The following is a 282,530-nucleotide window of genomic DNA, read 5'->3' as shown; positions in this document are numbered from 1 at the left end:
GTGACGAGCAGGGGGTGGCACTGCCAGCACCACCTGCCATCCGTGTGATGGGTACATGGGCTGTTCCTGGCCCTGGCATCTCCCGCTTCTTGCACTCACGCATGGTGAGGAAGAACTCACTGCTCGCTGCTTTGGCGGTACCAGGCCGGCACTTCATCTCGCACGGGGAAGCACCAGTGTAAGTCTGCAGCACCCCAAGGCTGCACAGCAAACCCTACATCGCTGCTGGGAAAGAGGGAAGAGAAACCGGTGCTGTGCTCCTGAGCGGTATCTCCCCAGGGAGGTGTCATCAGATCTTCTGTCAGTTATGCTTATGATTCCCTTCTTATTTGCTGGGGAGATAACTTTCTTTTCAAAGCCATAGTCCACGATGTACCAGCAGCTGCAACATACCCTTTGCGGCAAGGCCCCTTGGCGTCACTCCAACTTCGGTACAGACGGGGATTTGACTTTGCAGCTCAGCAACCGAGTCACTCATACTTAATTGAGCATCTATTTAATTGTTATATTTAATTAAACTGGGGAGGACACCCTGCACTCAGCTTTTTAACGTTGCCTGAACAGCAGCGTTTTCCTCTTTTCCGTATCCAGAGCAGTCCTGTTTCCGAGCAGCCAGGCCAGGACCGTGAGTCTCAGCCAGACTCATGGGGCTGAGATGCGGGAGGCAGTCCGGGCCAAGACCTCTGCCAGCACCTGGGAGCTGAGGCACGGCTTTGGGACCAGCTCTCCCAAAGCTGTGCGACTTCCTGGCCGTGAAATGATTTTCTGTTTAACTGGGAAATCCCTGCGCTTCATCTGGATAACGTGGCAGTAAGGGGTCACTAAACGCTGCTCTCAAATGCAGCTTTCACAGCCCTCATCGCTAGGAGCAAAAAGTTCTGAAGTGGGTAGGACTTCATGATTTCCACATTAAGGCTCAGAACAAGATGTAACAGCTGTAGTTAAAATTACCCCATCTCTGCTGCCTCCCACCACACAAAGGAAAGTTATTTTTAACTCCAGGTTGCCCAAGGGATGCTGCACGGTGACATCTGTTGCGTCATTGCCAACAGTCTTTGCTTGGAAAGAAATTTCGGAAGCGAGAGCCCTCCCTCCAGCCAGCTGGGATCAGACTAGAGCCCAGGGGTCAGCACTGCTGCAAACTGACCCCCCAGGCTCCCTAGCTGCTCCCAAGGGGGCAGAAGCTCGCACTGAGGCAGCTCCAGGAGTGCAGAGGATCAGGTGCCCGGCCAAGTCCTCTTGCTATGCTTTTGCTCTTTTTAGTTTTCAAATAAACTCAATGGGCTGAAGCTATTCCAGGAGCTGCAGTGGCACCGTGCAGGCAGGACCAAGAGCGCACCGAGTCGCAAGGACAGTCATGCAAAACCAGAGGGGATTAGCTTTTAATGCGCTTCTCAGGGCAAACCCTGAAATTGTGGGATTGCCAGCAGGAAAACTAGCCAGCTTGCTGCCCTCCTGACCACGAATCAGCTACCAAACTCACACAGAAACCTGGGAATGGCCACGATGCACAGCAGCATCTGGGCCATCGCCTCCCCACCGTATGTGGCCACACAGTCCCCTGCGAATCACGCTGCAGGGCAGCGGTACCACCATATCTCCTCTGGCCCCGGAGCAGTGGCACGGCTTCAGAGCTCCCTGTGAGGACCTCATGTGGAAGAGTTCAGAAGCCTCCGGAAGAGATGCTGTGTAAATGTGAGCACAGTTATCACTTCGGCTTTGTCTTTCTGGCTGGGAATAAACATGGCACTGTTAAAAGTCTGCTACATTTGCTCTTAGGGGTCTCTGAGCTAAACCGAGATAACTCAGCTGCGCACTGCCTTTTTCATATCTAACTTCATTGACGTCTATATGAAAACCCAGCACTGTGCATAAAATTGGGAGCTAGCATCCCAAGTGGAATTACATGATTTTTTGCATTACTTAGCATCTTGGGGCTAAATTTTTAAACTACAAGAACTTTTCTTGTAAAGACTCTTCTCTTTCTGCTGCACCACCTGCAGCAAACATTGCTACCCAGGTGTTTTGCTCTGGCTTGCAAGTTGGTCCTTTGTGGTTCATACTCTTATGTTTTGTCCCAGGGAGAAGTCCACGTATCGGAAAATGAGGCAATAGGCCCTGTACAAGATGCAGCTACCACTGCTGGGACTCTGGAGAAGATCACGAAGGTCTGAAAGTCAGCAAGTCTCTCCTAGGGTTTTATTTTGGGTCTGTCAGTGACCTGTTGTGTGCCTGCCCTGCTGACCCACTGTCACCCCCCCTCCTTCAGAGCTCAGTTTCTCTTCCTGCTCCCTGGGAATAATCCATAATAATCCTTTGTAATATGTGGGAGTCCAGTAGAGATGCAGGTTTAAGAGCTGTGAACACACAGAATCCAGGGGTTAGGCACATTTGTCACAAGATGTGGGATACATCTGGTATGCAGACAAGTATGGCAGTCTTGCGCTATCCAACACGGACACATAAGACGCAAGACCACAAATCAGCCTCCAAATGCAGTGTGTATGCATAACAGGCACAAATCTCACCAAATTAAAAAAGAACCCACAACACTACAGAATATGAGCTTTTCACCTTAAATATTTAAAAAAATAAAGAGAGAGAGCCTCTGAATTTTGTTATAATTCATGTATACATTTATTAAGCCAAAGGAGTTTGATCATGTCATGGTATGTTACTACAGCACGTGAGATCCCTTCTTTTTAACTTCACTAACGATGGCTATTTTAATTAATTATTTTTTTTTACCTTTCAAGGTTAAAAAAAAGTGAAATCTTTCTGCATTCCCCATGAAAGGCTCTTTTATGTGTTTTTTTTTCCTTTTCTTTTCTTACAGTACAAAACAAATGTTTCTCAGACATGTAAACAACCATCATGGAAGCGAAACTGCTCTTAAGAAGTTAACTTTAGGGTTATGGACATTCTGTTAGATTTATGTCGTGTTAGATGTATTTCAGCTCAGTGACTCCTTCAATAAAAGTTACTATTGTTATCATCACCTGCACTGCAATAGTGCCTAGAGGTCCCGGTCAGGGTTAAGGCCCTTCTGTGCAAGGTGCTGTACAAAGACTTCGGTGTAACTCTGAGGTCCCTGTTGAGAACGGCATTCACTGATGTGACTATAACCCTCTCTGCGTCCCTCTGCTCAGCGGTGATCCTCACAAATTACAGGAGCTGGAGAGAAACTCTTTTCCAAACTAAATCTGGAGTTGATGTTCAATGACTGTTGAAGAGAAATGTTATTACAGGCCAATCCTGACGCCTGCAGTCCTGTGCGTAAAGCTGCTCACCCTCATGGGAATGCTCATACGAGTAAGAAACTCCTGTGGGAAAGGCCTGTGAGACTGAGTCCCTGAGTCCCTGGATCCTTGAACTCCTTTGCAAGAAAGCATGCCAGAAAAGCAGATTGGTTCCTTTTCTCTAAGGTTTCATCAATATCATTCTAAGGGAGAAAGGGACAGGATCAGATGCTCAGTTTCAGCACCTCGAGCATTTTGAGTTCTGATCCCCAAATTAAAGAAGTCTCTGTTGTGCCTTGTGCTATTGTGACCAGGCCTGGAAAAGTCTGTTGGACACCAGGAGGCAAATGCTTTGCCGTTCCAGCATGGATGGGCTCTGTTTTATGGTGTGAAGGCTGCATCTTAGGCAGGAATTGTGAAGATTGTGTTCAGCCATCAGCAAAAAATATTCTGAAAACAATTCAGAGCAATTGCAGTTTAAATAATTATTTTAACTTGATGTTTGAGGTGAAAAAAAAAAAGGATTACATGAAATAAATAGCAAAGAATCAACCTGCCTACACAAACATAACATATTCCTGCCTATGAAGCATCCCTTGCAAATTACTGTCCTTTAGGTTATGTCCAATGTTTAAATGAACCCTTTAGAGCTAAAATACAGTACTCTGGAATGAGGTTAGAAAAATTTAAAAACGACTAATGGGAAGTGTGTACAATGCTCTCTTTAAAACAAATTTCCCACCTGGGCAGCCTAGGAGCACGAAGCCTCAATAGACATAGAGCCGATCTGAAATGGCAGCAGGCATGTGCGTCATGATCTGCATGCGCAGCCACCAGTAGTAATCCATGGGGTGGTAGCGAGTGTAGGGAGTTGTGGAGGTGAGCGCATGGGCGACACTTTCAATGACCGGTGAGGTGTCTGTCGAGCCGCTGTTGCAGTATGTCTCCATCTTGCTGACCTGCTCATCAAAGTACTTCCTGCCATAGTCTTTGCGCACTATCTCAGGGAGCTCGTCCCACATTTTGTCGGCTATGGCTTTGATTCGCTCGGGGCTGTACAGGTTGGTGGCAGCTATGAAGTTGCCAGGCTCCACAATGCTGACCATCACCCCCTGGGGCTGCATTTCGTACCGCAGGCAGTCAGAGAAGGCTTCCACGCCAAACTTGGTGATGCAGTAAGGTGACCGGGCAGGACTGCCCATCCGACCCATCATGCTGCTGATGTTCACCACACGACCTAGGCAGAGGCCAGGAAAAGCACAGCTGAGCTGTGGTACCTGATGCAGAGCAGATACCTGACACACACCACCCCACAGATTCCTGAACGTGCACCCACCCACCCACTGCACATCTGTAAGGGCTGCCTGGCAGACCTGCTTGTGGCTCTATCTGAGCATTGCTGTCCTATGCAATGGCCTTCAGGAAGGACAACAACCTCATTGCTTGTGCTCCCTGGCTCATTACACCTGAGGGAACAGGCACATGGTGACACACAAAGCTCAGTGCTAAGGGGAACACAGAAGAGGCAAGACAGAGCCTGCACAGTGGGAAACAGGATTGCTCAGCAGCAATCAAGGCTGAGCCCAGACAAGAAGAAGCAGCAGCAAAGAAAGCCTTTGGCATCAAGGCTGAGCTTGTTTATTTGCAACTCAAAGGCACAAAATCCAGGAGCCCAACGGTGGCTTATAGTATCTGCCTCATAAAAGGGAATGGAGTGCTCCTGAACCACAAATGGGCAGAGCAGTCTAAGTCCACTGCACCCTTTTCTGTGTGACAGCCGGATTATGGCTCCAGGCCCAGAGCTGGGGCCTTTCTCCTCTCCAGAAGCCATCCATTTGGGCTGGGGAGAATGCTGGTAGGAGACTGGATGCTGCAGACTAATCAGAGGTTGCAGTTCTCCGCAGTTTCTATCAGTGTTCATCACTGAGTTGTGTTAGAAAGAGAAACTTCGACCACAGAAGTGGATACCCTTCCATGGTGGAAGAAATGCTGCCTGGGCCAGGTCTGCAGCACAGGACAACATTGTCTGCAGACGCCTCTAGAGTGAAAAATATTCTCATTTAGTCAGGCAGTTGGCCCCAGTATGGGAAAGCTTTTGCCCCTTTACGTTGAGACCCATGCAAGGTCCGGGTCTGCATTCCCTTGCTGTACAAATCTCATCTCTCATAAGTTACAAGCTCCCAAAGTAACACAGCACACAGCTGACAACTTCCCTGCAAGAAGCATGTCATAGTACACTGCTGCTGCCCACCCTGCCAGCACTGGCACAGCTGGTTTTTGTATAGAGGGGAGGATTGCTCCTGGCATGGGAATTTATGGTGAGCTGCAGCTTCTGAGCAGGTAAAAGGAGGTATGACGGATTAGATCTTGTGTGGGATGTTGCAGGAGAAGGCAGCACAGATGGGAAAGAGAAATAATAACTGGTTTTCAGGACCTCTGCTTTGCTGTGTAACTCAGTGTGGTTAGGAAATCTGTCATTTGTGTGTATGCTGCGGGTCATATTCTGTCTGTAAAGGAATGAAGGTGGCCAATGGTGCAGAGGGAAGCATAATAGACCTTTTGGCCTCTAACACAGCAAGACATGGGGCAGGATGAGGGACCTGCTCCAGGGAGTGGCAGGCAGGAGGAGACCACTCACCCTTTGACCTCCGGATGAGTGGGAGGAAAGCCTTGGTGGTTCGCACAGTTCCCCACAGGTTCACTTCAGCTACTTCCATGTAGGTGTCCATGCTGGTGAACTCGACTTCACCAAACGTGGAGATCCCAGCATTGTTAACCAGCCCCCAGAGCCCTAGAAGACAAAATCAAGCAGAAAGCTTTCCCTGTGAGACTAATCAGAGCAACTTGGAAAAGGCCCTGCTAATAGATTACTGAACCACACAACAGAGCTTCTCGTTATGACTTGTAAGGATGGACGCCAGACAGAAGACAGTCCAGAGCAGACTTCAGTCTCCTGAGCACAGGAGACTGCATAACCACAATCAGGATCTGCCTGTACTGCCCAACACTGCAGCCACAAAGTAGCATGAATAAGGCTTCCCGGGAAGTTCTAAGTCAGCAGAGAACTCCATCCATTGTGATTTTTTAAAAGAGGCAAAACATAGTTTCTAAATGCAAATAATAAGAATAGGAAAGACCTTGTAAGAAACAAAAGGGTAATTCTTTCCAAGTAAAACTCCTTGTGTCATCATAAGAACTAGAATGTCTGCAATGCTGGGAAGGGTGATGTGGGCATGGGTGGGCATGCATGCTATGGTCTCTGCCTTTTATTCTGCTGCAACCAAGATGGCAACAACTGAAGCTACCAACTCATCTGGCAGCAAAAAGAAAGATTAAAAAGGAATTTGGAATAAAATGAACTCACTTAATATAATATCCTATTCGCACAGGGAACAGACTGAGAAAGGTCTGGGATGGCTTCTCTCTGTTTAGAAAAACTCAGTGTTACCTGTTGACTGTGTCCAGATCTGTGTTCTCAGAAGCAGCCCAGAAAAGGCAACTTCATCCCAGCCTATGCTTGAGAACACAGGGCTAGAAAACTTCATCTATATAAGATTTATATAAAAATTAAATATAAAGAAAAGTAAAAGAAATAGGTTTATGCAAAATCCAAATTAAAACATTACTGGTTGTTTTGCTTTTAAACAACCTTCATGTGTTGAAGTGTGTATGTTCTTTGGGGGAAAAATGTAGTTCACCAAAGGGTGGAAAGGTTTCGGGAACGCATGAGCAACTGGGATTTTCACAGTGCTGGAGCAGAATTTGTTGTCATTACTTCAGCAGAATGAGGTAGGCAGGCCAAGAAAGTCAGTTACAGCTACCCCCTGAACTCTGAAATCTGTAATGTACAGTAGTATCTGCAATGGCATTAATGATACTCAGCTGGCTTCATGGGAAATTCTTTGGAAAACCTCCCCAATTCCTTTGTCTTTTGAAAGTCTGGGGGAAACATTTCCATTGCTAATGCCCAATCTTTGGGGACTAGACAGGTTTTACAACATAAAGGGAGTCACAATAAACTTCAAGTCACAGGAATAAAGCACTAATCCCAGGGCCTTGAACATCACCCAGATTTCTGCTAATCATAGAATCATAGAATAGTTTAGGTTGGAAAGGACCTTGAAGATCATTGAGTTCTGACCCCCCCTGCCATAGACAGGGACACCTCCCACTAGACCAGGTTGCCCAAGACCACGTCCAGCCTGGCCTCAAACACCTCCAGGGATGGGGCCTCAACAACCTCTCTGGGCACCCTTAAAGTGAAAAATTTCTTCCTAATGTTTAATCTGTATCTGCCCTCTTCCAGTTTAAAGTCATTCATGGAATCACGGAATTTTCAGAGTTGGAAGGGACCTCTAGAGATCATCTAGTCCAATTCCCCTGCTAAAGCAGGATTGCCCAGAGCACATTACTCAGGACTGCATCCAGGCGGGTCTTGAAAATCTCCAGAGAAGGGGACTCCACAACCTCCCTGAGCAGCCTGTGCCAGTGCTCTGTCACCTGAACCGGAAAGAAGTTTTTCCGTGTATTTGAACGGAACTTCCTGTGTTCTAACTTGTGCCCATTGCCCCTCGTCCTGTTACTGGGAACCATTGAAAAGAGCCTGGCTCCATCCTCCTTCAACCCACCCTTTAGATACTTGTGCACCATAATAAGGTCTCCCCTCAGCCTTCTCTTCTCCAGGCTCAAGAGTCCCAGCTCTCTCAGCCTTTCCTCATAAGGGAGATGCTCCAATCCCTTAATCATCTTAGTTGCCCTTCGCTGGACTCGCTCCAGCAGTTCCCTGTCCCTCTTGAACTGGGGAGCCCAAAACTGGACACAGTATTCCAGTTGTGGCCTCATCAGTGCAGAGTAGAGGGGGAGAATGACCTCCCTCGACCTACTGGCCACACTCTTCCCTATGCAGCCCAGGATTCCATTGGCCTTTTTGGCGACAAGGGTACATTGCTGGGTCATGGATAATTTACTGTCTACCACAACCCCCAGATCCTTCTCCTCCGAGCTACTTCCCAGCAGGTCCGCCCCTAACCTATACTGGTGCCTAGCATTCTTCCTCCCCAGGTGCAGGACCTTGCACTTGCTTTTGTTGAACCTCATTAGGTTCTTCTCTGCCCAGCTCTCCAGCCTGTCCGGTCACGCTGGATGGCAGCACGGCCCTCTGGGATGTCAGCCACTCCACCCAGTTTGGTATCATCAGCAAACTTGCTGAGGATACACTCTGTCCCCTCATCCAAGTCATTAATGAATATATTAAACAAAATTGGACCAAGTATTGACCCCTGGGGGACACCACTGGTTACAGGCCTCCAACTAGACTCTGTGATGCTGATCACAACTCTCTGAGTTCTGTCCCGCAGCCAACTCTCAATCCACCTCACTGTCACCTCATCTAGCCCATACATCCTCAGCTTCCTAATGAGGATGTTATGGGAGACAGTGTCAAAAGCCTTGCTAAAGTCAAGGTAGATGACATCTACGACTCTCCCCTCATCCAGCCAACCAGTTATAACATCATAGAAAGCTATCAGATTGGTCAAGCACGATTTACCCTTGGTAAATCCATGTTGACCACTTCCAATAACTTCCTGTTCCTCAATGTGTTTGGAGATGACATCCAGAATGAGTCGCTCCATTACTTTCCCAGGGACAGAGGTGAGACTAACCGGTCTGTAGTTCCCTGGGTCCTCCTTCTTGCCTTTTTTGAAGATCGGAGTGATGTCAGCCTTCCTCCAGTCCTCAGGCACCTCTCCTGTTCTCCATGACCGTTCAAAGACGATGGAGAGTGGTCTAGCAATAACATCTGCCAGCTCTCTCAGCACTCGTGGGTGCAAGCCATCAGGGCCCATGGACTTATGAATGTTCAGCTTGGCCAAGTGGTCTCTGACACGGTCCTCCTCAACTGAGGGGCAATCTTCCTCTCTCCAGACCTTCTCCTTTGCCTTCAGAGTATGGGATTCATGAGGGACAGCTTTAGCAGTAAAGACCGAAGAAAAGAAGGCATTCAGTAACTCTGCCTTCTCTGTGTCTTCCACCACTAGGGCACCTGTCTCATTCACCAGTGGGCCTACATTTTCCCTAGTCTTCCTTTTTCTATTGATATACTGAAAGAATCTCTTCTTATTGTCTTTAACTGCAGTGGCCAAGCTGAGTTCTGATTGAGCTTTGGCCCTTTTCATTTTCCCCCTACATAGCTTTGTTATATCTTGATAGTCCTCATAAGTAGCCAACCCCCTTTTCCAGAGAATGTAAGCTTTCCTTTTTTTCCTGAGGTCCAGCCAAAGTTCTCTATTTAGCCAGGCTGGTCTTCTTCCCCAATGTCCTGGTTTGAGAGACACAGGACTAATTTCTCTTCTAATGCTTGGGAAAACTGCACTTTCAGAAGACTCCAGTGTCTGAATTTGTGAAAATATTTACTTTACAGCCAGCTATGGTGTGTGGGTCTCAAGGTCTCAGTGTTTTTGAGCTAGCCAGGTGCAGGGATGAGGAGGAGCGAGACCCAGGCACTTGACCCAAGCTGGCCAACAGGATTATTTCATACCATCAGCGTCACACTCATTACAAATTAGAAAGTTTGCTGCGAAGCTCTCTCTCTCCCTTGATGGCTGCCATCCTGAGAACTTCATGCCCTGGTGTCGGAGCCCTGAGGCCTTCCCTTCCTCCTGAAGCTGTAGCGCTCACAGTGTCCGACATTTGCTGTCCACTGCTGGGAGTGCACAGCTTCCTACTGATATAATTGGCTGAGTATAATCTTTGTATATTCTGTATTGGTGTCGGGATCAATATCAGTTCTTTAGTGCTGTTAATGTTAATTATCTAATCTTATTCTATTAAATCTGTTTATACTTCAGCTCTCAGGTTTTCTTGTTTTTCCCAATTTCCCTTTCCCAGGTGGGGAGGGGTCATCGGGTGATAGAATGTTGTCTAAATGACAACAAATTGTTATGGGTCTCTCAAACCATAACACCCGTCTGCTTGTTTTTCGAGACAAGGGGATGGCCTTCTCCTGCGCTTTTAAGAGCACCTGCTTGAAGTATGCCCAGCCTTCCTGGGCACCTTTGCTCTTCAAAACTGCCTTCCAAGGGACACTCTCGACCATGCTCCTAAACAGGCTAAAGTCTGCCCTTCAGAAGTCCAAGGTGGCAGTTTCGCTGGCTCCCCGCCTTACTTGATCAAGAATTGAAAATTCTATCATTTCGTGATCACTCTGCCCAAGACGACCTCCAACCTTTACATCCCCCACAAGACCTTCTCTGTTAACAAACAGTAGGTCCAGTAGGGCACTTCCCCTAGTTGGTTGTCACCAACTGTGTTAGGAAGTTGTCTTCCACACACTCCAGGAACTTCCATGACTGTTTCCTCTCTGCTGCGTAGTATTTCCAGCAGACGTCTGGGAAGTTGAAGTCCCCCACAAGAATAAGGGCAGATGATCGTGAGACCTCTGCCAGCTGCTTATAGAATACTTCATCGGCTTCTACATCTTGATTGGGAGGTCTATAACAAACTCCCATCACGATGTCTGCCTTATTGGTCTTCCCCTTAATTCTTATCCATACACACTCAACATGCTAGCAACACTCATACACACTCATTCCCCCTCGTCCTATCACTACGTGCCCTAGTAAAAAGTCCTTCCCCAGCTCTCCTGTAGGCCCCCTTTAGGTGCTGGAAGGCCGCAATAAGATCTCCCCAGAGCCTTCTCTTCTCCAGGCTGAACAGTCCCAACTCTTTCAGCCTCTCCTCATAGGAGAGGTGCTCCAGCCCTCAGATCATCCTTGTAGCCCTCCTCTGGACACGCTCCAGCAGGTCCATGTCCTTCTTGTGTTGGGGACTCCAGAGCTGGATGCAGCACTCCAGGTGGGGTCTCATGAGAGTGGAGTAGAGGGGCAGAATCACCTCCTTTGACCTGCTGGCCACACTTCTTCTGATGCAGCCCAGGATACAGTTGGCCTTCTGGGCTGTGATTGCACATTGCTGGCTCACGTTGAGCTTCTTGTCAATCAGCACACCCAGGTCTTTCTCCTCAGGGCTGCTCTCCAGCCATTTCCCACCCAGCCTGTATTTGTGCTTGGGATTGCCCCATCCAAGATGTAGGACCTTGCACTTGGCCTTGTTGAACTGCATGAGGTTGGCTTAGGCCCACCTCTCCAGCCTGTTCAGGTCCTGCTCCTAATGTCCCTAATAGGAGCTAGTGGAAAAAAAAAGCAGTTTTCTTCGTAGATGCCGTCTTAAGTGGCAAGCTGCTTTTTGATATAGCACAACATTTAAACAGGCCGTTTGCTCTGCTCTGCTCTTCCTCAAAGCTGTGTGTCTTCAATCATGTGCTCAGCTTTTGAAACGTGCCCTGAAAATGCTCTCAGAGCCCAGCTGAGGGAGCTCCTGCCACCTGGGTGACCTTAGAGCCCATTGCATTCACATACCTTTCTCTGGGTCCTCCAGGCTGCTATTCACATGCTCCACTGCTCGGTCCACTTCTTTGCTGTCACAGACATTGAGCTGGACGGTTCTCATCCGATCACTGTTCATGCTGTCCAGATCCTTGGAGCCACCATCTCCCTTGTCCTAGAGGGGAAGAAAGCACTGGTTTGAATCTGGCCAAAGAGCTTGTGTAGAATATCAAATGCATAGCAACCATCAAATCAAGCAAAAGAGAGTGCACAGGGCAGTCACAGAATAATCAGGACAGTACTGCAGCTCTAAGAAGAAGGGGAACAGACAGGGCTGCTCCTGCAGAACACCATTCCTTGAGCATCTCCATCTGACCATGAGCCCTGCCACTGAGTCAGCTGGTACAAACTGCTTCAACCACCAAGAAAGCAGCCAGAGCTGGATGTGCCCCTGCAACTCCTGCCCAGTACAAGCTCAAGCTATACCCCACTGGTACAGTGGTGAGAATGTGGTGCCATCCTCACTTTGGCTTGCATACGGGGCACAGCAAATAGCACAGCAAGGGTATGGTATGGTATGGTATAAAATAGCCAGTGTATGTTGCACATGTATGTTGCACATGCTTCTCAGTCACATTGCCAGCTCTGGAAGTGACAGTCCTAGAAGAGGGACTGCCTGCCCAGTGCTCTCTCCCTTCAGCTGATTTATGTGCACAGCTCCCACTGCCTGAAAACCTACCTACTGTCTCCAACGGACTCCTACAGAGTGCCTGGCCAGCTTGCCTGCCAGCAAGTCCCCCTAGCATCTTTTCCAGCATCTTGCTCTCTTCTCTGCCTCCCCCCATGAGCTTTTTCTCACTCCCATTTCCCATCTCTACTCCTTTTCTCTCAGCTCAGAACAGATTCCCCCAGTATACACACATCCACTCACAGCCCACCCAATTAACTGCAGCCAACCCCTGAGATACTGTTCACATGGGCCAGATGCTGCTAGCAACAAGGCCGCCATGCCCAGAGGTAGTCCCTTCACAGCGGTGAAGCCTGGCTATGGTGCTTCCAGGATGCATACATGGGGTATTAATATGAGTTTGGGACTACCCCTGAACCACTACCATGGTTATAAGCTACTGGACTGTGATGGCCGTTCCAGGGTACTTTTGTAGAGGATGGTGAGGTTTATCTCTGAAAGGAATCACTTTTTGGGAACATCCCCGTCTTTACTGTAACAAACACCCTCTGTCCCCTCAACATCATCCATCACTAGAAGTCTTTTACTCCCCATTAACAGATTAGACATGGAGCATGTCCCACAGGATCATCTGATGGCTGCTCAGCTCTTCCCCCATTGCTCAACTCTCCAGGTAGTGCTGCTTGCTGTGTCAGCATCAGCAGGCAAGCATCGGAATGCTCTTCCTTCCTGATAGATGAGGCTTTTTCAGATAGATAGCTTTTTTTCCTCTGATGTGGAACAGGTCAATTCTTCATAGCAGGGCTGTTTCCTGACTGCTGAATGCTATTAGATTGTTCTAAACACCTAGAGCCACAGGCGCTCCCTGCCAGAGACTGCCAGCAGACAGTTGTCAACGAGACGCAGCTCGTCTCTGCAATCTGAACCCAGGCTGCCCATTTGCTCTCCCAAGCAAGAGTTCCCTTCAGACACCATGCTTTAGATACCACACGAGAGTGGCCACGCGTGCCCTTCTCTCTGTGCCACCTGTCTTCCAAAAAACCTGCTCCTGGCTCCTCTCATTCCTGGGCTTTTCCACTATGTTCACAGACAGTTCACAAACTTAAGTACCTGACACCTCCTCTGTCCTCTTCTCCACCCTTCCTTATTCCACCGCAGACTGTTAATACCATTTAGTGTTTGTCCTTAAGAGAAGGCATCTACTGCACTCTCTTCACATGGAAGCATATTGCATACAAAATGGAGCAATTAAAAGTCCCATGCACAGCTTAGTGGTGCTTGTTTTTACGGTGACTGAAAATAGTTTTGTGCTAAGTTTGCTACTCACTCAAAAGCACTGTGGTGCTGAAGCCAGTGTGTATGCCAAAGCATTGCAAAGCATACAAGTAGCACATGTGGGAATGCCAAAAGGAATCAGAAAATGCAAGCATGCAAGACTTTTGGAAACAGCAGATATGGTTAAAGGGAAGAGGAAGAACAATAAGGCCAAGGTGCCTCTTTCCCGATCCCAGGTCTGCGAGGTGCTACAAACTCTGGGCCACAGCAACACACCAGCCTCAAAGGCCTCATAAGCTCTACTGGGACCTTCACAGTGTGAAGCCTTACAGGGTTGGCTCAGCAAGCCAACATCCCTCCTGTCCTCCCACCCACATGCAGCTGGGTGCTTGGACAGGGACCCTTGGAGCTGGAATCCTGGCCAAGAGCTGGACTCTGGGCGTTAACCCAGACCCCCAGGGCCATTCCCTTGGCTCTTCAGAAAGAGCAGATGGGTGGTGTTAAAGTCAGGCATGCTGTGATTGTGTCATGCTCTCCTGGCACGGGATGCAGCCTGTCCCACAACACCCAGGCCCACACGCAGCACTGGAAGGACCTTCTCATGACAGGCCAAGAGACCAGTACATCTCTGCTGTCAGCCCCAGGGTCCACTGTCCCCATGGCAAGAGGGCGCAGCTCTTGCATACTGAAAAAGCAAACCGATGCTTCACCCTCCTCTTTTCATAGTTGCCCTCTGGGGTCCGTGGGCTTCAGCTTGTATCTTTATCAGTGTGTCCTTGAAATGGTATGTAACACCCTATGGCTCTGAGCACTCTTGTTGAGCCCTACAGTAACTGTCCTGCATGCTGGCTTGCTCAGATAACCTCTGCCTTCTTATCCCCCTGCAAGCCCCAACAGGCCTGAGCACACAAAGCAAAGCAAACAGAGGTTCCACCACACTCCTGACAGCCGTGACAAACATCACATATGTCCACTGGTAACAGATACTGATGGAAAAATACCTTCTTCATCTTGTGTCAGCTGGCTCCTCCAGCTATTAACCAAAGAGGAAAAAATAAGACAGCTGCAACATGATCATTCTTTGGATCCAGTCTACCACTGTCTTTTTGAAATGAAGCATCAATACAACTCTCACATTAATATATTTGCCAGTGAAAATGTTAAGAAGAAACTGTGTGTGAAATAGCACACTGTTAGCACGGGTTCATCCTTGGGATCCCTGCAGTCATGAATCTAAACACCCCTCTCAGGTTTCCTTCAATAAAAATACAGCCAGGTGCTCAGGGTCTGGCCACTCTAGGAAATCTTTTCTGTTGAAGAGTCAGCACTGCACACGCTTTTAATCTGCAATAAGAACAATGCATACCCTGAGGACACGATGGCTCCCCAAGCTGGAGTATGCTTCTGATGTGCAGGTGTGCTGTGAAAAACAGTCCCATGAAAATAACACTGAAGTTTCATAGTCATTTCCTCTCTGTCAGGGCTAAGTCAAATATACCTGAGCAAAAGATGATGCTTCTTATTTCTGCCTCCACTTCTATCTAGCATCTAAAGCCACAACAAGATTTTTCTGCCCCTAAAATCAGCACCAGCACCCCAATCAGAATTCTGCTTATGGTGTTGCTAGTGAAACCTGTGGCACAATGAGAAATCAGCTCAGTCTCCTGGCGTTGTTTTAGTTCTACAGAGCAGTTCTACATAAAGTATGTGGTCTGAAGACACATAGGAGGCCAACCTGTAAAATAAGGAGCTTTGGCATTTTACAGTGTTTTTCTGATGACTACTGCTATTACCTGTCTTGCCATAGTCACACAGATTTTGGAACATCAGATGTGAGTCCAGCTAAAGAAGCACTATTTAATTACACAGTGATACAGCAAAGCTTTCTGTTGATTTTTGGTGAGGAAATAAATATTGATCAATGCCTAAAAGAGTTCTGGCATGCTACTGCATGTCAGGTTATGCCAAAATTGTCAGAGGCCAAAATTTTCCACTAACATGCACTCAGTAGAATGAGTACTGAAGACACTAAAATGGATGGCAGGTTTCAGTGCCAGGTAAACACATGCTCGCTGAAAATTGGGTCTTTCTAGCAGCTCTAGACAGAGGAAGTGAAACCCAGAAGTAACTGCAGCTTTGAAATTTTTGGCTCCTGTCAACACAGAGGCAGGCTATTATTCTAAACAGTGGTTTTTAAGTTTGCAACGTTCTTATATTCTCTAATATTCATCTTCAGTTATAAAAGCTGAGTAGAAACATCTGCCAAAAAGGAACTCATCTACCCTCTCTCTTCTTGACACCTTTTGAAAAGCAGCAGCACATAAGAAGTGTCATGTTCTGCTGTGAAGCCTGTAGAGGGAGCTCAGGTTAACAAATAAACCCCTGACCTGAGACACCACAACAGACAGAGCTATCAAAACACCAACTTCTCTTTTGAAAAAATAACAGCAGAACGAAACTAGTAATTTAAGCAAAACTTAGTAATAATAGAAAAAATAACAGCAGAAAGAGTATTGATAACATTAAAAAACAACTGGAATATTCTCTTTAAAGAATATAACTATTCAAGATACATTCATAGTCATGAGTGAGTTAAAAGATTAGGATCAAAATAACTGACCCCCCCCCGGATAGCCCGAAGGGTAAGTTTGTTTCTGTTGGGAAATGGCCATGCAACTAAAAAAGTGCAGTGCTTCATAAGGAGAGAGAGGCTAAAGAGCTCTCCTATTCTCCATGACCAGGCATCTCTGACTGCCATACAGAGCACTCCTGTGGAGCGTAACAAGACTGTGTTACTACAGTGATTTGTGGCCTGATTCTGCTCTCATTTGCACTAGTGGAATTCTATTGCCTTCACAGTGATTTCAGTAGACCCTCAATGCACGCTGAGGCATGGCTGTACTCAGGAATATAGAAAAATATGCTCATACCACATGCCATAAAATCACTGGTGAGTTGGCGTATGTCACAATTAATCAAAATAAACCCTATGTAAATATGTATAGTCTGAGAGCAGGGCCAAAGGTCGACTCAACCTGATCCCAAAATTTGCTTATGGATAAGCCTACAAAATCAGATTTGGGGTTCCAATCCATCAGATGTGGAACAGACCACAATGTGGCGATTCAAATAAGAACCTCCCTAGATACCATTCAGTCTTGGTTCTGATCTAGACCAGGTTACGCTCTATGAAATTCAAGCACCCATGTCTTTCCCTTTGGGCTACCAACCACTCTCCCTCTCCCTGACAGAAAGCTGTACAGAATGAAGACTGGATCTGCTATGTGTCTGTTCACATGCCATAGGTGAAGTATACAGTTTTTGTTTTCCCTACCTTTTGCAGGCAGCCAGCATAAACAATGAAGCCTTTAGCATGCAGGTGCTTGGCCAAGGCAAATCCAAACCCTGAGTCACAACCTGTTATAAGCACAGCTCTGCTGCCAATCTGCAAAACAAAGCAGAACAAAACACACTGGAATTAAGTATTTGAAATCAGTGATTTGCAGTGCACAGAACAAAACCATGTCCTTGGTCAGGAGCAGTCTGTTCCAGGGACATTTTCTACACTCATTGCCAGCTACTGCCACCCAGTGCCTCCTGAAGACAAGAAACGAAGGTTTCATATCAAGTTCACTCCAGTGAGGCAGGATCACTGTCTTCCCAACACAAAGATAAGTTTTGCACCTCTGTCAACAGGCTCTCAAGGGAAAAAGACCAAGCAAACCCCCATTCTCTGGCAGTTCACATACATCTTGAAATCTGAAAATATACCAGACAGTTCCCAAGACACGATTTCCCTTCAGTAGGAACTGTTTCTATACGTTCGAAGCAGGCAGGAGTCCACTCTTCTGTGCTATGCAGCCCGTGGGGCATGGGGAAGACAGCTTGACAGAAGAAAGGATATGGGTTAACCTTATTGACTGCTCACTCATCTTTCTCGAGCATGTAAACCCTCTAGTTCTGAGTTTTAAAAGCTAAGCAGAATCAAGTGGGTTTAATACTTGAAATTAAGACTAGTTGGTCATCAATCTTTTTGTTTGTTTGTTTTTTGGTCATCTTATTTTTCCAACTTACAATTTAAATAGAAGTATACCTCCTTCCTTCTCCAAACACCTTCTAACCCAAAGAGAGGCAGCAGTTAGGTGACATGTTAAAAACTGCATGGTGTATCAGACATTCCAGAAGCAACAAGTGCATGCGCAGCAAGGTTCTACTGTGGGTGGGATTAGGTAATAATTACTTGCAATTCATTCAAACTCATCTTTTTTTAACAAACTAGAAATTTGGCTTTCCCCAGCATACACAGGGATTGATCAGGGTAACACTGGAAGCCCAACAGTGATGCAAAGGCCATATCTGAATTCCTCTGAGACTCTGTCCCAGGGTTATAGAGCAAAATGTGCATGCTCTGGCACTGCTACAGTGCTGAGTTCTGTGCCACAAGACAGGCAAGAGGGCAAAACATCCCCTTTCCTTTTACCTGGCACTGTTCCTGGCAAGTGAGCACCTTAAAGGAGCGGGCTGCTAAAAAAGAGGGCCTTTCTCCAGATCAAGAGGTGAGGACGCACCAATTTATTTACGTCTCTTTACACAACCATACTCCACAAAGTGTGCTTTATTAAGAATTTGCCATGCAAATTCCCTCCACTCTAAGGTGGAAGATTTCATCTGCTGAGTGAGTTCCAAAAATAGAAAAACCCCACCAGCCTGATTGTTTATTTCCATCCCTAGCAGCATGTACCGTGCTACGTCAATGGAAGCTCTGTGCTAGGAAAGAATGTGGAGTATGTTGGAGAGGTCCAGCTCAGAGTCTTTTGGCAAATCAGAAAGAAGAACTTGGTCACCAGGCTTTAGGGATTTTAAAACCCCAGCTCAGCAGAACTAGTTCCTGGAAACCACAATCACACTCACCTGATCGACTTCACTTGCATAAGAGCGGCTGCCACATGGGGACAAGAGAGGGAAACAAAATCTTTGCATAGGCCTGTTAAAAAAACAAAAACAAAAACAAAAACAGAACAATCAGGCATGGAATATCTTGTCTGTACCCTGGTGCTATAGCATACACGTGAAAAGGAATGCAGTGTTGCCTATGCACATGATGTAGACTGTCATTTGAGAAGACAAAATCCAGTCTATAGTTCTCCTTAGTCTGAGCCTATGTGTTTCCTACAGTATGAAACATTTGTTTCTCAAAAGACCTTGATGCTATTTCCAGCTGCAGAAGCTGTCTGGATATTACCAAGAATTCTAAAATAGCTCCTGGTCTGGAGGCACAGAGCTGTTTCCACCCGCAAAATGGGCAGTACAGCGTTTTCATTTCTAGCAGTAACAACACTCTCAGAGTTGCACAAAGCTGGGGTAGGGGAAGTTACTAATTTGTCTGATGAAAGTATTCTGCTGTGGCATTGTCTCTGATACCTAGTCTAAGGTTGAATTTGCTTGGATTTATCTCACTGCCTTTACACACAGCTTCTGTCATCTTGGATGACACTTCTTCCTCTGCAGCACCTACCCATTAGATACTCTTAGATTTTACATCCCCTCCTTGCAACTATTAAGCTAAGAGACACTATGTCTTTGAGCAAAACCTGCCTTGCAAATCTGAAGCTCCTCTGCATAGTATGTCTGACTTCCAAGATGATGAACCATGTTCACACAGACAGACCAGAGCAAAGCAACTATGCCTTCCAGGGAGTGAGATTCTATTCAGAAAAGCTATGCTACAAGTAGCATCACGCTGTCTTAGGTCTCGGCATCATTCATGAAAACTGGGCCTAGACAGCACACCAGCGTGACCCAAGCCTCTGTCCTTGCCAGCCACCTCTCTGGACTATGCCAGCTTTTTCATTTTACTTTGGGCACTCTCAGAGCCTTCTGTCCTTCCCCTAGACTTGCTGTACTTCATCTACCCTCTGGCCCATCTAACAACATCTATCCATCAGCAGAGCTTATCGTCCAGGCCGCTCTTCTGTCTTCTAAGTGAATTTGCACAATCATTCACAATTATCTCCTGCTAAGACATCGCAGGTGCTCCCAGAGTTACCTATGCTACACTGAACAGCAATCTGTGTACACTGGCCTCTGAGCTGCATCTTGGGAAAACAAGGCTAGAAAAAAGGTCTGCTAGGGCAGAAGCTTTGAACCAGATGGGAAAGGAGCTGATTTATATTCAGGCAACGGTGTCCACTCACCTTCCTGCAAGAGTTTAGCTCTTCTAACTTTGAGTGTCACAAGCCCAATCAGCTCTTGAAATAGCTACAGCCAATTTAATTGCTGCAAAGGCCAGTCCCCAGGCCAAGCCTATACTAACATCACTGACCTGCAATCCTGGCTTGGAACTTTTATCTCAACAATAAGCTTCTTCGTGTGTCTCAAAGTGCCCAGAATTGTTTGTAATATTTCTTTTAGTTGCATGAACTTGACTTTTATTTTTCAGTGTCATGTCTGGTCCTGTTACTTCACTGCAGAGCACTGACTTGCTGCAGTCTATTCACAATAACCTGTAGAGAATAACTACTTGACGTTCTGCCTACCTTGACCTGAAGGCAAGGGCATAAAATAGATGCCAGCTGCTGATCAGCAGGAATGTCATCAGAGGAAACAGCTACAACGTGTATGCGATGTTAGCCCCCACGCAGTACAGTGATATACCATGAGCCATTTTTGTCATTCTGCATGACTGAATCCTAGAGACCACCACTGAGACTTTTAAAATGCACAGATGGTCCTCGAATTGAATCTGTGCTTGTAACCATGCATTTGCTTTTGTTCAGTTACACCAAAAAATGCAGTCCTCTGCTTGAAAAGTCAAGTATATAAATGCTACCTCAATGCATTAAAATATAGGGACAACACTGCCTTTCAGATGAGAAGTTGGATTTCCATTTCAGGTTTGGCAGCTTGTGGGTACTTCAAAAAATTGAACATGTTTTTGCCTTGACTACAAGATGCACAAAGCACAAATACACAGTAAGCAAAGCAAAAGAAGAAGAGAAAAAAAAAAAGAATATGCTGAAAACTATTTCCTCAAAATAAAGCATTAATTTGTATTTTTAAGGCCACAGCAGATTCCTGCTGGTGCAGCTTTGGAGTGTGTGGAGTAAATAGGAGATAAAAGGCCTATCTCTGTTTGCATAGGAAATCTTTAACAGCTTAGCTATCTCTGGTCTCTACAACTTCCCGTTATAGGAGTCATCCTTGGCAGTGATGGTGCTGGACACCACTATCAACAGCAGTAAAACAACACTGGAGGTGGCAGTTCCTGCTTAGCAGGCCATGAGCCACTTTTAAACAGCTAATGTACAATTAGTGCTACACACCATTGTTTGGGAACCCTACTCTAAGGCAAAGCCAGTGAAAGCACTCAACTTGCTCTGAATTTGGACAAGTAAAGTTCCCATCATATATCAATATAAAAGGTATTGTTTTCAGAGCTAGGAATTAGAATTAGATAGGTAATTTTCTGTTCATGTGCAGAACAAAAACAGCTTCATTACTCAGCCCACCTCCATTTCTCACTAAAACCATCCCTCTCAACTTTCTCTCTCATTTCATGTGATTCATTGCCTCTTTAATGAAATCATAGAAATATATGACAGTTCCTTGCACTGCAGCAAGGCCTACTTGCTGATATTCAGGAATAAATCCTTGCTTGACACTGAATTAATGTTCTAGTCAACCGCCTTTTCACTGCAGATGATTGTCCAAGTGTTAAAAAAACATGTTGCCAACCCCTCCTGGCATATAGAGTCCATCTCCTCTGCGCTCTGCTCAATGACTGAGCTCTGGCACAGTCTGTCCAGGGAGGTTGTGGCATCTCCATCCTCGGAGATATTAAAAAACTGTCTGGACACAGTCCTGGTCAACCAGCTCTAGGAAGCCCTTCCTGAGCAGGGTGGTTGGACCAGTGACCTCCAGAGGTCGGTTCCGACCTCGACCGTCCTGTGATTCTGTAAATAAACTCTCCCACTTATAATCAAATGGGCCCTCAATGTGTGCTTGACTCAAGATCCCACTCTTTCTTCTCTAGCAAGTTACTTACCTGAAGCCATTCCCTGCGTCCTTGAAGTTCAGGGCTTTCACAGAGAAGTTCAGGAGAGGCCGGGACAGCTTGGTAGCCAACATGCTTTCAATTAACACTACCAACAGCAAGACTGTTCTTCCTTAGCTCTGCAATACAACATAGCACCTCTGTTTCAGTTGCTCAATTATTTTGTAAGTCATGCTGACTTCATGTATTTCAACAAGAAAATAAAGTCCAAAGGAACTCATGTTTCCCCCTTGCAGTCCCTCACACTGAGATAACCAGTTCAACCTTCAACCACCTCAAGATCCTTTTAAATAAGAAAAAAGATTATAAGTAAACTGACAAGCAGGGAGGCATTTAAAGAAGATGTCTATTTCTCCTTCTTTAATGCATCTTTAACTGTATTCTCTGAAACAGCTAAAAATAGAGGTACTTACATGGAATATATTATTTCAAGTGAGCTATATGAAATGATTTTAAACTAAAATATAAGTTCAAGTCACAGGTGATGTTATGCTACACGTTCCCAAAGCAATCCTTGGGCTTTACAGCTACTACAGCCATGCGGTTAAAAATACATTTCTTTTTAATATTTCTTTAAGTAGCTGGTGATGCTGGACTATGCACCAAGAATCACCATTAAACTCACTATGGGGTGAAAACAGCTCAAGAACAAGAGTTAAGTCCAGAAAGCTGATTTCAATCTTATTCATGTCAGATAAAACCGATTTGGCACACAAAAAAAACATCCCACCATTAGAAAAATGGTATCTAATTGTTAGGGCTTATTTGCATCTCTGCCGAAGGCTGGGCTGCTGCTGCGGCAGCTTCAGGGCCTGCTGGGACACAGGCCTCGACTAAAACCGCATGAAATTACCACAAAACGAGCAGTGGTGGGGCGCGCAGCTCGGAAGGGAGAGGCCTAGGCTCAGGAGGAATAGCTGGCTCCGGCAATCCTCTGAAATTCGGCGGTTTCGATCAAACTCGCTTGCCGGACGGGCAATTTTTTGGCGAGGAAGTTTTTGTAAGGAGCGGGCGAGGGGACGGGCCTTCTCCCGGCAGGCCTCGTCGGCCCGGCCCGGCCCGGCCCTGCCCCACGCAGGGGCGCGGCTCCCGCCGCCGCCAGCGGGCTCACGGAACTCGCCAAGGGCGCCCAAGTGCGTGGCGGCCCCACGGCCGTGGGCGCGGAGGAGCACGGAGAGGGGCAGGAGGACCTCGGCCTCCCACGCGTGAGCGGCGGGGGGCGGGCTGCAGGCGGAGGCCGCGCCGGGGGGGGAAGGATGCCGGCGCCTCCCGCCGCGTCCTGCCCCGCCCGGATCGCCCCCTCTCCGCCGGCGGGCAAGGTCACCGGGCGGCCCGGCAGCCAGGTGGACAGGGCGGGGGCCGACCTGCCGCTGCCGCCGCGACCCCTCCCGGCCCGCCCGCCCCCCTCCCGCGGAGGCCCGAGGCGGCGGCAGCGGTTGCAACGGGCCACTCGCGCGTTACCTGGAGCCGGCGGGCCTGCCGGGCGCTGCTGCCGTTTGAATGAGGCTGGGCCGGTGCCCCAGCTGTCGGGGCGCGGCGGGGGGCGGGCCGGGGGAAGGGCCGGGGCGGGCGCGGGCGGCGGCGGCGATAGGCTGCGGCCATGCGGGGCGTCGCGGTGCCGCTGCTGGCGTTGGGCGCCGCGCTGCTGTTGGCGGGCGGCGGGCGGTGCCTGGTCCGCCGCCTCCTCCTCCTCCTCCTGCCGCGGCGGGCACGCCGCGCCCTGCCTGTGAGTACTGGGGGGCTTCGGGCCCTTCTGGGGTTCGCCAAGGGGGAGACCTCCGAGGGCCTCCCCCCCCCCCCACTTCCCCGGCCCAAAATGGCGCCGCGCCTTCCTGCCCGCCGCTGCCGCAGTTGAGGCGGGCCGGAGTTGAGGCGTCGCGCCTGTGAGGCAGCCGAAGCGGCGCTGCCCGAGCGGGCGGCGGCCTCGCACGGGCACTGCGAGGGGAGGTGAAATGCCGGGAGGCTCGGGCGGCCTGCCGGCCCCTCGCAGCCGGCTGGGCCGGGGCGGCTCAGTGCTGCCGGCCTGGTCCATCCCCCCCCCTTCCCCGCTCCGCTTCTGGGGCGAAACTCGCCACACCGCGTGGGGCTCACGGAGCGGTGCGTGTTGGTGTTTGTTCCAGTACTGTGAGCGTAAGGGAGGAAAAAAAAAAGCCCCATGAACAGAACAGCATAAACAGTCACTTCTACATGTCTTCTACACAAAATGCCTGGGGTTCTTTCACTGGGTTGGAGTTAATTGGGCTCTTGTTTACTCTCCAGACAACCTTTCTGCAGGCACCGGGAAGAACCTGCATGTGAACCTGGTTTTGCTCCAGGGCCTCCGGCGCAGTCCTGTCCCTCTGCAGCCCCCCGCTGCCCTTCGGCCGCTCTGTGCCGCTGATGTTCCCCATCCCTGTCCCACCTGAGGAAAATGCCTCCCCTTTAAGTGAATACTTCTAGTTACTTTTCCTGGGATTGAAAACCTCAACTTCCCGACTCTGGAAAAAGGGAACAAGCAGAGTTTACTGTGTAACTGCTCTCATCTTCAAATTAGTCTGATAACAAGCAGGTGGTCGGGGGATGGCATAAAAGGGAATAGGATTCCAGAAACAAGTGACACAGTAGAAGAAGATAAAGTCTAGGCAAGCACAGTGAGTTCTCACATTGTCCAGAGAGACTGAGCTTCGCTTTCCTTAGCCTCTTTTGCAGTAAATGTGTATGATTTTGATAGATCATCTGCATGAGTAAAGTAAATTCTGCTATTTAATAAAGGATCGTATCCCAGTAGGGAAAGCTCGTGAGGTGCGTGCACCTGAGCTAACTGCAGGTTCAAATCGGGCTGCCTCACTGGGACTGTTCAAAGTGTGTGGAACATGTGTTACGGTGCTGTGGATCATGCAGCGAGGATACTGACAGTATTACCCTGCCCAGGTGCCACAGCAGCACCTCCAGCACAAGAAGTTCCTCTGCACTCTTAGCAGGTCTCAGGATCCTTGGCAGTACTGTCCATGAGTGCCATCTTCTGTGCAGTATTTCCTGAGAGCGCTCTATGAGCATTAGTGAGTGAGGCACCTGAAGTTCCTCAAAAACACTGATTAAGGTCGCTGTGATGCCTGCTAGAGAGGTGATAGCTGGTCCTCTCTGCCTGTCTCAGCACTGTGTCAAACTGTAAGCTGCAGGCTGACCTTATCAAACTCCAGGAACGAGGCCCATTAGGCCTTATCTTGGGACTTTCAAAAGATAAGGTTGATCAGGCTTTTCTGTGTTTGGAGGGGTTTTGGGGTTAGGATCTTTTTGGCTGCTCTCATCCCTGGGAGCTCACCATCCATCAGGTATGGTACAAGGACGAGGGCAGCTACAGATGTGAGATCTATTACATCCCTTGGGGTTTTGCACTCTTGTTATCACTGTTGGGGCTTTAGTCTGTTACGAACTGCTGTAGTCACATGCTTTATTACCTGAAATTAGGGTAATAGCAAGTAATTAACAATCACAGGAACCTTCTCATACTGTAAGTTGTTACTCATTTTTCTCCCCATTATAGACAGCTGAGAGGATTTTTAGACTTCCTCCTTTTTGTGAACATTTTGGTGGTTTGGGTTTTTTTTTAACCTGAGAAAGCAAACCAGCTGCTGAGAGCTAAAACGAGATGCACACAGGAACACAGCCCAGCGATTTGCTTTCATTTCCTGCAGCTGAGCTCTGTCCTTATTAGATCAGCTAATGAAGGAGCTAACGATAGCTGAGGATTGGGCATTGCCTCTGTTTCCTTGTGTGTGTCTCTGGAAGTGGTCCCAACTCTTTATCTCCTGCTCAGTTGCTGCCTTTTTGGGAAGCATTCTGTCCTCAGGATTCAGAGGCAAGTGGTCTAGGGAGGTGAGGCAGAGGAAAAAGTCAAATCTTTTCTTCAAGGGCCAGGTTTCTCAATTAATATGGGTGGTAACCTTGGAAAATTCTGTGATCTGGTTCATATTTGATCTTCATCTCTTGGAGTTGTGTCACCGTAAATTAGATTGAGACTGAGTGCAATATATTTACTTCTCACTTATTGTATATCCTTCAGTTGTAACTACCTTCAGAGCATTCGTAGAGCTAGCCTGTAGCTGGGAGCTCTTTGTGTGAGCGTAGGAATCAGTGTTAATGTGGGTGTTTGTATGATAAATGCAGGATAGGCTTTTGGTCAATTCTCATTTCAACTTCAGATCGTGACTCCCCTTTGAAAGCAACAGCTTCAACATGAGATACAGGACAGGGTGTAGCTCATTTGCTTATTGCTCTCTGCACGTCTTGAGTTTGTGCAGTAGTGCTCTGATCACTATCACCCTGCAATTATTCCTTATTGCCAGTTCTCTACCATGCATGTCAGCAAAACAAGATCAGAGAGCACTAGTGATTGCCCCATTTCTGTCTGAAAAAGTGGCTGGACAAGCTGGTGCAATTCATACATAAGTAGTATAAAATATGAGTGTTCATATTCCAGCTGTTAATACAGTAACATGGGTTATTAGTTGCAGATATCTCCACAGAGATGGAAGTGACCTCACTTCCTTATTGCATTCTCTAGAACTTTATTACTATATCATGTTATTTTCTCACAGATACGATTTCAGTCTGAGCAGTGTGCAGCACTGCAGCTCAGTGCCTGCAAGTTGGGCTAAGCGTTAGGAGCTCATTGCTTCACAGCTGTGGTGAGGAGAGCAGGGGAGAGATGGCTTTCAAGCAAAGAAAGAGGGTGAAGGTGCCGTGTTTCAGTATGTGCTTCTCTTCAGGATCTGGGATTCTGTTTCCAGTTCTATCGCAAGCCTGTTGTATCATATCAGATGGAGTATCAAATCTTCTCTCTCAATTTATCCATCAGTCAAAAGATAATTATAATGTAGGAGAGAACCATAGGATTCGATAAATTGTTCCTGTTAAGACTGCAGTGTTTCAGAAGGAAACCCTAACCTGTAGTCATATTCCTGCATGCTAAAATACGGTATGGAAAGTACCACAAAGAGTGGGAGAAGGTAGGGAACAGACAATAGAGAGTTGCTCTGCTGTTAAAAGAGCTGCTGTACAGTTCAAGCAGGTTACATACTATTCTTTGGATGTTTTCTGTGCTGCTGTTTCTTATAATGCATATGAGTTGGTAGATCACTAACTTCTTTTGAAATGCTTCTCTTCTGTTTTGGCCACTGATACTTGAAAGAAAGAGTTACTGTTCTAGCTCAGGTATCAAGGCATCACAATTTGTTACAGACCAGCAATTGAGTAAATTTAGGGTTTCACAGTAGTTGGGAGCTGGTTGTGTTTCTAGACAGGAATCTTGTCAGCTCCTTTACGCTGGCTGAGCCAGCAGAAGCTCCGCTGAAATCACTGGGTTTAGACTGTGGTCAGGTTAGTATGCAGACAGGTACATGCCCACCGTGGCTTGCAGCTGGAATTGTACCTCTCGAGGGCTGGCTGGCCTGGGCTGCGGGGCTGCTCCTGTGCTGTATTGCTCTGTGCTGGTGGCATTGCAGTATCTGATGATACCATATTCCGGTCTTTCCCCACACAGGCTGAAGGGAAGGCGGTGCTAATAACAGGCTGTGACAAAGGTTTTGGACATGCTTTGGCAAAACGGCTCCACTCAAAGGGATTTACTGTTTTTGCTGGATGTTTGGTGAGTAATAATAGTGATCAAAATTCTTCTGTGAATAGAGAAAAATGATTCTCAAGTGACAGCCTCTTCAACTGCAGCTCCCGTTTATTCTAATGCAAGACCTGGGGGAAGTGCAGTAGGCAGGGATCTTTACATTTCCATTGCTTCATATACCTGTTGCATCTTGTTATTCCTGTAATTCTGAGCTCTTTAGGGCAGGGACTGTCTGTCAGCTGCCTGTGTGTACAGTAGCTTGTACAGTCGGGCACTGTTCACTGCTGAAAGCCTCTCAGCAATACTGCAACACACTCAATAAATTTGATAGTCCAAGATTGCTATGGCACTGTGGCTTTCTGTCTTCTCTGGCATCTCTGTTGCTGTCTTTCATACTGTCACTTTCCTTTGGGGACACTTTTCTCTAATTCGTCTCCAAGCCACGTCTCCTGCCTTGGTCAGGTTCTGTTTCCAAAGTGTCTTCTCCAAACTGTGCTTCTACAGCTTCTGTAAAAGCTGTTCAGTTTCTGGATAGCTGAATAAACAAATTTACCGATTTCTGATCAGTTTCTGGTTTCTGATATCTGTAAGTCTCACCCTCTGTCACCTGTGTTTGGCATATAGCATCACTTCTTGCAAGAGATCAGTTTAGGCCTACTGAATCAGAAGGGGTTGCAGACTCATCATCTCAGTCCCTGCTTTTGCAGGTAACTGTGTTGTGTAATCCTCTTTATAAAACTGGGCCAGCTCCATTGCCATCTCCCCTGGGGTTTTACCCTTACTATGCTTTTTTGCTGTTTTCATAGTCAAAACTCATGTAATTGCTGACCTGAATTGTTCAAAATCAGTTCATACCCACTTGTTTCTCTGGCCTTTTCAGCACAGGTGCTCAGGGAGTGGTGACCTCAGATTTTTGAGTAGTGTGGAAGGCAAGAACAAACACAAAAAGGTAGCCCTCTTTGCCTGTGTGATCTCAGCAGAGGTTACGTTCTTCCACCACACCAGAAGGGAAAGTTATTATCAGCTGACATATTGTGTAACTTGAGAGCAAGAGAGTCCTGTTGGAAAATTGCCATTATTTGGAAATTTCCATGTGGATGCTGTGTAAATCCTTCTGTAATCATGTCATATGCTGCTTTGGGATGCCTGAATCTGTGGTGATAGCAAGTCAGGTATTCGCTTTGCTGAGCGGCAGGCGTAGGGAACAGAAAGGAGAGGGGAGGTAGGGTGGTCTGAGAGCACTGTTTGGCAGGCAGCACGCTAGCGCGGAGCAGGGAGTGCCAGGCTCCATTTGAAGCCACATTAAGAAAAGAAATGCTTCTGAAGTGATCCCTGCTTGCTTGTTTTATTGATAAGGAAAAAAAAAAATGCTTCTTGATAACAGATTATTACCTATCCCAGAACATCTCTCAGCATGCCTTGTGATCTGGCCTGGCAACTTCTTATTTGGACCCAAAACTCTTGTGGTTCAGTACTTATATTCTGTGTAGAAGTGGAAGATGCATCAGGAGTCATAGTTGATCGGTGGGTGACTTTCAGGAGATTGACTGAGCACTTGACCCTGAAGGGGCAAAGAGTGGGAAAATGTGATTTTTCTTGTTCTGTGCGTTAATAAATTTTTAGGAGATCTGGACTCGGTGCCCTAGGATTTCACTTGTGTGTGGTTCCTCCCTCCCCCCCCCCCCCGGATTGTTAGTGTTGATTATTGTTAGGTGCATTTGAAGGTCAGGGTCTGGTGGTAACAACAGTAATTTGGTAGCTGTTGCAAAAGTAACACAGCCAAATACTTTCTATGGTTCTTGGGACAGCAGTATCCTCACTGAATAGCTTTGTGTTGGCTGAGGGAGATAATAGCCTAGAAATTTAAAATTTGATGAGCAGGAGCTTACTGAAAACCTAATAGTAGAATGCCTGTGGGATGAAAATGGTTTTAAATATAGAGCTGACTACCCTGAGAAAAGGAAGCATATAGTGACTGCAGAAAAGGACAACGGATCCAAAAGAAGCAGGAAACATCAGTGAAGGCGGGGAGCTGTTGGGTCAGATTGCTTGTGAAGAACAAGACATGAGTGATTATTACTGGTAAGTGAAGGGGCACACATGCAGTGTGGCAAAGGATGCAGCTACCCTATGGTAACTGGCAGTGTGCGTGTAACTGCTCATGATGAATGCAAGGAAACTTACCCTGTCATGAGAGAAGAGTGAGCTGCTGTAGGGTCACTGCAGGGTCAGAGCAGGTATGGGGGCAGTTGTCGTAGAGCAGATGCCAGGCTATTAGTTCACACGTAATTACTCCATCATCACTTGCTTGCATGCTTTTATACTGAGAATTAAAGGATCCCTGATGTACCAGCCGCCATAGAATGCTCTTGTATTAAATACAAGATGGGTCACTGTCAGCTGCATCAGGAACTTTTTTATGATCAGACAGTAAAAAATAAAGCTACAGGAGTAAAAAAATACTGGAAGCAAGCTGGGATAGAACTGGAGAGGATCAAGTGCAAAAGGGATTTCATTTAGCAAGGATGACTAAGTCGATAGAGAAAGTTTCTGTTAATATATTAGGATTTAGATGGAAAACCACACAGAAATCGATTACAAAATAACTTGAAAAGTAGAAAGTACAGAAAAAGTTGAAATAATTATTATTGTCTTTTCTTTGATCTTACTGAAAAAGGGGTACATTGTTTTCAGATGTGTACTGCCAGCAGTTTTCATAAGGACTGCAGGCAAGAAAAGGGAAAAGAACAGGGAATGTTTACATAAATAGATTTGTTCAAGTTCACCAGGCCTGACGAAATGTACTGAAGAGCATATAAAGGATGAGCCATTGTGATTTTTGCCCCATCGGTGATATTTTCAGGAACACCTGGAGGCCAGGGGATTTCCAGAATGCTGGAAGAGGGCAGATACTGTACTTCCCTTCCCAAAAGAGACAGACCTCTGGAATTGCCAACCAGGCAGCTCGCCTTCAGTGCACTAGATGAAGTTGCAACACACTGAACTGTCAGTTTTACGAGTGTCTAGATCATAGTGTGATACACACTGTCTGTAAAATTTTACCAGGATCAGACTGTGCCGTGTCAGTCTAATCTCATTCTGGCTAAGCAGCAGAGTGGTTAAAAAGGGAAGGAATAAATGTACCCTGAATAAGGGTTTTGAGACAGTCCCTCATGATAGTCTCATGAGCTCAGGGACACGATCTGAGCCTGTGACTGCTGTTCAGTCCCAGGGAAATTTTCTTGGAAGTGGTCCCTGGAATAGAGAGTTCACTTGGAAAGAAATGTGCAGGGTGCCAAGCAGGGAGGATTGCACGCCCTTGGGGTAATAGGGTTCAAAATGATGTTGATAGATTGGGTAGAATCTGAAATCAGTTAGATAGAAACCAGTAATGACAAATACAAGGTGTTCTGCCCAGGAAGCACAGGAAGGGAGCGGGTCGATAGGCAGCAGCAGGGCGAGGGGGGAACTGACGCAGATGGAGCGAGCTGGCCGGATCCACGGGTGTTCAGCATTGAGTTTGTGGCTTCCTGATTCCCACTGACATCTCGCTGCGTGTGCCCAAGTGCTTGCCAGGACCTAATCCTCAATCCCAAAAGCTTCCCTGAGAAAAGGCTGTGGCTCAGTCCATTACAGGAGGGCTCTCTGCTAACAATCTTCTGTGTGATCTGCCTGTCCCTCAGCACCAGCTGCATCAGGATCCTCAGAACCAGAGCAGGAGAGAAGCAAGAAAGGGAAGGGGAGGCAGTCGAAAGCTGGAGCAAGGTTCTTCTGAAGGGTGGAGAGGGCTTGTGTGGCTGTCAGGCTCCCTGCCCAGGACCAGCCCCTGCGAGGTGGAGGGTGGGGTGGGCAGCCAGAGCTGTGCAGGACTGCGAGGGCAGGATAACCGAGGGAAATGAGATAACTGGGAGGAAATGGGACAGTCCCACTGAAGGTCTCTCTGGAGAGTACTTGGGCAGCAGGCTGGGCTGGAGCAGGGCAGCTTTCAAGTCCAACTCTGATGAAAGTGGAAGGGAAAGCTGAGAGGTTGTCCAAGAGGAGAAAAATCAGGCAAATAAAGTGACAGCAAGAGGAGAGGGAGAGAGGCTTTGCAGGAGCAAATGTGCCAGCACCACCAGAGTTCCCCCAGGGATCCTGCTCGGTTCATGCTGCTGCATGGCTCCTGCTGGTGCATGCCAAGGCCATCCCAGGGAGGACAGCTTGTCTGCTCCCATGGGAACTGCTCCTGGTATCTTCCCAGCCAGCAAATCTACCATTTAAAAAACAAGGAAGAAGTACTGTGTGGGTATCTGAACAGGGAATGTGCTTGCAGCCCCTAGAGACCGTGGAACATAAGATGATGTTCGCTGTTTTCCATAATAATACAACTGCTTCATTCGTCAAGGTTTTCTGGTCGTACGAGTTAAGCAATTTGTTTTACAATTAAATAGTGGCTGAGGTGGTGTCTACAACTGTGAAAAGTAGTTCCAATTGATATTGCAAGTTGGAAGTCAGTCTTCCAAAATCAATATGTTTTGTCAACAACGAATGAATTGTAGCTGGGAAGGTAACTTTGCAGATTGAGTTGCACTGGTGATAGGGGAAAATTCATTTCAATATGAATAATACAAACCATTTATACTGGATTTTTAAGTTGCTGGTCTGTGACTTTGATTTTCAAAAAACAGTGGAAATATTTCATGTTTAGTTTATAAACATTATAAAAGATTAAAAAACACACAGGGAAAGGTATTTTCAGTGCTCTGAAGTGACAACTGGTACTTGAGTACAGATACAGCTAAGTTTTTATTTCTATATAGATACAGTAAATCTCTTTTACAAGCTGAATTAGCTCTACTTTATTCCCTGTTAAGTAGCTGAAAGTTGGTTGTATAACTCAGTGAGACGCAAGAGCATCTTCCGGAAACATAGTGAGGCATCACACAACCCTCACCCATTATATTCACAAAGGGACTATAATATTTTGGTGACATTTGTTATTAAGTACTTGTAATGCCACTTTTAGGGATTCTTTTTGTGGCTAGATAAAGGGCTGGACACAGCACGTCACTGTGTTTGATGTGCATTAGAAAGCTTCAAGTCTTTATTTGCTGTTTTTGTGATACCTGGAAATAAGCCAGGTGTGAAATGCTATGCAGCCAGAGGGCCAGAAACTCCTACTTACTATTGTCATAACTCCAGTGTCACTATATATTGATTTTTGAGAGCTACTCTGTCTTGCTCAAAGCTGAAATGGACATTTCAGCTCTATTCCTTCATTACACATCATTGTTCACTGGACTGAAGGTGGAGGCAAGCTGTTATATACTATATTCATTAAAGAGCCTGAGATTATATATAGAAAAACTAAGCAGTTACATGGTTTTTACATCAGCCTGGCTGCAGAGGCAGCTGAGCAGGTGACTGTGGGAGGATTGCTCGCCTTGTTTGCCCTTGTACTGTGGGAGTTGGTATCAAGTGCTAAAGGAAGAGTGGCAGCCAGGCATGGTGACTCACCAATTCATAACTTCTTCCTCCCTAACAAGGCAGAGCCTGTGATTCAGGAAGTAGTTTGATGAATTAAAGCTCAAACCTCCTGTGGAACTGCATAGCTAATTTGTGCTCTATTGACTTTTATTTGTTGTATAGCACCTGAGCAAGGCTGTGAGGCTTAGGCAACAATCCCATCTGGAAGTGACCAGATAAAATTTGGGATTGGAACTGTGTTCAGGTTAACTAAACAAACAAAAAAAACCCCAAAAACAAAAACACAATAGTAACAGAATCTCTAATGATAGCATTGGGGGGGGGGGGGGAATGGGGAAAGAAAGGAAAAGGATGGAAAGGAAAGCAGAGCTATCACATTCTTATTACCTATGGTATGAAGCCAAAAAAAAAAAAAAAAGACTTGTTCTTGCTTCCTCAGCCAGAATCTCCTCCTTCATGCCTTGTGTCTGTAATCTTGTGTGGCAGATCTCCACTGTGCATGTATTCCCGTGCACCCTGTTCTGCTGTATAGTAAGAGCAAAATATTACTATTATATAGGTTCAACTGTAACTGTTTCCTAACTGTGTCCTGTAGCATTAGACCATTTGCTGTTAGGCATGCCAAAGGTGTCCCTGCTGACTTGTTGTCAAAGTGGTCTGACAATACTGCTTCATTAGAAGCCAGGCAATATTTTGGAATGAGATGAGTACGGTGCCTAATTAGCCTTTTGCTTTTAAGCCTAGAAAATCTGACTCTTGATTTCTATATAAGTGTTTGCTATGTTACCTGCAGAGCATGGAGACTGAGGTACTGAAGAGTCACCCACAGTTATCCCAGGCTGGCACGGTATTTGACAGTATTACAGATGTCAAACCCTTTGTGTGAGGAGCTAACAGCAGATGCTTCATGGCCCTTCAGAGCAGTGGGTCACTGATGCAGATATAGGGGTTGTGCTGGAGGGAATGGGAAGATGGCGGTGAGTTGCATGCTGGTTCATGTGGTTCACGTACCTATTTGTGCACCAGGTTTACACCTCTGCATGCTATTTCAATAGCTTCTATTTCTTGTCTGTGTGAACATGCCCAGCCCGAAGTTGCATTACTGCTCCTTGTCTTAGTGGGACGTCTTTCTTTTCTGCTGAGCAGGACGAGAATGGAGATGGAGCCAGGGAGCTGAAGAACATGAAGTCAGATCACATGCAAGTGCTGCAGATGGATGTGTGCAGTGACCAGGAGGTGGCTCAGGCTGTGGATTTTGTGAAGAGGACCCTGAAGGAGCCAGAGGAAGGTGTGTGGGGATCTTTGTATTTCTAGCACAGCTGGCTCTTCGCTGTGCTCACAGAATCCTTCCTACAGAGCAGCCCATGCACTGGCCAGGTTATTCCCTCTCTGCATGGCCAAAATAAGGTCAACAAGCCTGGTGGTCTGTGGCAGTGTGTGGCTGGCAGTCAGGCAGTGCTGTAGCTGGGTCAGTGAGGAGAACTGTCCTGTAGTTGATGTGACATCCACATGGGAAGAGACCAAGACTGGCTAGAGGGTGAGGCTTAACCCTACATCCCATAAAAAGTGATGAGTGGAGGCAAGCCCACAAGAGCCTGTGTCTCCCTCCTTGAGTGTCCGTGAAGAGCATAGGGTGGGCAGAGCCTGATCCCCTCCTGGTGCTTCCTGCTGCAGCCTGGCTCCCACAGACCTTTCTGTAGTGACTCTGCTAGTCACTGACAGGCCATGCCTGCTTACTGCTGTCCCCTCTGCTGTGCTGGTACAACATGTTTGTGTAACTGGGTGCTGACCTGGAGCATAAAACTAATCTGACCCCAGACCTGGATTATACTTCAGCCAGGTCAATTCATATTTTCAGTTGGCCGTGCAACATCCCAAAAGTGATGCAAGACAGGATCCAGGATGAGCTTGGTATAGGCCACCTTAATCCACACACCACACAAAGTGTTAGTCCAACTCACAGACCCTAGGAACATTGAAAAGAAGGTAGGAGTCCCTTCTGCATGCTTCCTTCCTCCTTGGAAATGTGCATGAGGCTGGGAAGGCAGGAGAGTGCTTATTGCAGGGCCAGTCCAAGATGCTGCTAGTGCCAAGGTACTCCATGTCTATCCTTGAACTGACCTCTGGGCTTGAGTGGAGCAGAGGTACCTGGGGGAAGGGATGGCTGATTGTGGTGTACACTGCTTGGCTGCTGGACTGAGTGTCAGGCAGCTCCTCGTGTGCGTGGTTTGGCAATGGAATGTGAGCTTACAGTGGGAGTCTGGTGTGACACCACCTCACCTCTTCCAATGTGATGAGGTTGTGAGGCTTCTAGCCCCACATGGGTTTCTCTGCAGCCTCTGTGCAAGTAGCAAGGTGGACAGCAGCTGTAGACCTGGGCTGAGGGTAGATTGAAGTTTCATATCTGTGGCTCTAGGACTTGTGGGTTGTGTGGCTGGAAAGTGGTTGCTCCTCTTGAGGTGTGGATGAGACTGTCATGGGCTTGTCTTTGTTCATGGCAAGTATAAAGCTAGTAAATAACAGTAGCTCTAATCTTCATGCAAATTACATGAGCACACCCTTCCTTCTAAAACAAGCTTATGAAATGTAACTGAGTTACGTACAAGCTCTGTTCCCACACATGTTCTCTCTGCATGATTTTTCTTCCTACACAATCACCCAGCCCTCATCACACATTTCACAGCTTCTCAAGCTTTTCCTGAAGAACCCAGCAACAGAGGTGGCACAGAGCCATTCCCCAATGAGTGAAAGCTTGTAAGGGAGCAGCTCTGTTGCTTCTATAAATGCAGCAGTGTTTTGCAAAACCTTGTGTGTAGCAGGGACAGAGAAGTCTTGCATCCTTGATCAGCAAGTTGGACTGGTTCCTGCTGCTCTTGAGCGCCTTATTTTGTAGTAATTTGCTGCAGCAGTGTGCAAAGCAGCAAAGGCTTCTTTTGAGGCACATTGATGTGACTGAGGTCTGGGGCTTGCCAATAAATAGTGCTCAATAAAAAATGCTGGAACATAGAGACCATTGAGACTGAGGTGCCTTGCACATGGGTGCTTGTTACACACTGAGTGTGGCCCCAGAAGAGCTAGTGCAGAACAGTTCTTGTGCTGTACATTTATACCTCTGCTCACTGTGCTGTGTACATAAGGCTAAACTAATTTCGATGGGAGTGCCCCTGTTTGTTTTCGATCTTACGCAGTTCCCACTGTATTGTTGACACTAAAGAAATAATAGTGATAAGGCTCTGCTCAATAAACACACGGCTGTCCAGCAAACAGTCCTGTGACGGGGTACCTATCAGCACTTTGTTCTGTACGTAACATGACCTGATCGGTGAGCAATGACATTCCAAGAATGAACTATTATAAATAATGTTTTCATGAACGTCCATCGTAACCCAAGAAATGGGAAATCATTGTAGAGAAATTTAGAATCAGGAATACTCTGTGGAGGTCAGTTTGGGACTGACAGTTTAAGTCTTTTGTGGGTTTTGGTAAGTCCCTGCCAAATTTGCTCTGTGTAGCTTTTGTTACTGCTGAAATTATGCCATCAGATGCCCTGTTTCCATGGTCCTCCTGCTAGTGATTAGAGGCTGCTTTGCAGCAGCCCAGGGGACCCCTTCGGGCTGAGATGCTGTGCTGGCTGCCAGATGAATGTGAATTTCAAAGTTATCTTGACCCATTACAGCTGGCAGCTTCAGTAAGTACAGTAGCAACAGGCAGGGAGGGGATCTTGGGCAGAGCAGAAGTAGAACTGCCTGACTGCAGCATTTAGAAACTTGAATTAATAAAAATGGAAGGATAGGTGAGCAAGATGTTTTCTTGGCTTCTGCTGCAGGCCATGACTTATCTGTTATCCCAAACAGCCCCTGGGGCTGTTGTGGCCCAGTGGGGATTGAGAAGGGGTTGTTCTGGAGGAGGATAATGCTGCAGGCCAGTGAACTGGAGCGATACTCACCACTGTCTGTCAGAGACAGGCATGCAGGGCAAAAGAGGTACTGGGATCACCATATGAGAGCTGGGAGATGCTGGAATAGTGGCAGCTATGAGAGGCAAATAGGCAAATCCATTCTGGGACAGACCATGAGGGAATGTTTAATGCACTGTTATCACTGGGTAGGATGTGACCTTCTATGGTCCACTGTATGTGGCTGGTCAACAGCCTTCAGGGAAAAAGAGCTTAGCTGGGAACAGGGCAGGGTTACTAGAGCCAGTGTGAGAGTAGAGAGCCAGTCTAGCATGGGCATGCTGGTGTTTTTAAATGCACCAGGAGGATACATTCTTCGGGTATTTATTTGGCAACGGTAGAATATTGCAGTTTTCTTAGAGGGCTGTGTTTGGTGCAATACATGGTTACTCTCTGACCATGAATAAATATAGGCTGGAGGTTATTAAAAGATTTTCATCCATGAGGGCAGGGAAGCTGTGGAGCAGAGGCAGGGCAAACAGCCCAAAAAATTTTGAGAGTGAGCTTGATAAAACTTATCAACAGGGTGGTATGACATGGGTGCTTTTGATAACAATGTCAAAGCTCCCTGGACATGAAGACTCCTCCTTAGCCCTGTGTGTGTTCTTGGTGGCAAGAGGAAGGTCGGGGAGTAGAAAGGAGCCCCGACTCCAACTGGGTACTTACACAGTGAAAAATAACTGTGGTGTATAGCAAGACATCTAATGAGAAGCAACTGTCTTATCTTGTTCCAGCTCTTCTGTTTGTTCCTCCTGCAGTTTATGGCTGTGTAGTCCTGTGCTTCAACAAACTCATGAAGTACAGACTCAGTCCTACAAATGTTTGCCACTGGGGCTCCTGCAGTGATCACTTCAAAGGGTCAAGTCCTCAGTGACCTGCTGAGTCCTGGACATGCTGGACATGTAGGGAGCTTGGTAAGTGCAGTCAGTTTAATTTTGACACGACTGCATGCACAAGAGACATTAATTTTTAAATTCTAGTCGTTTTAAGGGTTGGTTGTGAGTTTGCCATGTCCTGCTATAGTTAGGATTGAGGGAAACCAAATACCTGGGCTAAAATACAGGAGCTGCTAACCGGGCCATGACCCTGCAGATCAATATCATGTGCTTTCCAAAACACTGAGTCAGGGTTGTGAAGGTGATTTAGAAATCCAAGATACTTGTTATTCTTCTCTTTTTTTTTTTTTTTTTTTTTTTTTTTTTAATTGAGCAAAAGTCTAGCCATGATAAAGTCAGTGAGTGAAGACAAACCTGGGACCAACAAGAGGCATAAAAGATGGTCAGCCAGATCTGGCTGTACAAAGGCCCAGGACAGAATTTGACCTTAGAGGAGACATTCCGAGAGGCAGTGCTTGTGTGACCCCATCACTCTCCCTAGTGGTCTAAACAAGCCCCACTGGCTTCACTTCTGGTATATCAAGAGTGTATTTCATCTCCTTGCTTTTTCTCTACAACTTCTTTTTCTACAAAAGTGCCTAGTTCTTTGTCAAGGGCTTGAGTTACTTTGAACAACAAGGCAAGCTGCTTGTCTGCGACACTTCCTCATTCTACTCTTTAACCATGTGTTTGTTGGCAGGTCTGTGGGGCCTGGTGAACAATGCTGGTGTCTCAACCTTCGGAGAGGTGGAATTTGCAAGTTTAGACAACTACAAGAACGTGGCAGAGGTCAACCTGTGGGGCACCGTGAGGGTGACAAAGGCTTTCCTGCCCCTCATTCGCCGAGCTAAAGGTATGTGCTGGGCAGTGTGGCAAGACTCGGAGAGAGCTTTTGCAGCAGAGCAGAGAGATGTAGCTAAAAATCATGACTCAGACTGTGCTTCGAGGAATGCCTGTGCAGTTCGAGGAGGTTGTCTGAGGCATGCAGGCAAACTAGACAGCAGGGTTCAAAATGCTGTGTAAGCATTTGGTGGTACAGGCCACTCTTGGGGCAGTCCAGGCACCTACACAGCAGTTGCTATCTTAAACATCACAGGACATCAGAGACCTTTGTGCAGTGCTGGCAGATATGAAACAGGACTCCAGGCCACCTTTAGAAAAAGTGACTGCAGACCAAACAAAATAATCCTGGCCTCCAGAGTCCACCAAGTGCTTGTGTTTGGATAACTGAATCTTCTCCCTTCGTGTTATTCACTTCACAGATGATTGCAGAGTGGTAGTGGTGGAATAAATAAGAGTCAGTAACAACCATTTCAGATATCCTACAAGATAACAGTATTATCAAAAGTCTTTGGTTTATAGTTTAAAAAAAAAAAAAGCATAGCAGAACTCTAAAGAACTTCTTTATTTAGCATATGTGGGAGAATGCTGGCACAGCTGCGTGTTCTGTGAGGACAGAAAGGGGTTATACTGAGAAGATTGCTCAGATACTGTTTCCAGAAAGTAAGTACCCACTAAACAAGCCCTATCTCACTACAAAAGGTAGCTTACCCATCAGGTCAGCAGCTGGTTCTCACAGTCCCTCCAAGCTGCGCTTAGTTCTGGAATGAGAGAGCAGAGCCACCCACTTGTTTCTCAGCTAAAATTTCAAGCTGCAGAAGGGTGTCATGCTCCATGGCTGTGAAAATCCTCTCTGTAAAAATAGCTAGTGAGATTTCAAGGGCTTGTTTGTAAGTGCATCTGAAACCATAATTGTACGCATCTTGTTGTGGGGAAGGACAGAGCCATCCACAGAGGAGTGACCACTGCTGGCGCTGCCCCTAGGCAGTGCGTGATCTAACACAAACTGCCAGAGCTCTGCAGTCGGGCTGGCATGGGCTGCTGGTGGGAGTTAGGACAATTGCTCTTTGCTGCCCCATAGAGAGCAGCAAATCAAGTCTCCTCTCTGTCCCAGTCATGTAGCACTGTAGGCACTCCTGGCCAGCCAGCTGATGAGCAGGCCATGCTACTCATGCTGCATGTTCAGAGAAACCTCCACTAGTTCTCTGCCATCCAGCTCAGGTCTAGAAGCATACAGCTGCATTAGGCAGAGTGGCTGCAGATGAGCCATCATCCTTAAAGAAAGAGCTTGTATAGCATCACACTGTGTTGTGTGCTTTCCAGCTTGTAACACTGCTAGCTGGGAGCTTGAACACTTATCTAGCAAGATGCAGGATTGCGGCACGCTGACATGAGAGCACACGGCTAGTAGCCTCAGAACATCTGGGTACTTCCCTACTTGGAAATTGGGAGGGAAATATCTTGTGTGCTTTGTAAATCTTTTTTAATACATAGTCAGGCATGTGTACCATCCATGGAGGCGGTCAGAGCAGGGACTAGGCTTGCTTGAGTCAGGAGAGAAAGACTCCTTGGCAGGGAATTTAGATACCTCTTCAAGATTCGGATTTTACAAATCAGTGTCATCCAACAAAGCACCTTTTTACTGGGATGTTCTGGCTGCTTCTTCTGCATCCCATAATCTCTTCCTGCTCTTTTCTCTCTAGGCCGTGTGGTGAACATCACAAGTATGTTGGGACGGATGGTGAGTCCATCTCGCTCCTGCTATTGCATTTCCAAGTTTGGGGTGGCAGCCTTCTCTGACTGTCTCCGGCAGGAGATGTACCGCTGGGGTGTCAGAGTCATCCTCATTGAGCCCAGTAACTTCGTGGCAGCGACAGGCATCCTGACGGCAGATGGCATTGACAAGCAGGCTGAGGCACTGTGGAGCGGAGCAAGTGACACCGTGCAGGAGGACTATGGGAGGGAGTATTTCACTCGCCATGTCGCACTGATGAAATCCTTTGTTAACAGTGGCCTGAAGGACATGTCTCTGGTCTTGAATGACATCACTGATGCGCTCACTTCCGTGTGCCCGAACAACCGTTACAATCCCATGGAAGCCTATTGGTGGGTGAGGCTGCAAGTCATGACTCACCTGCCCACTGCCATTGCTGACTGGCTTTACATCCCCGGAGCCACCCTGTAAATGGCCGTCCTTCAGGCATCCTTCCAGTGCTCATAGATGCACACACGTTAAAGCTGTCTTAGTCAGGGCTGTCTGCACCCATTGCTGAGGCATCTCCCCTTGTAGACGTGTTCTTTCTCTTTGGGTTATGGCTTCATGTCTTGTCTTGTAGGATGCTGATAACAGCATGGCTTTTTTTGTTCTGTGTTTTTTTCCTAATTCTTGCTCTTTGTGTTCCCTGCTGTCCTGATTAGAGTTGAAAGGTATTTTCCTTCTAACTGTGGAGGATGCAGAGGAAGGTTAACATAATGGGTCAAATATGTGGCTAGTGTAATTAGGTCAGCAGAGTTCCCCCAGTGATAAATTTGGCTTATTAATGGGCTCTGGCTTTTCCTTACAAGGACAGGCTGCTAATAGCAGAGCAAAGCTGTTGCTATGAGATGTCTCAAAGGGAGAAACTAAAATGGGAAACAAAAACAGAGTTTTACATTTGGTTGAAAATGGGTCAGACACAGCCTTCCGTTGTTTTCCTGATGCTGCTAGGAAGCTCTGTTGTGCTGTGACTGTCTGCTCTTTCCAGGAAAACAGCAACACTGCCTCTAAACAGCCTCATTACGTAGCTTGGGGGGAGGTGGGTCAGAGCCCTGCAAAGAAGGGTTCTTCCCTCCCAGCACTGTGGCCAGGAGCTGCCAGAGCCAGCGACCGCAGACAGGCTGGGCAGGGAAAAGCCCTTCTAATAGTGAGTGAGGTCTGAGCCATCCCTCCGTCAGTCCCTGTGGATGCTGGGACTTGCAGCCTCTCTCTACCCACTGCTGATGAGCTTGGTGGGACAGGCTTGAATCTGATGTAGCAAACAAATTTGGCTCCTCTAACTGCTACCTTAGGTACCAGTGCCCTGAACTACTCAGCTGTGGTATAGACACTGTCCCCCTGCTTCCCTCATGTCGCTGCCCCATGCTAGGCTTCCTCTTGCTGGTGAGGGAGCTGTTCTTGCTTTCCCAAATCAGATTTTTGGTTTCATCCTCTCTGCACTTGGAACAGCGATGGGGCACTGTGCAGCCAGCATGGCCTGACTATGAGCTCTGGAAGGGTGCTTTAAGTGACACATTTCCTTTTTTTTTTTTTTTTTTTTTAATATTGCACAGTGAAATTTCCATGTCACACATGATTGTCTCCTCAGAGAACCTCCTAATAACTGGTATGAGCTACTTTTGCACAGTGTCGCCAAGGGTTTTTCCTGTTGGCTGTATAGAGGGATTTCAGTCATTTCTCCAAGTGCTGGGGCTGCCTGGCTTCATGCCCCATTCCTTCTGTCCCAGTGGTGACCACTAGCAGAGCAGCCAGGGGGCTGTGGGCACTGCTGGCCAGGCTGGGACGCTACCCTCTCACTCTAGGGACCAGCTTTCCCTTCCACTGCTAAACTTTGTTCTGTTTTGTCCTATGTGAGATTAGGTAGCTATGAAAAGAGCTTATCATATGCTCTTTCCTCATCTGTCTGTGCTAGCTCTGACTTGGAAACTGTGCCATAAACATTTTTATATGCTGCTGGCTGTAAATGCTAATGCTTGGAGTCTGCATGCAGCTGTGAATGCTGTGATGCCTGAGGAGGAATGCAGGCTTCCCTTAGAGATGCTGTGGAGGTAGCTTGTATTATGGTAGTTACAACTACTGGAAATGCTGGTTGTGCAGTTCTTTTCTATTCCAGATCATCAGCACATGGACATTGCCTGGGATCCAGGACTCAGAACAATCCCACTGAACTGCAGCTTAAGCGGTGTTGTAGTCACTTCTGCCCCCTGCACTGTGAAATGTGAGTAATGTTGAGTAGCACTGATTTACACAGAGGAAAAAAAATAAACTGTGAGATTTGTAAAGCACATGTCTGTGTCTCCAGTGCTCATTTCTATGTTGTTTTTCCCACCCTCTTTGAATCTGAGGTCAGGATTTAATTGGGCTCGGTAGTTAAGGAGGTGGCAGTGGTTCAGCAGGTAGTGGGACTGTGGAGGCACAGTGAGAACTGCCTGGAGCGGAATGGCCAGCACAACTCATTTCATGAGCAAAAGGCAGCTAGAGAGAGGCCTCTCTGCAAACGCACACATTGTCAGTGTTTGTATTTTATGCGGTTTCCCTCAAACGACAGTGTTGAGAGAGCGGTGCTGTGCATTATTCATTGCCTCAGCGCTCTGCGTGTAACTAATCCAAATGCCACAGCTGCCTGGTAATAAGGATTAGCTCTTCTCACAGACAGAGCGGAGACTTGCAAGCCAAGAAGTGTCCGAGGCCATGCAAGGACCTCATGGCCGAGTCAGGGTTAGGATTTCATAGCATGTGAGCCCCAGTCCCTTCCTCTGCCCCCAATGCTCAGGTGAGCTGTCAGTGCCTGATCTGCTTTCTGCCTGGGTGGGGAGCTCTGGGTGAATGTCTGAGGGTGAGAGGAGCAGAGTGCTGGCATGGGAAGAGCAAGTATCAAGTGTTTCTGTACGGTGCAAATGATCACATGAACTTGGAGCCAGCAGAGCAAAGCCAAGGTGACTGAGCAGGTCCTTTCCCATCTTGAGCTTCCAGCAGCCGTTCACTGAAAACTTGGTTCTGAAATCTGTTCCCTGCAGCACAGACCCTTGTTTCACATGGTAGTCTTCGTTAACGCTGGCATTGAGGGCAGGTCGTTGTCTTGCTGGTGAGTAACAGAGGGAAGAAAACACAATTCCATTTGACAGTGACCTTCAAAGCCAGAGGATGGAGGAGACAGAAGTTCAGTGAAGTCCCTGGAAGTCCATGTTCATTGCTGCCGTGGTATCCTGTGAGGAGTTAGGCTGCCAAAGGTGCCTGTGGCTTTCCTTTCAAGGGCCAGCTGCTGAGGCCATGGCAGTGTCCTACCTCTTTCTGCATGTTTCTCACAGTGCTTTGGAAGACAGTAATGGTACAGTTCCTTGGTGCACCCTTTAGCCTGTGTAAAGTGTTTCTGTTTTCCCTTTCAGATCAGTGTGGTTCTCTGTGATGACACTGGGAACCAAGAGGTGGTCCTCTGCAGATCATGTTTGCTATGGTTCAGTTTAACACAGCAAGGGTCCTCCTGGGGTCTTCCAAGCAAGCACTGTGAATTTGGACACTCCAGATAGCTTCAGGTTCTCTCTGTCTTGACCAAAAAAACAAGTCCCAAACCAGTGGTAAGTCCCAGCGTGTGTCCCAGACCTCATGGCAACTGTGGTTCCTGGTTTAGCCCCAACATGAAACCCCCACTAGCAGCAAAGGGAGAGTTTAGAAGACAAAAAGTTTATTGTGAGTGAAGTGAATAAAGATATCTGTAAAAGCCAAGAGAAACCAGAAGTCTCTTCTGAGTGGCAAGAGCTGCACAGGAAGTGGTTCATTTCAGGCAGAGGTGAGAAGCAGCAAGTTGCTATGGAGATCCCTCATTGATAGTCTTGTACGTGTTTATCGCTACAATGAGCTACACAGAGGATGGGAATGTTTGCTGCTTCCTCTGGGTTTCAAAAGTCTTTACCACTGTCACGAGTGGCTGATGTCCCAGGTCTGCTGTCCTGTGTGGCAGAAGAGCTCAAACAGTTGCAGAGCTGTCCAGGAGGCACGCTGTACCAAACGTGAGCTGTGTAGTGTTACTGGGAGCTCTGCTGGGCTGACTGGGAAGACCCAGTGTTTGGATATTGGAATGTTTATAGGCAGTGGGTTGTGATTTCTCTTAGATAATGTTGACCATCGGGGTATTTCTGTGTGCCACCTTCCTCCCAAGCGGTGGTCCTGTAGGTGCACTGGACAAAAAAAAAACAGCGCAAGGGATGCCAGAGATGCAAAGTGGCCGCTTTGCTCTGGCTAGCAGGCTCAGGCTAACGGATACCCCTGTTCCTGGCCAGATGATGCATATGACTGACTTGTGGTGTGTTGGGACTGTCTGCTATGTAACCTATTGCTTTGACATCTGGGACGGAGTCAGTAGGTGTTAGAGGAAAGTTGAGGATTTGAGAAGCACTTCTTCCTCAGCTGTGGCTTCAAAGCCAGGCAGGCAACTGTGCCACTGTCAGAAATGTTACTGGGAGAAGGATGCCAGTGATGGCAGTGCTTTCACACACAGCAACAGCCCTGAAAACAGCATGGGCCATTACCCAGGTCAGGGCTTTACATCTGCTATGCCAGCAGTGCTTTCCCTGCTCCCAAAGGTCTCCACGTGGGGACTTGGCACCTCTCAGGAGGGCTGCCTCCCCCAGGGCTCCCTGTCTTCCTTGGGAAGAAATCAAAGAAAAACATCAATCAGCAGTATCAGAAAAAAATCAGTGTTAAACATGTCAAATGAAGATTAGGAAGCTGTGCTGAAGAGCTCTACAACAGCTCAGAAAGCCCCTGAGGTGCTGACTTGCACAGGCGGATGCTGTCCCAGCTGCTCTGCCAGCAGCCAGGGCAGTGCCATGGAGCAGGACACCTTTGCTCGCTGCTGCTGCCGGGAGCTCTGCTCATCAGCACCCAGCTCTGCAACAGTGCCACCCAGTGCACCCTGAAATAGGCGCTGTGCTTACCATTTTAGAAACTTTAAGACCTAGGAAACCAGCGATGGGTCTCTCTTTCTGGCTTGGAGACCCTCCCCTGCACATGGTGGTGCTGTGCTAGCAACGGCAGCACCTCTCCTTCTGGCTGAGGTTTCAAAACATGAGTCTTCAGCTTCTTGTGCAACCACAATGCTGAGAAATGTCTTAGAAACAAACCCAAACCGATACCAGCAGGTTTCTCAGCCAGCAGCCTGAGCCCTGGGGACTGGAGAGATGCTACAAATAGCAGGAGAATTTGTAATGGAGCCAATGCCAGCTCCGGGGCCTGGCCTGGAGCCAGACACAGTTAATTCATTCTCAGCAGTGCTGGAAGGGCCACAGGGATGCTACTGATACAGCTACATCATCCTCTCCCCCGGCATTCTTTGAGGAAAGGACCAGACCTGTGTCTTCACCTCAAAACAGTGAAATACTACGTTTGCCCTGACAGAAGCTTATCAGGAGGCACAAAGCAGCCGTGCATGTGGGTCTACTGCAGCACGCGGTGCCTTCTCTTCTGGTATCCTGATAGTGAACCAGCCCCTCGGAGCACTCGGTGGGATGTAGGGAGCGACGTGCAGCGACCCGAGGAGCTGTGCCGTGAGTGCCCCTCCTGCTTCATGCAGGCGGGCGGCAGGGCTGGCTGGTGGCATCGGCTCCCTGGCGCAAAGGCAGCTCTGGGCACACTGCTTGGCCAAGCCGGTGTTCAGGTGTGGTTATCGTGCAAATGCAACAGTGAACAGGCAGTAATTCACTGCTCTCAGGGTGGTTTAATTTGGTTCCCTGAGGGTGGTTGGTCTCACAGCAGAGCAGTAACAGACTGAGGTCTCTGCCTGCGGATTTGCAGTATCGCTTTCCTCTGCTCTTAACAGAGAAGCTGTTTGTGTTCTAGTCCCATGGGTATGGTCAGGGAGGCATTTTTCTTGACTTTTTTCTTATAAAGCACATCATTATCAGATCATCCACTAGGCATCTTCCAGCCCTAAGGAACTGATATGGAGAAAGTCTGAAACTTTCTGGCCTTTTGGAAAAATATCTGTGTTTTTAAGAGTGAGGGTTTCTAAGACTCAGTGATACTGCTATGCCGTTGCCAGCTTTGCAGATTCGTAGCCCTTGCATTGCGAAATTGGCCCCAATACCATGAGCTTAATGGGTTTGCTTTGAAGAACACACGGTGGTGTTTGGTCTGCCTATCCATTCCTCACTCTTCCTCTGTGCCTGCCTTTTCCCAGCCAGCATGGCACAAGGTGGTCCACCCCCCAAGCATGTCGTATCAGGTGTTTGGACCACTTGTATGAAAACTCTTTCTCATGCAGGACCTGGCAGATGATGCTGTGAAGAGCAGTGAAGTTTCGCAGTCCTTGCAAATTCCAGCACGCAACTGGAGCAGCTCTGGTCACCTGAAAGTCTGGCAGATCTTCCTTCACTGTTTGTCAAGATACCAATAAAAGCAGAAACAGGTAAAATGAAAGAAAGAATCTCTGCTTTGACTGTAGAGAAGGCGTTTGGGGGAGTAACCAGGTAAGAGCTGGTCTGTTTCAATGGTATATTGGAAAGACTCCTGCCTGGGACTGAGATCCAGCACTTCTGGTCCTGGCCCTGCCACTGGCTCGCTAAGTGTCCTGAAAAAAATCACTCTGTGCCAAGCTCCCTTGCCATCCCAGCCATCTTTGCCACCACCCTGCCTGGATTGTAAAGTGGAAAACCAAAAAGTATACATTGCAATGAAATGCGGTGCTGTTTGATTCATTTTGTTGTTGTGACTGATGCCAGAGTAGGTGTTATCCCCCTTTCCGTAGGCTGAATTACTTTTTGTTGTAGAATGAAAAAATGTGGCATCTCTAGTCTTCCACGTGAAAGCTGCTACAAGTGGCTTATAAAGTCCTCTGAACTTTTATAGCCCCAGGGAGGAAGGTGCCAGGGTTGAGGGCAGACATTAACACTGTTATGCTGCTTTTAAACGGGCACTGAGGTTAACCATCACCCCACAGGGACCTTGACCTGCAGCTTGGGGGAAAGCTCTACGTCGTCTCTTACTGCATAACTCCAGGGCCTCCTTGCCGGAGCGATCGTGCTTCCAGGGGTGCTGGTGGTACTTGTCACCTTCTGGGGTCAACTCCTGTAGGAGAAGTGTTTTTCCTGGTGGGACTTTAACCAGGGTTACTATGACAATCGGTCAGCAGGCTGCCAGCACCGCGCGTCCTTGCGTCTCCTTCCTGGTTTCTGCCTGCTCAGGGGTGTTGAAGCATTCGGAGCACAGCAAAGCACCTTCCATTCCCAACTCTAATGAGATGCAACCGTTGCTCCAGGAAGCGTGACTAACAAGGGAGCCGTTGGGAGAGGGAATGCACCCTGCTAAGACCACACGGCTCCATCACCTACTGCAGGGAGGGACATGGCAGTCCCTGCGTCCCACTGGAGACATCCACTGTGTGTCTGGAGTATGGCTATATGGCTCCCCTTCCTATAGAAAGCAGCGCATGAATGCTTGTGCAGGTGCTTACCCTGGCAGCCCTCCAAAGATGAGAATCAGGTGCTCCAGTACAGCCAAGGTGCACTTTGATAATGGGAAAGTGCCTGCAGAAAATCTGCCTGGGGACTCGGGGAAAGGCTTTGAGGTGGCAATGGCCGTCTTTAAAGAGGACGAGATGGTGCAGTGGCTGGGCTCTGCAGCACGAGGTGGCTTAGAGGAGGTGCAGGACAGAGTCATCTGGTGGGTGCAGTGGTCTGTCTGTCCCAACCAATGACTCCAGCACTGACTTTTCTTGGGGCCAGCACTGGTATGGGGATGGTACCGGTGCTTTTACCAGGACCTGCTGCCACACCACAAGCTCACGCTGGAAGCACCTCTCCTCCCTGTCTTCCTCACACGCTCTCAGCCCCCAAACTATGTCCCAACCTCATCCCCTCCCTGCATATACCTTTTTGCTGCACACCTTTATCGACAAGTGAGTCCCTGAGACTAATTCCCCAAAAGCACATTTGGACCTTCTTTTTGGCACCACTGGCACATTTCCACCCCTGAGCCACCTGTGAGCTGCCTGGTTCCCTCAAGCTTTGGGAATGCCTGTACCTGGTGGCCTCTGCCCCCCTGCAGCGCTAACAGGAGCGGGAAGACCCCAGCTTGGGGGTCACTCGGCACAGCCGGGTCTGGCAGCTGGTGCAGGCAGCTCTCCCTGCCTACAGGCAGGGGCAGGGGCCAGGAGCTGGCTTCCAGCTCTGCCTGCATATGGGCACTGACAGACTCAAAACCAGCCCCAGGTTGCTCCATTGCATCCCAAGAAAGTTCCTACACTCCTGTGCATGTGTCCTGGTGTGGGAAGATTTTGCTCTATTCTATCCACTTTCCATTTTGCAACAATAATTACGGCTGGGAATGTAAGGTGTGACATCTGTGTTCAGAAAAATTGGAGTTAATTGGATAAAGCATCCCTTGTCTCACCCCAGGTCTCTTCACGCTGACATGCATGCCTGGCTGCTATCCCCGGCGTGCAGCGCAGATAAAAGCATTTTTAACACTGTCTAAACTAATAACTCCTAAAATCTCCTAACTTGTTTGAATGAAACTCACTATGAATAGTATCTCTGTGCCGTTTCAGACTGCAACTATGTATTGAAACAAAGTCAGAGCAATGACCGCTGAATTTATGTTATTTATTTCCTGTATAATGTAAACTCCCATCTATCGAACACTTAGGCCTGTGTTTCAACGCCAGGCGTGTGTGCTCAGGCTCGGTGGCCTCAGTGCAGCTATTCATGGGCAAAGCCAAACACATATGCCGGTGTCTTTGCGCTCTGCAGCCTCTGCGGAGGGATGTGACTTGCTCTTTCAGGAAAGGGATGCTTAAAATTCTCCTCTGACCTGTGGTGTGAGATAGGGGGGCTCAGAGATGGGGGTTGGAAACACTGTGCTGGCTGTTGGAGAAGTCCATCAGCGCCAAAGTGCTGCCCTCAGATCCAGATCTTCCTGGCACGCATATAAAACAGATACAAAACAGCCTTGCAGGGTGTGAACAGGGGATATCTCAGGGTCCATGCGTGATTCCTGCACTCCTGGTAGCTGATGCCAGATGCTGACTCGAAGGTGGCTCCGAAATGCTCCCACAGCAGGAGAGCCCACGTCCCTGCTGAAGGGCTCCTCGCTCGGCTGGCAGGACGGCATGATCTGCAGATTTCTCAATTGCATTTCTTGATGCACTGCATTCTGTTCTCTTTCTGTGAGCAGAGCTGCAGTTACCCACACGTTATAAATCTATATTGCGCGGAAGATGTAGGTTGTGTATAGGTCACAGAAAATAAAATCGTGTAACTGCATTAAAGCATTCCTGGGCTCAGGTGCCGAAATACGGTTTAGCTGCAGAAAATAGGGCTGTGGGCTTTAAATAGCCTTACTTGGGCATCTCTCAGACAGAGCTGGAGATGCCGTGAGCAGATCGCTGCGGCTGCTCTGGGAGAACAGAAAGCCCCTTTGCAGAAGGCGCTCTGTGGTATGTTTAATGACATTTTTCACAGCATCCTGAGGCAAGCCACGGCAGCCAGGGCCCCCAGCCCCAGCGGCACTAAACCCGAGCCGGCATTCGCAGCCAGGGGCCCACGGGAGTCTGGAATCGCCCGCGGGATCCGCTCCTGCATCCACTGGAGAAGTCCTACTCTGCCCCCTTCTGCTGCACAATTCCGCGCTCCTCGCAGGGAGAATGAAACCTGGCTGATCGCCTGCCCTGCCTGGTAGGGTATGCTGTGATAACCCAGCAGCAAGATAAATAAATTAAAAAAAAGTTACCTTATTTAGCAGTGTAAGGCTGACCCTAGTGCAGGGCATTTTTGGGACATACTGAAAAGCCAGGATTAAATGCGCTGCTTGAACTCTGGTGTTTATGGTGAGCACACCCGCAGCGGTGCGACGCCTCCGGGCCAAAGCTGTATCACTGGTCCAGCTCCAGCTCTGCAGTGTAGTTCTGGCTGTAGAGACTGGCCTGCTGTCTCTTTCGTACCTCTTTGGCCATGTTTTTCTTCTCTCTGTTTTGTTTTTTCTACTTTCAGAAGACTAGGGATCCCTCTGGCTCCTCTCTCCGCAGACTTGGACCTCGGCAGCAGTGCCAAGCAGGTCAGGGAGCCTTCCTCAGAGCCCAGCCAGAACCGCTGCTGGTCCTGCACAACAGGGTTTGTCCCTTGAATAATAATAACTTTTTTAGTTTTCTTAAAAGATCTCTCTTTGGTTTCTTGTGTTTTGAATACATAATTGGATAATTTCCAGGGTGGAGAGCTACTAACTAATTGTATATACATGAATCACAGCACCATTCGTAGACTTGCCTAGGACTGAGTTCCCACATCCCAGAGGCCAGTTCACGCTTCCAGAGTCTGTTTACTTCCTTTAGTGTCATAACTGTAATTTGAAATTTTACACCATTTTGCATGAACAGATTTCAAAGCACTTTCTGCCACTCCTAGAAACAGAGGAAAATTCCCACCTGCCTTCCCTTTCTCTGTCTTGTCTCCTACAAGTTCATTTTTGTGTCTGTATACATGTGGCAACTTGTCTGGCCAGCCCAAAGCCCCGTTTCCTTTAGAAAAACAAAACAAAACAAAACAAAACAAACAAACACCCCCCACCCCCCCCCCCCCCCCATTAATTTGCAGGAGATAAGACAGAGAAAGGAGGGAAGGCATCTCCTGAGGCAGGTTGTCCATGCAAACAATGGCGTCTCCATGGTGGGAGTCTCAGGACTCCCAGGACATCCTGGGTCCCAGGACGTGATGCCTCGATGAGAGCCTCCAGCACTCAAAGGCTTCAAAGGCAGCACGCCTGAAGGCAGGATCTGTTCATACAAAATAGTGCAAAATGGCGATGACTGTGGCAGCTCTCCAGCCCCTGTGCTTTTGGGTTGCACAGACACCATGTGGAGATCAAAGCGTCCTCACAGGCACAGGCAGGGAGCCCTGGGCTAGTGGCTCCTAGGGCTGGAGCTGGTGGTGTCCCACGAGCAAAGGGTGTACCCGGAGCTCCTGGTCCCTGCAGTGCCTCCACCAGAGGATTTTCCCACTGGTGAGAGCTTGGGCAGTTTCAAGGCTGTCCTAAGTAATGTCAAGGCCTGGACCGGATCTCGTCACAGGGTTGAGATGATGGTGCCACTCCGGCTGCTCTCCCATCCCAAGGCGCAGAGTTGCCAGGGGCTTCTCTGCAGCTGCTGCAATCCCAGCTGGAGGACACAGCGTGGTAAAATGGCCTTTCTCCGGGGTGCCAGGAGCTGATTTCAGGGTGGCCTGGTGTGCACGATGGGACAGTCTCACTTCTGCACTAAGCCAGGTTATCTGTGGGGAGAGCTTCAGGGGCGGTGTGGCACTGGGCTGTCCCAGCCCTCAGATTTTATCTGCAGCTCCAGCTTATTCTAACGAGGGTTTTTTCTTTGCTGGCAGCACTCTGTGCCATTGCCTGCTCTCCCTCGGGCCAGCTGAGCCTTGACTCTGAAACGGACAACTGGGTGACAAGATGTAGTCCATCTGTACGTGCCCTGGACATTCTGCTGCCTGACCCCACGCGCACATGTGCCCCACGCACAGGATGGCCTCACCTGCCCACCCCTGGACGTTCTGCGTAGACCGTGCCGCCTCACCCCGTGTGTGCTTTGCCACCGCTCCTGCCTCCCCGCCTGTGCACGCTGCCCACACACCCCATCCGCGCCGCCTTGTCCTCCAGCCCCTGTGGCACTTCACCCTCTGCGTGCCGTACACGCACCCCGTACACCTGCCTGGCAGCTGCCTCATCGCCCAGAAATGTAGGGGAGGCTTCATTCTTGCATGAAGCATTCAGAGCCACCCCTCTTTGCCCTGGTTCCCCCCTCCCCCCCCCCAAGGTCTCCTCCTTCCTCTCCTCCCACCCCTGCTCCGGCTTCCTGCACTTTGATGTGCCTCCCCTCCTCTGCTCCAGGGTACAAACTGCTTACCAGGTGGAGATGACTTCTCCCCACCCCACAATTAGGTGCAATTATGAGGTTATGCTTTTCCCCCAAACCCTTGCTCTGGTGTGCACTGAGGGTGGACGGGTTCGGGAGCAGAGTCCTGCTCCGGGCTAACGAGGTGGAGCAGGGCCCTGGTCTGTGCGGGCGAGCGGTGCCAGTGGGTGCTGGAGGTGGGATGGCTGCTGAACACGTCCTGGCCGGGTGGCCTGAGCAGGGACTCAGCTGCAAGAGCCCGACCCGGCCCCGTTCCAGCACGGCAGCAGCAGGTACCTGGGCAGAGCCCAGAAATGCGCCCCTGGGGAAGGTGCAGCCAGCGCTCGCGTGGAGACAGATCCCAGCGGCCGGCAGCAAGCTCGGCTGTCGGCTCTCATCATATCTGCTTCAAGGCGTGCGGTGCCTTGGCACTGTGGGACACCCCTTGGCTGGCAGAGGAGCAGGGCTCCAGGCATTGCATCCCCTGGGCTTCTGAAGATGCTGCCTTCGGCTGGAGGTGGGACCCCCGTGTCTCTTATCGAGACATAGGTTTGCTCCCACTGCTGTTGGTGCTGGCTGCGAGGGAGCTGACGGCTACAGCAAAGCCCACCCCACGTGCCATCTCCACTCTCACTGGGGCTCAGGAGTATGAGCTCTTTCTTGCTGGTTCCTGGCCCCTCATCGCCTCCTGGCCACATCCCAGGTGAATGCGTATTCCTGCAGCAGGTTTCATGGAGCATGGCTGGGTCAACACTTTGCTGCTCTGGTGTGACCTTGGCCGCAGGGTGCTGGGAGCCAAAATTGCAGTGCCCGGCCACCCGGGCGCAGCACCGGCAGGGCCAGCACTGCAGGGCCACCCTTGGGTGCTGGGCAGTGCCTGGGTGTCATGGCGAGTGCAAACCCCTCCTGCCACAGCAGGGCAAAAAGCTTCATCAGAACTGCTCCATCCAAGGGCAAAACACTGCCATCACAGCCAGGGAGTCCTTGCTCCATCCTGCAGCAGTGCTCCATGTGCAGATGTGGATACACACACCGACACATCTCCATGTGCTTGTCCTCACGTGTGCAGGGCAAATGCTCTGCTGAGGTCAAGGCTGGCCGTTCTGCAGCACTTTCTCTTCTGGTTGCCCTGCAGGACGCAGGCAGCCAATCTCAAGAGAAAATCTGGGCTTGCTGGTCTGCTCTGGGGGGAGGGATCTCACCCCCACGGTGCACTATGGCATGGCAGCACTTGTGGCACTCAGGTCAGGGCATCTGTCCAGTGTTTTTGTGATTGCTTAACCTGTTTGTATCACAAGAGATGCAGATGAACCTGGGGCTTGCAAAGGGTCTGCAGGATACCTCTGATTTTGACGTGGACAGCCAAAGCAACCCTGTCAGGGACAGGCACGCGGTGGCTGCCCAGCCGCTGAGGTGCGGGCAGGGAGAGCCCCGGTGTGCTCCTCTGCCCTGTGCCACGTGCTGCTGGTGGGGCCATGGATCAGGTGCTCCCCGAAGCTCTTCACCCTTGGCCAGCGCTGCTGAGTCTGTGTTGGATGAGCCATGCTCAGCTGCGATGGCCATCCAGGTCCTGGGAGCATCTCGGCTGTGGCCACGTTTCAGGTCATGGCTCTGGTAAGGGAAAGGACGGAGCTATTTGTGACTCTTGGTGTGGCATTTGAGCAGCCAGGGGCTCTAGAGTGTGTGTGTGTGCGTGTGTGAGTAAGGCACGCGGTGCAGCGTGTAAAAACACACCTGGAGAGAAAGTCTCAACGGAGATTAGATTAAAATAAAATGCAATTAAACACAGAGAGCATCCTGTCTGTTACTCAACTCTCCTTGCATAACCCTCGGGACTGGCTGCCTTCACAGATGGCTGCTCTGCTGTCAAAGTCATTTGCTGGGCACCTGTTGGAAAAACTGCCAGGTCAGCGCAGAACTAATTGCACGGGGATCTTTCCTTCTAATGAGATTTGAAAATCTAGAAGAAAAATTGCCAAGAGGTCTTGCAGCTCCCCAGACGAGCCTGTGATGCCTCCCGCTCCTTAATCCAGGTACTCCTGCGAGTGACTGCGATGGGGACGAGGACGTGTCAGTGGCCTGGAGGGCTCGAGCGGCCCCCGGCAGAGGAGGCTGCACATCCCCCCGGGAGCATGGCGATGGCTGTGGGACAGACGGGAGCCGCTGCTGTCCCCAGCCCCTCTCAAAGGCTGTGGCACTTCTCCCCTTCCCCTGCTGTGTGCACCCAGGTCCGAGGCTCTTGTGGGCGGCCAAAGGGCAGGGAGCTCCGCAGCTGCAGAGCGATACCCAGACACGTGGGGTGCCTTTGTTTGCCTGGGTGAGCAGCCAAGTTGCTGCCCATCTCCAGCTTCATACCAGCTGCAGATCTAAGGCAGCTGACTGGCCTGCCAAAAAAACAAAACGCATTGAGGACCAGGGAGTGGCTTGTGCTGCTGCTGAATAATGATGATCCCAGCAGGCTTATAAAACGACGAGGCGGGGAGCTCACCACAGAGCTGTTCCTTGCAGCCCTGGTCCTCCGCAGAGCATCACTCCACCTCGTCAGCCAAGGTACGTTTCTGAATGGAGAGATTCAAAACGGGAGCTGTGTTTGTGTCCGCAGCGGGGCCTGTGCCCCGTGGTTGGAGACAGGCTGGGCTTTTCTTTTAAACTTGGGGAAAATGCTACTGCTACGCCTGCAGAGGAGTTTCTGGCCAAGGAGGCAGAGCAGCCACGTGCAGGGTCTGTAGGTGCCAACCTGCCCCAAGCGGAGCTTCAAGCACGTGGGCAGCATCCTGTCTCCAGGGGCTGCTCAGGGGTGAGCTGCACAGCTCCCGCCTCTGCTCCGCAGGAGAACGTGTCCTTTCCCTCCTCGCAGCGTGCTTTCAGGGGTCGATTCATGATGCTGATTTGAGCCTCAACCAACTTCCTCACCCTGCAGTGCTGTGAACACCCTGGCACATGAAGACCCCCCAGAGGCAGCTGCACTGTCCTCTTCCCACTGCCTTGCAGGACCAGGCAGCCCTGGCACACGTGGGGACATCCCTCTCACCGTGCCGGCTCCTGCATGTGTACGCTGCTCGCTCCCATGTCCCAGGGCCCCAGCACTGCCCCGGCTCTGGAGCATGTGTCTTCTGCTCCAGCATTTTATAGTAAACATCCCTGCATTTCTCCTTGCCTCAGCTCTGGACAGACAGTGATGCTCCTGCGCGTCCGGGGATGTTTATCCCCCCTGCACCTTGTTAGGTGTCAGGTGTGGGCGATGGGTTCAAGTGCTCTCACCAGGCATTGCTGCCTGCAGAGCTGCTGGGCACAGCCCAAGCACAGGCAGGGCTTGAGGCCATTTTGGGCTGGGGACTTATTTGGCACAGTGCCTGCGTGCTTTTCTCATGATCCTTTTCTCCTCTCTGCGCCCCCGAGGAGCCCTGCTGCAGATGTCCTGTCTTTTCTTGCCGTATTTCAAGGCAAAGTTCTGCTCCACGGAGGCCACGTCTCAGCTGTTTTCCTCCTCCCCAGGTCCGCTTCCCGCCTGCATCCCGGCGCAGCCATGCTGGGCACCGCGGTGAGGCTCTCGGTCCTGCTCGGCCTCCTCAGCTTTGGCAAAGGCCAGATGTTTCACATGGGACCGTGCCCAGATCCATCAGTCCAAGAAGACTTTGATATCAACAAGGTGTGAAAAGCTTTCTAAAAAATCTCACGGCGGGTAGCGAGTTAGGCTGAGGGGAGGTGGGACCGATGGCAAACTGCTCGGGTGCATAGCGGGGGTTGGCAGGTCCGGTGTTGACACCTTGTGCTGGAGGCGCCAGAGCGGGTTTTTTGGCCTGATAGCCCCCCGCAGCCTCCCGCGCTGTGGAGGTGGGTGCTGGAGCAAACCCAGCAGGCAAAACCCTGCCAGCAAATGAGCCAGGCTGCTCTGCCCCAGCCCTCTCGTGCTAAAAGCGTCTCTCTGGACTTTCCTCTATCAGTATTTGGGGAAATGGTATGAGATAGAGAAGCTGCCCTCAAGTTTCGAGAAAGGAAGCTGCATCCAGGCAAATTACTCGCTGAAGGAGAACGGGAAGTTCAAGGTGATCAACAAGGAGCTGCTGTAAGTGTTTGCGTTCGTGCCATGTCCTCGCAGCAGCGGTGGCTCTCCTGTCACCTCTCTTGCTGTCCTGGGTGGGCATTTTTTTCCAAATTGTCTGTTTCTGGGAGGCACCCTCTGGTTGCGATAGCTCTGCTGGGATAATGGGCTTTGCTGCGGTTACGACAGAGATGGGGGTCTCTGGTTTCTGCTGGTGCTTGCCCTGGGCTCAGCTGGTCTCTGTCTCATAGTCCAAGGCAATTAGTGAGAAAATAGACCAAATACACATGGTGACCCCAGTGTGAAATAGCTTGTGTCTCCCCCCTGGCCGGTTTGTGATCCCCAGTGCTGGCCGAGAAGCTGGATGCCCTGGGTCCTGTCCTGGGGGGTCACGGGGCTGGTTATGGGATGGCAGCCACCAGCTTGTGCCCCTGTGTGCTGAGAGGTGCCTGTGCCCTGTGGTCCTCTCTGCTCCAGAGCAAAGGGACCCGATGAAAAGGGGCAGGGAAGGTGAAGCACACGGGTCAGTTTTACTTAAGCAAATATTTGCCAACCTTTTTCTGGAGCATTTACCTGCACTGGTAGTAACTGCGTGAGGGGATCAGCAATCAGTGCCAGCTAAAATCAGTGAGCAAAGTGAATGCACTAGTTGTTCCCTTTATTAAACTTGAGAGTCTGCAATTATCCCGAGCCCTCCTAGCTTTTTGCAAGGACTGATGAAGGTATTAATCCATCTGTTCCCGTCACCAGCCCCGGCTGTCGCGGGGTGCTGCTGTGGGTGGCTGAATGAATGAGAAGGAGCGAGCGGCGAACGCCGCGCTGTCCCCTGCGCTCCTGGCATGGCATGGGGACTTTGTTCTGGCTCACAATAACAACAACACAGCCACACATCCCTTGTGTCTGGCAGAGAGCAGCGTCCATGCCGCCCGCTGACCGCGCAGCACCGTCTCTGCAGCTCCACTGCTGGGGCAGCGCCTGGCCAACAGCTGGCCGTCTATTTGCGCCCGCGTTAATCTGCAGGAGATTAATCTGACCATTTAGTCACCACTGCAGCAGCTCAGGAGCCTGAAATGTCAGGGATATTTTGGGTCAGGTGTGCACTGTGCACACTCCAGCACCAGCCCCTTGACCTCTGCTGCTGGCAGCTTTAGCTTCTGCCTCCTCGGCTGTTCCTGCTTCACAGGGAAGCATGAAATTCTCCTGCCCCACAGGCAGCGTCCAGCTCTCAAGGCATCCAGGGAAAAATGCAATTATAAGATGGGCAGCTCGAGTTGTGGGGCTTGCTGACAGCTCGGCAGTGCTCTGAACCAGCAGTGAAACAAACCCTGGCTCACCAAGCAGGGACAGGTAATTTGTGTGCGGAGGAATGTGCCATGACCTGGGAAAAACGCAGGTGATTAAACAGACGTGAACACGTGCCTTCCACAACTAGCAGGAGCTGAGCTGCTCCCTGGCATGTCCGAGGTCAGTGCTGGGATCCTCCCATCCTGTGCAGAGGGGGCTTGATCTCCCTCTTTGTCACCGTCCCCGTGGCACTGAAGGGCACCCCGCTGGCAGGGGCACTTGGAGAGAGGCACCCTGGGGTGATGGGGTGGTTTAACCTGGGAGACCATTTGCCCTGTTGCGCCTGGCCCAGGACCTGGTGTGCCCTGGGTGCTGCTGAAACCATCCCCAGCGGCGAGCTATTCCTCCGGGGATGCTGTGGTTTGCAGTACATGTTTCCTCTTGGCAGGTGGATGCGTCAGAAGGGATGATTTAGTGGAATCAAAACATAATGTGATTTCAAACTCACCTGATTTTATTTCTCGCCTTGTCGTTTTCCACTTAGTTCCAGTGGCAAAGTCAACGAAGTGGAAGGAGAAATCATGCACATGGATGTAAAAGAGCCGGCCAAGCTGGGCGTCCGCTTTAACTGGTGTAAGTGTGTGGCTGGGATGCTTGCATCCCCACCGGCTCCCCGGTCCCCTCCGGCCTCAGCATTGCGGTGGTCCAGGCACGGCGGGAGGGCAGCGCCTGCACGTAGCAGGCACCACTGCGTGTCACCAGGGCTGCAAAACTAGCAAAGCAAGAGGAGAAGCTGCCCCGGTGACTTAAGTGCAGCTCGATGGGGGATGGGGCAATGGCAAAGGGTTAGGACAGATGTGATCAGCAGGTAGCGGTTTGGTGATATTTATACATCAGCTACAGCAACGGCCCCCACAGTGGTAGAGCACTCTTCACCAACTGGTCTCAAAGCAAGAAAGATGAGCAGCATTACCGTCCCTCCAGGTTGTTTCACAGATGGGGACCGGGAGGGGGGAGAAGTGGGGGTGGCAGCCCCACAGCTGCTGCAAGGGCCAGGAATAGGCTTGTTTTTCGGAACACAGCTGTATAGCTATTAGCCCACCCTGCCTCTCCTTACAAGTGCCCTTTATAACTGTTACTAATGTGGTTTTGTTTGCTTTTCCTTCCCTTGTCAATGTAACACACGACAGGGGCCTGCCGAGGGGCAGTGCATTTTATTCACGTCGCACAGCACTTTGTCCACAGCAACACTTGGAAGGCGAGCAGAAGTCTCCCCTCAGCTCCCTTTTTACTCTGCTCCCTCACCCCTTTTCCTTGGCCGTTTCATAGCACTTGCACAGACGGGGTATTTGGAGAAATGGGTGGAGCAGGGGTACTTGCAAAGGAGATGCAATTATTGTTCATGAGCACAGCCAGGCTTAATTATGCGCTGCTGAGGCATGACCCGCAGCCAATTCGCCCGCAGAGGGTGCAGCCCCAATCACCCTCACTGGACACGAGCCTCAGAGAGCAGCGCCCAGCATTACTGAGTGCACCAGAAATAAATCCCAGGGCACTTACGCCTGCCTGCTGGACCCACCTCTGCCTTCTGCCTGACAGTTTGAAGCTGGAGTGGCTGTTCCTCATCAGTGCAGTTGCTTTGGGCACAGCAGCCTGATGGAGAACAGAATTTGGCCCAGGTGGCTGGTGTCGGTAGGATGGGCTGAGCCAAACTGGCGGGGAGGGAGGTGGTGGTTTGTGCTCCTCAGATCACTGGTGTCCGCTCCCAGCCCTACAGCTCCTTCCCGCCAGCAAGCACCCTCACACAGGTACAAGCTGGGCTGGTAGTCAGTGGCCTAGCCGAGCTGTTCAGGTCATAGTGTTAACTTTAGAGCAAGACCTCCCTGGCTGGGGCTTTTATCAATTGTAGCTCCCTGTACTGACCACAATTATGCAGCTCAGGAGCAGCAAAAGTGGGAACAGCAGCAGGAGCCACAGCTCTAGTGCTGCAGAGTGGTCCAGAGTGGGTTACCCCCATGGCATTCACAGTGCCTTTCTTTCTCCTAGTCATGCCTTCTGCCCCTTATTGGGTCATCTCCACCGACTATGAAAACTACTCGCTGGTTTACTCCTGCACTAACATCCTCTGGCTCTTCCACATTGACTACGCCTGGATTATGTCAAGAGCTCCAGACATGCACCCGGAAACTGTGGAGCACCTGAAGAGCGTTCTCCAGTCCTACAAGATTGACACTGAGAAAATGATGCCCACGGATCAAGTTAACTGCCCTCCGGAGATGTAACTCCCAGTATGCAGTGACACAGTGCCAGGCCAGCAATGAACTTTGTTGCTTTCTTTATTATCCATTAGAATTTCTCTATGTAACAGAGAAATGCAATAATCCTTCCGCTAACAGTAGTTTGCCAGCCCTGAGTTACTCCTTGCTGTCATGTCCTCTATTGCTCTCCCCCCTTTTTTGTCTCGATCTGACTTTTGCAGAGTAACTGACTGATTCAAAACTAATGGGTGAAGAAAAGAAACCCTGAAGTGCAGACGTGAAGCTCTGCTGTTGCTGAGAGTCCTCCAGTATGTGGATGCAAAAGGGCATGAGATGTGATGTGAAAGTATTAGTCCTGGGGGAAAACTTTTCATCATGTGCCCCCAGGTTTGTTTCCCATTTTTGTCTTGATGCTTCTGGGCCTGGTAGGAGTCTAATGGTGTCTGAGCTACATCATGGGCACTGCCTTCCCAGCGGCAACCTCCAGACACCGGGGGTTGTTCTGCAGCCTGGGAACTGAGACCGGGGGTCTTGAATGGCACAGGCCTGCAGGTGTGTGTTACTGCCAAGTCAGCAGACCTCCTCGCCAGAAATCAGATGTGGCCTTTTGTATTTAAAGTCTGAGAAGTCTAAAAATGTCCAGAAATTCAGTATCACCCCATCTCCACTGTCTGTATGTGACTTGCCTCAAGTGGGACTGGTCCTGCGCACCCAAGGGGTCAGCTCTGAGAGTACCCGTAAGCAGACAGAGAGACGGGTCTGCTCCCTTGTCCTCTCCTCCCCAGGCTTTTCCCCAAACACGGAGAGACGGCAGGCTCTGCCTGACACCCCGCTCACCGCTTTTGTACGTGCCAAGTGCCTGCTGGCCCTGCATCTGCTCTGGTGGGTGTTCACCGGGCACCGCGACAACTCTGCTTGAATAGCATTGATGCAACTCATTAAAAATGAAATCAAAATATCTGCTTCGGGGCTTTTGTACCTTCCCAGCTGGGTGACCTTTTGAGCAGGCGTGCAGGCTCTGGCCCTCCTCTGAGGCCGTGGCACCGCCGCAGCAGGAATGCAGTGCCACACGAGCAGACACGTCTGAAGTTAAGTGGTTTGCTGCAGGAGCCTGGAGGGCTTTCCGGCTCTGCAGGGTCAGATGCGTGGGCTTCCCCCACCGCCTCAGCCACGCCAGCAAACCCGTGTCCTGGCTGTGGCTGGCAGTGACCCCCATCTCCTGCTGCTTTTATCAACGTGAAGAAATGACGATGTGGGTGTAGAATACAGTAAATCTGCAGGAAGTAAATCTACGCTCACCCGAGTGCGGTGCTTTTGTGCCCTGGAAGGGCCACGGGAGCCGGGCAGGGAGCCAGCATTTTACCCACCTTTACCAGCGGGAGGAGGCTGAGGTGGGAGGGAGGCCAGCAGGGATCAGAAACAACTGCCGCGCTTAAGCCGTTATCCCTTTAAACATTTAAATCCTAACGCCACGGTTCCCGTGACACAAAATCAAACACTCCCCCCGCACCCCCGGGCTGTGGGGATGACGGAGGGACCCGCCAGCACACTGGCAGCTGCGCGGTGGCTCCCAGCCCCGTTGAGATTTTTGGGGTCGATCATTTCACCGCTGCTTCATCAGGTTCCTACTTTCTCCCTCGTGCGGACGGTGATGCCGTATCCCGCATCCCCTCGCAGCTGTGCGGGCGCTGAGCCCCCGGGGCGGGAACTTGCGGTCCCCAGTCCTGGATCCGGCCAGGAGCCGGGATCTGCAGGTCCTGCCGGGAAGCGGGAGAGGGTCACCCCGCGGCAGAGACCCGGCGGACCGGAGCATCCCCCGCTGCCGCCGCCGCCGCCGCCGCCACGCTACCGCCTCCCGCCCGCCACGAGGGGGCGGAAGGCGCAGGCGCACAGCAGCCGGGGACGTTGCGGTCCGCCGGCCGCCAGGGGGCGCGGTCCCCGGTTCTGAGGCAGGGCGGGGCGGGGCGGGGCCGGCCGAGGCGGCGGCGGCCGGAAGCGGGCGGGCGGGCGGCCATGGAGGCGCCCTCGGTGCCGGCCGCCTCGGCGTCGGGCGCGGCGGGCCGCGGGCCCATTAAAGGCATCCTGAAGAAGGGAGGCAGCAAGCTGTCGGCGGGGGGAGCGGCCTCTGGGGCGCGACGGGCCAGTCCGGCCCGCGACGAGGATGAGCACGGGTGAGGGCCGCGCCGAGCCCAGCCGCGGCCCCGGTGGTGGTAGTGAGGCGGCGGCGGCGGGTCGCAGCAGGCCCTCCCCTCCGGCCCCGCCGCCTCCAGCCGGCGTCTCCGGCTGGGGGTCGCTGGGCTGTCCCGTTCTGTAGCGGTGGGGGCGCCCGGCGGGGACCGCAGGGTGTGGGTTGGGGAGTCGGGGGTGGCGGGGCCGAGGGAGTGAGGAGAGCGGAGGAACGGCGGTCTGACTCCTCCCGGGAGTGCAGTGTGGCAGCTGGAAGAGTTGATGTGATGCTTTGCTGTTTGTGAAGCGTTAGCAGAGCAGCGTCATCTGTGAATGCGCGTTTGAAAAGACAAACAGGGAGGTTTTATGCTTGCTGCAAGGATAGTTTACAGTTTGGGAAATACGCTTTGCCATTTTCAGTCGCCTCCTCAAAGGTAGCTTATCTCTGTAACCTGAAGCGTGTCCCTGGGGAGAGGACCTCTCCTGGGTGGAAACATAAGTAAGATGTTTTCTCAGTTGTACGAGAGTCATCTGTAAAGATCTTACACTTGAGAATATGCACTGGCCATGTGGTTTGTGTCTTGAATGACAAGAAAGTCTTGGTTTGATTGTAACATGCTGAGTTAGTCCAAATATGCGTGTTTTAGCTAGCCAGCAGCTGTCGTTGACCAGTAAGAATTCTTGCTATTTTCCTGACGTTAGCACCTAGCGTGCGCTGCGTAACGTTGCTCTGAGACTCCATCACATTATGATGACCGGGGTTTGATCTGAACTCTATGTTTCTAAAATTGCTTTTGACGGTTTTTCTTCATTTGGGACCTCACTCAATATTGCAAGGAGAGAAATAATGAAAAAATAACATGGACACGCAGTTATCTTTTTTTGTATTATGGTAGTATTCCTCTTTGCCTGTTAAAGTCATCGATATAGTCTAAAGTTAACAAGGTAGGAATGAAAAGTTTTTGGTTTGCTCTCTTGCCTGTGTTAGCTGCTCTTGCTTTCCAGGGAGAAATTATTGCAACTGAAGAAATGTGATGATATTTTTGAAGGAGGTGAATGTAAGTGGCAGTATGCCACACAAATGTTGTGATTTTTTTTTTTTTTTTTTTTTCTGTTCTCTAGCTTTAATATAATGGAGCACAAGGTGTATGCTACCATACCAGGCATGAAATAAAACTGGCTATTGGTAGCTTTTATTTAATTCTCTGCAGAATGATTAGAAATGAGAGTACAAACTGATGAGCTCTGACTATATGGTATATTGGTTGTAGTACACAGTAATTTCTTGAAAAGCAGTTTAGTGGGCAGAAGTCCAGCTTCTATTTCCTGTTTACCAACATGAGCCAATAAAGTCAATTAAAATAGTTCTGAAATTGCCTTGCGAGGTAAAGGATACTGGCTAAACCTGGCAGGCTGCATTAGAAGATTTCCTGGGAAAATTGGTATAGGGTATTTAAAGCTGGTTTGTGTGAAGGTATTACTTTTGGTTGGCGATGACTCATTGAATCAGTATTCTGACTCTTGTACTTAAAAGAATGATAAGCAGTACAGCTGTGATTTTTCCTTGAGGATTAAAAATTAGCTTATAAATTCAGGTATCTGTTTTCTTTGTGCACCTCTATCAGCAGCCTCTGCTTATTTCTAATATTGCAATTCAGATCTGAATACCTTTAAAAATAGCTGCAGATGAAAGAGCTCATTGTGTCAGCTGTCATCTTTTAAAGCACCGTGTTCGGTAGAGCTCTAATATATTTGCATCATTATTGACCTTATGCTGTTGTTAGTGGTGGTAAAGTTCTTTGGAAAACTTCCTTAACGAAAATATGATGCAAGAGGGAAACTTATGAAATTGGGACACCACTGAAACTGCATTCTGAGAGCTGAGATCATAGTTTAATACCGGATATGTTTTTGGCATTCCTGGTATACAGTACTTTTTGCCTTAAGGGTCCTGTAAGAGCATGTGAGTGATCTAGTTTGGCATTTTGCAAAGTAACTAAGTAAGTGTGTGTGCACAAACAGCTGTGTTGGAACAGGGAGAGTCTGCTATGGTAGGAACAAGTAGGGTGTGAGAGGTGCTCCTTTGAGTAATACTGCTGCAGAAACTTCTTGCCTGTCAAGATGTGGTCTCCAAATAAATGATTACATATATTTAAAGATGTGAGAGAACACAAATGAGCACTTCTGAGATTTTTTTTCAAATCTGATTTTCCTAAGGAAGGTTAGATTTTATATTTCTGTATCTGAAGGGATGTCAGGAAGCATTTTCCTGTGATGATCCTAAGCTCAATCACTAATGTTATGCTTCTCAGGCAGGCCTAAGCATGCTAAATTGGAGACAATCAAGGGAGGTGTGTGTTTAGAGCACTTCGTCACTCTCCTGTGACAGCTTTTTACATTGAAGGGTGAAATGACATGTTTGTCTGTTTGCCACTAATGATAACTTTTTTTTTTCCTAGACGAATCTTAAATTGTGCTTTGGGAGATGTTCCATAGCCAAACCTTTTAGTGTTGGAATTCAAGTTTAAAGAAATGAGTGTGAAAAATTAACCACTAAAAACTTCTTCAGTCTTGTATTTTCAAGTTACTGAATTGCTTGCTGTGGGCTGTCTTGGCTTAGGGTGTGGTGTATGCCAAAAAGATTCTTCTACAGTTGCCAGTATTATTATTAGGTATTGAGCTGTGAGCCCAGGCAGTAAACCTTGATGCACTCTGGGCAAGTGTGGTGAACACAAAGCATGTGATGGGAGTTTCTCCCATCTGTCATATTGCCTCTTCAGCTAAGCTCGCTTTTTATAGGGGCTGCGTACCATTGTCTGACTGCTATGGCTAGTAAAAATTCTCATGCATTCACTGTGTATGATCACTTTGTTAGTCACAGGTGAACTTTAAGCAGGTGTTTAGCTGATGTTTAACTGGTGATTTTTCAACTCAACCTATTTAGATAGGTTTGAATAACTGGCATTCCTAGACTAGAGCTCTTGCTTTGTCATTGTGAAGCTCATGACTCTCCGCCCTGCCAGAGCAGGCAATCTGCCTGACGGGTTGTCTGCTTAGGTTGCAATCCTTGTGTTGCAGTTCGAACAAAATGATTAAATAGATCTGAAACCTCAAACATGAGAGTTTGGCATTGGTTCCTATATGCTAAGGGGATTAAGCTCACTTAATTTTTATTCATTTCTGGAGCATAAATCTGTGGCATATAGGATTCGGCATCAACTCCTGCATCTATTTTTTTTTAATCCCTTTATGTTGTTTTTTTTTTTTTTTTGCCATTGTATTATGCAGTGCTCTCCATAAATGTAAAATTTAGTTTGTGCTTGGAACTCTTCTTTATCAGTTTTGTTTTACAGGTAGCATTCTGCTCAAGAGCAGTTGTGTTATTGAGATCTAATACATTTTTCAGATTTGTTATTGGAATGCTCTGTGTTTAAATAAGAATAGTTAAGTTAAAGTCTTCTAGCCAACTGTCCCGTGTCCCGTCCCCTCCTGCCCCCCCCCCCCCAACAAACAAACAAACCAACCCAACAAAAACAACAAGGCCCCGTAACACTTGCTTCCTTAAATAATAATTTGCCACACTTCAGGAATATGTTAATCTGTAAGGTAATATTAAACAGTGGATTGATTTTACTATTCTAAACTTAATTTCTTGGTTTAGCCTAAGGGAAGGTCCACTGTGTACAAAGCCTGCAATAACCTTTTAGAGACAATGTGGAACCTGGTAGGTTCTGTTGATTAAACATGGCTTTTAGATCCATGGAGGGGTGACTCTTCCTCTGGCCACAAGGCAATTGCTTTCCTTGCGGTTTGTATCTTTTGTCAGTCTGGGTGGGCTTTTTTCTGCAAATGTACATAAAATGGTACATTCTCTGATTAACCAAGGAAATTTTAAACAATGTACCATCACTGGTGCCTGTCTGTGTTAAATGTGAAACTCCCTCAGCTTAGTTACAGCAGTGAGTCAGTTCTGTTTTATGATTCCACTTTATGATGACAAAAGCAGTATTAGTAACCAGCTTGTTCATTGCTATTTATTTTACTGCAGGAAGTTATTTGTTGGTTGGTATTGTTTATGCAACAGTTTCGCTAATAATCATAGCAGCTCACTGAGCAGAGGTGAGGTGGAAGTTAATTGGTTTTGTTGAAGTCTTGTGGGCTGTAATAAGAGGAAGAATGATTTTTATAGTAACTTGTAACAACAGCAAACAGTTAATGAGACAGTGATTGAACAAGACCAGTAGCTTTTTCAGAAAAATGTATGTATATGAATAAGAATACATTTATAGATCAGATAGGAGTTTAGCTATTGTGAATTGTTATGAAAATTAAATTGCAGTGATAATGTGTTATGACTTAACTGAAGTATGTATAGAACAGTGTTTAATAGGCATACTTTGAGCCTGCCTGTGTCATAATGATATTCTTTGTGTATACTATGTAGAAGAGGTCAAAAGATGTTCTAAACATTCCTTTTCTGTGGCCAAACAGAACTTTTTTTATTAAAATATAAGAAAGTTTAACTTTGTTTTCTTATTGCAGTAAAAAATCCCAGAAGTGGGATGAAATGAACATCATAGCTACGTACCATCCAGCAGGCAAAGATTATGGCTTGATGAAAATAGATGAGCCAAGTACTCCTTATCACAGGTAGGCTTGCTAAACTGGGGGTAAATGATAGTAGATTTACAGCAAAATTGACTTTGTGGGTGATGTAATACTTACTATAGCTGATTGCCTGACAGATTGTGCAGGCCTGTTGGATATATGCAACATATGCAGTTTTACAAAGCCTCTAAAAAAAAAAAAAAAAAAAAAAAAAGCTTATAACTATCAAGGAAAACTTCCAAAAAGGACAAAGTCAAATTTTAGAAGGTCTGTGTCTAGCAAGCTTTAGGCTTTGAATGGAATGAATAAGTTTGATTTGTTTTGATTTTGTTTTTTTCAGTTAACATCTGTGTACTAGAATATAAAGTTGTCATTCATATCAATATTTAAATTTTATTTGAGAAGTTTTTAAAGTATTAAAGGAGTCTTTTAATTGACCGTTGTAAGGTTTAGACTGTTTTATCAAGCACGTTTTAAGCAGCAAATTATTGATAAAGGCTACTTTTTGTTTGCCTTTTCCAAGCATGGTAGGAGAAGATGATGAGGATGCAGTAAGCGATTCAGAGTCAAATGAGCCCTTAAAAGCAGATGTGTTGAGTAAAAAGTAAGTATTGTCTTAGAAAATTGATTAAACGTTGAGATAATTTTCTCTTTTTCTGGAGTAGTTTTCTTTTTGGAAAGTTATTGCTCTTTTCTCTAGAAGTCAAATTTTGCTATTGTCAACTGAATTAGTTTTTGGTGTTTGATAATGCCACTGGTACTTAAAACTTCTTATAAGTTGTTAGTACATATAAATATGGCAAAAATAATGAACAAAGCAGTTTGAGTGTTCTGAAATGTCATGTATTTTAAATAGTGATGAACTTGCTGCTTCACCATTTTGTATCACGTTTTATGTAGACTGGCAGCTGCAGCTGAAGGTAAAGGACCCAAGATTATAGCAAAGCAAGAAGAAAGCAGTGAAGAGGAGGAAGAGGATGAAGAATTAACACCTGAAGAACGAGGCAGGCATAAGTTGTTTTCTTTGTGTTTGGTTATGTGTTGTGTGGGTTTTGTTTTTTTTTTTTTTGCTACAAATAGGTTGTTTCTCAGTAAGAAATATTTGGGCAGAAAAAGTACTATCTAACAGAAAGATGTTGTCATTTGAAAATGGGATATGTGTTTTTGAAGGGTAAGTAAAAGATTGAACAAATGTACCGTTTGGTTTGGGATCTACATATAAAGAGGAGTTTGCTGTTACTGGCTGCCCCCTTTTATAGAAGCTTCAGGTGTGGGAATTCTTATGAAACCTAGACTTCTCAAATAAGAAGCTCTTCTGGTTTTGGGGTGAGGGAGTAGTTCTTAATCTGAACATGTTTTGGGTAGACTTAACAATTCAATGAGTAGCACTGCAATTAAGATGCTACTAATTGCTTGCAAACATACAGATGATATTTCTGTTGTTTTCAAAGCAACTGGTAGATGGGTCCAGCAGGAAATGTACACTTATACCTAAGCAAATTGCCTCATGCATCTTCAACAGAGATGTTGTTTTGTATTAGCTTGGGCTAGAACACTTTGAGGAAACAGTCAAACAGTAATACGTCTAAGGTTTCAGGCTTGCATTATCTAGCTGTTGCTTCTCATCTTTCCTGGCTCCAACTTTGAGCGTGTAGCCTTTCTATTCTAAAGGAAGGAAAAAAACAGTGTTGGGGCTGCCAATAAGCAAAGTTTAGTTTAATTATAATGTGTTACTGTTAGACCTGCTAATGTTTAATATATGGAGCGAAATTAGGCTTCAGGCCATGAGGAACATGGAAAATATTTTCTTCTACATGTGGTAAATATATCTCTCATAACTGGCCTTTGGTAGCTAGCCAGGAGTCAAGTTGGACATCTGCAAAAGTTCATCTTCTATCCCACCAGTACGTCTCAATTTGTCCTTAAGTTTACTTAGAAACAAGACTTGCAAAACTAATTTCTTATGCTGTTAGTAGATGTTTCTCTTGGTTCAGATGTGTTCTTACTTGCAGACAGGTTCTTTTAAAAGTGCTTCAGCTATTCCAGTCCATTAATTGCTAGCCTTTTTCTAAGTCAGACCTGTTTAAAAGAATGCTCCACTGCTTGAAGAAAATAATTTTAATTCAGTGATTGCTTGATCATATAATCAGTGGGCTTTCAAGGTAGGAATAAATTTTACCTAGGAAGCAGTTAGTGCCTTTCTGAAGAGGAAATAAGTTGATACTTTTTCAAAAAGGGGCAAAGTGAATATTTGTGTGTTTGTCCACAGAGAAAAAGAAACAGTTTGAAATGAAAAGAAAAATGCACTACAATGAAGGACGAAACATCAAACTGGCAAGACAGCTCATAGCAAAAGAGCTACATGGTGAAGAAGATGATGATGATGATGAAGATGAAGAGATGCGTGATGTTGCAGATGTAGAAACAATGAATACAGAAGCTACTGAACATGGTGAGCTAATGATTAATCAAAAAGCATGTTTAAATACTGGTGGTCTTTTCACCTTTCAGCTGAATACACTCAAGTGTGAGAATGAATAGAAAGGGTACAGTGTGTAATGCTTAATATGCAATACTGCCTGCTGTCTTGACGGGTAGATTTGCAGCATGGTACCAAAACCATCAGTATTGCTAATTAAGCCTGTGGGCTTTTGTTTGTTGTGACATAATGAAAGTAAGCACCTCTGCTTCGTACTATTTCCCCTTTATAACTGACTCTTGGTAGTGAAGTTACCAGCATCCTTTTGAAAGGAGTTTTCCTTTACAGAACACTTAAAGCTGTTGCCACACAGGAGATCCTGGTCTTGCGTTGTGGTTCAGTTCCCATTCTGCTCCCAAACCATCCTGTAGTCAGCAGTGGGAAACTAGCGTCAATGAACTCCCTGTGGAGGGGAGTGTATCTTGCTTAGTAAGAACTTCTCCCTGTCTTACTGTAATGTAAAACTACTGTTAGTATGGAATAAGACCCTGAGCTTTGCTTTTAGTGCGGCTACCAGAAGAAAGTCTGGGACTTTTAGCTGGGAGCCTGCTTCAGGGCTGTTTCCTGATAGAAAACACAAAACTATAGAGGCTGACACCTTCTCTTTCATCTTTAAGCTTCTCTCTGGGTGAAAAGGGTAGACCCTATAATGAGTCTCTGATTTTTGTGGTGGCCTTCTGGTGAATAATTACAGCTGTTCACTACCCACCTCTGTGTGTAACAGCACTTTGAACAACTTCTTGGCACTAAAAAAATAGACATCTGTTGCTCATGAGACTAGTGGCAATGAAGTCTGTAAGCCTCATTCATCTGTTGCTTGGCAAAGCTGTGAGATGTTAGCACAGTCTGCAGACTTGGGAAGATGCTGCATGGGTTTAACTTGGTTCACATTTGCTTTTCAAACATGTGAACTAGGAACTCCTCTTCTAAAATTAGTTTAAATTCCACATGATAGAAAGGATATTTGCAAAGTTGCGTGTTTTTAAGTTCTGTGGATTGCACATTTTAGTCCCATTATTTATTACAGGAGGACTAATGCCTTCATAATTGCTCTGAAAGGGTCATTTGGTATGTGTCTGAGACCCATTAATGGACTGACTTTATCCAGTAACTTACCATATGCCTTATAATGGCTATTTACTAGAACTTCACTCTCCAGGGGAAAGGAGGGCTCCAATAGGCAACCTTATGACCTTTCTCCATGGCCTGAAGCTGCCATCTCGCTGCTCTCTGCTGTAAAACAGAGGCAACTCCGCTCCCCAGCTGCATTCGCCAGTGGAAAGAAGGCACACCTTTGCAGCATTTTTCCATCTCTATTGTTGAAGTCCATTCCACCCTGCCTCATAACCAACTTCAGAGCCACAACTGGTAATTATCAATTTTAGACTGCTCATGGCCAATAGATTCCATAAATGTAACTGTTTGCCAGTTTATCAACCCATTAACTAACTGGTTCACCTCCACACCATGGTATATAGAAATACTTTCCATTAACTTGATGTAGTTTTCAATTCTTCAATTTTGTTTTGTATCATTCTGCTTAACAAACCTTAATGTTTCATTATCTCCTAATCTCTGCATCGACTACTATAGTTTTTGGTCTCTGTACTAGATAAATTTTTCCGAGGTTAAGTGCTAGTCTCACTTTCATAACGGCTGGTGAATTGAATGCCCTCAGACTGATCACGTGTGATTCTCTGTGGCAGGGTTAATCAAAAGATGATGGAATATGGTCAAAACTGTTAATAACCCCCTGTCTTCTGCCACTACCCAGATTTTAAGAAATTCCTACATTAAGATGATAAATGTTCAGCACCATAGCCATGTTAAAGTAATGTCAAAGTTTCACTGAAATAACGTTTTGAGATGACATCTCTTTATCACTATCTCATCTGTATTTGGAGGGCACAAAAGAATCTCCTTACTCATAAATGTTAATTTAACAGATATTAGAGGTACAGAACATTTCTCAAATAGCTGGTTTTAACACTTGCTACTTGGATTCTTTGATAGTCTGTGCTTTTTGTCATGCCATACTTTTGGTTATATTAGGCAGTTGGGTATTCAAAACAGTATTTCAATTTGGTTGTTTCCTTTATGGAAGTGGATCAAAATGCTATTAATTTTCTTGTTCCTGTTAGGGCTGCAAGCGCAGGGAAAGATTATTCATCTGGATAGCTTTTGAAGAGCCCTTTGACTTCAAATTGTTGTATTTAAAGTGCTTTCTTACAGAGCAGAAAAGGAGGGTTTTCTTTACTCAGCATACTGGATGATGCAGGACATGACTTCTGTAATGGCTTATTTTGGCTTCACTCTGTTAGAGACTAACAGCTCTAACGCTTGCCTCTAGCTGCAAAGGAAATGTCTGTCTTTTTCTGCATGTTGTATTGTAGCTACGTTTCTTCCGTTTGACTTCAGTCTTTCTGAAGTTACGGAGATCATCTGGTGATGTGGCTACCACTCACCTATTATGTCTGAGACTGTAAATCTATGTAAGTGAGAGCTGGCATGCAATGTGTTTTTGTTGAAGTGGAATAACATGACTTCTATAGTACTGATGATCGTTCCAGGTGAAGATATGACATAAGAGGCATTTCTTTGGTCTGTTCTGGCTCGAGGGCTCAACTGGCTCCTGGATTGTTTTTCAAGCAATTTGAGACCCTCTTCTCAGTTGGATTTTTTTTTTTTTTTTTTTTTGTCCATGACAATCCCTTAAAGGTTCTGTGCTTCCCTTACCTGATGCTCCTTTCTACCCTCTAATCCTGTCTGTTTTGTATTTGAGTAAAACTAACAATACTCTTCCAATCTCTATGCTCTCCTTTTGAAGAAGGGGCTAAAGACTTAGGACAGGTTTTTAAGAAGGCTTCTGTCAGATACCACAAGGTCTGCTAATGAGTTGCGCTTCTTGGTTACAGACTGAGATTTCTTGCTGATTGAAATGAAGATGGCCAGTCCAGTCAGTGATGGTGAGAACTGTTTGTGTATTTTTAACCCTGTTTTCATCATGGGCTACCAAGTGTTTTAAGTGGATGGGTCATTCCTTTCTTGCCTCAAATACCTGTAACTTATCCCATGCATATGGATTCTAGTAGCCAAGGGTTTTGGTGGAAAAGAAAGTTCAAGTTGTAATAGACTGCATTAGGATTGCCTGCTTCAGCATTTCAGCTCTGGAATTTCTCTGGCTACTCCCTATTTATGACTATGAATGACGTAAATGGACTTTGCCAGCAAATTAGTGACCTTTTGTTCCTCTCTGCACTTTTCCTTTAAAAATTCTCTTTGAAATCACTGAAAGGAAAAATTCTGATGTATGTAGATTTAAGCACGATGATTTCAGTGCAGACCTGTCTTTACTTCTGCTACACAAAAGTATCACATACAAGGGTGTGATCTGTGGCAGTTAAATTGACAAGCAGTAAAACTATTGTTCTCTCCTTATGGTTCACTTAGCATTGGGTGCTGTGATAACCCTGCTCAGACACTGCTGATCAGCCTAGCTGTCAGCTGACTGGGTGTGCTCTTCTGGCCTTTGGTAGATACAGAATATGTTGTATTTGCTTAATCACAGTGAGCATCACCCTAAAGGTGGCTTAAATGGGAAGGCTGAGAGCATACACAAATGGTTGTGCTTGTTAGCTATGCTATCCACTTGTTAAAGTGCGCTTGTTACCCAGTCTAACTTGTGCTGAAGCCTAATGGGCCTTTTTTAAAGAAGATTATCATCTGGATGTGGTTTTCTCTGATCTTTACTTTATGCCACTGAATTTTCAGGTGTGCGCATATATATATATATAGCAGGTTTTTCATATGAAAAGCACTAATGAGAAGGAGCTTTCTCTGATTTCTTGCTGTTCTTTGGCTCAAAACCATGAGTTTAACAACTTTCTGAAAAACACAACAGGCCATGCTCCTTCATTTATAAGCTCGTTTTGGTTTAAAGTGTCTCATCTGGAATTGAAATTTGACCTGAAAAGTACTATGCTTGCTTGTGTTTCAGGAACTCATATGTCAGTTCTGCAAATTGATCTCTCTCTTAGCTCCTGGGTTAAATCCTCCCAGTTCTGGTGTGGTGAGCATGTAGTGCTTGGTAGGCTGAACAATGGTGTTTGCCATTTCTTCAGAACATGAGGGTGAAATAACCATTTTTGGAAGTGTCTGCATTCTCAAAGGAAAAGCTTGCAGGTTGCTAAAATGGGTTGGCAAACATTACCTTTGGAGAAGGAAAGATAATTTCAGGAGGATTTTTGTGTGTGTATTTTGAAAATGCTTAATGAGTGTGAAGAATTATCTTTTTTTTTTTTTTTGTAATCTTTCTTATGCAGCACATGCTACTCGTGACCAGCTGGAAAGTAGAGCTCACAGCATAGAAGAAATCTGTCCAGAACTGTAACTGCTTGTCAAAGACACAAATATAAACATTGCTTCATGATTTTTGCAATTAAGGCTCTTAAATATTGAGAAGCATATCAGTTACAATGTTGTATTGCCAAGAATGTTAATTAATTTTAGACTTGTCCATTAGGCAGAAAAAACTGTCTAATTGATTCTTGTGCCTAGTATTTCATGGAGAATACTACTTCATAATCTGTTCAACCAGAATGGCATTCCCTGTATGTATAACGCTGATTATCTTGCGTAATGTACTGTTACTCTTCATGCTTTGAAACAGACAGTATCTTTTAGTTTTTCAATATTTATTTGACAGTGTTCTAGGTGTGGTATCTCTTATAGAAAGGTTTGGGATTCAAGAGCCAAACGGTACAGCATATATCAGATTGACATGCAAGCTATTTATCAGATGTGTTAAGCAGTTTAAAAAGGGATTATTTAAGTCTTACAACTTCCTTGTAAAATGTTGACCTGTTAATCTAGGCTTCAGGATGTTATTACCCGTACTTTCCCAGTCTTTAGAAGAGCTGTATTATTTTTTAAGAGTGGTGTTTGGAATCAGTTGTTAGTTTCTGACTAAGGCAGTACTAACATCTGGTGGAGGGATGTTTTTACACTGGAAATGTGCTAACTTGAACTTTGCATTTAACTGTTACTATCTTTTCCATTGGGACTGGATGTTTTGTGGTGCTCTTTGGCTTATCATAAGAACATGGAAGTTCCCTCCAACTTTTAAAAATCACACCCACTGTCACTCTTCTGGCTCTTGTTTCAAATTTTTGGTCGTTTCCAGACGCATGGAGCACTTGTGCTACTAGCACCTGAGCAAATACACCCAACCATGAGCAAATCCACATCAGGACTGTGAAGATGAGCTGAGTTTAGGCTCTGGCTATTCTTTATATAAAGATAACTGCTGATCTCTTGCTCATTTGGGGTTGGTAACCTACATCCTGAAAACCACTGGTCTAAATCTTCCTGTGTCCATTGCAATTTACAGCAGCTGGTTTTGTAAAACGAAGGCTGTTTGGAGAATAGAAGGGAAACTGCCTAATTCAAATACTTGTTTACAGTGTGGTTGTATAGCCCCTGTAAAGAGGGATTCTGAACCTCCAAATTGCTGTAAATGACTTCCCACTAGATGGAATTTGACTGGTGAATGTTCCAGTATTCAGAGTAGTTCCTGGGTTTTATTACACAAATGAAGCATACACGTTAGCTTGGTTATGGAATACATTGTATATCTTAATTTTGATCTAAATTTGATATGTTGCAAAAATCCATATAATTATATGGATCTATTTTAAAATGTCTTTTTGTCCACTGTATATGTGAAGTTTGAATAAAGGAATGAAAGTTATTTTACAGTTACATGCATTCTCAAGTGTGAGCTTTCATGAAATCCCAGAGAGATTGAGAGTGAATAAGGCAATAGGATGCTGTCCTTTGAAAGATATATACAGAAATAATTCATTAGAATGGATGCATTGCCAAAGATACCTCTGAGTTGTGCTAACTGGGTGTTGCAGTGTGCCTTTCCCAAATATTTCCTCTCCTTGGTAGGTAACAGGGTTGTCAGTTGGTGGGATACTTAGTCTTCTAAGGGTCTGAATCAGAATTAATAGCATCTTTTCACAAGAAAGAGTTGAACTTTTGATTCAGTCCAGTGTGGGTGATGCTAACTTTTCAATATGGAGAATGCTATTTCTGCTTGTATCAACATGATCACTTCTATAGAATAAGCAGGGGCAAAGAGTAAGCATTTAGACACTTTGGACTCCTAAAGTCACTTACTGTAGCTTTAAATTTGGCTTCCAAGAATAGGATTTTAAAACTTAGTTTGCACCCTTTATGTACCAGCTTGCAGTGTTCAGGCTGTTGGAATGTCTGCACTGACCTGTATTTCAAACGGACCAGCTGCTGGCCGCTCTGCCCCAGCTGGGGCACCTCCCGAGAGTGCTACTGAGAGTGGCAGCACTCAGCAGAGCTGCGTTACATTCAGACTGGAGCATGAATGGGTCAGAATTTGACCAATGTGAATGGGTAATGCAGATGTCTTCTGCGATGCTGTAAAACTTTGTGAGATGTACAAGTGTGTACCTTGTACACAATTAAGGGAGAATCCATCAGAAGCAGCTCTTATATGAGCTAATGTCTTGCCCTCCTTCCCCCCACGCTTTCTGTGTCCAAGACCTCATTTTCATTTTGGTGCTCAGTGGGGGTACTTTCTACCCAACAATGCCTACAAAGCATTTTGGTTATTTTTAAAAAAAAAAAAAAGAAAAAACCACAACAAAAAAACCCCAAAAAACACAACTCACTTTGCTAACTTCCAGTAAACCTCTTTCCTATAATGGCTTCCAAAAGGGTATGGAGCTCTGAGGGTGGTACAGTATATGTAAATCCATGAATATGGTTTTAAACAAACCTCAATGTATATTAGTTCCTTCCATCAGTCATGATTTTGAGCTGTCTGGGTGATCTCCCTTTTTCCAGGTCACTAAGCCCCCAAGTTAGATGCCATTATGGAACTTGTACTAGTTTATTTATGGAGGTTGTTCTCCTCTTCAGTGCCAGCAAAAATTCTGTTCATGTTTCTTCATCTTGCTCACCCAGAGTACAACCCAATGTACCTGACACTGCTTTTAACTGAAAGGCTGGTTTACTTGATTTTTATCCAGGCTTACACCTTCATGTTTTTTAAAAGCTAAAATAGGCAAGTTTACTTTGCAGTAACTAGACATACTCTATATAGAATTTTTTACAGGGGGATGTCTGATTTCCTTCTATTGTGGAAATATCAATTATAGTTCCCTGCTGAATGGGGACAAGAGAAGAGATGCCTTTTCTCTTTTTACATTTGATGGGGACTTAGCTTGCATGCAGGTCTTAATCGTGGGATGCATACGGTAAAGGCTGATTTGTACAGAAGAAACAAGACATGCGGCCCTTACTAATGTGGACACTGAGCTCCACAACATCATAATTGTGAAGCTTCTTGCACAGGTTGAAGTCCTCAAGTTGCATCCTGTTCAGAGAAAATATTGAAATATGCTTCCAATAGGAAGATCACTTGCAAATAAGAGCCTTAACTCCGTCTGTAAAGCTTTTTTTTTTCTGTCCTTTAAGTTTCTTTCACATTGAGTTGTACACACTTCATGGAAACAGCAAATATTTTTTTCCACAGCTTGCTCTCTTGTGTTGAACTTGTATATCTTACCAGATCTCTTTGTTTCTGTAACATGCTTTTTGTGGTGTTTATGATGATACCACCTCACAAATGTAATTATTCTGTTTGAAACCAGTGTTAAGTGTCACAACGCAAATAAAACCATTGTTTTCATTACTGCCTCATGGCAATACTGGATGTATTGGTTTGACTTCTTGGAGCCTTTTAGAAGAAACTGGCAGTTACTGTAAAGTTCGCAGGTGTGTTCATAGATGAGTACTTAAACTAATATTGCTATTTCCTCATCACTGCAAATGAGGAAGTATTCTTTAGCATAGCTTTGATATACATCAGTTTGTATACACTTTTGGATTTTGTGGTTGCTTGGCATCCTAGATCTGGGAATCTGAATCGTGAGTTTAAGACAGGAGCGCCACAGAAAAGGTTGCATTTTTCAAAGTATTTTTCTTTGTATGTTGTAGGATTAAAGCAAGACTGGTCTGTCTCTTCATGGTCAGCATTGAGTAATCACTCACTAGCATTGAGCAATAGAAAATCACTAACACCAACTACTCCTTAGGAAGTAAAACTGTATTTAAAAAAAAAAAAAAGCTGAGCTCTTTTTTCAATTGCACACTTTAGTTGAACAGTGAATTTCACAACATAAATGCAGCCACAGCGATACAAACATTTCTTAACCTGCTGGTTTTTCTATGTGGGATAGCTCACAAAAATATGCAAGTGTAACTCTTAGTTTAGATCTGACATTACACCAGTCATCCAAAAAAGAAAAACACCCTGAAACCCTAAACCACAACTGACTGAACCAGCTTCCCTCTGCTTCTGTGAAAGGACACTTTAACAGGGGGAGAGACAGTAAGGGTACAGCAGCCATTCGGCTTCTTGGAAAGAGTCGTATGTTCTCCTCCATCCTTCTATGTTGACTGTTTCTTCTTGTGAGACTAAAAGGAAGCTGGGGAGAGAGAACAGGTAGGATAAAAAAAAACCGGGGGGGGAAGGGATAAAAAAATAGAGTTGAAGCTTGGTGCAGGTGATGGGGCACTGGAGGGATGGAGGGTGTTAAGACTGCAGGGGGTGAGCAGGCTCGCTGGGAGCAGGTACGGCAGCTCCTCAAGCTCCTGGAGGAGCTGACAGTGAACGTCATCAGCTTGCGTTAGCTTCCCAGCACGGTGTTCCTGTAGCTGCAGGATGGAGCCTGTGACTTGGTGTGACATTCCTTAATCTTTGCAAAGTTTATCTTGAATAGTAACTCGTATGCCTCTGTCTCTGCCTTTGAGGATGAGTGGGGAGGGCTGACACTCCCCTGACTGTGTAATTTTTACATCTGGGAACACTAAGCAGTGCCAAACTTGTTAAAGCTCTTTTTCAGTTTTCTCTTAAGGAATCAGAAATCTACAATGTTCTGTAGTCCTTTGCTACAGAGTGGGAGAGGACCCGCATGGTCCCTTTCACTCTGCGATGTAGCCCTTTTGCTGTCTAAAAAGCTTTCAGAAAGTATTCTCAGGCAAACGTTCCCTACAAAACCCAAACGTGCACACTTGATTGACAGTTTTTCTACAGTAAAAACTCTCTGTTCTCGTTTTCCCTTCAAAAACAACTGACTCTCCCCTAAGTAACACAAATATAGTTATTTCCAAGATCTGCAACTGAAACACGCTGCACAGCATCCGCAGCTGTCACTTCTACATGGTGGCTCCGATGCTGCTGCTGCGCCGCCATCGCCTCCCCTGGGGAGCGGGAGCCTGGGTGACCTCCCACGGCGGCGGCGGCGACACAGCTCGGCCCGGCCCGGCCCTCTCCTGCCCGGCGCTCGACGGAGCCGGCCGCCCCCTTCAGCCGCCTCGGCTCCTGCGGGCGGGGGCCGGTTGCGACCGGGCCCCAACTGCTCAGGTGGGCGCCGGGCCTCCCCGCGCGGGTCTTATCCCCGAGGGAGAAGTTCCCCTGCTCGATTAATGGCTTTAATTTTTTGAAAATTAGGCAGTTAAAACCGATGAGCCGGCCACCGCCTGACGAGACCCTCATGCGCCCGCCCGAACCGCCAGCGGAGACCCCAGCCCCCACCGCCGCGTCCCGCCTCCGGGAAACGTCATCCACCGCGAGCGACGGGCGGACCAGCCTATCGCAGCGCTGGAGCGGCCCCCTCAGTGTTTATGAGCGCTGGGATTGGTCTTTCGAGTAGCTGTGACAATCGGTGGGAGACCAAGGACTGTTTTTCCGTTGGCTTACCAGGCTGTCACTCTTTAGGACGCCTAATGAGGAAGTAATCCCTGCGGCACCCCGCGGCTGGCTGCCTCCTCTGAGTGGCCCACTTATTGGGCGGTCTTCCTGTTGTGCCTGCCTCTCTCGCCTTGTGACTGGACAGACAGCTCTACTGCTCCTGTGACTGGATGGGCTGGCTGTCCTTCCCCCGCCCTAGGCTGATTTGGGGGAAAGCCCCGCCTGCGCTGGCGACCTGTTGGTTGTTTCTGCTAGGAGCTGCCGCTTATTGGCTGACCGGGTCGTCAGTCGCGATCGGGTGCGGGAGGCGGGCAGAGGGGGGGGTTTCTCAGCGCGGCGTTCCCTCAGCGGCCGTCCCGCTGCCAGACCCCGCCGCCCCGCTATGAGCGCCGCCTCCGCCTAGCCCCGCCTGGCGGCCGGCCTCCGGCCTCGGCTCGGCTCGCCTCGCCTCGTCTTGGGCTCGCCCCGCCGCCAGCAGAAGCAGCAGCAGCGGAGGCAGCGGCGCGCCCCGCGGCAGGGGAGGATGAAGGTGACCGTGGACTTCGAGGAGTGCCTGAAGGACTCCCCGCGCTTCAGGTGCTGCCGGCGAGGGGCCGGGCCGGGGTCGTGCGCGGGGAGAGGCCGCGGCGGAGCGGCAGGGTGCTGAGGGGGCGGGAAGCGGACTTGGGTGTCTGCAGAGTGACAGGCCGCGCGGCGGGCCGGGGGAAGGGGCTGCTGGGGCGGACCGGGCGGGGCGGGGGGGGGTGTGGGGGCCCTGCAGGGTGACAAGCGGCGGTGAGCTGCGGGCAGCCGGCTGTGGGGAGGGTGGCGGGCTGGAGCTGTTGTGGGGAGGTGGTTACGTGGGAGGGGTGAGGGACAGGCTGTGGGGGCAGGGTTTGGGTGGCAGGGCAGGGGCAGCGTGTGTGGAGGGGGTGGCTGCGAGGGGCTGTGGGCTGTGTGTGAGGAAAGGGCTGTTGGGGGACCCTGTAGGAGGAGGGGCCTGCTGGGGTCGGGGGGGGGCTCTGGAAGGTGTAGGAGGTAGGGGGCAGCGAGTGTGGTACGTCGCCTTGGGTGGGTGGTGCACGGGGTCTGGGGCTCATGTGGGGGCAGCACGGTCTGCAGTGGACGTGGCTGGGGTCACCCGTCTTTCAACAGATGGGGGGGGGTGATGGGCGGCAGGGACGTGGCGCAGGAGATGCTCAGCGGCCACAGCAATGCCTGCTCAGGCTCGAGAGTGTGAACTCCCCTGTTCTTCAGACTTGTGCTTACGCTTCATTTCCCAGTGCCTCCTGCGTGCTTCCATACTCAATCTCACTACTGGGGTGCAAATACTAAACAAGCTCAGTATAATCTTACTTCCCGTTGCCCGACCAAGGCGTGTACTCTTGTTTTTTCCCATTTGAACGACCATTTGTCTGTCACTGCTGTAGGCTTGCTTCTCCTAATGTTGGGCAACTTTCCCCTTCATCTTTCCCTGTGCTTTTATCCATTTGGTGTATTTTACACTATTGTATCTGCTCAACATAATTCTGCCTCTGTTGGGTGTGTGGCCGGTCTGTGCCCATAGGCTCAATTTCCATGCCTGGTATCACCCTGCTAGCTGATGGGGAGGCAAACAGCTCCATGATTTGATGTGATGTGTCACTGCTGTGCCTTCCTGTCCTGTGCTAAGCCCATCTTTGGAGTGCCTGTGGCTCTGTGGTTGGGAGAGCTGGGTGAGCTCTGCCTGTTGAGGGAAATAGTCCTGCTCTTCCTCTGGTCTCTGGCTGTGTGTTCATGCCTCCTCTTTGTGTCAGCTCTAGCAATCACGTGGTTCTGGGATCTGAAGGAAGTTGGAGAAGGTTTGAATGGCTTACCCCTGGCAGAAGTTGGAGTTCCTGTTCTTCTCTCCTTTGCTCCTGTCTCTGCTGCCAGCTTGTCCCTGGCTGCTTCTGCCACGGGTTTTTCTGGTGACCGTGACTTGTTGAATCCTTCAGTGAGCTAGCTGCCCTGTCAGAAGAGACTGGATGCTTTTTTGCTAGGTTAGTGAGTTGAGTCAGCATTGCAAGGGGTGTGAAACCTACTAAAGCTTATGGAGAGGAGGAAGAGGGAACTTCACTGCCAGAAGCCAGGCTAGAGGAAGGTAGTGGGGAGTGGGCCCCCCCCTGAGGCAGCAGGAAGCTTTTACATTGGCTTAGCTGTTCCACAAAATTTTGCCCTGAGTTGGACATGCTTGCTAGTATATGTACTTTCTGGCACAACTATGTTTAATGTGGATTCATCCTATGTGGTGACAATGCAGTCTTAGATTGGCTTATTTTAACCATAGAACTATACCATTAAATATAATTATTTTTTTTAATTACTGATACTTCCTGAAGTATAGAATATGCTTGAGAAAGCAATAACTTGTGACTAAAACTTGTGAGCAGAAATGTGCTGCTGTCTCTTCAAGTTAAACCATACTAGTTCACGTGAGCTCACTTTGTATCATTCTCCTTTTGCCCCTCTTGATTCCTTTCCTTCAAGGAGAGAAACTGTGGAAAAACCTTTGCCATGGTTCTCTAATACATTGTGGTCTTTCTGACAGTCTTTGATACTACTACCTTTGAAGAAATTGCAGAAAAACTAATGGTGTAATCGCTTGATGCCACCAAAACATCCTTCCAACCTTTAACTGATAGGAAGTGGTTAAAATTGTGAAGCAAAAATCCTGTAGTATTTCTGAAAAAGGTTAATATCTTTCATTATTATTAGTATTTGCTGTTATAACTTTGGTCATTCTTAGTGTTAATATGAATGACCTAAACAAATTACTAGAAACCTTCTAAAACAAGTTTACTGCAGTGGTTTTATTAAGGGATGGTAGAGACAGTAGTGTAGAGCAAGGTCATTACTAAGTCCTAGTGTTCTTGTGGGGAGTAGTGTAGACATAAAGCACCTTCCTGTACTGTATTCCTTATCTTATAGCAAAACAGAGTTGCACCTTTCTCCTGACCTTGCTGAGCAGGTGGGTGTAGTCTCTGTCCTTCCCATCAGTATACCTGTTAGAGCGGTTAAATAAACCTGTTGAGAGGCACATGGTGTATAGAAATGTCATAGTTTACTTTCTTATAGTCATGGAGAGAATTGGGAGGACATGAGTGAATCAGAGTTCCTGAGTCACCAAATCCCTGTTTTCACAGGGAACTAGTTAAATCTTTTAAAACATGCTACTACATACAGCTTCAGACACGTGACTTTCTTGCTTATCTGTTTCTCATGAAGTCCATGTTGATCTCTTTTTGGCTTTGAGAAGTAATTAGGAATATCATAGTTACCCAAATCAACGAAATAAAGGTTTGTTTGCTTGCATAAAATGTGTGTGAAGGGAGCATGGATTGTTGCTGTTGAGTTGCCGATACGTGATTAGATAATAAGGGCTATAAAGATTCATGTCAGAAGTATGGTGGGTTATTTCATAGTAAGGCATGCCTCCCCCCCAATAGATAAAGAAATCTTTGAATTATAAAACCTGAAGCAATGATGGCGTATTGTTTATAAACTTAGGACATACCAGATCATTTTGGAGTTGGAAACTTGAGGTTTAGAAACTGATTTTGAAAAGGGTAATGAAAAAGGCTATGAGTTCAGGCACACTTTTGCAAATTTACAATCTTTTTTTTTTAAATCTACTTTGAAAATCATCTCGCTGAAATCACATGCTTTTCTTTCATGACTCCTCTTAAAGTATGGACAGACCAAAGATCTAGCAAGGAAATGTGTTTGCAGTTCTCCTACAGTATGTTGTCGACTTCCCGTGAAATGAAGAAGTTGCCTGAGGAGGGGCCTCAGAGCAGTCCTTGAGTAGTAAGAACTGAGCTGTGCTGGCAAGTTCTATGTATATAATCAGGAATTCCTGGAGTGTTTTTTTGATATGCAAATAGTGTTGTGAAATAATACTTTCTCCTTGTCTTTAAACAGTGAGAATTTCAGTTGCAGAGTTTAATGGAGCAGGCTTTTACATTGATGTTTCACTTTTTTTTCGTCTAACTAAAGAATGTTTTCTCTTAACAAGTGAGGTATGCACCGTAGCAGCCACATGAATCACTCTGAACCTAAACTTGCTTCTCCTCTCTAAAAATTTAAGTGATGTGGAAATATAGCTGCTGTTAGTAACAGTTAACAATCTTGTTAAATAACAAAGAATAGAAAAAGCAAAATTCTGTTGCTTGTGATTTGTGCAATTGTAAGAACTCTGTAGAAAAACTTTCAGTCTGTTCTAGTCTTCAAAAATGCATCAGTAAAAAGCTGTGTATTTTTGAGATAATTTCTTTGTCCTTATCTGTCACTGTTGCTGAAGTTTAAATTTTTTTTTGTATTTAATTTTGTATTCACTTACTGAGACCCCAGCTGCAGAACAGATGATGGATGAACGAGGCAGATGAAAGAACATAAATGAAACTGTTGCCAATTACCATTCTTAGTAAAAGTATACCATGGGTAGTTTCTGGGTAGAACTGATGGTTTTAGTGTGTTCCCTTTAAATGAACTTGTCTGAGGAGTCTTCCAGTTAGATTGAACTAAAGCATTGCTTTGTGTAGGCAGCGTAGCTTTGTGTGGGCAGCTCTGCAGTGTAAGTAAGTCTGGTGGTCACTGAAGCTCCCTGGTACGTGTGTTGATTTTCTTCTTCTGTGGCTTTGATTCTGGCTTACCAAAATAGGGCCAGCTGAGAGGTACCGCATGCTTACGTAGGGCATGCAGACTGAATAGTTCACTCATGCCACTTTGTGGTCTTCTAGGTTTATGTTTGTTTTTTTTCCCTCTCTTCTTTAGTACTGTGTAACAAAAATTTATTCTTTAAGCATCTGTTTCCCAGGTAACAGGAAGTGTTTTGTCACTTTAAAATAGGAGCAATATAAGAAAGTTACTTATTTAACCTGTTTGGAATAGGTCTTGTTCAGCAGTCAGAAATTATTGTATGTGCCTAACTTACATACTTTGGTCTGCATCTTACTTTCTGAAGAACACATAGAAATTGGAACATCAGCAAACTTGTCCCTTCTGGGTTGACTTCCAGAAGGTACGGTGCTGCAGTGCAGTCTACTTCCTGACCTGCAGTGTTACAGTAGTGCAAGTAGCAAGCAAACCCCTCGTATTATAGCACGGATAATCTGTGTGGGGTTATGGTACCATTGAAATCACTGAGGCTGCTCGTGTGGGTAAACTCAGCCACATTTAAGGTGTTAAGAGGTATGTGACCAAGAACTCTGCATACAAAATCTGTTTGTTTTGCTCAGACTTACCTAGCTGTTTTAGGAGGAATTTCCAAATAAATGTTTGGCCTGGACTTTCTGCCCTTGTGTTTGGGACTGAAAAGCAAGTTTGTAACTTGCTTGGCAAGGCAGGGTGGAAAGTATTGCAGAAGAGCAGAAAAGGAAAGATACAGTAAGTTGAAAGAGAAAGCTGCCAAATGTTTGTTTGTAAGTTTGTGCTTACCGTTTTTCATACTTATGTGTTTATGTTTATAATTCCCAGTAAGTGACTGTAGAACAGCACTTTTCATAGCTGAAGTGTAGTGACGTGGAGGACAATCTTAGCAGGATGTTGGTGAGTTACACATGTACGATATCTATGTCCATACTGCTAAGAGTCTGATGGAGTTAGTTAAACAGAGCGCTTCTAGATTTCTAATTCTTTGCTTTTGTGGAGATTACAGTGAATGTGCTGTTCTACTCAGACTCTAGTCAATGATTTGTTTATTTTTAAATCTGTGAATACATCTTTCAAACACACATTCAGATAATAATTGACCTAAAAAAAGGGTGTTGTATTGGAAGGTAGGACCCAATGCTAGAGAATGTTATTCTATGGTAATCATACCAGAATAAAGAATTTTAATTGAAGATCACTCTCAAATACATTTCATCAAAATCTCTCATGCTGAAATCTTTTAAAGCTATTTCAAATTTAATAATAAGTTGTTACAATCCTTCCTAATAGAAATTAGAGAAATGTGTCAGGTTGTTGTGATTTGGTCAGTGCACCTAAATTGTTTTAATTAAAAAAGTTGGTTGTTGTAATTATGAATTACAAAGGTTAGGTTTTTTTAATGGTGATTCTGTTGTTTGATTATGATTTACATTAACTAACAGCAAATTGAAAAATCTTAACTATATCTCAAATTGCTAGTAGGAACTTAAAACGTTGATTTCCTTGGCTTTGGTCTTTTTAAGTTTTTGTCTGGGAATGTTTATAAAAACCCCACACACCGAGAAGGGAGCTTAAAGTGGAAGTAAGAAAATCTGCTAGCTATCATAATGTTGCTGTAGCGCAGCAGCGGGATCAATTGCTAAAGAACTGGTATTAATTAAGCCTGTGCAACTGATCTTTAATGAGTATTTGCAGAATTAGGAGGACAGCTTATTTATGCATGTGTGTGCGCAATGTAACTGTAATTATGCAAGCTCTTACAGTCATTCAAGTTTTAAATACAGATTTGAAGAGGTTTGATTCTTTAGCCTGGAGTGTCTCATTTATGTTGTCTAAGCACATCTCATGTAATTACATTAAGAACTAAAGTCATGGAGATTATAGTTTTATATTTTGGGAGGGGTATTAATGTTAAAATCTCTGGAAAGCAGGGTTAGTAAATAGAATATTCATTTGGAAGATGGCAGCTATAAAATAGAAATCTGTCTATCTTGGGCTAGGTGAGCTTTGGGTAGCTTTGTTTTTTCCTGTACGCATCTGTGAAATCATTGGCCACTGAATAGCAAATATGCCGATTTAGCTGTGTTAGCAGTCTCCTGTGATCTTTTTTTCAGGCTTAGCTTCTTGACAACCTTGTACTCAGAACTGTATTGTTTAGAGTCAGCATTTCTCCTGTTCTTACTTTACGCGGTGAAGAATATAACTTAAGTTACTGGTAAATTTCTAATATAGTAAATCATTCTAAAATGTCCCCAAGCTCTATCCTGATAACCTGCTTTGGGAGAAAAAAGAAAGGAAAATATCTAATTTTCAGTGATTACAGAAACATTCCTACTGAAATTATGATTTAGAGAGCCAAGAATCCTTTGTCTGGGTCTTGATGCAGGCCTTTCTGGCTAAGTCAATTTGTTTAGTACCTCAAGGAGATGCAAATGCAGAAGTGTCATGGAGTGCAAAAAAAAAAAACCCCACCAAAAACCCCGCATGCAGTCTCTTAATGTTATGTCTTATAGCGCCTTGCATTTACGTGGGTAGGAAATAGAAGAATAAATTCTGACTAATTTAGTTACTTTTTTTTTTTTTGCCTCTTGTGCATGCAAAATTCAGTTTAAAAACATTTATAGAAGTTTAAAATATGTAAATGCATTTGGGATCTTTTTGAGCAGATACTGTGCTGTTTGAAATTTAGATGTCTCTGTGAGTTTAGGTAATAATTTAGGTGGTTTGCTTTTTTGATAGTGGCAGATCTGTAACAAGAATGACAGCTAGAGTAGCTGTCTGCAATGGAAGACCATTAGGAGGAAATGCAGATTAGCATGTGGACTGTAACATTATTTTAATATATGCAGGAGTTTTCCATACTTCTGTGTAACACATACTGATTTTGTTGCCACTTTCATATTACTAAAAGATTAGATCAAGAACACGAGAAATAGTAGATATTATCATTATGATCATAAATGAAACAATTTTAAGCAATCCAGTAAAGTAGACTAAAAGATTGTTTTGCCTTCCTAATGATCTCTGCAAGAGGAGTCCTTGCATGTATGGCAGAATTGTTACTTTATGGTTAACACTTACTTTGTGAATATTAAAAGTAGCCAGGCCTAAGACCAAGGGTAAATCAGTTGTTTTGTTTTGATGTGCTGTGCATAACTTAACGCCTGTGCAGAGGAGAATCTCATTTAGGGCATGACACGACACAAGGATAGACTAAGAAAATAACTTGCTGTAAGATAATCCCCTCAAGTGTTTTATGAATGAGAGGAGGTTTTGAACAGAGAAAGTGCCCGTCAGGTGGTTGGCAAACTTGCTCATGCGGCATTAATTTTTCTGTGAATCAGGCTTTCTGTTTGATATTCCAAGTTTTCTGTTTGGAATTCTAAGACTACAATAGGGTGGCATGATGCTCTTGAATAATTTCTAGAGTTCATATGTCAATAGTAATTGGGTTTTAAATAGTTGTGTTGTGGTTTCAGGAGACATACTCTAACAGTAGTCAGTGCTCACGCACAAGCTACCTTTTTTCTTGCCATGAATTTATGATACGCCTTCAGTAACAGTCATTAAAGGAAGACCTCTGCTGACAATTTTGTATGTATAAACATAAAGCAGAGCTAGTGATCAGTTTGCATGATGTGATTTTGGAAGTTTAGAAACTTCATAATGTATTTTTATGTTTTAAGCTGGATATAATACAAAGATAAATTGGAGAAGCCATATGTAGTGAAATGTATTCCGTCTGACAAAAATTAAAAAAAAAAAAGTGCTGTGCAACAGAATTCCGGATTTCCATCTTTCTGGGTGCCACATGTTAATTTAAGTAGGAACACATGGATGTCAAAGACACTCAACATTTCTCTGCATTTTAAATATCCTAGTCTTCCATTATTAGTGATCTTATACATATTTTTAAAAAATAGTTATAACTTATGTAATAATGTAACAGATGTTTGTGTACTGATGTTTAGAGTGACTCTTTGTGGATTGAAATTTGAATTGAATTCACTCCTTTGGTACAAAGGAAAGGTGTGTTGTATACAAGGTCTGACTTCTGGCTGTGAATGTTTTACCCCTTTTGCCTGACAAAACAGAGGTATAGAATTTGAGCTGGGAGATGGGGTTTGGTTTTCTGCCTCATGGTCTCTACCCAGGGAGGCACCGAGCCTCTTCTGTCCCGGTCCTTACTGCTGCAGCCATCTGAGCTGGGTTCAGGGCACCCTCAGGTCCTTTGCACAGCGGTGATGGTGGCGGCTGGTGTGAGTCGGTGCTGGGGGACCCATCCCACTCTGCTTCCCAAGACTCCAGCTCTCCAGTGGTCCCCTTGCTGCTGTGGCTGGTTGTCAGTGGGCAGTAATGGGAGACCGAATGTTGCTTATTGTTAGGATAGAAAGGTGTAGCTTGTGTGTGGTTTTTTTGTTTGTTTAGAGTACTTTGTGAAAGTACTCAGACTCTGCAGTTGACTGGATTCTTCTGGTGAACTTTATATTAAAGATTATGTGGTGTTATTACAATATTGTTTGGTTTATGTAACATGCTGCTGCTAATATGCTTTAGGTAAGTAAGAGCTGGGTGGGTGAAGAAGAAAAATACCATACACGGAGCAGTGTTGGGCCTTGTGATCTTAACTGGGACTAGCAAAAAGCATTAAAAACTCACTGCTCAACTGGAAATGTAGGTTATATCTTGTCTTTCCTAGACTTGTAGCATTCATGTAAGTTGGTTGGAGTTCCTGTCTGTATAAAGAGTTCTGTAATTAATGAAATAGGCCCCTTCTTTCTTAACTTCCTTAAACAGGAAGAGTAGAGCTCATCTCATCTACTGTGTTGCCATCTTCTTAAGGCAGATGTTAGGCTTAGGCTCCTTCAGATCTTGATGAAGATTACTAGTTGTATCCCAAGTGCCTCTTGATTTGTTTTAGACATATGTGTCAAGGTAATGTGAACTGCACCCTGGAAATAGCATGTTTCTACTCTATCAAAGGTGATTTAGATGCATATTTGATCACATAGGGCACACTACAAGAATAGAACAAATGTATTGGCTTTGCCTGTCAGGGTTCTTGTTGAGGATAAAAACTATTTAAGATGACTGAGGGATCTCTGGTGTTTCATTGAGGGTGCAACTTCTAGCTGAATTTGTGTGTTGCTAAATTGGAATCTGTTTAAAAAAGTATACGCACATGTGCACACTCTCTCTACAGGATTATTCTCCAGAAGAATCTCCAGTTTGTGGAGAATGATTTTTAAAAGTTCTCATTTAACTTCCTGGAGTGCTTTTTTTTGTCGAGTATCTGATTTTGAAGAAAATATTTGCCTGTTTATTCTATCCTGCTTTATTCATCCCAAAATGAATGATGAAAAATGAGATTGTGTTAAATGTGCCTGCTATTGCAAAATATTCACTATATTGTAAGTATCGATCTTGCAAGATTTTTTTGAAAATATTTGCAGGTCATTTGAGATGAAAAACCTTTAGTATGTCATACATAAAGGACAAGTAAGCTTCTGTTTGGTTAAGAAGTAGCTTACCTGCAATTAGCATCAATAGGTGAATGAAAGCCCAGGGTCTTTAAAATCTCCTGATGACTAAAAGTAGTGGGAGAAAAGATACTAAATGTACCCAAAGAATATTTAAAGCTTTTTCCAGAGCTGTAGGTGTACCATATGCATTTTGTAGTTTTTATGTTATAATAGCCCAAATGCTTTTTTTTTTTTTTTTAGCGGATCACCCATTATAATTTGAGAGGGGTGAAGAGGTAAGGAGACTGGCTTTTCCAAATGTGAAAACAGTAAATTTGAGTAAAACGCCAATACACTGCTTGTGTACTTTATCTTGAGATGGGATTCATTTGACTGGTTGCTTTGGTGCAAAGGCAAACAAACACTGTTTATTTGCCGTATGAGTGACTAATAAAACTATGAATTTACATGTAAAATACAGTTATGGTAACTGAGTGTGAGATGTGTATGTGTACACACCTAATAGCTAAACGAAAATTTCAAGGTTGGAATTTGTCTATTGCAACTTCCCCTCTGACTGTCAAATAGAGCATTCTGATTTTGTGGAAGTGTGTTACCAAAATATTCAGCTTCTGAAATTGACAAGAGTACATGCTTGCTGAGGAATTAGTTTTATAGTAAATCCTGAGTTTTCCTCTGTTTCGGGTAAATAATATCTGCCTGATGTAACTGGAATTGTAGAGAGCTAATGGTCCTTAGATATTCTGAAACATGGTGAGCTCTTATAAAGGCTTTACCATCTCATGGTGGTTTGGACACAACAATACTTTTATAACTCTAGTAGGTATAAGCAACTAAGGAAATTAGAAAAAGAAAGGGAGAGATATTGCCTTATTTTTCTGAAATCAAAGCAAACACAAGACTCATACTAAGATTATATGATATCTGTAAAGAATACTCTTTGATTAGAGTACTCTAATCTCCAGTTTCCTCTATTTTATAGGAGGATTTCTGTACAGATGGTTAAGTCGTGCTGTATCAATTCTGAACATACTGATACTGCGAATCTTATACTGGGGAGAATCTAGTGACACTTATTCTTTCAGTTTTTCAGGCACTGCTACCCTGTCTTTTATATTGACTGTATCTGAGGTACCTAAGGGTTATCTTTACAAATTGAAGATTAATTTCTTCATTCATCCTCAGATAGTTATTACTTGTAGTTTTAAAAGAAAAGTTGATGTGACCCCTTAGCATCTGACTAGGAACTCCAGATCTTGAGGCTAATAGATAGGGCGTAGTGTTTAGATGGAGGGATGTCCTGTCTGGCATCCTTTGCAGTTGGTTGCTTGATGGTTATATTTATGGTTCCACTTCCTGGCCTTACAACATATTTGAGTTTTCAAATGTTCAAATCCTTTACTCCTGCTGCTGCTTCTGTGTTCAAGCTCCTGGGTAGTAGCTGAGATGTAAAAGATTAAAGCAGCCCTGTGATGTTTGCAAGTTTTCAGCGACAAGAAGTTTCTGCACAGCACCATCAGTTTCTTGAGCTTGTTTCTGCTGCCCTTTATTTGTTGCAACATCTTGATACTATAGTTCTACTTCCTTATCTGATGGTAAGACCTTCTAAAAAGCTTTTGACTCATTCTTGAGATGTTGGAGTTACTAGTCAAAGTTCTGCAGGACAGGTGTTGTGATGTGTTACATTCTTATCTGAGTTTGTTTCACAATGTAATCTACTTCTCTGTGAAGCTTTCATGGTCACCATTGTATCCTCATCTTGTTAACAGTTGTCCCATAAGGAACAAAACATTTAAGTTGAAAGATTCTGCTTATCAGAATCTTTGTGGAAGAAAAGGGTTGCTAATCTTCTACTTAGGCTTACCTAGCTATTAGGCTCTCCTAGGGTAAAAAAATCTTAGGGGAAAAATATTAGGCAAAACTATTGGGAAAAGAACACTGTTGGACATTTCTGGTAACTTACTGCAAAAGAGCAATTAGAGAAAAAGCTTGAGAATTTGGGGCCAGCAGGTAGCTTACAGGTAGTCCTTACAGACTGTGTGTGATACCCTTTTAAAGGATGCTGCAAGTTTAGTGGTAATCAGTTTGACTTTCAGCTATGTATATTAAGTGCAATAGAACTCGTCCCTTTTTGAAGATTGATTTGCTTATAATAATTATTTTTTGAGATAATGTGCCGTGTGTAGTCTTGCAGTAAAGAACAAATCAGGTGAAGCATGCATCTGAAAGGGATTTGTCCTATTTGTTTGTTATATCAAAGACCATATGAATTACTGAGGTGAAGGTGAAGATGACCTTAAAAACTGGTACCTACAAGCAGACTTTTGCTTTAATGATTAAGTGAATTCAGTAAATATCCTTGTCTTATTTCATCTTATTATTTTATAAGAGGAGAAGTCTGACTTGGGAGGAATAGAAGAATGGCCCTTCAAATATTAAGGACTTGATTTTTGTTTCTTTTCTCTGGGAAAACTTGAAATGCGCATAGTGCTTGACATGGACCTGAGAAAACTTGACTTATTCATCAACCTGATAATCTTCAGTTAAGGAAATGTATTTCCATATTTCAATCCACCAGGCTCATAGAAAATTTCTAGGGTTTTGGGATAAGGGTGAAAAAAATATCCCATTTCTGATTCAAAGTCTTACTATTCATGTTGTAAAGCTCTTCCAAGCTATTGATAAAATGTTTAGTGGCAATGACTGAAGAATTAATAATGTAAGGAGTACTAGCATGACTGAGGAGGTTTATCTCGGCATGTCAGGGAGCATTCATCATCTGTTCCTCAGCATGGAGGGGCTCTGTGCCAGCAGGGAAAAATCTCTGCGGTGCCAAACCAGGACTTCAATGGGCTCTGTGACAGGCTGCAACAGCATTCTTTTTTCAGACCATATTAATGGTTATGACACATCTCATAAGTTATAAAACTCTTCTTGTATGTATCCATGCTGTTATCCAAGGTTATTAGGCCTTATTGTTCAGTGTATGACTTCTTTGTTCCTCAATATGTCATGTTTCTTTTTTAATCTGTGGTTGTCTCATGCCATTATACACGTACCAAATGTATTCCTTGTTAGCATGTTGGTTAAAGTGCCTCTAGATAACTTTTTTATATCTAACTATAGATAAAGGAAATCAAATGAAGTACACAGTGATTGGAGGGAGCAGCTGATGTGCTGGAGGGTCTGCCATTCAGAAGGACCTCAGCAAGGTTGAGGAAAGTGCTAGTAGAAAGCTCCTAAGTCTAACCAAGATGTAAAGCTGATACATGAAGTATCACATAAAGCTATAGCACGAGTGCTTGGTAATTTTGATATAGTTTGAACTAGAACTGTGATGCCACTGTGGGATGCACAGATAGCTTCCAGCTAATCTCTACTAGTGTCTGTATTGAGTTTGTATATAACATGAGAAAATGATCAATTGCTTTTACTTCAGCCAGTTATGAGCCAGATTTATCCTGCTTTGTCCCTTACAATTAGTGAGCTATCCATATCTTTGTAACTGCTTTCAGTTTTCCTTATGTCCTTAAAGTTTAAAGTGAAATGCAATTGAAGAGGACAAAGGGGAGTTAATCACAGTACTATTTGCTTGTTGGTTCACTTTCAATGTTCTCTGTCCCTCCAAGGCTGAATTGTTTTCCACTGGCAGTGGAGCGTGGTAATGCTTCTTTATTTACTCTTCTGATATATAGCCAGACTCATGAAATTATACTGCAGTAAATGAAAGAAAATGTGAATGCAGTTATACTTGAATATGTGCACTCAAATACTTTGATTTATCTATTGATAATTTGTGGCTAGTCTTGCACATTAACTTTATGCTGTTGAACTGTAGTGGATGTTAGTTGAAAGATGTCATCTGCAGTGAAGTCAAAGTTGTGTATTAATGGGCTATTCTGCATAGAATATGTGCAAGTGGGAGAGCTGTGTCTTTCCAAGATTTGAAGACAAGACTTTAGCAGTAACGCTATTGAAGTTGTGATGGTAGAATCTGTTATTTTATGAGTCCAAATACATGAATGTATTCAGAAATCCCAGTCTGAATAGCAGTTGATTGTGTACTTGTTTCTGTTCTTCTGAAAGTATATTCAAGAGGTGAATCTGAGATTTAGGCTTTAAACTTTCCTCAATTAAAATTTTAAGAAACTCCAAACTATAGGAAAATACTTCATTAATGGGGTTTTAGTCTTTTGAGTATTTTTATAGTAGGAAGTGATAATTCTAAAATTAACAATAATTAACTGTTAATTATCCGTAGCACCTCTTTGTTGTTTGTCAGCATCTAATTTATAATGACTACTAATTCCAGCCTCCTCACTTTCAGGAAGGCAGTCTAAAAATGCAAGCTAGAACATGATGAATGAGTGAAAGACTAAAGGCAGGATGTGGCTTCGATAGCAGTTAGATATTGTTTGAAGAACAGCTGACTCTAAAGTCATTGACCATTGCCACCTTTTACACTGTAAGAGCAAACAGACCGAGCAGGCACTAGCCACGGTGTGATTGGCACTACAGTCAGCAGTGTGTAGCGGTTTAGTCCAGACTAAGTTATTTCCTTGGCACGTGTCTGCAGCTAATGGCCTAAGAGTGACGGAGTCTCTTTCTAGAGGAGAGTTTCTGTTTGGTTCCTGGGATTTTTGGAGTCCTGTATTACCTTAATCTGGAAGCAAGTCTTTCACTGGTAACTTAAGGAGAATGCTGTGATGGACACTAGAGAGTTCAGCTTTCCTTCGTTGTATGCTGCGGTAGGTAACTGGTGATATTTTCCTAATTCAAGAAGGCTGCTAAGTCAGGTCTTGAGTTTTCTTCGGTCTCCTATGTTCCTTCTGCATTGCAGCTGTCCAGAAAGCTGTATCTAGCAAACTGAGCTGTGTTTTGGGTGGAGGTTGGAGGAGAGGAGAAACAGCAGAGGAGAGAAACACATTCCTGAGAGACCTTGTTATGGGGCATGAAGAGTATGGGAGACTGCTCATTTATGAAAGTTGTCCCCCACCCTTAAGCAGCTGTTCTGGTTTTATGTGTTGCCCTGCAGTGTTTGAACATCTCGGGAAGCCACAGATGTTTGACTTTGATTCATATACTGGGGCAGATTTGATGCTTATTACTACTGCCAGAGCCTTCTGGCTAAGATTACCCTGACGCAAGCCCTGCTCCCACTTCATTAAGAAGCTGTTTTTGGTGCATGTCAGGTCTGGCACTTGGTCCTCAGCTGTTTTATGACCACTTCCCGTGCTTATCGCTGGAGATTTGTCTTGGTTGTGCACATGAGATTTACTTGGAATTATGACAATTTTCTGTGAACTTAAAGTAATTCTTGATGCAGATGTTTTAGAGAAATGCACCTTTGTACTCTGCAGCTTCAAAAAGTATTAAATTAAGAAAAACAAGGATAGCATTAACATAGCACAACTCAGGTCAGCTGGTCTTAATCCAGTATGAAAACAATTTTTGTGACTAGATGGTGTTTATATATTATTAGATACCTGGTATTATTGGATATTAGGTATCTCTATTCTGATAGTCTGAGAGTATCCCCTCCATTGTTATTATGCTTGTAATCCACTACTGTTGGTCTAGTACTGTGAATATGTTTGCATGTGAATAACTTTTCTACTAGTTTTTATATGATTGAAACAGTGGAAGTAGCCAGTTCTATGCAAAGAAACAAAGAGTTGAAATGGGGTTTGGCTGGAACCTAACAGCTGTTTGATCCATATCCAGCTCTATGTCCCAGATGTGCCTTCCCTCCATCATGTGGCGGTGGTGGGAAATAGCCTGGAGAGCCAGCCCTGTGCTTCAGGGGCCTCTGGTCATTCAAAGACGATCTGCAACAAATCGGGTGGTGGAGGGCCTGTATGTCTCCCTTCTGCCGTGCTATCTTTCTGCTGTGCTTTACACTTCTTTCTTGACCTGCCCCTTGTCTTTTCAGTCTTTTGATGTCCTGTTGTTACTTTCAGTTGAGTTTATGCTGTTTTAAGATTTTCCCCTTGGAATACAGCTTTAATTACTGAGCAGATGTGTTGTCTTCATTCTGCCTGCTCTAATTGCCTTTATCTCTCTTCATCTTGAATCTTAGACTTTTTAGCTCATTAAGTCCTGGGGAGCTAGAACTCTGTGCTAGTTAAAGACACACACAAAAAAATTCTTATCAGATCTTGCTGCAGTTCTGTAAACAAGCTACTTAATCATGCTTTTATGTTAATGCCAAAGAAACAAATAAAAATTGGTTTCACTGTAATTATAAACAAACCAATACAAAATTGCAGTCTAAATATTGAGATACTTTTCCTTCCTTTGTTTTGTTTTGGTTTTTTTTTTTTTTCTCCATAATGCCCTCTGAAACAAGATTTAACTCTAGAGACTCAAATGAAAATTAATCATTTATGGAAGAAAATAAAGAAAGTAAAAGAGAAATTGATGTTGCCTGAAATCTTTTATGATCTGAAGCTAGAGAAGAGGCAGAAGCCAAAATGTAACTGCACAGGAATGTGCTTAGATATAAAACCTAGGATGTAACTGTGGGAATGACTTTAGATACAAGAACTGGAATGCAACTATTTGTTAGTGAAATCTGCAAAAAGCTGGGAATGTCATGCTCAGTGTTTGAGAACTGCAGGCAATTGGCAGTGTTTTTCAGAACTGTTCTTGTAAAAATTGCTTTTCCTGAGTTTGGGGGCTGATCCAGTCTTTTTTATTTTTTTTGTCCTTGGCTTGAACTCATGTGAACTAGAACGGAATTAGCAAGACACAGTAAAGCTGTGGTTCTGTGTACTCTCTCCTCAGTGGTAAAGCTGGCTCAAGAAATTCCTGCTCCAAATCGTACTTCCCTGCCTGTCTCACTTTTTCCAGGAAGAGTTTTTTGTAGGAATGAAAAGTATCTGATCCAATTTTCCAAAAAGCATTACAGAAAACTTCCTATTACTTTTTTTTTATTCCAAGGCAGACTACTACTGGTGAACAGTGTGGCTCTGTGAATGGTTATGCTGGAATGACTGAAAGAATGAGGCACCCTGTGATGGGAGCAAGGCATGGGAATACAGCTGTTCCTACCAACCTCTGTGTAATGTGAAATCCTAGCCTTGAGGAATAGATTTTTGTAGTGTTGCATTTGTTGCCAGAAATTAGTACTTTCGAGCTCTCAAGGCAATAGCCGGATGAAACAGCAATGTTCAGTGAACTCTCTGAACGGTGTCATCCTTTCTCAGTCTTCTTTTTTTCAGGTAGCAATAAGCAAGGAAGGAGGTGTCAAAGGAAACATAAGCTCTCAAGCAAAAAAAAAGGTTGTGCTTTAGAAATGCTTCATGAAAGCAGCTTTTACTGGCCTGAAAGTTGCAACCAGTCTAGAATATAGGCAAATGATATAAACAAACGTGCCATTTGAACTTAACTGCTAAGTTAGTTGACTCATGGCAAATGCTATGTTTTTCATAATCTCATTGCAAAGTCATTCATTAAATAGCTGTAGGTTTGAGCCAGGAGAGTCACCAAAAGAATTACTGAAGAAATTTCACTCAGACTTTTAGTTTCTTTCCTTTGTTATTACCTTCAAACGTATAGACAATCAGCTATACAAGAATAGAGGAAATCTACTTCAATGGGACAAACATTAGGATTAATAAAATTTAATCTCAAATCTTTGTTACTAAGCTATATGTTTTATCAACGTTGTGTTTTTTCTTTTTACCGTCAAAATTTCTGCAATTCTTGTAGTTCTCTAAAAACTATGCTGTTTTATAGTAGAAATTGAACTGAAACTGATGGCAATAAATGGATTAAATTAACGTGTCCCGGCCGCTTTCCCCCAAGTCCCAGAGTATTTTTGTGTGAAGTTTTACAGGAAAACGTTTTTAACCATGCAGGGCAGCTTTAGAAGAAGTAGAAGGAGATGTGACAGAACTGGAACTGAAACTTGACAAGGTAAGCTTTTTAATTCAACAATGTCTGCTCTGGAAAATATAAAAAGATGTGTTTAGGTTTTGTTTTGAAGTTCATAGCTGGGAGGCAGCAGTGGCTGCCAACCAAGCGTTCTGCTCTGGCAGAGGGAAGGGGTCTGGGTCGAGTGCGCAGCTGGGCCCTGGAGGCCCAAGCTTGAGTAACAGCAGGATCAGCCCGTGTGAGCTGCTTTCTCCCCTGGAGGAGGGTTTGGATTGTGCAATACCCTCTGGCCCCTCTGGCCTCCTCTCACTCGTGTGACAGCCCCACAGTGGGAGCTCATGCAAACTAATTCAGCTTTCCTGTGCGTTAAAAGCCAGGGACTGGCCATCCCAGCATTCAGAACTTATGTTTTATGACAACTGCATACTGTGATGACACCTGGATACTCCTTGTTTTAGAGATTTAAAGTCTGTGCTTTAGTCTTTGGCACAGTCAGAGCAGGATAGGTGTGTAGATATATATAGATATATATATGATTCATTTCCATCTGGAGGATTTAACTACTGTAAAATTCATCCTGCTTTTTGTCATGCTTTGTGCAGGTGTATAAAAGGTTATGTGTAACATCTTTTCAGTGCCTTGCAATCCATTTATTGGTTTTCTAACCAGTAGTATTGGAGGCTTTTGTTCTTTCTTTGCTAGTATTTTGAGGGTGGCTTTTTTTTTTTACATCTGTAGAAAGTCTCCTTTCCTCAGCATTTTATGCTAAATGTTTAAAATTACTTTTTCCCTGTGTTTTAATGTGGTAGGCAGATGTCATTTGTTCACCTCCTCAGCTACTTTTTGAATATGAACTTTTGTTCCTGCAGCTGTGAGTTGGCTGCAGAAAGATGGAGACGAAGTCAGTGTCAAGTATAGAGTTGAGTCTGAAGGCTCTTCCTTTTTGTAATAATATTTCTAGCTTTTGTGGTTATTGATGTAACCATTCGCTCTTTCAAAATAAATTTAAGATAGTTAATTTTGATTTGATGTGAATCTTGGTGAAATTGATGGGTATAAGGCACATTTTTACTGTAGGGGTGATGAATCTGTTTTGGTGGATTAAACCATGTATTTAAAGGATCTGAAAAATCTATCTTGGAAGTTTTGTGTTTTCCACCAGTCTAAACCAGTCATTTTTTGGGGAAAAGAATTCTCAAATTCCTTAAGGGGCATTATTCAGGGCCTTGCCCTCAGCCTCTTCCAGGAGGCCGGTGCCAATTATACCATTCTATCATGTAAAAGCTATAATTGTAGTATTACTCTTTGCCTTGAGACAGTATCATAGAACTCTTTAAAACAAGATCACCCAAACCCACTTGCTCCCCTGACAAAAAAGCAAGTACACAAGGTAAGTATTTAAGTAGTTTAGTTGTAATATGAGGTATAAGTGATCTAGTATAATGCTTAGTTGTAATATGAGGTATAAGTGATCTAGTATAATGCTTAGTTGTAATATGAGGTATAAGTGATCTAGTATAATGCTTAGTTGTAATATGAGGTATAAGTGATCTAGTATAATGCTTAGTTGTAATATGAGGTATAAGTGATCTAGTATAATGCTTAGTTGTAATATGAGGTATAAGTGATCTAGTATAATGCTTAGTTGTAATATGAGGTATAAGTGATCTAGTATAATGCTTAGTTGTAATATGAGGTATAAGTGATCTAGTATAATGCTTAGTTGTAATATGAGGTATAAGTGATCTAGTATAATGCTTAGTTGTAATATGAGGTATAAGTGATCTAGTATAATGCTTAGTTGTAATATGAGGTATAAGTGATCTAGTATAATGCTTAGTTGTAATATGAGGTATAAGTGATCTAGTATAATGCTTAGTTGTAATATGAGGTATAAGTGATCTAGTATAATGCTTAAGTTGAAAGCCAAGTTTCTCTTGTGAGCTGAAGGGTAATGTGGCCTCAGGGTAATGATTTTTCTAGACTTGGTAGCTTTTTCTGCTCAGTTATTCATATTAAACTTAGCTTTATTGTCCCACAATTGTGACTTTGGGCTACATTATCTGCATTTTTTTTTCTCCTTGGGAAGAAAGGATCCTGTGTTCAGGATCATGAACCACTAGCAAAAGTGAAGGGGGAAAAAGGATCATGTCGGTAGTGATTTTTTTTCTGTCCATTGTTAAAGCAGCTTGGCCGTTCATCAGAACATGGGAGATGATGCTCAGATTTATTCTTTTCCTAAAAAGATCTGAGTCAACATAAAAATTACTGGGTAAATAAGGCAGGAAGATCTTTTGGGTGGTTTTCTTGCCCCAGCCTAGGATCAAGTACTTCTGTGTTGTTCTTCATGAAAAGTTGTCTAACAGCCTTGAAAAATGCTTCAGAGATGAAGGGTCAATCTTCTGATTTTATTCTCAGTTTGGTTTAGAGTGGGTGAACTCAATTATAATATGCCTTCTCTCAAGAAAGCATCTCACTGATTGCACTAATCATTCTTTCTTTCATTAATGGTGCAGTGCGTTAATGGCTCAAAAAGTGAGAAAATACCCATCACAAGATACTGATGGCTTCCATATCAGACTGTTCAGTACCATGATAGCCAAGGTACTGACTGAAGCAGTGAGTGGTAGGGATGGAAACCCATCAGAGAAAAACTAGTCTGTATGAGTGAAAACATGATTAATTTTGCCTTCTGAGATGTAACCATCTCTCTTCAGTTGTGCTTTGTGCAGATACTCTTTTGCTTTCCTGTGCCTGTATTTGGAGTGTCTCAAGATGAGAAAAAAAAACCAACAAACTGCTGTGGGTTTCTTTTGGGGGGTTTTGGCTTGGAAACCACAAAGCACTTAATATTTGCTTGGGTTCTAACCAATGATGTTTTAGTTGCTGTGCTTTTTGTCCCATACAGCCCTCTCTTGAAATATGTGCAAAATCTCAGTTAACAATAAAACAAATAATAATTAAAAAAATTCTAACTTTCTCAAGGGCATATAAATTGACCTAGAGTAGTATTTTTATTTTTATAAATGTAACTATACAATAGAAAGCTTTTCATAGAATGTGGGGCTCTTTAAACTTAAAATTTAACCTTTGAAATCTTTGTTTCTCAGACTAAACTAAGCTCAGTCTTTCATGTTTATATGATGGTGAAAAAAAAAATACCAAAAACAAACCCCAAAACAAAAAACTTCCACTTTGTCATTTTTCCCTCTTTGTAGCTGGTGAAGCTTTGTATTGCAATGATTGATACTGGGAAAGCATTCTGTACAGCCAACAAGCAGTTCATGAATGGAATTCGAGACCTTGCACAATATTCCTGTAAAGATGCATTGGTTGAGGTAAGTTCTTTAAGAGGTGAAAATGGAAGGAGAGAGGCATAACTTAAAATGGGTAGAATATAACAGTTGGCAAGAGAAATAGTTGAAGCCTATTATTTGCCTTTTTGTTCCTTTTTCTTTGAGATGCCTTAAGAGTGAGCTGTTTTGACTGTGGTGCAGTCCAAGCGTCTGTGCTGTTTACTTTCAGCTTTAACCTGCAATGGCAAGGGTTTTCCAAATTCCAGAAAATAGGTTTTAGGTTAGGAATATTCATCTTGGGAGAAGCAGAGAAAGTCAGGTTGAAGCTATGAACAGCTGCTCTGTTTACTTTGCTAAATAAAGGGGTTCTAGTCATAAGATCCTAAGAGCCAGTTCTATGCAACTAAATTCCCTGAGTTGATCTCTTGGGTCCTGGAACTGGCACTCTCTAATACATAGAAATCTAAATTTGTAAATATACAGAGCCCACTTTGGTGTTACTGCAGGCTGATGTCTTGTTAGGCTAATTTGGAACACCTAATATTTCCTGTATATGTTACTTTGAAATGAGGTATGAAATTGTGTAAAATGCAAGTGTAATTATGTACACATCTTTGTATAGCATCATTTAATGCATATTGTGTAACAGAACATCAGTTGCGTGTATGCCTCTGCACATGCTGGTTGAAATGCATAATGCCTGTGAACTTCAGTATAGTCTGTGTACAACTGAAACTGTTGTTTGGAAACTTACTTGCTTGAAATGAAGTGTGATGGCAAACTAGTAAAACTTATGTTATTTGATTCCAAGTAGGTTTTTGTTACAGTTGTTATGTAAGCAATAAGCAGTTACCCAAATATATTAGGGATTGTTGTTTTCTAACTGTGTTTGTGATGTTGATTCTACAGATTGATTTCAGTGTTGCTAAGCATATCAGCTGAGGTAGTAGTTCCTACAGTAAATGTGTGATGGATGATTACAACACCTTAACCAGGTTTTTTGAGTTAGGCTATTAAACATTAATAAATATTAAGTAGTGTAATATTAAATATTGTAAAATTAATATGTTAAATTATTAGAACTTCCCATAGTTTAGTCAACTTAATTTGCATTTTTTCTGCTTTGCTTCAGTTTGGTCCTTTATATATAGGTATGTAGCAGTAATGTTTTTTGTTGCTTGTAGCTTTAATACATTTACTTGGTATTACCCCCATGTTGTCATTCTAGCATAACGGTTTTAATTTAATAATCATGCCAAGGAAAATCAATTCTCAAGTTCTCTACGGAAAAGCTGTAAACCTCTGAAACCTTGCTTTCGTGCTGTGTATTTGATAGAGCTTAACTTAAACCACTTTGGTTTTCTTTTTACAGACCAGCTTGACAAAGTTCTCTGACACCTTACAGGAAATGATCAATTATCACAATGTAAGTATTTCTAGCTGAAACGTGACACTGATATCTTACCTCCAGCTATATTTGATAACAGAAGAATGCTAAAGCTTCTCTTGATAGTATTTGCAAAGTCATGGTTTAAGTGCTATTAAATACCTCTCATTTTATACTTCTACTTGTTAATGAAATATTTATAAATATCCCCTTTTCTGCAGATTTTTATTTCACTTTATTTTTTGTTTTGTTTTTTGTAAACTTTGTGAAAACCCAGTGCTGTAAGACAGTAAATACTGGATTGTTTTATCTTTTTTAATCAAAGTGATGGGCAGCAGTGACAAGCTAGGGACATATTTCTTTGGACTGAAGTAATTATTACATTTTCTATAATTTCTCTCCCCCCACCCCCCCAATCTTTTGTAATGCACAAAATGAAGCACCTCTGATTTGATTAAGTTGATTAAGGGCTTGGAGCATCTCCCTTATGAGGAAAGGCTGAGAGAGCTGGGACTCTTTAGCCTGGAGAAGAGAAGGCTGAGGGGAGACCTTATTATGGCGTACAAGTATCTAAAGGGTGGGTTGAAGGAGGATGGAGCCAGGCTCTTTTCAATGGTTCCCAGTGACAGGACAAGGGGCAATGGGCACAAGTTAGAACACAGGAAGTTCCGTTCAAATACACGGAAAAACTTCTTTACGGTGAGGGTATTGGAGCACTGGCACAGGCTGCCCAGGGAGGTTGTGGAGTCCCCTTCTCTGGAGATTTTCAAGACCCGCCTGGATGCAGTCCTGAGTAATGTGCTCCGGGCAATCCTGCCTTAGCAGGGGAGTTGGACTAGATGATCTCTAGAGGTCCCTTCCAACTCTGAAAATTCTGTGATTCTGTATGTAGTTGTCTTTTTTTGAAAGTATGACAGATTTAGATGAGTGTAGAGAAAGGAGAAAATGCTAGGATTTGAGACGAATAGTGGTTTTTAGCATGTCGGACTTCATCAGAAAGCTGAATTTTGCCTGGATTGAAAACTGATTATTTTTTTTTAATCTCCTCTGAAGAGTTTAGTCTTGTATCCTGAAAGCCAAAGGGATGTGTTACTACTGTTTTCTTCCTCTCCCCTTGGCCCCTACTGCTTTTCTTTTTCCAGCAAATTGCTGGAAAGCAACCACAGTGTCTCCAAAGTGCTGAAAATATGCTGGGCACTTAGAATTAATTTTTTTTTTGTATTGCTAGAAGTTTAAAATGTAATGAGATACAGAGAATGCAGTTCAAAGCTTCAGCTGAAATTAATTTTGTTAGTATTAACGTAGCTTCCTAAAACCGTCTTATTAAGCTTTTTTTTTTTTTAAAATACATGCTTCTAGAAAGGAAGGGAAACAAAGGGAAGCAGGTTGATACTGTTGAGTTGGATTTCCTTTCCATTCTTTGAGGTGTACTTATCTACACCTAAGATAATGAAAACTGTAAGAAGGGGAGTAAGTGGACAGTGATACTTTGGTAGAGAGAAGCTAGTGCAAAGATTCAAAGCAAGAAAGTGTGAGAAACTGTTATTTTCATGTCAGTGATTTCTGCAGGCTAGGTTGAGCAGATTAATCCAGTTGGCTGTCCCTATTTTACACTTTTCATCACATTTCTTGCTGCTGGTTGCTGTCTTAACCATGTCTTTGCTATATGTATTATTTTTGACACATCTGACCTAGATCCCATATTCTTGCTGCTGGTATTTTTCTACATGACTGTGGCTTGAAGTGCTTTGGTAAAATTTGGCACGGCACAGCTCTCCTTTTAGGGCAGCTTGAAGGCAGAAAGGAAAGAACAAGCTATATTAAAAGATTTCTTTGCAGATCTAAGTAGGACCACTGTCCTGTGTTTTTTTTCCCCCTGCACTTCCTTGCTCTGCTCAAGCATAGTGAGTAGAACAGTCGCTTTTATCAAAAGGCATGAACATAAGAAGTAAGGCTTGTTATGAGGTTCTGATGTAGAGTTTTGCCGGGCATGTGGTCCTGTGTTGCTGTGTGTGAATTTGCTTAGTTCAGCAGGACTTACTAGCTCAGAGTGTCAGCTCTGACTGACTTGGCAGGAGAGCCACTGTGAGCGAGAAGAAGCTAAGAAGAAGAAAGAGGAGAGGCAGGAGGCATCCTGCAGAGGAAGGAGAGAAGGGGTAGGAGGTGGTCCTACTGAGATCTGGATGACTGTCTGTTTTCTCATATGAGGCTTTGCTACAAATAAGGTTAGGAACCAGACTAATGCAGCATCTTCACTGATCCAGTTGGGGAGTAGCTTTGACACCTTATGGCAAATAGCAGCTTTCTTAGACTTGGTTTGGAGTCTGTGAAAGGTAATGTGTACGAGAGGCTGTAAGTCTAGTCAGATTGTGGTCTGGGTCACTTTTTTTGTGTTCTTTTAGGGAAAAAATGTGTATGTATTTTGCTGCCTGGCACTTTTTTATTCTTTATTACCGTAAGCAGAATTGCAAGGCTCATATTTCTGGGAGTCCTCTAATCAGTTGAGTTTCCATCTGGTTATACTCTTTCTGTATTGATCTTGATTGGTGCACTCAGGCACTGGCAAGCTTAAATGTCAGCAGTGGGAGTAGTCCCAGCATGACTTCCAGCTTGTCAAGGAGTTCTTTATCTATTCTAGTTGTCTGTTTTTCTGGTTTCCCAAAGTGGGAATACAAACAGGATCTTCCATGTGTTACTGTTAGATATAGGACAATTCAGGTTGGAAGGGGCCTCAGGAGATGCGTGGTTCAACTGCCTGCCTAAATTGGGGGCTGCTCTGAGGTTGGGCCAGGTTGTATGGGGTTTTATCCCTTTTCGCCTTGAAAACCTCCAAAAATGGAGACTGGATGGAGATAGTACTATATTGTACCACTTTGATGGGTGGCTTTATCATGTCTTCCTTCCTTCAGTGTTTCCGGAAAAAGGAAACAAGCTGGTTAGGGTTTTGCTCTCAGTACCTGGCATTGCATGTCTTTTCCTAAATTTTGTGAATAGAGAAACTAAGACTGAGAACATTTAAAGAAAACATTACTTGACCTGAAACCGTGAGTTCTTGACTTGCTCTTCCAATAAAATTATTTAACACTTAAAGATCTTTAACTTTTAGAAGGGATTCTGTTCGGTTGGGCCAACTACTATTTCCTTATATTCTTTCACCTCTTTATTTTTTGTGGTCATGACTTGTATGTTTTCACAATGCAGAATGCGAGGCGTAGAGGAGTTGGAAATTAAAGCATCATTTTGTGGTCTGTACAATAAGCGGCAAAAGGATTTGTCCCATAGCCATTGACCTATTCCATTCTGTCCTAAAAATCAGAGGGCAGAGGTAAAGCTGAAGGAACGTGCGTTTTCATTCCTTAGTTAGAATTCCTGGGGTCATAAGAGGAAATGCAAGTTGTCTAACGTTCAGGTACGCTTTGGCCTTGGAAACTTCACAAATTTCTCAATCTTTACAATCTGAATGAGTAGATTATGTTCTGCCTCCCTTCCCCCCCAGCCTCACCAAATCGTAAGACATTTGAGAAGCATGATTTAGAACACTTAAGATTAGAAAAAGAAGCAGCCGTTCTTTTTAGCAGTTGAACAGTGGGGTGGTGGGGTTTTTTTACAAACATATTATGTAAAGGACATGGTACTAATTACTCATACATATTACATTTTCAACATTAATTTCAGTCAGTGTATTTTTTGCCAGAAGCTAAGGGCATGTTCTTTCTATGGTTTCATTTGTCTTTTAGTTGTTGATTAAATTGTGAAAGTCTATAAAAATGAAAAAAGTTATTACTTAAAGTTGTTTCTTTAAGGCTGTTTCTACAGTACTATTCTTGACTGTGTAATAATCATAATAAACATGTTTTATGGAAGTGGGTATATCTTACTTTGTCAGGATGAGAAAATAAGATGCCAGGAACTCTTGTCTCTCCTTTATTACCACAGTCTTTAAGAAAAGAGCAGCAAAAGTTGTTGGGTTTGTGTTAATTTCCTTATTCTATTCCTTACTTATTTTTTATTTATTTCAAAACTACTTTGAAGGGGGTTGTATTTTGATATTAGAGACACATTGGTTTAATAATAATTCTCATCTAATTCTGCATAATAACTGTGTATGTCTAAAATGAAAAGTTGTGTAGACCCCTAAGTTATTGACCTACATAATAATGCTTTTCTTTCAGATCCTGTTTGACCAAACCCAAAGATCGATTAAAGCACAGCTTCAGACTTTTGTTAAAGAGTAAGTTAGTTTGCCCTTATAATGGGAAAATTATAGGTAAAGTAGAATTTATAAACACCTGATTTGAGTGCGTTGGTGAAACATTTTTCCTTAAAATGGCCAGCCGTAAATTCAGAATTGCATATTAAAGCTTGTCAAAAATCAGTGAGGCTTTAGATCCAGCTGTAGGAATGTTGAAACATCTTCATTTACATGTTGTCCTTTGTCTAAACTTAGGGGAAACGGGTGCTTACCAAAGCTTTTCCCCAGTAAGCATGAGATGCATTTATTTAATTTTTCAATTTTTTCCTTTCCTCGGAAGAGAAAGACTGAGGAGGCTTCTATCATATTTAGTATGATTTCTACTTGATCAAAGAATTTATTTAAGAATATGAAATGAAAGAAATTAGCTGTAACAGTCATGAGCATCGTCTGTCTAGTATATCTTTAAACACTTTTTTAATGCTTTGGAATTCATTTGTTATCTGTCTTTCCTTTTGCTTTAGAGATATTAGGAAATTTAAAGATGCAAAGAAACAGTTTGAAAAAGTTAGTGAAGAAAAAGAGAATGCTCTAGTAAAAAATGCCCAAGTTCAAAGAAATAAGCAACACGAAGTAGAGGAAGCAACCAATATTTTGACTGCAACACGGAAATGTTTTCGACACATAGCTCTGGATTATGTTCTTCAGGTAAGTGCAGCAATAAAAATTATTTTTCTTAAATCATATATATATGTGTGTGTTTATAGTTAGTGATCTGTCCTTTCAAAGTTCTTATTGTAAGCTGCTTAGAAGCTGTGGAGATTCAGTGAAAAAGGAATAACTTCAAGTGATTTCTTAATGAAATCTGAGTAAAATTAATTTACTTGATGCATTGTTATTGCTTAATGATTCAGTATTCAGTGCAGTTGCTGTAATGATACAGTTGAATTTTCAATTTGAACATTAATTTTGAAAAAGCAGTATTTGCCTGATACTTGCCTATATGTATTTAATGAATTGGCTGTGCTGTAGTTCCTTATATATTTGAAGTAAAAACTGTAACCTAGCCTAGGAAATACAAATTACCTGAATAATTCTGATATAGGATGTTGGCTACTACTACAATTTCAGCTGTTTGCTTTGGGTTTTATTTAACAAATTCTACTTGTCTAGAAGCCTCTGTGTTTGGCATTGTGCCATAGGGAAAATCAAGAACATAACTACTCTTTCTTTTTAGTGCGGATCTCTATAGCTATAGAGTGTTGAGAGGTGTTCTTTGTCCTACTACTTTGAATCCTGTGATATAATACATTTTCTGTTGATACTTAAGATTCATCTGTCTCATAGTTACCCACAACTACAGCAAAACAGGATTATTGCAACTCAGATGGTACGGGGACGTGGGGGCTCCTAAATGGGTCTGGGGTTCCCCTGTGATCAAACACAGAACAACCCTTTAAAATTATGTTAGTTTTATATCGGATGCTAACATCTTGATTTGTGACAGTTCAGTCAGTTATTTAAAGCTTAATTAACTGTTCTTTAAATTGCATGTATTACCTGTAAAATTGAAATGGAATTGATCTGATCAGCCCAGGCACGTGCAAGGATATGGTGGTCAGCATTCAGCACTGAACTCATGCCTTTTGAACACTAAGGACAAAGTTCACTTTGATATTTAAAAAGACATATGAATTATGTACCACTTGATTATTTATATGAACATCAAATAGTAGCGAGGGGGAAGGTGGGCAGTCATTACTGCAGGTCAGTTCCTTGCATGTGCATTGAACTGCAGATAGTTTGCCTCCTGGAATTCGTGTGTTCGAAGTATTGAGCAGTTCCTGTAATAAAGATGCATTTAAAGTAACAGGGAAAAGTTTCAGCATCTTTTAATTTATGCTGGCAGAAATGAATTCAGCTTTAGGAATTCTTTCTACTTGGGTGACTTTTCTTCTGGAAAAGTGACTCCATGACTATAGTCTTTATAGCTATTTTGGCTTTAAACTGTATTTCAAAACCTTTATTTTCCTTTTATTTTTTTTTTTTGCCATGCAAGTTGAGGGTTTGTTCTATCTAAGCAAATCTAAATTATTTTTGCTGCAGGAGGTTTTCCAAAATACTGAGTATTTAAGTGTAGAAGTACAATCTGGTTTTGATTATAGCTTCAGTAAGTTTATTTCTTTTGCTGGGGTTTTAAACTGACATAGAGGTGTTAAATTACAAAATCATGCATGTTTCTGTTAAATGGGGCTTTTGAAGTAAAATCTGTAGTTCTGACTTAAAGATTAGGGGACAAAGAGGATAGAGGAAGTAGGTGAATGTGAAAAATAAGTTATTTTTTCTATATGAAGTGAAATTCTTTGAGTTGTAGGGCAACACCATTGGTCAGTGACTTCAAGTAGTTTAGAAGTGCAAATATGTATGAAAAGTTACTTATCGAAGCTATTATGATTGTGCTTGTTTCAGAGGCTGGTGCTAGATCCCAGTTTTGGGACACTGCAGACATCAGCCCAAGGGGAAAAATAAACATGCTGCCATCCCTTGGGAGGAGACAGCAGTGGTGCTGAGTGCAGCTTTTTTACAAAGTTGGTGGGTTAGCTCGTGCTGTCAGAAAGGGTATTTTAAACGTGTTGAACTCAGTCTCCTGAAAATGGGTACCAACTTTCCTTGCTTTAAATGTGTATTATATTATTTTTAGCTAACATGTGATGTCTTATATTTTCCCTTCTAATAAAGTTGTGAGCATGACTGTGAAATTCTAGCTTTGCAAGCTTTTTCTGATTACATCACTTCAATATCATGACAAAGCTAGCACGCATCTTTTAAAAGTTCTTTGTGAAGTCTGATATTGAGTTATGTTCCTCCAGTGTTTTATGCTTTGATATGATTAGTTGGAAGTAATTTGAAGTTTACTTCTGTGCGGAAAATTTGCAAGTAGAATAAGTTGCTTGTTTGTTTTTTCTAGATCAATGTTCTTCAGTCTAAAAGGAGAGCAGAAATCTTAAAATCGGTAAGATATACTTTATTTTATCTATAGAAAATATTTAAATACACCTGAAATTAAACATGTGACTGCAAAGCAGTATGTTAAAAATTTAGTCCTTTTACCCATCAAAACATTTGGTGATATTCAGTTTGGCCTTTAGTATAACTGGGTATAGATGCTTAAGTTTTTGGCAATCCTTTTGGTTCAGATTTGGACACTTTAAGGTTTTCACTGCTGTTGACTCTTTGGTATGTGTTTCATGGTTAAAATTGAACTTTGTCTGCCAAGACTTCTGCTGTTTGGGTTCTGCTATATTGAACAATAAGTACTTCTTATAATCTATTCTAAGATGGATTCAGCTCTTTCCACAAAAATGGTATTTTTAATGTAAATAGCATATTGTAATAGCAAATATACAATATACTTTAGTATGGTATCTGCTAAAGTAATACACAGCTATATCTGCATGCCAGTTTGCTTCTGATTCTATTCCCTTTGCTGCTTCATATTATCTTCGTAAAAAGTTTACTGAAGTAGAGACTGCCAAATTAAATGGTGCTTTGCTTTCACAGGTCTAAAGTTGCACTCCCATAACTTCCTTAATTCCTTTAAATAGCAAAAACTTAAGTTGAATCGCAGTTTTATAGTTGCTTACCATTTTGTCCTGTATCTTCCCAACTTTTCTTTTTTAAGACTGGACAGTCTTCTCGGCTATTTTCATTTTGGTTTGGATCATTAGTAAATATATTCTGTAGCTCCTCTCTCTTTTGTGTCCTAGTTAAACAGGAGATAAGTTTCAGGTGACATGAAATAGAAGTAATTTTCTGCCCTTACATAGATTTGCCTTGTTAATGGGTTTAATACTGTTAACTAATTTCTGAGATTTTTGGCTTGGTTTTCTGCTGCCTTTTACCTTGCATGTTTATAGAAGACATTGGAAGCTCTATGAGATATTGATGTAAAATTGGCAGGACACGAGAGCAGAAATTAACCCTGGAATTGTATTTGAAGTTTGTTCATGTGAATTAGTTAAATGGTATATTTGTGTGATATCTGATAAATATTTATCCTTTTTAAAAAAAATTTACTTTTTTCTTCTAGATGTTATCGTTTATGTATGCTCATCTGGCATTTTTCCATCAAGGCTATGACCTTTTTAGTGAACTTGAGCCCTACATGAAAGACCTTGGTGCACAGGTAACAAATTACTTTAAAAATTTATAACTATATGCTGGAATGGATGGAAAACTGATCTATGTGCACATACCAGATAAATTGTCAATTTATTTAACAAAAAGGGAACTGTAGTGTGATAAAGGCAAAGCATAAAAATACACTGTAAATGGTTTGAATGAAAATAGTTAGAAACTGAAAGTTGTTTGCTAAAATTAATACTACCTTTAGGATTTACATACTTAAACATAGCCATGTAGTGCCATTTGAGGTATTGTGTGGTATTCAGGACACTGGATTATTTTGTTTTAATTTTTGTATATGGCCCATGTTATAAACATTTAACAACAAAAAATTGATCAGGATTTTTCCTTTTACTTCTATACATTATTTACTGTATAAATTATGCAGTGTACCAAAAATAAAATTGATTTTTAGCAGCTTTGACCGTAAAACAGAGTTTTAATAAGTTCTACAAAAATGAGTTCATACATTGAATCCTTCTTGCCCAGTTTCATTGTTTAAGTTTAAGAATACACAATTGCAACTTCTGGGTTTTCATTGAGGGATTCATGAAAAGGTTAGGTGGACCACACTGCACACCAGAGACATTGGAAAAGGTTATGCAAAATAGATTAAGAACATACAATATTCAACTGAAGATCTGTCTGTGGTGTGGGAAGAAGACCCTGCAGTGGCTTGACTTGTTTTCAGTGCAAGTTGCAGGGGCCTGGAAATACTTGTACAATGTTTTGGGGTTTTTTTTTGCCTCTTTTAAGGACTTGCAATGACTGCACTGATGTAAAACCCTCTATTGCCACTTCCCAACCTGATCCACAAAGCAAAGCCAACCCAAATTCCAAGTGTCTATCCAGATAAAAAAGCAAATAAGTAACAGCAAACACTTATTTGCATTCATCTCAAGTAGATATGTCATTCAGTGTCTAATTGTTCAGAGCTGGTTATTCCTGCCATAGTGCTGTTGTCATCTATGCCCCTCAACTTGTTTCTGTGTCTGTGTAGTGAAGCAGATTGGGAACCGTAGAAAATAACTCCAACAATCAAATGTCTAAATTGTTATTTTTTCTGTTAGACTAGTCCGCAGTCAGGGTACTGGGGGTTTTAATTACTTGTACAAACACATGTCAGGGAGGTGCGTGCTTGTGTGTGTGGTGGTGGAGCTGAGATGAGAGACAGGCTGCTTGAGCTGGCACTGCCGTCAAGGGGAGTGACTGTACAGCTACAGCCCTGTTTGAAGTAATAGCAGCACTTGAAAGGTTCAGGTGCACATGATTCTGTCCTTAGTTTTGCCTTTTGTTCTTTTAAATCCTTCCATTTTGGATTGCAGTTGTTGAACTGTAGCATTTTGATAGTATGGAGTGTGTGTCCTGTACCTCTGCAGAAAAGGGGATGGGGAAAGGAGAAAAGAACTATGGAGTTGGTAGTGGTTTATGCTACCAGCTAGGCTTAATGTTTCCATGCCATTGAGATTCCTTGAGCAAGGAACACAAGGTTATTTTTGAATGGCTGGTCATCCTTTTGCTTGATCTGGTAAGGAGCATTGTGTAACATTCATTTTTGTGCTGGTATCTTAGCAACTGAAGGAGTTAAATTTAGAAAATCCGAAGCTGTGAATGTTTAAAATATATTGCATTTGGAGCAAAGACAGACTGAAGACCCTAAAGTTGTACAGCTTGCTGAATTATTCTTTAGTGGCAGACCTTGGCATTTAAGTAGTGGATATTTTTCTAGACAGAAGTGGACTTGTAGCTAGCTTATGAAAAGTTTAACTGTTAATGGCTTTGCAGTTTGTATTAGTTGAAGCTTCTGCCTTTAACAGGTCAGAGAGAAGGTATGTTGTGACATAACAAAACAGGGATTTGCTAGATTTTTTTCTGAAAATATGATCAGATTCTTTCTTTTGGCAAGTGAGTTTTCATTCCCAGGTAAATTTTGTGAATGACCTTAATTACAAGGCTTAACAGCAGCTGGAGTATTAAAAGTGAAGTGATTTTTAATATTATATTTAGGATTTTTAATTCTTTTGTTTTGCATTTTCAAAATAACTGGTTTACATGACAGAATAGGATTGAGCAATTTGCTTTCTGGATAATTTTAGGTCAGGGTACAGTTACTTGTGAATCAGATCATTGTAGGGGAATCTTTAATGGCACACAAGCATAATTATAAGCTTTTGTGTGGAAATTATGGTGTTTGGCACTCTTCAGGTGAAATGTGGTATTAGTTTAAAAGGAAAACCTACTTGAATTGTCATTCCAAGATGACTATTCAAAAAGCTAAACATTTTAGTCTGGTTTAATTCTCTACAGAATACAATTTATAGCACTATATTTATAAAAATACATTTACCAGTAAATGCAGTATTTTGAAAAACCTAATTTTTTGAAGACTATCCAGTAGTGGTATAATGACTGGGGTTTTGATAGTTTAATTGTGTGGCCACAATTCTTGATTGTTGTATGCTGTTGGTATTTTTTGTTTAAGACCATTTATATGCTGCTCACCTGAGTGAAAAGAAGAAATTCTGGTCTGAGCTTGGGAACTGGAATGATGCAATGTTGTCTTGATAGTAAAAAAGTAAATGATGAAATGAATGGCTGTTAAGAACTTTGTTATGTTGTGGTAAATGTATCCTCAAACACTTATCTTAAATATAAATTAGAGGTAATTGCCCTAATCTGAATGTGGCTACCTTTTGTTTTGTCTAGCAGGGTAGGAGGATGAATTTCTTGAGACCCATGTGCAGATTACTGAATCTGAGATTTTAGTAAGAAACTTGATTCCTATAAAGTCTGGAGCAGCCCTTGGACCAGTTCTCATCTTTATCACAGAAGAACAGGTTTCCTGGTGTTCTTGGTGCAAAACAGTCTTTGAGCACCAAGGCAGCCTAGTCTGTTTAGAGGCTCCTCTATCATTTTTCAGACATATAGCTACATAAATATGATGTCTGGACACTCCAGCCTTTAATGTGTTCATGTTCACAAATACCTGTAAGGTGTGAAAGTGCTGGTATAGCAGTTTCAGCCATGGAAGAAGCCAGAGAGAGAAGAGTTAAGAAAAGTAACAGTATAGAATTGGATCCAGATGTCCCAGCTATCTGATGGCTCCTTAATGTTTGGAGACTGACTAGCACAATGGTGTAAGAGCCAGTTAGTGTCCCTTTTTTCTCTCATTTGTATCACTTCAAGCAGGGAAATACAATACAGGAAAATGACCAGAGTTGGCAGGGATTCTCACTTGTGGTTATGAGAGTGGGTGGAGGCCATTCTATCTGTGTGCGAATTAGAGTTCTGTTAGTCATACTGTGCCCTCTGCCACGTGACTGACTTCAGCTGGAAAAGTGGTGTTGCACACTGTTCCTGGCTGTCTTGTTTTAGGGCTGGAGTAGAACGAGGTCTGTCCCACAGATGTAAAGCTGCAGGCTGTACTGCTGTCTTCAGTATTGCATCTGCATCGTTATGGAGTAAAATGCTGTGACTGGGGTTAATGGCAGGCTTGTATTACAGGCTAGATAAAGGAGGAGTTCATCAGATTCCATAGCACGTCACATAAGTACCAAGTTAACAGGTCTTTCAGGCAGCATCTGCTCCTCCACCATATTTCTTAAACATCAAAGTCTGATGTCCTCCCCACCCACCCCCCCAAAAAAAAACACCAACAAAAACAACCAAACACCCCCCCCAAAAAAAAAAAAACAAACAAAAAACACCAAAACCAACCAACCAAAAAAAACCCCAAAACCAACAGAACAACAAAACAACAGGAGAAAAAAAAAAAAAAAAAAAAAAAAACACAAACCCCCCTTACTGTCTTACAGGATATCTTAAATTTCCTGCCTCTTTTTTCCTTCTGGTTTCAAAAGAAAAAGGTTTACATAGTGCTGTAGACATGCTCGCAGCAAGCTTTTTGGTAGTGTCTTTTTTTATTATCACAGACTTTGTAAGGATGCTAACTTAAATCCTCTCTATTGTGATAGTCTCTCTTCTTTGCAAAATCATATTATTGTTATTTCTGAAAACTAGAAACAGTTTGAATGCTTCTGCCTACGATTTCAAGGAATCTTGCTCAAATACTGCTGGGTGACTGGATGAAAACTATCAATACGAAAGCCTGGTTGAGGGAGGCAGTTCCCCCCTCTTTGTGGGGGGGAAAAATCACTCGCATTCGCTCCTTCTGGTTTTTGCTGCTAATGCCAGTGCTGCTGCATAGGCCGGTCGGCCAGCAAGAGCAGCTAAAGCATGAGTCATTCTCTTCAGAGACTGAACACCAATGCGGTATAGAGTCGCATATGCTTGGCACCATGCTCTTCTTTGAAACATTCCATCTAAGGCTTACAAGAAATGTACACCTTTTGTAGAGGTTAATTCAGGATGGTAGTGCAGTGCTTTAAACAAGGCTTCAGTGGTTATTCAAGGTAAACACTTTGTGACCAGAGAAGTAATTATATTATGCAAATAAAACAAAAGTCATGCAATGTCTAGACGTAATGTGTTCTTTTTTGTCAGCATTATGAAATCTACTGAGCCAAATTTCTCTTGAAATCTAAAGGTCCAATTTTCTGTTTCTCTTTACAGCTGGATCAGTTGGCTGTAGATGCTGCAAAGGAGAAGAGAGATATGGAGCAAAAGCACTCCACTATTCAACAAAAGGTACTTGAGAGAATGTAAAAGGCAGACTGCACACACATTTCTATATCTTTAGCATCTCTCCCCACCAGTGCATCTCTGCATCGGAACTGTGAGGGATGGTATATTTAGTGCAGAGAAATAGACTTACGCATTGCTAATTGTAGGGCTGGGTTGCAGATTATTTGTTTTGTATTACAGAACATAATATTATGTTTAGTTTTGACTGAAACATAAATAGAACAGTAGAATTTTTGTATCCTGGTACTCTTTAACATTTCATTAGAACTCTTAATTCCTATTGCATCTTGGATTCAATATAGTTGTAAAAGTTGCTGTCTTGCCCTCCTGTGTGTCTGTAGAAGAGATCTATAAGCTGAACAGTCTTACAGTCATATGTATCACTTTATGGACTGTGCCAAATAGGAGTGCAGCACTTTGAGGTAGTGTGGCAGCTGCTATTACATATAAAGAGCAAAGGTAAACTTTTGTAAAGGCTGTCTAATGTATGATGTTCAACTGTACGCAAATATGAAAATGATAACATTAAATTGCTGTTTTGGGAAGACTTGTATGTGCAATAATTCTTATTTTTGCTTGTTGAGAAAAATGTAGATAATTCATGTTGTGGGGGGAATGACTTCTGTTGTTTGGATGTTTCAGAAGCTCTAGATCAGTATTGGTTTTGCAGGTATAATGCTAGAAGTTAAAAATATTTCCACTGAACTCTCCGCTAGTGAGCTAATACTGCAGGTACTTTTGAAAGGGATTAGATACCAGTTTAAAGGTAATGCAACACTTCTTACTCTCATTCAAATACATTCTGTATCTGTTCAGGTGGCATAAATTTAAAAAAAAAAAAGCCTAATGTAAATGAAAACTGATGAGTGACTAAAGTCAGGAATGAAAGCATGCTAAGATTTAATTTAGGTAGCCTTAGTAGAAGTTAATATTAATACTAATGGGAAAAGGTAACATTTTTGGCTGCTGAAAATGTTTTTGTCACTTCATCCTGTCATTCCCACAGGAGTTGGTGGGAAGCATTAGGGTTGCTGTAACTGAAATTGAGCAGACACGATGATGGGTTTTAGGGCAGTGCTGATGTGCTGTGTTTGGAGGCAGGCAGGTGATAACTACAGGCAAGGAAGGGGAAGCAATAGGGGAAATGGGAAAGAGATGGAACTTGAGAATTAACATTGAAGTTGAAATTTTAATTTGTTTTGGCTCAATAGGGCTAGTTTCTGAAGTGGACAGTAGTTGAGGGCTTTACTGTTAGAGAACAGTGGTGCTTGGTGAAGGATGTAAGTTAGGGACAATTATCTTTTAATTGGCTATAGAAACAACAACTTGTTACCACGAATTATGGTCATTGCTGTTGCCATTGGTGTTTACAGTTTTGTTTTGTTTTTTTTAAATGCTGCTTAAGGCTGCTTTCCAGGTAAACTATTTCTAATAGTATCAATGATTATTGAAACTTTTAAGCTTCATGAAACTTGATGAGCTGTATCTGTGTGTAATATAAATATTCTTGGTTTCTAGTACAAATCGCAATCACAGTGAGGTTATATATTATTCCTTATTTTAACTGAATGGCAATTTTATGCTGTCTCTAAAATATAATCGGGGCAGTCAGGTTGTATTGTATGTTGTTCTCTAAAGTTGTATATGTTGTCTTCTGTCCTTATCCGTGAAGTCAATGTATTTTTGTGATGATGGTGATAAAGCCTAGATTAATGCATCTAGGCTTTGGAGGGCCTGCTTTATTAGAGATTGCTCTTATAGCTTGTCAAATAATTTTCTTGGTTTTTTACGCAGTTTGTGTTGTCTGTTTGTTATTTGTCTCCTCCTGCGTGCTTTTTCCCAACCTTCCCACTGTTTGCTTCCAGTTCAGGATTTCAGAATCTTGAACTGCATTAGACCTTGGATCTTGTTCTTTATATCATTATTTGTCATCTGATCAACCTGACCAGAATGGCAACCTTGTTCTTCTCTGTTCTGTTCTCATGGCTTGTCATGTTGCTTTCCACTGGGCTGCCTTTTAGGCATATGTTCCCAAATCTTCCAGTGCCCAATCCTTCCACTTTTGTATAACTACTAAAACTTCTGCTTCTTGTGCTTAATATTCCATGAGGTATATATGCATTTAATATACTGAAGTTTTAATCTAATGCTTCAGAATGATGCCTTTTCTTCATTGTGTGGATAAAGAACAGTTCCTTTTCTGAAATGTATAGGTAAGTGCACATATGCACACACCTACCCACCCACTACCCGTGTTTGCATATATGTGCATATGCATGCAGATTGATTGCACTAATTAAATAACTCATCTCACTTTTCTTTATAATCATCATCCTATTGAATATGGCTGTTGTCTGAGAGGCTAATACGAAAGTTATAGAAGGGCTTGATCATCGCTATAGCTTGATTTCTATTTTACAAGAACTGATGTCTGATTTATTTTAACTCTGGTGCTCTATTTATTCAGCAAATATGCAGGAAACGATTTTTTTAGTGTAAGAAGGTTTTTTTTCTGTATTAATCTGGAGCAACACATACTATGAATTAATATAGAAATGCCATGATCATTCTGGGAACTTTTTGCAGTTTATTTTTATAGGGAAAGATTAATATCAAAAGAGTGGTGTCACAGTGTCAGTATCACATAAGACTTGTAACTCTTGTTTTCTGACAAATTTGCAGCCCATTGCTGTATAGTAAAAAATTGTTGGACCTGTAAACAGAATCACAGCTTTTCGGTTTTGTGACAGAGCTAATATTTTGCTTTCAAATGAGGGGAAATGATACAGGAAAAACCTTTGCATTGAACTTCAAATACTTTTTGTTGTATTCAAATCCCTTTTTCATTTAAAAAAAAAAAAAATCTACGCCCGAAGGACTGCTCAGGAAACAGCTGGAGTGAGAATGATTTGAAAATTTTTAACATCTTGAGTAAACAAGGTGATAGGAAACCAGATGCTACCAGAGTCATAAAGCAGGCATAAACCAGAGCTGCTGTTGAGAAGTAATGCAAACTAATTCCTGTCTCAAAACAAAGATGTGCCAGTATTTCAAATGACTTGTATGCTCAATGACTATCTTGCCTTCTCTTACTTTGTCTTGGACTGTAAACCTTGTTACTTGTTGTGTCTGTTGTTTTAAGCCTTTCCTCAAGGGACTTTCAGCTTAAGCATGACAAACAGCTCTTTTGCCCATGGGGTGAGAATGGAAGCAACTTTCTAAATGGGGGGGGGGGTTGCACAATTAGTGTCTTCTGGTTAGTATATGCTGGAGTAACTTTTCAGATTAGTGTGTTCTTGGGTACTTATGCTCCCCCTTTTACTGCCTTTTTCAAGACTTCAAAAATTCTGCTTCTCTAAAGTAAAAAAACCATACTGAATACATATTCAATGTTAAAATGCAGCTACTCACACTCCCCAAGATTTGCTGCTAAAATGGCATAAATAGCTTTCATGACCTGATAGCAATCTTCATACTGAAAGTAAATCAAAAACTGCTGTTGAAAAATATGGGGGTTTGTTCTGGTAACAAGAAAATTATATGTAGAGAAACAGAAAAAATGCAAGCTATGAAATGAATCCAGTACTTGTGATAAATTGATAAGTTTGTATGAAAACGCATTCACTGAAACACTGTCAAGGATAGTAAGTATTCTGTGACCCACCAAATTAGTATGAATTGTGAAAAGGAAAGTTGTTTTTCCATTGCCATCTTGTTTGCTAACCCTCATGGACATTTAAAGAAAAAAGAGGAGAAAAAAAAAAAAAAAAGGCATGAAAGCATGCTGTACACTTGACTTATGTAACCCACTTCCACATGTTTCTCTTCCAGTACCTGGCCAACCTTGAAAAATGTGTACCTGAATAGAAGCTGTAGATGTTCCTTCAAATCTGAATGAAATCTGCAATATAGCACTTCAGTGTAACTTTCATAATAGTGACTTAATTTTTGTAGTTCTGATTAGGTGAAATGTACTTTAGTCTTAACTGACACCTAATTAGTACATAAAAGATGTTTAAAATTCAGTCTTTATCAGTCACGTGTTGGCTTAAAGAATACAAAATTCTGAATCACATAAAGTGACTGGGTTTATTAACATGTGATTCTCCTATGCAGGACACTGGAAAGATACAGATATATTTCTCTCCACCCCCTGATTATTTGTTTGTGATTCACTAAACTTCCATGAGCCAAGATAAAAATAAACTGTAATGTGACTGCTTCTCTCCTATTCTTTAATTGTAAAATAGCAGAGACTATAAGATCAGACACGCCTTATCTAGTTCTGTTTTCAACTTTTATCCTTTTAATTGAAACAAAGTGTGTTTTTTGTTTGTTCATCTTTTTCCTGACCATAACTTTATCAATGAAATTTTATGGATAAAGCATATGGAAGCTTTACTCCCTTGCCCCTGAGTTGGTAGTCTGCTATGTATAGTTAGGAAAATATTAAACATTTGTCTGTATACTGTTATGTCTTTATCTGCTCTAGAAAGGCGCAAGTCAATCCGGGAAGCCATTAAAAATGACACTAAGTGCACTTCATGAAGAAGGCTCAGTATTTTAGACAATTTGGACTGAGTTTGTAGTGTGATAAATGATCCAAAGTAGTCTTCATGTCATGCCTGTATATGTCTTCAACGTGTAAAAAGAAAAGACAGTTGCGTTTTCTGCGGCAGTTCTCCAAACCTGGAGGAAAATGTGATTACATAGTAGTTTGGACAGAAAAGACCGAGGGAATAGATGTTGTCTTTCATGAGACAAGGAGTTGCAGGCATCACTGAGGCAGGAAGATGCAAATCTTTAGCAGGTTTCATTATGTTTGGGAGCTGGTAAGTTAGAGTAACTTATCAGGTTTTGGGGGGGGGGGGGAATGTGACATCAGCACGTCTTAAGTTTGTGCTTACAGGGGTTTTCTCTATTTTTTTTTTGTTGTTGTTGGAGGCGATAAGAAAAAACAAAAGCCTTTTGACACTTTGAGAATATTTGTGTACGTTATAAGCTTTGAAATACTAAGTTAAAATTGTACTGTGATATTTGGCTGTTTGTGCTTGAACGAAGTCTTTAACATTCAGCATGCTCTGATCTAGACAACAGGCAGAAAATCGAAGTATTAAATGCTGAATATTAAATGCACAAACTTGTGATTTTTTTAGAAGCGTTTATTTGCAAATAATATGTTTATTCAGATCAGTATGTGGTAGTGATACAATAGTTCATTTTCCTTTGGAACTCTTATTTTGCACTGATCTTCTGCCAGTGAATTAATACAAATCTAGATTTAACATTTCAAATATAGTTAATCTATTCAGATTGGTAATAGTTGAAAACATTGTAATTTCATGGAATTTGGTGCTGTGCTAACCTGGGAGTGTAAAGGGCCCATTTTGATATTTGTAACCACTTCACTGTCTTGTTTAACTTGGATTGGACCATACCATCTGCATGTATAAGAGTAAACAGTGTGTGTAGCAGAAAAGTTGTGTGCAGGCTGGAATATTATGTAGGGCTAATGGTATTGGTTTTGAAGTGATTTCTTTTTTATCGCTTTTTTCCCATATATGTAGAAAAATTCCTAAGGAGCAAATTACAAAACAGATTTATTAAGGTAGTAGTCACACAAAGTTGATGTTTACAATTTACAAAAAGTACCTGCTGAAGGTATGGGAGAGTGACATTATGAAATGTCCCCTAGTTAAGGGGAAGAAGTCATGTGTTGCTAGTCTACTTTAAGGATTTATTTTACCAACAGTGGAATTAAATAATAGCATGCATATTGTTTTGATCTCTGGACATAGATGTCATTCCATGTGTGCTTTCTCATGCACCCCTAGTAGCCGTTAGCCTCCTTGGGAAGACTCCATGCTGTTTCAGAGGAGATATGAAAGCAAATAATCACCACACATTACGACTTGGTCTGCTCTACCTTTGCTGGAGATGTGAAGCAGTTAACCTTTATAAAACTTGTAAAGCTGTTATTAACTGTTATAAGCTGTTACTATTTGTTATTAGATTGGTTGAAAAGTATATTTCCTTGACCTACTTCTAGCTTCATGTTCTTGTCAAAGATCATAAAGTAAAAATGACTGCTGAGTTCTTGTCATCATTGCAGCACCGATACTACTTTAATTTAGAGATAACTGATAGCATCATCTTTATTTGATTACTTGTCTTCTAAGTTCTGATCTGGGTCACTTGTCAAGATGACAGAGCTGAAGGAAACTCTAAAGCACAACTGGCTTTATACAGTTGTCTGCAACAGGCTGCCCTTGCTTTTCAGTTTGACTCCTAACTCCCATTGCTCCTTTTTCTCTACCTCACTCTCCCCTTTCTTTGAAATATATGTGAGACCATTTGAGTGGACAGTTGAAGCATCAGATGCTCTGTCAGTAATGTTTGCCTTCTACTTGGCCATAGGGGTCACCAGTACCTGAGCAAGAAATTCCCCTTGTGTGCAGGTAAAGTAAAAATCTTCAGCATTCTGATCTCCTAAAAATGCTTTTTAAAAAAAATTGTCAGGAGCTGAGAGTCATGGCTTGACTAATAAGTGTTGCAGGCAAAACATTATTCCTAAATGTTTACTCTTTTTGACATTAATACTGCCCGTATTTGAAGTTTCGTTTGAAACTGCAATGTCCTTTTCTTGTCTTGTTCCTTTGTACTAGGATTATTCCAGTGATGATACTAAACTAGAGTACAATGTAGATGCAGCCAATGGTATTGTTATGGAAGGTTATCTATTTAAGCGAGCCAGCAATGCCTTCAAGACTTGGAACAGGTAATTATTCAGAACTTCTATTTACTAGCTTATTAAGATACTATTTGTTAAGCTAAACTCTAATCTGATTATAACCTGTGCAACTCACTGATTCCACAGTTTTGACAGAACGCTCGGACAACTCCATTAATTAACATAGAGATGGCACTTCAAAGCCATTTTTACCTTATTTCCTGTCCTAGTTGTTTGCAAGCCTTTTTCTTATATTCTTATATCTTAGCCTGGAGAAGTCCTATGTATGGAAAACTTGCTTTGTTGTGTTCAGTCTGGCTCTGTAATTGCATTTTGGCCTTACTTTGGGGTTAAAACAGAGCAATCCTTATGACTGTGTACAGTAAGCTATGTAAATGTATGTGCTGGGAAAATAAGTGTTAGAGGACAAAGTAAAATGGAAGTTGGAAGCAGGGAAGCATAGCGAAGGACTCAAGTACTCAAGGACTTTAGTTGTTTTTCCTGAAAGATAAGCATGGAATTGTTATCCTTTACAATTCCTGTCCTGTGCAGTGACTTCTGCTTAGTAGTTTTGTTGGTCCTGTTGGGAATTCAAAATATATTTAGTTATGTGTATTTAACAATGTGTATTTTACTATTGTTTAAATATTTTTTTCTGAACAGGTTATCTTTTGCATTTCCAAGGGTGTACGCTGTTTTCAAGGAAATATTATATATGCTGTAGCATTTACAGTGTAGTTTGATACCGTTCTTGAATTTTAAAGTGAAGTTGTTGACTCTTTTTACTATCTTATACTCTGCAAATGTTGCAGCAGTGCTTCTGTTTAAACTATACAAAGTGTTTCAAAGGCCAGAATGTGCGTTTGGATATGTGGTCCCTTACAACCTTAATTATTCTATAGTTCCTTGAGCATCTTTGGAACATCACAAGTCTATAATAAATTGGGATTGCTTCACTTAAATCCATAGACTGACGCGTGGCCAGGGGTGTCAATAAGACTGTATCTGTATTAGCAAGTCAGGTGTGACTAGTATAAGGGACTTTGCTTTGGACTGCTTCTTGCGTGGTCCTGTGGTCTGATTATTTGTCTGTAATTGTAATGTACCTTCTGGGTTAGTTTCATCCAAGCAGAATTAAGAGTTCTCCAAGACAAAGGAGAGTGAAGGGAGAAAACTGGGAATTGTACTTTAAAAGCACGTTCCTGGTCTGAAGTAAAGCGTTAGTGTAAGCACACTGAGGAAAAATCCCCAATAATAGGGTAGGAAAGTGTCCTTTATTGGATTCTCAGCAGACTGAAAGGATCCTTTTTGCAAGGTGTTTTGCAGGATTGACTGCAGCGTCTTGATAAGTGACTGAAGGCAAAACTCTGGCTCACTTTCTGGGTTCTTCTTTTGGATAGCATAAGTCTTGCTCTGTGAGGGAGCAGGACAGAAGTGTTAGAAGGTAGCTGAGAAATATTCTTCTTCCATGTGGCTTCGTACCTAGTGAAACTGTATGTGTATCTTACCTTAAAGTGGTTAGAGAATATGATTCTATTAAAACTAAATTCTGCATGTTGGAAACTTAAATGGACGCAAAATAAATATGGGGAAGTCATAATCAGGATACACAATGACATTCTTTCTGGTTAAGTTTTAGGTTTGAACATCTATAATGAAAACATAACCAAAGAATAAGCTATTTAAGAGAGCCAAGGTAAACAGCTCAGTAATGAGTCAGAGCTATGTACTTTTACTGCATAATTTATATTTGCTTATACTTTTTTCTTCTATTTGTCACAGGAGCATTCAATAAACCTAAACCTTTAACCTTTTTTTGATCTTAGATTCTTGATAACTTATCTCACTGATAGGCTAGTTGGATGCTTCAGAATTGGGGAGAGAACAGCATTGGATACGCTCTATAAGATAGCATAAGAAATTGAATCAGTCATTTTAATTTTGTACTTCACATTCACAAACCATTACTAATTGTTATGAAACTACTACTACTATTACCATATGTTTAAGACCTTCTTAATGAAGACAACTATTAGTTTCTGAATCTAGCTCCATTTTTAATGTTTAATAAAAGTAGAGAAGTATTTTTATCTTACTGTTATTTCTGAATATATTTGTAATTGCTTGCTACGTTGTAGGCACTGAAGTGGTCATTGCCACAGCCTATTTCCACTGATGGAATGCTTTACTTAGGTAATATTGCAGTTTCAGCTGCAGGAAGATAGTACTGATTAAAGTTTACCATATATGAGAAGTGAGGGTGTTTTTCCAGTCACTAGGTAGAGTACGAAAAAGGACTGTGTCATTGCATTAAACTGTTTCGTGTGTAAAAATGTACAAAGAGGTACCAAAGGAGGAAACATTTAGAGAATGATGTATTTTATACGGGGGAATTCAGGGCTGAAGTCAGATCTCAAAGCAGACAAGATATTTTTCAGTGTTCTTATCAGATAGGTAGTTTGCTGCTTCATTATATGCCCATCTTTGGAGGACATGGATGGAAAATCAACCAGATAAAATAAAACCGGAAGAATTTGCCTAGAAAGAAATACTGATCTTCCTTGTGAACTGCAGATTGCACTGTCAGGAGTAATACGTATTTAAAAAGGATAGCTTCTCTTTTCCCTCTGTTGATATCAGTTGATATTTTGATTGTTCTAGACCTTTTTAAATGCTCCTTTAAGACTGAATTAAAGGCACCAAAAGTGCATTGCAGTTACTGCTATTACTGTGTACTTGGCAGCATTAAAAACATAAGAGAAAAGAGAATAGTACAATGGATTTTGTCTGGGTTTGGCATGCATCAGTATTATTCTAGCTAACAATTATGTAGTTGTGATGCTTCTGTGTATGTGTCATGGTCAATGAATCCAAGGACACCATAGTGGGTTATGCTGGAAAAAGCCTGGTTGCTGGGGGAGAAAAAGATCAAAACCAATCTAATGCAGCCCTTTGAAGGGGAGCAGATCTGTTCTAATGAATGAAAACTTGTTTTGTTTCCAATCCAAGCTAATTTCTTGCTAAGATGATGTAGTTTCTTCCTGGGGCAGCTGGCAGCTTGGGTTCAATTGTCTGAAGACTTTATAGTTATTTGGGCTTTTGCATTGAGTTTCCTGTTCTTGGGATAGTTCTGCATGACACTGGCTTGAGAAACAAGTAGTGTTTGAACAGGTTATAAAGTAAACCACAAGCTATTTGCAATTCAGTGTTGCTGTACTTTGAAAGGACTGGAGACTCTGCAATCTCTTTTTATTGTGACTAAATGCGTAGTGTGTAATGTACACGAGTATTTCAGATAATATACTGTAGTGGAATCAAAATGATATCTTTATACTGCAGAGTCTTACAGTAACGGGTATGGAGACTGATTTTTTGAATGTATGTCTGTAAATGATATATCTTACTGTACACTATTTTTCTTAAGGCATCAGTAACTGGAATCAGGTGTATTTATTATTGTTGAGTAGTAGGTGGAAAGCTGTTTTGGTTCCCAGAAATTCAAATGAGAAATAAGTCCATATCATGAAGAAAGATATGCGTGAATAAATGTGTGTCGGGAAAAAAGCATTTATCACACTAGTATGCTCTGGATAGTTTTTAGGTTGGATGCATTAAATGTTTTCCTTTTTTAATTCTGCTGTGTTTTCAGATCATGCTAATTCTTTGCTTATTTTGTTCATTTTGCATTTTTCATTCCTTTTCCTCCTTTCCCTTATGTTTTAATCCTACCCCATTTTTTCACATGACAGGAAAAAGCCAGATCACATCAGGTACCAACCAGCTTCTTTATACCTTCCCAGTGTTTCTTTGGCACGCAAAAAGCTCTTAATTAACCCTGCATTTAATTTTGATTACTTGCAATGGATGTATAAGTGGCTCAGTCTAAGAAAATAACAGAAGGATTCTGCCTGGGATGCCAGTATACCTGCTCTTCAACACCTTTAAAAAAATTAGAATGATGGAGCTTATTTTAGCTAAAAAGGAATTAAAGCAAGGTTTCTGCACTCAAACTTCTGAGCGTACAAGATCAGTGTTTTGACTTCTTCCAATTGCAGTTGGTGAGATTTTTCTTATCAACTCCATTGGAAACATAGGTGTAACTTTTAAATGTTGTGCATTCTTAATCACTCTATTTTATTTGCGTGCTGATAGCAACTAGCAAAGGAAACTGTTTCCTTTTGAAAATCAATGACCATAATTATTTATGTAAAACTCAACTTAAATTTTATATTTCTTTTTGGCATTACTCTCAGTTCTCAGAAATTGGAAATGTTTTTCAATGAATTTTGTATTGTTTCCTATTTAACAAAAACTCTTTTGAATTGTGTAGGTATAAATGATGGAAAAAACTCAGTTTCTAAACTCCAAAAAGCTATATTTAAGCACTATTGAGTGAAGCAGTGCAAATTACTTTTAAGATTCCCCAAGTATGTTTTCTCCTTCACCATGCTTCTCTCGTATTTTTGACAGAATGACACATTGATGGTCAGTACTTACTGCACACATGTTGCCTAAAGGTTTATGAACATTAATTCTTAGAACAGGATAGATGTGGCATACCCTACAACAGCACCTTCAGTACATATATTGTACCTCGGAAGTTCCTGGCTGTTTCTGCTGTAGACCCCCAGCAGTCTGTTTACTGCAGTAATGAGTAGAATTTATTGATGATACTTGGTTAGTATGAAATAACTCAAAGTTTTTGGCCTGAATAAAACTGCTGTGGTGCCGACACATTGGAGGGGACTCTACCACTTTTATTTTTTTAAGCATATAATAAAAGGTATTAACTTTATTTTCAGTTGTAGATCACACTTTTGCAATAAACGTCAAGTTATACTATGTTATTAATTGTTGATCTTGTTCAATAAAAGTTTCTTTAAAAAAAATCAAAAACCCCACACTCTGGCAGGACTGGAAAGTTCTCTTAAACAGATTTAATTTCTCTACTAGGAAAAAAGGGGCTGGAAGACTTTGAAAACTTGTAGACTAGAGTTTAACGATAACACAAATTTGTTCTACAATTTGCGTGCTCACTTAAGCTCCAGTCTGATCAACTGGATATATGTATTTCAGTAATTCAGTAAATATTTATCTGTAGAACAAATGAAGTGTTGTATTAATGAAGTTAATTTTATTACCTAAGGCTGTTATTAGGGATTTGCTCCATTGCATGTTATCTTGGGATGAGGCTGCATTTTTTTTTTTTTCCTTTGACTTAGACACTGCTTTTCAGGTTTTTCTATTTGGTGTTATGTTCAAAAAAAAGCACATAAAAAGCCTGAGTTTATTTTCCTTTTCTAGTCTGCTCATTTGTTGAGTTACCTATTTAAATATTAGCAATAGCCTGCCTTATTCTCATATTTGAGGCTTAGTTACTGCATCTGTGATTTGTTTTTTTAATAGATGATTAAGGTGATACCTTTTAAATAGCAGTGACCAAAACTGCTAATAAATTGAAGTAGTTAACTTTTTGAATTATTCTGTTCAATTGTCTTAACCTAAAAAGATGACTATTATTATGTTGGAAATCCAGTATTAAAAGAAGATCCTGTAGTTGCTTTTTAAATTAAATATATCTGCACAACATTTGAAAAAAATATTAAAAGGTAGAATCTCATCTGTCTATTAAGTACTAACTTTTCTAACAAATACTAGACTTTCTGATTTTAATCTAACCTTTTTATATATCTTAATTTTTTTTTAACAATCTTTGTGTGCTTCTTTTCATGAATGGCTTATGGTGGTTGAATTAAATATATGGAGCTCTTGTTACTAATTGGAGTAAACTGTACCTTGAAGTTCAACAGCCTGTGGAGAATAACAAGATAGTTTGCAATACAATATTTTGTATGCTGTTACCATTCAAACTAATTGGCAGCGCAGAAAAAGTGATGCGTGGTGTAAGTGGGGTATTTGAGATAATTGAGGAATTATGCTGTGATAAACACAGGTTCATGTTACAAGCCTGAACAAAACAAAAAAGTGTAAATTTCACTGCAGGACTGAATTAATTTTATTCCCTTAATTTTTGTCAGTTCAAAAACAGTAATCATTGGTTAGTTTTTATTTTGTGCATCCCCAGAGGAGCTAGAAAGGGAAGGTTATATTTGCTTTTTTTTTTTTTCCTCTAATATTCAGTGGTCTGATAAAACATAGTTGTTGGAGATCTGAGGCGGTCATAATTTTTCCCAAAATATGAATGAACTTTCCATTCTCTATGAATTGTATCCTATCTGAACAGTGAGTTTGACAAGGAAGGATACAGTTCAGAGGAGTTTAAGTGTTACATTATCTTTTGCATTTTATAGGATGCCTTCGTTAAATCTTTTATTTGATGTTTTCCTACAAAGCTGAGACTTAAGTTAGGGTCCTACTTAAAAGTTTTTCCTTGGGCTTGTTTTGGTTTTGTATGCAATATTTTTATTTCAGCATCTAAAATTTTAAGAAATGCCAAATATAAGAAGACATTAAACCTACGTGGGACAGCAACACTGTAGTATTTTTAGTGTCTCAGTAAGTTATTTCTCAGCTCTACTCTCAAGTATTTCAGAATTGAGTAGCTTACATAGTTGAAGTATTTTTGTTATTCAAACTGCCTGAATTTGTGTTAGCAAACAATTACTTAATTGTAGCTTTCTGCTAAAATATGGACATAAATCTTCTTTGAAATGAAAATGTTTTGTGTGATAGCTTAACTAATGTTGTCATAACATGAATGTGTTTGTTTAGGACTCAAATTATTTGAACCTTGCTTTCTTTTCTGTTTTGTCTCTGCTTTCCCTTTTTCATTATTCTCATGAAATACCTGCCAAAACTGACTGCGGCATTACTTTTGTGAATTCTTTTATGCAGTCTCTCTATAGACTGTGTGTTAGCACATTTCAGTCTAAGCACTGTAAAATCAGTTATGTATTCTCTGCTGTCTCTTAATTTGAATAGGCGCTGGTTCTCAATACAAAATAACCAACTTGTGTACCAGAAGAAATTTAAGGTGGGTATCAAAAACTGGCTTGGGGCAGTTTGGGGTGTGGGTGATGGTTTTCCTGATGGATCAGGGGAAGGAGGAACAGCGCTGACATAGGTGTCCTGTGTGGTCTTGAACAACCTACTTCATTTTCTAAATTAGTTTTTCCCTTTGTAAAATGAGACTAACAGCTACACTTATAGATTTTGAGATTCCTGCACAGTGACTTGTAAGCACATACTTTATTTGTGGTGGGTTTTGTTACCTTGTTGCAGAGAAAGTTTATGAAGAACCTTAAAAGTTGTTGGTCCCAAAAGGCTTGTACACACTTGGTAGCAGCCAAATATCCCATGCAGTTCCTTGAGCAGTTGTGTTTAACTCTTTCAGGACTTGCTGTCTCCAGTTACTGGGTTCACAAACCCAGTTTAGCAGGGGAGAGGGGAGGGTAGGGGAGAGGGAAAAAAGGCATGAAAGCATTTGTTATGAACAGTCAGGGGTGATAAGGATATATATTTAATACTGAAAATGCAAGGCAGTCGATACGTGTCTGTGCTGGTGGAAAGTGCAGTTGTATATTGCAGCAGCAAGTGCAACTCTGCCCCGAGCTGTGGAAGCCATGGCCTTTTCAGTCAACGTTTGGGCCCCTGCTTCTTTGTTTACTGTTCTAGAATCTGCTTTAGCACCACATAATTGTAACTGTTCTTTGTGTTGGAAAAAACTAGAAAACTGTATGGAGAAGGCAAAAAAAAAAAAAAGGGGGGGGGGGGGAGGGGGTAGAGTTTATGACAATTTGTTTCTCTTCAGTGTTAACAGCCCAGGTTCAGAGGCTATTCCTTGTTATCTGATGCCATCAGATGAAGGGTCTTCTTTGTTGTGGTTGGAAATGAAACAGTTGAGTTTGTGTGAGCACATCTCAGTTGGGCATTTTCTATTTGTGAATTTCAGTTATGTTTTTGTTATTTTAAACAAGTGCCTTTAAAATGCCATTAGCTTAGAATAGAATTCTTATTAATTGAATCAAATATTCAAAACTACTTCATCCAGCTTCTGGGTTTTGTACTTGGCGCTTATAATACTGCTGATTTAGGTATAATCTTTGATTTATTTGCGAGCTAATTGCAGCTCTTAAAAAGTATCTTTGAACTCCTTTGGATACTGTTGTTTCAATTTAAAGTGTTAATTATTTAGTAGACTGGATTGTAGGTAAAAAGGAATTATCCAAAATTTTTATGAAATTTTGATAAAATATAATGAAGCATTAAAACTTATCTAAATATTTTCTGCTAAGTATCTTTGATTCCACCTATTTACAGTTTTATTTTTGGAGGAAAAATTTGTGTAAACAAGCAAAAGGAATTAAATTATAAATAATTTAGGATTATTAGCAACTTTATCTTTCCTCTATGTGACCCGTTTTGTTAATTTTTGTCTCTTAGGATAATCCCACGGTGGTTGTTGAAGACTTGCGGCTTTGCACAGTTAAACACTGTGAGGACATAGAAAGACGTTTCTGTTTTGAGGTGGTTTCTCCTACAAAGTAAGAAGTGATGGAGCATGTTTATTTAAAAATAATAAAAAAAATCATTACATTCAGTTGTCTTGAAATGCAAGATTAACATTTCTCTCGGGATAGATCAAAACAGGAAAAGTATCTGAACAATTCTGTTTTCTGAAGTTTTGGCTAAGAGCAAGTGATGCTGTGAGAAGTGTTCCTAGTATGCAGTTTAGTTTTGGCATTAAAATAAACATACGTTCTTGTGCTTTATGCATAAAGGGCTTGTGGTTGTGGAGCTGTTGTGGCTTAGTAGCTGATAATATCAAGCTGCTTAGTAATGTAGAAAATAGATCTCAGTTTCTCCAAATTTCTGATTGGTGTAATGAGAGAGAAACTTATTAATAAGATGTTGCCTCAATAGTGTTAAATTACGTTTCAGAATGCACTGAATGAAACTACCAAATAAAAATGTTGTTCAGCTCTAGCAGTGCAGTGTATTGGTTATATCTGGAGAAGTAGAGCAGTCCTGCCACAGCCAGGGCACAGGACATGGATTTCTTATGATTTTGAGATGTGACCGTACTTAAATTTTTGATATAAGGTCAACCTGCATTTTGGTTTGGATGTTATCTACACTCCCTACTCATACTTACGTTTCTCTTAAATTGCTCTCCAAATGTTTGCATCCTCAGTTGTGGTTCACTTTAACATGCATTTTGCTCCTACTTGCCTGTACTTTTTCAGCCCTTAAGTTTTGGAATAGTTTTGTACTTCATGACCCGTTTCCTTTGACTGTTGGTGTGAAAACCACTTCATTCTTTGTCAGAGAGCTTTAAAATCATTTTCTCTTGATGTCAGTGAATGAACTGTGTTTTCAAGGACTGATACGTGTATTTTGTGTAATTAGTCATGGAAGTAAATTGCATCTGAGGATATAAAAATGAAAAATTTGGAATAAGAAAGGGAATAGGAACCTAAGCCATTCTCTGGGTTATTTGAAGAGTCATCTATGTGGTTTAGCATTACCTGCAAATAGCTTTGAAACGAGGAGTTTGCAATTCATAAAGGGTCACTGCTTTATCTCAAAATAAATGGGTTTATTAGATGATGCCTACTAAACATTATACTTGTGGTGATAGGAAGAAACTTTTTTTTCAAGAGTCTGCATTTTATTGAACAATGTGTTGTTTAATGTTAGCTGCTTGGTTAGTCTCTCTGAATCTGAGTACACGTGTATTTGTCACAGAAGCTGCATGCTTCAGGCTGACTCGGAAAAGCTGCGACAGGCATGGATTAAGGCTGTTCAGACCAGTATTGCTACAGCGTATAGAGAGAAAGGGGATGAATCTGAGGTGAGTTTAAAAACCAACCAAACAACAACCCCCCTTTAAACATTGAAAATTAAAAATAGATAAATCCTTTTTTATGAGAGGGGAGGAAAAAAGAATCCGTTGTTTGTCTTCCAGTGGAAATGCAATAAAACTTTGAAGGCTATGATTTATATCTAATCTGTCTTTCACTCCATCTTACTAATGTTAACTTTAGCCTGTATGTTTTAATGAGACTTTTCTGTAGTGTGATTGAAATTCATAGGATTATTGGACACTCCTATATTCAGTTCTATATTTCTTCTAAAAAGCTAAGCTTTTTTTTTTTTTTTCAGTTCTGTGGCTTTCCTTGGTTTTAAATGCAGAAGTTACTTTTCTAGGATTCTAGTGCATTGTCAGTATCTGTAGGGCCTTTGTTTTTTTAATTTAGCGTGTGCTTCTTTTTTTTTGTTTGTTTCGTGTCTGTTTTTTAGAAACAGGAAAAGAAATCATCCCCTTCTACTGGAAGCCTAGAATCTGGCAGTGAGACAAAAGAGAAGTTGTTAAAGGGGGAAAGTGCTCTACAGCGAGTTCAGTGTATTGCTGGTAACACTGCCTGCTGTGATTGTGGTTTGGCAGATCCTCGCTGGGCCAGTATCAACCTAGGAATCACGCTGTGCATTGAGTGCTCTGGGATACACAGGTTGGGAACTCTTCAAAATTATACTTGGTTTGTGCATTGACTTAATTAGGAAGGGTGGTGTTTGCCTCTTTAAATGTATGTTGAAGCAAGGTTAGAGACCGCTGTTTGTAAACAAAATTAAGGAAACTGCTTTATTTGCATGAATTAATGGTAAAGCTGTCTGAGGTGAGGCACAGCCTGCAGTTACAGATTAAGATTTTTTTCATGCTGTTTAGGAGCTTGGGAGTCCACTTTTCAAAAGTAAGGTCTTTAACGCTGGATTCGTGGGAACCTGAACTTCTAAAGGTATGATAGGATTTTTGAAACAAGTTTCTATTTGGTACTTAGATTGTTGTTTTAAAGCCACTGCATCACAAAGTTCAATGCAGGAAACGCTTGCATTTGTACCCAGTGCATGTCTTAAATTTTATACTCAAAAGTGCTTATAGTTGTGTTTTGTTTTTTTGATTCACACTCTCTTCTAATACATGCAGTAGCAGTAGTCATTCTTGTTACAAACTTGTGAGTCAGAACAACTTATGGCACTTTTGGGTTCACAAACGCACTTTGCGTATTAATTTTCATCTGATACTTTCAACATATGAAAATTGAAGTGCTATATCAGCCTAAAGTATGACGATCATACTTCAAAATTCAGATGTTGGCTCTTACAATGAGATCTCGATTTTGTACTGCTACTGGCTTATAGGAGAACACTCATGCAACTGCTCTTGTGTGCTGCTTGTGTGCCAAAATTCTAGCTTGAAATGCGGTTATGAAAATCATGTGACATTGAAATACCAAAACAGGAACTCATGCATGGATGCACGTATGCAACTGAATAACTGATGCAAAGCATTTGTTTCTAGCTGTGATATTCTGGTACTTAGTTATTGCTTCTCTATTCTGAACGATCAAAAGACAATGTGAGTAGGAGTATTTCTCTTGTGGTTTGACCTTAAATAATTTTAGTATCAGTGTGTTCATGCTGAGGAAACAAACAAACCAACCCCAAAACTATGCCCCTTGTCCTGTTTGTGTAAATATCAGAGCTCAATATTGTACCTAGTATTAGAAGCAAGAAGTCTGTTCATTGCCATCAGTAAGTTGGACTTTATGGGCCAAATTCTCTTTAAAGTAGTATCTGCAGGCTGTTTTTTGTCTTTGATCCTTTTTCTATAGACATAACAGATTATGTTTTTGCATCTTGTCCAACAGACATTTTTGCTATAGAATTAATTGACTTTTCTCTTGCCAGTGGGATAAGAATAGCTACCAGCAAAGCTGGTGGAAAACAGTACCTTTGTTAATGAGGCCTGCAGATGTCATTCTGATTGCACAAAAAAGATTCAAGAATGACAGACGGTCATTTTTGCAGTCATTTTTCAGTAGAGAATGGCACTTTAAAAGAGTAACTTTATTTTTTTTGCTATATTACTTGGAATTATGTCTCTATTCACTGATGGTTTCATTATCGTGATATAAAACCATGCTTATTTCTGTAAGTGTACTTTTACCAGTGAAAATTCGAAGTTGTAAAAATAGGCTGAGTGAGGTTAAAAACAATTAAAAACAATTTGCAACTGTATTTGAATTTATTTATTTTGCTTCATAGCTTATGTGTGAATTGGGAAATGATGTTATAAATAGAATATATGAAGCGAAGTTGGAAAAAGTGGGAGTAAAGAAGCCACAACCTGGAAGCCAAAGGTAGTAATTTAGTAGTAGTGCCTCTTACTTCCTTTTCTTGTTGCTTCCTTCAGCCTCCAGCTTTAAAAGATGCTGCCACTTAACTGTGTAACACTCCTTTTGATTTACTTTGTTTCCCCTTACCACCTGTATATTTTGCTCTCCCCCTTTTCTCACTCTGTCTTTATTGGGTATTCATCCTGTTGGTTCCTTTTGGCTTCTCTTCACTTGTTCTTTTTCTGATCTCACTCCTTCCTTTTGATGACAACTCTATAGCATCCTGCTCTGTCTCCTCAGTGTGGGCATGTTGATTTTGTTCCTGTCTACTTTGTACCATCTCAGCCAGCTGTACTTGGTCTGCCAGTTCTCCTGGAAGGAGCCTGTGGCTGTGCCTTTTGTTCACAGTGACTTTGTTCTTGAGTTTGACTCTTGTTCCCTGATCCCCAGAATGCGCTGTTCTTTCTGCCTACATTGTACATGAGCTCTGCTGCTTTACAGCAGCCTTCTAATGATTGTATTGCTGTCTACCATATTTCTCTGATGCTAATTTCCCTTTGAAGGTAGTTTCCTAATGTTTTGTTCTGCTGTATAAGGTGTCTTTTAAAACTTTTTTTACCAGTTTTTTCCAGTTCTGTGCTGCTTGCTGTCAGCCAGTTTTATGGTATAGAAAACAGCATTTTATAAAGTGTTGGCAATTTGGAGATGATAGTAATGTAAATAAAGTAGGAGATTTGCTAGATATTCCTTCTAGTGGTAACTGCTTTTCAGCAGTTTCAATAGGAATACTTTTATAGCCTCTTTCATTGGTTTGTCACAACTGCTGTGTGTCTTAACCTGAGGTTATCATCTTAAAAGAAAGATATTTCAGTAAGCATGATGGAACTGGTGGCTGTGCCTGCCTGAGGCTTCTCCTTGTTATGGTTCTCTTGTGTCATCTTGATGTTCCTTTAACAAATGTTGCAATTTATATAGTTAGTTTCTTAGGTAAATATGCTCTGTTAATAGATTATTAACAATGTAAAACATGTATAAAGGGTAAATACCAAGAAGCGGTAGTCGGACTAGGTGATTGTTGTAGGTCCCTTCCAACTGAAGTAATCTATTCTATTCGAAGTATCATACAGTAGCTAATGCTTATTTCTTCCACCTACCACTTTCTAAAGTATCTGCCTGAAAGAAAATATACGTATATAAACTTAACAAAATTACTTTCTTTTGAGCCTTATGCAAAATTTAATCAAGAATCCAGAAAGAGTTAGACAGTATGCTCTTCATCTTTTTGAAAATGTGTCATCAGTGTGCCTTACATGCAATGCCAAACTACAGTTTTGGTTACTGGCTTTAGTATGAAATGGATATTCTTTTAATACATGAAAATGTTAAAATACTAGTTTGCTAACTTCAGGGATTTTGTATGTGACAGGCAGGAGAAGGAGGCATACATCAGAGCAAAGTATGTGGAAAGAAAGTTTATAGAGAAACAGCCTGCATCAGTATCTCTGCTTGAATCTGGAACAAAAGTTTTGCCTCAAAATCAGGAAGAGAAAAGGCCCAGTGGCCCTGAAAAATCCCTTTTGGCAGGGGAACAAGGTGCGGCATCCCAAAAAGGTATTTACACACTTCTCTCTTTAGCTTTATTACACGTGTTCTTTCTAAAGTAACATATTTTTGTATTAATTCATCTTCTGCCTCACGCAGAGAAATTGGAATTTGTCTTTGGGTCATAGCCTAGTTTAGAAGTATAGGGGAGAAAAGACACATTCAGAGATGTGTATTTTTAGGTGGGGAAAAATTTAGAATGGGGATGCTTATCATTCAGAAACATATTAACCACCTTTTTTCCTCCGTATTTTCACCCTTCTTAATTTTTCCAATAACTTTCTCTCCTGCCCTATCCCTTCCTTACTGCCTGCTTTGTGCTTTGCTAACTTGCATGTCCCAGCGGTTGCTGTAAGTAGCGACGAGGCGAGGCGGGAGTCTCTGTTCTGTCCTGATGAGCTAGATTCACTCTTCTCCTACTTTGATACCTCTTCAAAACTACGTAGTAGTAAGTACTACAGCTATGGCGTGTTCAGTATTTGCACTAGTGATCCATTGTGTGTTGTGGCCAACTCCCTGCCTTTAATCCATTGTCTCCTGCTACTGCATGGCTTAGTGTTTTCATGAAATAATTTAAGCTTTTCTACTTATCCTGATCTTTTCCTTTCTAATAATCTTTAACATTTGTTATTATTATAAATGTTATGGTTGCAATATTTTTCTATGGATATGTTAAGAATATTGAATAATTACTAGTCAATAAAAAAATTATGTATTCAGGACCAAGTATAAGAGCTTGTTTTATTATCATGGTATCTGTGAAGAGTAGGTAGCTTACAGTCTGCATAGTAATTACAGGTTTTTCTCCAAAACAGTACAAAGCAGTGACAGTGGGATCCAGCAGAGTGCTGATGACAGCAGAGAACATCTTGCCTCTACTATATCAGCTAACAGTTTGTATGAACCAGGTGCGTTAGGCTTTGTACTTCAAGATGAAAAATTAATCACTTCTTGATAGCATGCTCTTATCAAAGAGATTAGTACTTGGTGGTACAATTCATGTCTCTTCTATCCTGGTAGGCTGAAATATTATTAACAAGGGTAATGATTGCTTGAGTGGCCTTTCTTCCCTCCAGGCTTGGTAGCAAGAATGACATTGAATGATTCTAAATGAGTTCAGGGAATTATGGGGTTTTTTTCCAGTCAGATGATACTGAGCCAGAACTTTGTTTTTTTAGCAGAGAGAGCAATGCTGCATTCTGATACAGACAAGTCTCCACAGAAATGCATAATCCTTTTATAAATAGTTAAATCCTTGGAGATGGAATTCCCATTAAGTCACAGATAATAGGCTTTTATGTGTTACTTGAGCATTCTTCCTTAATGTTTCTGTTTTCCACTTAGTGGAATTGACCATGCCTTTAAACATTACCCCCTTTTACTCTAAGTTCTATAAATTGATTGATGAAATTATTTGCTCTCTAATATTAGCATCCTGGTCTGACAGATGTATTGAGTATGGTTTGTCAAAGTATCTGAAATGCTTATTTATAAAGAAAACTTATTTTTCTACATCAAAGCACCCTTCTAAGGTATGTTTTAAATCCAGTAGTTCACAGCTGTTGTTTGTAGGCAAGCAGCATGTGGCCTGGACCCTTTCCTTGACTGCACTGTAAAACATGATGCTGTAACTCCTGAAAGCTTATATATAACAATGTCTTTATGTCCCAGACTTCACTCTTTATAACTTTTATTGAAATGAAAAGAAAGAATATGCTTTAGTCCAAGAGATTATAGCCACAGTGAGTAATTGGTAAATTACAATGGTATCTTTTAACAAAAACTAGGTCAGAACAGTATTAGCCTCATAATTTAGGTATATCAAGCTGTTGCAGACAAAGATATATTTGTATGACTGCATCTCTGCAGGAAATTATTGTTACTCATATTTTGCAGTATAGGGTAAAACACCCTTCTAACCTAAAGTAATTTCTTAGAAATGACTTGGACTAGGTAGATTGAAGGATAATCACTCCTTCCAGTAATGTGGAGAGAATTTTTCTGGGCAGTAATAATTCTGTGAAGTGGCCATGCCTGAATGCTGGAACAAGCTAAAGGCATCTGTGACTTCTCCTGGCAGAATGGGGCAACTATGCACAGCATTCTGCAAAACCTGAGCTACCTTATGCCAGAGAAATTACATTTTTGGTCAGAATTCCAAGAGGTACCTTATAAAAACAGGGATTACAGATAAGGTTTTTGTTTTTTGTTGTGGTTTTTTTTTTTTTTTTTCAGAAGGAGACAAGCAAGAGTCTTCTGTGTTCTGTGACTCCAAACAGCCTAGTCCAGGATTGCAGCTGTATCGGGCTGCCTTTGAGAAGAATCTTCCTGATATGGCAGAAGCATTGGCCCATGGAGCTGAAGTAAACTGGGTCAACGTAGGAGAAAACAAAGCAACACCACTCATTCAGGCAGTGCGAGGGGTACGTGATGTACAGCACTGACTGATGCGGGAGGAGGGGAAGGGGAATAATAGGGATATTTCTGTGTCACTGTTCCTTTTGAACTGCTTGCTTTGCTAATGAGTGATAATGTGATGCTGCAGTTGTCTTTACAATATTCTCTCAAAGTTGTTTGTGAACTATTTTTTTCCTGTTAATGCTTTCTTGGGAATTATATAACCTAGTAGCATTTAAATATGATATGGAAGCAATTCCCTTTTGTTTCCTTTGGCACCTGACTCAGTGGTGAGAAGGCAGAACAGGTTTGGCTCTTACTGTAGAGGTCTGGTGCTGAATTGTTTCTTCGTTTTTATTCTGTAGGGTTCGTTGGTTACTTGTGAATTCTTGCTCCAGAATGGGGCAAACGTGAACATCAGGGACATGAAAGGAAGAGGGCCGCTGCACCATGCCACGGTTCTAGGACACACTGGGTAACTTACTGCTGCAGGATTTGTTAATGTCTACAGTAAAGGATGACCATTTATGTGAAGCTTCTTCATTTCCCTAAATATTCTGACTTTTTAATATATTTCAGGTGATCTAGGTTTTTTCTTAAACTTTTGTGGTGAGAGAGGAAATAACAATTGAATTAGCAGTCTCATCTGCTAGCAAAACACCTATAAACACACTTTTGGTCCATTTTGTAAAAACGCATATTTAATAAGGCTTTGAAATAGCATGAACTTCTGGTGAAGACTCATGAGGTTTTTCTTGTTTTCTTAAGAAATATGATACAAATAGGAGAAATAGTGGTGTGTGTGAGGGCCAAGGCTTTTTCTGACTTGTCCCACCTGTGTGTCACACTGAGGTCGTATCTCATTTCAAACTGTACTGCATCACATCTTGCATTTTGGAATCACGGCTTTTAACTGAAACCCTGTACCAGCTCAGTTCAAATGAAGACTTAATAATCTGGTTGGTTGTGCCCAAACTCTTTGCATGCATGAATTCAAAATAGAGTGCAACAACTTGGGAGAGTTTAAGATGTAAGCTTAGTCAGTATGCCCTGTTTATAAAGATGAAGAATTATAATAGCACCTGTGAATTATAATCAGGCACCTGTAAGCTGTATTTTTTCCTGTATTGATTTATCGTGCTCAGTTGTTCTTCTCTGTTGTGGTAAAAGGGATTAGGTTTTTTGGTTGTACAACCTAAGATGATACAGGAAGGTAGAGTCTCACTTCTAAAGGGTTCAGCTCCTTGCTGCACTAGAGCAAACTGAGTTAGGCTGTCTTTCTAATGTGGATTAATTAAAGGTTTTGCTTAGTACGGTGTTAATGTCTCAATTTATCTAGATGAATAGTGCTGTTTTGATATGTTCAAGAGACTTTTGGTGATTTAAGCCAAATATGTTGCATCCAGCTTGAATTTATTTGCCTTTTTCCTTTATTGTTGTGAAAATTATTCTTACCTGGTTTTTCTAAACAGACAAGTGTGTTTATTCCTAAAACGAGGAGCGAACCAGCATGCCACTGATGAAGATGGGAAAGATCCATTAAGTATAGCAGTAGAAGCTGCAAATGCAGATATTGTAACACTGTAAGTTGTACGTTCTGTTTTTGACTAAGTAGCTAGGTTTTCCTATTCTGTTCCAAGTTAAAAATATAAGGAATGTGAAAATTCCATTACATAAAAACAGGGAGAGCAAAAGAAAAATCAGTGCAGTATCCATAGGTGACCTCACTGATGTGAGATTCAGGAGTGCATTGCAGGTCTTGAATTGCAATCTTTTTTAGTGTCTTAAAGATGACATTGTTGTTCTTGTTTCCTAAATCGTAGGTTGCGTTTAGCAAGGATGAATGAAGAAATGCGTGAATCGGAAGGACTCTATGGACAGCCAGGTCAATACTCTACTAATAACCATACTGAAATGCAGTATAAGAAGTGTATTCAGGAATTTATCAGTTTACAATTAGATTCTTAGGACCAGAGGAAAATTTAAGATAGCTTCATACAATAATGTTTTTTATAAACAATTAACACGTGTTAAAGTTCCATTGAAATCCACTGGTGTGACTTTGTCAGGTTATTTAGGGAACCTAAAAGGAGAGTTTTTAAAGTACATTATTATAGTAGTGTATGTTACTACAACCATTACCAACCTGTTTTGCTGGTAGTTGTCCACAGTTTTTTCCTGTTGATGTTCCATTGAAATTCACATAATGTTAGGGTTTACCTGACATTATTTAATAGCAGCCTTCTGACCAAGGTTGCTCAGAGACAATTGAGGAGTTCATCTTAACTACAGGATACCATTCTCCTTCCTGTGGAATGGTCCTCTTTTTCTTTTTTAAGAAAAAAATGCTTGCACACCAATGTAAAAATGTACATCAAATATTTCAAAATAACTCCAGACAGAAATAGGAAAGTATTGTTTCCTCAGATTTTATTTTTAAATACTTCTGTTTGTTAAGATACAAGTAAAAAACCAAAACAGTCATTCTTAAGTATGTATTTTTGTATGCATAGTATCTTACCACTTGATGGGGGGGGGGGGAGGGAAGGATTGGCAGCCATTTGAGCCAACTGGTATAAAGTAACAAATTATATTGAATGAATATGTTCAACGTTATTCTCGGGCACTCAGTCCCAATTTACACTATGTTCTGATGTGATATTTATGCAAGCCATTTCTTCTGTTATGGTATGCTTCTGTAGGAACCTAACTTATTCTCTGCAAATATCAATAATGAAGGCGCACTTGATTGTCAAGTTAGACAGCTAAAAACATGCTGCTATGCCTGGTAATAGTGAAAGGCAAACCTTATTTTTAAGGTCAAGTGCTGAGTACTCCTGGCTCACTTCTGTAAAGCCCTTATGTATTTTTCCACTGATTCATAAGGATTGTGTGTGCTTATATCTTTTACCAGATTGGAGCTGGAATATACTCAAGGGGCAACATCGAGTCTCATGTCAATATCCCAGATGAACTCTATTAAATAAACCAAATGTACTTATTTCATAAAGTTTCTCCTTAAGAATAGAAGTTTTTCAAATTTATTTTTAAACAAATCTTCTAGGAAATTCAAGTTAAAACAATAGAAGTACTATAGACATTCAGACATTCAAATGTTTTCTTTGGCAGAGCAACAGATAATTTAAAAGTATATACTTGATTACAAGCTTAAATGAGTCAGAGTTCCCAATCAGAAAATGCAGCAGGCTATGTATATGAAAGTCTATTGCCAATTTGGCCATTTGGAATGTAAAGCTATTTTCTGATATAATGCATAGTACTTCACTGACAGGCTGAAAGTAACATACTGAAGCATTTTTGAGTCTCCTCATTTATTTTAAGAGGTAAAAATATTAACTATCAGTTTCAAATTGTAAAATATCTTTTTCTTAAGGGAGATAGGTATTTTGATTCAAAAGCTCTGTGCTAAATCATAAATCAATATTTTACGTCATTTAATGGGCTATGCAAAATTATTATAAACCAGAAAATGTGTTTCTATAGTTCATACAAAAAGCCTTAGTTGGTTACTGAACATTGCAAATGTTTAGTAAAATGTTTCATTTGTAACAAATACTTGCACTACTTACATGAAAATATGAATGTGTTTTAACTGGAGATGGGGGAGACTATTTTCCCTGACATCTTGTTTAAAATACTTTTTTAGACAGATTCTTCAATTAGGTAGATGAAATAAAAAGCTGGCTAAGTCTTTCTTTGAAAATATCTTCACCTTTCTATCAGTTTGTATTACTGTAGAATCTAGACACTGAGTTGATACAATCCGATCCAGATATTTTACAGGTAGTATCTGAGCCTTGTAAACAAGCAAGATTGACAATGGAAGGTAGAGCTTGCCCAAAATCAGGGGGAGCATATCATTAGCGGAATTTTGTGAAATTCAGGCCACGGGCTGTAGCACAGCATCCCAGGCAGGAGATCTTGCTCTATCTTTAATAGCATAGCTCTGCTCTCCTTGACTCTTTACTCACTGAAGTCTCTTTTAAAAGTTGAAGTAAATATTTGAGTGTGTTTAATGTTACTGTCAGCTAGCCTGCTAGAAAGGTTGTGTGACTGTGTAAGTGTAAGCACAAAACCTATCTCTGCTGTCACAAGGTATGATACCTTGTCATAGATGAGGCAGGTCTTCTTCACTGCATATACATGTTAAATTATCTGCACTGCCCTTATTTTAGAACTCCTGTTTTCTAAAATTACAATTCTAGAGGAAAATAAGGATTTTCAAGACAATTGTATGTTTGCTGGGAGCTATGTGAGGGTAAATATCAATATATGACTTTGCTGTCATCAGAATGAAGTCAACTGCCTTTTTCTTCATTTAATAATGCAGTTGATAAACAATTACTAATGTAGCTAATGGCATCAACATTTCTGATTTAAATATACCCAGCTGGTTTGAGCTACTGAGAGAATGTGTGTATTGCTTTGCAAGGTATAGTTGGTCTTCCAAAATATTCCTAGAATGGGAACTAGCTGAAACTAGCTTGTTCCACAAAAAGTTTGCTTCTGGTGGTAGAAGCCATATGCACCATTGTACTGTTTCTTGTGTAATACTTGAGTGCTCATCTTCTGGTGCTACAGTATGTCTGCTAAATATTTGATATTAGTATTGCTACTCTTTCTTCCTATCTTTTCTTGAATGTATGATGTGTGCCTTTTGAGTTACTCTGGTGTTAAATGGTAAAGCACTGTTATAGTATTTTTGTACGTAAAATCTGCACTTTAGTGAAAACGTTGCTTGGAAAGGGAATTTTCAGAATTCAATTTTAAAGTAGAATTTTAAAATAATTATAAGGTTTACAGTAGTATTTGAATGCAGCTTACAGACTAAAGGGGCACTTTATTTTAGTCTATTTTTGTATGTGATATTTTTGTTATGCAATAGAGCCAAAACCAGAGCCACAGTGTATCTTGCAAAAATAGCTGTTGTTTTTTTCTCTGAAGTTAATTTGAAAGAACCAAATTCGGCAACTTGAACTACAGTAGTAGTTCACCGGTGGAACCCGCTTCTGTATTAAAAGCATAATTGCTTTTACATACAAGCTTGATTCTGCTTTGCGTTCCTCACCGCTATTCTTTTGGTGAATGTCACAACTCCCTCCCTGCTGTGCTTATCTCCCAGGGCAAGCAGTTATCAGAAACCGTTACAGTAAAATGTGTCCTGTGCCTGCTTCATCTCTAGAACATACTTGAAACTAAATCTGAAAACCAAAAGGGAATTTCACTAGAACTAACTTTTGCCAGTAGAGCAGTATTGAATGCATTTATCTTTTAAAGTCTGGGAAGAATTGTGTCATTACATTTTTATATAAACCCACATGCCGTGCATGTTAAATGTTTCTGGAAGGTCAGTTATCATTTCTGAAAGTGTTCAAATGAATGCAGTCTCATGTCCAAAAAAATAATAGTTCTAATATTGGAAATGTGCACTAAGAGATGGAAAAACAAAACAGTGTAACCTTTTGCTGTGGTGCCAACTTCTAAACAAAAAGTCCTTTTTAAAACTACCATTTGGAAAAATGTGGTAGAATAATACTTTACTCCACAATCATATTGGGGGAAAAAAAAAATAATCTTCATAATCAACATACACATTGAGAAAGACTTTGGGTTGATTTCTTTGTCATGCTATTAATGAAGCTATTGGCAAGGCACAGTAGTGCTAGGATCTTGTCCTGTGTGGTCATCTGTGTTGAGAAGACAGTAAAATTTGGATGGCTGCACAGTTTGTGACCGGACCAAATGTTTTATGTATTTTAATTCCCTTTGAAGGCAATAGGATATAGTTCATGTTTTAAAGTGAAACCTGAACTCGAGGCCCAAAATGCTGCAGCAGATGAAAGAATGTGAAAATGTCCATTTTAAAGTGGCAGAATAATGACTTGGCAAGGACTCAAGAAGTAATCATTCCTGAATGTGTTTTCTTGTGTCAACAGGGAGGGGGGAGGGAGACAGGCCTGGTGGAAATTGCTGCCATCCCTCATTTTTGCATATGTACTAGTAGTCGGGTTGTGTTTAAGCACAAAGGGTGAAGATTAAAAAAAAAAAAAAAAAAAAACAAAAAAAAACAAACTACCCAACAAATGAAAGATGTTTAAGGAAGGTATCATCACTCTTATAGATAAAACTAAAAGATGTAATGAATTTTCAGTAATGCATGTAAAAAATTTACATTTGCTGAAGTAATAGACCAAAAGGATTTATGAACAATAATTTCTCTACTTAGGATTGCTTTTTTTATACTATTGCTTGCTGATTGTTTCTTTCATGGAGAGTTCTGTCTGGCTCTAAGACTTCTGACCTGTGTTTCCAAGTAAATCTTTCTTTATGCCAATTCTGCTTTTCTGGAGAGAATCTTGTTTAGCACCTCCTTGCAAAAACAAGGATTTTATTCTTTAACAGCTAATAAACATTTTTATTTTTACATTGCTTTAAAATGCTTTCATTTTTCCTTTCTAACTCTGAACTTTCCTCTGTGTGGCTGCCCATGAGATACTATTTCAGGTATAGTTTTGCTTTGTTTAATTTGCTTCTACAGAATGTGCATGCCAGTAAACAGTCCCAAAGAGTTCACATCAGCATCATTCCATCTGTAAGCAATCTTTATACATGAATAAGTGTTAAACAGTAATTAGTAGCACAGTAGGGCATTTGTGCAATGGTGGGTGATGTTAACTATCACAAGTTGTTTAAAACTGTTTCCCTTTTCTTTTCTACCTAGGAGATGAAATTTATCAGGACATTTTTCGCGACTTTTCTCAAATGGCATCAAATAATCCAGAGAAGCTAAATCGTTTCCAGCAGTCAGATTCCCAGAAGTCTTAAGTGTCAAGAAGGAAAAGAATCTGATCCTTATAGTGCAAGTCTTCTTTTACTTTAACAGAATGAATTGTATATGCATTTTGTTAGATAGTTTGGATGAAATGACCATGCTAATGTAGTTTTAGATTGTGGTAGCTGGGGAAATGTGAGTTGTTTTATGTTCTACAGTACGTATACCTCAGCAGTTGAAGAAAATGTGTTTTGTTTTGTTATTCAAAAAAAAAAAAAAGGAATGCCTGCTAGCTCAGTATAAAAATAGTACTTGTTAGCAAGTATGAAGTTTGTCTGCAGTTTGTATGTAAAGTTAGCAGTGCGTAGCTGTGTGCGTTGCAGGCTTGGGACGGCAGGATGGTCAGACCAGCTTTGCGATTTTAGCATCCCCTGCTGTCATCTGTCTCCTTGTTGCCATCAAGAATGTGCCCCTGACAAGAAGGTCTGGGTTGCATTTTCTGGGACTGTTTGGAAGGGAAATTGGATAATGACTTACTGAGTTGTTTTTCTGTTCGTGGCCCTATAACTTAACCTACACTCTCTCTGGTTAGAGGTAGGCTGTTAATAACAAGACATGGTAACTCCTGCTCTTTTGCAAGCTCTTTCACAGTGGAAGCTTTAATACCAGGCTGGCCTTTATGCTAGTGACTGCAGGTCAGTCACAATAGGTATATATCCTGGAGGACCAAACTTCTAAGAGCAGTCTATTTTCCTTTCTTTCCTCTTAAATTAAACTTTCTGTGCAGCAAATACACTTTTAAATGAGCATGTGGAACCCTTCATGAAAAATAAACTGAATCCTTCAGGACATGATGTGGGGTTTGTTTCTAATACTTTGATATCAAAACTTGAAATTTGAGATACGAAAGTAAATATTGAGCCAATGGAGGTTGTGTAGAACAGTCCTACAAGGGCTGTTTCTTACCTTTTCTTTTTGCTGTTCTCAGTACTGGCCCTGAGCTGAATATATAAAATCTCATATGTAATGCAGCCACCCTAAATTTGGGGCAATCAATCCTTTATATAGGGAAGCAGTATCTTTTATATACTCTGCAAAGATGTGTACGTATATGTGTTGTCTGGAGTTAGGTGTGCACAAGAAAACCTAGGACTTTCACTGCACGTTTTTGCGAAGTAACAAATGACCATAGTCTCCAACTGTATTCTGAGGGCAGCAACACAGTTTGCTTTATTCAGTGCTTTATGCTGATGTGCATGTATAAATGGTGACTGTAGATACATGCTTATGTCTCAGGTTATTTAGTACCTAGATAGTAATCACCTGAAGCCCTGAACCAGCAGATGCAATTCTTTGTGCTCTATTTGTCTGCGCTATGGACTACTTAAGGAGAACTTTTAGGTAACAGAGTATCAGTCTGAGTTTTTAACACTCCTGGTAGTCATGGCATTATGCTAACCTGCTGTTTAAACGTATTTAGGAAATGAATTGGCTTTTCTCCAAGCTGACTAAGATAAGCAAAATTGGGTAAGAGTTTTCTGTAATCTATGGTAAAATTAAACTTTCTGGCATGTTAAATTTGAATAAGGCATTTCAAATATTTATCCTTTTCCATCAAATATATAATAATGCATCAAGTCTGGATGATTACTGCTGCAAAGCTAATAGTATTTTAGAAGTGTCCAATAGATTCTTTTTCAAAGCAGAAGAATCTTACAAAACAGTTCTTGCTTTGTGTGCGGTCTAATTATGCTAGAAAAAGCAGATTCTGCCCATTTTAAAAGTGCGTTTAGTCTAAATAATAAACTTTGGAATATCACCTGTAAGCAGTAGTTTCTAGTAAGTTGTTTTTTAAATAGCTGTCTATGAAATGATAATAGACTTCCTAATCTCCAGTATTTAACAGCAGTGTATGTTTTAGTAGATCTTAAAGTAAAATTCCCAGTGTATAGATGGGACAATGTAAGATATGGCTATGTGTAGTATACACTTTAGATGTAGTTTTTTCTAAAGAGTTATCTTTTGTAGCCTACCTGACAGGCAGTATATACTGTGATTGGCTGTAATGTAAAGCTACCTAAGACTTAATGGCATAATCTTTCTATCTCGGTCCATGCTGCTGGAAGAATGTCTGAGACACTTACTTTGATTCTCCACTGGTGTTTTCCTTCCCAGCCATAAAAATCTCTGTGACAAATTTTGCAGGACAACTTCTTGTAGACAAAAAGTTTCTTCCCAGTAGCTCTGCAGATCCATTTGCTGCATTCCTGACTCTCGTCCGTCTCAGAAGCTGGACCAGTCTATTTATGCTAAAGGATTACTAATGTACCTGATCCACAGACTGTATTACTCTTTTCACGAGCTCTGGAGTTTTAATGATTCAGGGAGTAGGTAAGTCACTTCTGATCCTGCAGCCTTCTTCCCCAGTCCTTTCAGGCATGCTAGGATGTTCAGTCAGTATAAACTGCATTCAGTTAAAGCTGTGGGGTTTTTTTCAGCTCAGGTGCAATACATGTGTTAATATGTTGCTCAGCAGCAAAAATGAATATGCCATTAAGCTGCATGAACTGCATTGAGGGCTTAGTCCTACCAAACACTGGCAGGCTCCGTGTTCCAGGGCCTCTGTAACTTGTAGGATTCAGCCTTCAGTAATACAAAGTATGATTCTCTCTCGTACTCCGAAGATCTGGATTTTCATATCGTGTTCTAACTCGAGTGCTAATCTTCTACTCAGTAATATAAAGAAATTTCCGTTTTTATTACAATATGAATCTGAGTATAACTAGAATAATAGACAGTAAGGCTCCATTTTGGGTTAACATCTTGTACTCTGTACTGGGTAATGGAAAGCTTCAATTCCAGTTCATATTTCTCTGTAGGTATGAAGTATATCAGGTCTTAGTCGGTGAGGTACAAAGCAGTAGATTGCTAACATAATTTAAAATCAACTTTCACATGGATTTTTAGTAATTTACTAGATAGCCCATTGAAAGACTTCACAGTATTTTTTTCCTAGCCAGGGTTAGATCACGTGTTCCAACGATCTCTTGGAAAGAGAAATGTCAAGGAGCTCAACAAATACGCTAATGCATCTTGACTTCAGAGGTATAATTTACTTACATTGCATGTTGATTTAAACGATGTCTCTGGTGTTTCCTTAGTGGCCTATATTATTTTGATTATTTATAAGGTTTCATCTTTTATGTTAATGTTAGTACAGTGCATATGAACTTAAATTTTTGAATTATCATACTGAATCATGCCACTGAATTATATTAGACATGCTGGAATTTGTTCCCGTAAATGTGGTGAAGGTGGTAGATGGTGGAAGTCTTCCTTTGCTTTCATGAGCTGCACATATTGCAGTCTACAACGTACTAATCAACAGCAGAAACATGTTCTGACTTCAGCCTCCTTACCAATTAGGACCTAATCCAAGAACTCTGTGAAATCAGTGGCAGTCTTTCCACTGATTTCAGAAGCTTTGGGTTGTATCGTTCCTGGCTTCTAATGTTAGTACGTTAAAGGATCCTGCATTAATACTGTATTTTTCACTCCGTGGGGTTTTATATTTTACCTGTTTATATACTGAGCTGAAATAGTTTTAGAAAATGCAACCAGACCTTCCAACTGCTGTCAGCAAATCCCCATATAAGAAGAAATTTCTCCTGTTTTGCAGTGTGACATCGGTACACACGTGTTGTCCAAATTACTAGAGTTCTCCTTGATGGAGCAAAAACTTTGTAGCACTAAAGAAAAATGTGAGAACTAGAATAAGCATAAGGTTGGCTGTGATGTTTCCAGGACTTTGGTGCTTCTCTGCAGCCATCTGTTTTAAAGTGTGGATGTTAACTCTGCGTTTTGATCATGAGAATCTCAAATAACACAGTGAATATAAAAAGACCATTTCATAGAATTACAAATAGTGTGTAAGTAGCAAGGACATAACATTTTTACACTGTCACAAGGACTGAGCTGATTATTTAATACACTGAAAGTATTTTGAGTCAGTTTTGCAAACTACCGTCTCTGCCCATTCACAGATGGATGCTTTTTCCCCAGTTAAGAGTTTATGCCACTTGTTCATGCACCCTGGTAGCCAAAATATTTTGCTGTCTTGCACAAAAGCACATTTTTAAAACAGGGACTGCTCCAGAAAGGCAGTACTGGGGAAAAGGATGAACGTACCATTTTGGTATATCGCCTTTCATACACTTGCTTTATCTGTCTGCATACGGTATTTTCTTGTTTCTCTTCCCATGGAAGGAGATGACAGAGGAGGAAAAAATATCTCTCACTTTTCTGTTAGTATCCCAGATTTTCCATGTTTTGATAGAAATCGCTGAGAAATCATCATTTCCTCAAGCAGAGGTTACTCTGTCTGAAATAATGAACTTTTTTTTTTCTTTATCCATCTGTCCCTCTGTACTTGGTGTTTTTTAAGCATTCCAGCAGTAAAATGCTTGTGTTCTTCAGCGACCCCTTCCCCCTTAAGGTGTAACTGTAAAGAATGTATTCGCATTTAAGAAGTCGGTAGACTTTGTATCTAAAACTTGACTGTACTTTTCTGTAGTTTGTCATTGTAAATGAGAGAAACGCATTATTACCTTTGTAGTTACCCGACTGTACATGCTGTAAGGATTGTAAATACTGTACTTGATTAAACCTTTGTATGCTCTCGACCGCCTCCGTCTGTGGGGCGGGCGCGGGGTGGGCTGAGGAGGGGCCGCCCCGCCCCCAACATGGCGGCGGCTGAGGGGGCCGCCCCGCCCCCAACATGGCGGCGCTGAGGCGGCTGCCCCCGCCCCCGGCATGGCGGCGCTGGGCCGCGCGGGCCGGGGCTGGGCTCGCTCCCAGCCCTGCGCCCTGGCGCTAGCGGCCGCCTTGGCCGTCTGCGCCTTCTACTACCTGGGCGGCGGCGGAGAGACCTTCTCCAGCGCCACCCGCCGCCTCCGCGCCACGCCGCCCGCTCCGGCCCACCGCCACCCCCAGCGCGGTGGCGGGGAGGCAGCGGCGGCGGGGGGCCGCGACCTGCACCTCCTGCTGATGTTCACCAAGGCGGAGCGGAGCCCGGCGCTGCGCGGCAAGGCGCAGGCGGCGCTGCGCTCCCTGCTGCGGCACGGCCGGCTGGGCGGCGGGGACGCGCTGCACCTCCACCTGGTCACCGAGGGCGCCAGCAGGGAGATCGGCCTGGGCCTGCTGCGGGACCTGCTGCGCGGAGCCGCCATCCGGCACCAGGTGCGGGCTGTGGGGGGCTGCGCGGCGGCGGGGCCTGCCCGCCGGGAGCCGAGCGGAGCGCCGCGGTGCCGGCCGTGCCCGCCCGCCGGGATGCTTGGGCCTGGTGGGTGCACCCCTGCCCTGAGCGTCGTCTGGGGCTCCCGCCAGGTGTTAGCGGGAGAGCGCGCGGGGGTTCTGGGTAGTGGTAATCTTCCCGCAAAACAAAGGGAGCAGCAGCCCGGTGGAAAGGCGCTTTCTCCACTGGTAGCCCCTACGAGAGGGTGTATTTGCTTCCCATCTGCACTGGAGAAGGCTGTATCTCTTCCCCAGTCACATGAATGCTTTGAAGGGCTCGCTCCCTGTGAGCCCAGACCCCGCGTCCCTGCTGGGACGTGTCCTGGTGCAGCCCGGTGACTGTCTTGCCCAGGGCTGGGTGGTCTGGGAACACCTCTGGCAAACTGCTTCTGCTGGAGAAGAGCAGCTGCTGTGAGTGGTGCTGCTCCTCTTCCAGAGACCCCATTGTTGGCCCCAGTTCAGTGTCTCAGCACAAGGACCACCTGTGCTTGTGTGTAGATGGCTGCTCAAGTGGTCCTGCAGGACCGTGATCAGAAAAGGCTGCTAGTGGCTCTTGAAAAAGGGAATGGAGAGCCTGTGAGGGTTGGAGTGCTTCCACCTGTGAATATTCATCTTGCTACCTGCTGGAGAAACAGTTCTGCCTCTCAAAAACATGGTCAGTACAGTACGTGCAGAGTCAGGCTTTCCTTCACATTAAACAGGTGTCTGAAAACTGGAGGAGTTCTAAGTTCGGAGACTCTGGGTAACTTGACTGTCCTGTCTAGATGTGCTGCTGTGGAGTGTTGCTCAGAAGTGTCCTCTACTCCTCCTGTAAGTTTTCATCTCTCGTCTTTCAGGTGTTTAATATTAGCTGAACTCTGCTGAGGTGTAACTAGAGATGTAATCTTAATGTTATTTGTACAGATCATTTGTTGGTAAATAATCCCGCCTCTCCTTTTTCTTAAATGGCACTTTACTAGTGCTGGCGCTCAGGTCACGTATCCGTGGAGGGTAACCTCACCATGCCAGCAGTGCTCCACGGTCTGGAGGGGTTGTACATAGCTACCTACCTTCAGGAGGATTCCTCCCTGCCACAGCAGGGTGGGCTTGCGGTGCCCCGTAACGGTGCAGTGTGACAGCGTAGCTCAGGTTTATGCTATGGTGTCTCTTGGAGGGGGAGGACACCTGGGCCATCACAGCGTGGAGATCCCTTGCAGGCAGCCATGCTGCTCCCGGGCACACGGGCTTGTGAGTGGAATGTTGCGTGAGGTGAAGGTGGGGGCATGCAGTGTGTGTGTGTGTGCCTGTGAACTGGCGGTAAAGCCTGGCTCATGGCTTGGTGAGGAGGTCTTGCACCAGAACTGATCTCTTGGGTGTGAGCAAGTAGTGCGGTCTGGAGGGCTCAGGTGGGATCTTGCTGGCATCTACTCAGTGGGACAGCTTCTTCCCTCTCTCCTAGCACAGCCGCCGTGTCCTGGTTTCATTAGCTAGGCTGCAGTTGGCAGTATGCTTCGGATCTTTCCACTTCCCTGGTTTTAGATAGAGTTCCTAGTACAGAGCAGAGGCTTTTCTCTGCTTCTGAAGCACACAGCCTTGTGCCTAATACTGTGCCACTTTCTGGTACGCCAGCAGGTGACAGTGCCTCTTTATTCTTGCTGTAGCCTACCCCATTCCTCGTCTGTCAGCAGGAAACGTCACCCTAACTTGGGCTTTGGTGCTGCTAAAATGTTGGAAGGTGGTTGATCCTGATGCTCGGGTAGCTCTAGCAGTAACCCATCTCCAGACCTCTTCGTTCCTGGTTCTCTTGGTGTCCCCAGAATGCTCTCCTGGTTCTTACGCTCTTTTCTTAGAGCAGGCCCAGAGACAAGGCTTGATAAAGTGCTCAGAGGGCAGCTTGAGCTGCAGGATTGATTAAAAACTCTGAACTTTACTTTTTCTTTTTGAGGATGTGATTTGGGCTCTGCTTTTGGAGCTGTCCTTGCCCTCCCCTCCCAGCAGAGCTGGGCTCAGTTATGTCCTCTATTGGTGAATCCCAGAACCAGACCTGGATCCCGTCCCTTGGGGAAGGTCATGGGCCAGCTCTTCTCTCTTCCTAAGCAAATGCAGGAACTTTCAAAGTCTGGAGACTGAAGCAGCCTGCTGCAGCCTGCCAGGGCAGGACGTGGAGGGTGAGAGCGGAGGGGCTTTGGGATGCACCATGGTGGGGTGTGTGGGAGCAGCTTAGGCACAGGACCCTCCCTGCTGGGCAGGGCAAGGCTGACCTGGGCTGTCCCACTCATGGGGCAGTCCTGATGTGGTGTTGCCAGTCCTGCAGTGCCTGTACAGATGTGTCCCAGATGTGGAGCTGGGAGTGCAGTGCGCTAACAGTGAGCAGCAGATGGAGCTGGTGCTCCGCGATGTGGTGCTGCGTGGCTTGTCGGCGTGGGGTGAAGAGCGGCAGGGACGAGGAAGTTGGCCGGGAAGCAGCCATGAGCTTGGAGGGAAGCACCCGTGCCGGAGGAAAGACTTGCCGCACACTGGTACCCAGCCAGGACCTGGCCTTTCTGCCCATGCCTTGTCCTCCAAACTCCAGCTTGCGGAGGTTCGGATGGGCTTTTAACAGGGCTTTGACGCTCACAGTTGGAGAGAGCGTGTCCTATCCCATGGGTTGCAGGGTGATCTCTGCAGCCTCTCCTGCTTCCCGGCGAGCAGGAAGTGCCTGGGAGCAAGCCTCGGCATGTCTCAGCAGCTGATACTGTGCTTACAGAAAGCCCCGACTCGCCCTGTTTCCTGCAACTCTGGGCTGTGTGCTCTGACTCCCTGTGCTGATTCATATCGCTTATTTATTCCGTTCCCCTCCGAGAATAAAATTAACTGCACGCTCTGCTCGTTGCTCTTCTTGGTTGCTTGTTTAGATCAGCGCCACTGAGGATGCTGCCAAACGCTGACTCCTCTGCGGGCCTGGTGCTGTGCGAAGACGTGCTGGGGTGAATGTAACGGAGCTGCCGTGACCCCACGCTTACAAGAGAGCTGCAAAGATACCCAACATGAGAAGGAGGGAAAGTGAAGGAGAAAAAAAACATGTTGTTTTTTTTTTTCCTGGTGAATCAATTGAAAGGGTCTTTTATCAGTGCAGGGTGTGTGTTTATAAAACTGTGCTTGCACAGGAAACCCCTAGAACTTGCATTTCTTAATGTCCTCAGCAAACGTGGTCGGATTTAGCTACGGGGATTTACTGAAAGCTGCTACACAAATAAATAATGAAGTACAAAATTAGCAGCAGATCAACAAGCTGTGCTAAAGTCAGCAGTGGGGAGAGGAGAAGCCCTCGCAGTCCGTGAGAGGCTGGCCAGCCTGTGGCTGCGGAAGGAAGATTCAGCTGCTCAGGAGTTTGCTTTGCAGAAATGCCTAAGCAAAGGGTGGGCAAAAGAACCAAATTTTCCTGTTTCCTTTGGCAGGGGAGGGGAAGTGGATGATGCTGTGTCTGGAGTTTCGGGAGTATTTTTCCCATGATTTTTGTCCACTGGTACTTGGCACACTGCTCATTTCAGCGGTGGCTGGAATTGGTTTGACTTTTTTTCCCCCTGCTCAGCTGTTTCCTATGTGCTGCGCAGACCTCAGGCTTCCTTTGCTGGATGCAGAAGGGCAGTTACAGGTGCAGTATTTCTCCTCCATGCTTCTCCAGTCTGGCTAGACCCCAAAGCTGCCCCTACCGAGCTGGGCTGGGAGCAGAGCGTTGCGCATCCCGGTGGTGGTGGTGCTGATGGTGCTCAGTTCCATGCACAGGCGGTTGGTGCCTTTGCACCTGGAGAGTAGTGGTGTTTTATAGCTGTGTTTGGTCACCTGGGATCACTGTTGGCAGCAGCCCTTGGCGCTGCTGATCTGCTCCTCTCAGCCATGCTGCTCTCCTACCTGTCCCTGCAGCGCTGCTGGTGCTAACCACGATGGCTCGTGCAGCTTGGCAGGGCTGGGGCGAGATGCTGCTGTAAGGTTACCAGTAACGGAGTTTCCTCCCCTGCAGTGTCTTGGGGAATATACTGTGCTATCCTGAGCCAGGTCTGGCTGCTGATGAGCTCTCCCAATGCACTTTCCTGGTACATGTTGTTCTGTGTTTTTCCTGCCGTCCTCCTGCAGGCGCTTGGCCCTGAGCCTAGCAGCCGGGACGCCAGCAGCGTCCAAAGGACATACTGGCTGCAGGGCCTGCACGAGGGCTCTTGTATGGTGCTGAGCTGACAGCAAGGGCCAATGGCCAAGGGTGGGCGTTTGGGGTGCTGTCCCCAGGAGGGAGGTGGTGGGGACTCTGCTATGACTGTCCTCCAGTGGTACCCCACTGTGGGTTCGGCTGTCATGCCCAGGGTCAGGATGGGGCCATCACCTTGCCTTGTTGGGCATACTGCGGGTCCCGCGAGTGGCTCCCTGCCTCTGGCGAGCTCTGCTCTGACACAAGAGCACTTTGATCTGGGTAACATTTTCTCCAAGAAAGTGTGGAAGGAAGAAGCTCCAGACTGCTCACGGCCTCTATCTCTGTGCCGGCCTCACTGGGTGTCAAAGCAGCTGCTTGTGCATCTCAGAGAGAGGATGGTCATGGCACCAGCTCAGGCTCCAGAGCTGCCTTTTCCTCTGAAGCACTTGACTTGGTTTAGGTCTTAAAAAAGCAAATGCTCTATCTTGTATGTTTAGGTGTATAGTGCAGGGCTCCTTGCTCTTAAACAGATGAAGTTTTAGTAGGAAAAAAGAGTGAACATAGAACCCTTGAATAGTTTAGTTTGGAAGGGACCTATGGAGATCGTGGGGATGAGTTCCCTGCTGAAGGCTTAAGGAAGTGTCTCTGTATCCCTCAAACAAGGGGTAGAGGCTCCCCTTTCCAAAATTCACGTACTGCTGCAAAATTGTGTCCTTACTGGCCTTCAGTTTCTGCTGGGCTCTTCCTGCTTTCCCTGGCCTGAAGAAGGCGGCATGACCTTGAGTCTCCAGACTCGAGTTTCTGCACTCCTCCTTATCCGCACCAGGGTCGTGTTCCTCATCTCTCTTAATTACGCTGAAAATCCTTTGTGTTATCTTGCATGATTCCATGACCTGAGTCCTTCTGTGTGTGTAATGAGCATCAGGCTGCATGAATGTTCCTGGTTGTCAGACTTTGACCAAAATTAATTATAAGCTTCCAAAATTTCAGTAGCATACAAGGTACATTTGCAGTTATTCCTGTTTCTGGCCCGTAGCGAGGACCTGCACAGCGTGCGAGGGCCAGTACTGGTGCATGGGCTCCAGCAGGGCTGAGGAGTGCTGAGCATTGCTGGCTGAGCGTGAGCAGAGCTCCAGCGCAAGCGGGCTGAAATCCCTTGTGAGAGAAGATGCTCGGCTCTGCTGAAACCCTTGATGTTTGGATTTTCGTCAGCATGCTGTGGCCTGTCCTCCCTTTCCTGCTCCAGCCCCGGCGGGACGTGCTGCAGAGCTTGCCTCCGTGCTGGGCTGAGGTTCAGGAAATCCGGGCTGCGTCCCTGGCCCTGTTGTAGCCTGCTTCTGCAGCAGGGAGCGAGTCTTGGTCCTCAGGGTAAGTGACGTGGTCTGGCTTGCCTCAAAACGGCAGGATGCCAGAGCCTGGAGCGAACCGTCACCTCTTCTGATGGACTCCATATGGGAGACCAGATATGTGGTTGCATTAGGCAGTGGGAACAGACCAGAAAAAAAAAAAAAAGGCAACAAAAAACATAGAGCGGACTTGATTGTATGAGTGGATTTGAGTCTCATGTTTATGAAATGGCTGTAAAAATCATTCCCTCTTTTCCCTGATGCCTTAGCTGGCGCTCACGGCAGGGGGGTGTGCAGGGGCCAGGGCAGCCGGGCCCCTTTGTGCAGCTGCAGTGCCACCAGCACTATTTGTGCTTTAACAACCTCCCCTCGGCCCCTGCCCGTGCGGGCTGAGCAGAGGCTGACAGTGCTGGGCCAGTCCCCAGAGGCAGCGGCTGAGCGGTGTTTCTGGTGTCTCTCCTAGGTAATAGTCCATGATGTGAATGAGCTGACGGAAAAGCTGTTTCCAGTCGTCGAAGCCATGCAGAAACACTTCAGTGCAGGATCGGGGACCTACTACAGTGACGCCATCTTCTTCTTGTCAGTTGCGATGCATCGCATCATGCCCAAAGGTAAGCCTCCACTGAGCTGTGGCAGCAGCTGCCTCCAGGAACACAGGCTCTCTTTTTCTTCTGCAGGGAGATGTTATCCAGTGCTATTTGAAATGCAAAGAAAGTTAGTAAACTTTTGGGGTGGGCTTCTGGGGTTCTGCTCCTTCCTGCAGTGATGTACCCTTCGGTCCAAGACTGCCCACATCCAGGACTTCACTGGCATGAGTGGCAGGAGGTTTTTCATGCTGCACAGCAGCTGGCCCTGCCCTTGTGCCCTGAGATGGTAGGAGAGGCGAGACAGGAGAACGCGTGCCTGCCCTGTGTGTGTTTACAGCCCTCTTGCCCATGGGGTGTCAGCAGAAAGAGGTGCCGCATGCCTGTGGTGTGGCTGTGCGCTAGCAAGTGTCAGCAGAGAACAGTTGTTGAGCCTTTCCTCTTGGCTTCGGTGAGCTCTTGGAAAGCTTTGCTGATTAGCAGCCACTGATCACTTAAGTTTCCTTGTTGTGCCTTCGCTCTGCTGTTATTGACTGCGGGAACAACAATAAATCTGCAGAAAAACAGGGCAGCTGACAGAAGGAGCTTGGCTCAGTTGATGCCATGTTTTCCTTTCCCAGCTGTGCACAGGTGCTTCTCCTGGGACCGTTGTGCTCTCTAGCCTTGGACTGGTTGCACGAGGAGGGTGTTGCATCCCTGGGCCCCAGACACCTCCCCTGGAGCTCCTCCAGCCCTGCCTGTCCTTTCCTGGCGCTGGTCCCTGGGCTCTCCCTGCCAGCTGCCCTACTGGCCTGACATACCGGTGAGGGCAGCATCCTCTCCTGGGCCAGCCACTGGCCGCATGCCCTCCCTGTGGCATGGCAGGGTGTGGGTGGCAGTGGTGGCAGGGAGCCCTGGGACCCATTCCCACCCGTGTGTGTTGCTGAAATAACCATTCCCATGGCTAGCACCACCGGCACTGGCAGCTTCCTCAGCATCAGGAACCTCTGCCCAGCCATAATATTCCCTGCAGATTTCCTACAATGGATCTTGCCCTTGCTGGGATGTGATCAGGTGTGACTCTCCTGTGCCCCTCCTGAACCCTGTCCCAGTTTGGCTTTGCCCAGTAGGTTCTGCCTCTGCACTGATTCATGAGGCTTCCTCTAGACGTGCCCCTGTCTGGGGGGCACAGCCATCCCATGCCAGCTCATTAAGCGGTTGGGCAGTGGTGTTTAATTTGTGCAAGCAGGCGTTAGGGAAGAGCAGGCAGGGAGGTAGCCTGCTCTGTCCTCCCCGGGCGCTTTGGGGCAAGGCAGCCCCGAGGTTCCCATCCAACCCCCACTCTGTGGTCTCCAGAGAACATGATGTACTTTGGTCTCCGTTAGACTTGGGTAATTTTTTTGTGTGTGTGTCTGGTGATGTCTGCATTGCAAGTGCTTTGAACTACGCTGAATACAAACGATGGTATTAATGCTGGCTAATTCACTCCTCCCAATTCCCTACTCTGTCTTTACCGTGTGCTAAAGATATCCATGTCATGCCACCTGCCAGCAAGAAGCTGCTCAGTCTGAAATACCTTTTCTCAGTTTGTCAACCCATGAGTTGTCTCATCTCTTGGAAAGCTTGTTTGCTCTCCCTCAGCCTGACGGGGCTTTCAATGGTCTGTTCAGGGCACAGGATGTTTAAAGAGGCATTTTTACAGTTTCATGAGCTTAGTTTTTGTTTCAGAAGCTGCCAGTAAAGTTGATTTATATTTCCCTTGCAGGGGAGGTCGGATTTACTGCGCTGAGTGCCTGGTGTTTTATGGGGCTGGCGGGGCTCCCCAGCCCCTTCCCTGCTTCCCGATGCGCAGCTGGCACTGGACAGGAGGCAGCAGGGAAGGCTGCAGCTCTGCTGCTCATTTGCAGGCTTGTGGGTGGTGTGGGAATGGCACTGGGCTCGTACCACTCTCCTGGCTTTGACAAACCAGCCTCTACGGGCGTGAAGAAGCTACTTCGCTAAGATGAAAGGACTAAGCCTTCCTTTTTGGGCTGTATTAGCATTTTTCCTGGTGCATTTCTGTGTTGTTTCACCTTCAGTGAATGCTGCATCTTTTTGTGCAGCTTTGCAGGTACATCTAGCTCCATAGTGTTGGCTCCATTTTTTTTTTGTGGAAGCCAGATTTGCTTGGAAGCTTCAGCATCCTTCAGCAGAAATGAAGGCACTGATCTGAATATTAAGCTCTTTGTATGTTTGTTTGCTTTTGTGTTAATCGGTCTATAGGGTTTTTTCAATAGCTAGCGACCTTTGCATTGAAGTTGCCTGGCTTTAGTTTCCCAAATGTATCAGTTTTTGAAGGGAGGCATTTCCGTAGTATCATGACTTAGTGATTTGTGTGGAGTCTTGGGGTTGTGACGGGGCACTGGCTTTGCAGACTGATGGCACTCAAAACTGAACACTGGGGTTGTTTGTTGTTTTTTATTTTAAAATACTTTTGTGGAACATGTGCTGGCTGCGTGCATATTGCACTGAGAATAAATGGGTTTTGCCACTCAGCTGCTCTGTCTTTCATTGCTGCTTGGGATACTTGCCCAAAAAACTTCACATCTAAAACCTGCAGCTGCCAAGCTATAATATAACAGCTTCTTAGCTGGTGTAAATCATGGAACTCTCTTGCCTTAAATGTCTTACATCAGCGGAGTTAATCTGATTTAAACCAGCTGGGGACTTGGTATGCAGCATGCAGAAGTGCAGACTGCATAACTCTTGTCTGTGCTTGAGGCTCATAAATCTTGTTTTAATGCGGTGTGGCCAGCCCTGAGGAGCTGGAGGAGGGCTTGATGCGTCGCAATGGTTTTTGCAAGGGAGAAGTGACGGGAAAGTTACACAGAGGATGAGCAGGGTTCAGGACGAGCAGGAGCTGCCAGGATGAGGACGATGTCAGCATGAAATGGTCTTGGGACTTGCAGACCAGTGCTAGGAGGAGGAAGGACTTGGACCTTTTTGCTTTCCTTTTCAGTATGCCTGTCCAGAGGTGGCCTCTCACTTCCCAACCGGCTTCCATCCTTCTAATTACTTGTCATTTTAGTTGTGTAACTTAAGGGGACCCAGCAAGGGTTTTATCACCCTCCTTACAGACTCATGAAGGAGTAGTGTCTGGGCAGATCTGCCTGGCAGCCAAGATCACGGGACAGGCTGCTGGTGCCGCAGGTGAGGGGAGGAGGAGTTAGAGGGGCAGAGGGGCAGCCTGGGGAAGCTGTGGGCTCCCCAGGGAATTCTTGGCCCCCATCCTTGGCCTAAGTCAGGTAGTTTTCAGGGGGAATTAGTTTAGCAACTGGGCGTCCTCAGGAGCTGGTGGGCTGAAGGAGAGTCGTCAGCATCCAGCAGCTTGGGCAGAGCGTTGAAAAATGCTGATGGTGTTTGACTCCATTGGTTTTGCTGACCATGCTGCAGCAGGATCACCCTGTGGGAGAAGAGAAGGAGCAGAGGGAAAATGGAACAGGACAGAGAAGCAGCTTTGTGGCTTATCTCTGCGAACTTGGACAAAGGAGTGGAGTCCATTAGCTCAGGGGAGTCTCTGAAACCTGGCTGGAGGTACCGTGCCTTGTGTGGAGTGAGGGTATTTAGCAGAACTTGACAGAAGGTGATATTTGACAAATTGGAGGCAGCAGGGTTTCCTGGCCAGTACGAAGAGCTGGCAGTCTTCCTGGGGAGTAGCATCATCTCTGAATGTGGTTCCCTCCTCCCTGCCTGGCAGTGTGTCAGGGAGTTCTCGGGGTTTCTCTGCCATGGACTGACCCAGCCTGGAGGCAGAATTGCTGAAGGGTGGGAGATGAGTGCAGCATACAAAGGGCCCCCAGCCTCTGCTGTGCGTGAGGTTAGCCCTTGTGCAGCATCCTGTCTCTTCCAGGTGCTGGTGAAGCACTAACTCCTTAATCCTGGTACGGCTCTGGGTGGACACAGAGGAGGCTTTGCTCCCCCAAAGCTGGTGGGATACAGTTAGCAGAGCTGCGGCGTGTCTGCCTGGAGAGGGGGTGCCAGCCAGAATGGGCCCCTGGCCAGTGCTAATGTGGCTCTGTGTCTTCACAAGGGCAGTGGAGGGAAGAGTGCAGAGCAGGACGAGGCATGACTGCGATGTTTAATTCTGGTAACAGGCTCTCTTACAAGCATACATATAGGAAGCTTGGAGATCTCCAGGAAAGCAGTTGGAACAGTTTTATGGCTCTCTAATACTGAGTTATCTCACTTTTTATTGAGGTCCAAACTTACTTGTGTAATGGCAATGTGAAAAAAACCCCATAGTTTGCCTAATTCCACACCAAGTAGAAGCTCAAGTACAACAGCATGTTAGAATGTTGACAATAGAACCAAAATATCAGGGTAACGTGAGGTGAAGATCTACAACATTTATTTGGAATTCGGTAAGAAGTCACTTTCATTCCAGATTGGGTGCCTTCTGCTTCTTTAGAAAACCCTGAACAGGATGGTTCCTCCTCATGCCCAGCCTCTCTTCTGCTTTGATACCTGCTGCATCCCAGAGATGACCCATGTGCCTGCAGAAGGCTCTGAGAGCAGACAGCAAGAGCCATCAGAAGGTGTCTAGCTAACAGCCAGGGAGAGAGGCAAACGCTGTTCAGCTCACCCTCAGCCCGTTCTAAATACTTTGAAAGCATGGGACCAAGAAGGGGAAGAGAGCCAATTCCCTGTCTGGTTTATTCTGGTGTTAGGAATCTGGGTAAGAAAGTGGATGTGTTGGAAAATATTTGGGAGAAAATATTTGGTGAGGAAGTACTTGACCCAATTACCTATGTTGAAATTGGTAAGGTGAGGTATGACTAAACTATTAAGATCACTGTTTGCAGTGCTTACAAGAGGTGATGGATGAGAGAAGTAAGAGCTGGGTGGTACTCTACCATGAAGATGCACCTGGGGCCTTGCTGACTGACTCAGGAGCTTGGTCTGTGGGTTCATTTGATAAGGTTAGTCATCAGAGGCTCGTAAAGGAGCTAAGCATCGGTGGGAGAAGTGGGTGAGTTACTGTGTGACTAAACAAAGATGAAGAGCTACAAGGAAGGAAAACAGACTGGAACTGATCATTATGTGTTGCTGAAATGTATGGCTTATCAGCGTGGTCTGTTGGAAAAAACCTGGCAGAGGCTGAGAGAAGAGCAGTGGCTTCTGTACAGGTCAAACCTGGCTGATTGGGACCCTCCGGTCTGTGAGAGGACTGGCCGAGGGGGTTACAGTGTGGTCCACGAGCCATGCAAGGCAGATGTTTGTACAAGAACTGGGAGGCATCAAAGTTGGTGAGAGGCAGGTTTAAAACAGTGAGTCCAGTGATCTGTGGAGCTTCTTGCTGCAGGATGTTCTAGGTGCTGGGCTGCCTCACGGACGGGGAAATCATTTCAAGCTGCTGTCTGATAGACACCAAGCCTCGGGATCTCCCCAAGCTGCAAGATGTGCAGGAGCACGTCGGGGGGGGATGCGGCTGTGTGTGGTGGGGGGAAGCATGGCTGGCTGTTGCAGGTGAGTAAGCGGTGCCATGTCTGGGGAAGGATCTGCCCAGCAAGGAGCCGTGCCATTGGCTTCATAGCGGGTGTCTGGACTTAACATCTGTGACACGCTGGGATCGAACGGGAGGTCCGGTGGTCTCCCTGGCCTCAGGCTCTGAATGGAGCAATTTCTCCAGCTCATTGTCAACGGCTGTACTGATTATTAACATAGACCAGATTATAATGATGTTTGTCCAAGCTGCCTGTTAATGACCAGGCCACTTGGGGTTTGATGCTGCTTGCAGCAGGCTCCAGCTGCTGGCTCCGGCTCGGTCTCCCACGAAACTGATATCAGCCTTAGCCTGCTCTGGGAGTCCCGGCCCAGAGACAGTGGCCTCTGTGAGCATCAGCTTACGGCTTTCCCACCGAGCGGAGCCGGAGGGAGGGCAAAGGCCAGGGAGGAGACATGTCGGAGCGAGTGCTGAGAGACTTCTCAGGGCACCTCGCCTGCACTGAGGCCAGGCAGCCGGAGCACTGCTGCTGCTGGCTGTGGCGGAGGAGAGCCTGGGTGCCAGGGGAACGGGTGAAGGAGAGGTGTCAGGAAAATCGTCTGTTTGCTGGAATAGCACCTTGACAAGTAGCTGTCTTCTGCTAGTGCCCTTCTGTAAAAGCAGGCAGGCAGCATCCTGAAAACGTGATCTATTGCATTGGGGAAAACAGGAATTGGTAGGTGTGTGTGCGTGCGTGAGGATTTGCCACTGCAGCTGCAGTGTTCCAGTCTGTAATGCAGTATTGCCCAGGTCAGGCTCTGTTTGCCCATGGGGTGCCAGGTGATTACACAAAATGTTTCTCCTCCACAGCACCTGTGTGCAGTGAGTTACGGTGCATTAATCCTGTGTCATACCATGAAAAAAGAGGTGTGCATCGGAGGACTGTAAGGTGGACTGACAGAGGGAGATGGGGGAGCAGCGCCTCCTCTTCTTCCTCCTGTCACCTGCAGAGCAATTCCTGATGCACGGTGCAGCTACCCACAAAACTCAGCAACTTACATTGTAATAAATGAGCATTTTGAGAACGTGTCACTCCTGATCCTTTCCTGCTGGCTGAACGTTGCCACTGTCGCTGAGCCCCACCATATCGGGGGTCCACAGAGATGCAGCAGGATGGGTGAGTGCTGGGAGGAGAGTGCCTGTGTCCCAGATGCTCCAGGCCTGATCACACGTTACCAAAGTGGAGATGTTGTAAAGAGGCACAGAAGATTGGGGTCTGCGGTGGAGTCATGGGAGATGGCCCCAGAGCCACATGCTCCCAAGCTGCAGTTCCCACGGGATGCTGCAGTAGCTGAAGGGTTTATTTTATGGCAAAAATGTTTCCATCTTTACAGGGCTGGAGGAAGCATTAATAGTTTTTGATGTGCTCTCATAACCTCCCTCCCTGCTTCACGCTGCAGCCACGTGAAAAACAGCCAGATTCCTTCCCCAGACTATCTTTGGGCTGCGCTCATTCATGTCAGATCCTGCTAGAAGAGAAGAGGCTGGAGTGATGAATTTGTGAGCAATAGGGAGAGCAGTGCCAGCCATTGTTCCTTGCTGGGGTGAGCTTCTTGTGCTGTGGGAGTTGTTTTCATGGTGCTATTTGGGAGGAGGCAACACCAGACCTCTAAATAAGCCCACCCCAGGTAAATGCTGGAGGCTGTGGCCTTGTAGAGAGGTCCTCACCTGCCGAAATGGGACACTAACCCCGTCCAGTTGCCTGCAGGGTGTTCCTCTCCTGGCAGGAGAGTCCGTTGGCCTCAGCCCTGCTGTGGAGGAGCCGTGGGGAAAGGCTGTTGCCATGAGGGGGACGTGGATGCTGCTTGGCGGGTGCCCGGCAGTCCCCCAAGAGCCTTGACATGGCGGAGGCCCCTTTCCTGCAGCACCGCTGCCCTTGGGGGCCAGCACAACCCGCAGCCCCCAGGGGTGGTGTCGCTTCTGATCGTTTCCACTGGCCGCCCCTTGCTGCGGTGCCACCATCAATTATTTTTAGATGTCCTAGATCTGTCAGGCCGGGGCAGGCGCGTGTGGCTGTTTCCCCCCTCCCCGCAGAGCAGCAGGGTCTCAGCACCCGGTGCTGCGATGGGTGCTGCCCTCCTCCCTCCCCAGCCAGCCCCTGCAGTTAATCAGGACGTAAGCTCATCTACCTTAATGCATTTATTTTTCCTGTATCTCTTTTTGGTTTCCCTTTCTATCTCACCCACTCATTATTTCACAGCTTTCCATCCACACTGCTTTGTAATTTATGGCAACCTGGAATTAGACCTTATTTTGTCTGATTATAAGGTTTCCTGCTGCTCTTCCTCCAGCTCCAAAAAGTATCTTCACACTCCTCCCCCAGCAGCACCATATATTAAATACATAGCAAGCAGCACTTAACAGCTCCATCCTGCAAGCTGTCGCGTGCTAAGCGATGTCTCTGCCTTGGAGTCCGGTTAAGAGCCAAGGTGTTGAGCACCATTAAATATTAGTCCCTCAGACCTTGATGGATTACGAGGAGACACTTGGATGCACAGGAAAAATTAATTTCCTGGAACAAACCGCATCCATCTCCTGCCGAGTCTTCCCCATCCCTCTGGAGGTGGCTGTGGGGTGTCAGGCAAGGCGAGCAGAGCGATGCTGCTGTCAGCACCCGGGGCCATCACTGCTGCACCAGACCCCTGGGCTCACCCTGGTGCCTGCCCTGTGTGGGTCGTAGTGATGATTTGTCATCTGTCTCTGGCAGGCAGCCTAATTTTTTTAATTAGTTGATAGGCTGGAAATGCTGTGCAGAAGCCGCTGCTCTGCTCCGCTGGGTGCCTAATTGGTGGCTCAGAAACCTGTGTTGTGGTGTAGTTAGAGGCTGGGGCGCTTGGGCACATCCCCCCTTGCCTCCTGCCCTCCCCTGGCATGCTGTTTGCAGGGAGCGGAGGCTGCTTATGGGGAGGGGGGCTGCTAGGCTGCCCTGGGGTGCAGAGGGGACCTGTGACTGCATGGCAGAGGCGAAGACCTGTGTTTTAAGTGGGCAGCTGGAAGGTCAGCTGTCTGCACCTTGGCAAGCCCCACCAGTGCAGGGCTTTGTAGGATTGTCTTCTCTTGGGAGGGTGGACTCCAGAGCGGCACCAGGTCCTGGGGAGGGGGCCTGCAGTCCCCCGCGGTCACTGATGTGCTGGCAGTGAGCTCTGCAGAGGGTGTCATGCTTGCGTGCCCCTGCCTGGGCTGCCTTCCTCTGGGCGAGGCTCTCCGGTGTTGTTGGGGTCAGCGGCACGGGCGGTGATGATTAATCGTAAAAGCAGAGGGTGAGACTTTATCTGTGCAGAAAATAAGTCCTGGCAGGGGGAGCACACAGCTGGAGAGGAAGCTGCTCACAGCCCTGCTGACAGCAGGAGGGAGAGCAGCCGGGGGCAGCCGGCAGCGCAGGGGGGCAAGCCAAACACAGGGAGCCTCTAACGAAGGGCAGGATGGAGAATCCAGTGTGTTTGTGTAAATAAATCAGGCATATCCACACTTGGGCTTGTCGTGGTGCTGGCATCGCCGCCTGGCACCATAGCTGCACTTGCACTCCGCTCCCTGCTGCAACTCAGACTTTCGGGGGCGACTGGCTGCTTCGGCTGGGCAGTGCCCGCTGGGTTGTGCGGGGACCCTCCAGAGCCTGTTGCCTGCCCTGCACCCACCCACGCCTGGCCTTGGTGCTGGCCATGGGAGTGGTGTTTTTCTTGGCTATGAGTCCCTCTGAGCCTGTGAGGGCGGAGGGACCTGGTTTCACAGCCAGCGCGGGCGGCTTTGCAGAGCCATGCGTTGCTGCCGGCAGGCACGCTGCCTGCTGGAGCTGGGGCTGCTGCCACCCGGCTCCACGAGGTTTATTGCCCAGGGCAGCAATCCGAAAGTCGGTGCTGGTCCTTCCCAGCTCCTGGTTTCCTTGGGATGCGCCCCTGTTGTGACGGAGACAGCTAAAGGAAAATCAACGGTAGTTAGAGCCAAACTCAGAGCAATGGAGAGAGGTGGAAGGGAAGCTGTACAGGCATGCCCAGTGTTTGCAGACCATCAGACCTGAGTGCTCCAGCCCTGCTGACCCCAACTCTGAGAGCCTGGGCCGTCCGGCCGTCTTCCTTCTGAGGGTTCAGATCAAATGGCAAAATGCACAGCCGTTCCCTGGCCCTTCCTAAGACCCCTGGCCGCAGCCCCACAACACCCAGAACTGCAGCCAGCAGGGGACACTCCCGTCCCTTCACTGGGTGGTGTCACCCATGCTGGCTGCAGCCACTGCTGTCCCTGCAGAGGGTCTCTGAGCCACTCAGCATCTGGCAGCTGTCTGGCTCTATTCTTGCGAGGCTATTGCCCCCTACATGGTCTCCAGAAGGATGGAGAGGGCTTCTGCATCTTTGTGTTGCAGGACTCACTGCTGCTGGCCCCACGGGGAAAGGCAAAGCAGCATGCTTGGGTTGCACAGCATGCGAGGCATGGTCAGCAGTCCGGTGGCGTCCTCCTTGAGCTTACCTGTTCTGCTCTGCATGGGTGCAAGACACCAGCCTCTGGCCCCAGAAATCGCTGCTGGGATGCAGAGGAGGGGCAGGGAGATCGGGGTGCTGCCATCTGATACATGTCGGAGGAGTCTCTTCTCGTTGGTGTGGTGCACCAGAGCACTTAGGTCCTTAAAAGCAGGTTTGCCAAGACAGGTAGACACACCAGTGCAGAGGGTGTCAGGAACAGAGCCAGATCGCCACCAGCATTGGTGACAGGCATCTTCCTCAGGAGTGTGCCTGAGGTTTGGGCACAGTGCAGCCTGGGAGGGTGGTGGCCTGTCCCCTCCTGCCATCCCACCGCTCCCTGCAGCAGCTCCATTGCCAGACCAGCTGGAGGCAGGATTTTACACTCTGAGGAGGGAGCTGAGCTCGGGCCTACACAAGCCCGTTGATGGTCTGCCCTTTGCATTGTGATGGCATCTCTCTGTTTTGCTGATTGTTCCTGGACACAAGTTATTATTTTCACTCCTTTCCCCTCTCTGCAGAGTGATAGTGGCTGCTGGTGGTGGCGTCTCTCTGCCCCAGGTCTGGCACCGTTTGTACGGATGAAAAGGATTTGGAGCCGAGGCCAGCGCTTACACCCCAACCCTGCGCCTGCCCTCTGGGCTCAGCTTTGCCAGGGTAGCAACCCTCGTTCAGAGAAAGTTGTTGGGATGAGTGTAAATGAGTTTGCCTGCAGAACAGCCTGTGCTGCCTGCAGAGGCCAGGCTGTGGGGCTGCAGGGTCGTGCTTGTCTGCCTTGTCTAAATATTAGAGCCCAATGCGCAGTTGGTGAACCACCCTGGGCTCCCCACACCTGTGCCCAGGGGTTCCTGCTAACCAGGAGGTTTGTAGCTCACGTAGGAGCCTCTCAAATTGCATGCCATATTCCAGAGACTGTTTTGGGCATCACTAGGTGACCTGTGGATGCCCTGACTGCGCATGGAGGGTGTCAGCGTTGTCTGTGCATGGGGAGTACATGCTGCTGCTGCCTGCCTCTGCCCTGGCTGCCTGCAGCACCGGAGAGGTAGTAACTCACTGGTGGCAAGGGCACCAGAGCAGGAAAAGGCAAACAGCCAAGAAGGAGATCTCCTTCACTCCCATCGGGTTTCCAGCTGGCAGCTGGTGTTCACAGAGCAGCCAAGGGAGTTGTGCCCACAGGTTTATGTGCTTGGCAGCTTCCCCCAGGCTCTGTGCAGGCTCCGGCGTTCGCGTCTCCTGTCATTCTGACCCGCCATCCATTCCCTTTCCTGTAGTTTTAAGTCCACTGTTTAAATCTCTTGCAGGCCATCCCATCAACTCAGGCTAGAGGAAAGTAGTCCTAGCCTATGGGCAGGCTCAAGGCTGCCCATCCGTAAGCTGCAGGTCAAGAAGGGCTGGAGGTGTAAGAGCTGTTGCAGGGTTGCTTGCTGCGCAGCTTCCCCAGAGCTCTGGCTGGGTCGGCCAAAGCAGTGCTTCTCCTCCCTGTGCCTCTTCGCTCCTGTTCCCGCCTGACTTCTGAAAAGAGGGGTTTGCTCCCAAGGCTCGCACCGCATGTCAGTGGGGTGGTCCAGCTCACTGCATGCCTGCCTGCTCCCATCCAGCTCTGTCCCTGATCTGCCATGGGGCAGGCCATGAGGTTGATGCCTCCTGGGAAGTGCCATCACACTTGCTGCAGAAGCTGCGTACTGCCAGAGGGGCTCCTGGGCACCACTCAGAGCATCCAGGCAACCTGCTGGGCCCCTTGGCATGCACCCGGGGTACCTGCCCGCATCCCGGGGTGGCTCTGCCGGGTCCCAGGCAGCAGGGCACAGGGAAGTGACCTCCGCCTGCCTGTGCACCCTTGCCGGGCTGAGGCTCTTGGGGGAAGGAGGGCGCAACCGCACAAGAGGGGATCTGCACCACCATCTCTCTGGAGTCCTGCTCTGAGATAACCTTGATTCTCCCTCTCTTCAGCAGCTGAGCCCTGGTGCAAGGTGATTTGGGCACAGGTGCTGGCTTTCTCTCCTGTTTCCAGCACCCCAGACCCTGCTGCGGGATCACACATCCCTTAAGTTGGTCTTTCTCCTCTGGATGTGGCTGGAGGGAGGGTTTGAGCTGAGCCCGGAGAGCAGCCTGCTGCAGCTGCTGGTACGAGGCTGCAGTAAAACATTACGAGTGTTAAACAGGGCCAGCCTGGGCTGTAAAGCTGTCACTGCTGATGGAGTTAATCTCCGCTTTGAGTGGCATAGCTCCCCTTTACACACATGGCTGGAAGAGCTGGAGTTGAACAAAGCAGAGGATATATACAGTATGGCAAAGTTGGAAAACTCACTTGATGAGCAAAATACTTTCAGCCTTTTCCCATATTTCCAGCTGGGCCCCTCCAAGCAGTTTGTGCCTAAGACAGCATGCGATTCCTCCACCCCTTTGTCCTGACAGCCAGGACAAAGCGCTTGGTAAAAGGGCAAAAGAGCATGATACATCATAAATATTACTGCCTGGCCCCTTGCCAGTCCTAGGCAGAGAAATCATCTTGGCCATTCATCTATCCGTGCAAGCTGCATCTGGCAAAGTGGCACTTAATGTCACCCATGCTCATTTTTGTCTCAGTGTTGCAGTTCATGCTTGCTTTAAAATAAAAAAAAAAAAAAAAAAAGGAAAAGGAAAAGTGCTTTGTGCTCTCTGGGTGTAATTCGTTAGTGAGTTTTTCCTGGGGGGCTCCCCAGCACAGCGTGGAACCCATGCAGGGTGCTGGTGCTGGAGCAGGCAGGGCTGGGAGTAGAGCTTCCCCCAAGCTCAGCTTTCATTCTCCACTGTGATTAATTGCAGTTAATGCTCATCTGTAATTTTAGAGAACAATTGGATGACGTGCCTTGCGGTTGATTTAATTGAGACCTGATGAGGTGTCAGAAGGCTGCTGTGCATTGGGGAGAACTATGCTGGGATCCCCTGGGAACCCCATCCCCTCTCCTCATCTCCGGCAGTGCCTCAGGGGGCTCAGGCTCCCCCCTCCGTTTCTCTTGGGCTGAGCTTCTGTAGTTCGGGGTCTCCTTGCCCTGGATCTGGGTCTCCTCACCCTGGACTTTTGTGACTAGTCCGGATATTCTCAAGTGTAGTAGCATTAAGGATTTGGGGTTTTGCACTGCTGCACTATGGACCACTGGGGAGGCTTGGGGTCTTTGGGTTACATGTCTCCTTCCCCATTGCAGAAATCCTCTGCTCTGCCTATTCATCTGCTTGAGTTGCGCTAGTGATTTCTGAGGCAGTTAGGAAGGCTGAGGGAAATTGCTTTCAGGTCAAGACCTGCTTTAGCCTGTAGTGAATTACTACGCCTGGGTTTTAAATCTTTGCAAACAGAGGATTATGGTGGTGGTAAATACTAGGTAGGCCTGGGGATTGCCGTACTGCCGGCTGAAGGGAGTGTGGCCTTTCCCTTTAGCAAATAGAGAGGGATGGATGTTAAAAAAATAAATGGAGATACAGCCCAGGTTGTAGCTTAGATACTGTTTCTCCTTGATTTATATTTCTGCTTGGATGCTTCGCAGAGTAAGCAGTATATTTCTTGCTTAACCTCACAGGGCTTTTTCCTTCTTAAATGAGGACAGCGTGGTAGATATGACCAGTGGCCAAGAGCCCCAGATTAGTGCAGGATCTGCAAAAAATTCAGAGCTGCTGTACAGCCCAGCGTCTGCTTGATACACAAACACCAAGTGATGAATGCATTTGAAATGGCAAAGCTGCATTCCTGTGCTGGAGGATAGCTGCCTGTGCCTGGCTGCTCTCAGCCTCCCTGGGTCTCTAGTCCCAGTGGTGGCTTTGGGGGCTGAAAACAGAGAAATTGCCTCCTGCTCTCAGCAGAGCAGGGATAGCCAGCAGCCTGTCCTGAGCATGGCGGCGCGAGGGGGTGAGGAACCACGGTGGTGTGAAGGCTGGAGCGTGAGCAGCGCTGCAGAAATGCCAGCCTGATGGGAAACCCTGCCTTTAGCCACAGAGGGTGAGGGCGGGCTGGGCTCGTCCTCCTGCCTGCAAGTGCTGGGCAGGAGGAAGGCTGAGGGCCTTGTTTGCTGATTTCTGTGAAGGCAGTGGTGACACGCACATCTAGCCTGCCCAAAGCTGTAACAGCACCTGCACACGGTGAGTGGGGCCCAAGCAGGTCAACAGAGTCTTTACAGTCAAATTAGTGCCGAGTGCTAAGCAACCTGGCCAATTTGCTCTTGGCTTTTATTACACATATAAATAGTGGTGGCTCCACTCTGCTCGCAGTCCCCAAGTAGGGCTGAACTTGGCTGGCCAGAAGGTGACCGTGGTTGTGCATGGGGCTGGGGGAACTCATCCGGTGGTCCAATCTCTCATAGCGTTTCCTGCATTCCACTTGGCCTGCTGCAATCCATACAACATCCCCAGATCCATCTGGGAAAAGCAGTCTTGACGAGGCACATCTGCACTTTCTCCCAAGCTACATTGCCTTCAATTGATCTTGTGTGCTGCAGAGGAGGCTATGGTGAATTCAGGCAGGGGCCTGGCCCTGTTAATGAACTCAGGTCTGGCCTTGATAATGATGTTCTCCAGCCTCTCCTCACTCTTGACTTTCCTACTGCAAGTGGAAGATGCTTGCATGTCTGCACAACCCTCTTTGTCTCTGACAGAGTACCACCAGCAATAATAAAGTTTTCCAAGCTGCCGCAGACCACCAGCAGTTCTGTGCAGACAGGGGTCTGTCATCTCTGCCCTCGGGGAAGCCCCTGTCAGGCTGCTGGCAGCTAAAGAGTTTGTGCAGGTGTTACTGAGGGTGTCAGGTGGCTGACTGAATTATTGATGTTGTCTGTGGTGGGAATTGCTCTGATACGTCAAGGCAGGGATGGATGCTTTGTGGGCTGGAGCTGGGGAATGCCCGTGGAGTTAGTAGCTGTTCCCAGAAGTAGGCAGCAGAAGGTGAGCATGGGGTTTTGTGTGGCTGCTCCTGCCAGAAGCACTTCCAGAAAGGGAGAGGCTGGGTGGAAGCTACCTCTTGCTTTTGTCGATCGTATGGAATACCAGGCTTTTGGAAGGAAGGAGGGAGTGGATAGAAGCAGGAGGTCACCATAAATGGTTTCTGGAGTAAATCGTGTCTGAAATACGCAGTGGTAAATGCTGTTGTGATGTTTGAAGGTTGGTAGCTTTATGGAGAGGTTGCAGCTGGGTTGTGTTTGCCCTCAATTGGCTGAGTCTTGCCCACTGGGCTGATTGCACCAAATCCTTGATGGGTGTAATTCGTCAAGTAGTCTTTGGTAATCACTGGTTACAATTTTGTCTTATATATCTGACTTTTCCCTCTTTGTGCTTTCAGAAATAACACAGATCATCCAGGTAGACTTGGACCTGAAGTACAAGACCAACATCCGAGACCTGTTTGATGAGTTTGACAACTTCCCAGAGGGAGCAGTCATTGGGATTGCCAGGGAAATGCAGCCAGTGTACAGGTACAGCCCCTTCCCCGTGGGGAGCATGGGGTGGGCAGCGGGTGGCTGGCGTGAATTCTCTTCAACTCAGGTTGCTCTTTGTAAGAAAATCAAGGGGGAAGCAGTCTTCCTGCTTTAATCCCTGCACGGGGACTTAATCTGAAACTTGTAGGTCGGTATGAACAAAGTATACAGTGTCACTGTGGTTTCCTCGTTCTCACGCACCATCAAAAGGCTTTCAGGGCCAAGTTCCTGGTCATCGGTGCCAAAATCCATACCTAGATTATAGCATATCTGCTAGAGGTGTATTTGCCCAGCCATGCTGTGATTGCATTCTGGAGCATCAGTTTGTATGTCAGGGGATTAGAGGTTTTGGCTGTGAACAGTGCAGAGAGGAGGGGTTGAGTTTGGGCAACAGTGAGGTTCTGGGTCCCTGGAGTGTCCATGCATCTTCTGCTGAATAAATATTCGCCCAGGAAAGACTGAGTGGGCAACTCTGTTGGTGACCTAGGCTTGCAAACATCAGGATAGCCCCATGGTCACTTACTCTTCAGACCCTTGGTCCACCAGCCGGTGCCGATTGTGGTGGTAGCTAGCGGTGGGAGTGGCACACTGAGGGGTGGCCCAGCTCTTCCCCCTCATGGACCACTGGTGGGCTTGAGGGACACAGGTATTTCCAGGCTGGTGCTTAAAGAAATTGTTATAGTTCAGCCTGCATTGTTCCAAGGATGAACCTCTGGTTTTATTTTAATCCAGGGTGAATCAGATCATCAACTCAGGATGCCTTAATGGTGTCTCAGCTGAGCAGAGTTTGAGCGTCTGAGATGGCTTGGCTAGATTTGCTAATCTTAATGTAAACGTTCTTGGAGATAGATAAAAAAGCTTAAGAGGTCTGTATGTCTTTTCCTTCCCTACTGGAAGCCTTACTAGTGAGATCAATAACTGAACTTCCTAAGACATGTCCAGCAGCATTCTTGGGCAAAGGCTGAGCTGCAAAGATCTGGAGCAACCATTCCTGCTGTATGTGCATCTGGATTGGATGAGGGTGGAGACAGAAGTTCACCAGCAGGAGATTGATGGTCATTAATCACCACTGATCATTTTCTAGAAGCCCAAGCCAGCTGAGAACATGCTCACGAGAGCATTTCTGGTTGCTCAAACTGCAGAAATCAGCACTGTTCACAAGCTGGAAAAAGACATTGCTGTGCCCATGGCAGAAGTGTCACCTTCCCTCCCGGCTTGTGACTTTAGCAGGGAGAGCTAGGATCAGAGGAAAGTGAATGCTGAGGTTGCATCGCCATAGGGTGGCATGACGCTTGGAGCACTGAGGGCTCCTGTGTCCACTTTGGGTATCCTGGTAGGATTTTAGTGCCCAGAATGGTAAATCCAGCCCCCGTGAACATATCCAATCCTTAGAGCTTAAAGTGGGATGGAGGGAGCGGTGACAGCTGATTGTGGTGGTGGGGCCGTGTCAGACTGTCAGCGCTGCCCAGCAGGGCAGATCCCGTTTGTTAGTGCTGCAGCCTGTAATGGGATAAATTAAGTGTCTGTTTGCCTGCAATTAGTCCATGGTGGAATCTGCCTCTGCAGGGATTCGGTTTGCATTATTTGCACGCATAGCGAGGGAGTGGGGATGGTGTTCCATTGCCTGGATGTGGTTTGTGGGACTAGGCACACCTGAAGGGGACCGAATTAAGCTTTAGGGTGCTCCACTGGAGGGAGAGATCTCTGGCACGGCAGGGGACAAGGCACGGGACTGCAGGGCTGAGCACTGAATATCTGACCTGAGCCGGCCGTGCTCTCCCCCCTCCTGCTGCCCATGGTGGGGACAAACAAGCCAAGCAATAACAGCCCTCACAGGCTGCATTTTTGGGCTGAACTTTCTGTTGTTGTAGTTCTGACATTCTGGGTCACTTTGGGCTATGTTGTGCTTTTCTTCTTGTGCTGTTTTGATCTTCATGTGAAAACAAGTTCCTGATCCTTTTTGTCGCCAGATCACCCGGTGCGGGGCGAGCTGTGCAAACGCCAGCCTGCCCTCCTACCGAGCCCTCTGCCCCGCGGGGCTCACACCTCGCTGCTAAAAGGTTTTCCAGGCAAAAACACAAGTTGATGAAGCCTGAGTGTCTTTGTTAAAAAAAAAAAAATAATCTTTGCTATTTTTATACTTCTAGCAAGATAAAAATGCGTTCTAGGTGTGAAATAAGAGGTGCCAGCTCCAGCTGTGTGACGTGCCACGTGCGCAGGCTTGAAGCATCAGTTGGGAAAGTGATTGTGGGGGCAGAGAAAGGTTACAGGCTGATGGTGGGGTCTCTCAGTTGCCACTCATGTTTTCCTCCCCACTTCATGCAGCTCTCTACCTCACCAGTGCTGCCCAGGGTGATTTATCCTGGCATTGCTCCTTTGTACTCAAAGCATTCCCAGCAAAAGCAGCAAGGTAATGTGGTTGGAGTTGCAGCTGAAAGAGATGCTAGCGTCCTGGTACCTGTTCCAACGGCAGACCAGGAGGTGTTTTCCAAGCAGGACGTGGTGCCTGGGGCTGCGCACTGTGGCTGTGACTCTGCAGCCCTGTGTGTGCACCCGTGCTAGTAGTTGTGCATGTGAACCACGGCTGTGCCAGCACATGTTCAACACCGAGGCCTTAAAAGCAGAGTAGTGAGCATGGGGCAAAATGTCAGAGAGCTTGGGGAGAGTCAGCAGAGCTTTCCTGAGCTTGCTTACGGAGCTGTGGACTGGCCCCCTCAGGGCAGAGTAGGCTGGCCTGGCTGGGAAAGGTCTGGGTGCCATCTTCCCATGTCCGCAGCAACGGGGAGGATGGATGGAGGTCAATCCACTTGGCTGTGTTGGATCCTTGTTACCTACTTGGCCCGTCAGAGGAGGTAAATGGGTGCAGACCAGCGTTATTTTGTAGATGATGCACCATTTTCTGTGAGGCAGTGCTGTTCTCAACAGCTGCCTGTTGGCTGTCTGGCTGTAGGCTGCACAGGGGCTCGCAGGAAACGGAGGAGTAAGAGAACAGCAAATAGGAAACATCGCGGAGCCTGCTTGCACATCCTGAAGGTAGGGGGAAACCTCCAGACAGCAAAACAGGATGGCACGGGAGCGTTTCCACTTATTTGACTCATGCTGAAACAATGCCCGGCTGCTGTTTGTCTTGGACAAATGCATTTCTCTGAGCAACAGGATCTCCTGGCCCTCCTGCAAGGCAAACCCTGGAGTTTAACTGTTGCACAGCCGGGGTCTGGCCTGACCTTTGGGGTGGCTCAGGGTGGGTTGGAATGGCCTGTGGAGAGTGGTAGCTCCTGCTGAAGCTGTACATGGATCTCCCTGCAGATCCACCTCCCTGCCATGCCCTGCAGGGCGGTGTCTGGTAGGGGGTCCTGGGTGAGGAGGGGGAGGTTGCAGGAGCCCACGGCTGGGTGCAGGAGTTGGTCTGAGGTCCAAGACCGTCGAGGTCAGGTTTGCTTCTCTCCAGCCACAGTGGGGGAAGCGGCACTCTGTCCATGGGTCAGGCGTATTGTCCTTCCTGCAGCTTTTGGACCTGATGTGTGACACAGGGTACAGTCAACACCTCTGTGGATGGGGTCACAGGCAGAGTTTCGTCCCACAAGAGGCTGCCCCCACTGGCAGCATTGCTGGGGACACTGGTGCTGTGCACTAGGCTCGTAGAAGCTTGTGGGCAGCACTCCTGCCTGTTGACGTTTGCAGGCTGGCCTGCAGGCAGAGCCTTTTCCCAGCAGTGACATATGCCTGCTCATGTGTCTGCCTGCACAGCATCCGCACCACGGCCAAGACCGGGAGCTCCTGCTTCAGCGAGAATGATTTTGATGGGAAGATTAAAATCTGCATCTGAAGTTTGCGTCGTTCAAAAGGCTTTCCATGCAAGGAGTTCTTCTGCAGAGTTATAACCTTAATTAAAAATCCTATTGTCCCCTGCAGCATTTCAGCTACCCAGGCGTGCTGGCACTGTCCTATCCACCAGGCTACAGAGGGCGGGCGATGATGCTCTGTATAAATACTTATGTTGCACTGGGCCTTCCATGTCAGATCCTGGCCAAACTGAGAAGTCCAGGCTCTCCTGTGCTCTCAGCCCTGAAAAGAAACACGAGCAAGCATTGCAAGCCAGCTACCAGGCTGGCAGGCAAAGTCACCGTCCCCAGAGCATGTATGGGGTGCGTGCCTGGCCTGGAGAGTGGTGTAGCCCCACGGTCCCGGCTGCAGTGGGTCTGAGTGATGGGGAAGAGAAGCATGGCTTGCTGTGGGTCAGCCTCCTGACCGGGCATGAGCAGCAGAGGCTGCATGGGGGCACAGTGGAGGTATCCACCAGGGCACAGTGAGGGCATCTACACGAGGATGCTGCTGCAGCATGGACCTCCCTGGGGGCCTCTGTGCCAGCCTGACTCAGCTCAGCACTGCCGGCTGCTGAAGGGAGAAGCCTCCCCGTTTCAAAGCAGCCTTGTGGCTGAGATGAATGGAGCGGGGAACACTGCGGCACTCCCCAAAATGTCCTGAAAACTCAGATTACAGAAGGCAGAGCTTAAACCTTATTCTTACCGAGTTTCCTGGTTATAGATCCCTCCGGTCACACTGGTGGTATGCGAGAGGAAGCAGAATGGCCGTATTGATTGCACAGCTGCTCTCAGCAGCCTCAGGCTGACCCTGAACTGGTATGCCACACCGTGTTCCCCGCTGCCATCCCCATGGCCATCCCTGCCTCTTTGCTTCCTACTTGATGCCAGTGCTGTTACTGGCACTGCCACATGACAGTGAGTTCTGGGTGCCCTCCAGTTGGGCACTTGGAGTTGGGGCTGTTCAGCCTGGAGAAGAGAAGGGGCCGGGGAGATCTTATTGTGGCCTTCCAGCACCTAAAGGGGGCCTACAGGAGAGCTGGGGAAGGACTTTTTACTAGGGCACGTAGCAATAGGACGAGGGGGAATGGCTTTAAACTGGAAGAGGGCAGGTTTAGATTAAACATTAGGAAGAAGTTTTTCACTCTGAGGGTGGTAAGGCACTGGCACAGGTTGCCCAGAGAGGTTGTTGAGGCCCCATCCCTGGAGGTGTTCAAGGCCAGCCTGGACATGGCCTTGGGCAACCTGGTCTAGTGGGAGGTGTCCCTGTCTATGGCAGGGGGGGTCAGAACTCGATGATCTTCAAGGTCCTTTCCAACCTAAACCATTCTGTGATTCCAGTGCTGGCACTGCCTGGGGCCCTCAGTGCTGCCCACACGTTGCTTGCCCCAGTGGTCTCGTTGGGGAGGACCTAACCCACAGGACCTCAAGCAGGTGCCTTTACCCCCTTGCTCCAGCTGGGAGCAAGATACCTGCTAGCTGCCTGTGATGGTGGACCTCAGGAGAAGTCCCAGACCTTCTCAGGTCTGAGAGAGCACATAGCTGGGGCTGGAAGGGCGACTGCTGCCTCCATTCCTGCCATTGGGTGAGATCTTCACTGCTAAAGTTGGAGGTGTCTTAGGAATCCACAGTGCTGGAAATTATAAAAGTTTGTCCTGCAGGAAAGGATATCTACATCAAAGGGACAGCTACAGACTACAAAGGACCGACACTTGAGTCCTTGTATGGCTGCAAGGCCGTTCGCCTTTGTTTCTGCCTAAAGCCTAGGGAGAGCTCAAACAGGACATTATTTTGTGGAAAGCTAAAGCTTTGTTTCTGCTTGTGATGGTGTGGGAGCTGCTGTAGGTGTGCTATGTGCTGCATGGGTTTTGTTTGTTTAAAAGCTGGTGAAATAATCCTGAGAAGCTCATTAATGAGTGGAAGCGAGCCCATGCAATCTCCAGACCTGGAGGCATGGCACTTGCAGTGCTTGATGCTTGCTGGGAGCTCAGCAGCAGCGGTGCTAAGTCAGTTTGTCAGATGTTTGGAAGAGGATCGGAGTTATCCTGGGCTGTGAGGAGGCTAATGCTGAATCCACAGCCAGGCTGGGCTGTCGGTGCATCTGGGCTGAGACAGTACGTCCTGTACCTTCTCTTGGGATCTAAAAAAAACCTGCGAAGTACTGCTGACAGCTGCGAGCAAAGAGGAGCAGCTGGATTCCTTGTGTATTAGCTGAGGCAGTGGTGGTGGTTGTGAGACACAGCAGTGCAGGTAGGCTGTTGCCTGGGCTGGAGCTTTCCAGAGCTGGAGGTAACCATCTCCAGCAGGCAGGTCCTTCTGCCTGAGTTTGCCTGGGTTGGTGGGCTCCTCATGCAGGCAGGTTGCCCTGATTTGGAGACTTTGCTCTTTTCCAAGTGTTTTTGCCTGGGGGAAGCAGGAAGCTGCCTGCGACGGGCTCTGTGTTTCCCAAGCCCCTCAGTCAGCGAAGGCAGGAGAATGTGCCTTACCTGTGCCCCGCCAGGCATGGTGATGCCACTGCTGCCTGCCCACAGCCCTGCAAGCCGGACCCTGCACGCTTTGGATTTTAAACCATTTTAAGGCTTTGATTTGATTTGTAGCAAGTGCTGCTGCTTGATGCATGGAAGGGAACGGTTCTAGGAATTCTTTGGCAATGGCTGCCCAGAAGCAGTCAAAATTACAGAACAAGCAGAACCTGAGAGGAACTGGCAGCAAAATTGATTTCGGGAATTCAGCATTACTTTCTGATAAAGGTAGAGGGTTTTGTTGTTTACATCTGTGCGCATCATTATTAAGTAGGACCCGTTGCACTCCCATTACCAAGCAAACTTGAAACGTCATTTAAAAACAATGAATACATTGGACAAGATCTGACAACCACAACTGTGCATCGATTAGCACAAATACTGTTAATTATATTAATACTATTAACTGTCCCCTTTGAGATTTGGGTATTACAAACATGATTTTTTCCAGCAACCAAGGCACTCTGTGTGTTTGGCTAAGGCAGTCGGGACTCTCCAAGCACGGGTTCAAGCTTTCCCTCCAAGGACTTTGCTGTCTGCAAAGAGCACACGTGGGTGGTGGTTCTCATTTGCAACGGCTGCCTGAGAAGTTTGCCGTGACTTTGCTACAGGTCTTATTTTGTTGACCATAGCACACAAGTTCAGGGTTCATCAGGTGAGCATGTATCTGTTACCATACCTGCACTTGTCTTCAAGTCCTGAACTTCTCCATTTCAGCTCCTGAGTGTCTTGGTTTTGGTGTGTAGAGGTAGGTGTCACACTGGTGGCGTCTTGGGGTTGCTGGTACCTGGCTGCGCTGGTAGATCATCAGCCCCTGCACACTAAATGTCACGAGCAAGTTGTTAGATCCAGTTGGGTATTTGCACAACTGCTGTCATCTTCAGGGGTTACTTTTTTGTCATGGGAGAGGCATGAACTGAAGAAAGGGCAGGTCCGTGCTGGGCAATGATGCTTTTTGGGAGGTCACAGCTTGGTTTGGGGCTGCTAAGAAAAATGTTGTTCATGGCCAGTGGCAAGGCCCAAGCTGGCCTGTGCAGCGTGGTATTCATGACTCCTTGCACGCCAGTGAAGGTTTTGCAGGGTGGTAGGGAGGGGAGTCTGGGTTGTAGATGCTAGCAGAGGTCTCAAACCAGCCCAGCTTGGCTCTTGAATATGTTTGCTCTGGGAAGTGGCTGCTGGGGCTGAGCATCCAGAGGTGAGCCAGGAGGAGCGGATGGGGCCTCTCTGGCAGCCGGAGGGCAGCTGGGGCCACTTAGCCAAGGGCTTCCTCACCTCACTTCTTGGTGAAGAAGGAGCTTGCAAGAGCTGAAGCCCTTTGATGGAGGAACGAACAAACAAACAAACAGCAGGAAATTGAGAGGTTTTGCTGCATAGCTGAGATGTTTTCTGGAGTGCTGCTGTGCTGAGGCCACATAGGGAAGCTTCCAACAATCCTCTGGAGGTTCCCGCAATGCCCTCCTACTCTCTGAAGCCCAGTGGCAGTTTCCTCCATGCCAGGACTCCCCTGTAGCAGCACAGCGTCCCGTGGCCAGAGCTCCTGAACAGGGATCGAGGGATGGAGGCCTTTTATTTCTCCTCCCCACAGCAGCAGGTGAGCATCTGTGAAGAGAGAGCATCACCCCAGTTCCTGAGAGCCCCGTCAGTGGGCAAGGGAGGCTGGGGACAGGCTGCCCACACCTCTGAGGCAGGCAGGAGAGCACTGCCGGAGCAGAGACCATTCACAGTTGTTACAGAAATCTGCCATTTTGGCAATAATGAGGCCTGTGGTGTTTTAGAGTGTCCCCGTGAACGGGCTGCTCCCCAGCCTTCCCTGGTGCTGAGTGAGCGGATGCTCTGATGCACACAGCCGATGGCTCTGTGCTGCTGCTAGTGCCACGGGCGTTTGATCTATAGAGGAAACCGATGCAACCCAGACGGGGATTTATGGTCCCACCTCTATACAGAGTGTGATTTTAGCACTGGCGTGGGGTGCAAAAATTTTACATGGTGAGGGGGCCAGCCTTGAAAAACCATGTCCCAAGGAAAGGTTTCGCTTGTGAGCTGTGTTTGCAAGTTGCTACTAATCATCTGTTTAAGTGTGCCCATTTTTAGACTGCTAAGTCCATGCAGAAATGTAATCATCGAGAATCAATTTGCTGCTCCAAATACAGGCTTTTAAAAGTTTGGCATGCAGAATGTGCTATAGTAGAGACAGCACTGTACAGACATAATTTGTGCATTACGTGAGAAGTTTATTAAGGAATTACTGATGTCTTCATTGAAGAGCTTAGTCTGTTGGTCTGTCAGCATTTTCCAGGGGAGCCCTGGAGGTCCTGCCTGAGCTGGACCCTCACCTTGAACTCATCAGAGGAGGGTAACGCGATCCTGGTGTGCACACCAACGCATCCTGCCCTTTGTCCCAGGCTGGGAATTGGGGTTGCTTTGTCCCAGGGTGACATTTTCCCCTGCAGAGCGGGGGTTACTGCTGTGTTGGTGATGCCACCGCACATCGTTGGGTGCATGGTGCTCCCGAGAAGCGCGGAGCTGGAATTTCCTGGGTTACACAAGCTGCTCAGCCTCACTAAGGCGCTCTGGGCCAGGCTGGTACTGAACCTGCTGCCCAGGCTCCTTAAGGCGTTTAGTGTTTGCACATGGGAAATAAGCAATTAGCAACAAGGGCCGCTTTGTTGCAAAGCATCCGTCTGCAGCAGCGCTGAGCTCGCCTGGCCGAGGTCCGGCAGTGCCAGGGCGGGAAGGGGGAGCCTGGGTCGAATCCTGTTCTGGGTGCAGCCGTGGGGTGGCTGCTTCCCTCCAGCTGCAGCAGAAACTTAGAAGGGGTCATCTTCGCTGCAGAGATGCCTGTTAGTGGTGGGGAGCTGGAGGAAGAGGAGACGGCCTTTTCCCAAGGGTTAATCTTGGTCACAGTGGTGGTAAGGGGCTGGCAGCTGCCTGCCACAGGGAGGTTTAGCCAAGAGGAGGAGAGGGGTGCAGGGAGGTTTCTTGGCTGTTCTCTTCTTGCTGAGGATTAGGGGGGAAAGCCACTGTCATCCCCTGGACAGATGGTGCCATCGTCCTCATGCCACTCTTCCCTCCCCACTGCCCACACCCTGTCTTCTCGGCGGGCCAGAAGCCGCTGGTGGGGGGTCCTCCAGGCTGCTGTGGGACCCAGGTTGCTTTTAAGCCTGTATCTGTTGTCCCCAGAAGCCTTTACAATTATTTACCCACTCTGTTCTCTCCCCCTCCATTTCAAACACATCCCCACCATCCCCATCAGGTTACTGCATACTTCCCGCTGGGGCTCCCATCCCATCCGCCTCCTCAGCTGGCTCGCCGGGGCCCCACAGGTACTGGACACCAGGCAGATGGGTGGCTCGGCCAGGGATTGCTCTGTGGGACCGCAGCCACACGCCACGTTCTCCTGCCCACCCCTGGGGAACGCTGGCAGCGGCACGGAGCAGAGGAGCATGGCATGCTCGCACCTCGTAGCTTATTGTAGAGGAACAGCGGCGTTTGCCAGCAGCTGCAGCTGGGGATAACGCTGCCAGCCGTCTATTTTCTGGCTCAGGAACCGAAAAGCATATTTAGAGGTAGCAAGAGTGTGCACTTGTTGTTGTAGTTGGTGTTTGGACTGGCAGGGCTGCTGTTGGAGTGGTGTAGAGAGGGATGGCTGGCAGCCTGTGCTTCCCTTCTGTGGCAGGAGCCCCATGCCCAGGTGGCTGGGGATGGATGGTGCTTGGGGTCCTCCAGCCCCTGACCCCCAGGGGAGAGGCTCAAGTATGTCCTCAAGGTGCTGGCCTGCTGCTGCTGCCAGTCCTTCCCTCCCAAGCAGCTTGCCCAAACTGCCAGTGCTGGCAACAGGTGGGAACAAACCAGTGAGCTCCAGCAAGGAATTTACTGGTCCGGGGATGTTTATTGCATCCAGAATCTTGCAGGCCCCTTATTTATGCAGGTTTATCCCATGGCTGTGGGTTTCACTTCCCCTTTGGTGAAGAAGAGGCTGTGCATCCTTCCCCCCCAGGTACCACGCTGCTCAGGCTCATGCAGTGTACATGCACAGTGGCTTTTGGAGACCCCGCAGCCTTTCAGGAGCATCCTCTGACTGCAGCTATGCTAGGGCTGGCCCAGCATCTCATTTCGTGTCACTTCTTTTTGACCTAGCTCCTCAGTTCCTGGGCTGCAGTGCCTAGAGGGGATCCCACAGGCTGTCTGAGTTTCTGGAGATGCAGCCGCATGGGAAGGATCCATGTCCTCATCAGCAAGGCCAGCGGCAACTGCGCAGCTGGTGTGGCAGGGTTGCAGCTCCTTGAACATCTCAGGTGGGTACAGCCATGCAAGCCCTGTTTGCTGCCTGTGGGGCCAGTGCTTTGGGCTTGCTGCTGGTCACCCAGCTGGCAGTAACTCCTCCACTGTGCCTTTCCTGCCGGCAAGGGCACCCCACTGCTTTATCAGCAGTTTCCAGCTCATCCCATAAGGTTATCCCATAACCAGACCTGAAGTAAGCAGGAGAAGGACCTGCAAAATACAGCTGATAAGTGGAGTGGTCCCTTATCCCCCTGGCAGCTATCCCCAGCGAGGCATTTTAAAGCCTGCAATGGCAGCTCTGAGAGCTGGGGCTCGTGGCCACCGGCCTGCGATGCCGGGAGGTGTGGCTGGAGCGCCCTGCGCTGGGCCAGCAAGGGAAGTCCTGGTGGAAGCAGGAGTTTTTTTATCTGTGCTGCGTGGGTCCGGCGTTTGAATGCTTGGAAATGCTCTTCTCCAGATGTTTCCTAGCACACGCCTGCTCTGTTTATAAACAGCTCCTCAAAGCAAAGCCTGTCAGGGCTGCAGGCGGGCGCTCGCGGCAGTGGCCCCGTACAGCTCCCCCACACCCCGCTATGGGGTCGGGGGCCCAGGGTCACCTCTTTCCCCTCCCATCTAGAGGGGCCAAGGCGATTAACAAAAGCCCAAAATGCCTCCTCTTCCTTTCTCCTTCCCTCCTCCCAGCCAGCAGCTTCCTGCCCCGTTGCATCCCGCGGTGCCGGCATCTCCGGGATGCCTTCCTGCCCTGGCTTTTGGGGAGCACAGAGGAGGGTACCTCGGAGCCACGGCCAGTGGCACGCTGCCCTGCCTGAACCGCCTGTCCCAAGGGAGATCCCGGCTGGTCCAGGGGCTTGGGACAGGGAGACATTTGCATTGCATCCAACCAGAGTTTCAGTTCCTTAATGGAGTGTTTGTCTTGGAGGGGGGGACTGCACCCCCGGCAGCCCAGCCCCTCCTTGGATCCTGGCAGCACACTTGTCAAGATCTTGTGATTTTCCCCCTATGTTTTGCCAAAATTTAAGCCAGGTGCCAAGGGGCAATGTCAGGCAGGACAGAGCAGCGTGGGGCGCAGACTGGGTTAGCTGTTTGGCTGGTTGTTGTGCTTCCCCGGCCCCAGGTCCTCCAAAGAAAATTATGCTCTTGTACGCACCACTCCTTCCTGTTCCAGCTGGGTGGAGGTGCCTTTCAACCATGCTCTTCTCTGTCCTGGCCCCTGCAGAAGGAGTGAGCCGAAAGCCTCTGTTAGAAGGACAAAAGCCGAGCGAAATCCAGGCTAAACAGATGCTGCCAGAATACCTTTCCCTTGGTTGGCCAGAGACCAGCACTGGAAAGGCTGCGGCGCGGTGCTGCAAGCGGGTTCCTGAGCTGTCAGCGCTGCGGAGCCACCCGCAGCTCGTCGCATCCTGGATCTCGCCCTAGCATCGCTCCCTGGGGATGGCTCACTCTCTCCCCCCCACCAGCTCTGCTCCCCTGCGGTCTCTGCGCGTGGCCGGGGGAGGATGGCCCCATCACGCCAGCGCCGGGAGGAAGGGCTGAACAATTGCTGCTTGTCAGTCTGTCTTCTATCCCTGCAGAAAAGGGCATGTTGCTCCCCTCTCGTTACCAGCCGTCGCCAAGTAATCCACTGGGGAACGGCATTGCTCAAAAATTGAGTCATTTAACACAGATGTGCTTTCTCCCCTCTGTGGCCTGGCTGCTGCGGCAGGGCAGTGCTGAGGGCTTGGGCATTCGCATTTTTCCTATTCTAGCTGCTTGCAGGGGCTGTAATTTTGTCCCTTAGCTTGGGCAGCGTGTGTTTTTTGGAGGTAAGAACGTGCTGTGGAGCTGGAAAGGTGCCTCCCTCCGTGGCACTGCTCCCCCTCTCCCTTCTACGAGCTTCTAGAATCATTTTTTGGGCATGGGGATGGCTTTCTGGCACTGCTAGGGAGAAGCAGAGGGAGCGGAATATCCAGAGATGGGCTTGTGCCAGTCTCTACTCAGACCCTGGGACCTGAGCACCTTGGGAGGCTGATCGGTGCAAGGCTGGGTCTTGTCTCAAGCTTCCCTCTAATGCTGCATGGAGAACACTTTGCCTTTCTTTTCTCATGAGCATCCACGAGTCGTCTGCGGTGGCCTGGTGCCTGTCCTCAAGACATAACTGCTCTTTGCACGGGCAGAGCCCTTTTATCCCTTCCCTGCCCTTTAGATCAAACAAGCATTGCTGCCTACGGGCTCCCATGAGGCAGCCGGTCCCTGGGAGGCATGGAGATGGCTGCTCAAAACCTGAACCCTCCTTCCATGGAAAACTGGCACTTGGAAAAACCCTTTCTGTCCTGAATCAGGTGAAAGGGAACCGTGTAAAGACCCTTAATGAGATGAGAAATATCAGAGGTTTGAATCTAAAGCATCTAAATAAAAAGATCTAAGGAAGTGATGCTGTGTGATGGTTGTGGTTCTCCAGATCAGGAAATAAAAAAGGTGCTCGTGGTTGACATCATTAATAGATCCACATCTTCTGCTGGGATAATTCTGCTGGTGGCTGTTGAATCCTGTCTCTTGCCTTGGCCAGTCTTGCAGTGCTGTGCTGGGGATCTGGAGGACAGGCCAGAAGGATGGATTTAATAGTTTGATCTCTGTAGAAGCTGTAGGATTCCCTGAGCAAGTGCCTATTGGAGCTGAACACAGCTTCTTACAAGAAAAAATTCAATTTAAATGTTTGCAGTGGGGGAGTACCCACCGCTACTATGGAGCTGTCCCAGGGACTAAAGTCCCTGGATCTTCTTACATCCTAATTAGCCCAGCTTCAGCTTCCCAGCATGAGACCACTTTAAACCTTTGGGTGCTAAATGCACGCTGTCTAGCACCAAATTCTTGTTTCCTGGAGGTGCATGAAGACTGTGGTTGGTGTCTGACGGATTCAGAGAGGAGCCATCAGCAGGCTTGGGTTATTCTTTCTAGCAGCATTTCTCCCAGACATCTTCACAGTGAGGTGCAAAAAGAAAAAAAAAAGAAAAAAAAACACGCTGTAGTTTTACCTTAAGTGTTAAGGCTGGAAGGAGAGCGCAGTGCTGGCACCCCTGGGCTGTCAGATGGTGGGGTGGGGACTGTGGGTCCCTCCTGCCCTCCTCCGAACCTCAGGCTTGGCCAGCTCTAAGCTGCCTGGCTTTGCAGCAGAGGGTGCTGCTTGGGGGCAGACTTTCCATCTGAATGGGAGCGATTTTGGGGGGCAGATTCAACCCCAGCTGCTTGGGTAATAGCATGGGATGAATTCAATTCCAGCATGTGGGAGCAGCCGGTGTGCGTATGGTGGGGTGTGCTCACTGCCCCAGGGCTGAGGAAGGAGCCAAAGACATTTTTGGGCCGCTTGCTTAGGTAGCCTAAATTTTTCCCATTTGAATCACCCACTGGAGTTAGTTTTGTGTATTGCCAGACTTGCACCGCTCTCTGGCAGCTGGAAATTAGCTAATGAAGACAAAGTCTGCCAGAGCTGCTACATCTGAGCCTTCCTGGGGCTGCAAGCGCTGAAGGCAGTGCTTGTTTAGCTAATGAGATGTTGGCATTGGTTTTTGCTTTTTATTTTTATTTTGAAGAAATATTTCTGCCACTCAGATTTATTTTAAGCCTTCTTTTTGCACAGCCTCAAACCGGGGCTCATCTTTGATCTGGAACTTCCCCATAATCAAATAATAATAATAATAATGATGCTGTGATCTTTGCTGCTGAGATCCCATTAACTGCAGGACATTTCCTTGGCATGGGGGCGTTTCTGGTGGTTCACCCTAGGCACTGGGAATGTGGTTTTGTCTCCCCGCACAGCCGTGTGAGCAGTCACGCAATCATGTGTCCTGTTGGCTCACCAGAGCTATGCTGGTAGAAACAGAAGGGGCTTTAGGAGAGAGCAGGAAGAGTGGCTTGAGGTCTGGACAATATCCTGTGCATGGGAATGGAGAGAGCCACAGCCTGTGAAGCACCGAACTGCTCTGGGATGCTGGTTGCCTCCAGCCAGCAGAAGACGAGCACTGCAAGATCCCTTGGATGGATGGTAGATCCCGTGCTGTGATCCAGACCTGCCCAGACTTGAGGTTGCTGCTCTTCAGGCTGTGCTCCCTCACTCCCCTGTTCCTGTTTTTCCTCTCTTTGCAGGCACACGTTCTGGCAGTATCGCCGTGAGAACCCCCAAACCAAAGTGGGGGACCCCCCTCCTGACGGGCTGCCCGGCTTCAATAGTGGCGTCCTTCTCCTGAACCTTGAAGCTATGAGGCAGTCCAAGCTCTACAACCAGCTACTGGAGCCCACCATGGTGCAGAAGCTGACAGAGAAGTACCACTTCAAGGGCCACCTCGGGGACCAGGATTTCTTCACCATGGTAGGGATGGAGCACCCAGAGCTCTTCCATGTGCTCGACTGCACGTGGAACCGGCAGCTTTGCACGTGGTGGAGGGACCATGGATACAGTGACGTGTTCGACCAGTACTTCCAGTGCGAGGGTGAGGTCAAAATTTACCATGGGAACTGCAACACTCCGATCCCTGAAGACTAGGGCTCCCGCCGCCCCTGGGAGCAGCTCTGACTGCAGCAAGCCCTGCAAAGCCGTAGTGGCTGCACCAGCAGTCCCTTGGGAAGGGTGGCCAACCCTGATCTATTGCATCCCAGGGGGATCCCTAGGGATCCCAGGAGCGTTCAGTATCCCACTGCCTGTAGCCTCACCCCTCCAGGAGGAAGCACGGTCTGGTAGTTGGAGTAGAACATTCACAGTCACCATGCCACCAACTCCTGGCTCTACCTGGGACAAGTCCATGGTGCCCATCTGTGAGACAGCCACCAGGGCACGGGGACAGCTGAGGGGCCGCCAGGTGACCGCTGCTTTTGCACATGGCAGGGTGCTGCTCTGTGGGTGCTGTGCAGCCTTGCCTTGTCTGATGATCAGCAGGAGGCCACAACTGGGCAGTTGGGTTTCATTTTGGCATTCCTCAGTGGCCCATTTCTGCAACTCACACAGAGCATCTGTCTGGTCCCTCTGGAGAGCAGACACCGTCCTCAGGTCATCTTCCTTTTGAAGCATTCCAGAAAGGCACGAGGGTTTTAAAGACTGAAACGCTGTTTTAAATTGGGTTACTTACAAACAAAAATTGAATGCTAGATGAGCTTTAAAGCTTCCCATTGGTCCTTCTTAGCAATAAAAGCTTTACTGCCCTGTCTTGTCTTAAAAGCATTCAGTGAGCGTGTACCAATAGGTTCATTTTTCTAGCTTTGCCTTTAACCTTTTGTACGAGAATAAAGCTGCAAATGTAAGACACGCTTGGCTGTTTTTCTGCGGCACAACGGAAGTCCTTTGCGATAGGAGGTTTCATGCTCTTCTTATCATGATTAAAAAGTAGTTGGTGTATATCTGTTGGGCAGTTGAATGTGGTGCCCCATGTAGCTTATCGCTCTGATTATCCCACGTCTGTCCTGAGCAAGTGCTGTGAATGAGCGGGCTTCAGGCATGAGCACTCTGCTCCCTGAGTAAATCCTGTCTCAGCTGACCTGGCCAGTGCGAGCAAGGTCCTGCCAAGGTCTCAGTCAGGGGAGGTGCACAAGGGCATTAACCCACTTTCAGCCCTCCTTTTTTTACACAGAGCTGGCGTGTGCCTCTGTGTGTGCATCTGTGTGATGTGCACATGCAAGAGAGAGGGATGGGGACCTAATTATGGCTTAACCTAATAACAGCCCGTGCAGTGTATGGCAGGAGTTTCCTGGATTCCTTCCCTTGTGCCCATGAATGAATGTTTATCTTCACTGAGGGAGAGGCTCTCCTCCCTCTCACTGATGTAAGGGGAACGCAGGCTGCCGTGCGGGCTGCAGCCCTAACCCTACACTCTTTGGTTTGCTGAACAATCCATTTCCAAATAGCACAAAAGCTCAGCTTTAAGTATTTTCACATCTCCAGGGAAGGAACAGCGAAGAAGTGATTAAAGGTGAGTGAAAGAAGCAATAGCCCGCTGTATTAGACTCATTTTCACCAAAACACGACATGATCAGGCCCTGCTGTGCAAGGCAAGGCAAGGGGCCGGGACCCTGAAGGCTGCAGCAGGGCAGGATTTGGGGTGGGCGATGCACCATGATGATGCACCCTGAAGGACAAGGGGTTTGCAGCAAGGTGGGTTTGCAGCAGCTCGCATCCTCCTGGGGACTCCGAGGGAGGCTTTGCTCAGTTGGTGCCCACTCTCAGTGAGGTGTGAGCTGGGTGGGGACGTCCCTGCGTTGCATGGCCGGGAGCAGCCCCGGGAGCCACCCACCTCGCCCCTGCCCAGGCAGTGCCAGGCTGCTTTCCCGGGCTTGCTGGGTGAAACAGAGAGAGGGCAGGGCTTCCTGGTGCAGTGTCACAGTCCCATGGTTGGCATCGGCGCTTGGCAGCCACCCTGGTGTGTCCTGAGGTCCCTGTGACTGCCCCGAGTGGCTCTTGGGGATGCCCCATGTGTACAGTGCCTGCTGTGCCTGGCATGCTGCTGTGCGGACTCAGCCCTGTGCTTGCTGGCCAGGGCACACCAGTGACACACTGGGCCTCGCGTGCCAGGGCAAGACCTTACCATCAGTTTGGAAATGGCCATGCTGGAATTACAGGCCAGGCAGCTCATGTCACTGGCCCTGGGGAGTGGCCAGCGATGAGCAAACGCAGCTTTTCCCCGTGGCTGAGCAGCTCCGGGCCGGCTCTGGGTGTCAGGGCTGGCCCGAAAACACCATCATGGGTTTGGGATGGCACTGCCGCAGGGTGACACCGGCCTCAGGAGCCAGCGCTGTGTGGGGCTGGGTGCCTCCCTGCCCCACAGCCTCCCCCAGAGCTGAGCCAGGTGCTGGGCACCCTCCACCTGCAGCCGGAGGATGTTCTCCACAGGGTTGGGAGTGCCTTTCCCTCTCTCTGGGGTCCTGGGGGCTGCGAGGGGAGGGGGTACCCCTTCATGTGGTCACCCTGGCCCCAGGCTGAAAACATTTGCTTAGGTATTTTGGAAAAAAAAAAAAAAATGTTCCCAGGTTTTTTTCTGTGCAAAATGGCAGTCCACTGGGAAACTCCCTGCATATTTTAGCTGGGAAAAACGTAGTAAGTGAAACATTTAATTCAGCTTGGGGTGGTTTTTCCCCAGGCACCGCAGACGGTAGTGGCAAAGCTCCCCATGCAGCAGTGCCGGCACCCCCCGACCCGCATGGTCCCCGGGGCCGTGACTAAGCACCGCAGACAGCATGGACCCACACGGTGCTATATATAGACCCTGCACGCAGCCAGGGCCGTGCTGCCTGTGTAATTATCTCCCCTTCATGCCCTGCTGATTGCAGGCACTAATGAGCTCAGCTGCAGAAGCTGCAGCAGCAGCCTGGGGCCGGCTGGCGTGGGGCTGCCAGCTCAGCCTTTCTGAAAGGTGCTGCCACCGGGTCCGCTTTGGGGCTGGGGCAGAGCTTGCTGTGCTTGGCCGGGGTGACAGCACCCCTGTGGGCACCTCACAGCCAGTTCCTGCGCTTGGTGCTTCACCTGCCGGTGGCTGTCGGGCCATCCCATGCCCTTACTTCTGTGGTAATTCCTGGAAGAATGGGGACTTTCCATCCCTCGGCCTCCTGCTGCAGAGCCCAGCCTCGGGCAGGCGTGGCTCTGGGCACACAAGGTCAAACCTGAGCATCCCCTCCTGCATCCCAGGCCAAACCTGAGCATCCCTTCCTGGTCCCCATGACGCTGGCCTGGGGCCATCGCAACCAGCACTACCAACCGCTAGCACAAGCACAGCAGAAGATGCTCAGGAAGCATTAAGCAGCACCAGTTTGCCGCTGGGCACTGGGGGTGTGCTGCAGTGACCCTCTGGCCACAGCTCTGGGGCTGACGGGCAGCTCCTGGTCCCCGGGGGCTGATGCTGTCCTCAGGCCAGCACTGGTCCCCTGCCTAGCAGAGGTTCTGCAGAGTCTGGATTCTGGATGGAGGTTGGTTGAGGTCCCTCTGGAGATGTGCTGGGTGAAGGCAGCCCTGGGCAAGGGGCACATGGGGGACACACTGCTGTGACATACAGTGATGGGGGCACAGAGCTGTGAGGAGCAGGGGACTGGCCCCGCCAGCGTGGGCTGGCTGCAAGGGACATTGCACCCCATGGGAGGACTGCAGCGGCCCCGGCCAGGGGGAAAGGGGACAGTGGTTTTACACCAAGGTTCCTTAGCCCAGAGTTCCTCCATCACGCCTGTGGGCTTCCTGCTCCGTGTCTTCTCACCTGCGTGCTCACAGCAAAGCGCTGCTCGTGCTGCAAGCCCCATGCTTTTCCAGGATGGAGGAGATGGGAGAGCAGAGGGGTCTCTTTGAACTCTTTGTAGATGATCAGGCTGCAGAAAGTAGTTCTGTAGCTTGAGCTGAAGGAGAAAATTCAATTTCTTTCCTGGTATCATTCAGCATTCATGAGAAATCACACATAAAACAAACAGTATCCCCTATTTTCTGGCCAGCTTTGCTTTCAGCCCCGCGCTTGAGCTGCATGGGATTTTTCGCTCTCCTCTCCTGCGTTTCGTAACACTGTCAGTGTTTATTCTCTTACTCGTTTGTACTTCTTTCCCATTTGAAACGATCAATTGTTGGTACAAACTCACCTAGGGAGCAATTACTGTAAGCCTAACCCAAACAGGCGCTGGGGGTGCTCCATTAAGCAATATAACCACCCTCCCCTCTCCGCGGCTCCCGGAGGATACAATATTTACTTTTCAGCTCTCTGCTATTCATACTGAGCGCACTCCGGTCGGCGTGCCAAGAATAACACAAACCGTAACAACAGGCTGAAGCGCTAAGATGGAGTTCCTGACTTTGCAAAAAAAAAAAAAAAAAAAAAAAAAAGCAAAACCCAACCAAAAAAAAGCCAACCTATTATTTTGCCTCCCCTAAGAAATGCCTGGCTGCAGCAGAACGCCCGAACCACCCCTCTGCCTTCAGCAGAGCCACGGCTAGCATGAAATCTGCTCCGAGGGAATGCAGAGGTAGGCAAAAAAAGAGCAGTAAGCCCGGGACACAGATTGGCGACTGCCGCTATTTCCTTTTAATGCAGCTTTTTATTAGGGTTTTTTATTAGGTTGCTGCATTGTTTTGTGATCCTTTCCTCAAATGCTTTGCAGAGCCATGGAGGGAAACGTTCCCTAGCACCTCGCCTGTGAATATTTCAGCCAGGTTTTTAGTAGCTCCATCTCTGACTGTCGTGAGCCTCCGTGGCTTAATTACTAATTGCCAAGAAATTGCTGCCCGGTCCTGTTAGTCTTTTCGGTGCCGTCAGGGTTCAGTTTGTGCAGTTCTCCTCCGGAAATTTTTTGTTCGCCAACCAGCTGCTGATGGGGGGCAGCCCTTGGAGCAAATTACCTTCTGAGATATTTCACGGGAATTAGCTATATTCTGTCTAAAGTCTCACGTTAATTTAGGCAATTTGCCGGTCGGAAGAAAAAGCTGAAACAAAGCAGAGCCTGGAGCTGCCAGAATCGGCTCTGGGTTGGACCTGGCAGGAGGCTTTGGCATTGCCCACCTGGGGAAGGGGATGCTCAGATCTGCGGGGTGTTCCTGAGAGCCAGATGTGTTTTTCCTGGGGCAGATGTTGCTCGCATTGCTGCTGTGGCGGGTGGGAAGCCGTGCCCTGGGGCTCCAGCCTCCCTCCAAACAGACGGGCACCTTTGAGCTCCTTCTCCCCGGCTGCCTGTGGATGGATTTGGCACCCTGCAGCCCCGGCAACGCGCTTGTGCCCAGTGCCAGCCTTCGCCAGCGCAGCCCCAGCGCCAGCTTCTCCTCCTGCTCCCGCTCAGCTATCGTTGAGCAGCAATTTGAGCCCCTGCCGGTGACAACCCCAAAGCCACGCAAGCCACAGGCTGCACACAGACCCGCAGAAGGCACCGCATGAAGTAGCTCCGTTTATCACCTGCAGACCACTCGCTTTCAGTGCATTTTGCAGCTATCAAAAGGTTCAGGGCCTTTGTCATAACGCATCCGCTTCTTGGAGCTGGTCAGGGTAAACAGGCCCTTTTAAGTAGTCGGGACAGTCTCAGTTTGGGGAACAAAACACTTGCAGGTGCCCTGTGGCACATGGGGCTCACGGCAGTGTGTCAGAAAGAAAAGGCGTATTTTTTTTTTTCTGTGTGCTTTTTACTTTCAAACTCATCTCTTTTCTATGCTGGAGGACTTTTCTGGCTGCCCGGGGAACACGGCAGAGCCGTACCCTTCCAGCAACATCCGCCGTGGTCAAGAGCCAGGGAAGTTTTATATGGAGTGTTTAAAAACCCCGGCAGCAGTAGGGAAATAACGAACGGGCGTGTGAGACTGAGCCCCTCGGCCGTGGAACCGGGGCACGGAGAGCTGCTCAGGTAAAGGATGCTCAGCTGGACCGACAGGCCCTATGGTCCTGCGGCAAAACCAGTCAAAACCCATTATCTGGAAAATGGGGGATAACGGTGACGTGGCAGAACCTGCTACTGATGCTGAGCTGTTCCGGAGACAGAAACATAGAGCCAATGTGAAGAGCTGCAGAAAATGTAGGTGATATGGAGCAGATAGGTAATGAAATGGGAACAAAACTCATCATCAACAGATGCTGTGTAGTGCAGATGCAGAAGGGCGTAATGTGAGGGTACAAGGAAGAGTCATGGAAAGTGGGAAGGCAGACTGGGAGGCGGCATAGGCAGCTCCTTGCAAATGTCCGCTCGGTGGTCGAAGAGCAAACGGGGTGTTGGGAACTGTTAGGGAAGGAAAAATGGGAAAAACCTGACAGTGCTGCAGGAATTGCTGCTGGCTGCGGGCTGGAGGGGAGGCTCGCGGGTACCCACGTGCATCGCCGGTCAATGAACGCATCCTGGCTGTCACCACGTCCCCCAGTTCTCCGCCTTGCTGAAGCAAAGCACTCCAGCACGGGGGGTACCGGGATGGGATTTCCCTCCACTCGCTGCCCACGCCAAGCCGTGCCCTGGCAGGTCTCCGCGCCGTTAGCCCACCGGAGCTGCGCAGAGGCTGTTTTTTCTGCGCAGAGCGATGTGCGTCAGCCGTGGGTGCCTCCTCGTGTCACACCAACCGTGATGCCTTCTGCAGCGGTCATCAACTGATTCTGCCAACCAGGAAATCTTTCATGGAGGAAGGTTGTGGGCTTTCAGCACTGTCTCAAGGGAAAAAATGACCGGGGTCACTTGTGACACATCTGATAATCCCCCAGCAGGGACACGTTCACACTTTCTCCCAGGAAGAAATGAAATTTTGCAATTATGTAGGATCTCTGCTCAGTGGTTTGGGAAACTCTTAGTGCTATAGAAAAGACAGAGGGGTCCAGCAGCAATTTTTGTCCGGTAATTGGAAAAGATGTCCTGGCACTGTAAACCACTGCACACAGCAGAAGCAAAACAGCAGTGTCTGGAGTCCAGCGGGGTTGGGGCTTATTCCAGTTAAATAATGGGAATAAACTATAATGCCTGTGCAGAAGGCAAGGAGGATGCTAGTCCTGTGCCGGTGTTCAAAGGAAGAGGCTGGCACCTCCGAGCTAGCAGCTTGACTCCCAGGTTGGGCAAAAGGATGGGAAAACTGGTGTAAGATTCATTGGGTAGTAACTTTTCCAGGTCAAAAAGATTTGACCTGGAGCAAGAGAGTGGCGAGCAGGGCTTTGGACACCACATTTTTAAAAGGTGCAGTAACAGATCGAGAAGAAAATAGCGTACAGTGGAAGAGAAACTGGAGCCCAGCGCACTGTGCCCATGCTGACACACCAGCGTTTCACATTTTCAAAGCAGCAGACATTGCAAAAATAAGAAATACAAGAAGTCAGCGCTATTAAACCAAATGTAACAAAATACCCTATCGTGAGTCACTTACTTGTAAACCTCAAAATTTTTTCAGCAGATGCCACGAAATTTCATTTGCCAGTCATTGCCTCAGTGAAGTTTTTCCAGCAAAGCACAAGGATATAAAACGCAGTGTTTTATCTTCTGCTTCCCTCCAGAGCTGTGTGTAATAGGATACATTATCGAATAATAATAATAGGGGAAGCATTTAAATAATGCTGGGCTGAGTAGGGAGTGCCAAGGCAGTCAGACACTTGTCATAAAAACGGAGCACCAGGTTCTTAATGAATTAATGTGTCAGCTGAATTTGGGCAGGCATGTCAGGCAGGCTGAGAGGGTGCCGGCAGCGTCACACACAGAGCCTGAAAACGACTCTGTGGTCTCCGGTGCGAAATTCCTGATGTTTGCAATTCTGCAGCTCCTCCTGCCCGCGGGTCTCTGCAGCCTGGGCTCGGCCAAGCCTCCCTGAGAAGGGACCGCATTGTCCTGATTTTAGAGGGGAAAAAGAAGCAGAGGCTGAGAAACCATTGTCTGACATGGAGCCGGGAGGGAATTTCTAGCTTTTTTGGCCACCCTTTCAGCTGCCAGTGCCAAATGTCCCAGGCTAGAGGGGACAGGACGCTGACCTGGGAACCAGGTGGTGTCCTGGGGTGATGCGGCTCCTTCTCCCTGTTTCATTTTCATATCCCTCATGGGGGAGTGATGCCCAGCCTGCCCTGGTGGGATGGGCCGGTTCAGCAGGTACCCACAGCATCGCACGCACGCTGGGAAGGAAGCGGCGCAGGTGCCGGGGCCGTACCTGTAAAAGCACCAGGGGTGCGTGTGAGCACCCGGAGAGGCACGGGAGGGTGGCAAGGCACGCTTCTGGGGGCACCTCCTGCTAGCAGAAGTCCTCCTGGGGACGCAGAGGTGCTGGAAAGCAAAGTCCCCCCGCCCCCAAAGTCACATCTGGGACAGGGCATGGAGTTTGAAGTGCCACCGTGCTCAGCAGAGCAGGAATGCTGTGGGTGAACATGAATTATATATAATGGTCTCGGCTACATTTATCCTTCTCGAAATAACTTTGCTTTTTGTGGATCAGTTGTCTGAAAACCATAATTGATACTCTCTGAGCCCTTTATAGCTGTTTCTAGAATAGCGACCTTCTGGTAACGCAAGAGCAGGCGCGGACCCGATCAGAGCTAAATCAGTGCTGAGGCCGACAGCGGGGACTGGGCTGAAGGAGGGGACGTTTGTGCCTGTCCCACACCTGCCCAGGGAAGGCGTTTATTGGATGGAACCCACTCTGCAGACACCCTCAGCGGCCGTAAGTTGCAGGGAGGGCGCCGGGACGTTAGCAATGTCCTGCGGGTCCTGGCACCCCCGCGGGGGCTGCCCACCCGGCACGCTGCCCATCGCCTGCGCGTGCACCGGCCTCGCAGGGTTCCTCCTGCAGACCATGCGGGCTCGGACTGCTGTCAGATTTCAGCACAGTAAAACGCATGCTGATTCCTCCGCATTCCAGATGTGGGGAGCACGGGTGAACCCATCCATTCTGCTTGCAGAAGCCGGAGAGCTGGGCGCTCCGCGGGGCCGTTACGGGAGGTCGCCCGGCAGAGCGGTGTGCCCTGCTGCTGTCTGGCTCCAGCGAAGAGCCAAGTCGGTTTGCTTTTTTCTAATTTCCCCTTCAGAGAACAGATGTCACAGTTTTTTGCATACAGATCAAACCGTGTTATTTTTAACCAGGTCTTGTAAAAAACAAAAACAAAACAAAAAACCAAAACATACGGCGCGTTGTGGAAGAAATTAAGTCATGTAAAGCCAATGGAGAGTTAGCAGGCTCAGCTTGGCCGGGCGGGAGGCAGGTGCCTGCCCCGGGAGAGGAGAGGCTTTGCTCTGAGACACCTGCCTGGGATGGCACAAAAATTTGCTAAAAATGATAAATCAGTGAATTCTGAGGTTTGTAGCATAGGGGTAATTCATTTCCACAGTTGCAAACGCAGTGCTTCAGCAGCAGCGGGGTGGGCGCAGTGAGGAGGAGATGCTGCCCGTCGTCCGCCTGAGCTGCTCTGAACGGGGACGCAGGGACCTGCACCAGGCTCGTTTTCTGTAGAGCTGCCTTCAGCCCGAACGGCTGCCCTGGCCCAAGAGCGGTGCCAAAGGCTGCTCTGCTTCCCGCTGCCCGGTCTGCGCCAGCGTGCCCACGGCGGGGGGCTGCACCGCGGAGGCTTCCCCGGTTCCCACCAGCCCTACACCGAACGGTGCAGCTCATCAGCCACCGCTTCCCGCATGGGGAAACGTCTCCAAGCTGGGAAACATCTCAAGATGGTCTCAGATGGCGAAGCATAAAGATAACTGGCTTGTCAGGGCACGCCTCTGTGTTTCCACGTACTCAAAGCCAAAAAAATGAAATCTCCCCTGTAATCCCGAAATTCTTTTGATGATGAGAAAAGGCAATTGAAAAGTTTTGTTGCACAACCTTCAAGATCAAATGATAATTTATTTAGAAAGCACTTTGTGGTATTACATGGCATAGAGGCTCAGCAATTAGCTGGAAGCAAATATTCCTCCTCATTTTCCGTGAGTGTGTCATTAGGATAGTGTCTCACTGGTTTAACATTGCCATTATCAGCTGCAAATATTGTTGAAGTTCAAACCATTTGCTTGTGCTTTACATTTTATATTTTCAAATACTGTTAATTTAGTTTCATTGCTGCCTTGGAAATAATCAGGCGATGTTTTTTTCTCCTTTCAAACTGCCATTAACAAACAACTGTTGGAAATATTCTGATATTTCTACAGCTACAGAAGTAGCTTTCTACAGAAGTACCAATGGCAATCAGAGAAAATGCCCCTTTCAAGCAAATCTTTAATAGTTTGTTTTCCAGATGAAAGAAGAGCTAAGGCATTGTATCCAATGCACGTAACTTCTGTCTGCTGCTTATCTCCGGTGTCTCCTACAACCTTCACAGCAGCTCAGAGCCACCCGCAGCCGTGCCCAACACCGCTACAAAACCTGGCTTGCTATTGCCGTCCAGCCCTTTGACAAACCTTTGCAACAAAAGGAGAGGATTCCCCCTTGCAAACGGACGGTCGGTGTTTTGATGTTTTAGGAGAAAATTTGATGTCAGCACTTTTGGCTCGTTCCCAGCCCTCTGGCACCGGTGCTGAGCCCGCGGGACCTCTTCCGAGCACCTCTGTTAGAGAGGGAGCAGGTAGGCTCCTGGTGTGCAGGAGCACCTCCTGGGAAGACCCACGATGCTCTCCTGACCCGTGGTGTGGCTCTTGCTGGGGAACATCGCAGACCCAGGCTGAGAGCGGGCCGGGGAGGTCCCGCTCCTGGGGACCCTTCTGCTGGACCTGAGCTCTTCAGGCCTCTGCGGAGGAGGATGGAGGCATCACCCCTCACCGCCCCCACGTCCTCCCCTTGCGTCAGCCTCCCCTCTGGGAACAGCACGTCGTGTCCCACCGAGTGTACTGGACCAGCAAAACTCCTTGCCCAGTTGATCTGGCAACTGTAATTTTCTAGCAACGTGAAATTTGTATGCGCAGGGGAGCGTCGCACGATCTGTGTTTGATGGGGAAGAAATGCTTTCAGATAGGGCAACGATCTTTGGTCACAGGCGTTTGATAGAAATAAAGATTGCGGAGAGCTGTATGAAGAGTGATAAATGTTTCTCACAGAAAGGGCAGTTAATCCCAGAGGCCTCAGCTATTTTCCCTCTTTCAGAACGCTGCTAGGTGAAAATACCTGCCAAGAGCATTGTCTTTAGAATCTTGAGAGCTTGAGAGGAAACTAAAAAGCTGCTGCCGGTCGTATTAAGTCCAATAAACAATTTCAGCCCCAAAGAAACGCTTCCCATGTGTGTTGCATGGGAGGCTTTGCATCACGAGCCTTTGTCTGTAAGTCAAAAAGCAAAGTAAATCAAGATGTGGTTCTTTATTCTGTCTGTTCAGGTGAAAGCCCCAAACATTGGCCATTCCTTGCTCCCAGGCCATGCCGTAGCCGGTGGTCCTGTTCTCCACATAATATTCTGCATCAGGAGAACATCAGCTGGGCTTTCTGCATGGATTTATGTTCACACCTTGCAAACCTAAGCCTCCAGAGGGAAAAATGATAGCATGAAAGACAATATCTGCTGGCAGCTTTTGCACCCGCCAGGAGAAGGCATGAATTATCTCCGGTCGTTATCGGTCACGCTTATAATGCAAGAGGCTTCTTTCAAGATGTGGTGGGACACAGGCTTTTTGCACATTAAATGTTAAAAGGTAGTGTCGGCTTTCACAGTAATTTAAGGCTGGCGCTTCTTCCTGCCTTATTCTTGCTTCCGAAGTGCACCGAAGGGCATCTTTCATCTTTTGAGGAGGCTTATCGTTATTAGACATCATAAGCAAAAAGGCTTTAAACAGTCTCACCGTCTCTCATAAGCTTCACGCAACACCTGGCCCGAAATGCGAGGTGTCCCTTTCGTCTGCGCTGTGGGACATTTGGCCAAGGGGAACGAGTGCCTGAGGGAGGGCGAGTGCACGTGGGTGTTCCCTTGTGCGTGGGCGGGCGGGTGGGTGAGATTCTTCAGGTCACCCTCTCCAGGCAGTGTCCTGCAGGAGGCTGGGACGGTGCTTCTCCTGGGACCGTGCTTCTCCTGGGACCATGCTTTTCCTGGGATGCCGCTTCTCCTGGGACGGTGCTTCTCCTGGCACACGGGCACACGTGTGGCCGTGTTGCAGAAGGGGAGCGTGGGTGTTTGCATGTGCACGTAGGCGTTTTGCTGGGGGAAGCTGAGGCAGGAGCCCCAGGGCAGAGCTGCAGGTGATCTGGGGAAAAATAATTAAAAACAATTAAAGAAAAAAATGTAAAACTGAGGATGGAGGTGGCGGTCGCTGTTGAACACGGGCAAGCAGCAGCTCACCGCACAGTCGTGGCCCTGCTGCCTCAATGCACCTTGGAGGAACTTTTTGGATATTGTGGTCTTGTCTTTGTTTTCTTTCTACGCGTGAGATGCAGGTGTGAGGTGAGACGCAGATGGAAATTTTGTAGGGTTTGGCTGTGTTTTTTCAAACCCAGTGTCAATCCATGGAGTTTAAAAGGGAACATCGCTCCAGCAGCAATGTTTTTCCAGCCCTGGCACTGGTGGGACCCCTCCCGCACGGAGGCTGCCCTGACCTCCCTCTTCCCGGAGAACGGCCGCCGTGCTGGGCTCTTCCTGGCAATTAGCAACCAGCCAAGCTAATCAACACCTCTCGGCAGAGCGCCGTCGCAGCCAGGAAAACGGACTGTGCACTTGATCCGGTGCTGGGAAGCACCACGAGCTCTGGCCAAGTGGGCACTAGGCGGAGCAGGCTCCATGCCTGCCAGAGGACGATGTCCCAAGTCCCCCGAGAGCTGCGGCCGTGGGGACGAAAGCCCTGGTGGTTTGCAGCAGAGGTGCTTTTCGGCAGGTTACGCTCTGGGGCGCGGGGAGCAGGATTGCTATGTGGCTTCTGAGAAGCGATAAGCAGCTGTGTACGGGTCTTGTGTAATGTCACAGCCTGATTTCCAGCATTGCTGAGCTCCTCCGTTGGGAAGAGGAGCCACCGAAACTGGGCCGTGGGCCAGTCTGCGCCCTGTTGCTCGTGCAGCGCAGTGCCTTCCACCCTTCAAGCTACAAAATATGAGTGGTACTCTCCTGTCCCCCGGCATCTCCCACATCTTCATGCCTGTCAGTGCTGCTCTAGGTTTGTGCTGGAGATGGCATGAGCAGAGCCAGGCCAGGTCCCTCTGCCCCTGCTCCGCCGTCCCACCAGCTTTGCGGTGTGGGCAAAGCATCGGCAGCAGTCGCTGTGGGCAGGGCAGGAACGTCCCTTCCAGCCACTGTGTCCCCAGTGCTGATGGCTGATGGTGGGGAGGGAAGGAGAAGCACCTGAAGTGTCAAAGGTCATCATGCCAGTGCTGTTGGTCATGTTGGAGAAGATGAGGCTTGCAGAGAAGCAAGGAACCAAGGTCTTTCCTTGCCCATGCCCAAAGAGAGGCACTGGGATGGGTCTGCATGTCCCATCCCCAACTGGAACAGGTGGCTGGACATGGACCCAGACCCCTGACCCCAGCTGAGCTGGGAACTCCCAAAACCGGGGTTCCCCCATCCTTCTTCCTTACCGTAGTGAATCCAGGAGAAAGCGTGGCATCAGACACACAGGTGGGACACTGCGATTGGCTGCCCCTGTCCTGTTGCTCATAGCCATGGGCTAATTGTCCCCAGTGCCCATGGGCTGTCACACCACTGTCCCCACCGCCTGGCACCAGCAGCATCCCTGCAGAGGCTGGAGCAACGAGCTGCCTCGGGTGAGCACCAGCCCCAGGGAGGGAGCAGGGGGACGAGACCCGGGGGTACATCCCCACCGCTCCGGGGCAGGGGTCGGGGCAAGGTCTGCCCACCATCCTCCACAGGGAGTACAAGGAGAGCCCCATGGGGCCACGGGCGTCTCCCGTGGGAACCCAGCCGGTGGCAGAGGGCTTTTGGGAGGGATGTGCCGAGGCTGGAGCAGAGGGAATGGATCAGGGAGGGCAGCTGCCTGCTGGAAGGGATTAGCTGCGGCTCTGAATGCGGATTATGGGCAGCCCAGCCTGCCAAGCGGTGCTGATGTGGAGGATTGAGGGGAAAAAAGGAGTGTGAATTAAATGATTGCCCGGTAATTAATTTCTGGGCGCTACCTCTGCTGCCAAGTGCGCTGGGCTGAGGGAGCCTCGCTCCATTCCCACAGGCGGGGTGCAGGGGCCAGCACAGCCCCGCTCAGCCGTGTCCCCAGTGCATGATGACGGTGACACGGAGCTGCTCTGCCCGCGGCCAGCTCCTTCGGCATCACACCCAGGTACTTCACAGCGATTTACAAGGAGCTGCCACGTCACCAGAGAGAGAAACAACCCGACACGATGTTCCACCGTGCTCCTTAGGGTGAGCTCTGAGTAATTACTCCAATTACATGCCAAATCACAGAAAAGCCGGTGGCCTCCACATGGGGACAGATTGCAGGATCCGTCTTTAATCATGGCTCAGGTGTTGCGCTCTGCTGCCTCCAATTTGGTGTACATGTTCATTTCCCCCTGTGGGTCTCTAATCATGCTGCTTATCATCACGTTCTTACCCACTTCTCTATTTCTAGCATGCATGTCAAAGAAGGCAGTCTATTAATCAGCCAAGTTTTCTTTATTGCTTCTTGTCAGCAGCAAGCTGTCTTCTAAAAAGGAGTAACCAGGTGTCTTCACCCGGGTTTTCCTAGGAGAGGCATCCATCAAAACCTGGCAAGTGGCAAGCCCACGGGGACCACGATTTGTTGTTCCAGGTAAAGGATGAAGCTTGGGGCTCAGCCAGGCAGGGAGAGGCCAGCTGTAAATCCAGATCCCTCCTTGAGGCTGTGTTTATGCCAATATTTACGAAAGCCCGTCAATAGCTTCTCCATCTGCCCACAGCCCCGGCGTACCCCGCCGAGCTGGGCTGGCATGAAGGCGATCACCATGGCAGGGGGCTGGTCTGTAAGCACAGATTTTGTCCATAGCGGAGCTGCAGGGCTGCGTCACGCTCTTTGCCCACCTGAAACCTGTTCATCCCAGCTTATCCGAAACTCAGACCGGTAACAGCAGTCGTACTGGGGGCCACTCTGGCCCAGGGATGGGGGACCATGTCACCCGGGAGCTCATCGCTATGTACATCTGGTTGCTTCACAGAGTCAGGCACCGTGACCTTCCCAGGGCGACCAGGTGTTGGCGGCTGTGCCCACTTCTGCCATGGTCCTGCCTTTTGGCCAAGTGCCCTCCATCACCTGGCACGTGGAAACGATGTGTCCCCATCCGTAAGGAAACAGCTGTGTCTCCAGCAGGAAAATGATGGGCCCGAGTTTCCGTGCAAGCGTCAGTGCCTGAGCGTGGCCGAGTGGGACATCCCCTGGGGGCCAGGGCTGCTCAGGCACCGCAGGCTCCCCCCGGGCTGGAAAAGGACCTGCTCCTGATTTCTCCATAACACTTTTCTAGTGAAGACCTGTCTCATGCACAGGGACCTCACGTGGCTTTGGAGACAAGCCTGCAGGACAGCCAGGTCGGGGCCACGCAGGCTGAGCCTACCCAAACCTCGGTGACAGCATTGCCAGGGATGGGGAACTCACCGCAGGCTTCGGCAGAGCATTTCGGGGCCAGCTACCCTCACCCGCTGAAATCCATGCCTTGTTTCCAACTGCAGCCTTCTTCCATCTTTGTCTGCCAAACAGAGGCACTGCCAAAGATTTAATGACATCAGAGTTTTAATAAGCGGGGATCAGGTTAGCCCTTGAACGTCTTTTTTTGGCCCGCGGGGATGGTGCCCCAGGAATTTATCTCCACAAAAAGTCTGTCTTCCCAACCCCTCCATTGCTCCCCGGCTTTCTCTTTGGGCTTTATCCAGCATCCATGCCTCCTCCGGAAACACTGACCCTGCTCTGGGCAGGGCTCTGCGGGGGGCTGCAAACCCCTCCTGGGCGGCTGTGGTCAGTCCCTTCCCTAAGGAGGCATCTTTTTTGGGCTGGGGGAGTCCCCAGCCTCCCTGGATGCGGTCCCCCCTTGCCTGGGTGTCGGGTGCCGAGCCAGCGGTACAGCCTGCTCCCAGGGCCATGTCCGTGCCAGGATGGCCCCGACAGAGCCTGGGCATCTTCTGCCTTTGCCGAGAAACTGAGAAGGTGGTGAATAATGGGGGGACAAGAATTAATCCCCACCAGAGGCCCCTGGAAACAGGGGGCTGAGCGGCGGTGCCGTGCTTGCAGCAAGGCTCCGGGAGCTCCGGAGTGTCTGGATTTCCAATGCGCTCACTCCGCACGCTTGCTCCAAGTGGCTGGAAGTGCCAAACGCCTTACGCAAGCTTCTTACATCAGCACTGCCACAAGTTTGACTGATAGGGCCAATCTCAAGAACATAGACCTGCCAAGATCTCTTTTCCATAAAATGGTGCTAATTGACACTAATGATATTTCCCCACTTCCAAGCTTTATCAATAGAACCCGGTGGCGGCTGTTTCACCCCTCAGCACAGGACTGATGTCAGCTGGACCGGCCTGGGACATCCTGTTTACTCCATGGAGGTACGGGCAGGGCGCCAGCGCTGGACCCTGGGGGAAGTCCCAGGGACCCGCAGGCGCTAATTAGATGGCTCCTTACCCGGCTGCTTTACACTCGCCGATGTGTCAGACCTGCTGATTTAAAAATCTAACCTCAGTAGCTATTGTTTAACATCTTCCTGAAGCCCTCGTAGGATGGAAAGTGTTTTATAACTGTGATATTTTATTTTATAACGTGCTGTATTGTTTGGCTTTTGCCTCCCAAATGCTGAACAGAAGTATTTCTCAAATACCTCTGCTTTTCTGGGTTGCTGCCTACATGATTTGTCACCCTCTGCCTTTTTGGGCTGGGCAGAGATTTCTCCTCGTACTCACTGTTTCTTTCATCAATCTTGTGGGCTCCTGATGTACATGCAGTTTGTCATAAACTTGGGCTTTTTATTCTGGTCTTCATTTTTGCAGCTGCCTTCACCTCTCGTGAAGCTTGTGACATGCAGACCTGCACCTCCTCCCGGTTTCCATTTGCATGCTCCGTTCCTGGCCCATCATTTCCAGATTTCACGGCGTGGGGCTTTCCGACCCACCGGTTGCTCCGCTGTGCTGTGGCGCCCGTGGTGCCGTCCTGCCCCCCGTCCCCTCTGCGTGGGCACCGACCTGCGGGTGCTGCTCCCCTTGGGCTCTCCAGCCATCGCGCCGAGGCAGCGCCCGGCAGAGCCGAGGTGGAGATGGGTCGCTGGGCAGGTTCCTGCTGGGTGGGTGTGATGGCTGCCTTCCACCCCCAGGAGAGGCAGATAAGCCCTTCATGCTACCCCTACATGCGCGTAAAAGCACAGGAGCCAACACCCCGAAACGTGCCCGCATGCAAAGCACAGGGAGAGGGCTCCTCTGGGGGTGGGAACGTGGGCGCCCCGCCAGGTGATGCTCCAAAGGAGCAGTCCCACGGGGGGGTGAGCGGCTCCTCGCCGCTGTGCGGGGCCGGGACGGGGCCCCCGCACGCCCCTCCCCGGGAGCACGGCTGCTGCGCTGCTAGGACTGTGCACCAGTAACGTGTTTTGGTTCCAGTAGCAGTAAGAAAATAGGAAGAAACCTGTTTTCAAAGGTGTGTCACGGCAGCCTGAAGAGCCATGACCTCACCACGGTCTCAAGCTGGGACCTGATCCAGCTCCCTCCTGCCCCAAAAGAGAGGACGGCCGGAGCAGGCTGGGGGTTCCCGGACAGGGGCTGTGGCGGAGCGTCTCCCACGTTCAGCATCTAGGAAGGGTCCCACCCCCGCTGCAGGGAACGGGCGCCGTAACCTGAATATCTCTAACTCCGGTGCGCCTGCTGCACACGCATGCATGGCCGTGGCCGAGGCCGCAGGGTGAGCGGCATCACTCATCACCATGCCAGGCTCCTGCGGTTCCCTGCCCCAGTAATTGCCCTTCCCGGGGAGCTCCTGAGGGGGTGTGTGCGCCAGTCATCACAGCAGGCGGACCCAGGCAAGATACAGGCAGCAATTAATTTCTTCTCTACAAATTATCAAATTGCAAACTTGCTTTTTAATTGTACACTCTTTGGAGGAGGCCACGGCATGGCTGGGACATATTTCTGCCTGTGGATCACCCAAGAGCTGTGTGGCAGCTGGTTTTGGTGGTCGGGGAACAGCAAACTCTCAAGCCAGGCTGAACAGCAGTAACCCCAGGGCTGCCACCCCGCTCCAGCCCCTCTCTCCCACCTTGGCCACCTTCATCCCAGCAAACGGTGCACCCCAAAAGCCTCTTTCCACCTCCCCGAGCAGAGCCTGGTGCAGCCCATGGGCTGCCCATCCACAGAGCGGAGACCAAATTGCGCAGCACCCCCCGGGCTCTGCATCCGGCATCGCCTGCTGCCCAGCTCGCTCCCCTGCGCCCCGAAAAGGCTCCTCACCCGTCCCAGCCCCGAGGCACCTCCCGCAGGGCTTCAGGCCCTGGGCGAGAGCTCGCCTGCCTGGCTCGCCGCCGTCGCGCTGGGCTTGCGCGGGGACTGACTCAGTCGTAAGAAGGGGGAAGGAAACAGGAAGATGCCCACGGGAAGGGCAGCATCCCGGAGCGCAGGGCACTGCTCCCCGGCCACTGCCCCGCACGCCCACACCCGCGGGAGCCGCGATGACAAACGCTTGTAGGTATGAGCAGGACAAAAAGGTTAACAGAGGTGTGATTTAGCTGGTACAAGGGCTTTTTGCAGCTGCACGTCAGCAGCTACCTTGGGAGGGCTCTGGCAGCTGTGTCAGACTGACAGCTCTCCTGGCACCCACCCCAATCCCATAGCGCAACACACCTGTGTGTTGCCCTCACTTGCTTTTTTTTATTGGCCATCCTCCGGTTTCATGCACCCCAGCTGGTCCTGGTCAGGCTATTTAGGCCATGAAGGCAGGCACAGACCCTCCCCTGGGCATGAAGGAGAGCTCCCTCTTCCTCACACTGGAGACCTGGAGAGGCGGTTGGTTCCTCAGCTCCTGGTAAGCCGGTCAGTGTTTGGTCTGTCTCACTGTGGAAAAACTGCTAATGATTATGAGGTGGCTTTTGTTGAGCATCGTGTTTTAGCCCTTAAGTGCTGTTTGGTCTCCCCTTGCAATGATGGATGGCTCAGTTCCCCTTCCCACATGTCTGTGTCCACCAACTGTGCCTGCAATGTCTTACCCTTCCTACCATCTGAAATCTTGTTTGGCTGGTCAGGCAGCTTTCCCCCATCGTTTTGCACCAGGAGGCTGGTGTGGTGTTGGACCAGGTCACTAGAGAAGTGGTTGTGAAGGGTGTCTCTTCTTGGAGGTTTCCAAAACTCAAATGTCTCGATCGAGTGTTTGCAACAGTCCTGCTGGGAGCAGAAGGTTGGGCCAGGGACCTCCAGAGGTCTTTCCTACCCTGCGTTTTATTTTTCTCTGGGTGCTGTGTCCAGCCCAAGACGGTCATTTATCAATGGCCTCACCATTGCAGGGCAGCCTGGTTGCCTTCATCGGCTGAGGCCCTCAGGTCACATCCTCAGCCGTCGCTTCCCTGTACCGACTCTCTCATCCTTCATAGCACCTGCGCCCTCGGGTCCCAGCCTGACCTTGCGTTCGCGGTTTCAAGGTGTATTTGGGGCTGTGGCTGTTCCCTGGGTGATTCAGATCACTGGCACTAGCAGCATGTGCGCTTTGCTGTTTATGGCACCGTCAGCCTGTGTCATCTGCTTGTCTTACCAGGAAAGATTTTTCTAGTCATTTAGTTAATTGGTTAAAATATTAAATTATGCAACACCAGGAGCTGATCCCCTAGGAGCTGCTCGTAACAGCCAAATGGCATCTCTAATTCTCTCTTGCACTTCAAACTTGGTCAGAGCATCTGTTTGCATGCAATGTTTTTGCTCAGATTGTCAGGTGGCATTAAAAACCTCGAGGAAACTGGATGGAGAGGCAGCAGCCCAGCTCGTCAGGCAGGGCTGTACTCTTCTCCAAAAAAAAAAAAAAAACCCAAACAAAAAAAACAACAGCTCCATCTTGCAAATGCCTCTCAAGAACCATAGAACCATGCTGGCAGAGGGGCTTAACTGTGTTTGGACACCACCTTGTACCTTGGTGCCTTGGCCTTTTGGGTATGGGGAGGGAATTGGTGGCACTGGGGCGTTCCTTGCCCTGTCCCTCTCTGAGCTGAGGCCCCAGGTTCTGCCTGGTGCTGGGTTTGCGGTTGCCCTTCCCGCAGCTCCTGGGTACCATGCTGCGTCAGCTCCTCCGTTCCACAGCCTGTGACACAGCAAAAATCAGTGGCAATCAATTAAAAATATTAATGGAGAAGCAATTTCCCTCTGGGGACAGCAAGACCTGTTTGCCGTCTGCCGTCAGTCCCTGGTGGTGCCCTGCTGAGCATCCCTGTCTCGTGAGAGGTCTGGGGGGAGGCGGTGGTTACGAGGCTGTACTGGGGCTCACTGGTGGCGTGCACACACAGGGCTGCTGCTGTGGCGTTGGGAGAAATGGCTTGGGCAATGACCACGGGCCGCACAGTGCCTCTGCCCTGCCAATGACTGGGTCTCCGCTCCCTGACGGGGTAGGTCCCGTAGCTGGACACGCTTTGCTTGGGTGAAGGCTGGGGCAGTGTCATGGTTCCCAGGGCTGATAGACTCATTTCCAGGTTAAACAGCTGAGTGGGTTGATGCAGGAATTCCTGCTGTGCCTGCAAAACTCATCACCCCGGCGGGCTGGGGGAGAGGTGAGAGACGACTGCCGCCCCGGTGTGAGGGAGGATGCAGGCTGGAGCCGGCCGTCCTGCTGCTGGTGGGATGAGAGCAGCGCCTCATGGGATGAGCCGAGTTGCTGGATCCCAGTGAAATCCTGTGTGCTGAGGACAGGGAGCTGCAGCTGGGAGTACGCTGCCTGCACCGGGAGTGCAGGGCTGGGCTCCAGGCAGGCGCTGAGCTGGGACCAGGCAGTGGGTGTCCCGGGACAGGCTGAGCCCTGTCCTCCCGGCGGGTGGAGGAGGCGAAACATGGCGCACGTGCAGCCCGTCCCACGGGGGGTGCGGAGGCACCGCGGGGGTGCTGGCACCCGGAGCCCCTGCCTTGTGTTAGCATCTGCTGGGCAATGAGCCCCTGCACCCTAATTCCTGCTGCTCCCCACAGATGTTTTCTGGCCGGTTTAGTCCGATTGCGGCGGTGAGTGCGTGGCCCTCCTCTGGGAGGATGCCAGCCCAGCAACGGCTGCCTTGGGTGGCTCTGCAGCCTGTCCCTCGGCCGTGGGCACCGAAGGTGGGGCAGGCAGCAGCGGGGAGGGTTTTACCCCTCCATGGCTGCCCCTTTCTTGTGTCCTTGGTCAGCACGTAAGGCAGCACTGGAAAAGCAGCGGGCTGGTTGGGGAGTTCTCTGCTGATGTAGTGGGGTCCTTTCCGGTGCCCCGTGGGGACAGCAGTGTGCCTGGGAGCCTCCGCACCCTGCTCTGAACTTAGACCTTGGACTCTGAGTAACTCATCTTGCTTGTGCGCTGTGGGATAGGGTCTCGCAGACTCTGTTCTCAACTCTAAAAGCTTTTTCTAAAGTAGTGGCTGTTTTCGGGGCTGCAGCACGGGGCGTCCCAAAATCAGTCCTCCAATGGAGAAAACCTCGTGCGAGCACTTCATGTCTCTCCTCCCTGGCAGCTCGAACACCCAGAGGAACAAGCTGCACAAGGATGGCCCCAATCTCGATGTAACACGATAAATTATGTAACGCGATGTCACAATTATGCATTTATGAAAGAGAAGTAGGGCAGGGAGCTGCCAGAGATGGCTCCGCTCTCCGGGTGAGCAACACCCACGGGCTGCTGCTGAATGAACCATAATCTGGTGGGGTCACCTCCCTCTGCATCCTTAACGCCATGGTTCACTGCAGAATTGTTTAGAGCTTTCAAGACCTGTTTTTTGTTATTTGTTTTTTTTTTTTTCCTTTGGGGACACGCACACACTAACGAAGGGAATGAGCAGGTAAGTTCCGCAGCCAGCAGCGGGCTGCCTTGCGTGATGCTTGCACAGCCCCTTGGCAGCCCTCAAATCATTTAACCAGGGCTCTGTGCTGGGTCAGGTCAGAGCCTTTCTGGATCCTTCAACCACCGCGTTTGCAGAGCCTCTCTTCACAGTTTCTGTAGAAATACACTGAGCACTCATATTTCATCTTCCTCGCTGTGCGGGGAGAAGAGTAAATACACCGTGATCTTTGCAGAGCTTGTCAGCAGCGGGCAAAGAAATGCAGAGACTGAACCGAATCAACTGGTTTGGGCAATTCGGAGCCTGCAGGAAGAGTCAGCAGCCTGTGTTTCATCTCCACTTCCTCTGCTCCAAACACAGATGGGAAAAACAGGAGGGGGAGGGAGGAGAGGTGAAGAGAAAGTGAGAGACAGGAGGAGGGAGATCTGGTACAACACTAGCAGCGCTGTCGGAGCAAGCTAAACACTTCAGAGCAAAACAGTGCTTTGGAGTAATGCAGAATTAGGGAAACGTTTTTTGGATTTGCAGTTCTGACTGTCTTGATCTGAGGGACTGGAGTCAATTGCGAAGTAAATAATTCAAATATTTCTTTTTCTTCCTCTAAGAGTGAGGAATGAGCTGGCGGTGGGCTGGGAGGGAGGCTGTGCTCCTGTGCCGGGCTGTGCGTGGCCGTGCCGGGGAGCTGTGCGGAGGTGTCTGGAAGCAAGCGGAGCCCAGGGCATACTCCAGCAGGAAGCGATGTCCCCCGCAACGTGCTGCAGGATGGGTGTCTGGGTTACACACCACAGAAAGCGCATTACACAAAAATGAGGTATCCGAGATGAGAAAGAAACTAGTACCTGCACTGGGAGAAACTGGGGAGCTGGATTTCCACTCCTTATTCCCAAGAGCAGAGGCAAGCTCTCTCCCAGCAGCTCTACCCTGTGCTTCCCTTCTGGACTCACCCAGGCCAGTCACATCCACGTCACTGTCCCCGGGAGCTGCGGGCTGGGTTGCCCGTACGTGCATGGGGCTGGAGAAGCAGGGCTGAGCACAGCACACTCACACCATCGTGTCCATCCCCCACAGCCCTTTGCACGCCTGGAGAGGAGGAAATCCTGCCAGAGCTCACAGGAGACAGACAGGAATGACCCAGACCTCCAGCAGACGCGACCTGTTCCCATCCCGCGGAGGCGCACGGGGCTGTGCTGTGCACGTGAGCACTCGTGTGGTGCCAGTGGAAGAGGCGGAGGCACTCGTGCGCGTGGGTATGTCGGATCAAGTCCAGAGAGCACTTCTTCAGGGTGGAAGAGCCCGAGCCATGCTGCTACTTCTCTGACTCCTCCAGAAGCTATCAAAGTCCTCCAGGTAAAGCAGGGAAGTCAGGATGTGACGGCTCTAATGTAAAACTGCAGCAGGAGGAGACAGCTGCTCTCAAAAACAGCCTTTGCAAGGTTGTCTCTGAGCAAGGCGAAGCAGCAGCAGAGGGCTCGAGCGCTTTTCTGCAATTCAGCTCGAAAAGACTGGATCTTGCCCTTTCTTTATGGGAAGGAAAGCATGTGATGACAGGTCCCCAGAGCTTTTATTTTGAAGCCAAATGCTTAGAGTGCATGAAGACAGCAAAAGCATTTTTCCTTCAGGCGATACAAATCAAATAAATGGAGACAGCACACTGCAATTCTGCGCAACAGTCAACACGAGCTGTGCTCGTATCTCGGCGTCGCGAAGGCATCGGTGACAGGAGGCGCCCGGGACTGGCGGCGTCAGCAGCCCTTCTGCCCCAGACGTTTCCTACCCGATGGGTCGGCGTCTCTGCCCCGGTGTAGCTTTGTGCTGGAGCTTTTGCAGCGGGGTTTTCCTGCCTGCTTGTTAACGATGGGTGGGTGAAGCTGTCGGTAGCGTTTAATTACACTATACAGAATAAGCTCCAGGAGAGGCTGTCTGGTTTAATTGATTCTCCGTTCAATATGCAAAGCTGAGTGGTGTTCCTATGGGAATATATGTATTTTTTTTTTTTTCTTACTGCCCTTGTGGGAGAGGGACTCGGATTGGGATGGGGCGCTGCCCCACTCTTCCCACCCCCAGTGCTATCATAACCATAGTCCAGGTTGCTGCCCCATCCCCATACAAGAGAGGAGCTGTAAAGGGACCTGTCCCCACGGGCTGGGTATTGCGAGGTGCTCTGAGCGCTGTGGAGATGGTGGGGTAAAGCCCAAAAGGAGATGCTGGGGCTCTGCAGAGCTGTCCCCAGGCACCTATGCGTCCCCCTGGGTGGGAGTGGGCTGCAGAGGGACCACTGCCTGGTGTGACCCAGGGGGGCTGCTGAGAGCCCAGCGAGCAGCGGCTGGGGCCATGAGCACCAGTGCCGGCAGTGGGGAGAGGCTGTGTGCTGGCCCCATCCTTGGCAGGGGGGGGTTGTGGCTGCACCTTACGGGTCGTGCAGACCAGCTTTTGGGAGCATGGGGTTGTGCCTTGGGAATGAAGGAGGGCTGGATGCAGTTAACTCGCCTTTGCCGAACTAAAGTCTGCTAAACAAATGATCCTGAGTGCAAACTGAATTGTAAGCAACACTAAAGACAAGAAATGAGCCAGTGGATTTCGTAACAGCTCTACAGCTCTTATCCTGTCATTAATGGGGTTTTACAGCTGTCATAAGTGAGCCATCTCCCTGGAAATAAAACATTTGCTTTACAAACAGCACTTTAAGTGTTGCAGGCTATTTAATAGATAGGGTTTGTTTCTAATTACAAGAATCATTCCCTTAACTTGTGTGGGTTGTGTCTGGACTACCTGCCACAGCTGCAAGCTGTCCAGTGGAGGCCATCAGGTCTTTTGCAGTCCCGCTGGGTGAGGGGCACCGGAGGTCCCCTCCCACGCTGGTTCGGAGTAGTTCACCCTGATGTCCTCCCTGTTTTGCAGAAGGTGGTGTGCAGCAGGGACACTTGGTGCTGCCCGCCCCATCCAGCTAGCAGGAGTTGGTGCTTTGTTTACCCCCATCACAAACAGTGCAGGAAGAAGCTCTTATTTAAAGCCCCTGGAAATGAGCGAGATGAGGCAAGGCATGATGGCATTGGCATAATACCAGCCAAAAATTCATTTAATCCCATCGTGATGAGTTGACTACATCTCCCCATTTGATTTATAGGGCCAGTGCAATGTAGACTTTGAAACAACCAGCAGCTCTGCTCTCCATCCTGGCCAGCTCCCATCGAAGCTCCTGGAGCTTCTGCCAAAGGCTGTAAACCAGTTCCCCGCATCTCCTGGCCCAGCTGGCTTTGCTGGAAGGGTCCATCTCCTGCCTGATCTCTGCGCTGCCTCGTGCAGATGCAGCTGTCCTGCAGGCGGCTGTGACCATGCCACCCTGCCTGGCACTGCCTCCGGGTGTAAAGGCAAGGGGCAGGGTGCTCCAGGGTGGCCCCTGCCCAAGCTGGGGTCCTGTGAGCCCATCTCAGTGCCTCGGGACCGAGAGTCACGGGTTTGTTTGTGAACCTCTCGCTTCCTCAGTGCATCTCCCTTCGCACTGGGTTGGACTGTGTCCAGGCAAGCGCTTATCTCCCTTCCCCCTGGAAGCTGTGCAGGCTCATGTCGGCTGCTGTCTGAGGAACTGCTCTCCATTTCAAAAGAAATCAAGCCAGCTTGGTTTCCAAGCCTCTATTAATAATCTTTTCCAACTCCTCTTGTCTTCCAGCAGCAGGCTCTGCTTGGCCCTTTGAGCTGGAGGATGTGGGAACCTTGGCTGAGGTTAGCCCTGGTCTAGCCCTGCTGTTTAAGGTCCCTCCTCTTGACCCTGGTCCTCGGCAGAAAACTCTGCCAGGCAGGATGGGTGGCACTGGTCTGGGTAGTTTGCTGGTGGTAGGAGTGGACATTGGGCACCTGCTCTGCTTGAGAGATGTTTCGAGGTCAGGAGGCTTCCCATGTATACGAGCATGCCAAGTGAATCGTCATCGCAGGGGTCTCAAAATCATTCACAATGTGAGTTTAAAGGCTACAGTCAACCCCAAATCTGTACCTGGCTCTCTGCCATAGCTGCTGTGCTCCACCACGGGTGTGATCTGTTCCTAGGTGGGGGACTAGGGAGATCTTTCGAAAAGCAGAAGTGGCCATCCTTCCCTTGTTAAGCAGGCATGGCCTCCACAGCTGCCAGTGCTCACAGCAAGAGCTCCTGTGGCACCTCCGCTCAGTCGCTGGGGATGCATCTGTGCCAGGAGTGCTCCAGACTTGGAAAAGTCACTTGTCCTGCCCCTGGAGCTAATGCACCAGGAAGGCTGATGTAGCTGTAAGAAACTGATGTTAATTACTAAAGGCACTTGTGACTCAGCTGTACCTTGGGGACATGAGATCTGCTCAGCCCCTACAAGCCTGTTGGCTGCAGAACAACCTCTGCCATGTCCCATCCTGTAGCAACACATCTGGTCTCATTGAGAAATAGCCTCCTCTCTGCGCAGCCTCGTGGCCCCGCTCCTTGAAGCTCCCTTCCCTTGTGCTGACAGATGTCCTGCCCTGTTCCAGCCTCCGACAGCAACGCTGTTGATCTCATTCCATATGTCTTGGGATTATCCGCAGCACCCTGCACGTGGATGGCATCCACATGTTGCTTCGTGCATGGGCAGCCAGCATGCGGTAGAGCTCATACCTGCATAAAACTGGGGTGCAGCCATGTCCCGAGTGCTGTGAGCAGTCCTGGTCTGCCCTGCAAGGAGGACCAAGGGGAGTGAGAGAGGATCTGGCAAAGGGTAACTGCAACGAACCTCTCCCAGAGGCTGCAGACTTGGCAGGCCCGCCTGGAGCTGCCAGACCTGATGTGCTTTGTGCCATGGAGCTGAGAGGGCAGGTGTCCTTCAGAAGGGCCTGGCCCTGGACATGAAGAGTTAAATCATGGTTGACATCCAGTCCTGCTGTGATTTGTCAGCCTGGACACATGTAGTCTATGGAGAAAAACAGGCAGGGTAATTTCCTGATTTAAATGAATTTCAGAGACCACCGCAGGAAGGAACTTGGGATGTGTCCAAAGGGTAACCAGGCCATGGAAAAATACCAGGCAGGGGAAGGGGCCAGGGGAATTGGGACTTGAATTTTCCCCTTTGTCACTACAGAGGTGGTAGCCACCATTGCATTTTCCAATTATGAGTCCAGTTTAAGGAATTTAGGACACTTTAAATGTCAGGTTATTGAAGAATCTGCTCTTCCTAAGGGGAAGCTGCCCTGGGAGTCCAAGCCCTTCCCAGCTGGCATTTCATTTTATTTACTGAATTGCTTGTTGTACCTGTGTCCCAAGTATAAACCAGAAAAAAACCTTTGCTGCTGCCTTTCTTGTCCATAGTGTATTTAGTTGATGCCTTGAGTCACCTTTGTACTCCTACGGCAGTGCCAGGGACCAGTCTACCCTGTTCCTCCTCTCTATGGCATGCCACGCCACGGACACAGAGGACAGTGGCTTTCTGCTTCTCACCCATTATCTCCTGTGGCCCTGGTCTTTCAAGACATGGCTGCTAAGGCAATTCTCAATCCCCACATGGTCAAGAGGTTGTCTCCTCTTGAACCTCTTCTGGACCTCTTTTCCCAGCCAGATCATTTCCCAAATCAGCACGTGGGGTTGGAGAAGCATCCTGGGAGCACTGGGAGAAGATGCCTTGCTGTGGCCTGTGCTGGGGATGGGTCCTCGGCTCCCATGCAGAGCTTGTCCGAAAACATGTCTGTCTTCCTTCCTCAGCCTCTCAGTGCCTTACCGTGGTGTCCCTTGCTGGCATAGAGACTGCATTCCTGGAAAGGCTTTGCCATTTGCAAAAGACACTTTGCAGGCAAAAGGACCATGATTGGTGTCCCTCACCGGGGCTGGATGCCAGAGACAGGCAGCTGATGCTGCATCTGCTGGAGGCTAAAAAGGCAACATACCACCTGGTTCAGGCACATCCTGGGACATACCATTAAACTTACCCTCTTCTTGTACCCTTCTTTGGGAGTCTGCTGTGTGCCACAGCTGGAACTGGGATGCTGGGCGAGATGGGATTCTGACCAGGATAGCCCCTTGCTGTGACCCAGGGCAGCTGCTCTTCTATGAAGTATTTTTTATTTCATTGTAGCTCACAGCAATGGGTCCCTCTATTTTTTTTTTTTTTTTCTCCATTGTAGCTTCCAAGAGTCCCAGACAGAGGAGGGTCCTCAGGATTCTGGTGGCTGTGCCATGAAGTAAGGTCTCGCGATGCCTGCTGTCAGTGGCAGCACTTGTCAGCACGTGTCCTTGTCACCCTTGCAGCAATCCTGGCACAAACTTGGTGACAGAGCAGGTGTGGGGTATAAATGGCAGTTCAAGGAGTCAAGACATTCTTAAAAAATGTCAGCAGGTCTGAACCTAGAGAGGAGAATTGAAGCTGAACCATGTCGCAGAGACCGGAGGGCTGGGGTTACGAATGTGCTGGTCCGTGTCCTGGGGACTCGGGTGATATTTCTGCACAGAAAAGAACTGGCAAAGCAGAGAGTAGCGAGACATAAAGGCACATCCCATTTATTTTCATCCCAGGGACCAAAGCTTCCCCAGCAGCAAAGCTTTTCGGTCATTAAAAATCAGTTGAAGGGAAAGGCTTTTTGCAAGTGCTGTGGGCACCAGCACAGGCTGGATTGCAGAGACCGTATCTGCAGAAAATACAAACCTGCTAATTGACCACTAGTGAGTGAATTTACCATCCTGCTTGAGATGCAGGAGTTAATAGAATAAAAGCCTCATAGACAGTATGAAGGTTATTATTTCAGGCTATCATCAACCTTAATTCAAAATTATCATTCCAAGGATGCCTGAGCGAGCACTTGTGCTATATTAAAAGCTGAGTAAGCCTGGCTTTTTTTATAAATTCTCTTGCTATTTTCCTGTCTCTCATGATGTAATTGCGTGGTTATTATTTAAATACGGTCATAATCAATTGCCTTTTTTTTTTTTTAAGTTTAGAGATTTGTATGAAATTTAGAAGCATGGTAAAGGATTCAATTTTCTGGTCTGGGCTTGGATTTTGTTTAAAGAAACTGAAATACATGTGAGAATCCTTCAACACAAAAGGTACTTCAGCCTTAGAGAACTGTATCACCTAGTGTTTGCTGTGTTGAGGTCCTGGGGCCTCCCAGGCGTGCTGGCGTGACTGAGTTACAGAGCGGGGCTGTGTACGGAGAGGGGGAGGAATAGGTGGTGTGGAGAGCCGTACGATGCAGGCCCCTTGTTCCCATTCCGGTGGTGGGAAGCAGCACTTCTGGGGATAAGACCTGCAGGTGTGTCACCATCCGCAGGGTCCGAGTCTTGTGGCGGCAGCACGGGAGCATCCTGAGCGTGCCGCTGCAGGCTTCTGCTGGAAGAGCCCACGGCCCCTCTGGCAGTGCAGGTACCGGGTACCGAGCTGGGACATGCAAGCGTTCGTCCTGCATGCAAAATAAATCTGCATTTGCAAAGTGTGGAAACGGGTGTTTATAGGCTCTCCTCCCAAGTCCATATTCATGAGTGTGCTTTTCATGTTAGCATCACACTGCAGTCTCCCTATTTCTTCCCAAGTCGATTCCTTCTTTCATATGGAAATCCTTCCTTCCCTCCAAACATATTTTCACCCATGCCAGGTTCCTGGGGCTGGAGAATGGTTTTCTCAGAGGTCTGGGCCCTTGGCTGGAAGAAGCAAACGTCCTCTGGTGACCTGGGGAGTCTGAGGTGGCCGCCTGAACGCTGGGAATTCTCCATGCTGATCCACATCAAAGTGCTTGGCTGCCTCTTCCACTTTCTTTATGGCTCCACATCAAGATAAAACCTATGAAAGACCCAACAGTAGATTCTCATGCCTGTCACAGGGCTAAAAGTGGTGATCCATCACATGCCGGCCACCCCTCCCTCCCATGGCGCAGAGCTGGGGACGTGGCTGTCGGGGCAGTTTCCAGGCTGAACTTCAGAGGGAGCAGTGCGTTACGGTAGCAGTGGTCACAACTGGTGGTCGTGTCCTCTCCCTGCGAAAGCTGGAAAGTTCACAAGAGGTCTTTCTGGGGTCATTTTAGCCTGAGAGCAGGCGTGGCAGCAGTGCTGTGCGCTGGATGGGATGCTGTGGTGGGGAGGTGGCTTGGGCTGGGAAGGATGCTGAAAAGGATGCGTGCAGGTGTTCAATCATTTGGCTGCATGTGATGTTTCTCGTGTCAAAGTAAAATACTAATTTATTTTGCTGCCTTTGTGATGCCTGTGTGCTTCAGGTGGTGTGTCTCCCAGCACAGTTAAACAGCAAACTGCAGGTTGATGCTCTAGGAATAAATATTCCTAAAAGTAAAGAGGGAGTCTGAGAGCAAGCCCTGCTCCAAGGCAGGCAGCTCTGGGAAGGAACATGGTGTTCCTGCCCTGTGGGAGTAAGTTTGGAAACGCTATGCCGGCAGCACTTGCTTAGTTAATGGAGTCTGGGGAAGGAAACAACTGTGGGTGTGAGGCTGAAGCCGAGTTGGGTGAGCACCCCGCACCCAGGGTCCGCTCTTGGCCAGACGCATGGCCTGAACTGGAGAGCTCAGTTTGTTCCCACACCGAAAATAAACACGTAGGAACACAAGACCTGGGAAGCAGACAGGCAGCGAGGCTTTTCTCATGGTACCTCAGAAAAAAGAAGAGCAGATACCTGCAATAACTTGCAGTATTAAGCTTAAGGGCAGCTTCAGCATCTTGGAAGCAAGTGAAGTAATTTGCGGTGTGCCGTTACTGCAAATATGCTTCTCTGCAACCAGAAGGGACGAGTCATTAATGACACTGAGAAACCACTTGAGGAAAATCAGTGTGGATTGATCTGCTGTTGTGAATGAGATGGATTCTGCTGTCTCTTAGCAAGGGGACACATTTGTGACAGACTCCCATTTAGTGTGTATTCAAGATCCCACTGAAACCTCCAGATTTATTTATGAAAACACTCCTGGGGCAGCAACTGCACTCTGCAATTTCATTCAGGCTTTTCAGTGGGTAGAGCTTGAATTAAGTGTGTAACTGCCCACAAAAAAACATTCGTTTTATTGCTCTCCTGATGAGAGGGAGCAGAAGCTGCGGCTGGGGTTTGGAGGGCTGCATATCAAATCCACCAGTGTCTAGACAGAAAATAAATACAGTGCTGAGAGAGACGTGGCAGCCCGACCCTTTGCCGCGCTGATGTGGTCTGGGAAAGATGGTGAGGATGGAGGGATGGACTGGGGGTGAAAAACAGGCCCAGGAGTGGCTGAGGACACACGGGCTTGATGGCCTTGGAGGGCTTCTCTGCTGGGACAGCTTCATGCTGGGGACTTCCCTCTGGCCTGGCTGTGACACTGTGAGGGCTTAGAGCAGTTTAAACATTTACCTGCCTTAAGCTTTTAAAGACTTCTTTGATGGCCTCGAGCATTCATCTGCATGAAGAGCTTAGGGTGTCCTAAGCAGCCTTACCTCCTTTAGGAGGCTCAGGGCTCAGCGCTGCCGCTCAGCTCTGTGGAGTGTTTAACGGGATTTGTGGTGGGCAGTGCAGCTCTGCTGCCTCCCTGCCCAGCCTGGCAGGGGACGCTGAAGCAGGTACCCCCCGCGTGACACCCCCAGCACGGCCACCCTGTGATGGCTGGAGAGTAAGAGGGTGGATGACGCTGCCTGTCAGCTTGCCTTTGGGGTACGGGAAGGTCCCCAAGAAGAGCCAGGTAGCACCAGGAGCAAGGGCCAAGGATGCTCCTGAAGGTTTCATTGGCCCGATGTGGCTGGTCCGGCTGTGGTGCAGCAGGGACCCAGCCTGGAGACCGCGCAGTGCCCAGTGCCCCCGCGACTCCGTCTTTGCTGCCCGCAGCTGTAGCAGTGCCCCTGCTAATTCTGTGTCCCTGCTGCCAGGGAAATAGTTAAGCAGCCGATAGGAAAGAGCTGAGCCGGGGCTGAGCTCACCGATCAAAAAGCCTCATGAGCAGCGAGGTGGCTGTGCATCGATCGCCCGAGCAGGCGTGCCTGGAAGTGAGCAGGTCTCTGCCACGAGTTTCACAGAAACCACAGCATTTCATGGCGAGCGTTTAACAAATTCCCCCCGCTGCCCTCCAGCCCCGACTGCTGGTTCCCGGCAGCCCGGCCGGGTGCGCGTGGTGTGGCCGTGTGCCGGTGGCAGGACGGAGAGACCCGCTGTCCCTCCTGCTCTCTGCTCATCAGAGGTGTAAAGCCGGCCGGTGGGCAGCACAAGCTGCGCTTGGCGCTTCCAGTTACTGCCTGCCGCAGCCACCAGCAGCACTCTGGGGGTGGGTAAATGAGCAGCAGAACTGCCGGCACAACCCAGCGTTTACGGCTCCGGCTGCTTTTGGGAAGAGCTGCCAGCCCTCTCCTCGCAGGTTGCGGTGCAGCACAGCCATCCCCCAGCTGTGTTCAGATGGACCGAGCCTGGCTAGTACAAGCCTGTACAGCGTGGTACCACTGCCATGGCCATTGCAGGGCTGTCCTCTCCCAGTGGGACTGGGTGACCACCCCTGGAGCTGCTCCCCATCTCCTCCAACAAGCCCCATCCCTACTTTGACCTGTTTGTGCAGAAATAGGGCTGCTTTTGTCCTGGTTTCCAAAGGAAACGAGGGTTGTGCAACCATGGGCGCATGCCTGGTCATCTCCTCCCCTTCCAGGGGTGTCTACTGGCATGTTTCATTTTGGGGCCCTGGAAGCGAGCAGGAGCAGGCACCGTGTGATGGTGCCTATGACTGGCAGGGCTGCAGCCGGAGCCCGGTGCTCACCCACCATGTACAGACCGCCTGGAGCAGCCCCCACCTGGCCAATGGTTTTGGGGGGCAGGAGGCAGCTGAGGGTAATATGAGATGAGGCTTTTGTGTACGTTGCAGCAGTGGAGGGTCTGTGGGGAAGAGGTGTGGTTTGTCATGGTCATGGGACATGCTTTGGGACAGAACAAGCAAAACCATCCTCAGTTCTGCATGGGGACACCCTGGTGGTTAGCTGCTCCCCTGCTGCGTGAGGCTGTACTAATCTGGGGCCCCTGGGGGGATTTGGCAGTAAAATAAGAGGCAGGGCACAGCCTGCTCATCCCGCAGGCAGTACGCATGCCGCCTGCGGAGCCGGGAGTGTTTTTGGGGAAGCTTCACACGCCGTGGGCGTCACAAGCACAGCGGAGAATGTCACAGCCCGCTCATGGGCGACTTATGGCTGGGAAGAGGCACGGCTCTGTTCCCAGGGTACGTTATCCACCTGTGGCTTTTGTTTCACTGCAAGGAGTATGTTTTCCCCACAGGTACTCCTGCTCAGCCACACATGAGCTGGACATGTCCTGCTTTGGGTGCAGTCAGCACCTTTCTGGTGAAGCTTTTAACTCCCAAACTTAGTTTAATAACTGATTAATAGACTTACTGAAATCCTATGGCCCATGGGAGGGTTCTCTGGGGCTCTCAGAAGTGCAGTAACACAGGAATGCAGGCAGGACCGGGAAAAACAGGATCATCATCTCCTCTTACCCCGTGTCTTGCTGCTCTACCCAGGACAGGGCAGGTACCGCTGGGAGGGGAGCCGGTCTGAGCTTTCCCTTTCTCATCTGCATATGCATTGCACAAGGGAAGGACACCAGTGGCACCCTGCATTGTCCGGGTCCTGTTCCCCTTCCCTGCTGCAGCCGGCACAGATTGCCCTCCCAGCTTGGCACTGATGTCTCCGAGGACCCGAAGCCCCCGTTGCCCCTGGACCAGCCTGTGTCTTCTGAGTGCAGGCGATGCAGCGAGTGCCCTGCTCCTCCTGCCTCCACCGCTGCCCTGTTCCCAGGGCTGCCTGACCGTCTTCCAGACCACGCTGATCTACGGAGAGGTCTTGGCTCTAATGGCATGATCAGCACTAATTAAACAACCCAGGGAAAGAGCCCTCCTTGTAATTAGAGGTAGCCACCTGCTTCACGTGCTCTTGCCACCCTGCATAAAAGGGAGTCATGGCTAAAGTTGGCTCTTGAGCAACAGCGAGTCCTCAGCTGTGCTGGAGAAGGCTGGCTTAGAAATCCCACTCCAGAGGGCGAAGACGCCAGTGTATTAATAGACGTGGCTCCATCTTTAGCCCTCGGGCTGAATGTTATTAGCATTTCTTTTTAGCAGTAAGGTTCAAACCTAATTTTACATCGTCTGAGTATCTCGGACAAAACTAGAAAGGTCCTGAAACAGCCCTGGATGACAGAAACGTGCTGGCTGTTGTCAGGGCTATTTGGGTGCCCCCATGGCAGAGCCTGGTGGCGGGGGCTGGGGCACTGGACAGGGGTCTTGTAGGAGCAGCTTGTCCTTCTTTGCCGTCGGGAGAAGTCACTGCCAGGGCTTTTCAGACTCGAGGCTTGCATAACATACTGGTATCTGTGTCTGTCCTCAAACCAGGACAGCGTCCCTTCCCAAGGCCAAGGTCCTGCCCACCGTCCTCCCTGCACCAGGGCATCCTCTGGGAGAAACTCAGGCTGGCTGCCCCTGTGCCGGGGGGTACCCTCCTTGTCCTCCCCTCCCAGCAGAGGTCCTGGCATTGCTCACAGCTTTTCCAGCAATGGCACGCGATGCCCGGCACAAGCACGGGTGATCTGCTCCCTCACCAGCACTGCCATGGATCCCGAAGGCATGACCCCTCGCCTCGTTAGCAGCTGCAGGTATGAAGCCAGTCTTGCCTGCCCAGATTACCTGCCCGCTTGGCAGGATAAGATGACTTCTGGCAAAAGCACAGAGGAGAAATCACATCCCTGTGCTGGAAGTCAAAAACATTAATTAAACCTGTGGTATCATTGATTGCTATCTCAGGGGAGAGGCAGAGGGTGAGAAAAAGCTCAGGGGAAGGAAACCCAGGGGAGGATTTGTGAGGAGCCTTCCTAACCTTTAAAAATTGGATGATTATTGCTGAGATGTTGGCGTCTTCCTATGGGGAGGCCCTTGGAGCAGGTCAAGCTTGTGCTGGGGGTGTGCAGGGCACACAGCCCCCTTAGGGCAGGGGACACACGTGGTCCAGTGTCCCAGGACCCTTTCCACCTAAGTATTTGATGCTTCCCAGGTAGGAGCCTTGCCCACACTGGAGGACCTGGCTGGTACACCTGCAGCAGGCACCCTAGCAGGGACAGTTGGATGCCACTACCCAGTGCCCTGGAAAATCAGCCCTTTTTGTCTGGGGATGGAAACTGGGCACCCCCTGGGAGCTGGGCCAGGACCACTGTCACCGGGCACTGAGCTCTCTGCTCCCTGTATAATGGGATAGTGACGGACGCATTTAGGCTGCCTGTGTTATCAGGCAAAGCTGCAATTACTCCAGAAATATTCATCCAGCTAAACTCCCTCATTACGAGCCATTTGTACCTAGTGGCTTTATCTAAGCACAATTGCTTCAGCTGGATTAAGCCGTGCCAGAGGCTTTCCTCTTTGACTGCAAATACCCAGCCCTCGAATGGCACGGGAGGTCTGTGGCTTGTGAGCCTCCGGCAGCCTCTCCTTCTCCGTGGATCCTGCCTGTCTCCCAGCTGACGAAGAGGGTGGCTGTGTGTGGGCAAAGTCCCTCTTTCCCCGGTGCTCCGCGTACGCCTGAAACCAGCCAACCTGCTTTACCAACGCCAGCTCACACCCCTGTCCTCACAGGGTGTCCCCGCGGTGGCAGTGCCTTTGGGGAGGGGGTGCTGTCCCCATGCCCCCGTACAGACACCCAGAGAGGAGGTGGGCACTTCTACAACAGGGAGTGTTGGCTGTGGTCCCCATCCCTTCCCCTGGGGACAGGCGGTGGCCTGGTGCTTATGGTGGCCGCTTGGCACATATCATGCCCTCCCCTGTCACCTCTTTTGCTGGCGGTCCTGCTGCTGCTGTCCCTCTCCCTCCTGTGTCTTGCCCCGCTGCGTGCTCGGGCAGGGGACAGACACCCCTCAGCTCTTCCCCTGCCGGCGACCTGCTCTCCGGCTACTCCTGCTTGTTCATCTGGTGGGGGATATAACGTGCTACTCGGCTGGCTTTGCTCTTTTAGTGGAGAGGGTGGACACAGAGATGCAGGAGGAGGAGGGGACAGGGCTGAGCGTGAGGCTGTGGGGCAGGATCAGGTGTGGGGCAACGGGCTGGATGGGCGCAGGGCTGCGCAGCGCCCAGGCGATGCCGGGAGGTGCCGAGCCGGCTGGGCAGCGCGCGTGAGAGGCTGGTGTGTGCTGCAGAAAGTGCTGCGATTAATGGGGATTTGTTCTGGTGGCACCAACAGCTCGGGCAGCCAGGCGGGAGCCAGGCTTTGGGGGAAGGCAGGTTATCTGCCAGAGCCAGGGTGGAGCAGAGCCCCATCTCGCTCCAACTCTGTGCCCACCTCAACACCGTCGGCAGAGGAACAGCAAAAGCGCGGTGGCATTTGTAGGCAGCGGTTCCTGCCAGCCGGTCCTTTCATCCCGGCTTGTCTGACATGAAACGACGATGAACAAACCTCCCTGCTTGCTTTGATTGCTTCCCAGGGATTCCTCCATTTGCATTATAATGAAGTGATATTTTGCTGTATAAACCAACCTGAAAGTTGACATAGAAAGGACTTATCAGCTCTAAAGGTATTTGCATGCTTCCCCAGAAGGAGGGAAAGAGCCACGCAGGGATTAAGTAGGGACAAACTTCAAGTGCTGGTGAGGACAGTGAAGATTTATAGTGAGATGCTCTTTCATAAGATGCTTTATAAGATGCTTTTTATAAGAGAGATTGTTGTGCCCGAGGCTGTCATGGAGCAGCAAGATGGGGGTTGCTGCTGGGTTAAATATCTTAAATACTGGCATGAGCCACCCCTTTTAGCACTGGTGCTCCTCTAGCTGGGTCTGCTCCTGGCTGCACCCAAGGGTGGGATGAGGCAATGAAAAATGTGGTGTAATCTGGGTAGGCAGCGTCAAACGGAGTTTATATTCTCATGGCACGGTCCTCATTTCCCACTGACAACCTGGCTAGGTGTAGAGAGAGAACATGAGCAAAGCACTGACCATGCCAGCTCCTGCCGTGGCCCACACTTTGCCACAGGTCAGGGTATGGTTCAGATGCTCTGGGCAGGCAGGTACCCACACTTCTGCTTTTATTACATGAGCTCTTTGCTTTCTGCCAACACTAAAAAGAGCCTCCAGATGGAGGGTTCGGACAAGCTGTGTTGCCCGGGGTAGGGGGGTACAACCCTCCCTTGCCTTGCAGATGTGCGTGTTCGTCCCTCCTGCTTCCCCAGCGCAGGTCAGGTTGGTGCTCACTGGACACGACAGTCACACCAACCTGCTTTGGACCGTTTTCAGGACTTTTGCCTGGCTCCCACCAAGGAGTGACAGCAGTGGCTTTATGGTCGGGTTGAGACACGGTAGTACATTAAAAACCACAACTGCCTGAGTGGTGGGTGCTCGCCTGTGCTGAGCCACGTCTGCAAATGATTTTTTCGAGCCTCTCTGCAAGGAAAGCAGAGTGCCAGGCACGGCGTCCCGCAGGCACGCAGCTCCGAGCCCTGGCTGGCGTCTGCAAAAGCCGCTCCCCTGACCCACTTACTCTGCAGCCACGCGTCTCGCCAGAGGAACCGGCTCCTGCTGGTGCTGACCGACCTGTGTTTAATCCATAAAAAAGCAGAATCCAGCTTTTGCTAAAACCCTTCACAGGACCATGGTATTGGAAGGCAATTTGCAAGCGCATTGGCAAAGCAGCTGCAAAATCAGGCACGTCGACAGCTCTCGGGGTGAGGACATAGGCATGACTGCCCTGGCACAGCCACAGGTCCAGCCCAAACGGCTCCTGACATGCCATGGTGGCTGCTGGAGAGCGGTCCATGCTCTTTCCCATCTTAATCTCACTTTTTTGCGGACACACGTTAGGGGAAAGTATCCCCATGCAGAGCAGGGCGCAGTGGGTAGTGAGTGTCTCCTCTCCTGGGCAGCGGTGAGGCTGCTCCTGGCCACCTTTGGGCTCTCCAGCTCCAGAGGAGGCAGGGGAACTGGAGAGCATCCAGAGGGGTGCTGGCATACTGGTCAGGGCTGGAGCGCGAGGAGGAGAGGCGGCGGGAGCTGGGCTGCTCCGGGAGGGGCAGGCTGGGGAGATGCGGGGGCAGCCACCGGCTCTCGCTGCAGGCGGGTGGCAGAGGATGGAGCCGGCTGCTCCCGGCAGTTGGGCAGCAAGGGGCAGCAGCCCCAGACCGGGGCCTGGGGGGGCCCAGCTGGGCATGAGAAGAGTGGCTGGGACACCCCTCCTCTCCCCCGGGCACCGCTGCTGCCTGGCCCCGTGTTGGGCTGTGCCCGGGTGACCCACAACCCCGCAGCAGCCCCACCACCCCCGGGAGAGCCAGCCCACGCCGGCTGGCACCGTTACACAACCCTGCCGCAGCCTGCTGCCTGCACACTACAATAGGCACTATTTTTACTCCCTTTCTGGTTGTCACAGGCAGCACAAAAGTCCTTGGGGTGAAGGATCTCCTCCCCTCGCGCTGTTATGTAGGACATTTCAGCCACTTGTTCTTTCGCCCTCCTTGTGCCTGTCCCCGCCAGCCCAGCACACCGGGACCAGCAGGGACAGGACGCCAGGGCAGTGTCCTGCAGGGAGCAAAGTCTCAGGCTTGGGCACCACTCAGAGCCTGCCCTGCCTGCTCAGCCTGCAGGAGACGTGTACTTTGGGGGAGACGTGCTTTTGCCCCTATCCCATGCAGGGGATGGCATCGCTCTCCAGAGTGGCAGGGAGCAGGAGAGCATCAAGATACTGTACCTGCCCAACCATGGGCCCCGCTGGTCCAGACCTGCAGGTGGGCTTCCTACCTTGGCCTCAACCACAGGGCTGTCCGGAGCTGGGGCTGCCCCCAGTGCCCTGCTCCAGGGCGGTGGGACGGGCCTGCTGTGAGGTCCTGCCCTGTGCCCTGGGGGGTAAAGCCCCCGGCCCCCCGCAGCACCCTTACACTGCCTGACGCTCCCGGGAAACTGCTGTCAGCAGCGGGTCTGGCCACTGGTGACAGCCAGTTACTCAGAGCAGAAATTCCTCATGGGCATGATGTGGATGGAGCAATTTTCTGCACAATTACTCCAGTTTATTCGGGGTGATAAACCAGTATTATAGAAGGAGGAGATGAAGCATGGAAGCGATGTATCTTCCTTCTGAACCTATTTCTTGCCATATAACACAGCCTGGACTTTTCATAACGGGGCTGGAAGAAGTGGGGACCTGCAGCATAGGGATTAGATCAGACAAGAAATAAAATTCCCGTACTTCCAATGTTAGAGATATGTGTACTGTGGTTTCAGACTTCTTAGGCTTAACAAAGTTATCTCTTCCCTGTGTGCTTCATGCAAGTACCAGGGAGGGGGGGGGAAAGCAAAAGGTGCCGTCGCACAACTAACTTTGCTAAGGAGGTGGAAGGGGAAAATGAGCCTCTCCTGGCAGAGGGCAGTGATGCTGCGCAGTAAGCGGGAGAAGGTGCTGAGGGATGAAGGTGCAGTGCGAGCGGGGACGGTGGCACACAGCCAGGGTGAGCAGGCAGCATCGATGCGGTACCTTCCTGTTGCGTGCCTGTCACAAAGCCTCCTCCCAGAGATGCGGATCTCTCCCCAAGGAAGAGCTGATGAGGCTGTAATTCCAGCTGGCTGACACGACATCAAAGCGCTTCTCCCCACCAGCGCTGCCTGCCAAGTCATGTTTGCGTGCTGCCATCCTGCACCACCACGTTCACAGGGTCTGGGCAGGTTCTGGGGTGCTTCTTGCACCCCTGGCACGCTACCAGGCATTGTCCCCTCAGCAGTGCGGTTACCAAAACCTGGGGCTTGCAACTCCCCTTTGAATAGTCCTGTTCCGCCCAGGGCTTCCCTGCTCCTTTGTGGAGTCTCATGTTTTCTATCTCCTTCAGCTGAACGATGGGGACAACGTGCCCCTTGGAGCGGGCACTGGGCAGGCAGTTTCTTTAGGGTAGCCCGGGCTAAAATGCCCGACAGGGCATGCTGAGGGAGAAACATGGCTACTATTGCATCGCCAACTGGATGGACACCTTGTTGGTGAGGGAGCCAAGCAGAGGATGAGGAGAAGGGTTGCTAAAGACATACCCCAGTGACTTGGTGTCTCGTGGCTGCAGAAGCACAAGACATGCCCTCGGAGGCTTGCTGCCAGCCTCCTGCCTGGCTCCCCCACCACTGCCTCCTCGCTCCGCTCCCCTCCCCAGACCCTCTTCCCTGTTTCTTCTCCTCGAGCCTGGATCTGCCCCGCAGCTTCTTAGTGCCGCTCGGAGCCTCCCGTCCCCGGGGCAGCGGCTCCCTGCGCCTTGCCCTTCCTGGGGGCCTGTTGCAGTCTGTCGTGGCACGGAGCCTTGCTGCGCTCAGCAGGAGTTATTCCTCTTTGCCCTTTGATGTGCTGCACTCCACCGCTTGGGACGGCTGATGGGGACGAGCCCTGGCCGACGATCAAAGTCTCCCCTGCCGAGCTCTACGGCTGCAGCCTGGCCCGCTCCCTGGGACTTCCAAGTGGGAAATCCTTTGGTGTCGCTCTGGGTGGTGGCATGAAGCACAGCGTGGCGAGCGCTGGGAGCAGCCGGCGTGCCACTGGGACCACAGCCAGCGTGGCACAGCACCCGGCTACTGATAACTGGCCGTGGAAGAGAAAAAGGGTTACTCAAAATAAAAAAAAATCACAAGCCAGTGCAGCCAAACCCAGCCGCTGGAAAAAGTCCAAATATGTCAGTACGTTGCATCGGTGTCTACCAGGCGAAGCGGCCGGGAACGGCGCGATCAGCCCTTGGTTCGTTTGCCGGCGCGTGCTGCGTGCCGCGGTTGGCTGCCTCTGGGCGAACCCGCCCGCGCTGCCGGCTGGCGCAGGGACATCGGCACCGTGCAGTTCACCGCCTTCTCGGCGAAGGCCAAATTAAACAACGGCACCACTAAATCAGTCCACTTCCAGCTCTGCGTTCAGAGCCAGCCGAGAGCGACCTGCTCTAGAAACCCAATCCTGCTGTATTTCTGGGAAAAGCGACCCCTTCACCTGTCCTGGCTGCCGGTGCCGGAGGCCGATGCTGCAGGGTGGGTGCTTGCCATGGCTCGCAGGCTCTGGGGCTTCCCGAGCCGCCAGCACCGAGGGCAGGAGCTCCCTGTGCTCCCCGGGGAGAGGGCTGCGTCACCGTGCGGGCTGCCTTCGAGCCCAGCAGGTCCCGGGGTCCCCAGGGGTCCCTGAGGCTGGTGTAGGGAGCAGCATACGGCGGCTCAATGCTGGTGGAACCCATGGATTTGCTCGTGTCCCGCTCCGTATCTCATGCTTTTCCAATGGGAGAAACCACCTGCCTAATTAAACAGCAGTAACGAGCTTGGCATCGCCAGCCGTGCCTGAGCACGCTGCAAACTCCTATGTCACTTAGAAGAGGAAATGTGCTGCCTTCTGGGTCTCTCTGCTAATATTTAGAAGGCTGACAGCGGTGTCCTGAGCCCAGTCGGTACAAGGTATAATTAGAGAAGCTGCTTGAATAGTGTTGTTATAAAAGTGATGTTAAAATAACGGTGTGGAAGGAAAAGCTGGGGCCGTGTGTTTCTGGGGTGTGCATGCTACACCAGGCACTGTGCCCAGTACACTGCAGCGACACATTCAAGGCAGCCTCTGCTGAGGGAAATTAGCATCTCTGTGCTGTACACAAGGTACGCTCTGTTCTTCAGATGCATGTTGCGAGTCACATTTAAAAAACATCCAATAGAACATTTTCCAATTTTTATTTATCAACAAGCATCTACGCGTATTCCTGGAGAATGAAATATTTATCTATAGGCACACGCATACAGAATGTGAGAGTGCCAATGTATTATTTATTGCCGCTTCCCTCCCGTAGCTTATAAATAACTCATGAAGCCTGGTTGCCCAGCACAGCCTGTGGCCAGCTACCGAAAGCGGCTCTGGCTGCCGCTTGCACGCCAGCTCGGGGCATCTCACCCCAAACAGAGAATCCCCCGCCTCCAGGCCCGGCCGAGGGGGAAGCTGGCATCAGCTTTGCTGTCGGACGCCTCCGCGCACATCCCTGCAAGTCTCACTGGCTGTGCCCGTGGTGGCTGGTGCGGGCTGTGGCTCCCGGCCCGCAGATGAGGTGGTGGGACCAAGGACCCAAAGGGAAAGCGCATGAGCGGCAGGGTCTTTGCTGTGCTCCTGTGGGAGGAGCATGGAGGGCTGCGGGTGCTGGCTCCTGGCTTGGCCACCAAGAAGGGAAACTGAGGCAGCACCTCAGTTTGGGAGGGGTGCTCAGGGGTGAGCCAAACGCGCCGTGCTGGGCTCTGTGGAAACGCTGTCATCTCACTGCAGATGTCAGATGAGGAGAGCTCATCCCCCCCACATATGGAATACGTCATTGGTAGTGAAGCTATGAGAGCTGCAGCCGAGCAAGACGTGATGGCTGGGAGGGCTGGGGTAGTGGCAACTCAGTTAACTCCCCGAACGGGAGGCTGAGGTGGGGAGCCCTGCCGCGGGGCTGCCGCACGGGTCAGAAGCCAGGCTGCTCGCACGCAGCCGTCACCTCCCTGGCCTCCAGGAACAATGCAATAGGCCTCACGGATGGCAAACTGGGGAGGGAGAAAGCACCCAGAGCCTATTCTGGGGTCTCTGGGGATCTGTGGGTGCAAATCGGGCCCCCGTGGTGCGGGTCTGGGACCTTGTATTTGAAAGATACTCTGGGTGAACAAGAGCAGATGGGTGTCAGACACAGTTTATGGCTTTGCACATATAACTCTAGTTTCAGTGATGTTAAAAAAAACAAACCAAAATTACCGTTCTGCTGAGCTCAAATAACACCTTTCTCCAGCGCTTGAGAAGGATGCGGATAAAACAGACACCAGGGAGCTTTTTCCTTCCCCTACAGAGTGACTGCAGACAAATCAGTGCTGCTGAGTGAGCCCGGGGCTGGGAGCTGGGGCAGGTTACGGAGGTCGGGCTGTTCCCGCAGTGCTGCAGGCGACAGGTCGGGGTCTGGTGCTGCAGAAAGAGGGGGAGAGGGTCCTCTTGGCAAGGCCACGCAGCAGCTAAGGAGCTCATGCATCACACAAGCAGTGCTAACGCGGTGCACAGCTCTGACTCTCTGGGGTAGCATGAATCAGAGCAGAGGAGAGATTACACAAGACCTAAAAGAAATAGAAAGCATGGTATTAATAACTAAGAATTGCACTAAATTGCTTGATAAGTGAATTATCCCCTCTACATTACCTGCTGGCAGCGGGAGCATCCCTGCCTTCTCTGCAGAGAGAGGATGGATGGCGGGGAGCATGGTTTTCTTGACTTTGACCCTCCAGCACTGCTGGTCGCTTGCTCCACGCAGAAACGCTTGCAAACGGTGCTCACACGGGCGAGGAGGACTCGTTTCATTCATTGATAAATAGCGGCTGCTTGGGAAATGAAGTGCGGCAGCTGTTTGGCTTTGCACAGCGATCCCGCACGGCATCTGAGAGCATGGGCCTGGCTGGGGTGGCAGGAGGAGCTCCATCGGCAGGCGCCCGGGGCCGAGCAACCATCCTGCTCCTGGCAGGGGTCAGGGCTCCTCCAGCAGCCACCGGGCGCAGGAGGAGCCTGGGAGGGGGGGTCGGGGGGCAGCTGCCCCACGGCCAGCTCAGGCGAGCGGCAGCAGCAAAGGGGGTATGTGGAGGGGTGGGAATGGGGCTGGAGTGGCCACGGGTCTCATTGCTGGAGTGTCCCTCGCCCTGCAGGGTCTGGTGGTGTGTGCAGCCCAAGGTTGAGCAGGACTCAGTGACACCAGGAGGGCACCAGCTGGCATTGCCAGGATGCTCCTGCTAAGCGCTGGTGTCTTTCCCAGCTGCAGGAGCTGCCAGAGCTCAGTCCCATCCCGGGGACACATCTCCAAAGAGAAATGGAAACCGTCCAAGCAGCTCTGCCTGTTGGACTCGCTGATGGAGGCAGAGCCCCGAGGGAGGCCAATGCTCCCGCATCATTTGCAGGACAAGAGATGTTTTATCTGCGTCCCAGGAGAGGAGCTGCTCGCTGGGCCAGCTGAGCAAAGCTCAACGCTCATCAGACATGGGTGCTGCAGGTCCTGCAGCCAGGTCCTCGGTGCTGGTGGGCCGAGGGGCGGCACAGCTGGGTGGGAGCCGGCTGCTGGGCTGCTGCAGAAAGTCAGCAACATCCATCAGCTAAGAGCATCGTCTAGCACCGAGTTATTTCTAGGCCACAGCGGTTATTGGGAAGGCATTACGGGGCTGTGAAGTACAGCATGTCTCAGCCGGAGATGCACTCGTCATCTTGGGAGCAGCACACAGCAGCTGTCCTTCGGGGACTCGCTGGCTTTTGACTTCACTCCACTTCAAAGCCCGGGCTTCTTATGTGTGTTTTAGCGACTTTCACACACTTCAGGTTTCTAGGCCAAGCGAAAGCTTTGATTCCGTGCTGCACTCAGCAGCTCTGCGTGAAGGTAGCCTGCGGTTAAGTAAGGTGCGAGGCTGAAAGTGGTTCAATTTTGCAACAATAGCTGAGAACAAAGTACAGATTTTACCATTTAAAATGGGGACAAAACAGAGCTGGAAGGTTTTTGTGGGGTTGGTTCTTTTTTCATTTTCCTTTTAACACTCAGTAGCCTTTTTTGAGTTGAATTAAATATACGGTGTCCGTGGCCTTAGCCTCACGCTGGAGTGTTCCAGTTCATATCCAAATGGCAAAGCCAGGGCAGGGCAGGAGCAGCTGGGGAGCGAAGGAAACAGGAGAAGGGGAGGAGAGGGACCTCAGCTCAGCCTTGCTCTCTTGGCCAGGGCTCATCCTAGTCTTTGCTGCCAGCTTCTCTCAGCACTACTATTTTTTTTGTTCTTTTTTTGTGCTGCACCCAGCACATCCAGCTCACGTCTGGGTCTGAGGTACATAGGAGTGACACCAAGACAAGCAATTAATCTTCGTTGAGCGTGGGCTGTTACACAGCCCTGGAGCTGGCCCGGTGGCTTTTGCTCTCCTTCCACCCTGGGCTGACCTGCAGAGCATCTCTTCACCTTGCCAAAGAGTATTTTGATTTTAAACGGCTAAAAGTCATCATCATTCTAATGGTTCTTATGACAACCCAGCGAACTGAGCTCTTAAAAGCTCCTCTTGCTTAATGCATCTCTTGTACGTGGGCTGTTATGCTTACCTTACCCCTGGGAACACCGGCAAGAGCCAGCTCCTCTCTGAGCTGTCCCCCCCAAACGGGAGAGGAGGACTCACCTGTGCCCGTGGAAGGCACCTGAGTAGCAAAGCAAGTGCAATCACTGCCACCTCAATCACCCACCGCTACGTTCCTTGTGGATACCGTACGGTCCATAACAGCCTCGGAATCATTTCCCTCTTTACAGTCTGAATTTCAAATCGCCCCACAGCCTCCTCCTGAAAACCTGCCGAGCTGAAGCCGCTGCAGGTCACGTTGTGCAATTTGCTGTTGCAAGACAAAGAAAACAAGTTCTTCTTTTTCACAATTACCAAACCACTTCATCGAGCAATTTCCCTGCCTCTGCGCTTTGGTTTCAGTTAACAGTATTCCTCGGGGAGGGAAAGTCTAACTGCACCGCCGACTGACTTACTGCTGGTTCTGCCATTACAGACGATTGTGAAAAGTTGCTTAAGTGCCGTAACTGCCGGCAGCAGCTTCTCGGTGCCCTGCACTAGGGCCAGACCTGGATGAGGCTCACTGGGATTGCAGGCACACGCTGGCCGGGGGGGGCCGCATGGGCTCGCTGCGGGTGCCAGCCCTCCCGCTTTCGGCTGCCGCTCCCTGGGGTCGAACCCCGTCTGCCCGTCGCAGCGCGGCGCTCGCTGGGAAAGCCCTGGTCCTGGTGAAATGGCTCCTGCCGGGGGTCCCAGCACACCCTCAGGCGCTTGGTGGTGGCTCAGCACCAGCCCGGGAGGGGGAATGTCACCCCTGCTTCGGGGCAGAGGGCGGGGGGGGCTGTCCCCGCGGCACACAGCCGTTACAGGGGAACCACAAGTCTCCGTATGAAGCAACTCCCTGCGGTGGCTGCTCACGGCCCGGGGCGTCCCTGTCACCCCATGCACAGCGCAGCAGGAGGAGCATGGCTCCCCGCGCCGGAGCTGGCACCGGTGCCGGCGGTGAAGCTTGGCTGCACCGAACCAGGGGACACTGGTTTCTTTCCTATCGCCCCGCGGCAGGCGCTGGCACTGGGGCTGTTTGGGCTGGGGGGCACTCACGGGTGGGCTGCCACCGCGCTGGGAGCGGGCGGGACAGCCCACTGCCACCAGCTCTTAGGACCAAGCCATGCCGGGCTGTGGGCTCTGTGTCTCCACTGCCGCCTTTCCCACACTTCAGGGCTGCCCCACTGGTGCCTCCCCAGGAACGGGGGGCAGAACCAGGGCCAGGCATGGGGACCGATGGCCAGAACCCCCCGTACCCGCTCTTTTGGAGTGCGAGGGCGGCACTCCCGTTTTGCAGAGGGTCTTGGCTTGCTGCAGCTCAGCTGCCAGCCCCTTGAAGCCCCGGCGACCCCCAGGAGCCCACGGGGGTGCCCGGGCTCCCGGCTGGCCGCAGCTCCGCTCCGACCCCTCCAAACTTCCTGCATTTGTTTCGCTCGGGCTATTTGGGGGAAGTAGCGTGTTGTTATGTCTTCAGCTCTGCGTCTATTTAGAGAAGGATAATGCCATTGTGGGGGAGGACAATGAGAATATTAAATGCCTAAAATTCTCTGTCTTTCACTATTTTCACTAATTTTTTTTTTTTTCCATTCAAATTAGTATTTCCTTAGAAAACTACAGTGAGACTTGATGGGCATAAGTCAGCCCCACCGAGATGAGCCCAGGGTGATCCCTGCTGTAGTTCTACTGCAGGCAGGTGGATCCTGCCCGCTGCCTGCTCAGGGGTGGATCAGAGGAAGGTCAGGTTATGAAAGAGAAGGGATGGCCAGCGTGGGAGCAGACCTCCCCAGGAGACCTCGGTGCGGAGGATGGCAGCCACCCCCTCCTGCCACTTTCCCAGGGCTATGTTTAGCTCCTAGTTTGCTCAGGGAACCCAGATGAGCACCTGAGATATCTTAATGTCATTGTCCCACCAGAGCAGGCTTTAGGGGACTTTTTTCCCTCATGGGATATAACTAATTGGACCTGACACCTGGGAGAGTCATGTTGGATCCTGAAATAGCTTTCTGGCAGTGTTACTTGCAAAGGTGCCATGAGGAAACGTGGGTGTGAGTGTTCATGGAGCCACTTTCGCAGGCACTGTGATGCTGTGTGTCCATGCTCAGGTCATGTCTTATGTCCTGGCAGCCCAAACTGGCCAGAGGGACTAATGACTGTCATGGCCTGGCTGATGAACCCCAAGTCTGGGTGAGCGATGAAGACTCTCAGTCTTTTTACCGCCTGGAGCGGTCCTCGGGCTTCTCTCTTGCTTGCCAGCGGAAGCCCTGGAGGGTCTGGTTTCCTTGGCATTGGTCTTGGCTTGCTGCAGCTCAGCTGCCAGCCTCTTGAAGCCCCGGCGGCCCCCAGGAGTCCCCCATGCTCTTCAGTACGGCAGTGAAACCTGGTCTGAGGCAGCAGGTTCAGTGGACTTCAAAGCAGCGGTAATCGAAAGGTCTCTATGGGACTGGGCTGGGAGTCCAAAAAGGGAGAAGGCAGATCTTCTGGTGACATTTTCTAGCAATGTATGTGTACCTCCTGGCTGCCAGCTCCAGCAGATCTTGGTGGACCTTCAGGTGTCCTGCATGGCTGTACCATGCTGTACGCTCTGCTAGAAATCTGCTGGGACCTTGCTCCAGCCAGGGCTGGAGCCAGAGATTTTTTTGCAGCCATTATGTGGGGGGGCGTTAACTGCTGTACTGGTGCAGGGACTCCCCTCCTTGCCATGCAGAGCCTTTGCATTACAAGACACTCTCTAAAGCCTGGTCATTGCTTAAGAAAGTAAAATTAGATCAGAGCAGCACGAAGGATAAGCAGCTCAGTTCTCATCCTGCACCTTTCCGGAGCAGTCCAGCAGGCACGAGGCAGGACGGGACACAGTGTCACCTGCAGGGACAGTGGCAGACTGCCCCGGGGGAGCAGGAGCTCATAGACCTGCCCCAGCCCTGCACTGGTCAGAGCTGGATGTGTGGAGGTATTGGGGATGCTGGGGGGATGCAGGAAATAGACACGGGGCGTTGCTGCTGCCGATACAGGGAGGAGCAGGGCAGAAACCTGTTCGCTATTCCTGCACAGGGGATGCTTTCAGGTGGGTCAGGCTACGTTCCAGCTGAGGCCAGATGGTGGGACAAGGAACAGCTTCCCTATGGCCTTGGCTGCTCCTCAGGTGTCTGTGCATGTCGGAGATGCAGCACATCCTCTGCTCTCGGCAGCCACATCCTCCCCTTTCTCATGTTGCCTCCTGGCCATGGTCCCTGTCGCTGCCGGGGCCCTAGCAGGCTGCCTTCGGTTTGGGCTCTCCTGGGACCCCCAGAGAAGGTGGTGGGCTGTCCCATGGCAGGGCACAGACCCCAGGACCTCCCCCCACTGCTGGGAAGCCTCTGTTTCCTCCCAGGTGGGCGAAGGCAGAAGCAGGCTGCAGGGTGAACACGCTCCTGTCCGTGTTCAAAAGCCATCATTGCTATCACTGAGCGTTAATTAGCTATTACCAATGAATTTTCCGGCCTGGGGCCAGCTCTCTGCTCACACTGGTCTCATCTCCTGGGCCACCCTGGATGTGGATGGAACTGCCCCTGGGGGTCGGCAGCCACAGTGTGCACAGGCAAAGAAAGCGCAGGTCTCCCTGCTCCGAAACAAATATTTCCAGACTATTCTCCCCCACTTTCAGGAGAAGAGGTTTTTGCACCAAAGCAGGCTGCTCTCAGATGATCCCATTGCTGATCCTGTAGCTGAAATTAAAATCCCTGCCCCAAGCAGAGGGCCATGAGGCTTCCCAATGCCCAGAACAAGGTGCTGGGGAGATACCACATCCCTACCTGGCATCGCTGCCATCTGCCTCGCCACCCCCACGGACCTGCTTCACACAGCAGAATGAGAAGTCACTGGTAAGGAAAGCAGGCGGCTGCATGCACGTTTGGCTCTATTGTTTCATGATTATTAGCAGAGAGATTGAAAATGTAATTATGATAATTAAGCTAAATCGCAATCTTCCTACAGGAGCTACCGAGTTATTTATATCAACTTTTCATCCTAATTCCCTTAACCATTCCCTGCCCAGAGGAGGAGGGGCCCTCACTGCTCCGGGCTGCCCGCGCTGCGTGCCAGGGGTGAAACAGCAGTGAGTGGCAGCTCTTACTCAGCATGAAATTAGGATGGGAAAAAAGCCGTACGAGAGACACCAGCCCCAAGGGCTGGAGTGCTCCGGGGGCCAGGAGCAGCAACGAGAGGGGAGATCTGGCGGGGGGGGAGCGTGCCGGGCTGGAAAAGGCAGTGCCTGTCTGGCTGGAAAGGGCAGAGAGATGCTGGGCACACGCTCGGCAGGAGGCAGCTGCCAGGGCTGGATTTGGGCACCACGTCTCCTGTCCCTTGGGGCTGCGGGTGTACCTGCCACCCTGATTTTTGGAGCCAGAGTGAGCACAGAGCTCCGTGTAGCAGGACTGGAGGGCTGTGGCGTGCCCGGGCCAGCCTGCTGCAGAGCCCGGCTCTGCGCATAGACCCAGCAGCAGCAGCTTCGGCGCTGCCGCTCTGCCGGCTCCCTCCAGGAACGCTGTCAGCTCTAATTAATGTCACAGTTTAGCTTGCTCATGCATCCGAGCAGACTGCGTGCAACTTCACGGTCCTGCGGGAAGAACGATGAATCCCGTCCCACAGCCTTTTTGTCGCGTCCCCTGGGGTCTGCAGAGCACCGGCGCCAGAGCAGTGGGGTTTTCCAGATCTGGACGTGATGCTGAGCACGTCACCCCTCTATGTGGGGTGGCAGCAGGATCTGCTGCAGGAGGCAGGCTGGCCTGTTGCCCCCCATTTCGAAGCAGGAGAGCACAGGAGGAGCTCTATAGGCACAGCCCTTTACTGGGGCCAGTTCTCCAGGGGAGAGCTCACGTCCTTCCCACAGAGCTGAGGACGTGTTTGGGGCATGGGGACATATGATGTGTACCATGACATGCCACCACCAGGTCCGGGGCATCTGGGACAGAGCTGCAGGGCAGTAGCATGAAAGCCAAGATGCCTGCAGCAGGCATCCCCTGCCCTTCAACAGTCCTGGGCTATCCTGTCCCAGACCTTGCCCACCTCCTGCCACCAGTGGAGCTTGGTTTAAGCCCTCAGATGGGAGCTGGGCTCTGGCTTACCGACACTGAGCATGCAGAGCATCTCCCAGCTTAGGGAAAAGCATTTTGCAGCCTTTCTCCCACCTCCATCCCTCGGCAGCAGAATGGAGCGCAGTGACCAAGGCCAGATCCTGGAAGGTGCTAGGCATCTGCAGCCTGGAGCTCAGCTCCTCGCAGAGCCACCGTGTCAAGCCAAGGACAGGATTGGGCCCGCGTCCTTCATTATATAACTGTTTCTCCGAGTGTTTTCATAGCGCTCAGCCTTCCCGCCGGGCAGAGCCCCCACCGGCGAGGGGGAATGTCATGTTTTTTTGAATGTGCAGCTTTGGTTTCACGCTGGGTTGTAGCAGCGGCCAGTTCCACCCTCCCCCCGGCTCATGCACCTTGCATTAACCGAGATGCAGCCCCCTACGAGCCACCAGCCAGCAGGCTGGAGGTGTCACCTTGGATGGGGTGGGTGATGGAGCAGCGGGGAGAAGCAGAACCCCAGAGGCCAGGCCAGGTCGGTTCATCCGCGGGGCTCTTCGAGCCCCGCGGATGAACCGACCTGGCCTGGCCTCTGGGACCCCACGCTGTCCCTGCTCTGCCCCAGCTGCCTGCCCTCGCATTCCTGTCCCCACACATCATCTCCTTCCAGCTGCTGGGGAAAACAGCCCCCCACTGCCACCAGCGGCTGGGGTGCGGAGGGGGAGCCGCCTTCGCAGCACGCAAGCTCTGCGGGAGCTGGGGCTGCTGCTGGCCTTGGAAATGCAGGGTTGTTGGGTTTTGGGGTTGTTTTATTTTCCCTCCCAAGTCCAAGAGAAGCGGGCGGTGAGGCACAGCCGGCTGGCACTGTGCAGCCCTGCAGATCTTTTCCATCACTGGTGGGACCCTGGCCACCCTCCCCCAGGAAACAGGTCCTCGTATTGCTGTCACTCACTCCTTGGAAGGTATGAAGGCAGAAGATCTGGCCCCACAACTTTGCAGGCTGAGATATGGGGGGTTTCCACCTAATTAATGGGGGGTTTTGGTGTGACAGTTAAAAATTGGGCAATAGGACAGTTGTGGTGTCTTGGGGATGACTAACAGCAGTGGGACAGGTCAGCTGCTCTTCTCCAACACATCGCTGAGGAGGAAATCCTGATGCCTTCCTGCTTCCCCGTGAGAGTAGCAGTGTGTGTGCTGAAGGTGGCTCAGAACCGCTCCAGGGGCTGGAGCTGTACTCGATACTGGGTATTGCCTGTAGACCCCAAAAAGCAAGAGGTTTTCACTGCTGACCTGGTGATGTGCAACCGGACCTTGGACCAGCCCCTCAGCCAGCAATTCTCGCAGCATCACCCTTGGCCAGACAAACTGGATGTCACCCATACGGGCACGTCACCAAACGGAACAGCAAATAATTCTGTATCTAAATCCGTACTGCAGTCTGGGTTAAAAGTCATTTCATGACCTGGCTCGCTCCACTTGACCACTGGCTAATTTTTCTGGTTGTAAATGATATTTTTTCCTGTTGTGGATGAGGAGGATCTGAGGACAGGAGAAGGGCATGCTAAGGGCAGAGGAAAACAAGAAGCTGCACGTGGGATCCTGCAAACACTTCCACATTTATGTGTCCCCTCCCCCAGCCTCATTACCTACATACAGGAGCAAGTCTGGAGTACACCAGCAAATACACAAAGTCAACAAATAGTATTAGCAACAAATGCTCTTTTTCCCTTAGTCTCTTCATTTTCGGGGAATCATCATTGTTGCCTGGAATAATCACATGCTCTGTTCAGCCATAACAGGCTCTGGAAATCTCAGGCACCTGGTGGGGTACCTAAGGTGACTTGCCGAAGCATCAGCCCCATACGCTGGATTTGACCCAGCAGCTGAAGCCTCTGGAGCAGGATCATTGCCTTTCCTGGTGTTGCATCATTTGTTATGGTTATTCTCTGGCCGATTCATCACATGTTGGCTGGTAAGTCAGCGCTGTGTGGAGCTCAGGGTTCAACCTTGCTGTGCTGGAAACCTCCGAGGGCTGCCTGAGCCCAGGCAGGAGCATGGCCCCACCGAGCCCCGGCTGATGTGTTGGCGAGCAGGGCAGTGATTTGCACCACTGGCAGAGAGCAATGCTTGACTTGTAATTCTGCAAACATCTGCTCCCACACTTGGCTTCTCCCCACACAGTCCAAACCCGCCGGCAGAGCCATCAGGCTGCCTTTGCTCTCCCTTTGCAGGCCCGTCCCTGGGCAAGCGGCGGTGGGACGGGGCTGCTGGCTGGTGGGGAGCGGCGTTTGAGAGGCTGCGCCGCTCTTTGCGCAGCCCACGCGCCTCAGCTGCGGCAGGGGCTGATTCACCATCCATCCCCGGCTGCAGAGCTGAATTAGCGCTGATGGATGGAGCCCGACGGATGGGGGAACGCGCGTCTCTGCCGACAGCCTGAGCAGGAGCCGTGCCACGCTCGGTGGGATGCTGCACCTCGTCTGCGGGGGGCAGCCCTGGCACAGGGGCTGGCATCAGCCCCAGCGCTGGGCAGGGACCACAGAATGGTTTGGCTTCTACCAACGGGAGTACTGCCTGGGACAGGAGCAGCTTCATGGCAGTCAGCAGAGGCTGCATGTCCCACAGAGGCCTTTCCCAAAGCCCTGCTCTGCTCCCAGGCTGCCGCCTCATCACCAGCAGGCTTTGCAGCTCGGCAAGAAGATACTTGCTTCAAAGGAAAATCATTAGCAGCTCAGCCCTGTACCAGAACCTGTTGCAGAAGGGGTCTCGCTCTCTCCTCTCCTCTCCTCTCCTCTCCTCTCCTCTCCTCTCCTCTCCTCTCCTCTCCTCTCCTCTCCTCTCCTCTCCTCTCCTCTCCTCTCCTCTCCTCTCCTCTCCTCTCCTCTCCTCTCCTCTCCTCTCCTCTCCTCTCCTCTCCTCTCCTCTCCTCTCCTCTCCTCTCCTCTCCTCTCCTCTCTTCTTCTCATCTTAGGGAGATGCCCCTTCAAACTTGCTGTGCAGAAAGTATAATGACCTTCTTCTCGCATGCGCTTGTTCTCGTTTGCAGGCCCATGCATGCTGCGACGGGGAGGGCACAGCAGTTAAGCACACATGAATAACCTCGAACTAGCAATGCAGACATCTGTACGATTTATTTTTTTTTCAGTGGTTCTAGTACGAAAATATCCCAGGCACAAAGGGATTTGGACCCCACATTTACATCTAATGATCTGTAAAGTCCTCTGAGGAAACCGCGCAGTAGCCCTGCGAATGACTTCAAGGGGAAATGCCTCGTGTGCCCCGGCTGCTGCTGGTGCTGCTCAGGGAATTCTGCTTTCAGCTCCGGTGTGCGATAAAAACCTTTCCTTACTGTCACAGTCATGATGGCTCTTCTGGAGAGAAGAAAGGCATTGACTGAGCTAATGCCATTAACCGCCTTTAAGCGCACACAGAGGATGTAAAAGCAAACACTGCCCCGTCATTCAGCAACGGGGGTTAGCTCAAACCAGCCTGTGACTCCCCCGGCGTGCCCTGCTCTGGGGGGGGCGTATCTCTGCCCTGCTCTTGGGGGGCTGTGTCACTGCCCCGCTCCAAACACTACCAGCTCCCTCCACCCCAGGAGAGTGCAGGCAGTGACAGAGAGCCCTGGGGGTAGACCTGGGGCACCCGTGATCTCCACGGCACTGAAGGTCCCCCGCTGCGGGCAAGGCAGCCCCGCAGCCCCCACCCCGGGGAGAGCACTGGAGGATAAGCTTTTCCCAGTGATTCGTTTCCCCCTCATCGCCTGCCCCCTTCCTCTCTGGGAAAGGCGAGGGGAGCTTCGCCTGAGAAAGAGCTGCAAGATGCACTTTTTCTTTCGAGAGGTGTGTCTCGGCAGCGCCAGCCTGAGCGTGCTCAAATCCAGCAGCCGCCACCGTCACCTGCTGCATCTCACTGCCCGTCACGGCTGGAGTGTGACCTGGGCAAGAAGGTGCCCGCTCTGAGGGGGGCTCCCCCCTCTCGCCATTACCCCTTCCCGTGCAAATCACCCCGGCGCGCCTCCCTCCTTGGACTGACTCACACCGAGGCAGTGGTAAAAGCTTCTCGCCGGTACGGTGGCAGGTTTTGCAATGTTTTAATGAGGTATTTACAAGTTCGGAGGCTGGCTCCTTGCACAAGGCGTGCGGCCTGGCCCCGGCAGCTGGTTGGGCTTTTCATTGACATTCCTGCAACTCGCCCGATTGCAGCACAGGCACGGTGGAAAACATTTAGACATCAGAAATGCCAGATTAATTATCTCTTAATTGATACCTCCACTTGTGGACAAATGAAACCGGAACATCTCTACTGCCCTGGGAGCTTGCCACTTACAAACAGATTTACAGCTAAAAATACCGCGGCGGTCCCGTGGCTAATCAACTTCGCTGCTTACCCTGGGTGAGGTTATGAAATTGTCTTGGGCTGGCGCTGCGAGCGATGAGGGACCTGCTGCAGCGGCAGCGCCCGTCTGCGAACCCCACAAGGACTGCGTGGTGCTCCCAGCGCCCCGGAGCACGCTGCCAGGCCAGGGGCAGCTCGCCCCACACCTGAGCCCCACGGCAGCCTCGGGCCCACGCAGTTATGGTTCTCGAGCCTTCGATCCAGCCAGAGAGCCCTGACAGGGGCCTTCTTGCACCTTCCTGCCCATCATCAGAGACTGTGGAGAGAAAAATCTCCTTCTTCTGTCTTATATAAGAGACCTTAAGTGCCTGGTGTGTTTTCCCGCAGTGTGAGATTTCCAGCTGGCTCAGGAATCACGCTCAGCACTTCTGAGGGCCTTTCTGTGCGGCGCCCTCCAGCAGCTACAACACATCCCAAGGGATCTCTCCCTCCTCCCCCTGCTTGTCTCCTTACAGGAACACACACACACACAGAGGCCAAATCGCCACAGCGACCCGTTTCCTTTAAATTACGGTCATCTTTATTTTCTTCAGGTATGTGCAAACAGAGGAGATCGCAATGGTGGTGTTCTTAAAAATAACAAAATGTATTTGCATACATTTCCCTATGTACAGGTGAACAGCCACAAGTAGAGTCTTCTTTTGCACAGCAAAAGATCTAGAGCATTGAGACCGGGGACAGGACCAGGGCCCAAAAAAAGGGTCTAACTTAAAAATAATAATAAAAAAAAAAAAAGGAAAATTCACAACAGTGCAAACCTCTCGGACACGACAGCACGATGGAGTGACTTTAATGTAGAAAACGGCGGGGGGGGCCCTCTCGGATGTGAGATTTCTGACTGTAAACAAGGCGCAACACCTCCCTCCCGACGCCCTCCCCGGGGAAAGCTATTCCAGGAATTTGGCAGATCTTCAAGGGCTGAGCCGGAGGTAAACAGCCCGCGGCCGCCTCCCCTCCTCGGGCCACGGCGCGCTGGGACCCGGCTCCGGCGGCCATCGGTCCCGGTCCCGGTCCCGGTCCCGGCAGGGGCGGCCGCTCCCCGGGATGCTGCGGGACGCGGGGGCGCCGCAGGGAATCGGGACACCCGGAGGGAACCCGGGACACCGCGGAAGGATCGTGCACTCCCGGAGGGGACGGTGCACTCCCGGAGGGACCCGGCGCGCCCCGGTGGGGCCGTGCGCTCCCCGGAGGGGCCGGAGGGGACCCGGTGCGCCGCGGAGGGACCGGGCACTCCCGGAGGGACCCGGTGCGCCCCGGCGGGGCCGTACACACCCGGGGGGACCCGTGCGCTCCCAGGGGGACCCGGTGCGCCCCGGCGAGGCCGTGCACGCCCGGAAGGGACCGCGCAGCCCCGGCGAGGCCGGGCGCTCAGCCGGTCTCGGGGTCGCCGGGGGGCGGCTGCTCGGCGCCGTTGCAGGGCGGGGCGGCGCCGTCCGGGCCGTTGCTCTCCAGGGAGGACTCGCTGCCCGTGCTCTCGCCGGAGAGCAGCCGGCGGACGCGCAGGTCGGCGCGCAGCGAGCGCAGGTCGTTGCCCAGGCTGAGCTCGCCCAGGTCGCGGAGGAGCTGGCCCAGCTCCGGGCCCTCGCCGCGGCCGGCGCCGGCGCGCAGCAGCTCGCCCTCCGGCTCGCCCAGCGCCTCCAGGATGTCCTCGCAGTCGCAGTGCATAGCCCGCTCCTCCTGCTCCTCGCCCAGCAGGTCCTCCGTGATGGAGCCCAGCTTGGGCGCGCTGCGGCTCCGCTCTACCGGCGGCTTGTAGCAGCACTGCCCGTTGAGCAGCTTGCGCAGCGGCACCAGCGGGATGCTCTGCTCGCCCACCAGCTGCTGCTGCTGGTGCCGCGCGTCGTCCCGCTTCTTCAGCCGGCGGAACTCGGCCAGCGCCGTGGCCGAGGTCTGGTAGAGCAGCAGAGCCATGGCCTTCGCCTTCTCGGGCTTGGAGACCAGCACGGCGTGGCAGCGCAGCATCACCGCCTTGTGCTTCAGCTCGTGGCGGTAGATCCAGGCGAAGACGCGCGGCAGGCGCGGGTCGGCCACGCAGTAGGTGACCCGGTGCAGCAGGTAGAGGTGGCCGGGCCGGCGCAGCCCCTTGTCCTCGGCGTGGGCCATGCGGATGCCCTGCGCGCTGATGGTCAGCTTCATCTTGGTGCCCTGCCGGCCCGCCTCGCTCTTGCTCCAAATCTTGCAGACGGCCAGGTCGGTGCAGCCCTCGCCCTTGGACTGGATGGTGGTGGCGTTGCCCAGGTAGAGCACGGTGTACGTGGGGTCCTCGCTGGTCACGCGGAATTTCCGCCGCTTGGAGCGGAACATGCTGCCCACGCGGTGCAGGGCGCTCTCGGGGCAGGCGCGGGCCAGCGAGGTGAGGGCCGAGTAGTGCACGCTCACCGCGTACCCCTTGGGCTTGCTCTGCCGCCGCGCCTCGCCCGCCACCAGCTCCACCTTGCTCCGCTTCCAGGGCAGCATCGCCCCGCCGAGCCGCGGCTAGGCGCCGCGCCGACGGCTCCGGGCGCGGGGGGGCATGCCACGGCGGCGGCGGCGGCGGCTGGGGCTGCCCGCCCGCCTCACATCCTTGCGGGGCGGCGGGCCGCCACGGCCGTAGATATAGGCGGGCGCCGGGGCTCCGCGGGCGCGGAGGAGGGGAGGCCCCGCGCACCGAGGGCGGAGCGCCCGCTGCCCGCGGCCCGCCGAGCCGGCGGCGCGCTGCTCGCCGCCCGCCCGCCGCCGCCGCTCTGCGCCGCCCGCCGCGGCGCCCCGGCCCCGGCCCCGGCCCCGCCGCGCCGTGGGGCGGGCAGGGGGCGGGCACGGGGCGGCGCCAGCCCGGCCGGGCGGCACGTCCGTCCCCCCGTCCCCCCCCCCCCGGCCGCTTCGCTCGCCACGGCCCGCCGATCGTCCCCGCCGAGCCCCCAGCGGGGGCACCGGCCGCTGCCGCACCGGGCGCGGGGGAGCGGGCAGCCGGTCCGCGATACCCCCCCCCCCCTTCCTCCCCGCTCCCCACGGCGCGGCCCGCCCCGGGTGCTGACGCCAGAGCCGTCCCCACCATCACGCGTGGAGGGTGGGTGCCACAGCGGGGTCGGGGGAGGATGCAGGGGGCAGCTGAGATGGGGCACCGGGAGCTCAAAACCTCCCAAACGGGTAAAAATCCCAAGGCCGCGGAAGAGCCCCACGCTCCGGGAGTCCCCACGCCCGGGAGAACCCCGAAGCCCAGCGGCCTTCCCGGCCGGGGCGTGCCATGCAGGAGTCCCACTCTTGCAACATAGTCTTCCCTTTGATTTGGTTAGTCCGGCTCTGAGAGCCGAAGGGCCTGCAGCGAATAAAAGCTATTATGTGTGAGTAATGCTTTGCTCTTTATTTATATGCAGCAGCCGAATAACAAGGAGCTGTCTTGTAATTTCTTGCTGGAGTTGCTGGAGTACAATCACAGACATAATGAGAAAGTTGGTCTCTGTGTCGTTGCTATAGCTTCTCGTGTCCTGTATTAGATCCTCTGCCAGAAAGAATAGAAATTCCAGGGTTGCAGAGAATGGCACTTCGTCAGAGTTTGAATAAACGCTCAACAAAAGGGGAGTGGTACGTACTTGTGCAGTAAAATATGTAAACGCCTGCTTAAATTGTTTGACAAATCGTTTCTCGAGTATGGATCAATTAAAACAAACCCATCTATTGTTATCATTATTATCATTATTATTATTATTATTATTACATTATGCCATCTAGCAGATTACTTGGGAACTGCAAGTAACCACAGTGACTGGTATTAAAAGCTCTTCCGTTGCCTATTTGCTTATATTTCAAAACTACCCCTGCATTGGAGGGCAGCGTCGTCAACGCCATCTCCTGAGGCTGCTCAGCCACAGCTGGTACCAGGGGACGCCTGACCGCATCTATGGTTTCCAGAGGCCGGTGGTGGGTATGGATGCGTAACATGCTGCATTTCCTGTCTTCGGCGGCTCTAGCGCAACACGTTCACAGCGTTGGGAAGGCTGTTGCAGGCCCTGAGAAGTGAAGGTGCTAGCGCTCCGGTTTTCCTATGGAAAAACTGCAGTTGGAGAGCTGTGTGGGCTGGGCACACACCGGTCAGCACGCACAAGCCCTTGCACAGACGGGGCAAGCTGGCTGGACCCCCTGGTGGAAAGCCCAGCACCCGTGGAGACGCCCATCTGGGCTCGGCACCGTGCAGAACCGAGCCCTCTGCCTCTTGGGCAAAGCGCTGCTGGGACTCCCCAGGAGGACAGGCGGGAGGCTGAGGTCTGCCCTGGCCAGCGGTGGCCAGCAGCAGCCCGCCCCAGCTGGGGAGATCTCTGCTCTCGGCCCTGATGCAGGCTGGGTGCTGGGCATCCATCAGGACACCCCCACACCCCCCCGTGGTGCTGTCGGTGTGGAGGGCAGGAGGGGCTACGCACCACGCTGCAGCCACGTTGCAGCCAGCTCCTGCCAGCCTGCGGGACCATCCCGCTGCTTAGCAGGGAGAGAAAAGCTTTGCTCTGTACAGCTAATTCATTTCACCTCCAAAAGCATCCAATGTGCTTTTCCTTTTTCTCCTTTGTCTTGCAAGGTGAAAACAGAAGATGCTGCTGTGCACATAAAATAAATCCATCGGCTTAGGGTAACATGTGACACCCACACGTGGTGTGGTACTCCTGCGGTGCCCGCAGAGCTGCCTTTTTCCCTCGAAGTGTTCTGCTGAACCGCAGCTCCTGGCTCATGCCCCCAGACCCGCGCCTGCCCTCTGCTCAGCGGCTGCCATCTCCCTGAACAGTGCCGGTGAGCTGCAAGGCCAAGAGCAACCCCGGCTGCTCTGCCGGGGCATGGCACGGCGTCTCGCGTGGGCATGGCAGCCTCTCCGTGGGAGCCGCACTTGGCTTGCCAAAGCCCTGCCTGTCTCTGGCTGCGGGCAGAGGAGCCTGTCCTAGGTCTCGGGCTGGTGGCTCTGCAGGCAGGTTTTTGCTGCGGGTGGGACAGAGCGGGCAAGGAGCCCCCCACACCTCCCTGCGGCGCTGCCTCTGGAGGGAGGTTAGTGCTGGGGAGGGGGCTGGTGCCGGTACATGGATACTTCTGATAATGACTCCCACAGAGCTGTTTGCAGAGCCACGCTGGCCTCTGCTGTCCCGATTAAAGTGACCCATGTTCAGGAATGAAGACCTTAAATTTTCACGGCATGGCTCGCACAGGCTGCTGAGCCCTGCGTCTCTCCAACAGCCCTTAGGCATACCTGCCCGCAAACCCCAGCGGAACGTAAGGTGAGGAGGAGCTCCGACCCCCTTGCCCTCCCCACCGCCTCCCCAGCCCCCACGTCAGCAGCACTTCCATTTCTGCAATGCCTTCTTGGGGCGGAGGTTTTGTTATCAGCCCCTCAGAGACCCGCTGGGGGCTCCAGGTGGTGGCCGGGGAGCAGCAGAACCCACAGCAGAGCTGCCTCCGGGCTGGCTGGAAGTGCAGCTGCAGGGAAGGTGTCTTGTGGTTACAGCCCCGCTCGAGGATGGAAACTGTCTCAGCTCAGTTCCTCTCCATGCTTGCTCACCAGTTGATGTGCCAGACCGTTGCAGCCTTCCTTGCTTCATTAATGGGCCCCATCAGCTTCAGGACCATGTCTTTCCTGCTGTGCGGTGGCTGCTGCAGTTCTGGGCATGGAGGATCGCCACACGCTTTGGCAACAGAAGAGCACGTTGCAAATTGTGGTGGTCTCTGATGGCAATTCCCAAAGGAAATGCTGACCCCTCCTAGTCCCGTGCTGGGCTGAGGAGCTGTGCTGCAGCATTTGGGTGAAGTCTGGCAGCAAGGAGCAGCCCAGTTAAGCTTGGGGCACCAGTGCTAAGCATGGGGCTATTCCAGTGATGTTGGATGTCTGTATTTCACTGCCAGGAGGAGAAGCTGAGGCACAATGAGAGGGGATCCTGCCTTGTAGGACCAGGGCATGCTGCCTGGTTCCCAGTGAGCATGAGGCTCCCTGTGCGCCTGCGAGGCCAGCAACACCCGTGCCGTGTAGGACACGCACGCTGGGGGCTTATCTGCACAGTCCTGTAGCCCGGGGCAAGCACAGCAGCCTGCTCTCTATTTATGCAATACCCCGGCAGCCACTGAGCATCACCTGCCTGCGTGTGCTCGCCCGGAGAACTTGTGCGAGGCGTGGGAAAGTCTGTAAGATACCATCTCTCCCCTGCAGCCTAGCCTGCCCCGTGCCGGCAGCGCGGCCAGTGCTGCACTTGGCCCTTGGCAGACTCCATCTTCGCTGCCCCGCTCCATCCTCCTCCTCCCCTGGCCGCTCCAGTCTGTGCTGGACCCCGTGGTTGCACCCCACCATGAGCCCGTAGGCTCTGGGGCTCACGCTGCCCTGCTGGGGTACAGGCAAGCGGGCAGCTGCCCACCGCCACCCTTGGAGGGGGATGGCGGGCTGCTCTGCTGCGGCGTGGGGAGATGCCGGGACCTCTGTCTGATGGGAGAGGGTAAAGCTCTGCAGAGAGCAGCCCTGCCTCAGGGATGGCTTTTGTGCCCAGCAGCTGGAACTGGAGCTGATGTGGGTCTCCGCTTGGGGAGATCAACGGGAAAAAGGTGCTGGGAAAAGTTGGTATGACAAGACCAAAATAATTCATGAGCATGTATCGATCTTGTCAGCATATGAAAACATCCTAGGCTTTCTCCTCTCAGAAAGCATCAGAGCTCGTTGTGCGCAGCAGCCAGAGTGACACAGTCAAAGTGAAACATTTCAAACCGGCATTTCGGTATTTTCCAAAACAAAGTATTTCAGAGGCTCTGCAACTGTGCTAAATGTTGAAGTTTCGACTCTTTGTTCCAAACTGGGCCAAAAGAAATGCTGAACTGTCGGGATTTTCCACGAAACAGAAAGGCTGAGCGGTGCCCAGGCCCCGCGGGCTCTCACTGGGGGCAGCGGGGTGCGGTGGCCCGCAGCCCTGCCGGCCACCCTCCAGGTCTCCCCGGCAGTGGCTGCGGATGGCTGCCCGCTGCCGGGAGCTGCGGTAGCCTGAGGTGAATTGGCGGGGCAGGGGACAGCATCTCCTACTCAGGGAGAAGGGTCTGTAATGTCCCTTAATGGATGCCTCATGCCACCCCTGCAGCCCTCCTGCCTCTCCGAAGGGGAGCAGCACCCTATGATGCCAGCCACCCTGCCCCGGCGGGGCTCCAGCCACGGGTGATGCCGGGGTGGTGTGTGGACCATGGAGGGTCCACACGGCGATGGCCCTGGGTCCCCCCTGGGTGCACCAAGGGTGATGCCGGTGCAGCTCGGGGCGCCGCAGCTCGGTGGCAGCCCCGGGGCCATGGCTGTGGCACTCGTCAGGGCCGTGGTGGTGGCGGCACACCTCCGCCACTGTTGTTTTTCAGTCAGGGAGGGCGGCACACCCCGCTTCCTGCACAGGCGGCCACGGCGCTTCCTGCGCCCGCAGCTATAATTAGAAGGGTAGCCGGAGGCCAGGGGTGCGGAGCCCTCTCTCGGGGGTCATGGCAACCTCGGCGGGAGGCTCGCCGGGCCAGCGGGGCTGTGCCAGGCACCCATCCTCCCGCCACGCTGCCAGCCAAGGGGCGCGGATGTGGTGTCGGGGCGGCACCCTCTGCTCGACACCCCATGCTGGGGGCTGCTGCCATGGGGCCTTCCCTGCCCATGTAGAGGGGAAACCGGTGCCGGCAGCGGCGGGCAGCGGGGCCGAGCCTGCCCAGGCAGAGCCAGGAACTGGAGAAATCCCCTGCCGGCTTAGCGCTTTGCGCCTTCAAAGACATAGGCTGCTCTCTCTAATTAACCTTCCCCCACCCTGCCAGGCGGGGAGGTGATTTTATCTTCATAGGGCTGGTGGAAGAAACGGAGTCTAAAAAACTCGCCCGAGGGCCCCGATGGGGTCGGTGCCATCTCTGGGCTCAGCCTTGGCCAGGTTGTCCTGCTTTAGAGCCTCCCCGGGGTGCTGCTCCTCCTAGAGAGGGATGAGACCTTCACCAAAAGATGGGGGAGCTTGTGGGGTGGGCTCCCCCTGTTCCGATCGTGCCGGCACGCTTCTGGGTACGGCTGGAAAGGAGAGGGTTCAAGCAGCTGCAGTTGTGCACAGAGCAAAATTGTCTTGGTGTTCTTGCAGGGGTGCTTTGTGGGGGGGGCTTCTTAATGGGTCTGCTTGTCGGGCTGAGGCTGGCAGTACCGCTAAATCCAGCATTGTGAGCCTACATGAATAATGAATAGCCGTCACATGAATATTTCAGAGACACAGTCCTGAGATCTCCCAGTGCTGCCTTAGAGGAAAATGGGGGAAAAGTTGCCCAGAAAGAACAATGTTTCCTTTAGGCAAAAATGCACTGGTGTCGTCGGCTTTTGAAAAAGAGCTGCTGCTGCTAAATAATTCTCAGGATTTGCATCAAAAACTGGAGCAGTGGTTTGGCTCCAAGGCAGAAGTTGGGAGGGAAGCCAGCCCTTTTGACACAAGTCGGTGATTACAGTGTGCTAGAAGGACAGCAGACCTTGCTTCGTCTATGCAATGGGTTTTGTGAGAAGGCCCAAAGCCATGGCCACCCTCCAAAGAGCCGGCAGTGCCGGGCACTCAGCTAACGCACTTCAAAGGCGCCGTGAGAGGTTCGGCGATGTGCAGGGGGTGCTCGCTCTGCCGGGACAGCGTTGCGTTCCAGCCCGAGCACTGCTGTCAAAGAGCTGAGTTGTAAAAACGTGGCCCAGCAGCGAAAATCGAGTTAATTTTGCATGCCATGGTAGCTGCTCTGTCGTATGGGAGCGGGCTGCAAATCAACAGGTTTATTGGACTTCGCAGCAGCGTGCCCCTCTCCTCCACGCTCGCCTCGGCTGTCTGCGCTCTTGGCATGCACTCGCAGGTACCCAGGCGCTTCTCTACAGCTCCTGTGACAGCATCTCTTCCTCGGTGGCCCTTTTCGCTGCATGCGATTAATCCGTGCATAAATATCTTCTAGGAGAAGCAGGTTGTATTGTTTAGGTAGGACCAGATGAAGCCTGTCTTGCTCAGGTATGCACAACGGAGCAACAGGAGTGGGATGAGAAATGTTGAAATTAGAGATGGGCAGTTAAGACTCTAGCCGGGACTCTGATGTCTTGGTTACTCGGCTCACCCAATCTGTATCTCCTTCAGCGTTGCTCTGCTCAAAGCGATCCTCACTGTGCTGCTGGCATCAGCGGACAGAAATAATTCCTTAGTGTTTATGAAGTGCCCAGAAATGTATCTGTTGCAAGAATGAGGGCAGTTTGGGCATCTGTTCAGCAGCTCCCACAAAGGTGGCAGAAAATATCTGCAGTGACTGTCCCTGGGGCACTTCATTCTGCAAACAGGGAATGTCGTGGGAAGAAAGGGCAGCAAGTGGGAAAAACATCCCAATCAAAACACACAGTTCTTCGCTCTTCAGGTTTCCCTTAAACCTCGCCGCCCCAGTGCACAGAAGGCTGCAGGTGGTGGACAAAGCCCAAGTCTCCTTTCCCCACCGCACCAGCACTCCTGCGCGGCCCTGAGCATTTCTGTTTCCAGTTCACACCACTGGCCATGGCTGCCCGTGTCCCATGGAGGGCCGTCGAGCTCTGCACTCCGTACCGGTGGCTGTGTCGCCAGCCAAGGGCCCTGGCGGTGCCGAGGCCACGCTGCCGGGGCTGTGCCGATGGAATTATTAAAGCGTTTCGCCCACGGTTGGGCAGCCTGGGAACGGCATCGCCTGTGCCTCGGCTGCGGGGTTAGAAGTGCTGCCAGACCCAAGGCGTGGGGAAAGGCCGGGCTGGCTGGCTGCTCTGGTTGATCATTATGCAGTGCAGAAGGAAGGTAACTTTTAACTGAAGTATAAAAGAAATACAATAATGAGCGCTCGTATTACTGCCTCAGTGCCCACATAAAGACCTGAGAGGGTTTTATTAAAGATGACTTGATTAAAAATGAATTTACTAAATCGCTGCGTGCTGTCTGCAGCCCACCAGCCTTCCACTGAAGCACTTTGTGTAAATGAAAAGGCGAACGTCGAGTCCCCTTTCATCAGTCTTATTTGCCTGTAGGAAGCGAAGGAGGGGCTGGGCCAGGCTGGCGGTGGTGGCAGAGCCTGGGATGAGCATGGCAAGGGTTCAGACATGCTTGGGAAATTTATGCCGTATGGTTGCCGGCTTTGAAAAGGAGAAGAAAGGAAGAACGGCGTCTTCCCAACGAGTGTCTATCATGGGGAGGCATCACGTAGTGCTGAGCGTGAGAAAAGACCACTCCTGCCCACGGGGGTTTGTACGCTGCCATGCTGCTGGCGGCCAGCACCTGAAGTTAAGCTTTGCCTGCCTGGGTAGGCAGCACCTCTGTTTTCCAGGGATTAGCCGGGTTATTCTCCGATTACAACTGATACACATTACAGCGTTATAGTCAAAAACGCCTGGCCTTAACCCAACACCCATAAAGGAGAAATGGTTCATAAATCAGTTCACTGTGCAAGAACGGGTCGAGTTGTTTATTAATTTCACCTTCTCTCCCCTCTTGACCTGGACTGGCCACAACGGCTGCTGCCAAAACCTGTTTGATGGTTCCCTGCCAGGGTGGGCAATGTCCTCCATCCCGCAGAGATGCCCGGGCTCTGGCTAGATTTTGGCAGCTATCTCGTAGCACACCTTCCACCACCCCATCCAGGATCCCTCATTGTCACCGTCGTTCTTCGTATGCACTATTAGCTGCATTGGGATGACAGAGCCCGGGGACAGGGATCCTGCGTTGGGCTGGGTGTGCCACAGGGTGCAAAGGCAACCTCAGCCCTGGGACCTCGTGGTTTCCCCTGGAGGGATGCACAAAGCCCCTGCCCCACCACCGGCTGCTGGGACAGGGTTTCACTCGCCTCACTGCTTCCCAGAGATAGCATCTGCACCAGGCTGAACTGGTGAGCAAAACCAGCCCCCACAGCCATCCGTGCTGTTGTGAGCTCTGCTGGGGATCACCGCCCTGCGCGTTGCCACTTGGCCACATATCTTGGGGTACTGGGTTTAGACCTGCCCCAGGTTTTATTAGTGCCCGTGTGTTAATGGTGGGGCTGGTGGCTGCTGGGAGAGTGGGAGATATAGGGCTGGGTTTGGGGCTGGGAGTGTCAGAGAGGCATGTGTCCATGCTGAGCGCCATGGGGATGGATGGACAGATGGGCAGGGCAGTGTGGGGATGGATGGATGGATGGATGGATGGATGGATGGATGGGCAGGGCAGGGTGGGGATGACAGATGGATGGATGAACAGGGCAGCATGGGGATGGACAGACAGATAGACAGGGTAGTGTGGGGATGGACGGATGGACGGGCAGGGCAGTGTGGGGATGGATGGATGGATGGGCAGGGCAGTGTGGGGAGGGAGGGAGGGAGGGAGGGAGGGAGGGATGGATGGACGGGCAGGCCAGCATGGGGATGGACAGAGGGACGAGCATGGGTGTTGGTGGGCGGCTGGCCGGCCAGGGCAGTGTGTGGACGGCTGCCTGACTGATGGTGCGTGAGCGCACGGAGTGCTGGAGAGGCCGGACGGTCCCAGGCAGCCCCGCGGCGGCCGGTCCCGGGGGATGCCAGTGCCCGCGGGGTGGGTCCGGTGCCGCGGCGCCGCCCGGCGGCGGGCGCGGGGAGCGCGGTGCCGCCCCGGAACCCTCCTGCCCGGAACGCTGCTCCGCGGGCGCGGGGCGCGGCGGAGGGTCCCGCGCGGGGAGGGGGAGGCGGAAGCGGGGCGTCCGGCCCCGCCCCTTCCGGCTCTGGCGGCGGCATGGGCAAGAAGCGGAGCGCAGGCCTGGGCCGCTGCCTGCAGCGGCAGCGCGGCCTGGAGCGCCGCGGCGCCGCCTCATGGGTAAGGCGGCGGGGCGGGAGGCCGGGGAGTCCTAGGGAGGCCCGGGAGTCCCCAGGCTAACGGCGGCGTCTTGTCCCGGCAGCTGCACGCCAGCGAGGTTGGCGGAGAGCGCGGCCCGGAGCTGCGGTCGGCGGCCGAGCAGAGCCCGCTGGAGGAGTTCCTGGCCACGGCCGAGCTGGCTGGCACCCGCTTCGTGGCCGGTGAGGGGCCGAGCCGGGTCCTGCGCTGCGGCTGGGCCTGGGGAGGGGCCCGGTGCCGGCCGGGGAGGGAGGAATCCCGGGGCTGGGGAGGGCGTCCCGGGGCTGAGGACCGGGGCGGAGACCAGTTCTGGGATGGGGGAGAGGGATAGGGGCTGCCGATGGGGTTGGTCAGGTGGGGAAGCAGGGGAGAGGGGATGGGGTCCTGAGCTAGGGCTGGGGGGTCTGCAGGGATGGAGTGGGGTGGCAGAGGCCAGCAGGGCTGGTGACAGCAGGGAGAGAGACTGCTGGCTTTAGAGGACTATCTCGGCTCTCCTGCAGAGCGTTTGAACATTCAGATCGTGTCAGCCCAGAGCCGCACTGGCCTTCTCACAGCCCAGGAGGCGCAGCACGTCCAGCAGCTGCATGAGGAGAACCGGCAGTTCCTGCGCATCCCACGGAGGTGAGTCCTGCAGAGCCAGGCCTGGATCCCCCTCTGACAAGGAGGCTCAGCCTGTCAGTGGCTGCAAGCCTGGGGACAGCTGTCTGCTTTGTCAGTACTCTGTTTTTGGGGAAGCCACTACCTGGCCTGCACAACCTAGCTGTAACCTGTGGCACAGGTGCCTGTCTGCCATGTGGGTGCTACCAGCCCCAGCCTGTCGGTCCTGATTGTGTGGGTTTCCTGGTCAAAGCCTGGCACTGCTGGAGCTGATGTATCCAGGCAACTTAGTAAGCCTTTCCAGAGCTCTGTGCATGGTGGACAAAGAGATGAATCTACCATCTTAAATGCACTGCAAGTTTTAGATTGAAAAATCAGCTTTGTGAGATCTAGTGTGCATAGGATAGTGTCCTCCCAGCCAGTGGAGTTTAGAAGGAACAAGGAAAAAAGGTGTACTTAAAGCTACTGAAAACAGGCGCACGCATGTCTGAACTATAACCATCTCAGTGTAGCTGAATATGTGGTGCCTGTGTTCTCTGTGGATGTTTATTGCTGTAATGTAACTGGTCTGACTGCTACTTGTGACCACTCACTCCAAAATGTGCTTGTTACAGGCCACATTGGGATAGGAAAACCAGTGCAGAGGACTTGAAGCAAGCTGAGAGGGAGAGCTTTCTTGAATGGAGGCGACAGCTTGCCCAGTGAGTATGCCACTTGTCTGGGTAAGTAGCTGGTGGCATCTGGAGATACAGGAAGCAGTGGGTTGTATTTGTCTTTGCTGGACCTATAAAAGTAATGTCTTGTCAGTGGCTCCCTGTACTTGTTCTGGGAGGCTGGACAGCCCAGCCACAGTCCAGACATGTTTTTGTGGTGAGCTCTGCACAGCTGTCTTGTATTTTTGTACTGATTACGGTTAAAATTCTTCAGGACAGAGTGTGATGTTCTGTTCTTGCCTGTTAAGTGAAGAAGTGGTGAATGTGTCCTCTGAGAGCAACAGTGCTGCTCTGAATAGAATGCAGTGCTGTCAACCTGTGTACAGCAGCTTGTCCTGGTCCTGCACTGCATCTGCTGGCCTGGAGAGTTAGGTGGTATCTGCTCACACCATATGAACCCACGCTTGCCCTGAGCAAAGTCCCTCAGGTGCTGGTAACAGTGAATCAAAGGTTGTATAGAGCCATGTCAGGTACCATCCCCAAATTCATTAGGTTTTCCAGGTGGTACTTGTTTGAGTAATAACTGCTGGCATTTGGGATAATTTCCTTGGTTTATGATTGTGGCTCTGAAATTTCACAGGTAGACTTCTGACGAGTTTTTGCTCTTTCTGTCACTTACCAGTTCTTCTCCATTGGCATGGTCAGGAGCCATTGTGTCACTGCTGAACATGTACCACTGACACCAGTTTACCTGGACACAAAACTGGCAGAAATAGTACCTGCTATATAAGTCTGGTTTGATAGCTGTCTCTGAAACTAAAGCCTCCTGGATCTGAGGAAGAACTGGTGGTGTGCTTGTTGCCTGAAATGGGTCAAATATGACATCTTTTCTCTATTTTGCCTTAGTCTTGAAGAAGAAAAAAAGTTAATTCTAACCCCATTTGAACGAAACTTGGAATTTTGGCGTCAGCTTTGGAGAGTCATTGAAAGAAGGTAAAGAATATCACTGTCTGATTTTTAAAAGTAATGTTTAATGTGTTTTACTGAATTGAAGCCTTTGAGTGTCTGAGCACAGGAAAACCAGTTACAGTTAATGATGTTTTATTATCAGCACTGAAATGATTTGGTTTTGAAGTGATCAAAATGTGATGTGGAGAAGGGCAGCTGCTTAGTGGCACGCGCTAGCTCTCAGCACTGCGATTCTGCAGGTGGTTTGCTTTGGGCCTCTGATTCTTCAGCTGCTGCTGTTCTTGTCCTCTTCCAATAACTGTGTGTGGGAGGCCTCTTTTGAGAATGTGTCTTTGAGGTCTTTTGTCAAGTTTAACCCCTTTCGCTCTTTCTCAGCCACACAGCTGCAGCCTGACATTCAGGGGCAGGAGGCAAGGGAGAATAACTAAATAATGTTGGGAAAGAGTGAGCCTCTTGGTCCTTGGCCTTTTGCCATGCAGAGAAATTGCAGCAGTGCACAAAAGACAACAGCTTGTCATATCACAGAAGTAGCTTTGTTTGCTTTGCTGAACTGTAATACAATAGGAGGGCTATCTGCTACGTTAATCTAACTGGGGCATTTAATTTCCCTAGTAATTAAGTTTGAGATCATCTCATCTGATTTTGCTAAAATTGAAAAATACTTCACCAGTGAGGTCATGGTGAGCTGATCCTTTCACAGGAGTGGCTTTGTACTGGGTGCTGCTGGGTCTTTGGCCGGGGGAGAGCTGGGTTGGGGGCGTCCACTATAGAGTATCGTGATGTGCAGTGTAAGTGTATTGTGTTTTGAGGTGGCTGGAATGTGTTATTAATGCCTTTCTGCTCTTGTTGGAACTTTTTATTTCATGTAGAGTGAGGATGCTGTATCAGAATCGAACAGGAGAGTCGACCAGTCCCTTACTTTGCCAGATAATTTGATCTGTTGTCAGGCTTTTCTTGTGTTTGCTTCAAACTATCTCCCAGCGGTGTGATTCAGTAACTTCTCTGTATCCCATCCTAGTACCATGGTGTCAGCTTTCTCTCATATTGATCTTTGAATTGCTGTAACTGTTCAGTACCTCTTTGTACCCATGCGGCTTATTGAACAAGTCCCTTGGGGGTTTTATTGATTTTTTTTTTTTATTATTTTTTATTTTTTTATTTTTTTAAATATGTAACCAACTGCCTAGTGAGGCTTGAAATTCTTCCATTCAACCTATGGTGTTCTGAAGCTGTCCTGAGTTAACAGAAATCCCTGTCAAACAAATAGAATCAATATCCGGCAACCAGTATTTTAAATTACCACCCCAGAGAAGTTCTAGTGAAAGAAGGTGTAGTTAAATTTTCCCCCTCCTTTTGAAGAAAGGAACATGAGTGCCTCTGGTATCTGAAGTCAGTGCATTTAGTTTGTGTGTAGAATTGATGAGTCTTGCTCGCATATGTGGTGGCAACCTGGTGTCTGGATTTGGAAGACATTTCCTAGCACACATGCAAGGCATTGCTTGCATGGGGGAACAACATGTTTTACTGGAGTCTAATTCTTTCACTGTTCTATGCTTTGTGACAAGAAGAGCACAGAATAAATTTTGAAAATGCCTGATGGCAAACGCTGGGTATCTAAGTCATTTGTGGGAGACTTTGTATGTCTTGGTCCATGCAAAGGGGACAACAGTGTTCCAGAATATCGCGCTATGTAGGAAAATCATCTCTGCTTCCTCTTTGTAGCCATTCTGCCTCAGTTTAGAGATGAGAATAGACAGAAATAAAGTTATGTTATCACAGTTTTTAGTAGCATTCTAAAGGATAGAGTACCACTACTCTTGTTCTTGCCTGCTGAGAATTTCTGAAGGGTAGGCAGGTTGACAAAATTTGCATGCTTGTTTTTCCCCTTGCCAGCTGTACAGGAGAACTAGCCAAGCAAGGCAGAAATACTGTACAGCAATACTGGCTTGTAGCATACGCGTGGCTCTGTTGGGGTATGTGGGATGCTGAGATGCTTTGTTAATTCAGTAAAGGTACTTAGTAGGACAATACAGTTAAAACCATTAAAATTCCAAGCAAAACCCAAAAGCAAGAAATGTACTGTGCCTTGCTTTCTTTGTGGCAAGATAAGAAAGAGTACTTTATGGGGCTTTCTTTTATTTTTGCAGTGATATTGTAGTCCAGATAGTAGATGCTAGAAACCCCCTCCTGTTCAGATGCCAAGATCTGGTAAGTAAACCACTTTCTTGAATGTTATCTTCATTTTATTTCTTAGAGTTTGTGATTTATTTTTTAACACTCGGCTACCTTGAAGCTGTTCTGCTGTTGTATATAACTGGATGTCTTATTTATGCAAGTATTCTGGCATCAACTTATTTTTCTTCAACTTTTTGGTTTTTATATTGCACACAGTGTTGTGGATTTAGAGGCAGTTCTACAGACGTTATATTGCAGTTGTTATATTGCTCATCATTACCCACTAGAAGTGTCCACACTTAAAGGAATTTTTCTGTTTAAAAGCATAGTGGAATAAAAATGGGTGAGGATTACTGCACTGAAGTGGAGGATCAAGAATTATTGAAGTGACAGCTTTGTAATGATAGACTAGGGAACATTGTGCCTCAATAAGATATGAAATTGCTCAAATAGTTAATCTTAGGAGTTCCTGCTGTGAGGTGCTGATTAATATCTTGTCATAGCTCTAAGCAGACAAGGTGTTTGCACACATGGCCAGAAACAACCTGTATTGCAGTAGTTGCATGCTCCAATTTGTTCTTGTAGCTGTCTGCTAAACACCAGTTCCATCTAGCCCAGGGGATGGTAAAGTCATGTGGAGTTGGATGGAGTAACTTGCCTTGCTGGTCTTATATCTCCTTGGGGGGAGGAGGAGTCTAAACCAGAGTACCAAGTGATCCTTCTCTTGTTTTCTTCAGGAAAGTTATGTTAAGGAAGTCAGCAATGACAAGGAGAACATGATCCTGATAAACAAAGCCGATTTGCTGAGTGAGGAGCAGCGGGCTGTTTGGGCACAGTTCTTTGAGAAAGAAGGTGTTAAGGTGGTGTTCTGGTCAGCTCTGGCGGAGTGCTCTCGGCTATCTGGAGAAGCAAAGGTACCGTAGACAACCAGTTCCAACTGGGTATGTGCTGGCTGCCTCGGATAACTTGCTCTGCAGTTATGCTTGTGATACACCTGAGCACCTTTCTAGGAAAGGCACAGGCCTTTTCTCAGGGAAGGATTATTCTAAGGACCTGTGTAGCTGTAAAACAGTGTTTTAATGATTGATTTGGAAACAAAAGTGAGGAGAGTAAAACGGTGAACAAAGTGGTACACCCTTCAGGCACTCTTTGTGGTGCTCACAATTTCTCTTCCAAGGTTAGTGACTTGATAAATAATATTGAACTGGAATGTAAATCTGTTCCTTGAGGCTGCTGATTAATAGCTACAGAAACAGCCCTTGTAGATCTGTTTGCAAACTTTGAACTTGTTGAAAGAATTGGAGTCCTTTCCAAGAGGGATGCTGTGAGGGATGTGGTCATCTGTACAGAGGATCTTTCTCTCTCACTCTTCCTGGTGGAACAAACTCTGCTGCTGACTCAAGTTTAACATGTTATCGGTAAATCCCACTTTCAGGTTTTACTGGGTTCGTCTGCTACAGCCATGGCTATTCAGCTATGGAATATCCCACATCTCTTTCAAAAATACCTAGTCTGTTCAGCTGGTTCACAGTTCTTAGATAAAATGTTTTTACAAATTCATTTAAAAGTGAGACTAAAGGTGTTATGTCTGTTTTCTTTTTTGGAAAGTTCAAGGTACTGTTGTTATGAAAAGGTCTTTCTTACATTCATTCCTATTACTAGGAACACTTGATAACTTAAAAAAAAAAAATTCCTGAGCGCTGCTGATGGTGTGTGTAAGGATGCTGTGGGTGTGTTCATGTTCACAGTTGTGATTCTGGAGAGAAACCTCTAACGATTTCACAATGAAGCTAACGGCCCCTCTTGGAATGCTTTTGTTGTTCTCTTAAAACTGGCTAGTTGTTTCTACATTGTACTTAAGACCCCTAAAAAAACCTATGTGATGTAAGGAGTGAATTATCATTCATCGGGATCTAGCTAATAAAAAGATAGGTGACTGCTGCAGCAACTGCAGTCAGCAGCAAGACTTACTGTTGTTGTCTTTACATTTCACCTATCAAATAACTGTTCACGCAGGAGCTAGACACTGAAGATGTAGAAGAGGATCTGAGTCATTCTGAGGATGAAAGCTTCGGTCAAGAAGAAGATGACACAGCACAAGATAGCGCAGAAAGCACATCCACAGGCAGCGCTTTGCAAACTGTAAACCAGGTTCTGGTTACTGATGATGACAGCAGTGATGAATATGAAGACTGTGAAGATGATGAAGAGGAGGCCTGGCAAACCTGTTCTGAAGATGAAGGTGGGGACAAAGTAAGTGCTACTGCCCCAGAGAGGATGGAGAGCAGGACTGATGGTACTGCAGTGCAGCATGTAGTGCAGGAGCAGAACAGGAACGTCAGGAACTTCAGCCACCTGGTACAGAGAAATGAGCTGCTGGAGATATTCAAAACCATGCACAAAGGACCAAGGGTGAAGGATGGAGAAGTAAATGTTGGTCTGGTGAGTTAGACTTTGTGCTTAAATAGAACTTGCTTAATCTAAATTTTAATTCTATATGTCTTCCATGGGAGAAGTTCATCCTGTAGCCTGGCTTCCTACAAGGGTAAAGAAAAAACTAGCAAGCACAAATCATTAGCATTTTGTGTGAAGATTAATTCTGAAGTTCCTGGAGTTCCGCTTTCCCCACTGCTTGCCTTAATTTTTATATTTTTTTTTAGCACATTTTATTAAAGTACTTCTGTTTCAGAGCTCTGTCAGTCTTCTGGCACTGCCCTGCCTGATATCAGTTACCATTCCACTTCTTTGTCATCTAGGTGGGTTACCCTAATGTTGGCAAAAGTTCAACCATCAACACCATCCTTGGAAATAAGAAGGTGTCAGTGTCTGCTACACCAGGGCGTACAAAGCACTTTCAGGTATTGCTAACAAAGAGCATTGCTCTCTTTATTATCCCCCCCCGCCCCCCCAGTGGAAGAGCGCTTCATTATGACCTAGTTGCAACCATGTGGACTCGCTAAGAACTCTTGTGTGCCAACCTGTACTCTGCCCAGCAGAGCAGGTTGGAGAGGGGTGGGCTTGATGTATATGATTTTGGAACTTTGGTTCTTCCTTCTGAACTCTTGCTGCAGTTTGAGAGTTACTCATGAGAACTGCTGTGCAATGGGAGGTATTTTCCATGTCCCAATTTTATTTAAGTAGCTTGGCCCTTCTTTTTTCAACACCAGGCATGAGGAGAGAACCTCTGAAAAGTGAGTGCTCCTCTGAATAGCTTACGGTCAAGCTTTCAAACAGTCCTTCTTGTCCACAGTCATTGCTGTGAACAAGTCCAGTTATGCTGCTGTTCTCATAGTGATCGAGCTCTTGATTCTGAGGTAGTAACTCCAATGCTATAACGAGCATTGTGGGATTTGTACTTGTGCAATCTCCTACCTGTTTCAAAAGGTCCAACCCAGTTAAAGGTTTCTGGAGTGCTTTCTTCTCTCCCATCAGATTGGAGAGCTGAAGATCTTGCTGCCCCCATCTGGACACCTTATTTATGAACCTTGGAAGTGCTGCTGTCTTCCACATCAGATTTCCTTAATTCATTGGCAGGGGCCAGAAGGGCACATGTCTGTGTTAGTAGAATTTCTGCTTATTCCTGTTTGCATCCTTGTTTTATCTGTGCATTTGGTTTAGTTTTTTTGGTTCCTTTTTCCTCCATGGACACTGACTTGCCTTGGTGAACTCATCAATTATTTGTTATGTAGACCCTGTATGTGGAACCTGGCCTGTGCCTCTGTGATTGCCCTGGTCTGGTGATGCCATCTTTCATCTCTACCAAGGCAGAAATGATTTGTTCTGGAATTCTGCCTATAGACCAGATGAGGGACCATGTCCCACCCATTTCTCTAATATCCTTTGCATGGGGTTTGTGAGAGTGTCTGTAAGTGTTGGATCTGGAGTATGCAATGTAGCATGTTCCTGCCTTGCTAGGGGCACGTGTGCTCATGTGTTGAGGGAGGTGGGGACGCACACTGGATAAACCAGCCTTGCTGTGTTGGTCTTTCCCCATCTCATTTCAAGGTGATCTTGTTCTCAGACTTGCATCATTTTTCTGGTTTGTGACAAAATCCAAAGTCATTCTTAATGCGTGCTTTTGGAGTGACTAGGGCAAGATTACTTGTGTAGCTGAAAATCACCAGGTGGTTTCCTTCACTAGCTTATGTTTGCCAGCATATCCCACGAAACATTTTGGAAGCAACCTATGGAATAAATATCATAAGGCCAAGGGAAGATGAGGATCCAGATCGAAAGCCAACAGCTGAAGAGCTGCTAACAGCATATGGATGTGAGTGATGATCCCTTTGACACCTGTTGCCTAGACTGTGTGCATGGTTCTGAATGCAGCCTTAGGGGAACTTCTTAAAGTTAGGCCAGACTCAGGTTTGTCATGCATTGAACCTCCCCGTTAGGGCTTGCCCTGCCCTCAGGAAGGGCCTTTGTTAACAGCCAATCTCACGTGTGTGTTGCAGTGGTGCTTTGCCAGTTTCATCCGACAGATGTAGTGATTGTGCTAAGGATGTTCGTGAAATGCCCTGCCAGTCTGTGTAGTGTGGTGCTCTCATCCTTTTAGGTACCTCCCATCAATGGTGTCTTGAATTAGATTTTTGAAGAATGCAGTGAAGGATTATCTCCCATGTCTCTGATGCAGTTAATTTTCTCTGGCCTTAAAACAAAACTGAAAAAACATCAAGTTTTGTGGTGGTAGGGAGATGTCAGCTCTCATAATTCCTTGCAGGTTAGGATGCTTCTGCAGCCCCCCTATGGTCAGCAGTGTTCCCCTTTCCTTCCTGCTTTCCACAACTGAAACCTCTTTCTGAGGGATTTTTTTTTTTCTTTTTTTTTTTTTTTTTTGAGAGAGGATGCAAATGTGCAGTTAGGCAGCAGGGAAGAATGTGTTAATGCTCTTGTTGTACTGACGCAGAATATACTTTGGATTTGTCTTCCAGATATGAGAGGCTTTATGACAGCTCATGGACAGCCAGACCAGCCAAGATCAGCTCGATATGTGTTAAAAGATTATGTCAGTGTAAGTGCTTCCCACATCTGGGTTTTCTTTCCTGCTAGGGGGTGAATTGAAGGTTTCACTGGAGCAGGAAGGAGGACAATAAAATGAATTCTATTTCTCTGGATAAAATCAGCGTATGTTAAAATACTCTTTAAATCGAGCTATTTTTATGTTTTCAAGAAATAAATGAAGTTTCTCCTGCTGCTTACTCTTAAAAAGATGGTTGCTTGAAAATAAGGTGCTAGCTAAATAAATTATCGTATCTCTAAAACATGCAGCAGATATTCAGGAAACAAACCCGTTTTGTATAGTTGGATCGGTATTTCGCGCTAAGGACTGCAGTTATGAGCGTGGTAATGCTGCGTGCTTCTACAGCACCTCTCCGCAACTTATTGTTGAATATTTCTTAACAGGATCCTCCAGTACTCCTGAGAGTTTTGCACTGTATTGTTTGCAGCTGGAAATGGTACTTTAAAGTCAAGCCAGTTGTTGCCTGGGAGGAGAAATCGGGTGTACTGATAGTTATTCTGCCAGTGTGAGCCCCTGAGCTTCCAGAGCCCTCTTTAGCTTTGGAGTTGTTTTCTTTCCTCTCTGGGTCTCTCTGAGTTGTAAAAACTGTATCCCATTGCTTTCGCAGGGGAAGCTGTTATATTGCCATCCACCTCCTGGCATTGACCCAAATGATTTTCAGCACCAGCATCAAAGATGCCCAGAGAGCAGAAGCCTGCAGGCCAGTGGACAGGTGAAGCTTGAGAAGAATACCAAAGCAAAACAAATTGAAAATGTGGTGGACAAAACGTTTTTCCACCAGGTAAGTTTTGGAGGAGATCTATTCTAGGAGTTTTTACAGCAGGACTGGTGTGTCATAGTTACTGGAAAAAATAGCTTTAAGGATGGAGGGGTGCTGGGTTGAGTTAATGGTGTTAGATACTATTGGCATCTGCATATAATTTCTACCCAAGAACGCTCTGTTCTTTTTATTATCTCCTGAATCACTGGGAATGTCCTAGGTAACTGAAAGATAGCTAATGAGGTACACGTAGTTGATTTTTTTTTTTTTTTTTTTAAAAGGTCAGCAGGGTGACCCTCATCATTATGGGCCTAACATCACTCTTGAGCAAACAAGAGAGTGACTGGGAAGACAGACAAGGAAGGAGGGTGGTGTGACTCAACTGACTAGGAATATGATATTGGACTAACAGGTCCTTCAAACTAACTTTCCTTTCTTGAGATGATGTATTTAGGGGTCACAATAAGCTTTTTTTTTTTTTTAAGATAATTGATTTAGTACTAATGGTTGTTTTGATGCAGAACCTGAAATCAGATGAAAAGAACACAAACTGATCTAAAATCTAATAGAGAAATCTCAAAATTAAGTGGAAAATGGGAATTTTTCTTAACTTGTATGCTTCTTATTATGTCCCACAGGGATCTGTTTTGCCCCTAGACTACTGAAAAAAATTATTAATGACTCAATAAAATGTCAGATCCATAATTAATTAAGTCTGCACACCTGACAAGGATCAGAACAAGGCATTTAACAATGAAGAGGATGGGTCATAGATAGCATGATCCATTCTGCTTGGTTAGCTGGATATGAACAGTACTTGTTTCAGCACAGCTAAAGATAATCATGCATTTTGAAAACAAGAACTTGGGCTCTTTTCAAAAAACAGTGAGCTGTTTTGGAAAACGACGACCTGAAAAGAATTTTTGGGATTACCAGACTCTTCCTCTGGCTGCTCAAAGTGCTGGCACGAGCTGTGAGCCCCAGCAGTGCTACCCACGCTCCAGACTTGAGCAAGTTATTTTAGTCTCTGGCTTTCACAGACGCCAGATTTATTTGCAAAGACAATTTGTTGTGTGCAAAGCAGCGACTGTGAGAATCGATCCTAGCGCCGTAGCTCATGTCTGTCGGAGCTCAGTGTCTCGTCAGTGTACCGCCTCCGCTTGCAGCGGCAGACCTGGCGCGGCGAGGCATGGCTGCAGACGGAACTGGAGCATGCTGGCAGGCTTTGGCTCAGCTGGGTGCCGTGACCTTTTCTGTAGCTCTGGAGCTAGGGGCTGAGCAGGTCTTGGTGGGTTTGGGCTTGCCTGTGTCTGGTTTTATTAGCATATGATATTTGCTTGTCGCTAAATATCTTCTCAACGGTCACTGGTGATTATGTCTCCTCTTCCAGGAGAACGTTCGTGCCCTGATGAAAGGGGTCCGGGCTGCAATGGGATACCGGCCCAGCAGCGGGCTTGTACCTGTGACTACACCCAATACTGGGAATGTGGTAGGAAAGCCTTGGAAAAAACACGGAAACAGGAACAAGAAGGAGAAAATTCGCAGGATCACTAAGCACCTGGAGGCTTAGCTCTGGCACCGGTATCTGGCGTTTCCAGGGCAGGACCTGCACTATCCTGCAGGCCTGAACTGAGGGGGGGAAAAAAAGGATGAGTGGGCATCACTAGCGCACGTGGGAGCTCCGTGCTATGGATTGGCCTGTTCAAGGGATAAGAGCGGGCTCTGATAGTTGGAGCTCATCCTCTCGGAGAACAAGAGGGACCTGGCCATTTGTGTTATCTGGAAGCCAGCCCAGGCACTTGACTGCTGCTGAAACATCCTTTCAATGGGAGCAGATGGAGCCATGCAGGAATGTTTGGGTTTTTTTGTTGTGTTTTTTTTTTTTTCCTTCCATAAAGGATGTATTTTATATTTGTTGGGATCAAAGCAAGCCCTGTAAAACTGACTAAAATCTTTAAACAGTTGAATCTCAATGAGTCGTGTTTGTTACATTTTGAGACACTACTGCCTATCCCCCTCCCTTTTTTTTTTTTTTAAAGCTTGTTTGTTGATTTGACAGAACACTTCAGTGTGTTGAAAAATGAGGTAAAAGGATCTTAAATGCCGTCTTCCTTCCTTGCTATACCAGCCCTATTCTGTAGAATCTGTACTGAAACCACTCCTTACTCCTTTTCTTCCCAGCTTAAGGAGAGCAGAGCACAGCACACCGTGCAAGGAAAATGCTGCTTTGATGTCCTTCACGCTGAGCTGGTACCAGTTGTTTTCCTGTGTGACCTCCCATTGGTATTTTAAAACATTAGCTCCCTGTGAGTGGCCACAAATCTGGTGCTAATTTGTCCTTAAATATATTTGAGATTTTACTTCCTATATGGTGTCATGTTTTATCTCACTGACCTAGTTGCGGAAGTGTCATAATAGCAGTTTTTAATGTGTACATTAGTATTTGATGCTAGAAAGACTGTACTTACTTGGGGTCAGACTTAAGTGAAATTTACTCCTTGGTCACCCTGCTGAGAAAATGTTTGTGTGCTTGGGTCAGTGCTCTTCATTGCTAATGTAGCACTGGGAGTAATGATAGGACTGGAAAGGCTTGGAAAGACAAATTGTGCTTTGTTTTTAGGTGGTGAAGCAGAGTAACAGAAGACGCTGGTCTCTGATACTAAAAAAGGAATTGCTGTCTTGTAATTTTGTACTTTCCGGGCCTTAAGTGCCGATGGAGAGATGAAAGCAACTGCTGAGCAAAGCCATGACAGATGTGGGGCGTGCAACCACGCTGGTTTTGGCTTTGTGACCCTTTGTCTGCTTGTCCTGTACAGCCAATTTGCACTGAGTATGCAGAGGGTCCCCGACAGCAGAGCTCTTGCCTTGGCTCCTGTTTCCCTTGGAGTCCCTGCTCTCAAGGTCTTAATTACATCACTGGAGGGAAGATAATTCCCTGCCACCTGTACAACTAAAGTATAATTACACTGAATGAACATGATCAATGGTACTTTAAGTCAGCGTCCCATAGCAGAAAGTAGATTCTCAGGAGAGACTGTAATCTGGTTTTCTTGGAGGAGACTATTTTTGCCTTTGTTTCTTGAAGGGGCTGTGCCCTAACCAAATCTGTCTCTGATCAGGTTTCCCCACCCTCTTTGGAGGGATCATTTCCGCTTTTGGTCCCTTAGAATACTTTAGGGACCTGTTTGCTCAGAAACACCCATTTCTTTTTGTCCTGTCTTGTGTGAAGCTATTATCTGTCAAATTACCTGTCAAATTGAAGTTGGGGGTGTACTTTATTGAAGTTTTAAAATATTTTTTCTATTCTACTTACCCGCTTTCAAAGCATTTTGAATTCTTAGTTCTTGTTGCGTGTACCTGAGTTTGCTTTTGCATTCTCAGCCCTTTCCTGCCAGCTGGGTCTCTGTGAGCCTCTTTGCTGGACAGGCTGTGTCCTGGTGTAGACCCTTCCAAACCTAGTGAATAACAGCAGTCGCCAGGGGCTGAGGTTTGGGACAACTCTGCTTGTTGCTCGCAGAAACCTTTCGCTACAAGACCTGCCAAACCACTTGCAGTGTTTGCATGAGTGAATGAAGGATAATGTAAATACGACTGAGCAAATAATGTTTGCTCAGGCTTGTTAAATGCAAACTGCTCCTTGCTGTGCTAAAGGACTCTCGCCTCGATAGAAGGGGGACCATAAACAAGAGCTGTGGACCCAAAGGCTTGTTAATATTTTATGCTGCTATTGTGCAGTGGGCAAACTGGGTAATAGGCAAGGACCATCGTTAAATTAATGCTTTCCTGTGGTGGTTTGGTCTGTTGCTGAACTGCATGCACCCTGCCCTACCCTTGCTGGGGAATGCCGGCCGGGCCGCGCTGACAGCTCGATACAGGGCGTGCGAGCAGCTGGCAGGCGTGAGGCGGTGTGGGGACTGCACACAAAGGAGACGTTGTGCGTTGCCCCGGCCACCTGCTGAATGAGCCTCTCTCCGCTGCTCCCGTCACTTTCCATAGAAGGTAACTATCCATTTTTGAGTGCTGTTTTCTTAAAGCGCTGTGTGCATGTAGAGGGTGTGTGGGGGCTGCAACCGGCTCCAGTCTGTTCTTTGGGATCCACAGCACTTTCAGCACCCCAGCGGTCTACCTCCTCTTTTCAGGGGCTGTGCTTTATAATGCAAGCAGTTCATCTTCCTGGCTGATGTTGTTACCTGCTGCACTGATACCTGCAGCAGAAATGCAGAGCTGATTGGGGAATATGGTTTGAAGTGGAACTTCCCTTTTACCGTATCTTGCACTTGCATCATGAACTACAGTTCTCCTCCTTGCAGGGCAGCAGCTGGAGCTGCCAGGTCTCTTCTGCCTTAGTTTAGGGAGCCCTAGTCTGGCCCGGAGTCCGCTCCCAGCAGCGTATGGTGCTTTCTACCCTGGTGGAGCTGCTGGGTGCTGTACCGTGGGCGGAGGTGGTGCTGGGTGCCGCACCTGCAGGGTGGGTGCTGGCACTCCCTGCCCAGGGAGGCTCAGAGCCAGCCATGCTGGAGACGATGGCTGCAGGACACAGTGGCTCTTCTGCCTGGCCAGCGGCTTGCCTGGCTGGGGAGCTGCGCTGTGTGTCCTGGGGGCTCTGGATGCTGGCCGCGCTGTGCTGGATCGCCGCCCGCTCGCTGTAACTCGCTGGGGCTGGGCTGGGGGAGGCTGCGGGGCTGCTCTGCTCCGGCATCCCGCAGCGCTGAGCGCGGCTGCAGCAGCCTGTCCCTCTCCCCTAGGCTGTCCTGCGGGTGCCCGCGGCAGGGCCGGCGGCGGGCGTCTGTCCTCTGCCTCCTGTACAGCTTCCTGGGGCACATCTGCAACGCAGTCGGAGCGCTGCTCGCCAGCCAGCTCGGCATCCAGGTGGGCGAGGCGTCCACCCTGCTGCGCCCTGACCAGCCGCGGCCGTGGGACCCATGACGGCCTGCCGGAGGATCGTCTTTGCTGCCCTGGGGTGCTGGGTAGCAGGGGGAGGATTTTGGCAGCCCTGGCAAATGCAGTCCCTCACGTAGGGGAACGTGAGCTGCTGCCTGAGGTTTTGCATTTCAGGGAGGTTCAGCCTCCCTGTGCCGTTGTGTCTCTCCCCAGATCCTCACGGGCACCTACATGGCCATGGCTGACATCATCCGCTTCCTGCTCACCCTCTTTCCCCCGTGCCTGCCTGAGTCTCAGAAGACAGCAGGTTCGTGCAGGGATATCCCTCCTCGCCATGGCGCAGGTCGGCAGCAGCCTGCTCTGAGCTGAGGGCTTTGGGAAGCACCGCGTGCCCCTGGCTGGGCAGCCCAGCGCGGGCACCTTGGGGACAGCAGCACCTGGGGTAGCAGTGTGGCACCCTGGGCGAGCGGGGGGCGGATTGGTGGCCCCAGGATGGGTGAGGAGTGGAGTGACCCAGCGGAGCCCACGAAGGCAGGATGGGGCAAAACCTGTCCCAGAAAGCGAGCCCTTGTCCCACGCAGGTCCACCCCGCCGGTGGAGGAGGAGGAGGAGGCGGCTGCGGGATGGTCTGCTGGCCCTCGCCCTGCCCCTGGCTGTGGGTGCTGGCAGGGCTCTGCTGGCCCCCGGCTCCCGGCCCTCCCTGGAGCGGCGGGAGGGAGCCCAGCGGAGGCTGCTCGGCGCAGTGTTGGAGGTGAGCTGCCCTCTCCTCATCCCCCCAGGGCCGGGGGGCAGCAGCAGGGCCTGGGCGAGCAGAGGCAGCGGCCGGGCTCTGAGCACCAGTGGGTTCTGTGCTGTTGCATTTTCCCCTTTCCAGCCCTGGCAGTGCCCAAGCTGCCCTCTCAGCTTCCCGGGGCTTCGTATTCCTGGGGTGCCTGAGGCTGGTCCGGGGTGCTCTTTGGTCCCCCAGCACACGCCACAGCCCCTGCACCTCAGGGGGTGGGGGATAGGAGAGGCAGCCCCTGCACACCATGGCACTTCTGGTCTGGCAGGAGGAGGGTGAAGTCCATGAGATCATTGGGAGACCTAGAACAGCTGGTGGGGGGGACGGGGCTCCTGCTAGGATGTGTGTGCTGGGCTCTCTCCAGACCCCTTCTCTGTGATGGAGGTGTTCCCCTGCCTCTGCTGTTTCTTCTCCCTCCCTCAGGACAACAGGGAAGCGCTGGGTTTTGTCCTGGGGCTGCTCTCCGCCCTCGTTTCCCTCACAGCCAGGATCCCTGCACTCTCCAGAGCAGTAAGTGTCTGCCTGGCAGGGCTGCCCTTCTGCCCCCCTCTCCCAGGTAGGGCTCCCCAGCCATGCCGGTGACTCCTGCATCCCATTGCAAAAACTCCCTGGGGGGATGCGGGGTGCCCATGACCCCTGCACAGCCCTTTCCAGCTGTTCAGCCCTCGGGGCAGCTGCAGGGTTTGGCACAGCACCCCCCTTCCCAGCGGGGTGCAGGGTCCCTGTGATGGCTGCAGCGGTGTCCCCAGCTGGGGATGGGATGTGTGGCTCCAAAGCAGGCTCTGGGTGCCTCAGTGCAGGGGGAAGCCATGCCCACGGAGGTGGCTGTGGGCCACCCTCTGCTCGGCCGCAGCCGGTGTCCTCTATGCAGCAGCAATTGTCACCCACGACCAGCAGCCTGCGCACGTCCTGAGGGCCCTGCCCTGGCTCCTGATCGCCCTGGGCTCAGCTGCACTGGACATGGCCGTATCCTTTCCCAGCTCCTCTCCCGGGGCTCTCGGCTGGGATGCGGAGGTGGATGTGGCACAGCTCCTGGCCTGGGCTGTGGGACTAGCATGGGGAGGGGGCTCTGCTGTCGCTCCAGAAATACCCTTAATGGGGTCACAGATCCTGTTCATCACCTGCATGGCCAAGAGCCAGATGAGCCAGCAGCTTGTACCAGAGGTGTCTGGTGCCTGGGGACCCCTGGCTGGAGAGGAAGATGACGGAGGAGCAGAGGAAGTAGAGGTTGGTTTTTTCCCCCCCCCTCCCTCTCTGATTGAAGGGCAGGAAGGAGAGCTGTCCTACTGGGCAGCGTTAATGCTCTGCATTAATGGGAGGGTGGAGGGATGTTGGGGGCCAGGGCCCCGTGGAGGAGGGGTACGGAGGGTCAGCGTGCTGCTGGCACTGGGGACATCATGCTCACCACAGGGCCACGTGCGTTTTCTTACTATGCTGCCCTGGGAGCAGCTTGGCACCGCAGTACAGCTCGGAGGTGCTCCCCCAGCCCCAGCGGTCACTGCAAGGCGGGGGGCTGGTGGGGATCCCTCATCCCCCCTACCTCCCTGCTCCCTCTGGGAGGTGGGGAGGGCCTGGCTGCAGGATCCAGATGTGTCAGCTCAGCGCCATCCCGCACCCCCCCACGTCCCCGGTTCGTGGTGTGGCTGGAGTGACACTGCTGTTGGATGGGGACGGGTGCTGTGCCACCTGGCACAGGCTGCGGTGCGGCCGCAGCTCTCCTGCTTGTAGCCGACATGACTCGTTCTCCTTTGCAGGTTGCAAACTGGGTCCCGCTTAACACGTTTCCAAAAGCCAGGTCTGGGCCCAGGATGGTGGCAACCAGCCACTGCTTAGACCTGACGATCAGGCTGGTGCAGCAGGTGAGAGGCTGCCGGGGCTCAGTGCACCCCGCGGGGCTGGGGCAGGATCCGGAGGGGTCAGGGATGCTCTCACCCCTCTGGCAGAGTATGGGCTCTCTGCAGATGGCTGTGGGATGGGTGCCCAGATTTTGGGGGGCAGGGAGAAGAGGGGGAGTGGATGCATCTCCCTCGCCGTCCTGCACGGCGCAGGGAGGCCCGCAGCTTGCAGACGCTTTTGCAATGTGAGCCCCGAGGTGCTGCGCATTGCACTGGGGCTGCTGGGTTTTGGTGCTCTTCCCGGTGATGTCTCCCTCTGATGTCCTTCTCTCGCTTTCTGTCACCTATCAGACTGGTCATGGGGTGGTGACGCCGCCTGGGGATGCATGGACGGGTGCAGCAAACCCTGTGCCACCACAGCCGCCTGCCTGCCCCCCGCTCCCGGCCCTGCGCGCTGGGCTCTCCTCATCCAGCTCCTCTGACGCTGCATCTGTCAACTCGGAGCTCGAGGTCAGTGCCCGCTCCTGGCTCTTTAGATGTTGTTTCTTCTCCCCTGGGGCTCTGCCCTGCTGCAGTGTGTACATTAAGCCATCCGCCCCATACAGTGACAGCCCTGTCACCGGGGACAGGTCCAGAGCCCTGTTCAGACACGTCCATCCCAGAGCAGTGCCCAGGATGCTGCTGAGGCACATAAACTGCTCTGCAGAGCAAAGCTCAGAAAGGGAGCATAGAGTCTAGCTTGCTCTGCCAAGGTGCGGGTGAACCACCACAGCATCTCCACATCCCCTTGCACAAGTGTGCACAAGCCTCACCTGCCCACCCAAGGAGTCCCCGTCCACGGCTGGAGCCAGGGCGAGCTCCAGGCTGTCCCAGGCTCACTCAAAGGTCTTTTTACTCTGAGCTGCAGCTGACTTGGTCCTGCAGAGAAGCTGCTGTGAAATGAGGGGACTTCACAGGACTCCTCTTGGTGGTGTTACATTGCCCCTTCTCTCTTTTGTCTGCACACTCGTTAGTGGACTTTTATTATCAGGCGAGGGGCAAGGCTTGTACCTTTTCAGAGCTTCCCTGCTACCTCCTGGTAGTCTTGCTTAGTTTCTCCTAAGGGCTTTTTCCACTCAGGCTGCTGCTCTTGGCTGCAAGAGGGTTTCAGTGCAGGTCATCCTGGTGCAACACTGGCCCCAGTTCTGCCCTGGAGGTCCAGAAGGCTGCAGCTGTCCTTCACACACAGGACTGCCATTGTATGTCAGAGCCACTATCCATCTACTAGAAATCGTGCTTTGCAGAGTCTGTTTTGGGGGAGAGTAATATTTCTTACTCTGCCTCTGAAAATGGAAGCATCATGGGTGAGCAAATGAGGGGGATGCCACCAACTGCAAATCCCCGAGCTGCTCTGCCATGGGATGCTGTGGCTCTTCTAATGCTGAGGTCCACGGCAGGCGATGTACGGGCCTCACTCGCCTCAGCTTGGCTGACCAGCGTTACACAAAAAAGCCCTTTGCCCGTCACCCCGCTGCAGACGTGGCTCTGTGGCTCTCAGGATCAGATGTCTGATCTTTTCCTGATGTCTCAGCCCAAGGATGGGTGGAATGATGACTTTTGCACCAGGGAGTCCCGCAGCGAGGGGCTGTCGTGCGAGCAGCTCACCGGCTTTCTGAAGTCACCGCCTGCTCCAAAACTACTTCATTACTTCTGTGGAGGAGGCTGACATCCTTCTGTCCTGCCATTAGGGGCCGGCCTTTCCAAGGCAGAGGGAGAGCAGCCCTTCCATGCCGGAGGTTGTCCCCAGCGCAGCAGTGTTGGGTCCTGTTCCAGTTAGGGATCCCAGCAGAAGTTGCAGGTCCCCAGGGACCCCTGCAGAGTGGCACACGAGCTACCTGTTCCCAGCCAGCCTGCCCACGAAGGGCAGTCAAGAGGACCATGGTGGGAAAAGTGGCTCTTGTCCTGGCAAATGAGGAGCTGGGTCCAGGGATTCTCAGGCTGTTTCTACCAAAGTTAAGCAGCTCTGTCCTGAAACCCCATTGCTTTAAAGTAAGAAACAGCTTTTTTTGTTGTGTTGTTTTGTGTTTGGTTTTTTTTTTCTCCTCTGCTCACAGCTCTTTCCCTGCTCCCATGAGCTTTAAGCCATTGCCTGGCCTCAACAGGTTCCTCTAGCCGACATGTCTGTGATGAGCAGTGTTGTGCTCTGTCACCCCCTCCCACGTGGTGGCTCAAGTCCAGTTTTCTTCTTTTCTTTTTTTTTCCTTTTACAGCGAAAAGATTAGGGAAAAATATCGCTGGGCTGATGGGAGAGAGGCAGGGAGCAGTTCCCCAGGCCACCTCAGAGTATAATCTCTCAGGGCCAAATGCCCGAGGTGCCCAAAAGAGAGGTCATGGTGAGGACGAGAGGAAAAGAAACCGCTCCTGAGTCAGAGGAACTCTGTCCCAGTGTTTTTTCTTGCTGCAGCTGCGGAAAAAGGGTCTGTCCTGTGGGTGGTGTCAGGGAGGGAGGGCCGCGGTTGCCGGGTGGAGCAGACTTGGGTTTACCCTCCTGGAGATGTCCCTCTCTGTCACTTGGGAGTCATAGCAGTTGAGGCAAAGAAACAGAAACATCGTGGTGTCCCTGACGGGAAATTTCTGCAGTCTGGCTAAGCTTTCGCTGCCTGCACAGAGCAAAGGGAAGCTGGAAGCCTCTGCCGAACACCATTGTGTTGGCTGGTGGTGGTGAACCAGCCCGAGCTTCGTCTGGGGCTTCATGGGGTTTTTAAACAAGAGTTGTCTCTGCTTGGTGCCTCTCGGAACCAGCTGTGCAGGGGCATGATCAGGAACCCTTGCTGTGGGGGTCCCAGGGAAAAGGGATTCTCCCTCTCTTGGGACCACTCCCCACTTGGCCACCACCCCCTCCTCCCGTTGCCCGGGTGGGAGGGAAGCACGTGAGAAAAATGGAAACCAGTGTTGTTCTGCTTTGAACTTTGCTTGCGTTGTTGTGGAGAATACTTTCTAGTTTCAAATATAGCCAATTCCCCTTTGGGAAAGAGGTGGTGCGGGCCCTGTGCTGTCCCTGGGGAGCAGTGTTGCCCCAGGCTCCCTCGCACCCGGCCGTGGCACCGCCTGCTCCTTTCTCTTCACAGTGGGACTTCGAAGACGTGATGGTGCAGTGGAACCAGCCCAGCCCTGCTGCTCAGCCTTCCTCTGTGCTGTGCTCGGGCACCTTCAGACAACCTGCAGCCCCTCCGAGATGCCCCAAGCACCCGTCTCCCCAGCCGAGCAAGCAGTAACTGGCAGAAGATGCTTCCTCAGGGCTACCCTGGGAGAGGGGCTAAGCTCTGGGGTACCATCACAGGCTGCCACGCCATGCTGTGCCCGGAGCATTGCATTGGTGGAGCGGTGACAGCTTCCTGCATCTCCTTTCACCCTTGTCCTGCTGCAAAGGGGTGGGGGGGGTCCTTCTGCCCCAGCACTGTCGACTACACTCCCTAGAATTTGGGCTGCGGGAGAGGTGCAGCCTCATGGCTGGGTTTGAACCCAGCAGTCTCTTCCTTTGGTCAGGCTGGTGTTTCCCCCAGCGGTGGGGGCTGCAAGCCCTGCCCAGTCACGCTCGACAGACTCTGGAATTGGAGCCTGCTGAGACAGGGACCAGCGAGACAGAAACCCACCTGGCAGGTTATATATGTCTTAAGTGCTGTATGTGGGGGACTGACCCATCGCTCGTGGGGTGCCTGGCAGGTGCTGCCTGCTGTAAAGGAAAGCGCTGCCCATTCCTGTGATGAGGAGGTGAATTTCTTGCCCTGGGGTGATTTTGTGCCTCAAAATGTGCGTGGCATGGCGCAGACCAGAGGAAGCTGCAGAAATGTAGGAGCCCATGCAAAGGTCAGGAGGGAGCAGCCAGTTTTGCCTCCACAGCACGGGGCACGTTCCAGTGCCTTGGGCGACGTGTGTGCTGGTGAGGCTACAGCTGCAGTGTGAGGATCCGCAGGACCCCGCAGCCCACGCTGATGTATTTGTTGCACATGAAGCACTGCTTTGTCTCAAACCTCATCTGTTTCTTTCAAATCCATGGCTTGTGCCCCGCTGCCCCAGCCCCAGGATGCTGGGGGAGGGAAGCCCTGGGTGGCCTGGTCACTCGGCTGGAGCACGAGCATCCAGGATGGGGACCTGGGGACCTGTGTGGCTGCTCTTCTGCTCCTCTCTGTTACAGAGCACAGGGGAAGAGAAGAGCTTCCCGCACAAGAGAGTGGTGGAGAGCACAACTGGGGCCAGTTTGCTCCCTGCAGCCAGAGCTTAGCAGCATCTTTGCCCTGGGATGGGTGATGGTGGCTCCTACAAGAAGCACATCAGGGAAAGAACCTTTGCTGTAGCCCTGGGCGGATGGTGTTTCCCACCATCTTTTCTGAAGTGCTGGTGGCTTACAGCTGTTCCTCCTTCCCAATGGCATGCATCCTGCCCTGGCCTCTGGGCTCTGCTCCGGCTAAATAAACTGGAAGGAAAAAAAGAAACATGAGACTATGGTGTTTCATTGCCATGGTCAAACCCCATCAAGCCGTGCTGCCTGGCACTGCCATCCCTCCAGGTGAAGGGCTGAGCTGGCACCTGCCCCAGGCAGAGGAAGATGCACAGCTCATTAACAGGGTGAAGCTCAGCAGGGTGAGAATGGGTCCCCAGCAGGGTGAGGATAGGGCCTCGGGGTAGCCAGACCCTGCCTGGGCTGCCTGCACCAGCAAAAGAAGCCTTTGCAGAGCTCCTGCTGATAAGAAGCGCCTGCATTCATGTTTCCAAAGGCCCTAGCGGATCGCTGAGTGGCGAGACTCAGAAATCCAGACGCCAGACAATGGAAAGGCTGGAAACATAAAGGAAAGGAAATTCTTCTGCCGTATTGCCTTTCCTATGGCGATAAGATAACCCAAAGTGAAACAAAAGTCTCCGCCGCAGACGGTAGGGTGGGCACCTCAGCTGCTTTCTAAAGCACAGGAGGATGTCTGCATAAGCCGGCATCTCCCGAGCCAGCGGGGCGCAGACAGCGTGGGTGGCTGTCGCAGGGGTGCGCAGTGGGCAGCGCGGTTTGGGGTGTTCTGCAGTGAGTCTTGAAGGTAACCTGGCCTGCTCCATCCCACGGGAACAGCCCTCTTCTTCATTTACGCACTCACAAGAGACATCTTAGTTTAAATGCTCTGGAAGAGCTGAGAAAAGTGAGGCCACAACATTTGCTAGTGATACGTAATTATTTGGTGTATGAACATCCCAAAGCTGGTGGCAGAATGTATTGAAAGGGTCTAAGCACTGCTGAGTGTCTGCGGGACAGAGTGTCAGGTTAGACTACGTGTCAGAGTGGTGGGGACAGGGACGGACAACGTGTCCACGTGGGCAGTGCTGGGCACGGGGTTAGCTGCTGCCGTGGAGGAGGCTGGTCACGGCGGTGCAGTGCTGCGTGGGAGCTGCAGGGGAATCTGCACCGTGCTGTGGGGTGGACAGTGCTGGGCATCTCCCAAAACGTCTGGAGCTGTGTAAGCCATGAGAAGAGGAGCAAGGGGCATGGGTGGCATCTGAGTAAGGATGGAGGTGAGTTTCTGAAGAGGTTCCTTGACCCAAAGAGGGGATGTGACAGGGTGGGTACCTTCGGGGCAGCAGGGGAAAGGAAAGGATGTGTGGCTCTGCTGTGTCTGAGAGCACAGGGACAGGGAGGACTGCAAAGAAGCTGGCCAGAGACAAGTTCAGATTACAGCCTGCAGGCTCAGAGCAGGCCTAAATTAACTGCGGAAATCATTGTGGGCTATTTTGGGCAGTGAGGCTGGGATGAATGATGAGCGGAGTTCAGGGAGGCAGGCCAGGGCAGCCCCTCTAGCTCCGGAAGCCCCCGGGCTGTGGCCGCTGGGAGCAGCAGGGTGGGCTGCGGGAGGTCACCCTGCGCTGCCCTGCTCCGCTTTGGCCCAGGAGGTGAGCCTCTGCTCTGCCCCAAGGGCTGCTTTGGTGTCCCATCATTAACTCCAGACAGCAGCGGGATGGGTGCTGTGCCCGACCAGGCAGAGCCTGCTCCCTTTTTTGGGGCGGTGGGAGGGTGTCCTGGGATAGGGGCTGTGAAGGGGCACGATGATGTTTGCTCAGGCTGTGGGAAGGGGCATTGGAGGCTGCAGGAACCCAGGCAAAAGGAGGAGCTATGCAGGAGGGTGCTGGGGCTCAGGCATATCACACCTTACAGTGGTTTGCAGCTCTGTGGTGGCTGCACTCACTCTGCCCTGGGGCACAGGGAGGGGAAATCAGTGGTCTCAGCCCTTTCAGATCTTGTATTCGGTCCACCGGGGTTTTTTCCCCTTTGGTTTTACGCTGACGGCCCCGCTCTGGAAGGCGGAGGGCTGAGCTGTAGGCGTAGGGAGATGTGGAGGAATCAGGACAGCAGCAGCTTTGGTCGGTCGGCTGTGATGCTCACAGCGCCTGGCAGTCCATCCCTTTGTCCTGCCTTGGGAAACAGGACCTGGCAGCAGAGCAAAAAAGGGCACAAAGCACCGTAGCACCATGCAGGATTGCACATCCATGCAGCGTGGTTTGCTGTAACCTCTCTGCCCGCTCCCTGTAGCCCTCTGTGGCTGCTTCTGCTGGGGTGTTTGGGGAGCTACCGCTGGCACCAGCACCTCTGATGGAGATCACCCAACCAGCAACAACAGTCGTGCTTGGGGGGATGAAGAGCTCTTCCCAGCGCAGAGGGCACTGGAGCGTTCCCAGCACCGCTGCCAGGCCAGACCTGCGGCAGCCACGCGTTGCACAAGCAGTTGCACAGTGAGGTTGGCTGCACGCACCCGGCACGGCCCCTGTGCTGTTACCCCTCCCGGGCAGGTGAACCGAGCAGACCAGGCAGGTGTCCCCCATGGGACTTCATTGCTGTCTTGTTCCGGCTGTCCCTATGGCCATCACAGCTGCCTTTCGAGTCTTCTCCTGCCCTGTGGCTTGCAGCGGAGGTGAGCCGAGCCCCTGCTGCTCCCTGCTCTGCCAGAGGACGTGGTTTGTGAAGTATCTGGATGTACTCAAGAGGGTCTTTCAGTGCTCCCAGCCCTGCCAGGGCAGGCCCCGGGTGGTCTTGCAGCAGCGAGGAGTGGAGAGATGGCCAGGCATGACCTGCTCTCCTGCCTGTGGGGATGCTCTTCAGGCAGGGATGGGCGCGTGGGCTGCTCTTGGGCTTCCCAGTAAGATGACATAAGCTCTTCAGGTGATGATCCTCTTTGCCCTGGGACAGGCAACAACGTGCCTCCTGTTGGAACGGGTGTTTCAGGGACCGAGCTGTCCCTGGGGTGAAGCGGAGTGCCCTGTGGGCAGGACGGCTGCTGGACGCACCAGGTCTCCTGTGCTGTGGCAGCGCGAAGCTGAGCGCCTTTGAAGGGCCCGGCACCGCTCTTGGACAGGATCTGAGCAGCCATTGTGTAAAGCAAAATAAACCCTTTCTATCGTGTCAGCCGCTCGGAGGGTGGCTCTGCTTCCAGCTGCTGCGGGGCTGAAGCGCAAGGGCAGCCCTGCCAGAGCCCGCTGATAACCATCTCCCTCTGCAAAAGAGTTCAAGTCCCCGCTCCCGGAGGAGCGTTGATGTCGCTTTATCAGCACTTGAAGGCTCCTGATAAAGGGATCGACCTAACTCCAACTGCATCCCCACCAGGGCTGCAAACACAATGTACGGGGCGCAGCCAAAGCGAGCGTGGCCGGGGCCCCGCATGCTCTTTCGCCTTCGGGAGGGTCGCAGCTGCCCGGACCCCGCACGATGCAGTGCCGGGGCTGGGAACAATAGTGGCCGTGGCGTTGCTGTGGCCAGGGTGGGCGATTACCGAAAATCATGTGCTTACCCCGGCCGCGGCAGAGGCAATTTGTCAAAGTCCCATTTTCCTTTCCCTGATAAGATAGGACTTGTGGAGTACAATAATGCTTTCCTGAGATACAATTGTGGCTCTTCTACCCAGCACACACGTAGGGGAGGCTAATTTTGGCCTTGCTGGGCTGGCAGGGGGTGAGAGGAGACCTCTGTCTGTGCCGGGGCTGCGGTCCAAGGGACAGAGTGGGTCTCTGAGCCCCGAGGACCAAGACAGCCCCAGGGGCATCAGGGTCCCGCTGGCTCCCGCAGGCTGGCACAGTCCCTGCTCCCTGATGGTGCTCCTGGAAGGTGCCACGGCTGCAGAAGGAGCTGTCGCCGCTGGGTTTGCAATATGGAGCCGATACGATGCAGCACGATGCTGCAGTCCTGCCAACACCCGGTAAACCCTGCCTGAGGCTGGGGCAGCCAGGGTCATCGGTGCTCCCCCCTTAGCCTTGCAGGCTCCCAACGCATGTAGCTGCACCCTCACACCCTCTTTCCTCCCGTGCTTTGAACGTTAATCCATCCTAAAGGTGGCACCGTGATGCAAGGCCAGTGTTCATGCCCTGGCCGAGGAAAGCTGCCCGTTCCCAGCTGTCTGCACCGTGGCTTGCTGGCCAAGCACGGGCAGGAAGGTGATCCTGGCTGCCTGCCGCAAGCCAGTCCCTCCGCAGGCAGCTCCAGTGCCACCGCAATCTCAAGCAGAAAGCAGTAAATGGCACCATTGACAAAGACAGACCTTATGAAATCCCCAGCCTCCCTGGGAACCAGACCTTTTTAATAATATACATAATATTTGTAGGTGCTGGATCTGGCCTTCCTTGGGAGGGTAATGAGCAGCACACCCCTCCAGCAGAGCTGACGTTTCCATTTTGGCATATTGCTTGGGATGCACTTTCTGCACAGTTTGAAATCTGAGCATAATACTATCTTCATGAACCACATTCACCAGTCTGATAATGTGACCTGACAAAAGGTCAATGGAAAAGTTAATATAATTTATTGGCTGATTTAAAAAAAAAAATCTAATCATCTGTTTTTCCTTTTTCCTGACCCCCCACCCGCACCCAGCGCCCTGCTGACATTTTCCAGCCATTCCCAAAACAATGGCCAGGGTGGGAATGTTCTGAGCGGGCACAGCTTTGGAGGAGGCTTTTCCTGAGGGGCTGCAGCCGCATCTCTCTGCTCGGCTCCCCCTCCCCGAGAGGTGTGCAGGGGATGCTCTGCTCAGCCATGGTCCCCAGCCTGGCCAGGGAGAGGGCTGGACCAGCTCAGGTTTGGGCAGACATAGCAGTTTTAGTACATTTGCTGGGTGTCCTCTCTTCCATGGAGTGACTTGAGCTCACCTGCTTTGAGCTTGAAGGGGGACATTCATCTCTGCTGGTTTTGTAGCTGTGGACAGGACAGTAGGAGACTCCAGCCAGGTCCCTGGGTGTCGGGCACTGCTGCTGGAGCAGTGTGGCCAGATATCTTGGACGAAAGCATCAAGGACCCCGAGAACATCCTCTCCATGGACACAGCCCTTTGGGGAGGTATCCATCAGCACGTGCTATGGAAGCCCCGGTGCGGTGCATAGGTGTGTGCACAGGGGTGCGTTCCTTTGCGCGCGAGTGTGAGCAGGTGGGACATTGTCGTGGTGTCAGTTGGGATAGAGTTAACTTTCTTGATAGCAGCTGGTATAGTGCTAAGTTTTGCTTTTGGGATGAGAAACACTTTTGATAGCGCACTGGTGTTTGTAGTTGTTGCTAAGCCCTCAAGGCCTTTTCTGCTCCTCACACCGCCCCACCAGCGAGCAGGCTGGGAGGGCACGAGAAGTTGTGAGGGGATACAGCCGGGACAGCTGACCCCAACCGACCAAAGGGATATTCCATACCATGTGACGTCATGGTCAGTATATAAAGCCGGGGGAAAAAGAAAGAAGGGGTAAATGTTTGGAGTTATGGCATTTGTCTTCTCAAGTAACCGTTAGGCGTGATGGAGCCCTGCTTTCCTGGAGATGGCTGAACACCTGCCTGCCCGTGGGAAGCAGTGAATTAATTTCTTGGTTTGCTTTGCTTGTGTGCACAGCTTTTGCTCTACCTATTAAACTGTCTTTATCTCAAGCCATGAGTTTTTTTTCTCACTTTTAGTCTTCTGATTCTCTCCCCCACCCCAACTGGGGGGAGCGAGCGAGCGAGCGGCTGCGTGGTTCTAGCTGCCGGCTGGGGTTAAACCATGACAGACGTGCTGTCACGCAAGCGCCCCTCTTCCTCGCACAGCCCTCCCTTCGGGTTTCCCACCCACCAAGAGCCTGCTGCCGCTCGCTCAGCCCGGGGCAGGGCCTTCAAAGCTGCTTCACCCCATAGCTGCTCAGCAGCCCCTCGTCTCCTCATGCCCTGGAGCCTGCGCGGTCTGCAGGGTCCCAAGAGGTGTCTGGAGCCATCAAGCAGCCAGATGGTTGTCAGGGCATGACCTGTCCTGAGGAGGCAGATGAGCTTGCTTCATTAGGGTGGAGCTGCAAAAGCAATTAGTTATGTCTTATGCTAATGCCTTACAGATGTGAAAGAAAGGACCCCAGAGGGCAAGGGATGGTGGAAAGGATCCAGCAGCTTCTTGTTCAGCATTAGCTGCTGCTTAGAAGTGGTGGCTTTAGAACTGCCACCCTGCTGAGCTGTGGGAGGGAGAGCAGGGGGAAACCATCTTCTGGCATGGGCTGGGGGAAGGAGAAAGCCCAGAGCTACCTGTTTCTGTCAGGCTGCAGCACTGCTGAGCTCTGTCATGGTGCCGCCGTGGCCGGGCATGGAAAACCCTGTCTCCTGGCAGCAAGCCAGCGTCCTCCCCAGTTTCTTCGAAGCACTGTCTCCAGGCCTGGCTGTTGCCGAGGGAAGGCTGGAGAGATGGAGGGAGCCGGAGCGGTGTGGCTTGGAAAGCAGGGGGCAAAGGAAAAGCAGGTAACTTCTAAAGTTCGTAGTTTCAGAAAAGCAAAATGAGCCTCAAACACAATCTTGCCTTGTGTTTTGTAAAGCTGGTTCGTGCACGTTTTGGGGGGGGGCTGTAGCCTGGGGGCTCCCGGCTGTGCAGCTCTGCCCAGCGCTCTGGGATGCTGCTGCCCACCAGCAAACCCAGCCTCTGCGACATGGGGGAACCGGGGATGGGGTCTCCCCTGCCTTGCCTGGGGAGCTCAGGAAGGATGGAGAGCCAGAGGCAGGATCCCCCAAGCCTCGGATCCATGGCAGGTAGCCCTGGGTCCCTCCAAGCCTCTCGCAAGCAGGAGCCTTTGGGTGCTGCGGTGGCCCACAGCCCAGGGAGCAGGTACACCTCGCCAAGGCCAACAGCAGCGTTCCCGGTGCAGAGCTGCCTGCCTCTGGTCGCTCTGCAGTTACCAGACCGCGCTGCTTGTGTTCCCAAGGCTTTCTGCCCACCCCAGGAACTGCTTTTCAGTGGCTTGTGGGTGAGCCGATCTTCTCTGGCCCCTGCACGAGACGTTCTCTGCCCATCAGCACATTTAGCTCCTGCTCTGTGCCAGCTGGTGCCGGGCCGCGCGGGCTGGGCACGCTGGTCCCGATGGCGGCGGTGCCACCAGTCTGCGGGGCGGCACAGGGAGCCACCGGGGCGGCACAGGGAGCCACCGGGGCGGCACAGGGCGTTGCAGAACCACAGCTTCTCAGACCGTAACAAACTTGTGGACTTTGCCTGCTTAGCTGAAATAACGGAGATGAAAAAGTTATTAACGAGGATGATTGATGGAGGGCCAAATGACCAGACAGCGGAACCCGCCTAGCCTCCTTCTCCAAGGCGCCGTGCCAAGGAGAGGAGACGCACGCAGGCTCTGCCCCCCTGTGCTCTTTGGAAGCAGGCATGGCCCAGCCTTGCTCCGGGGAGCACGAAGCGGAAGAAAGGCTTCCCAGCGCTCCGCTTTGTTGTGACAGCACTGACTGCCGGTCTGCTGGGCGATTTCCCAGGAGATGCAATGAGAACAAGGTTGCGTAAGTCGCTTCAGCAGTACCTCTGCTTGCTCTGCCCTGGACCACGCTGTTAAAATTGTGTCCTGTCTCCAGGCACAGCAGGGGTTAGGAGTTGTTCCTTAGCCTGGCAGGACAGGGGCATCTTGGTTTGAGATCTACAATAAACCCCTGGAGAAGCTGTGGGTGCCAAACGTCCTGCCCGTGTTGCAGTCCCCAGTGGCCTGGCAGTAAAATGGAAATTTGTGTTCTCCTGATGGGAGGGGACACAAGCTGTCTCCTCATCCTGGGTTTCAGTGCACTTCAGCTCATCACTGCCTGCTTGCCCGCTCTGGGCCAGCTCCCGTCAGAAATGGACGGGACAGTGGTCTGCATGGACCTTCAGCCTGGCCCAGGATGGTTGCAAGAGCTGCTGCTTCTCTGCAATTTGTGTTGAAGGACAGAAGGTGAAAGCAAGAGTTGCACATGCTATAGAAATCAAATCCAGGGTTGCTTTTTTTTATGGTTCAATAGGGGAATTTTTCTAAGATAAATATGTCTTGGGAACTGGGAAACCAAACAGCAATAGTTCAAAGACATTTTTTTCCGGCGCTGCAAATCTAAAGCTGCTCATCGCAGCACAGCCCTTGTCGGGCGAAGTGTAACAGGGATCATGTCCTTCCTTCCCGCCGAGGGTATAAAAGCAAGGCACCAATTTGCACGTCTTGAAGAATGCGCCAGTGGTATTTCAGCAGCTCTAATGCTCTGCAGCCTGTGAAGGCCGCATAGTAACTGAAAGGAAATATCTTTGTTTTTATTCACTTGGCTTTATTCCTAATTCACTCTTTGATGCCATCAGGCTGAGATAATACATTTTCAGAGATATGCCTGAAATTAAGGAAATGAGTCTGATTAAGTCCTTCAAACATACTTTGAGGGAGAAATGTACAACAATAGAGGTATTAAAGGCACTATTTTCAAGCAATTCTAATATGAAATCAAAACATCATGCTGCTAGATGGTGAGGTCCATTAGTGGTGTGTGTGCATTCTTCAGCTGGAGAGGATATCTCCTTCTCCAGCTAGGAAAGTTGCCAGAGAACTTGAATCTGTCCTCTGTGCTGGGTGGGCAGTGAGAGGCAGATTCATTTCACAGTCGCCTTACTTGCAGCCAAATAACAAATGCACAAGCGCTTGCCCTTTGCCAGTTGTACTCTGCTAGGTAAAGGTGATGGTTTCTCAAGAGTCCTGTGTTTGAGGTTTGCCTGCATATTTATTTTTTTTTAGCTCTGTTTAGATA

At 48.5% G+C, this 282,530-nt stretch overlaps 8 protein-coding genes across 9 annotated transcripts; 6 read left to right on the top strand and 2 right to left on the bottom strand.

The window, feature by feature from the left end:
• Positions 1-2,623: 2,623 nt before the first annotated feature.
• On the bottom strand, positions 2,624-23,154 carry BDH1 (3-hydroxybutyrate dehydrogenase 1). The gene is made up of 7 exons (XM_082487131.1): positions 23,101-23,154; positions 21,631-21,758; positions 18,498-18,570; positions 16,921-17,031; positions 11,657-11,798; positions 5,878-6,030; positions 2,624-4,476 (listed from the first exon to the last, which is right to left on the bottom strand). Exons 2-7 carry the CDS (start codon positions 21,711-21,713, stop codon positions 4,007-4,009), a joined length of 1,032 nt encoding a protein of 343 aa, XP_082343257.1. The 5' UTR covers positions 21,714-21,758; positions 23,101-23,154; the 3' UTR covers positions 2,624-4,006.
• An 85-nt stretch (positions 23,155-23,239) lies between these two features.
• On the top strand, positions 23,240-40,609 carry LOC309674857 (D-beta-hydroxybutyrate dehydrogenase, mitochondrial-like; the record flags this gene model as incomplete). The annotated part of the gene is made up of 5 exons (XM_082487033.1): positions 23,240-23,365; positions 27,161-27,265; positions 33,851-33,992; positions 38,235-38,387; positions 40,078-40,609. 5 exons carry the CDS (start codon positions 23,240-23,242, stop codon positions 40,557-40,559), a joined length of 1,008 nt encoding a protein of 335 aa, XP_082343159.1. The 3' UTR covers positions 40,560-40,609.
• A 14,922-nt stretch (positions 40,610-55,531) lies between these two features.
• Positions 55,532-59,613, top strand: APOD (apolipoprotein D; the record flags this gene model as incomplete). Its single annotated transcript, XM_082487446.1, has 4 exons — positions 55,532-55,654; positions 55,950-56,071; positions 57,876-57,964; positions 59,378-59,613. 4 exons carry the CDS (start codon positions 55,532-55,534, stop codon positions 59,611-59,613), a joined length of 570 nt encoding a protein of 189 aa, XP_082343572.1.
• A 1,968-nt stretch (positions 59,614-61,581) lies between these two features.
• PPP1R2 (protein phosphatase 1 regulatory inhibitor subunit 2) lies at positions 61,582-76,574 on the top strand. 2 transcript variants are annotated; one of them, XM_082486952.1, is made up of 7 exons: positions 61,582-61,760; positions 66,298-66,405; positions 66,887-66,967; positions 67,264-67,367; positions 68,633-68,815; positions 71,758-71,808; positions 73,165-76,574. In XM_082486952.1, the coding sequence occupies exons 1-6, from the start codon at positions 61,603-61,605 to the stop codon at positions 71,760-71,762; spliced, it is 639 nt and encodes a 212-aa protein (XP_082343078.1). In that variant the 5' UTR covers positions 61,582-61,602; the 3' UTR covers positions 71,763-71,808; positions 73,165-76,574. The 2 variants fall into 2 exon arrangements, with proteins under 2 accessions (XP_082343078.1, XP_082343077.1); XM_082486951.1 differs by lacking the exons at positions 71,758-71,808; positions 73,165-76,574 and adding an exon at positions 70,002-70,120.
• A 2,550-nt stretch (positions 76,575-79,124) lies between these two features.
• On the top strand, positions 79,125-144,462 carry ACAP2 (ArfGAP with coiled-coil, ankyrin repeat and PH domains 2). The gene is made up of 24 exons (XM_082487032.1): positions 79,125-79,214; positions 96,634-96,691; positions 99,868-99,987; positions 101,318-101,371; positions 105,505-105,563; positions 106,049-106,232; positions 108,493-108,537; positions 109,615-109,710; positions 114,282-114,356; positions 121,019-121,131; positions 124,833-124,853; positions 128,026-128,077; positions 129,487-129,587; positions 130,792-130,897; positions 131,347-131,555; positions 131,771-131,840; positions 133,150-133,244; positions 134,647-134,831; positions 135,638-135,730; positions 137,058-137,245; positions 137,585-137,694; positions 138,692-138,802; positions 139,043-139,104; positions 143,962-144,462. The coding sequence occupies exons 1-24, from the start codon at positions 79,162-79,164 to the stop codon at positions 144,063-144,065; spliced, it is 2,364 nt and encodes a 787-aa protein (XP_082343158.1). The 5' UTR covers positions 79,125-79,161; the 3' UTR covers positions 144,066-144,462.
• Positions 144,463-148,684: 4,222 nt separating this feature from the next.
• Positions 148,685-186,653, top strand: XXYLT1 (xyloside xylosyltransferase 1). The gene is made up of 4 exons (XM_082486826.1): positions 148,685-149,250; positions 155,255-155,402; positions 170,626-170,758; positions 185,505-186,653. The coding sequence occupies exons 1-4, from the start codon at positions 148,825-148,827 to the stop codon at positions 185,899-185,901; spliced, it is 1,104 nt and encodes a 367-aa protein (XP_082342952.1). The 5' UTR covers positions 148,685-148,824; the 3' UTR covers positions 185,902-186,653.
• Positions 186,654-241,309: 54,656 nt separating this feature from the next.
• Positions 241,310-242,592, bottom strand: FAM43A (family with sequence similarity 43 member A). Its single transcript, XM_082487375.1, has one exon. It carries the CDS (start codon positions 242,505-242,507, stop codon positions 241,419-241,421), a length of 1,089 nt encoding a protein of 362 aa, XP_082343501.1. The 5' UTR covers positions 242,508-242,592; the 3' UTR covers positions 241,310-241,418.
• A 9,148-nt stretch (positions 242,593-251,740) lies between these two features.
• Positions 251,741-264,380, top strand: LSG1 (large 60S subunit nuclear export GTPase 1; the record flags this gene model as incomplete). Its single annotated transcript, XM_082487307.1, has 14 exons — positions 251,741-251,821; positions 251,904-252,021; positions 252,340-252,460; positions 253,051-253,137; positions 253,996-254,082; positions 256,206-256,266; positions 256,971-257,147; positions 258,250-258,675; positions 258,990-259,091; positions 259,923-260,066; positions 260,380-260,503; positions 261,165-261,244; positions 261,861-262,034; positions 263,404-264,380. 14 exons carry the CDS (start codon positions 251,741-251,743, stop codon positions 263,581-263,583), a joined length of 1,962 nt encoding a protein of 653 aa, XP_082343433.1. The 3' UTR covers positions 263,584-264,380.
• Positions 264,381-282,530: the final 18,150 nt, after the last annotated feature.

Source organism: Vanellus vanellus, assembly GCF_965231255.1.
Source record: "Vanellus vanellus genome assembly, chromosome: 8".
Lineage (NCBI taxonomy): Eukaryota > Metazoa > Chordata > Aves > Charadriiformes > Charadriidae > Vanellus > Vanellus vanellus.
The sequence above is the reverse complement of the archived record's forward strand: the minus strand, read 5'-3'. Positions and strand labels throughout refer to the sequence as shown.

What these genes read in the sequence shown, in the direction of transcription:
- XXYLT1 (XM_082486826.1), top strand. Translation starts at nt 148,825, where the DNA reads ATGGCGGCGCTGGGCCGCGCGGGCCGGGGCTGGGCTCGCTCCCAGCCC. An exon ending in GAGCCGCCATCCGGCACCAG is followed by an intron (nt 149,251 to 155,254) that starts GTGCGGGCTGTG and finishes TGTCTCTCCTAG; the next exon opens with GTAATAGTCCATGATGTGAA. An exon ending in GAAATGCAGCCAGTGTACAG is followed by an intron (nt 170,759 to 185,504) that starts GTACAGCCCCTT and finishes CTCTCTTTGCAG; the next exon opens with GCACACGTTCTGGCAGTATC.
- BDH1 (XM_082487131.1), bottom strand. Translation starts at nt 21,713, where the DNA reads ATGTTGGCTACCAAGCTGTCCCGGCCTCTCCTGAACTTCTCTGTGAAA. An exon ending in ATGCTGGCTGCCTGCAAAAG is followed by an intron (nt 11,799 to 16,920) that starts GTAGGGAAAACA and finishes CTTCCCCTCTAG; the next exon opens with GACAAGGGAGATGGTGGCTC. An exon ending in ACTCATCCGGAGGTCAAAGG is followed by an intron (nt 4,477 to 5,877) that starts GTGAGTGGTCTC and finishes GCCTCTGCCTAG; the next exon opens with GTCGTGTGGTGAACATCAGC.
- ACAP2 (XM_082487032.1), top strand. Translation starts at nt 79,162, where the DNA reads ATGAAGGTGACCGTGGACTTCGAGGAGTGCCTGAAGGACTCCCCGCGC. An exon ending in GGGAACCTGAACTTCTAAAG is followed by an intron (nt 131,841 to 133,149) that starts GTATGATAGGAT and finishes TTTGCTTCATAG; the next exon opens with CTTATGTGTGAATTGGGAAA. An exon ending in AGGTGCGGCATCCCAAAAAG is followed by an intron (nt 134,832 to 135,637) that starts GTATTTACACAC and finishes TCTCCAAAACAG; the next exon opens with TACAAAGCAGTGACAGTGGG.
- PPP1R2 (XM_082486951.1), top strand. Translation starts at nt 61,603, where the DNA reads ATGGAGGCGCCCTCGGTGCCGGCCGCCTCGGCGTCGGGCGCGGCGGGC. An exon ending in CCAAGTACTCCTTATCACAG is followed by an intron (nt 66,406 to 66,886) that starts GTAGGCTTGCTA and finishes GCCTTTTCCAAG; the next exon opens with CATGGTAGGAGAAGATGATG. An exon ending in TACAGAAGCTACTGAACATG is followed by an intron (nt 68,816 to 70,001) that starts GTGAGCTAATGA and finishes TTCACTCTCCAG; the next exon opens with GGGAAAGGAGGGCTCCAATA.
- FAM43A (XM_082487375.1), bottom strand. Translation starts at nt 242,507, where the DNA reads ATGCTGCCCTGGAAGCGGAGCAAGGTGGAGCTGGTGGCGGGCGAGGCG.